General features: G+C 43.7%; 4 protein-coding genes across 7 annotated transcripts; 1 reads left to right on the forward strand and 3 right to left on the reverse strand.

Annotated features, from left to right (window-relative positions):
* Positions 1-52,666: 52,666 nt before the first annotated feature.
* On the forward strand, positions 52,667-66,821 carry MEST (mesoderm specific transcript). 3 transcript variants are annotated; one of them, XM_019452763.2, is made up of 13 exons: positions 52,667-52,924; positions 56,041-56,195; positions 57,880-57,959; positions 58,345-58,422; positions 58,556-58,692; positions 58,870-58,928; positions 60,188-60,228; positions 61,004-61,074; positions 61,316-61,417; positions 61,966-62,042; positions 62,295-62,373; positions 64,285-64,348; positions 65,267-66,821. In XM_019452763.2, exons 1-13 carry the CDS (start codon positions 52,899-52,901, stop codon positions 65,303-65,305), a joined length of 1,008 nt encoding a protein of 335 aa, XP_019308308.1. In that variant the 5' UTR covers positions 52,667-52,898; the 3' UTR covers positions 65,306-66,821. The 3 variants fall into 3 exon arrangements, with proteins under 3 accessions (XP_019308308.1, XP_019308305.1, XP_019308306.1); XM_019452761.2 differs by lacking the exons at positions 52,667-52,924; positions 62,295-62,373 and adding exons at positions 55,252-55,471; positions 55,837-55,943; XM_019452760.2 differs by lacking the exon at positions 62,295-62,373 and having other exon boundaries at positions 52,671-52,924.
* Positions 66,822-66,843: 22 nt separating this feature from the next.
* COPG2 (COPI coat complex subunit gamma 2) lies at positions 66,844-181,570 on the reverse strand. Its single transcript, XM_019452759.2, has 24 exons — positions 181,441-181,570; positions 180,235-180,287; positions 179,368-179,448; positions 176,068-176,139; positions 162,207-162,286; positions 153,458-153,533; positions 151,995-152,087; positions 150,982-151,068; positions 149,782-149,939; positions 128,156-128,289; positions 127,540-127,607; positions 124,830-125,018; positions 120,345-120,440; positions 119,784-120,027; positions 117,294-117,369; positions 116,364-116,467; positions 115,732-115,857; positions 114,429-114,491; positions 113,847-113,986; positions 112,769-112,940; positions 68,844-68,941; positions 67,962-68,100; positions 67,608-67,706; positions 66,844-67,130 (listed from the first exon to the last, which is right to left on the reverse strand). Exons 1-24 carry the CDS (start codon positions 181,475-181,477, stop codon positions 67,000-67,002), a joined length of 2,616 nt encoding a protein of 871 aa, XP_019308304.2. The 5' UTR covers positions 181,478-181,570; the 3' UTR covers positions 66,844-66,999.
* A 238-nt stretch (positions 181,571-181,808) lies between these two features.
* Positions 181,809-195,468, reverse strand: TSGA13 (testis specific 13). Its single transcript, XM_019452765.2, is given in 9 exon segments — positions 181,809-182,081; positions 183,729-183,856; positions 184,397-184,536; positions 189,209-189,268; positions 189,270-189,416; positions 190,328-190,399; positions 192,290-192,368; positions 194,187-194,357; positions 195,310-195,468. Coding segments are annotated over 8 exon segments (819 nt in total). The 5' UTR covers positions 194,210-194,357; positions 195,310-195,468; the 3' UTR covers positions 181,809-181,911.
* Positions 195,469-235,318: 39,850 nt separating this feature from the next.
* On the reverse strand, positions 235,319-238,653 carry KLF14 (KLF transcription factor 14). 2 transcript variants are annotated; one of them, XM_053897130.1, is made up of 2 exons: positions 238,359-238,653; positions 235,319-238,178 (listed from the first exon to the last, which is right to left on the reverse strand). In XM_053897130.1, the coding sequence occupies exons 1-2, from the start codon at positions 238,651-238,653 to the stop codon at positions 237,670-237,672; spliced, it is 804 nt and encodes a 267-aa protein (XP_053753105.1). In that variant the 3' UTR covers positions 235,319-237,669. The 2 variants fall into 2 exon arrangements, with proteins under 2 accessions (XP_053753105.1, XP_019308312.1); XM_019452767.2 differs by having other exon boundaries at positions 235,319-238,653.
* Positions 238,654-262,697: the final 24,044 nt, after the last annotated feature.

Below are 262,697 nucleotides of genomic sequence, written 5' to 3' on the forward strand. Positions count from 1 at the left end.
GGGCTACTTCTACAATAGGGAAAAGATATGAGACAGGGCTGTTGCTCAGGAATTGGAGAATCTGTAGTTTCTTATTTTCAGTTTAGGTTAATGTGCAAATCATGCGAAATATCATGCGTCAATACAGTAATTATTGTTGCCTTAAAAGCGCTTTAGCTAGCTAGAGAATGGCAGCTTTAATTGCAAAGCGCGCACACCATTCTGTGATTCATCATTCGCTTAACAAATATTTAATAAGCACCTTATGAGAAAAGCTCCAGTAGGTTTTGTGGAGGATGGGAGGATGACTAAGAACCAATCCCGTTGTCATGGAAACCATTGTGACTCCTGCCATCAGCTGCCACCTGTTCTTATTCCAGATCTGAAAATTAAGTCCCAGCCACCTTTACAAAACAATCACACACACAGTTTGACTTTGGCTCCAAAATGTCCCACCAAATCCATCAAAATTACTATTTACTTTTACATGGGAGAACAACACAGTAACCCTTTGTCCTTTGGTCGAAGTTGTTTTTCCAGGAATGGAGAAAGGTTACTCTGAACTGCTCATGTTCACTGGCTGTCTCTGCTTGTGCATAATAGCATGCAGCTGAGCTCCTTCAGGGTCTGTGCAGACGACCCATTCAGCAACATGGCCTCACGTGCCCTTGTCCTCTCAGACACTTCAGCGTTGCACCCTCAAGGCCACACCTTAAATCGTGTAGTCACTTATGGCTGCTTGACCTCCAGGATCTTAAGCTGGCCACAGCTGTCTCTTGCCCCTTCCTGCCTACTGAGTTTGTCTGAACTTTCCTAGCGTTCTCCAGTCTTTTAACCCCTCTAAAATCCCCAGTTTCTCACTTCTCCACTAGAATAAGGAAGAGTTTAGAGGCTGCAAAAAAAAAAAAAAAAAAAAAAAAATGGGAAGGGGACCGTGGGGAGGATATCTCAGTATGCAGAGGCTTCTGGACACCTTGCTACTTAGAATGAATGTTTGCCAGTGCCGTGTGGAGGTGCGGTGATGATGGGGATTATGGGTAGGATAAAGAGAAGAAAGAAAAGAGAGTGATGGTAAGGAACGAAACTAAAAGGCGGTAAGAAAGAGAGGAAAAGAGTTTTAAAGGCCTTTGTAGGTCAAACGAACAGCTATTATATATGTGGGAAGTAATGAGTGCAAAGGATGGGAAGGCATCAAGGATAGCTATAATTTTTCCAACTTGGGGGACTGAACAGATGAGTGATAACGCATTAATCAAGTTAAAGAGCAGTGGAGGTCAGTAAATCAAAAGAACAGAACAGCCTTTTTGGAGTTGGAAGCTCACCTTCCGTTCTTCGGTGTTTGGGCTCACTTTTCTGGTCATCTTCCTTTTTTCCCAGAGGGTATGGGAATATCAGGTTTATTTGCCTCGGGACTCATTTTGGTTGTCCAATTTGGGCTGCCTTATTAAGCCTGCAGAGAGAGTGTAGAATGTGGGGTCTTGGGTCCAGCCATCAGAGATGCCGGTGTTTAGGGTGAGGCTTTAGGGTTTTGTAGCTAAAGAAGAATTTTTTTTAATGTTCTTCATTTTTTAAAGAGAGGTGAGAAAATGCAAGCCGGGGAGGAGCAGAGAGAGGGAGACAGAATCTGAAGCAGGCTGCAGGGTCCGTTCTGGCAGCACAGAGCCCAGCGCAGGGCTCAAGCTCATGAACTGCAAGATCATGACCTGAGCTGAAGTTGGACGCTTAACCAAGTAAGCCTCCCAGGCGCCCCTAGGATTTTGTAATTTAATACATGTTTCCCCACTCCTACTCCTTGATTCTGGTGCAGAGTCCATGGGCCACACCATGAGAGGCTCCGCCGTGGAGGAACTTCTCATTTTGTCTCTGGAATCCTTAGAAAGCTTAAAACTATAAATCAAAAAGCATTTAACACCATAAATTTCCTTTCAGGATGCCTTTTGGACACAGAGCAAAACTGCATCATAATTAAACAAGGTGCTTACTGCTAATATGAAAAATAGGTAAATGTCAAAACAAGATAATTCATAGAAGAAAAGCATTTAATAAACATATGAAGAAATATCCAACTAATAATGAAAGAAATGCAAAACTGTGCAGCTAGACCTCATTTTTCAACTAACAAATGGACAAAAGTGTTTGTTTTCTCTCTTTTGTAAACAATAATGCCCAGGGCTGGCTAATGTTTCATGAAACAAGCAGGCTCATACATTGTGAGTGTGACTATAAGGAAGGGTGACCAGGGGCGCCTGGGTGGCTCAGTCGGTTGAGCGTCCGACTTCAGCTCAGGTCATGATCTCGCGGTTTGTGGGTTCGAGCCCCGCGTCGGGTGCTGTGCTGACAGCTCAGAGCCCGGAGCCTGCTTCGGATTCTGTGTCTCCTCTCTCTCTGCTCCTCCTCCACTCATACTCTGTCTCTCAAAGATAAATAAACGTTAAAAAAAATAAAAAAATAAAAAAGGGTGGCCGTGTTGAAAAGCAACTTGAGAGTGGGTATCATGAAGCCCTCAGATCTTCATAGTCTAAGAATTTCTTCTAAGAAAAGAATCAGATATACAAAGATTATACCCACAGATATTTACTGGAATCTTACGTAAAATGATGAAAATGGAAACAACTGATCGTCAGCTAAAACATGATCAAAATAAGTGATGCCATATCCCTGAAAAGTAATATTATGGAACCATTAAAAAGTATGTGTCAAGGAATAAGGCAATGGAGAACTGTTCCTGATATAGTAACAAAGAAGAGCTGGAAACAGTGTTTTACTTAACATAATCCTGATTAGTGTGGAGAATCATACAGGTGTCCACAGAAAAAAACTGAAAAAAATCTTTTTTTAATTTGTTTGAATGTTTTTACTCATTTTTGAGAGACAGAGAGAGACAGAGCATGAGCAGGGAAGGGGCAGAGAGAGGGAGACACAGAATCTGAAGACAGACTCCAGGCTCCAAGCTGTCAGCACAGAGCCCGACGCGGGCTCGAACCCACGAACCGCGAGATCATGACCTGAGCCGAAGTTGGACGCTCAACCGACTGAGCCACCCAGGCACCCCGGAAAAAATTTTTTAATGTAAGCAATCTCTGGATTATGAAATGTGGATTTTAAAAATTCTTTATACTTCTGTGTATTTTGCAGATTTTCTTCCAGTGACTATGAATTACCTTTATACTTTAATAAAAGCCTTTTCCTTCTAAGACACAAAAAGCCTGATTCTGATTTCAGCCAGAAAATGGTCTATGGCCTTTGTCTGGGCCGACTTAGACCCGAGCTGAATTCTGCGTAATTCTGCTTTCTGAAATGCTGCTGCTCTGTCGTTCTTGGCAGTGAAAGACCCTCCAGGCACTTGAGCGAGAGCCTTGCAATCAGAGTCGTGATTGCTAAGAGGTTCAAGCTTTGTTTGCAAGAGAAGAAGTTCTGATTCTTTTCTTTAAAAGTTCCTAATCGCACTGATTAATCTTATTTTTCATGAAGTTAGAAGTGCTCTTGTGAACTTCCAGTTGTGTGATGTCTTCTTTTTTAACCCCGTAGGTGTTCCAGAAAGCTTTGAGTCTCTACAGAGTTGGTGGGAGCCCCAGACAGGTTAAGGGTGGCTGTTGAGGAGTAGTTCACGTTCTGGGTGCTGCTGTGCTTGATCCAAGCACTCTTCCCCTCAGCCTCCCTTCCTGGGGAACTACTTGGGCATTTGGGTGTTGTGGTCTGATGCTCTCCTGAGCCTAAAACCCTTTGGACCCATCTTCAGCCTGAATCCGTGGAGCCTGAATCCAGCCCCAGGCCATCCAACTCTCCATCTCCCTCTCCCTCAGTCTCAGCCTTGTTTGCTGGTCAGAGCCCAGCAGGCTCCCCTCAGACATGTCCCATGACCTTGCTTCTCAGGTAGGGGCCTTAGCTCCCTCCCTCAGCCTCCTTTACCTTTATTCCCTAAATATAGGACTTCTAGGTGCTTAAGGACATAGTTCTGCCCAATCCAGCCCAGCCCTGGGCTGCTTTCTCTCTCCCCCAGAAATGGATCTGCAACCCGCGGCAGTGAACCCACAGATCTACAGGCCCCACCCTATGGTCACGTCCTTGAAGTTCCGGTAACAATTGAGTGTCACTCTGCCTGGCGGTAGAATGTCCCCAAGAGAGTAGCACACCAGCCTCTGAGTGGAGGGCTGACCCTTGCCCGTGTTCAGCTTAGGCCAGACTTCAAGTGCTTGGCCTGGGCCCAGAGGCGCCAGCCATCCCTGCAGCCCCTCCCCGGGGGAGTAATACCTACCTCCCCGGATTTCTTTGGGACCACCACTGGCTACACTGCTTTCTGGTGAAACAAAATCTTGGCATCCTGGTTCCTTACATAATGGGGCTGGCATTCCCACATAGGCAATTCCGTAGCCACTTCTGAGAGGCTCATAGGATGCCTAGCTGTGATAGAAAGGATATATTGATGTCCCTTCCTGGGGACATCCAAGACTTCCTTTACCCGTTGTGATCCCATCCCAGGGCTTTCAGTTGTCACCTGCCGTGTTCTGCTTCTGTCCTGGGGTTTACACAGAACGATGCTCTGCCATAGATCCAGTTCCAAGAGGACTCAGAGATGCCAACCTAAATCTCAGAATGGTCTGCCGCTGGTGAAGGACCATTGCTTCTGCTGAGAGGTACCTGTGTCAGGCTGGGCACAAGGGACAGCTAGAGACCCTGCGCCCTGCGGAAAGGTCAGTAAACGTGGATCAAGGGTGTCACATATTCACATTTTTTCAGAATGATCTAGAAACTTAGGTTTTCGTGTGAAATCTGTCGGCCACCAGCATGCAACCCCTGTGTGAGACTGCAAATGTAATTCCTATCCTTCGTGGTTTTCAAATAATCAAGATCATACCCACGGTAAGAACAAACAATTATTGGGAGTTCTGCTTTTATTTAAGCCGTAGAAAGCTGCTAGGGACATCACTTCTTTCCTATCGATAAGAGGGAATGAATAATCTACAAAATCATACATTTTCTTGAACGAATGAGCTGAGATCACAAGGCGGCCACATAACCAAATGCCAAAAAGTGGCAAGCCCTACTGAGGCGAAAGGGGACACACAAACTGTTTCTCGTTTGGCAGGGCCCTGGAGAAAAGGTGACTACCTAGATGTGAATATAAAGAAATCAAGCTAAAATTTCCACTAATTCCTAAAGGCTGAGTTTAGGCTATTGGATCAGTTTAGAATAAGTGGGAGCCGGTGATGATTAATTTTATGTGTCAACTTGGCTAGGCACAGTACCCAGATATTTGGTGAAGCACTCTTCTACGTGTTTCTATGGGTATTTTTTAGATGAGATTAACATTTAAATCAATAGACTTTGAATAAAGCAGTTTACTCTCTAATCATATGGTGGGCCTTACCTAATCAGCTGAAGACGTTAAAGAAAAAGACTGAATTTCTCGGAGGTAGAGGGAATTCTGCCAGCAGATTGCCTTCAGACTGTCGCTGCAGTCTTCCCCAGCCTGCTGGCCTACTCTGAAGATTTTTGGACTTACCAGCCTCCATTATTGCATGAACCAATTCCTTAAAATAAATCTGTTGCCTCTTTTCCTCTCTCTTAGATAGATGTTAGTATACACGTATATCTATATATCTCTCTATATTTTTATGTTGGTTCTGTTTCTCTGGAGAACCCTGACTAACATAGAGTGACAGACACAAGGAAGGCTTATGTTCACTTGCAAGGTCTTCTTTATGGGTGTCCCCTGGGTGCTCAAAAGGAAGAAGTGAGGGAAGACAGGAGACCAGAGAGCACCTCCCCCCACCCCCATGGTGGTGTCGATTTGCAGGAGCTGACTGCCTGTTGCAGGGGACAGGCACAAATCACCCATATCTTATGACCTTTCTTTTCTTAAAGCCAAAAAGTCTTAAGCCACTAAGGTAGGGAAAGTAGACCCTCCTGTCCCCAGGGCCACCAGGGGAGAGTGCAAAATCTGTCTCTATCTGGGGGAGGGTAGGAAACCATCCATATGACTCTCAGGGACCCAGAAGATGTCTGTTACTTCAGGAGAAAGGGTAGAAACGAAAGCTGTTTGCTTTGCAGTAGAGGTGGGGCAGAGGGGTAGGGAGAGTGAACATGAAAACCTCTTGGGTCCAAGAACCTGCACTGACATAAAGCAGAGGTAAACTACTACTGGGAGAGAAACAGGTACCTCTCTCCTGCCCAAGGCCCACCAAAGACACAAGACAGAGTTTGGTTACCACGGGGGAGGTGAGGGGATGTGGGGAGTAACATTGAAGAGGTTCCACGCCCCAGGCCCAGGGGCACAGGACTTGCCTGAGACTGAGGCTGGACCAGGAGAGTCAAGGACTGCAACCTGCCGCCCATCACAGCCTAGCAACAAGCGGCAAGCAGTCTGTTGTTGAGGAGGAGACAAGACTGTGGAGAGAAACTCCACTCGATGGTGTGAGTATGTAGGTACGGCTGAAAGCCAGTGGTAGAGTATTAAGGAAAACCCTCCAGCAGCCCATTGCTTGTGCTTACACTAAGCACAAGGTAATGGCACTCGTCGGTACACCGAGGGTAAGGATACCAGTAACTAAACTCAAACCAGCTCAATTACTGACTAGATTAACTCACCCCCTGTCCCCCTGATAATAGCCTAACGGAAGAGGCAAGCCCGCTTCCAGGCATCAATACTGTTTACTTCAGTCTTTACTGGCTTCTACATATAGTGTCCAGCATTCCATAACAAGCCATGACAATGCAAAAAGAAAAATGAGAGGGAGACAGACAGACAGACAGACAGACTTATCATCAAGCGAGAAAACAAACAGAACCAGAGCTCAGCGATACAGATCTATCAAACGGGAACTTCTAAATAACCATGACTGATCTATGAAAGATCTAGTGTAAAAAGCAGAAAACATGTATGGACATATGGGGAATTGGGGCAGAAAAATGGAAACTATAAAAAGGAAATGTGAGAGAGAGAAAAAGACAATCTCAAAGATGAAGGATTCTTGCACTGTGCTCACCAGCAGACTAGATACTTCTGATGAAAGTGTCCATAAACTTAAAGGCACGACATTAGAAATCATCCAAAATGAAACACAAAGAGAAAAAGGTGGGGGGAGAGGGTACAAAAGATAGAATTTTAAAACTGTGGGACACTATCAAGAAGATAGACAATAGGGAAGAAGTATTTTAACATAAAATGGCCAATCATTTCTGCAAAATTAGCGAAGGACAGCACTACTGCTCCAAGAAGCTCAGAGAATCTCACGCAACATAAATACAACCAAACCAAATCAAAATCAGTACAAAATTCCACTTATAGACGTATCCCAAACTTATAGACGTATCCCAAAGATTTTTCCTCTTTTGAGAGAAAATCTCAAAGGCAGCCAGAGAAAAAAGGAATATTGCATACAGAAGAAGAAAAATAAGATTACGGCCAACTTCTTGTCAGTAGCTATTCAAAGCAAAAAGATAATAGAGGGACATTTTTTAAGTGGCGAAAGGGTAAAGGATGTCATATTTTTCTGGAATTCTATACTCTGCGTAAATGCCTTTTAAAAATGAAGATGATATTGACTTTTTCACACAAACAAAAACTGAAGGAATTTATTGCCAATAAACCTTATTACAACCTCTCTGGCAGAAAGAGGACAGGACTCTTCTGAAAGAGTACAAATTTGGACATAACGCTAATGAAGAGCAATGAAATGATAACGTGACAATATTATCAAAGATATTTTCCTCTTTATTTTTGTTCTCTTTAAAAGAGAAATTACTACATACAGATAATAACAACGTATGATGAGATTTCTAACGTGTAGGATTAAAATGTATCACAATAGCACAAAGGCTGAGAACAGAAGTTGAGGTTCTTAAACTGTTAAGGTTCTTAAACTGTACGTGAAGGGGTTCATTATTTCAAGGTAGACTAATAAATTTAAGGTGTATATTGTAAACTCTAGAGCAACCACTTAAAAAAAAAGAATCATAACGAAATAGTAAAAAGTGGAGATAAAATAGATAATAAAAATACTCAGTTATTCCAAAGAAAGAAGAAGAAAAAAAGAACAAAGACTGAATGGGACAAGTAGGAAATGCACAGCAAGATGTTAGGTTTAAATCCAACCATATCAGTACTTTAAATATAAATGGTCTGAACCAGGGGCTCAATAAACTGTGCTCCTTAGCTCAAATCCAGCCTGCTGCCTGTTTTTGTAAAATAAGCTTTATGGAAACACAGTCTTATCCACTAATTTATGTCTTGTCTCTGGCTTCTTTCTGTCTACCATGGCAGAGTCAAGCAGCTGCAACAAGACTGGATGACTTGCAAAGCCTAAAATATTTATTAACTGGCCCTTTAAAGAAAAAGTTTACTAACCCCTGGTATGAATGCCCCAGTGAAAAGGCAAACGTTGTAAGATTAGATAAAGAAAACCAACTACTTATTATCTATAAGAAATGCACTTTAAATATAAAAATACCCATAGTTGAAAGTAAAGGGATAGAAAGAACTCTACCACGCAAACACTAATCAAAACAAAGCTGGACGAAGACAAAGAAAGTTGTTTCACTGAATGGTGCTGTGAAAACTGGATATTCACATACCAAAAGAATGAAGGTGAACCTTACACCATATACAAAAATGAACTCAAAATGAATCAATGACCTAAGTGTAAGGGCCAAGACTATAAACCTCTTAGAGGAAAACATGACGGGGGGGGGGGGGGGGGGGGTGGTGACGGCGGCGATATCTTCATGACATTGGAATTGGCAGTGATTTCTTAAACATGCCACCAAAAGCTCAGACAACAAAATTAAAAATGGTGGCTTTGGGGCTCTTGGGTGGCTCAGTCAGTTGAGCATCTGACTCTTGATTTCAATCCAGGTCAGGATCCCAGAGTCATGGGATCAAGCCCCATGCTGGGCTGCGTGCTGGGCATGGAGCCTGCTTGGGATTCTCTCTCTCCCTCTCCCTCTCCCTCTGCCCCTACCCCACTCACATGTGCATTCCTGCACTTGCTCTCTCTCTCTCTCTCTCTCTTAAAAAAAAATGGTAAGTTGGACTGCAAAATGAAAAATGTTGGTGCCTTGAAGGACACTATTGAGAGAGTGAAATGATAACCTGCAGAATGGGAGGAAATACTTGCAAACCATACATCTCATAAGGGAGTAATATCCGGAATGTACAAAGAACTAAAACTCAACAACAAAACAAACAACTCAATTAAAAAAGGGGCAAAGACTTGAAAGGACGCTTCCCCAAAGAAGATCTACAAATGGCCAATAAGCACATGAAAAGATGCTCGAATCATGAGTCGTTAGAGAAATACACATCGAAACTACAATGAGTTACCACTTCGCGCTGCCGAGTATTATGGCTACCAATGAAAAGAAAAAGACAAAGAAAAGAAAACATCCCGGGGAGGACGTGGAGAAACTGGAATGTAAACTGGGACCATTGCTGTGGAAAACGGATTGGTGGTTCCTCAAAAATGTAAGCATAGAGGTCCCTATCACACAGCAATTCCACTCCTAGATATGTGCCCCAAAGAATTGAAAACAGGGACTCAAACACAGACTTGTTCACCCGTGTTCACAGCAGCATTATTCACACTAGCCAAAAGGTGGAAACAACCTCAGTGTCCCTCAGTGAATGAATGGATAGACAAAATATGGTATATACATACTTAAAAATGTTTAAAATGGTAAGTGTCCTGTTATGCGTATTTTATCACAGTAAGAACAGAACAAAGCAAAAGCTGGACTGGCTGTGTTAATTTTAGACTAAGCAGACTTTAGAGCCCTTCAGTGAGTCTCCATAGTTTTATGGTTAAAGTCCCTATTCTTTTTTTTTTTTTTTAATTTTCTTTAATGTTTATTTATTTTTGAGACAGAGAGAGACAGAGCATGAACGGGGGAGGGTCAGAGAGAGAGAGAGAGAGAGACACAGAATCCGAAACAGGCTCCAGGCTCTGAGCTGTCAGCGCAGAGCCCGACGCGGGGCTCGAACTCACGGACCGTGAGATCATGACCTGGGCCGAGGTCGGACGCTTAACCAACTGAGCCACCCAGGTGCCCCTCAGTGTCCACGCAGACTTTGGGAGGTGCTCTTTCTAAATGCCTCCATGGCACCCTGTGTCAATCACACCGCTGTGCTGGGTGAGCTCCTTGCCTGCCTCCTTCATTACCTTGTGAGCTCCTTGAAGGCAGGGATACTATATCCTGTTCTTTAAATTCCTAGTGCCTGTTATGGTGCCTAGTATATGGTAGGCACAAAATAAGTATTTGTCAAATGAACCAAATTCTGTGACACTGCTCATGGAGCCACATGGGACACCAAAAGGAGGGAAGTCTCCTCCTTTATCACACTGGTCGTTTTAACCTTTTTTTCTGCTGTCTAGTGTATCAGTATATCGGAAGCAATTGTGCAATATCCCCCAAACTGATAATAAATATTATTCTGCGATTGTTAAACTAGTGAAATCCACGCACAATGGACGTGAATAAATGTCTGCAAATGTCATCCTAAGAAACAGGATGTAGCAGCGCCTGGAAATTTAATCAAGGCATGACGGAATGTGGAGGAAAGCTGTAACATAATCAATGGCCTTAACAGCTGAAGAAAGAATATGTGAGCAGAAGGGGGGTGGTCTGTAGGGAGTGCTGAAAAGCAGAGCCAAGGAACAAACATTTGTCATTATGTCTCCAGCCCTGTCAAGGGAAAGAGTTGTTTTTTGACCATTAGACACAAATATGCAATCCACCCTCTATCCCTATGGATGCCACAGAGCTCATCCAATTCCCCTCGCTTTGTTCTGATTTCATGCTCGCAGACAACCTCTGGATTATAATTTGGCTTTCTATGTAGATTTTCCAACAGGAGGGAATGCGCTGACCAGTCACCGTGAACATCTGGTCCATTTGGCAAGGACTGTCCTCTTTGTATATGATTGCGTTGGTGTTCTGGTTTATACATCAGTCAGTTCATATACCCCAGGGGCCGCAGGGGTGCTCATTCTCCCAGCTCTCGCTGAGGCTGCCAGTGAGGTCCTGTTCTCCTTTCTTTGCACCTTCACTCAGCACAGGCTGAGGACAAAGTATTGCACATCAGCCACAGCTCTTCCGGATTTGAGCCTATCTTGCTTCAGGCTTATGTGTTCCTCAGAGAAAAAAAAAAAAAGGCGGGGGTGGGGGAGCTTTGGACCCACAATCCATGCTGGTGTCCAGGGTCTTTCTTGAGGATTATCTCTCTTCTTGAGGAATCTGGCCCCTGATAATGATCCACTTATCATCTTCCCATACCACAATTCCTAGCCCATGCGTTTATTTGCCTTAATAATCACTTCCAAAGGCTGAGGATTAGGAGAAATACTTCCAGAGAACATGGTTGGAGTTCAGATGAGTCTAGCAAGGGCTTACCCTGACAAGGGCTCAGGAAAATGAGAAGGGAAGACAGATAAGGAGACCAGCCTCTACCTGGTCGAATTAGGCTTGCTGAAGTGCGCGGCTGCACAATTTCTGTAAACCCCAGGGCCTCAACTAACGAGTCTGATTGTCCTGTGGGTGTTCTGTGGGGTGCTTTGTCTCAATGAGCTGATTAGAGCTCTAGGGAAAGTTAGGGGCTCAGTGAATGGGATTGCTGAAGGAAATGCCAAACGGATCTATGCTGGCCTGGAGAGAGGCCTTGAATACATTTTCAGGCTGAAAGGAAGATCCCCAGAAAGTAGCAGGAAGAAAATGGGATTGGTGAGCCCTACTTTAAGGGGGAAAAAAACCCGTGAAAATTTATATTTAAATGGAATGAATTAAATAGAATGAATCTATCCTTCCCCTCTGGTAGGATCGGTACCCGTTAACCCTAGCTGATGAGGAAAAGCCATACCAGAAGGATGCCAGCAAATAAATGCAGAGGAATTTTACAATAAGGAAAACAATATTTTGGAAACTCTAATGAAAATATGGATGCATGTAAGGTGCTTCAATTGGTGTTAAAAAAAAAAAACTGGTGAGGGGCGCCTGGGTGGCTCAGTCGGTTAGGCGGCCGACTTCGGCTCAGGTCATGATCTCGCGGTCCGTGAGTTCGAGCCCCGCGTCGGGCTCTGCGCTGACAGCTCAGAGCCTGGAGCCTGTTTCAGATTCTGTGTCTCCCTCTCTCTGACCCTCCCCCGTTCATGCTCTGTCTCTCTCTGCCTCAAAAATAAATAAACATTAAAAAAAAATTAAAAAGAGAAAAAAGAAACTGGTGAACGGTTATTTGGGGAGCTGAGACATGTGTAGTGCAGAAGCAATATATCACGGAGAGCTTTCCAGTGGCAAGGTGAAAAAAAAAAAAAAGTTGCAGTGAAAGAGTCTGGCTGTCATCACCCTCCTATCCTGGGATCGATCTTAGTGTTACTAATAGACAGTCAACCAGATATTATGTGTCCTCTGACATGACTCAATATGGAGTATACGATATAACCTATGATATGCTCTAGCCAAATATCATTAACGTGGATATATAGTTTAGATATAACTTTTATTTGATATGAAACACAGGAGATGGAAAAAAAAACCCGAACAATGCCATGAGGAAGCCGTCAGACAAATCCAGAGAAGGAGGGTATTCTGCAAGACCACTGACCTGGCCTCTTCAACAGCCAGTGCCATGGAAAAGGGACTGTGCCTTGTTCAAAGAAACTTAAGGGACATCGTAACAAGATGTAATGTATGGTCTCGGACTGGATACTGATTTGGGCAAACCAGCTGTAAAAGTACATTTTTTGCAACAAGTGGGGAAATTTTTATTTATTTATTTATTTATTTATTTATTTATTTCTCTCTCTATCTATCTATTTACTTGTTTAATTTATTTGAATTCAAGTTAGTAAACCTAACAAATGGGGAAATTTTAATATGGATTGAGTATTACATGAAATGAAACTTTTAGAAACAGCAAGGTGACTGAAAAGAAGGTTTCCGAGAATAGTAATAATAGTAATAATAATAGTAATAATCATTTTGGCTTAAATATTACACACTACACACAAGCACAGAGAAAGATCCAAAAAGATATTAATGTGGGTATTGAAGTTTAAGACTTTTTTTCCTGAGATACTGTTTTATTGCGATATAATTCACCTACCATAAAATTCGTCCGCTTAGAGTATATAGTTCAGAGGATTTTACTGTTTTTACAGGGTTGTGCCACTATCATCGATGTGTAATTCCAAAACATCTTTATCATCCCCCAAAGAAGCCCCATACCCATTAGTAATCACCCCCCCCCACCCTGCTTTCCCCACCTCGGGCAAGCAACAATCCACTTTCTGTCTCTAGGGATTTGCCCATTATGAATATTACATATACACGGAATCATACAATATGTGGCCTTTTTGTGCTTGGCTTCATTCCCTTAGCATAATGTTTTCAAAGTCCATCCATACCGTAGCGGGGGTTAGTACTTCATTCCTTTTTAGGGCAATTTTGACATTTTTTTCTATTTTTATTTCCGTTACGTGGATATACCACATTTTATGTATCTATTCATCGGTGGATGGATATTTGGATTGCGTTAACATTTTGGCTATTATGAATAATGCTGCTACGAACACGTATACAAATTTTCATGGGAGCGTACGTTTTCAATTCTCTTGGATATATACCTAGGAGTAGAATTGTTGGTCACACAGCTTACATTGGGAGGAAATGCCAAACTGTTTCTCAAGGGGCTGCACCATTTTACATTCCCAGAAGCACTGTATGAAGGTTCCAGTGTCTCCACATCCCGGCCAACACCAGTGTCCATCTTTTCTATCAGAGCCACCATAATGGGCTTGGAGCGGCATCTCGTGCTTTTGCTGCTCAGTGCCCTGATAGCTAACGACGAGCAGCTTTCCGTGTGCTTATCTGCAATTTCTATATCTTTGTAGAAGTGTCTATTTAAGTTCTTAGCCGATTTGAAAATTAGGTTATTTGTGTATTGTTGAGCCGTAAGAGTTCTTTTATACATTCTGGATACTAGACTCCTATCATTTGATTTCCAAGTGTGTTCTCACAGTCTTTGGGTTGTCTTTTCACTTTCTTTTTTTTTTAACAAATTTTTAATGTTTATTTATTTTTGAGAGAGAGACAGACAGAGAGACAGAGCACAAGCAGGGGTGGGACAGAGAGAGAGGGAGACACAGAATCCGAAGCAGGCTCCCGGCTCTGAGCTGTCAGCCTGGAGCCCAACAGGGGGCTTGAACTCACTGACTGTCAGACCATGACTTGAGCCGAAGTTAGTCGCTTAACCGCCCAGGCACCCCTGTGTTTTCACTTTCTTGATGGTGGCTTTGAAGCACAAAAGTTTTTAATTTAATTTTAATTTTAATTTTATTTTTTCTTTTGTTGGTTATGCCTTTGGTGTCATATCTTAAAAACCATGCCTATAGGGGCGCCTGGGTGGCTCGGTCGGTTGGGCGTCCGACTTCGGCTCAGGTCGTGACCTCGCGGTCCGTGAGTTCGAGCCCCGCATCGGGCTCTGGGCTGACAACTCAGAGCCTGGAACCTGTTTCGGATTCTGTGTCTCCCTCTCTCTCTGACCCTCCTCTGCTCATACTCTATCTCTCTCTGTCTCAAAAATAAATAAATGTTAAAAAAAAAAAAAACATGCCTATAAAAATTCACGAGATTTACTCCTCTATTTTCTCCTAGGAGTCTTATAGTTTTTACACTTGGTCTCTAATCTATTTTGAATTAGTTTTTGTATGTAGTATGAAGTAGGTGTCCAGCTTCATTCTTTTACATGTGGGTATCCAGTTTCCCCAGAAACATTTGTTAAAAGGATGGTTTTTTTTCCCCCATTGAATTGTCTTGGCACCCTTGTCAAAAATCAATTGACCATAAATGTAGGAGTTTTTTTCTTTTTTTTTTTGTTAATGTTTATTTATTTTTTAGAGAGAGGGAGAGAGACAGAGCACGAGCAGGCAGAGAGAGGGAGACACAGAATCTGAAGCAGGCTCCAGGCTCGGAGCTGTCAGCACAGAGCCCGATGCAGGGCTTGAACATCATGAACTGTGAGATCATGACCTGAGCCAAAGTTGGATGCCTAACTGACTGAGCCACCCAGGTGCCACTGTATGAGTTTATTTCTGAACTCTCAATTCGATTTTATTCACCTGTATGTCTGTCTTTATGGCAGAACCACACAGTCTTGAATACTGTGGCTTTTTTGGTAAGTTTGGGGAGTTTTGAAATTGAGAAGTGTGAGTCGTCCAATTTTGTTCTCTTTCAAGATTGTTTGGATCTTCTGGGTCCCTTGCATTTCCATTTGAACTTGAAGATCATCCTTAAGAGACTCTTAAAAACTGAGAACAAACTGAGGGTTGATGGGGGTGGGAGGAAGGGGGGTGGGTGATGGGTATTGAGGAGGGCACCTTTTGGGATGAGCACTGGGTGTTGTATAGAAACCAACTTAACAAATTTCATATTTAAAAAAAATGAACTTTAAGATCATCTTGTCAATTTGTACAAGAAAAGACATTTGGGATTTTGAGAGGGATTGCACTGAATCTGTAGATCAATTTGGAGGGTATCATTGTCTTAATTAACACTAATAAATCTTCTAACCCATGAACACAGGATACCTTTCCTTTTATTTGGGTCTTCTTTAATTTGTCTCAACAATATTTTTTGTGGCTTTCACTGTAGAAGTCTTGCTTTTTTATTAAATTCATTCCTGAATATTTTTGATACTATTATAAATGGAATGATTTCCTTAGTTTTATTTTTTGCCAGTGTATAGAAATACACCTGAATTTTTAATCTTGTATCCTATAATCTTCCTGGACTCATTTATTAGTGCTAATTGTGTGTGTGTGTGTGTGTGTGTGTGTGTGTGTGTGTGTATTCTTTAGGATTTACTATACACAAGATCATATCGTCTACAAAGAGAGATAGTTTTAAACATTTTCTCCTTTCTAACCTGGATGTCTTTTCTTTTTCATGCTTAATTGCCCTGGCTGGAACCTTCAGTACAATATTGAATAGAAGTCTCAAGAGCAGACACCCTTGTCTTGTTCCTGATCTTAGGGGAAAAAAAAACATTCAGTCTTTCACTATTAAGTGTAATGTCAGTTGTGGGTTTCTTGTAGATGGCCTTTATCAGGTTGAGGAAGTTCCCTTCCATTTTATTCTTTGTTGAGTGTTTTTATCATGAAGGGGTGTTGAAGTTTGTCAAATGCTTGTTTCCGTGTCTATTGAAATGATCAGATGATATTGTGCTTTATTAGTATAGTATGTTGCATTGATTTTCAAATGTTGAACCAACCTTACATTCTGTCATAGTGTATGATCCTTCTTCTATGTTGCTAGACTCCGCTGTCTGATATTTTTGTATCTAAACTCATAACGGATATTGGTCTTTAATTTTCTTTCCTTGTCTTGTTTTGGTGTCAGAGTAGTTATGGCTTCCTAGAATGAGTTGTGAAGTGTGCCTTCCTCTTCTATTTTTTGCAACAGTTTGTGAAGGATTAGTGTTGATTCTTCTCTAACCATTTATAGGATTCACTGGCGAAGCCATCTGGGTCTGGGCTTTTCCTTGTGGGAAGTTGTTGGTCACCATTTCAATTTCTTTACTTGTTACAGGTCTTTTCAAAATTTCTGTTTCTTCTTGAGTCAGTATTGATAGTTTATGAATTCTTAGGAATTCATGCATTTCATCTCGATTATCTAATTTGTTGGCATACAGCTGTTCATAGAATTTCCCTATAATTATTATTATTTCTGTAAGGTCACTAGTATTGTCCTCTCTTTCATTCTTGATTTTAGTAACTTGAATCTTCTGTCTTTATTCCCTTGGTCAGTCTAGCCAACATTTTTTCTATTCTCTATTTCATTTATTTCAGCTGTAATTTTTATTATTTCTGTCTTTCTGTTTGCTTCAACTTTAGATTGCTCTTCTTTGCTACTTTCTTAACATGGGAGGTTCGATTATTGACATGAAAACTTCTTTTTAAATATAGCTATTTACAGCTATATATTTCCATATGAACACTGCTTTCGCTGCATCCCATAAAGTTTAGTATGTTGTATTTTCCTTTCCATTCATTTCAAAGTATTTTATAGTTTCCTTTGTGACATTTTCTTTTACCTGGTGGTTATTTATGAGTGTGTTGTTTAATTTCCAAGTATTTGTGAATTCCTCAGATGTCCTTCTGTTAGTGGTTTCTAATTGCAGTCCATTTTGGTCGGAGAACATACTTGGTATTGTTTCAATCCTTTTAAATTTATTAAGACTTGATTTATGGTCTAACATATGGTCTATCCTGGAGAATGTTCCAGGTGCATTTGAGAAGGGTGTATATTCTGATGTTGTCCGGTAGAGTGTTCCGTAGATGTCTATTACATCTTGCTGGTTTATAGTGTTTAAGTCTTCTATTTCCTTGCTAATCTGTCCAGTTGTTTTAGCCATGATTGAAAGTGGGTTTTGGAAGTTTCCAACTTTTGTTGAATTGTTGATGGTATCCCACAGGTCTCGAAGATTCTTTTCATTTTTCTTTGTTCTTTTTTCTTTCTGGTCTTCAGACTGGATAAGCTAACAACTATTTTCAAGTTTGCAAATTCTTTGGAATGCCTGCTCAACTCTATTTTAGAGCCCCGTTAGTGTTTTCATTTCCATTTGTCTTCTTCAGTTACAGAATTTTTATTTGATTCCTTTCTTAAAAATATATCTACCTCTTTATTGATATTTTCTATCTGATGAGACATTGTTCTCATACTTACTTAGTTTTTAAAATTGTTTCCTTTCATTCTTTGAAAATAGTTATGATAGCTGTCTTAAATCTTTATCCTTCCAGTACAGTATCTGGGCTTCCTCGGGGACTTCCTATTGATTGCTTTTCCTGCCTGTGTATTCATCTATGTTCTTATTTATTTTACTGTCTCATAAGTTTTTAGTAAAAACTGGGCACTTCATTTATCTTTATTTTTTTTGAAAACTGGGCATTTCAAATAATATCATATTATCTGGTAATCTGGAATTCAGATTGGCAGTCGGAATATGATCCATAAATCAGATTCTCTCCCCTCCTCAGGGTTTCTTATTGCTAGTGCTGTTTGTTATTACTTGTTTAGTGACTTTTCTGAACAAGTTCTGCAAAATCTGTATTCTTTGTTATATATGACCATTGAAATCTCTGATCTGGTAGTGGTCAGCTAATAATAAAATAGAGATTTCCTTGGAACCAATAAGTCTTCCAGTCTTTGCAGAAGAGCTCAGTGTTTATGTTGGGGCATGCCTTCAACACTCAGTTACTAACAGGCAGCTGAAAATTCTTACTTTGCCTTCACTTTCTGCTTGCACCGAGCCGCAGATCAGTAAAAGTGAGCTTTTAAGGTCATTGTTGATCCTGTGCACAGTCCCGGCCATGAGCACAACCCCACCTATGTATGTGGCCATCTAGATTCCCAGGAGTATACAGATCTTTTTACATCCCCTATGCACATTTTATTCCCATATTTTCCTTTTTCAGCTTTTTAGTTAGTCTATTATTTGTCCCAACCATTATCCAATAACTCAGGCGGCTGTGAAGTTAAACAGTTACCTCTTATTGTTTTAAGCAAATGTCGCGGGGAGAAGGGTTTTTGCACTGGATGAAACTTGAGTTAGTAAATAAAGCCAGCTTGCAAGTTGGGGTCTCAGGGAACCACCAAGATAGGTCAAATAATGACAATTCTTTATAAATGAGGCTTTAAAGAAGCTCCAATTCCATTCTGTCTCTCTGGTGGCTGCCAGACTGCTGGTTTTCACTGTTATTGTGGGCTATTGGTTTTCAAGGCTACTATGAAGCCAGAAAGAGGTGCATTGGAATAGGGCAAGTTAAATGATCACAAACCCATAGTTCTACTGAGTTTCAGCTGTTTTTCTTGAATAAATGCTCTTTGGATTGCTATGAGGCTTTGTTTAACTTCCAGAGTTCTGAAAAATTGATTCTAACGATTTTTGCTAGTGTTTTCATTGTTTTTGTGGAGGAGAAGATTTTGAGCTTCTCAGGCCACTATTGTTGCTAATGTCACTCAGCAGCGATATTCTCTTGATGATGGGCATGTAGTGTCTTATTTTGCAGTTTTGGTTTGTCTAGGTTTTCTAATTTTCCACAATACACATGTGATGTGTTTGTGATAATAAGTGGTCATTTATATAAAGAAAAAAAAGATAAAATCTAAAACAAAATCCTTGAAACTTTACTTGCCATTTCAGTAAATTTGGCTATTCAGACCAGGGCCCATAAGTTTAAAACATTATATTCTTTTAATTTTCCCTTATTAGTTGTTTTTTTTTTTTCAGTTACCATTGTCAGTTTACCTCTAGTGACTAGAAATAAAGACTTTAACATTACAAGTGTGTCTGTTTTTTGTTTGTGTTTTTTTTTGTTTTTGTTTTTGTGGGGGCAGCAAAGAAAATGATATGGTTGGTGACTCTGACTTTCCCAGTTAGTTTTGAGAGAGAGAGAACTCCTTGGGGTGGGGGGATCGTTGTTAAGAGTGACCATATGTCCTGATTTTCCTAGAACAAAACCAGTTTATACCTGTTGTTACAGTATAATTATTAATAGCACCTGCTTTACATTCTCAAAAGTGTCTCAGTTTAAATGATAAATATTATGGTCAGCACTAGTTATCGACAGCAGCAGGAGGAGAGGAAGCCAGCAGATGACTCAGGGACTACCGCAAAAGCAGAAAACATGGGGAATGAACCGTTGAAAGGCTTGAGCATGGCTCCCCAACAAAGGCATAGAGGTTACCCCTTCAGTTTCTCCGATGTCTCTTAAATTGGGTGAGATCTTGGTTCAAGCTGATTCTTCCTGAGTTACTACAAAACAATCGCTAGATCCTTCTCCCACCTGCTTTGGCTAACAGGGGAATTCAGACCCACCTCCAGGCTCTTGCAGACATTTCCCATTTATCACTGGTAAGAGCAGCCACGTGATAGTCCCTCTCTGAGCTCCCTGAGCCAGAGTATGGTTTGGGATTTGTGGTGGTGAGTTACCTGGTGGAGGAAATACTGCTTTAATGGCCTTTGTGCTGTCAGTGGCTTGGTTGAAACTTCTTTGGACGTGCAGGGAAGGAGACTCACATTGGCTGCAGGGACCCAGGTAAGTGACCAGGTTTAGAAGCACAGAAGCTCAGTCCTCTCACAGATCAGTGAGACCAGGTTCCCAGGATTCAGGGTGGCTACTAAATGCAAAATCTGGCTGCGGTGGTTTCCTTTGGATGCCTCTGGTTTGTGGGCAGGCTGCATCTTTCACCATATTTTTAAGTTTGGGGAGGAGAGGAGCACCAGATAGGAATTCTCCTAGTCTGGATATCTGGATGTTGCTCACTGGCAAAATAAAATACAACAAATGCCAGAATCCAATTTCATTGCCATAGCAATGAAAACCCTTTCTACAAAAGAAATCTTTCAATAAGTTTGTAAGGAAGAAAGGGCGATGTCATTGCCTGAATGCCTGTTCTGACCCTCTCCTGTAATCATGCAGGCATGGGTCTGGGACGTTGAGAATGCAAAGTTTGTTCAAGAAAGAGCTGGTGATGAGATGTGAGGCAAATTAGCAGGTGGGGTCAAACTACTCATGTAATATTAACTCATATTGAACAAGAATCAGCCGGAGGGAGAATGTTTAGAAGGTATTCTTAGAGTACCTACAAAATTGCCTCATTTATGGTTTTTTCACTCTTTTATTCAGTTCATATATTGAATTACATCAATCGATTTTCAAGTGTTAAGCCAATCTTTCGTTCTTGGAATAAACTCCCTTGGTTATAATATATTATCATTTTTATGTCTTGCTGCATTCAATTCATTAATATTTTGTCTGTTTATGCATCTATGTTCATGAGGGATATTGGTCTGGAGTTTCATTTTCTTGTAATGTGTTTGGTTTCAGTATTGAGGTATGGCTTGTCTCATAAAATGAGTTGAAAAGCGTCCCCTCCTATATTTTCTTAAAGCATTTGTGTCACATTGGTATGATGTCTTCCTTAAATATTTAATAAAAAACGAATGAAGTCATCTGGGCCTGGAGTTTTCCTTGTGGGAAGATTTTTGCACTCAAATGTATTGAGTTATAATTTACATGCAATAAATCACTAATTTGAAGTATACAACGGGTGAATTTTGACAGATGTGTATATCCATGTAACTGTACGTGCAATCAGTTCTGTCTCTCTTTAAGTTCCCCTGTGCCCGGGTCTAGGCAACACACCTTCCCTTTGTCCTAGGCTACCACTGATCTGCTCTCCGTCACTATATACTAGGTTTGCGCTTTCTAGAACTTCATTTAAATGGAATCATATGGCATGGTTGTTCTCATTGTTCATCATATTTTTTTGAGATTTATCCGTGTTGCTTCGGGTATTGGTACTTAGTTTTTTTGATTGCTGACTATGGTTATAACACAGTTTGTGTATCCATTTACCTGTTAATTGACATTTGGGTTGTTTTTAGATTTTAGCTACGATGCATGAAGCTGCTGTGAATATTCATGTACAAGTTTTTGCGTAGACCTCTGTTTTAATTACTCTTTGGTAAATTGGAGTAGAATTGCTGAATGGTATGGTTAGTGTAGGTTTGAAAGGAATTACCAAACTGTTTTCTAAAGTGTTTTGAGCCATTTGATGTTCCCCCCAACAATATATGAGAGTTTCAGTCTCTCCATATCTTCTCCAACACTTTTAAAAATTGTAATCATTCTAGTGGATATCCAGTAGTAAATTATTGTAGTTTTAGTTTGCATTTCCCTTATGACTAATTAAATATCTTTTCATGTGTGGATTGACTAATTATAGATTTTATTTTGTGAAGGTCTGTTCAAATACTTTGCCCATTTTTAAATTGGATAGTTTTCTTATTAATGAGTTGTAAGATATGTTTTTTATATTTATTATATATTACTATTTATTATATTATTTTATATTATTATACCATAATGTAATTATATCATATATATATTATATATCATATATATATATTATATATCATATATATATATTCTGGATACAAGTCCTTTGTCTGAAAAATGTATGCTGAATACTTGCTTTTTTTAAAAAAAATTTTTTTAATGTTTATTTTTGAGAGAGAGAAAGAGTGTGTGAGCAGGGGAGGGGCAGAGAGAGAGGGAGACACAGAATCCGAAGCAGGCTCCAGGCTCTGAGTTGTCAGCACAGAGCCTGATGTGGCTCTTGAACTCAAGAACTACAAGACCATGACCTGAGCCAAATCAGATGCTTAACCAACTGAGCCACCCAGGTGCCCTGTCTTTTTAAAGTATCAGTTATCAGGGCGCCTGGATGGCTCAGTTGGTTGAGTGACTCTTGATTTTGGCTCTGGTCATGATCTCCCAGTTTTGTGGGTTTGAACCCCACATTGGGCTCTGAGATAGCAGCATGGGACCTGCTTGAGATTCTCCCTCTCTCTCTGCCTCTCCCCTACTCACTCAATAAACTTAATTTTCTTTTAAATAATAAAGTATCAATTATTATTACAAATTGTATTTTTCAAGGGTTTTTTTTTTTCCATTTCATCTCGGTTAAATATATTGGCATAAAATTATTTAAAATATGGTTTATCGTCCCTTTGATGTCTATAGGATCTGTGCTGATAATACCTTTCCTTCTTGATATTGATGATTTGTGCATTCTATCCTGCATCAGTCTAGCTAAAGGTTTGTCAGTTTTGTCGATCCTTTCACAGAGGCACTTGTTTACCTTAATTTTTCCATTGTCTCTTTTTTGTTAATTTCTACTCTTTATTTCCTTTTATGGATTATGGGCTTACTTTGCTTTTCTTGTTCTAGTTTTTTTTTTTTTTTTTAGGTTCTTTTTTTAAGGTTTATTTATTTTGAGAGAGAGAGTGTGTGTGCATGCACGCATGCAGGGGAGGGGAAAGACGGAGGGAGAGAGAGAATCCCAAGAAAGCACCATGCTGGCAGCAGGGACCCCCACACAGGGCTTGATCTCACTAACCATGAGATCATGACCTGAGCTGAAATCAAGAGGCAGATGCTTAACTGACTGAACCACCCAGGTGCCCCTTCTTATTGTAGTTTTTTTTTTTTTAATGTTTATTTCTTTTTGACAGAGAGAGAGAGAGAGACAGAGCATGAGTGGGGGAGGGGAAGAGAGAGAGGGAGACTCAGAATCCAAAGCAGCTCCAGGCTCCGAGCTGTCAGCACGGAGCCCGACATGGGGCTTGAATTCACAAACCACGAGATCATGACCTGAGCCAAAGTCGGTCGCTTAACCGACTGAGCCGCCCAGGTGCCCCTTATTCTAGTTTTTTAAGGTGGAAGCTTAGGTCGTTCATTGAGTCTGATCTTCCTCTTTGCAATAAAGTTTCAGTCTTCCCGTAAGCCCCGAATTAGCTGCATTGCACAGATTTTAATACAATGTATTCTCATTGTAATTCAGTTTAAAGTCTTTTTTCATTTCCCTTGTAATTTCGTCTTTAATTTATAGATTATTCAGTTTTGTTGTTTAATTTCCTCCTATTTGGGGTTATGATGAAGATATGAAAGAAAGTTAAACTGCTATTGACATCTGATTTAGTGCTAGAAACCTGTCAGCCTAATTGCCTGTCTGTGTTTGTTGCGTCTTGCAGCATCCCAGTCTAGCCCACTCATTCCCAGGCCCCACAAGCACATGCGCCCTTTTATTGCCTCTTTGAAATTTCATGCTGGCTGAAAGATTATTTCAAATTCTTATGCTGTTGGAACTTTCCCTTTATAAACTGTTGGACACTCTCTCTATTCTGGACTTTCTTCCGGAGACAGCAATCCTCCCCACCAGTTACCTTGGGACTTCTACTCCTTGTGATTAATTAATATTTCTTTGATCATAACATAGGATTACTGTCATGTTGATATTTAAACACGAAGTTGGAGTGTCTCCATGTCGTGATGGAGTTGCTGTAATGGGAATTTTACTGCGGTCCAATCGAAGGGCTTTGTGGTTAGAGAATACGCTCTGTGTGATTTCCATCCATCCTTTTACATTTGTTGAAACTTATTCTATACTAGTTTATATATGTTTGTTTTTGTTTTGTAGTGGTGACTCTACCATATGAACTTGAAAAGAGTGGCCCTTCTAAAATCATTGGGGACAGTGCTCTACAAATGTCAGTTAGGTCAGTTTGGTTAAGTATGGTTCAAGTCTTCTAAATCTTAACTAATTTTCTATTTGTCCTGTCAATTACCGAGAAAGGAAGGCTGAAATCTCCAACTACAGTTGGGAATTTTTGTAATTCTTCTCGTGGTTCCGTTAGTTTTTACCTCATATATTTTGAAACTTCGTTATTAGATACAAACACACTTAGTTTTCCTACTAAGTCTTGATGAACTGATTATGAAATGACCTGGTGGCAGGAAGAATTCTAAGATGATCCACAGAATTTCCTTCCTCTTTGGTATATGTGACCTGAATAATCTCCAGGATTGTTAACGTGATAGATTTTAGTCCCGGGATCAATTTATGTTATACTGGCCCCATTGTCCTTTAATCTCCTGGAGAGATTATCTGTATAGTCTTGACCTGATCACATGAAAGCAGAGTTTTCTCCAGCTAGTCACAGGAGACGAGTTGGACATTTGAAGCATGAGGGGGATTCAATTCCATGTTGTTGGCTTTTGGATGGAGGGTACCATATGTCAAGGGATGAGGTAACTTCAAGGAACCAAGAGTGACCCCTGGCTTATAGCTGGCAAACAAATGGGGGACTCACTTATACAACCACAAGAAATTGAATTCTTCCAACAAAAGTGATCTTTGAAGCAGATTCTGCACCCCCCCCCCCCAAGATCTTCCAGATGAAAACCCAACCTGGCTGATACCTATTCAGCCTTGTGACACCCTGACCTGACAACTCAGTCATGCCATGCTGGATTCCTACTATACAGAATGGGAACTAATACGTGGGTGTTACTTTAAGCTGCTAGCCTTATGTTAATTTGTTATGCAAAAAAGCTGATACAGACCTTCTTTATCTCTGGCCATACCCCTTATTCTGAAGTTTGCTTTCTCTGATATTTATATAGTCACTCCAGGTTTTGTATGATTATGTTTGCAAGCTATTTATATCTCTTTCCATCCCTTTAGTTTGGTTGTTTTTTTCATAGATCAAGTGTTTCTTATAGTCATCATATTATTGGGTTTTGTTTTTTAATTCACTCTGACAATCTCTGCCTTATAATTCTGTGTTCTCATTCATTTACATTTAGCTTAATTACACACATGGTCCGGCTTATTTCTACCATCTTGCTATTACCTTTCTCTTTGTTTCATCTGAGTTTTCTCTTTTTCTCCTTTTCTGCCTTCTTTTGCTTTATTTGTGGTTTTTTTTTTTTTTATATATCATTTTGTTTCCTTTATTGCTAGTTGTGGCTTTTTAATTATTTTTCTGTGGTTGTTCTATGTCTTATAATATCCATCTTTAACTTATTACATTACACCTCCAAAGAATATTATACTTAATATCGCAACTGTAAACCTGTCATTTGTGCTTTGTCATACATTTTACTCCCGCAAACGTAAATCCTACAATGCATTGTTAGTATTTTAAATTAGTTAAGTATGCTTTAAAGAAATTATAAAAAATGAGAAAATTTATTTAAGTCACATATTTGCCATTTCTGGGGTGTGTGTGTGTGTGTGTGTGTGTGTGTGTGTGTGTGTGTATGTGTGTAGGTCCTTCAAGAAGGAACCATTTTTTTCAGATTGAAAACTTTCATTAATATTTCCTGTAGTATAGTAGTGCTGGAGACAAATAATTTCACCTTTGCGTTTGTCTGAAAATGTCTTTATTTCATCTCCATTTAAAAAATGACCTTTTTATTTTGGGACAAACTTAGATTTACGGAACAGTTGCAAAGATAATACAGAAAATTCTCATAAGCCCCTCACCATTTCCTCACTTATTAACATCTTAACTTTACCATGGTGCATTTGCCAAAATTAGGACCAACATTGATACATTTCTATTAATTGAACTCCAGAACTTTCCCCATGAATATCCTCTTTCTGTTTCAGGATCCTGTCTAGGATACTACACTGCACTTAGGAATCATGTATCCTTGGTCTCCTCTAGTCTGTGATAGTTTCTTAGTCTTTCCTTGTTTTTCATGACCTTTGAGGTATTGAAGATTATTGGTCAGGTATTTTATACAATGGTCTTCAATTTGGGTTTTTTTTCCTCTTTTTTTAATTGAAAAAAAATTTTTAATGTTTACTTATATTTTGAGAGAGAGAGAGAGAGAGTATGAGCAGGGGAGGGGCAGAGGCAAATCGAGACAGAATCTGAAGCAGGCTACAGGCTCTGAGTTGTCGGGTTCAAACTCATGAGCTGTGAGATCAGGACCAGAGCTGAAGTCGGACGCCTAACTGACTGAGCCACCCAGGCGCTGCGCCCCTCCCCAACCTTGTTTTATTAAAGTTTATTTACTTTTGAGAGAGACAGAGAGAGCATGAGTGGGAGAGGAGCAGACAGAGAGGGAGGGAGAAAGAATCCCAAGGAGGCTCTGCACCGCCAGCACGGAGCCCAATGTAGGGCTTGAACTCATGAAACCATGAGATCGTGACCTGAGCCAAAACCAAGAGTCGGATGCCCAACCGATTGAGTGCCCTAATTTTTTAAAGTTTATTTATTTAAGTAATCTCTACACCCAACATGGGACTCAAACTCATGACCTGGAGATCAAGAGCTACATGCTCTGCCGACTGAACCAGCCAGGCACCCAGAATTTGGGCTTTTCTGATGTTTTTCTCAAAGTTAGATTGGAGTTATGGGTTTTTTAGAAGGAAAACCAGAGATGAGGGGCCCTTCTCATCATCTCCTACATGGAGGTACATAATGTCCTGGTGGTGTTAGCCTTGATCACTTGGTTAGGGTGATATTTGCTAGGTGTCTTCATGGTATAGTTAATATTTCTCCCCTTCCATAGTTTATTCTTTAGAAACGATTCACTAAATCAAGGGAGACAGAAATAAATTCCACCTGTTGGTGTGAAGGAAGAAAGAAAAATGTATATGTATGAATTATTGTGTCAAGAATATTTGGGGGCGCCTGGGTGGCTCAGTCAGTTGAGCGTCCGACTTCGGCTCAGGTCATGATCTCGCAGTCCGTGAGTTCGAGCCCCGCGTCAGGCTCTGGGCTGACAGCTCAGAGCCTGAGCCACCTTCGGATTCTGTGTCTCCCTCTTTCTCTGACCCTCCCCCATTCATGCTGTCTCTCCCTGTCTCAAAAATAAAATAAACATTAAAAAAAAAAGAATATTTGTTTCTTCCCATTTGTTTATATATTTATCAATCATTTATTTATATCAGTATGGACTCATGTATATTTGCTTTGTATTTTGGGTTATAATCCAATACTGTTACTTATTTTATTGCTCAAATTGTTCCAGAGTTTGGCAGCTGGGGACTCTTTCAGGGTGGTTCCTACATCCCTTTGATATGCCCCCATCCTTTTTGTTTTTTGAGCATTTTCTTACTTTTTGGTACACAAGATGCTCCTTTCTTATATTTTTTTCCACCCCGGTCCTAGAACCAGCCATTTCTCCAAGATGCCTGTTTTGTTTTATTTCAATTTGAAAATGTTATATGAAACCAACACCTGGGCACTGGGTTTGTTCATTACTACTGGGATGTCATTGGTTTTAGGTCCTCTTAGCAGACAGAACTATATATATATACACACTAACTCATAAATACAAATATATCTACACCTGTTTCTGCATCTATGTATGTATGTGTGTATATACATGCATGTATATATGTATATATACATACATGTATATACATGTGTACATATGCACATATACATATATACATGTATGTACATACATACATGTATATATGTATATACACATGTATGTACATACATACATGTATATATGTATATACGCATGTATGTACATATGTATATATGTATATATACATACATGTATATACGTAACACAGCCATGAGTTCAAATACACAATACATACATGAGTTCGTATTGATGTCGCTGATTCCGGATCAGTACTACGGGTTTCATTTTAGCCACCTTTTCTTTCTTTTCTGTCACTTCCCTCTCCAATGCTGAGAAACCTGGCTCCCACCATTCCTTTACTTATTCATCTTCCATATACATATAAGGCAATTTCAGAATTGTGAAGCTGTACTCCAATAAGAAACAAATTTGCCAACTAGAATGCAGTTTAAATGTACAGTTTCTTTTGTCGTTAGCCTTAAAACTTCCAGTCAGATTGCAGTTTCCAAAGTTGCTGAGGTCAGCTTCTTTTCTACCCATACCCTCAAGTGTGGTTATATCACACATTTGTAACGCAATTGGATTTGTTTGTCATGCTTTACATTCCATCCTGGGATTCCCCCAACATCCTCATTAATCTAAATCTATAATCGCTATCATGATTACTGTAGTGTTACAGTAATAGTAAGCCTTGAAATCAGATAACTTTTTTTCCTGAAATTGTTTGGCTATTCTAATCGCTTTGTCTTTTCATGTGAATTTTAGAGTAAGCTTAAAACCTACGAAAATTTGGCTGGGATTTTGATTGGGACTGCATTGAATCTATAGACCATGTTTGGTAGAATTAATATCTTAACAATATTGAGTCTTCCAAAACATGAGCATGGTATATCTTTCTATTTATTCGGATCTTTTATTTCTTTCATCAATATTTTTTTGGTTTTCCACGTACAGATCTTGCACATATTTTGCTAGATTTAATACCTCAGTCCTTTTGGGGGGTATTGTGAATGGTATTGTTTTGTTTTAATTTCAGGTTCCAGGTGTTTATCGCTTGGATATAGGAATACCGTTGACTCCTGTATGTTAACCTTGTGCCTTGTAACATTACTAAACTCATTTCTTGGTTCTAGGAATGTTTTTGTAGATTCTATGGGATTTTCTGCATACATACCCATGTTGCCTATGACTAAAGACCATTTTAGTTATTCCTTTTTAAACTGCATACCATTTGTTTGTTTGTTTGTTTGTTTGCCTTTGCACTAGCTAGGAATTCAAGCACAATGTTGAAAAGGTGTGATAAAAATGACATTCTTGCCTTGTGCCAGATCTCAGAAGGAAAGCATTCAATCTCTTGCCATTAAGTATGATGTTAGATGTAGGGGTTTTCTAGATACCGTTTATTAGGTTCAAGAAGTTTTCTTCTATTTCTACTTTCCTTGAGAGTCTTTTTAACGTGAGTCAATTTTGAATTTTGTCAAAATATTTTTCTGCATCTACAGATATGGTCATATGATTCTTCTCATTTACCCTATTAATATAGTGAGCTATACTGATTGATTTTTGAATATTGATTCAGCTTCACATTCCTAATATGAACCCTACTTAGTCATATGTAATATGTATTGATTATATATTTGTATATTGATGGATCCAATTTGCTAATATTTTGTTAAAGATTCATGTCTAATTCATGAGAGATGTTAGTCTATAATTGTTTGTTTGTTTGTTTGTTTTTGGTAATGTCTTTGTCTGATTTTTGTATTTAGGGTAATGCAGGTCTTATAAAATAAGTTGGGAAGTTCCTTCCTTTTGTATTTTGAAAAGAGTGTACAAAGTTAGTGTTATTTCTTCCTTAAGTATTTAGTGGAATTCATAGTAAAACCATCTTGTCATGGAATTTTGCAGAGGAGGAGGAGTTTTTAACTACAAACTTATTCTCTTTAATGGGGTTATGAGAACTATTATCTATTCCTTCTGTAGTGAGTTTTGGTAATTTGTGTCTTTCAAGTAAATAATCCATTATATAAAAGCTTTTGAATTTAGGGGCATAGAGTTGTTTGTAACATTGCCTTATTATCCTTCAAATATGAATGGTATCTCTCTTCTTTTATTCCTAACATTGGTAATTTTAATCTTCTCTCTTTTTTTTCACGGTTAACCATGCTAACGTTTGGTTCTTTTTTTTTTTTTTTTTTTTTTTTTAATATTAGCACATAGGATGGAAGGGACACATTTCTTCACATCTACTTTTTAAAAATTTTATTTATTTTGAAAGAGACAGAGAGAGAGCATGAGCAGGGGAAGGGCAGAGAGAGAAGGACAGAGAGAATCCCAAGCAGGCTCTGCACTGTCAGCACAGAGCCTGACTCAGGGCTTGAACTCATGAACTGTGAGACCATGACTTGAGCTGAAATCAAAAGTCAGAAGCTTAACCAACTGAGCCACCCAAGCTCCCCTAATATTTGCTTCTTAATAGAGAGGAGGACATGTAGGTACTACCAACATGCCTAGAAAATGATGGTATGCAGTGAATTGAAGCACTGACCTAAGAACATCTATAGATTTTCGACTCTCAGTGAAAAATTGGATTTCTTGGTATCAGGCGGTGTAGGCCTATTAATCTGGGGACCCCTATCTCCAGATGGATGATGAGTTAATGTTCAAGCATAATTCCTTCAAACCTGAGTTACTATAGTTGCATCGATAGGTGGGTCCCCTTAGACATGGATCTTGTGATAAGGGATTCATTAATGGTTTGAAGTCCTAGAAACTTGCCGAAGAGCTCATTCTTTGAGATAGTTGAAAGCTGTTTTGGGGGGAACATCAATGGAGTAAATAAGTCTGTGGCCATACTGATCAGGAAGAAAAGAAAGACACAAATTAACAATATCAGGAATGAATGAGGGCTATCATTTAGCTCCTATTAAAAGGATATGACATTTATGAGAAAATGTATGCCAGTAAATTTGCCAATGATACAAACTACCAAAGCCCATTCAAGAAGAAATAGGTAACTTGAATGGTCCTATAACTATTAAAGAAATTGAATTTGTAGATTAAATATCTACCCTTCCTACAAATAAATTCACCAACCAATTCACTCTCCAGGCCAAGATAACTTTACTGATGAATTCTACCAACAATTTAAGGGAGAAAATACCAATTCTATACTTTTTTTTCTTCCAGAAAACAGAAGGAAGAAACGTTTCCTAACTCATGTTGTTAGGCCATCATTACCTTGATAACAGAACTGGACAAAGACATTACAAGAAAAGAAAACTAAATGCCAATAGCTTTCGTGAAGATAGTCACAAACATTCTTAATGTAAGTTTAGCAAATCAAGCCCAAATGAAATGATACATCATCAGCATTTATTTAAGAAAAATATGTCCACACAAAGCCTACCCCCAAATGGAAAGGACCCAAATGTCCAGATGATTGGATAAATGAATAAATGAACAGATACTTTGATGGCTATGTAATGGATTCCACAAAATGGAATACTATTCAGCTCTAAAAGGAACAAATTATCAGTACACACAACAACATGGATGGATCTCAGAATCATGCTGGGTGAAAGAAATCATGCAAAAAAATCATGTACATACTACACAATTCCATTTATATAAAATTCTAGAAAAGTTTATATAAAATTAAACTAAAATTAGAATTCTAGAACTTTTCCGTCAACCTGTAGTGTTAGAAATTGGGTCAGTGATTGCCTGGGGATGGGGGGGGGGGGTGGTGGTGGCAGATAGGAGATGGTGGAAGGGAAATAAATGGATTACAAATGAGCAGGAGGAAATTTTCAGGATAATGGTGATTTCAGGGGTCTATATGTATGTCAAACTTCATGAAATTATATGCTTTAAATATTTGTGGTTTGTTGTACATTGGTTGTATTTCAGTAAAGTGGTGAAAAACTCATCCCCTTCCCACCACCCACCCCCCCCCCCCAAAAAAAAAAAAGAAAATAGGAGGGATGACTGAGGAAAGCTTTGAAATAGACTCAGTCTCTGCTAGTCTCCCATCCTCGGGCCACCCACTTGCCTAGTTCTCATTCTTGGCTTTCCTAGAGCCTTGATCCTCTCTCTAATTTTAACTCTATATCTTAGCTTTTATTTCGTATTGCTGTATCAGCAGTTTATGGGGTTAAAACTTGGAAAGGGCACTTCTTTTCCTTAAGCCCCTGTGGTGTCCCTGGTTGTCCCTCTGCCATGTCTAAAGCCAAGATCACTCCCAGAGTCAGCTTTTGTTTTCTCTATACATCCTGCATTTAGTCGCTACCCCCATAGGCGGAGGCCCTTCCGCTGCCTCTCTTACGAAGCCAAAAGTCCAGGGGGAGCAGGAACTGGCAATCTGTTTACTTTCTTCGTGTCTCTAAGTTTTTAGCCTTGAAATTCCATCCTTGGATTGCAGAAGTGTGAAGACAGTCTCACCTCTGAAGATGGTCCAGGCCCCTTACATCCAGGGCTTTGGGCCCCATCTCTTTTGAGGGGTTGGCAGAAGACCTCTTATCCTACATAGTCAATTTTCCTTTTCTTTTTCTTTCTTTCTTTCTTTTTTTTTTTTTTTTTTTCCAGGAATCACTTTAACCAATTCCACAGCCTCCAGCTGTTTCATCTTGAGAGCAGAGAGTGCTACACTCGTAGCAGGCAGTCCTGCCGGGTGCAATTTGTGGCTTCACAGCTCTGAAAATTACAGTCATTTACAGTCCTCTCCATTAGTGCCCTGACCCCATCCAGCTATGTCTGCATGTTTTTGGTTCCCGATGCCTAAAGCTTCTTGCTGCTTTACTACCTGATCTCTCCAAGCTGCAAGTTTTCCTTTCCCATTTCCAGGAGGCCTTCTGATCTGTAGACCCGCTCAATAGTGAGACCATAGGGGTCACCTTTGTTTGTTTTCTCTTATTGGGTTCGCTAATTCGTCTATTACAAACCCGTAGTTTTCTGGAGTTAGTTTCCTGATAGGAAGAGGTTACCAGTGAATTTTGATTCTTCCCGAAGTCCTGATACTTAAACTAGTTCTGTCTACTTCTCTTCCACAGGCTGGGTGATTCTGCTTCCGACGTCTCCCACCATCGGTCTGACATCAGATGGTGTGGCTCCCCTTCTGTGAGTCTCACTATTTATCCACCTGTCCAGGCTGGCCCAGGGGCTTAAGGGAGGACTGCGGCCTTGCAAGCTGATCTCAGCAGCCACTCAAGGCGAGCCAGGGATGCTTTAGTGGGGTTGTTCTGGAACATCAGTGTGAGGTGCTGTCACTGGGAGGGTCTGTTGACACTTAGATTGCTGGGCCCCATCCCCAGAGTTGCTGATTTACGGGGACAAAGTATTTGTATTACACCAAGTCCCAGCTGGCGCTGATTTCCTGCCGGTCATACTCTGAGAATGACCGCTCTAGTCCATTCTTACAATTGCCCAGAGCCCTCCTTGACAGGACGCCCAAGTGTCCCTATTCATCGTCCCTTTGTTATTGGCTGCTGGTTTTAGCCCCACACCTGTCCTTTCTGCTCATCCCTGGGCTTAGTTCTCCCAGTCGTCTTCTATTCTAAGCCCTTTGACCTGCCTTGGGGGCTCTTTTTGCTCCAGGTCATCCAGATAGGATCCCTTCTCTTGCCCAGCCTCTCAGCGTTCCAAATCCATTACCAAAACCTTTAGCCACCTTGCAGGCGGTGTCCAGACCAACTTTTACCTAGTCCCAACCCCAAAACCTCCTGGCCGTATTTGCCCAAATGATTTCCCCTCAATCATTGCCTTGCCTTGAAAGTAACCAGTTGGTATCTGTGGATTTCATGCTGATAGCTCTGGACTTCTCCCTCTTAAAGCTACCACTTCAAGTCATTATTGTGGGCAACAAGAAGGGGGCTCCCTGAATTTTTTTTTTTTTTTTTTTTTTTTTTTTGCCATTATTTCTCTATCAATGGCACATTTCAAATGCACCTTTTGAGAGGCTAGGGGATAGGCAAGCGTATCCCAGTTTCTGCTCCTAACAAATTTCTCTCATCCTCTCTATTAAATCCATCGCGCGTCTCATCACCTACCTTAACCCAGAAACAACGAAAATACCTTCCTTCTTCCTATTTTCATTTTTGAAAGCAGTTAAATCTCTATTTGTCCTTGTTAGTACATTTCTTTCATGTAGTCTAGTCTGGTTTCTAAGATTTCAACCATTCTAAGTAGTGCCTTTTTTTTTTTTTTTTCTTTCTCCCTTAAGCCCCTGTTATTTTTCTATTTGCCATTTCTACGCTAAGACTGTCTCCAGGGCAACGGTCCTCTGCTTACTAGCAGGTCCTCTCAGCTCCTGCCCCCCTTTGCAAAGGCCCCTTCACTCTTTATGTGCAAATTGGATTTCCAGAACCTAATGCTCCAGGTGCAGGCTGATTGTGTTTCTTCCTTTTTTTTTTTTTGCCTTTGGATTTGTAATTACTTAATTTCTTCATCCACCTCAGTCCAAGAATCTATACATCCAATTTAATTCTCCCACTCGACTCCACCCCTTCTCATTTCCTGTACTTTATAAGATCCACCGTGATAGTCAAGATTTATTGATTAGGATTTCCAAAGGGCCCCCACCCAGAAGAGACAGGAGTTAGCCAGTGGTCAAACTGTAGAAGTCCAGCTGATTGCCATGAGCTGGTTTTTCCCTGTCTCTCTTTCTTTCTTTTTTCGTTGAAATATAATTGATACATATGATCGTGTGAGGTGTAAAACACGTAGGTCTGATACATTTATACATGGCAATATGATTACTACCATAGTGTTAGCTAATCCCTCTGTCTTTTAAGAAAGTCCTCCTACGGGTAATTTTCATTTCATCCAAGAATGCATGAAAGGAGGGACCCACCTTGTTGCTTCACCAGTTCCCACTCTCTCGGAATGATGTGATCTGTGTTAAAGTTTTTTTTTTTTTTTCTTTTCTGCCTTGTGATGATGGATAAGGGTGGGGGGGAGGGGAGAGGGAAAAGACCAGGTGCCAACTAACGGTCCTTTTCTAGGGAAGGAATGTCATTTCCATTTTGTCCTTACTTTCCTGGTGTGAAAACGTCCTTATTTTGATGACCCTTTGTCGCCCTCCCATATTTCATGAAACCTGTGAATTCAAAACCTCTGGGTTCCATCTCTTTCCTCCACCGATTCTGAAGCCGAAAGCTGGCTCACTGGAGCTCATTGTTTGGAGGCGAACTTCCCCTGACCCCAGAAATGAATCTGCTTCTCCAAGAACACTAGATTCCTACTCCACCAAGAGACGCTAATCCAGACCCTGAGCCAGGGCAGGATCCCATACTTTCCGCATGAGATGTTACCCAGGAATGCAGCTGCTTTCAGGGTTTGCATGAGCAGTGCTGAACCTCCGTCCCTAATGCTTAGCCTCGCATCGGTTCTGCCAACCCCTCCAGATGGTAGTCCTGTCCTCAAACTCCCAAAGTTTTGAATTCTGAATCCTTGCCTGGTTTCCTCTTCTGGAAAGTGTCTGGACACTGTAAAAAAAAACCCCAAGAACATCCCTTATCCCCAGCCCTTATGCCTTAAAGAAGTATTTTTCAAAATTTTCCACTAAAGCTTTCCTAACAGCAGGAAAGATTGAATTCACGCAAAGCAGAGAATGAGCGGCAGCCCAAAGGGTTTCTTGCAAGCAAGACATCTTTATTTTATTTTCGCGCAATTCTTGCGCTCCACTTCATAATGCATCTGAATTTGTGTTAATAACAAAGTGTTTAAAATGATTTACCATCAGGTGAAATTGGCCTGATACTTTAGAAGCACGGCGTCTTCATCGTGGAGCTCGAATGCTGGTGGTGGCACATAGGAGCCACCCCACAAGGGTTTCAGCCATCCCTGTCCCCCAGAATGGTCACATGGTCCAATTTAACCCACCCTCAGCTTGACTCAGAAATCCTTTTTTCGTCCCTAGTCAACTTCCTATACCATTTCCTTCGAGGGACCACACCAGTACCCCTTTCTACAAATTACTTTCTGTTTTGGCAAGGAAAGTAGTCCTCTTGGATGGCATCTTCCTTCGCTCCTCTCTAGTCCAGCTCAGAGAAACATGCTACTATCTTAGCTGAGGCTGCTGTAACAAATACCATAGCAGACATTTATTTCTCACAGTTCTGGAGGCTGGGAAGTCCAAGATCAAGGTCCTGGGAGACTCGGTGTCCGGTGAGGGCCCACTTCTTGCCTTGTAGATGGCCACCTTCTCGCTGTATTCTTGCATGGTGGAGGGGGAGAGAGGGAGAGGAAGAGGGAGAGAGAGGGAGAGAGAGGGATCTAATCTCTTTGTCTTCTTATGAGGAAACTAATCCCACTATGGAAGCTCCACCCTCGTGATCTCATCTAAACCGAATTACCTCCCCAAGGCCCCACCTTCTAATATCATCACATTGGGGGTTAATGTTTCAACATATGACTTTTGGGTAGGCACATTCAGTTCATACCAGCGGGCCAAGGAATGCCTCTCTCCTCCTTTATACTGTGCTCTGTTAAGAGATCACCAAAGAATATTGCCTTGGGTTCAGTTATTCTAAAGATTAGAAACAAAATAACTCCCCTCCCCCACCGGCTAATCCCAAAAGCAGCACACTGTAGTAGTAGTCATCTGGGGCTTTTGTTCGCCAAGCCAGTTTTATTCTGATGTCGGATCCCCTTTTTTCTTTCTTCTCCTACTGGGAACTGATCCTCAATGTAGGGCTGAGCTAAGACCACCCTGCCCTTACTCAACTCCATGCATGGTCCCATGACCCAGGTGTCGCTGTCATGGTCCCAGTGTTCAGGGAAGGACATGTGTCCTAAACTGGATCATTAAGACTTGGCCCAGGACTTTTTCCTGGTGTGTCTTTTCCTCCAGAGTTGCTAAGCCAGTAGGCTGCTCTGTCATCATCGAAGGGGGGAAGGCAGTCTCAGAATGAAGCCAACACCGAGAAAAGAAGGGCCGATAGTTGAGGAAAGCCTCATTCTCAACAAATTCATTGGAGTACCTGGATTCCGCTCGGACTCTACCCCGGACCACATAGACACGTGAACCAATAAATCCCTCCTTTTCTTAAGTTAGCTTGAGTTGGGTTTCTATCACCAGCAATCACAAGACTCCTCATATAGAAGTCTCTGTTAAAAAAATAAAACCTTATGGAAGTGTATAGCAAAATGAAATCGAAAGGGAAAGTCTTTTGTGATCTCATCCCTGTTATTAAGAACCGGGGGCAGCCTGGGTAGCTCAGTAGGTTGAGCGTGGGAATTCGGCTCAAGTCATGATCTCACAGTTCATGGGTTCGAGCCCCGCATGAGGCTCTGTGCTGACAGCTCAGAGCCCGGAGCCCGCTTCGGATTCTGTGTCTCCCTCTCTCCCTGCCCCTCCCCTGCTTACGCTCTGTCTCTCTCTCTTCCAAAAATAAAATAAAACATTAAAAAAAAATTATAAGAGGGGTGCCTGGGCGGCTCAGCCGGTTGAGCGTTTGACTTCGGCTCAGGTCATGATTTCACAGTTTGTGAGTTCGAGCCGCGCATCGGGCTCTGTGCTGACAGCCCAGAGCTGGAGCCTGCTTCAGATTCTGTGTCCCTCTCTCTCTCTGCCCCTCCCCACTCATGCTCTGTCTGTCTCTCTCTCTCAAGAATAAACATTAAAAAAATTATAAGACAATTTCATGTACATTCTTCCAGACTTGTTCTAAACTTACGCAAAGTATTATCTTTATATCATTTCAAAAATCAGCTTTATTGAGGTATAGTTTATATACAATAATATTCAGTAAGTTTAAGTGTATATTGTATACACCTATTCACTATCATCACAACCAAGACGCAGACCATTTCTAACATCCCAAGAAGTTTTCTGGGCCACCTCTGCAATTAATTCCCTCTCCTGATCCCCTGGTCTCTGACCCCAACTGATTTGCTTTCTATCTGTAGATACTATAGTTTTTCCCTTTTTGAATTTTATGGAAATGGAATCACATGGGTTGTAGTCTTTTGTATCTGGCTTCTTTCATTTAGCCTGTGTTTTTTAAGAAACATCTACATTGTTGCACATATCAGTAATTCATTCCTTTTTATTGTGGAGTATTCAATTGAATGGATATTCCATAATTTATCTATTTACAAGTTGAAGGACACTTCTAGATTTGACTGTTGCAAATAAAATTGCTCTGAACATTCAACAAGACTTTGTGTGAACATACACTTCCATTTCTCTTGGGTAGACACCCAGTATCAGAGTTATTGTGTCCTATTTTAAGGATATGCTTAGTGTTACGTGAATCAGTCGGTTTTGCAAAGAGGTTATACCATTTTGCATTCTCGCCGGCCATGTATGAGAGTTTTGGTTGTTCCACATCCTTGTCAACATTTGGTATTGTCCATCTTTTTAATTTTAGTCACTTGGCTGGGCCTGAAGTAGTATTTCATTGTAATTTTAGTTTGTGTTTCCCTAATGATGCATGATGTTAGGCATCTTTTCATGTGCTCGTTGGCCATTCATATATCTTCTTTGGTGAAGTGTCTGTTCATATCTTTTGCTCATTTTTAAATCAAGTTGTTTTCTTATCGAGTTGCAGAATTCTTTAGGTAAGTTGGATACAAATCGTTTACAAGTCATATGTATTGTAAATACTTTCAATCTGTGACTTTTCATTTTCATCACAGTGTCTTTTGCGAACAAGTTTTTAATTTTGATGAAATCCGATTTATCATTTTTTGTTATATTTTACATTTTTATGTCCTAGTTAAGAATATTTTGCTTAACCAAAGTCCACTAAGAGTTTTTTCTTATGTTTTCTTCCAGAACTATTATAGTTATAGTTCTTATAATATTTAGATCTGTGGTCCATTTTAAATATGTTTTTAATATGGACTGTCGTTCATTTTCAATTAAATTTCCTAAGTAATGTAAAGTAAGAGTCCAGGTGTTTTTTTCTTCCCCCCTCACGTGTGTGTGTTTTGTATGTGGATAGCCAATAGAATTCTGTTCTGTTACAGTACTATTTTCTGAAAATATTATCCTTTCACTATTGAAGTGCCCTAGCAACTTCACTGAAAATTAAATAATCATACACATGTGGGTCTGTTTCTAGACTCTGTATTCTGTTACAATCCCGCACATGTCTATTTTTATACCTACATCACCTTGATTAATATAGCTTTAGAGTAAGTCTTGAAATAAGATAATGTAAGTGCCCTAACTTTGTTCTTTATTTTAAAAATTGTTGCAGCTATCCTAAATCCTACCAAAATGAGCATTCCACATAAACTTTAGAGTCAGCTTGTTATTTTCTCTAAAAAAGTCTGCTTAGATTTATTGTGATTGTGTCAGATATATGGATCACTTTAGGGAGAACTGATATTTTAACAATATTGAGTTTTCTAATCTATGAACATCATATAACTCTTCACTTATTTAGATCTTCCTTAATTTTTCTCAGTAACGATTTCAGTATAGAGACATTGTGATATTTTATTTATTTTATACCCAAGTACTTCATATTTTTGGATGTTATTGTAAATGGTATTTACTGTAAATAGTATGCTTCTAATTGTTCATTGCTAGTAAATAGACATAAAGATAATTTCATATATTAACCTTGTATTCTACAATCTTAATACATTCGCTTCTTGATTCTGGTAGCTTTTTATTTTATTTTATATTTTTAACTTTTTTTAAAGTTTATTTATGTATTTTGAGAGAGAGAGAATGCATGTGTGCAAGTTGTGGGGGGAGAGAGGGAGAGAGGAAGAGAGAGAAAATCCCAAGCAGGCTCCACACTGTCAGCACATAGCCCAACACGGGGCTTGAACTCACAAACCAGGAGATCATGACCTGAGCCAAAATCAAGAGTCGAATGCTTAACCAACTGAGCCACCCAGGCACCCTGGTTCTGGTAGCTTTTAAATAGTTTCTTTACTACTTTCAAAGTATACGATCATGTTGTATATAAATAGAGGCAGTTTTACTTATTCCTTTTCAATGTGTGTGACTTTATTTTTTCTTGCATCATTTCACTGCCTAGGGCCTCCAGTGCAATGCTGAATGGAAATGTGAAGAGTAGACATCCTAGCCTCGTTCTCTATATTAGTAGGGAAGGCATTGAAAATAATGGTAGAGACGGGTTTTTCTTTTTTGGCGTTGAGGAAGTTCCCTTCCATCCTCATTTGCTAAGATTTTTTTTTTTATCAAGAATGGAGTTTGAATTTTGTCAAATGCTTTCTACATTAATTGAGACAGTTTTTCTTTTTCAGTCTGTTATTGTGGTGAGTTACACTGATTGATTTCGTTTTTAATGCTTATTTATTTTTGAGAGAGAGAGAGAGAGAGACAGAGCATGAGCAGGGGAGGGGCAGAGAGAGAGAGGGAGACACAGAATCTGAAGCAGGCTCCAGGCTCCCAGCTATCAGCATAGAGCCCGATGAGGGGTCGAACCCATGAAATGTGAGATCATGACCCGAGCCAAAGTCAGACACTCAACCGACTGAGCCACCCAGGTGCCCCTACACTGATTGATTTTTGACTATTAAAACCATTTTATATTCCTGGGATAAACCCCATTTAGCCATGATGTGTTATTCATTTTATGTACTGTTAGATTCAGCTTGCCAAAGATTTGTTAAGGTTTTCTGCATCTGTGTTCACGAGGATATAGGTATGTAGTTTTCTTGAAATGCCTTCATCTGGTTTTGGTAGCAGAATAATGCTGGCCTTGTAAAATGAATTGGGAATGTCCCTGTTTTATTTCTAGAATACTTTGTATAAAATTGGGATTATTTCTTCCTGAAATATTTGGTAGCATTTGCCAGTGAAGTCACCCAGGCTTGGAGTTTTCTTTGTGGGAAGGTTTTTAATCACGAGTCCAATTTATTTGGTAGATAAAAGGATATTCAGTTGATCTCTTTCTTCCTGAATGATCTTTGGTATTTTTCGTGGAATTTGTCTATTTCATTGAAGTGGTTGGATTTATCATCATAAAGTTGTTTATAATATTTCCTTTTCATCTTTCTAATGTCTGAGGATTTGTATTCTGTCCTCTTTCATTCCTGATATTGGTAAGTTTGGCTTCTTGTTCTTTCCCCTGATTAGTCTAGCTAGAGTTTCATTAATTGTATTGATCTTTTCAAAGGATTAGGTTTTATTTTCATTGATTTTCTCTATTGTTTTCTGGTTTCTATTTCATTGATTTTGCTCTTCATTATTTCCTTCTTGCTATTTAGTTGGTTTTACTTTGCTCTTCTTTGTATAGTTTCTTAAGGTAAAAGATTAGATTTTTGATTTGAGACATTTCTTCTTGTTAAATATAATCATTCATTGCTATAAATTTCCTTCTTTGCACAGCTTTAGCTGTATCCCACAAATTTTGATATGTTGTGTTTTCATTTCTATTCAGTTCAAATATTTAATACTTTCTCTTGTGATTTATTATTTTGCCCATGAATTATTGAGAAGTCTAGTGTTTAATAGCCAAATATTTAAGGATTTCCATATATTTTTCCAGTATTGATTTATAATTTAGTTCCATTGTGGTCAGAGAACTAAATGTCATATGAATTCAATCCTTTTAAATTTATTGAGACCTGTTTTATGGTCCAGAATATGATCTATCTTGGTGAATATTTCATGTTCAGTTAAAAAGACTATGTGTTCTACTTTTGTTGGATGGAGTTTTCTTTAAATGGCACTTAGTTCAAGTTGATTGATAGTGTTGTTCAAATGTTCTATGCTCTCATTCTCGATTTCCTCTATAAATTATTGAGAGAGGAATATGCAAATTTCCAGTTATAATTGTGGATTTGTCTATTTCTCCTCTAAGTTGCATCAGTTTTTGCTTCAGTTATTTTGAAGCTCTGTGACCATATGCACACACATTTAGAATTTTTTTTGATGAATCAATCCCCTCTCATTATTATGAAATTCTTCTTAATCTCCAGTAATATTCCTTCTTCCAGAGTATTTTTTAATATACATATATTGTTAGCTACTTCAGATTTTTAAATGAATTTTTTTTGGTATAAACCTTTTCTTCTTTTCAGTTTTTAGTAACAACTTGATTGAGATATAACTACTTACCATACACTTTGCCTATTTAAAATATACAATTCAAGGGCACCTCGGTGAGTCAGTTGGTTAAGTATCTGACTCTTGATTTGGTTTTAGGTCATGATTTCACCATTGTGGGATCAAGCCAAGCCCTGTGTTGGGCTCAGCACTGGCCATGGAGCCTGCTTGAGATTCTCTCTCTCCTCCAACTTGGGTGTGCTCTCTCTCTCTCTCTATCTCTCAAAAAAAAAAAAATTAAAATATACAGTTCAGTGGTTTTTTGCTTATTCAAAGAGTTGTGTAACCATCACCACTATCAATTTTAGGATATATTCACTACCTCCCCAAAAAACTCTTTACCCATTGGCAATCATTCCTATTCCCCCACTCCTTCCCAAACCTAGGCAATCGTTAATCTACCTTCTGTCTCAACAGATTTGCCTATTCTGGACATTTTATAGAAATGGAATCATACAGTATGTGGCCTTTTATCTGGCATCTTTCACTTAACATTAAGATTCATCCATGTTGTATCAAGTATTTGTACTTTGATCATTTTTATTGCTAAATATTGTTCCATTGTGTCATATACCACATCTTATTTATCCATGAATCAGTTGATGGACATTTGAGTTACTTGTATGAACTCAGTGGCTTTGCATTGAAGGACTTGAACATCTCTGACAAGCATAATGTTGTGGGACAGACACAGTGGGAACGGGGGTTACCGATGGGCAGTAAACCCTTCTACAGTTGTAAAACCTCTGTCTTCTGCCCCCCCTCCATCCCCCTTTCTCTCCCTTCCCTCTCTCGCTTTTTGAGAAATGAACGAGCCAGAGATGAGTAAGTCATGGATCTGACTTTATTCATGCCTAATCTCTCCAACTTCCTTACCATGCTACATTCCCTACTGTTCAAACACAGAAGAGAAAGTCTCTGAAATACCAGCCTAACTTCAACGAAAACCTTTTCAAATAAATAATTTCATTCAACTGAAGGATTTCCAGTAGATGAAAGAATATAGTATGGCATCCAGGACTCTCACACCAGGCTGTCTTTTAGCTACTGCCAAAAACAAGGGAATGTTTCATTTGGAAGTTTTCCTTGTTCTCATTTTAAGGTAAAGCTTTACTCTTCCTTGCAGGCTGTGGGGTTTCTAATATTATCTCAAAGTGAACTGTGGAAACCAGTGATCCTCCAAGGTAGGCAACAGGGGCCAGGACAGTACTATCCGGTTGACTCTGTCCAGGGACAATCCGAGTTTGATTTCTGCTGTACCATTGGTGGTGAAGACTCCTGCTTTCTATACAGCTGGTACCAACATGGTGAAGGGAAAGAATGAACTCGCAGGCATGGGAGAATGAGACTCCCCAGGAGTGCTCTGAGCAGCCCTGGATTCCCACAGAGCACAGCAGAGCCCTGCCCAGTGGCCCATGTGATAAACCACAGGCTGTGACTTTTCATGATGGGGAAAGAAGGAAGAAGAAAGGAAAGTCTGTGCATTCTTTTAACTGCTGTGGCTGATAAGGGATTTTAAAAGAAGTTTCATATCTGGGTTTCACAATTTATCCTTGCATTTACTGCTTGTTCAGATGCTCTCTGCTCCTTATCTGGACTATAGAGATAGCTTCCAAGTCAGTGTCTCTTCTTTCAGGATCCTTATTTTCCTCCAGTCCTTCTCTTGACAGTGAAAGACTTCAGTCCTGACCCCACCCTTCCTTAAGTCATAAAAGTCATGTTTGTTGACACGATGGAAGTGGAAAGTAAAAACTTAGAGCACCCCTCTAGCGACCCCCACACATACCCATTTCTCTCCTCACTTGCATTTAGGGGTCAGGCAGGAAACAATTTAGAGAATCAAAGGGTGGAAGAGAATCGAGAGTTAAGAGGACTGTATGGGAGCCCTTCCTAAGGCATTCAAATTGAAATTTTAAACAAAAAACCCCAATAAACAAATCTCCCTGTGGACCAAATTTGTCCCTAATCTGCCAGTTTGTCACATCTAGATCTTTCCAGGCATTTCTAATCCATATATACAAATATATCAATATTGTAAATATATATAGAGATATTTAAATATATAATACATGGATGTTTTTATATAAGTAGGATTATAATAGACATACGGTTTGAACCTTGCTTTTCATGTACATCGAGAAGCTTTAGGTGTTAGATAGCCTCGTAAGTTGCACCTACAGATGGACATTTAGCTTGTTTTCAGTTGAAAAAATTTTTCCCAAATAATGCACCATTGTTCATCCTTGAACACATGTCAAGGAATATACACATAGGATAAATTTGGCAAAGTGGAATTGCAGGGTCAATTTCGATAGCTGTTGCCAAAATGTCCTCCAAAAAAAGTTGTATATATTTAATTCTACCAACAGTGTTCCTCTGTTTAATGTTTAGCTTTTTCTTCTGTACATGTCTCATTAGTTATTCCCATCAGAATAGCTGCCCTCATTTCACTGGTCCAGAGTGAACTACCCACAGAAAGTTTCTTTACTCTGTTTATTGAAGAAAAGGAGGAACATAAATATGTTTTGCCTACGTATAAAGTTAATGGCCTGTGGTAAAGAATGTAGACTTTTAAGCAGCCTTCCATGTTGTTTGGCTTAGGAAACACTGGGTTAGTGTGCTAGACCCCTGGCATGGGTTTGGAGGAAAGAGGTGGGCCTTCTGGGGCAATGCCTGCCAAGCTGGATGACGGCCCCTGCTGCCTAGCCCTTCCTTCTAGCTAAAGGCACGCATCACCAAGTCTGTGCCCAACTGTCTCTCCTCTGCTAGGGAGGGACTGGAGCCTGGGGGATGGGAATGTACTTTTCCCTCATGGAGCCTTGATCATCCCAGTTGGACTTCCAGGTGGGGTTGGAACCTCCTTGGAGTACAGGGCCACACCATCATCAGCTTCAGTCACCTCTTTCTCCCTCCTGCGTACTCTCATGTCAACTTGGTGAAAGCCTTGTTCTTTTGCCCAGCGGTTAAGGCTCCATTCCTGTGCCAGTGGCAAAAGGATGCTTAGAATAGTGAGCAAACTTCGAATGTTAGAGATTTGGAGAAATAGAACCTTTAGTAGTACAAGATTTGCTGACAAAATGTTTCTGCAGAAGTCAGGTGGTGGTGCCCCAGTTCTAGCAACTCGCGCCTTCCTCGGTCATGTGATCTCCGGGTGCCATCTTGTTTTCCTGCCCCTCCCCCTATTCCCTGGCAGATCTTGCCCCCTTCCCTCTGGGGATGCCCTTGGACTTTTGCTCATAGCTGTATTATTCATTCATCACCTTGCTCGTTATCAGCTTATGTGCTTATCTGTAACACTGGATTGAGAGCTATTGAAGATTTTAACAGTAACAATCTTAATAGCAATAGCAATAATGTAGTGCTTCCTGTGTGCCGGGCACTCTTTGAAGTGCTTTACAAATGTGAACTTATTTAGACCTCATGCATCCCTCACAATATCTTGATATCCTCATCTCCAGTAACTTCTTGAGCGTTCAGATGGTGACTCTTTCAATTTAGATCTCTCCTTTCCCACTTGTCCGAAAGGGGTTTTGAAAAAATGTACTTATTATTGGTGTACAATAGATCAGTCCCCTGCAAAAATATATTCATAACATTCATATAATAAGAACAGATTATACAGAATAACAGCAGGGTTGTTTTCTCATTTTGCCTGACATCCAAGGGTATTTATCTTGCCTTCTACCCCATTAGTTTAAATTAGGACAATGTATTTCCATCCAGTAGAGTAGAATAGTTGTGTGTTTTCCCTTTACAAAGTAAATTAACTCTGTACGCATGAATACTTTAAAAAAATGATTTGAGATTTTTCAAATATCAGTTCCACAAACTTTTTGACGAGTAAACATAAGCAGGCATATCTGGATTCAAATCCTGGCTCCACAACCTACCAGCTCAGCCACTTTGGGCAAGCTCCTTCATCGTTCGAAGCCTCAGTTTTCTTATTGGTAACATTAGGACGATAACAGTTCTTATATGTTAGATTTAAATAATATAATGTATATAAGGAGTTTGGTACAGACTTTGGCACATAGTGATCAACAAATGTGTGCTTTATGCATTCTTATCATTATTCTAAGATGCTGGGTCGGCACAAGGGAGTCAGAAATAAACAAGATGCTGTCCCTGTCCTCAAGGAGCTCAGCAATGGGGCAGGAGAGACGAGACAGCTATGGAAGTGTCATTACAATAGTGTGATGAGTGCCACTGTGGAAGGGTGTGCAAGGGACAACAGATGTCATAAAGGGGAGAGTGATTGTGTCTGTGGGAAGGTTTAAGGAAAGGCTTGCTAGAGGGTATGGCTACTAAGTTGAGCCGTGAGGGATGAATTTTTCAGGTAGTAAAGTGGGGAAATTATATTTGGGAGGGGGAAAGAACAGGTGTACCTGGAGAACACGGAAAAAGGAAACCTACGGGGTTTGGAGGAACTACAATTAGTAATTTTGGTTAGACGATGAAGTTTCGGGTGGTGGGAAAGGTGGGAAGGGCAAGAGGGAAGATTCTAGAGGAGGGACCGGATTTTGAGGTGTTTTGCATGCCGAGCTAAAGAGTTTGCATTTCGCGTTGGCAACAGGGAGTGGGGAAAGGGTTTTAAGAAAAATCCCTGGCAGGTGTGAGAATGATGGATGGGAAAGGTGTGATGGTGGAGGCCTAGAAACTAATTAGGAGGCAGTGGTCCAGGTGAGAGATAATAAGGCCTGAATAAGGGCAAACAGTAGTGGGAGCGGAGGGGAGCCAGATGAAGTCAAGAGACCCTTGGGAGGTAAGACGGAAAGGAGGGGGAAGGGAGGAACTCGCTGGCATCCATCCCCAGAGGTGCTGGGCTCTTTACCCCCATTCCGTTATGCCACAGGTATCGGTGACTGTGTGTGAGAGACTGGGGTAGATGGTAACGCCATTCACCAAGACAGAGAATGTAGGAGGAAGCACAGGCTCTGGGGAGTCAGTTGGTAGTGTGGGAAAAAGGAAATGGAGAAAGGGTCGCGAACGTAGCCCCTTTTCCGTATCCGATGTTTGTGCACCGTTCATGTGAAGATGAACGCAAGGCAGGCAAATACAGGCATCTAGAGTTGGGGGTGGAGGACGGGGCTGGAGATGTAGACCGGGGAGCCTTTAGGTACAACGAACGGCTGAGATGCCGAAGTCTCACCAAAGATCTCTACATCGTTAATAACTCCCCAAATATCTCTTCTTTGGCCTTCAGTTTATCGTGTACAAATACTGAGATTAGGCCGTATAAAATTTTATCCTCGTGGATCCAGTCCATGAGAAGCCTTCTCGAAGGCACAGTCTGCCATTTCATACCCTTTGCCATAGGTGGCGCTGACGCCCGGCAGGGAGAAGGCGGCAGCACATGCTGGGTTGGGGGCGATGGGCCCGTGCACGGAGGTGGCGACGCTCTAGCCCAGAGCCGGGTATTCGGTGGCTTGGCCGGGTCTTCCCTGGGGGACTGGGGTGAGGCCCAGAACCTCTGGCCTCAGGAAGCGCATGCGCAACCGTTTCCCCCAAACATGGAGTCTTGTAGCCCAGGTCTTACCTGAATCAGGTAAGAGACAGGGCGGGCGATCAGTGACCCTCCACCCTCGCCCTCCCGGCCCCCCGAAGAGTGGGTGTGGCCACACCTGGGGTCTGTGGATAGTGTGCGTGGAGCACACACCCATCCTGGGGGCCAGGCTTTGAGTGACAATGGCCCAGGACGGCGTGAGAATACGCTGGGGCGTGCAGGACCACGCTGGGGTTCGTGGGTGGCTGCCCGAGGCGTGCGCGCCACCCAAGTGCCACGTGCGCGAGGTCCTCGGTCGTCACCTCCCAGAGCCTCGGGGTCAGACGGGAACGCACACAAGTCCCCCAACCCTCGCCCCCAGGCGTGACTCCCCTGACAACATTAGTCGGCTTGACCGCCCCTCCAGGGAACCCGGACTCGAATTTTTCGGAGCGGGGGTGGGGGGTGGGGTGAGGGGTGCTGTGCCTTCCCACTCGGGGGACAGCCGTAGTGGTCGTGGTCAGGAAGGTGGCAGCCACACGGGCCTGGGCGAGTGTGGGGTGCGGGGACGCGGCCACCGGGCGCCGTGAGGGGGGTTTGCCCCGGGAGTTGGAGCCACCGCCTGGGCGGTGCCAGGCGGGTGTGGCGGTCGTAAGGGGACTCAGGGACTCGGGACTCGGGAGGAAGCGCTGCAGGAGTGGTGTGGGCGGGGGCACTGGAGGGCCTGGTGGGGGAGGACAGCTGAGGAAGCTGTGAGGTGCTGATAGCAATGGAGGAAGAGCGAAACACCTGCCTCTGGGTTGACTCATCCAGGCTGGGGGGAATAATCTAATGTGGAAAGTGGTTTAAAAAAAAAGAAAAAAAAGAAAAAAGTGACGTGTGGCAGTCCCCTCTTCCCCAGGCAGCTAGGAAATTGCTTGTCTGTATGAAAGAAGGTAGCTGTTTTCCTTAGAGGGCTGTGGTGAGCATCAGATGAGATAATAATATACGTGGAAGGCAAAGAGCTGTAAAAATGCAAGAGACAATTTTATTTGGAATCCTGCAACCTACGTATCCGTGTGAGTGTGGGAGATGGACTGTAGATACGGACGAGTGGAACAGCGCCAGGTGTGGGATTATGGGAGTGATACAGAGGTGTGTAAAGATACTTTAGGGGTGCCCAGTGACATTGTAATCTATAGAAACAGCTATCTGTCACTTAGGTTCGTTTTATCTGGCTAACGGATTATTCGCCTTGATGCTTCTCTACCACATCTTTTGAACTTTCTGCAGCCAAAGACTTTTACCCAGACATGAGCCTGAAGAGGAAAAAAAAAACCAGTCACTCTGGGGATGTATGGATTAAGTTTGGCTGAGAGGGCGGTTGATGTAACTGTGTTGATAATTTCTTCAATTTGTCTTGCCCTCTGCTTGAAACATCACGTTGCACAAAGAGTGGTGGCCTGAGGGACACCTAGGGGAGACCTAGTTGTGGATTTGACCCTTCCGGAGAAGGGTCACCCTGGCCAGGTTCCAATACCTCTCTGATCCTTAGTTTCCTGTTAGGTGGGAGAAAACCTTAAAGGTCATTCATGCATTCTTCCAGACCTTGCATACCTGCCACAGGATTACCCAGCCCCTAGTGATGGGGAACCTGTCACGTCCCCAAATGGCTGAGCCACTCAGTCTCCCTAGACAGACCTGACTGTTGGAAAATTCTTGATGTTGAATCGACATCTGTTTCTCTACAATTTGCACTCATTGGAGCCGTACAGAATAAAATGTCTAATGCTGCTTCCACAAATATTTGAGGACTGCTAACACATTTCCTTCTTCCACTCACTCCACAAGGCTTCTTTTCTTCCAACTGAACGTGCCCAGTTATTTTAAACAGGGAGGCAGTGTGGGGTGGTGGAAAGAACGCCAGCTTTGGAGCCAGACACATCTGTGTTCAGTTCCCAGTCCGTTACATACGAACACTCAGTGCTCTGAGCCGCTGTATCTTTCTCTGCGAGATGTGGACGCAAATAGTCATCTCGCGGAGTTATTGTAAGGATGAGGGATAAATTGGTGAAGATCCATGCTTAAAATATGAGAGCGGCTATGCCTTCGGTGACATAATTTGCAATGCGTTTTAGGTGATCCTCTCTGAACGCATTCCTGTTTATGGGTCTCTTACATTGCTTTGTAAAACAGAATAAAACACTTTCTGTGAAGTCTAACTAGCAAAATAGAGTAGGATTAGTTCATCCTGGGTACTTCTCTAATTACATTCTGCAATCTACAGTGGCATTTTTTGAGCCATATCACATTGATTGACTGTCACCTAAAGCCCTAAGTCTCTAATATGTGCTGCTGTTCGACCAAATTTCTCCCATGTTGAACTTCCTCCATTTATTTGAATCGATAATTATAGGTGGCTCTTCAAAGTGGAAGTCCCAGTTCTGTCTCGTTGTCTACAGAAATAGCCTTGTGCCTGTCATAGTATAGGTCTCAGACTGGGGTTAGAAAAATACGATTATTGAACTTTCGGCGCCAGCCCTGCTGATCTCACACCCCTGTTGTACAATGAATGCTGAGTGTTCCGCACTATTTTTTGCACAAACCGAGGACTTATTATGTGGGACCATCTTAGAGTTGGAATGTGACAGGAGTGCATGATAAGCTACTGGTCAAGGGAGTGCGCTGCATGGGATGTCGGTCGAGTGTGTTGTCTGCACCCAAGAACAGAAAGGGTGTATGTACCGAGAGCAAGCCGGAGGCAGACTCTGGATTTATGTACGGTTACATGTTTTCTCAGACGCTTGGACTGTTTTTTACCTTGAGCCGGATCCTCCCTGGTGGAGGAAGCTTCTTTCTGGAAGTAAGTCAGGCACATTTAGGAAATTCATTAACCCTTTGGCTCCTGGGGCATTATCGCTAGCATTTTCTCCCTCAACTTTGGAAAGCCAATTCCCAGCTTGAGCCAAGCCGATCTCTCATAATACCCTCTGCGTGTTCAGACTCCTTGTCTCTGCACTGGAGGGTCTTCCGAATGGGAATGTTTTCTTCGCCTAAGCAAGTTCCGGGTTTGAAGTCCTCAACCCTCGATTCCTCCTTCCCCATGGAAGCTTTTCCTAGCCACTCTGTCCAGGAGCGTTTCCCTTGAGTGCCCGATTTAGAATTCCTGTTGCCTTCCAGAGCATCTTCGGTCCCCTCTTCACCCCTCCCCCCAACAGTTTCTCCTATCTGCCCACTTGTTCTGTGGCTTTCAGAATAAGATCCTTTGTGAGCATTCAGTTCATTAAATACAAAACCGCCTTCATCTTGGGTGCTGGTGCTTCTGGTGTGGTGAGAGTGAAAGTGTGGAATCCGTGGGGCTTCCACGGTTCTATGGACGACGAATACGAAAAGAAAATAATGCAAAGGTTGTTACTGTTGTCTTCATTAAAATGGGAAAACCTTTACTCCGTTGACTGATTTAAATTTTGCTAAGTAATTAATTCAGTCCTTAAAAGGTGGTCGTTAAAATAGGTAATCCTCTACTTTTCAAGAGAGTAATTTGTATTTTGGTGAGTAACCAATTAAAGCCATAAAGGGTTTACATCCATCTGTGGCTTCTCATTTTCTTTAGGACAAATTCCGAACTCCTCAGGATGAAATACTCTTTGTAGCCTAATTTTTTGCCTGTCGGCACCAGGCCTAAAGGACTTGGAGCTTTCCCCCAAAGGTTGTGCGGTCCTGCGCCTCCGGTGCTTTGCAAATGCCTCCCCTCTGGTTGGAATGCTCTTTGTCTCTCTGGTAAATGTCTATTCATCATTCAAGACTACCCGCCCCCCTCCCCTTAATTACTTCCTCCCCTGTGCGCCCTCAAATTCTTGTACTTATTCATGCAGTATTTATTAGGGGCCTGCTTTGTGGCTGGCACTGTGGCGGGCTCTGGGGATACAAAAGGTGAATAATACTTGGGCTTGGCCTTTAAGGGCCTTCCATGTTAGGGGGAGGGGGCCAACCTGTCAAAAAATGTTGCCAGGAAATGAAAGGGAAGATTTAAGCAGCATCGGTTCTTGTCTGTCTTCCCCACCGGATGGTCAGCATCTTGTGGCAGGGGCCATTTCGCATTCATCTCCGTATTTCCGGCGCTTAGCGCGCATTGTAGGTCCCTTTCACGACCCTGTTAATCGGACCCCACTAGAAATGTACCCTGGGTTGCGCCACATGTTTCGATGATAGCCCATACGTGGTGGTTCCTCCTATGTCTGGTTGGCGGCCCCTGGCTCCCTGTGCAATGTTAGGTGCCGGGTGGGCTTGGCCGGGCTCGGCGGGACTGGCCTTTTGCGATTCGTGTGCTGGGCTGCGCTGTCTGCCGCGGAACGGCCTGCGCGGGTGGGTGCGAGCGGAAAGAGAGGCCTGCAGCGCCCCCGCTGGAGGGAGCCGGCACTGCTTGGGCTGCCTGGCTCGCTCGCAGCCCGCGTGCGTTCGTCAGAGTTTAAGTTTACAGCCAGAAAAATGAACACAGACACTGTGATTCTCTACACTTTTCTTTTCAAAGGCATAATATATGCCTTTTAAAGGATTATCGATGAAGAAAAAAATTCCCTCCTTCTTTCCCGTACCACTGGCGTCCTTGCGTTGTGATTCAGTCGGCATTCTAAAAAAGGGGAGTTTTAGTCGCATAAAGGCGAAGATCATTATTTCTGGTGCTGTACCGGCCCTTGGCTGGGAGCGGGTGCCGAGAGAGGGCTGCGGCGGGGCTCTGGCATGCGGACCACGTAGCGCTGCTGCAAAGGAAACGTGCCTGGCGCCGCGGCCATGGCCGCGGTTGAGCGAGAGAACCCAGACTTCTCCCCAAGTTTTGCCCTTTTTGCTTCCTAGCCACCACCCCCCGAATTAGCTGATGAGATTGGTAGGAGGTCCTGCAGAGCTTATTGTTTCCTAGACATTTGGTTGTGTCCTTGATGGTTACCCACAGCTCGGGACCTGCGAGGTGTGGGGCACTCGAAGACCACTGCTCTGGACGGAACCCATGCCTCGGGCGTGGTATAGACCGAGAGCAGGCACCACAGCTGGCCACCCTGAGCCCCACCACACCTGAGGTCGAGGGGCCACCTCTGGGGTTGGGGAACCTGTGGGTGGTGGTCCACGGGTGGGGGTGTACGTTCGGGTTTCAGAGTCTGCCTTTTCCCGTGGCGTTAACTCGCCAGAGGAGAATTTCTGCTGCGGAACCTGGAGCTCAGAGTTGGGGGGGGGGGGGGCGGCTTGTGAAGGAGCAGCGGAGTGCTGGCGGGGTCGACAACCCTAAAGGTGCCCCCTAGAGGAGCTGCCGTGAGAAGAAAGTTCCATCCCTGCGGCGGCGGCAGGGCTGCGGGGAGGGCTGGTGGGGCGAGGCGTTGGCTGCGGCGGGAGGGGCACTGCGGCGCGGTGGGCGGACCAGGGGCGGGGCGCGGGTGGGCTCTAAAAGTCGGTGCCCACTCGCTCGGCACTGCCGCGGCAACCAGCGCCTCTCCGTCCTTCCTCTGCGGCAGCCGCGCCTCGGGCAGTGCCGCAGCGCACTCCCGGGTGGCCGCTCGCTGCTTGCCGCGGCCGGCGCCGCCCTCGCGGGCTGTAGGCTGCGCCTTGCCGGCCGGCCGGCCCTGGCCTGCCGGCGCGGGTGCTGCGGCGCCCGGTGCTCCAATCCCGTGTGCCGGGCGGCATGGGATAAGACGCGGCCATGGTGCGCCGAGATCGCCTCCGCAGGTGGGTGCGCGCGGCCGGCGCGAGGGGGTGTGGCTGGCTCAAAGCCGCCGTCCCGGAGAGGGCGCGGGCCAGCTGGTGGGGATGTGCGTGTCCGTGCCGGGGTTGCCGGACCTCGACTCCCGTGAGGGAAGACCCCACCCGGGCTGGTGGCGGGGGGGGGGGGGGGGGCGGGGGGGCGCGCCTGCCTGTCCTCTGAGCCCTGTCTGCCTACTTGGGAGGGGATGTCACTCCTGCACGCAGTAGAATGTGCCGGGCTGGAGATCTCCCAGATTTGGTATTTCTAGACCCTGGGATCGCTCGGATGCGATTTAGGATTTGTAGACCCCAGCGTTGCCGTGGCGTCATTTAGGATTTGGGGACCCCGGCGTCACCCTGGCGCGATTTAAGATTTCTAGACCGCGGCATCGCCCTAGGGCGATTCAGGGTTTTCAGACCCCGGCTTTACCCTAAGACTCTGGGATTTTTAGACCCCGGCCTCGCTCTGGCGCGATTGGCGCTCTAGGTCTTGGTATGGCTCAGATGCGATTTAGGATTTTGAAACCGGGCATTGCTCTGGCGCGATTTAGAACGTCTAGACCCTGGTGTCGCCTTGGCGTGATTTAGGATTTTTAGACCCCGGCGTCACCCTGGCGCGATTTAAGATTTCTAGACCCCCGCATCATCTTGGCGCGATTTAGTATTTCGAGACCCTGGTATTGCTGTGGCGCAGTTTGGGATTTCTAGACCCCGGTATCGTTGTGGCGCGACTTAGGATTTGAAGACCCTGGTATCGCTGTGGCGTGAGTTGCTGCGTAGGTGTGACTAGAACTTGCAGTACCGTATCACCGAGGCGTAAGTATTTTTCGGATTTCAGTAATGAGAAGCCAAGCGAAAATGATCACTTGACCAAACTGTCCTAATGTTACACGTGAATTGTTTGCATTGGTTTACACAGTTCACAGTCTCAGCGCGATGCCTTAAGGTGGCAGATTTGGTGGTTTTAAATGTATGTTTTCCTCTTTATGAGACGAAGAATTCAAGGCTCGTAGAGGTTATTAATTTCCAGAAGGTTTGCTCCTGGGGTTTGCAGGATTTATACTTTTGACTCGTGGCTCATTAAGTAATGGAGGTTTTGGTCAAAAAATGTTTAACCCGTTTTGGCTACTGACTGCCAGATTGTCTCCCTGCTAAAAATCCTAAAACGTTGTTAGAGGCATTTTTACGGAGGTATGAAACCAGAAAACGGCTTCCTGAAAGGTTGCCTCTTTCCTTTCTTGGAGTAAAAGAGGAGGTGTAGAGGGTGGAGGTGTCCGGGAGTGGAAAGTATACGGTCGTTGTCCCCCCCCCCCCCCCTCCCCCCCCGCCCCCTGCAGCCTTCTGCTTGCTCCTCTAGTAGCCCCTCCCTGGCTCTGTGCTGAGTCATTGCAGATATGCGTCTGCTGGAACCCCTGAATGAATGAGATGAAGAAGCCCGGGTTGGGGCGGCTGGGGGGGGGGGGGGGTGGCAGTGATGAAATGTATGAGCTGAAGTACAGGACAGATGATAGCTAAACCTGATGCCTTTTGTCATCTCATTTTTCAAGGAGGTACTGGGTTGTAGCCTGCCACTATTAGGGGGTGAAAATTGTGATGATAATTATCATGTTTGCGGGCACTTTTTGGAATCATAATATTAACTTGAAAGGTGCAACCAAATCATTGGGTCTGTTTTATGGACAGCTACTTTGGAGGAAGAAAAAAAAAAAAAAAAAGACTGCCCTAAGTGATGCCTAAAAAAGAGAGATGCTGCTCAGATTTTTTGAGGGATTTTTTTTTTTTTTTTAACCACTGTGGAACCACAGTCTTATTTATTTTAGAGTTAAAAAAAAAAAAAAAAGCATTTTGTGAGTTGGATCAGTTTGTGATGCGTAGGGGTTGTGTCCAGTCTGCACGTAATATTGGTGGAAGGGTATGTGTACTCGCACAAAGCTGTCTCCAGTGGGGCTTTAACAATCGGGTTCCCTAATTTGTAAGCTCTGTTTTCTTGACAACTCCTACTTTAGTTTTAGAAAGTATTTCCAATCTGGTTATTTTGAGAGCACTTCCATTCTACTGCTAATTCTTTCCCTGGCGACTATTCGAAGTCATAAGCTAGAAACAGAACTATTCCTAATTCCCGTTTAGCACTCATCATTGTGGATAGACTGACCTGGACCTTTGAAGTCCTGGGCATGAGAAGGTTGGGTATGCAAGCCAGCCCTTTCTTTCCAGAGACCAAAGCAATTTCCAGATGTTGGGTATGAGCTCTGCCTTTTTTTTGTTTTGTTTTGTTTTTTGAGGTGTGTGCAGGGTGGGAGGTAGCAGTCCTAAAAAATTAAATAAATGGGAGCTTCCTCAAGAGTCTGCCCAGTAGAGCAGAAATATAATCTCCTGCCCTGAGCTCTCAGGAGATTAGATACTGTGGGTCATGACAAAGCTGCTTATGTTGGAATACGCAGTGCACCGAGGTTCCTACGTTCACAGACGGTTTACCTGGAGCCGTTTCTCAGCACAGATCGAGAGAGCAGTGCCAAGTGGGGCTTCACTGGGGTCAGAGAATTGATAAATAGTAAAAAAATTAAAAACGGCTCTCTGCTTTAAGGACAGAGGCTACTACGACATGCTTTTTAAAAAATCATTAGTAAAAAACTACATCTGTGTATCTGTATGTAACACTTTACTGGTTGGGGGGGGTAGAGCTTATCGTGTCAATATGAAGGAAATCATTACTGTTTTCTGGGGAAGCTTTGATAAAAGTCAGTGAAAAGGGGCACAATACTTCTTTTGACTTCACATAAAAAAACCTCTTCTCGTCTGGGGAAAAGCACAATGGGAGGAAGGAGAAGCACACTGAGGGATTAAAGTGGGAAGGAGAGGGGGAAGAGTACGTATTAAAATAATATATTTTTTCCTAGAATGGTGAGCAGTTATGGTGACTGCGTAGCAGGCAGAGGTGTGCTTACGTTCTTCTGGGTAAACTTTCTGCCGTGCGTCATATGGAGGGCCAGGCAGTCGCTGCACGGTACAGAGTTTTCCCACCCCATCTTACCGATCTGGGGCTTGTTGAAGCATGTGCGGTTCGTCCGACTGCTTACCTCGGGTCTCTGGTTTTCCTACAGGATGAGGGAGTGGTGGGTGCAGGTGGGTCTGCTGGCTGTGCCCCTGCTTGCGGCCTACCTGCATATCCCACCCCCCCAGCTTTCCCCTGCCCTTCACTCCTGGAAGTCGTCAGGCAAATTTTTCACCTACAAGGGACTGCGCATCTTCTACCAAGGTAAGACGAGGGCCGTTGGAGCCCCCCGCATGTACAGATCCCATAGGTCCCACTGAGGTACTCATTTTGTGTCCATTGGTCTCTGTTGCCCTTCAGTGATGGCGGGGAAAAGCCCCATTTTCTGGGCAGTGTGCTTGAAGGAATGAACTAATTCCCCTCATCAACTCCATAGCAGGGAAGCTCAAAGAAAACTGCTGGGGGGGGGGGCGGGGGTGGTGGAATTAATTTCAGTTTCTGTAGAACTGACTTCAGTATAATTTTTCTTCATAGCCTCATTTGTATTGATAGATATTGGTTTTCTCTTTTGAGCGCCCCTAGTGTCGGGTAATATAAACGGTATTCCGCAGACCTACCGTTGGTTCTGTTTCCCTCCGTCCCTGATTTCATTTTATTGTGTTCTATAAAGATTGTTTGTTGCATGCATAACTAAATGCGATTTAAGCCTTATACCCTTGTATAAATTAATTTGCTGATGATAATTATTGTTATGACTGCTACTTGTCAAGTAATTATCATATGCTAGTCATTGGATTAGGTTTTCAATCTCCATTATTTCGTTTAATCTTTACAACAGTACTTGGATATAGGCGCTATTAACCCCTTTTATAGGTAAAGAAATTGCGAAACAAGATTGGGAAAGATTTCTTTTGGGCGGGGGTCAAGAGCAATAACGAAAAATGTTTGTCATAAACCGTTTTTCATTATTGCTCCTGACCTCCTCTCATTTGCTGTATTCAATTAAGTAAGTATATAATTTCCTCTATACCGGTCATTTAATTGTTTCTAGTTTTTTAATGTCTCACATAGTCAATGTTGAAGGGAAATCTTCATGTATATGTTTAACATATTTATTTTTTCCATATATTTTCAAACTATACTACTTGTAAAAGGAATGATTTTATTTGCATGGATTCTCAAGAATTTTTCTTTAATTCTCAAGAATGTTTTTAATTGCTTTTGATTAAATTATTTTTGCAAACCTTCTCAAATCTCATGCCACTGGCAGTATGCATGAATGTGTCCATTTTAAATCTAATACTTTTAACAAGACCTTTCCCTGTTTAAACGTTTGACTAATTTAAAAGATGCCTGTGCATTAAAAAATGTTCATGTCTGTATTAATATTTTTTTAGACTTGTTAGAACTTTTAATAGTTTGAGCAGTATGCTTTTGATACTGGATTGGGTCTCCCCTGGGGGAAATAAAAGTGCTGGACAAATAGGATAAACTAAGGTGTTCACCAGGTTGAGGAAGAGTTGCTATATTTCAGAGAATTTTTGTGAGGCCATTAATAAGGTACAAAAAATCTGTAGTGTTTATGTTGTGATGGTATACTTCTAACTGTGCAAGTTTACTTTTTACTGTGAAAAACAATTTACATATTGGTAATATAAAGAAATGGGGAAATACTTTAAAAAACCTAAGTGAAATTAAGCAGATTGCCTTCAAGTATTTTCATATAAAGTGTGCTATTGACAAGTTTTTAATATACAGATGAAAAGAGAATCATCAAATGCCTGTTTTTACGTAAAGCAGTAAGCTTGCATTTTAAAAATGAATTTATTTTTATTTCATTAATTTAGGCAGGGTTTCTTGTCCTTTATGCCAGATTATGTAGATTTTAATATTTTCAAGATTATTTTTTAAGGCAGCCAGCCTAACTGATTTCTTTCCTTTTTCCCAGACTCTGTGGGTGTGGTTGGAAGTCCTGAGATAGTTGTGCTTTTGCATGGCTTTCCAACATCCAGCTATGATTGGTACAAGGTAATGAAATCAGATTTCTAGATCCTACTATATCTTTAAAAATCCAAAATCAAGGACTGTGTTATCAGGACTGCAGGGTTCTTAGCTATTTGAATTGCTTAATAAAACAGGATTAAATGTAGAACTGTTTCTCATGTACTGTAAGAGAGTAAAAAACCCTTTGGTGATCTGGAAAGGATCATTGACAAGTTAAAAATGCTCGAGTTTTTCCCTGAATGGAGATTACGAGTAAACCAAGAGGATCATCTGTGGGCCTGTGGTGGTTTCATGAGATTTTTTTATCAAAGTCTGTTAAGTCAAGATGGGGATGAAGCTCTTGTACTGTAGGTTCGAAGAGCAGAGGCGCAGGATTACAAAATCCAGATCCTCTTTTTCGTTCTTGTAGATTTGGGAAGGTCTGACCCTAAGGTTTCATCGAGTGATCGCCCTTGATTTCCTGGGCTTTGGCTTCAGTGACAAACCGGTAAGCGGCATCTAGATGGGACCAGTGTTTTTTTTTTGGTGGAGGGGTGGTGTTGGGACAACAGAGGGTCAGGCTGGCAGACAGATCAGCACTCATGACGTCATCCTGTATATCTGGGCTTTCTTCCCCTTAGAGACCACATCACTATTCCATATTTGAGCAGGCCAGCATTGTGGAGGCTCTTTTGCGGCACCTGGGGCTCCAGAACCGCAGGATCAACCTTTTGTCTCATGACTATGGAGATATCGTTGCTCAGGAGCTGCTCTATAGGTCAGTGAGGTCATAGACTTCAGTACTGCTCACAGGTATCACTGGTTTAAAATGCTGGGAAAAATAAATTGTTCCTGGATTCTTTCTAGTCCTTCTCCCTCTTGGGAGTTTGTCTTCGGCTGCTGCATTGGTGTGTGTCCACTGAGTTAGATGTGTGTTTCCCTCACCCATTTCTAGGTTCAAGCAGAATCGATCTGGTCGGCTTACCATAAAGAGTCTCTGTCTGTCAAATGGAGGTAACTGCCGTGGTGGTGGGTGGAAAGTGAGGTGTAGCCTCAAAGGGCCACATGTAGATATCATGTCGACATCTAAACAGTAATCTCATGATATTGCAGGCAGACATAATTACACCAGAGGATCTTGACCTTTCTTATGCCACGAACTACGAAATCTCTAATGAGATTTATTGACTCTTTCTCAGAATGTTTTTAAACATAGAAAATAAAACAAATAGGATCACGAAAGAAACTAATCGTATCGACAAACAGCTAATAGAAAGCTGCGTTACAGTAACACGTGTTTCTTTGTAAATGCATCGCGCAGCAAGATCTGTGGGGAGGTCTAGCAACAACCACGGTTGGTCGTGAGGAGAGCACTGGCTGCAGTGGGTTATGCAGATAGTTGTGATGGAACCACAGGCGCTCCTGATACCCTGTGGTTTGTTCCAGAAACTCTTAATCTTTCAAAAAATGTTTATTTTTATTTATTTTGGAAAGAGAACCCCAAGCAGGCCCCGTGGTTGACAATGCAGAGCTCCATCTCACAAACAGTGAGATCATGACCTGAGCTGAAATCCAGAGTCAGATGCTCAACTGACTGAGCCACCCCAGCGCCCCCCAAAAACTCTTAATTGATGGTAATGCCAGGTTTCACTTAGAAATTACTGAACCTTTGCTTCAGTCTTTTGGAGGGGGTTCTTTTTCCTTGTGTGCCATTGAGCCTGACTTGTAAGTCCATGAATATCCAGATGTCCCCTGAATACCAGAAGGGCAGATTCGGACGGGAGTCTCTCCCTTTATCAGTGATGCTCATGGCTTTCTCTCATTGACTCTGGAGAAAAATGGAAAAGGAAACTCTAGGTTTTTTGGTTCCCTGCCCCCCCGTCCCAGGGACCTACAGTTCCTGAAAAAAAACCACTGGTTTCTTTTGTAGCCCAAATCACTAACAATACTAGGTACTGTGAAGAATGGAAAGAAAGGCCAAGGGAAGTCAGGCTCAGTCAGCTTTATGGATGATCACATACATTAGCTTTCCCCTGTTTCTCTACTCTTACAATGGGGAAAGTAATCCCAGCAGGACAGAATCTGACCTGTTAAACAGAGAATTCCCTGGAGAAGTAATTAGATGAAAGAACTAAGTTTTGTTTATTTTATCGTTTCTGGCAATAAAGGCCCCAAATGTAATAGTAAATCGGGAGATAGTCTCCGATAATGAGCCTGTGTTTGACTTAAAATTGTTGGTAAATAACTAACATGAGTCTCTTCTTCTCCTATAGGTATATTTCCTGAGACTCACCGTCCTCTCCTACTCCAAAAGGTTGGCTACTCCAGTGACAAAATTTTGAGTGTTGTTTTTTTTTTTAACGTTTATTTATTTTTGAGACAGAGAGAGACAGAGCATGAACGGGGGAGGGTCAGAGAGAGAGGGGGACACAGAATCTGAAACAGGCTCCAGGCTCTGAGGTGTCAGCACAGAGCCCGACGCGGGGCTCGAACTCACGGACCGCGAGATCGTGACCTGAGCCGAAGTCGGCCGCTTAACCGACTGAGCCACCCAGGCGCCCCCAAAATCTTGAGTTTTTAAGATTTATACCAACATAAATAATGCTAGGACCTTTATAAGGGCCATACCTACTGTAATGGGCTGTAGTTAAAATGCTCTCCTCAGGAATTTACATTAATAAAGTTAGTTTTTTCCTTCTGTATCCGCAGATACAGCAACGGAAGCAGTTTCTAGGTAAAGCCTCCTTTCTGAGAAGAAGAGATCAACATATACTTGGAGAAATACAGCTATCTAGAGATTTGTGTCATTAGCATGTTGTCTGAACAGATCAGATCCTAAAGTTGAATACATCAGTTAGAAATCTTAGGGATTTCGTGAAGCGTAGAAAGGTAATCTTAAAGGGAACCACAAATAGGTTTGCCTTCCATGAGAGAGCAGGTAGGCAAAACAGAAGTGAGAAGCCAGTAAGGAAATGTTTCAGTAGAAGGACATTTGGCTTAAGTCCTTTTTAAATTCCTAATATGAAACTTCTGTCCTGGTTAGTGGTTTTCTTTCTCTAAATTCCTGATTTTTACCTCTTTACCTACAGCTCCTCAAAGATGGAGGCGTGCTGTCACCCATCCTGACACGATTGATGAACTTCTTTGTATTCTCCCGAGGGTAAGTCATTATTGATTCGCTATAGCCTGGGAACAATGTAGTGAAAAGTTGCCATTAAAATTCTGGGCCAGGGTTTGAGATTTTAAAACACAGATGTTGGCCATTTGCCAGGGAAGCGGTAGAAGGGATTCACAAATCAGTTAAGGGTCAGACTCTGTGACCTGTGAGGTTCCAGTCATATTTAACATTCTGGATTCTTTAACATTCACCTGTGTCTTTCTGCTCTTTCGGGCTCTTTCAGTCTCACCCCAGTCTTTGGGCCGTACACCCGCCCCTCTGAGAGTGAGCTGTGGGACATGTGGGCAGGGATCCGCAACAATGATGGAAACTTAGTCATCGACAGGTAAGAAATAACAACACTTTCTTTTGGTTTCCAGAGAAGCTCTGTTTTTGGCAAGTGGGGAAAGCTGTAGGATTCCTCGTTCTGTTCCTCGCTAGCTTGTTCCCTCTCACGAGGGGGTCGGTTATGGTCTGTGAGGGAAACGAGAAAGTCCTGCGCTGAGAAGGAAGAAGTGGAGAATAGTGAGCCCTGAGCAGAAGGCATGTGGTACGGAGTTTAGATAAACAGCCGCAAATTCTAATGCTAAATCAGTAACTGGCCAATTGAGTTTAGCAAATCCTACTTTGGGCTTTTTGTTAATATTAAAATGCTTCAAAATGTCTAATCACAGTTGTGAAAGGAGCCTAGTACCTCTCAAAGTACAAGTCTCTTCCTTTTTCGTATCTTTTCCATTGCAGCAGGGACTGAGAGGGAGAGCTCTCTGTCTTGTACAAAGCATCCTCAGGCCGCGTTCAAGTGAGAATGTAGCGGCTTTCGTTTTGGGATGCCTTTGCCTTCCTGTAACAGTAAAGATTTCTTGTCCTACTCTTGCTGACTTACCTGTCCTGTAGTCTCTTACAGTACATCAACCAGAGGAAGAAGTTTAGAAGACGCTGGGTGGGAGCTCTTGCTTCTGTAACTATTCCCAGTGAGTATTTCTGTATTATGTTTTGATAGGAATACTGAGGGACTATGGAGCTAAAATAATTGCCAAAATTAGCAAATACACATACAAGACACCCAGCCAAATTTGAATTTCATAGAAACGGCAAGTACTTTAGAATAAGTATGTGCTTTGCAGTATTTTGACATCTTTATAACCCCCCCCCCCCCCCAAAAAAAATCATCATTTCTTACCTGAAATTACATTTAACTGGGCATCTCTTATTTAACCTGGCAGGCCCTACTCCCAGCATCTGGACACCAGTGACACGAGTTGTAGAGCGAAGTGTGGAAAACAGGGAGATGCCACTGCAGAGGTAGCTGGGGTCACTGTCAGGAGTGGGAGTTGGGCCGGCTCTCGTGCTGGGCCTCGTCAGCGGCCGCCACGTTAAATGCCGAAGTGCCGCAACAGAAGGCGGTTTAGATACTAATTGAGAGGCTGGAGGTGTCTTGGGCTCACGTGTCTGTTCGTTCTTACAGATTTAAAAAGAAAAAACTCAGTGCAGTGTCTCATCCATAGTAGCTGGTGCCCAAGATTTAAAACGTCAGCGGTCAGTTATAACTGAAGAGAGGGACCTAAATAATGATGGTATCCTGGATTCATAGGAGGAGGACATGCACAGTGTGGCTTAGTCCCCTCGGTCCAGGCACAGAAGAGCTGGAGGAGGGACTGAATGGCTGTGTACAGGAGAACTGTCCCAAACGGACTGTTAGGCTTATTCCCAGGAGCTCCTTATAACCTACTCATTAAAAGAAGCTAGATTTTCTAAGCATAACATTAAAAAAAAAATTTGTTTTAACATTTATTTTTGAGAGAGAGGGAGGGAGAGCCTGCGCGGGAGAGGGCCAGAAAGAGGGGTGGAAGCAGGCTCTACGCAGTGAGCACGGAGCCCGACACGGGGCTCAAACTCACAAACCAAGCGGAAATCAAGAGTCGGCCGCTTAACTGACTGAGCCACCCAGGCACCCCTAAGCATAAAAATTTTTTTTAAAAACATATTTAGAGACAAAAAATAAACAAGTGGGACTTCATCAAACTAAAAAAGCTCTGTATAGGTAAAGAAACCAACAAATGGGAAAAATGTTTACAAACCATGTATCTGACAAGAGGTTAACATCCAAAATGAATGAAGAATGTGTATACTCAATAGCAAAGAAACAAATAAGCCGATTAAAAACTGGGCAAAGGACGCGAATAGATACTTCTGCAAAGAAGGTATAGGAAAGGCCAACAGGTACATGAAAAGAGTTCAACATCACTAGTCATTAGGGAAATGCAAATTAGAACCAGAATGAGGTATCACCTCACACCTGTTAGAATGGCCATCAGCAAAAAGACAAGAGACAGTAAGTGTTGGTGTGGATTTGGAAGCAAGGGAGCCCTTGTGCAGTGGTGGTGGGATTGTAAGTGGGGACGGCCACGGTGGAAAACAGTATGGAGGCTCCTCAAAAAAATGAAAACAGAACCACCATACGATCTGGCAACTCCACTCCTGGGAATACATCCAGAGGAAATGAAAACACTTAAGTTGAAAAGGTTTCTGCACCCCTGTGTTCATAGCTGCGTGGTTTATGATAGCCAAGACATGGAAACAGCCTGCGTGCCCATCTATCAATGAATGGATAAAAAAGCTGTGATATATATGTATGTATACAGTGGGCACTATTCAGCCATAAGGCAATCTTCCTATTTGTGACAACGTGGATGAACCTACAAGGCATTATGCTAAATGAGAGAAGTCAGACAGAAAGACAGATACTGTATGATCTCACTTATGGAGATCACACTGTGGAATTTAAAAAAACTCCCCCACACTCAGAGGACAAGAGATTGGATCTGTGGTTACCAGAGGTGGGGTGAGGGAGAAGCTGGAGGAAAGTAGTCAAAATGTACAGACTTCCACTTACGAGTAAGTACTAGGGATGTGACGAACAACATAATGACTACAGCCAACAAGAAAGTTGTTGAGAGAGTAGATCCTAAGAGTTCTCATCACAAGAATTTTTTTTTTCTTTTTCATCGTATCTATACGAGGTAGATGTTAACTTGTCTCAGTAATCATTTCACAAAATACATACACCAAATCGTCATGATGTATGTATGCTTTAAACTTAAATAGTGACGTATGTCCATTATTTCTCAATGAAGACTGGAAAAACAATTTTTTTGAAGGGGTAGGAGAGTACATTTGAGACCTTTAGTAATTCACTCCTCTTCTCTTTCCTAGTTCATTTTATCTATGGGCCACTGGATCCCGTAAACCCCTATCCAGAGTTTTTGGAGCTGTACAGGTGAGTCTCCCTCAGGGGTCTTTGTTTTGTTCCTGGCGACAGTGGTGAACAGGATAGCCACTGTCTCTGCCCTCACTGGCTGTTCATCTAGGAAACACATAAAAAGATGAATTGGGGAATCTTATTTTCGTAAACGGAAAGATGAAAAAATTCAGGTTTACGTTGTCTTGATTTACATGGCCTGTTTTCACTGTCATGGCTACCACATGCTCCTAGGTGTACAGGTAGGAAAAGCTGTCATGTGAACCAAGGAACGGAAGTAGATCTGTTTTAAATGTTTGCTTTAGTCTGACTGTAAAACTCCTCGACCTCAGCTGAGCAGACTGTAAGGAGAGCTTGAGAAGAGTTCACTGTGGAAAAGTGCCTTCTCCTTGGTTGTTATTTTCTCTAGGTGCTTAACTTACTCAGAAGGTGTTGGAATACGAAATCTTGATTATGTCACATGAGACTGTCCCATACCTTCACACGGCCTAGCAGAAACAACCCAGTAGTAAATAGTGTACATTTAATTCTAAACAGAATGCCCCCCCCCCCCCCATCTCCGGCCAGGGTTAAGGAAGGCCTTTTGTTATCTTTACTTGGACGGTTAGTTTCTGAATGGCCCACTCGTTTGATGCCTCATGCTTCTCTAAGGAGCTGGAAGTCATCCTGCCTGGGCAGGTGTTGCAAAGTGTTATATTTTCAAGTTGTTGTCTGTTGGGTTATGAACAGTTAAGAACTAGTCTGCTTATGTCATAAATGGAATTGGCAGGTTTACCCGCCTAAGATACAATTCCAAAGTAGAAGGTGAATAAGCTCTTTGTTGGTTCCTTCCAGTGTGGTATGTCCGTAAGGGCATTTACTGGGGCTGCCCACTGGCTTGCATCCCTCCCCTCCCTCCAGCCTCAAGTTCACCTACATGCTGTTCTCTTCCACTAGGAAAACGCTGCCGCGGTCCACAGTGTCGATTCTGGATGACCACATTAGCCACTATCCACAGCTAGAGGATCCCATGGGCTTCTTGAATGCATATATGGGCTTCATCAACTCCTTCTGAGCTGGAAAGAGTAGCTTCCCTGTATTACCTCCCCTACTCCCTTACCTGTTGTGTATTCCACTTAGAAAGAAATGCCCAAAAGAGGTCCTGGCCACCAAACGCTATTCTCTCACAAAAGTCCACCTGACTCACTTGTGATCAGCATATAGTAAAAAGCCCACGGAAGCTCTGGCTAAGGATGGCCCGAACAGTCCACCTCCCATTCTTCTAACATCTGAGCGAGTGTATGGACTTGCCTTTGTCTTTGTGCTATCAGAAAATTCTGATGAGCATGACTACTCACAGATTCAGAAAGACAGACATTTTTAAAGTCTTTCTGACAATTCTGTGGACTTTTCTGGAATGTTTAGAATTGCTAATTTCTGGCCCATCCTCGGTTGGAATCCTAATGGTAAAGAATGAGGAGAGGGGGTCTCCTTACCTGTCCTCAAATGGCCGTAAGGGCACATGCTCTCATAACTTCTCTAAGCAACATGGCTTAGTGAGAGTGAGTCTCCCTTGTCATAACTTTGGATTTCGTTCCATCAGCTGCTTTTAATGATAGGCATTTTGTTGACCTAGGTTTTGGTTTGAATATGCAGTATTCTAAGTATACTTTAATACTATGATTTACCTGCACGTATTATATGTATTTTATAAGGATACTAAACCAGCAGATACTCTGGCAGAGTAGTGAACCTTATTCAACAGGTTTCATTTCTGAGTAAACTGAATTAAACCCAAACTATTTACAGAATTTCCTAAAAATCACAGGATGTTAAGGACCAGTAGCATCCTTGCCAGAGATTTACTGTTATTAGCTAATTCTAACAGCAAATGACAGTCTGACTCTTCATACCTCAGTGCTTAGAAGCATGTCCCTCCTGAGCTGGAGGGGAGGGGATCGTTGTATAGTCCAAGTTACCGTGCTGAATGTACATGGATTCCTTTTATGACGATTACTTAACTTCTCGTTGGTTGTCCTAGAGAAGCTTCCTCTTGTAGCTCAGTAATTCCTGTACTTTGTAGACAGGAAAGTTCTGAAACTTTAAGAACAAATTCTGAAAGGCCTATGCGCAAATGGTGCTGAATACGTTTTTTTTAAGCCACAGCTTCACTGTCTTAGTCAAAACAGGATGATTGAGTGATTATTTTAAATTCTTTTTTTTTTTTATTAGCAACTTGAAGTATAACGACTGAAACTGGAATAAGTGTTTATTTTCTATTAATAAAAATGAATTTTGACAAAAGTGGACTCCGGCTTCCCCTCCCCCACCACCCCTCTGGGATAAAAGCTTTCCAACATTGTCAGGAGCTTTCAGACACACATTAGATTAAAGAATGTGATGAAGTTAAGCAGCTGGGGTACAGGATAGTATTTGATTTGCAACATCACCCAAAGCTGTACTATCATACCAAAGTTGACCCAGTGTTAATTTAAAAAAAAGAAAAAAGAAATTTACATGCACAAGAACAGATATTTGCTTGATCTGCTGGCTCAGGGCCAAATGTTTAATTTGCTTCTCCAAAGAACATTAATCCTTAAAAGTCTAATTCCGGGAAATTCATGCCACTAGTCTAAAAGCCCACTGACAGTGAACTGTGCCATCAACTTCATTCATTGCCCAGTGACAGTTTATCCAACAGAAGCCAAGATAACATCTACAGGTGTTCCCTCTTTGCTTCTGACAGTCACCTGCATGGTCACTCCGTCTGCTAAGGCCAGCCTGGACCTCACCAATAAATCATAGCCACCTCTGTATACACCTGAGAGAAAAAAGCAAGGAAAACTGGCTTAAGAACTCACAAGAAGCTCTGAATAATGAACTATATCGTGCTCTGCTTGCATTTCCTATTAGTTTAGTTTAGCTTTTCTAGAGATTTGTGTTTACGGTGAGAATTGAATCTTGTGGACAAATTCTAAGCAATCTTTTATATTTCCGTGATACCAGGCACATAGGAGGTACTCAATAATACTGATTTGGAGTACTCGAAGGTGGGGAAGTGGTAGCATTGGTATGTGCGGGAGAGATTTAAGTGTTTGAGGCCAAATTTACTTCTTCAGAGAACAACGTTAAGGATACGCAAATAATTAAACAGCTAAAACAAATTATTCATATGAACAGGCCTTCAAATTATAACTCATAATGGGATAATGGAACCGTAGCAGGGCACGAGATGCCCCTGCACACCCCCTCCTATTTTGCGACCATACACAGGGAGACTCTGATGGAGGTTTCTTACCTGCCAGATAGAGGGAATGGGAATTCTTGTTCTCAGGTACTTTGTCTGACCTCTCACATGGCTGCATGCCCAGAAATGTGATGATGTTGTTGACAGCTTCTGTGTTGAGAAGATACAAGAGGGTCAGGAAGGCTCAGCCTGGGGGTCTGCCCCTGCACGTGCTGGGGATGGAAGGGGTGCCCCGTGGAGGGAGGCTACCAGACTAGAGCCCGGTTGATTCTATTAGATGATGCAGATGGGATCCTGGCCTTGGCAGTGAAACAGGTTACGAGATATTTAAAGAGTTACTGTGGAATAATAAGTAGGCCTATTAGGTTTTATACTACAATACACCGAGAGCAAAATTGTTCTCACCTTGGAGAGTTTTGGTAGAACTGAGGGCAAAGGTCTCCTCTTTCTCAAAGGTGTCTCCCACCTCTTCCCAGGCAGCAGCAAAGTTGGGCTTGAGGACTTTCTGAATATGGTCAGACACAGTCACTTCGAGATCTTCCAGCTAGTAGGTAACAAGCAGGGGTCAGTAAATGAAGGCCCTCCGGTACGCAGCCCAGACCGACGGGACTAATTAGCATGCTTTCATCATTCTGCGTTATATCCTTTGCAGGAGCCTAGGATAAACTCTACCACTAAAGTAGTTTAAGTTCCGTGGTCTGGATAAATCTGCCCACATATGCCTTCGCAAAGGAAAGCAAGAAAACAGGTCACCTGGCGGGAGCTGTATTCCGAGCCACGCCTATAGCCCCGGGGTACAAAGAAGTCAGGTTGCCGCACCTTCTGAACTTGACGACCTTCTGAACTTCACGTTCGCCAGCAGGTCGATACTTTTTAAGCTTTTCCCTACGTTCTCTGAGGGCTTTTCATTTCATGCTGTGGCTACGTTACAAGCAAACTAAAAGCTGCTAAACAAAAACGGAAAAACCCAATCCTTCACGTAAAACTCCTTGATCTCCAGGCAAATTGCGTAAGCGTTTTCATCTCTTAATCACCCCTATTTTTAAAGACCTAACAAAGTGAGTTTTGTTTTCAATCCGTCACTAAGGGGTAAATCGGAATTCTCTTTGGCAAGACACACTCCTGTCACAGAGGAGGACTGGCCCAGGTCCTCCTCGGTTGTGACCTGTTTGAGATTAAAAGCCCGTAGGTTCATGTCAGGTGCCGCCAGCAAAATGTTCTCTGCAGGCAGAGGTCACTGGGTGGTGTGAGGGTGTCAGAGTGAATCTCTGTGCCGGGAAGACTCACCACGTACTCATCATCATACCCCTCCTCAGCTGGAACCCCGGTGTCAGGGTCGCAGTCCCGGACAGTAAACTTCATGGTGCAGCTAAAGGTGCCTGCAGCTGGGGTGGAAGAGAAGGCAAGCCTGCGTCAGGGGCAGTGCAAGCCCAGGGCCTCCGTCCGTACGCAGCGCCGTGTTCTGTATTGTTACGGCTGGTGGCCCCCAAAGCAGCCTGCGGCCTGGCCAAAAGGCAGTCTCACAGAATGATTTTAAAAACCATTCCCCGCCGTACATAGACCACACCTTTCCTGTCGAAAAGTACAGAAAAGACGACCCGGGCAAAAACGTTTTCGTATCTGTATAAAGAAAGCAGCAGGGGGGATAACTGGGGACTTTTTTTGCTAGGCCTGTCAAAAGGGTCTACAAGTTGAAAAATGTGAGAACCGTTACTTTTAGGAGCTGACAAAGCAAAAAAAAAAAAAAAAAAAAGCAAAAAGCACACAGGTCATTAAATTAACACTAAGTACACCAGAGTCTCTCAATATTGTATCTTTAGACTGCGGACCAACAGGGGGTCCATAGGACACCAGAATGAACTTGCTTTAGGTCAACTTTCAACCTACAGTATAGGTCAGTAATGAGGTTCCAGTACTGGCAAAGTCAGTGTCTTAAAATGGAAAAGCAAGTGGGCCATTATATGTTTGGGGATGACTCGTAAATTCAGAAAGAAATGGAGGTAGGGGGACACATTTTTGGAAAGGGAAGTCTTCGTGAAGAAGATGGGATTTTCTGAACTGTTGGAAGAGGGGGTGATTTATTAAGTATGGATGAAAAGGCATTTAAGGATTTAATCCATGGTTTGAAAAAGGCCTATAGGTACAAAAAATACTAGAAATTGGGGAGAGTTATTTGGGGGATAGGAAGGGCAGGAAAGAAGAGACTCAGATGGAAAGACCATCTGTGACAATCTGGGTAATGGGACTTTGACCTCTCTGCTCAGTCTTTGAACTCCCTCTTTCCCGCCAAGTATGTAGTAAATGCCAATACACGCTGACATTCCACATAAAGGTGTAAACAAACATGTCAGATTGGAGTCATGACCTCTTTCTCCAAGAGTGGATTGGCTAGGAGTTAACTAGGTGTGTGTGTGTGTGTGTGAGAGAGAGAGAGAGAGGGGTCTCCTTACATGCCTGTGACGCTGCAACTCAGTGCCCGTAGGTTCTTTAAGTTTTAACGGGGCTGTGTGGGAGTGCAGGATTAACAGCCTGGGGAAATCAAAAATTTGAAGGGACGCGACAGTTTTAATAGGATCTCCAAGGCTGCAAAAGAGTCGGGCAAGCAAAGGAAGACACAAACAAAAGGCCAGAAAGGCCATGGGGCAGTTGGCAATGGTAAGAGATACGCTAATGCCTAGGTGCTGGAGGAGAATTTGCTTAGGAACTTATTTGAAATACCATGTATTTCAAATGAAGGAGACCAGATATTTTCCAACAGGCTCTGGTGAGCTGAGGCAGTCGAGATTGGAATGTTAGAAATAACTAAAGCCAGTGGTGGGAATCCTGTGAAGAGCAGGTCTGAATTCAGAGAGCGTGCTGAAAACAGATGACGGCAGCGGGCTGACCCATAGAGAAGAGTGTACCTATCAAGACCACAGAATTATTTCAGTGCAATAGGGGACTGATCAAAGAATGATTGTGGTTAAATCAAGGTAGGGTTTTCTGCAGGAGAAAGGGAAGGAGGAAGAAAGCGGAAACTAACACAGACCTAGAATGGGTCAGTTGAAGTATTTAGAAAAAATTAAGGAGAGATGGGATTATGGTAGGGACAAAGGTCGTGATCAAATAAGAATGGAGAGGCAGGGTGGACACTGAGTAACACAGGATTATATGAACCCCAGTTTGGTTCTGATTAAGCAGGGAGGCTACAGGCAAATGAACAGAAGTAAGGAAACCATCAGGAACAAGGGTATAATCACAGCCTGGGGCAAACTGCTTGGATTTTATGTACAAGTAAAGACATAAGACACTTAAGTAAGAGACACAGAGAGACAGATTAAGGAAGCAAATAAGAATGGTATTAGTAGAATGTTTCTGAAACTTCTGTGACAAAATTTTAATTAAATAATTTGGTTGATAACAAGGAGAGGTTACAGGGCATCTAAGGTGAACTCCATCCAGTAAAACCACCGGTAGCAATCTATTAACGTTAGCAGAAAGGACGACTAACACTGGGTGATGAGGAGAGGGAGTGAGGGGGGCCTTTCATGGCCAGAGAACAATGTTGAATCCGTTGCCGTAACAGAAAGATGAGAGCTTCATGAATGAAGCCAGGCAAATAACCAAAGACAGTAAGAGCAGAATGCCCTGGAGATCTATGTTACAATTCTTCTCAGAAATGAAGCTTGTCCTAGGACTGACTGAAAGGACAGACAGCTTCTGAGGAGGCCCGTGTGAAGGAACACAGAATAAGAGAAAAGGTAGATGCTGGAAACTATGTTGGGAGAGACATGTGAGTCGGGCTGGAGTGCAGGACCTCTAGGGTAGCAAAGGGCAGAGTGGAAAATTCGGGGGGGAGTGGTCAGGTCTCAACCACAGAGGAGACCATGATTCAATAAGACATGGGGTTAAGAGGACATTCCAGAAAGCTTCGCTGAAATAGTTTTAAGGCTGTGATCAATGGGGCAGAAAGTAGAGGTGGAAGGGACAGAGGTAAAACAGGCTGGCTGTAGCAGCCCATGCAGGCGGGTCTGGACTGAACTGGAAAGGAACGGGTGCAGCACAACATGTAGGAAATCCGGGAAGATGGAGAGGAGTCGGGCAGTGACTGCCAAAAATGAGGAGCAAATATGCACCAGGGAAGGTGGTGAATCCACGGAATGCTGTCTGTACAGGTGGCAGGAGGGGTGCTGAAGAGACGGTTCTTCTCAAGAACAAAAGTAGGGGGAAAAGGAGGAAAAGTGCAGAAAAGCTGCATTAAGTTGCCCTCAGAGGGAAAGGAGTCAGTAAGGAGTGACACGCTGGCTGGAAGGATGGGCAGCATTCCTGGGCCACAAGTCACGATGCAGTGAGAAGGAAAGGAGAGACTCGAAGCAAAGAAAAGGAAACGCTGTCGTGGAGGGCCTACAAGGCAGGGCACGTGAGGGACGAAGAAGGTCTAGACTGGGGCTTCTTGTCAGAGCTCGAAATGGGTTGTTGGTCACATGTTGGGCGTTGTGAGTAGAAGTATAAACAAAGCGTGAGAAGCAAGGACTTGGGTAGGAGGCAGGAGTGGACTAGCTCTTGGAGCAGCCATTTGGAGGGAAACTGGGACTTGAAGGACGTGGGTGACAGGAAAGTTGATGGAAAGCTACTGCTGGCGACGTTCGAGATAACCAGGCTTGACTTGGTTGAGCGGTTCGTGCTCTGGGGACCGCGGGAAGAGGATGAGGGAGCACATCTGGGGAGAAGTGTCCTGCACCCATTCCTTCTGTGGAGAGATGGCCCGGCCGGGTATCATGGTTTCTCGTGCGCCGTGCCATTCAAGTTGGTCGCTCTTTGAAGCTACATGCCGTGGGAGGAGTGGCTAAAAGCGACAGACACTCCTGGGCAGACCTGTGGGAAAACAGCACGGGGCAGGAAGGGAAGAGAAGCTGCAGTCTAGACGCCAAGAAGGGAGGGGATTGAAGGTGTGGAGTGGAGTAGGAGGCGTGAAGAGGGAACGACACCAGAGGGCCACTGCGAGGGCACCGGGAGACAGCAGAGGTGCATACGAAGCACAGAGCTGTGAGCCAAGCTAGGTGACCACCCAAGGAGATGCGCCGTGGAGACGGAGTGTAGGAACCGGGGTCGTGAGGGAGTGCCACGTGGGACTCTTCCTCGAAGCAACAGTGTGACCAACGGAGTGGAAGGTTAAAGACGGACAGATGGATGTCAGCCGTGGCCAGTGGCCGGGGTCCTGGGAAGGTCTGGGCCGAACAGAGGGGACCGGGGGAACGGCACGGGCGAAACAAGGGGGATCGAAGAGAAGACAGACACCCGAATCCATGGGAAACGATACAAAGACGGGAGCTAAAAAAGCCAGCGGCTGTGTAGGTAACGGAGGTGCTCCTGGAGGGCCGGGGGGAGGAGTCGGAGAGCCTGCAGAAGAGACGGGGGCATCTGAAGATCCGCAGGTTTGGGCTGGAAGCGTAGGGTACCACGCTGACTCAAAGAGGAGAGAGACGGAGACGATGTCAGGGGACAGCTGCTGGAGGGGCAGTTGGGGGCAGTGGAGTGGCAGGGGCAGACATGGTGAGGAACAGAGTTCCCCAGAAGGGGAAATCCTGTAAGGTCTCCTAACGGGTCTGTTTGGTCAAGTGGGGGGGCCTTGAAGCCAGACCGAAAGCAGTACGTGTGACGACAGGAGAACAGGGCCTGAGAAGCGGCGGGAAGCTTTAGTGAGGAAGACTGGAGGGAGACGGAGGGAGACGCCCCTGGTTTAAAGCGAGGGCAGCACACGGACACCAGGATCGCTGTGTGAGTCGTTTGTCTGTCGCAGGGGTGACGAGTATCGGGAGCTGAGCGGCTAGGGGTCCTGGTGGGAACGCAACTCGGTAGAACTTGAAATTACACCGTGTGGAATTAAGATGGGGGGGGGGCGGCGGCAAACAACTGAAGGGAGATACAAGTAAATATGTGAGCGCCACATTGAAGCTATTCTAGAAGTTACTCTGTCACGTGGAGATGTTCCGCAAGCGACAGACCGCTAGTGGGGAGAAAACCTGGTGGGGGAGAGCTGTTCGGCAGGACACATGTCTGCTGAGTGAAGTGGAAATGGGGCGGGGGCTCAAGAGCAGGTGGCCTATTTCTTTAGGGTAGGATAGGTAATAAGGAGACAGTAACGGGAGAACAGTGTCATAGCTGCCCCCAGATTAAAAGGTCACTTGAGGATTGGCAGGTACTGACTGGAGGGAGAAGGCCCCCATGCTTGGGCCAAAGGCGCAGGGGTGGCGGGGGTTGGGGGGAGGAGAGGGGCTAAGGCTAAGAGGGGCATTTATAGAGAACCGCTCTCACTACGTGGCGTGTAATAAGAAAACCACACGTGCCATGAAGATCCCCAGAATGGGCGATCCTGTCGGCTCTGGGAACAGGCCTGACTGGCCTAATGTGTTAGGCCTAAGGCCACACTGCTGCGACTCGTGTGTATACTGGGAGAGAAAGGTCTGCCCAGCAATGAAAGTCAGAGGTACACTCACTCTTGATGCATTGGTGGCAAGTTTTTAATTGAAGGACTTGGCTGAGGGGCATGTTTACAGCGGTGCCTAAGACGTGCCCTGCAGCCCTGTCTGAGCTGATGAATCTGGGCTTTAACAAGCCGCGGTTTGAGAACCACTGCTTTAGATGAAGGCAGAGGAAGAGCCGTTCCGATAAGTCTTTGTAGCAACCTGTCATACTAGGATTAGCTGACAGAGAAGCAGCCGGGGAGACCTGTAAGGAAGGACAGCAGGTCTGGAGAGGACGGAGGCTAAAATAAGGAAGGGGGCCACCGTGACTCAGGCTAGGGCGGGGAACATCCCCTAGGGCGTGGCCAAGGGGAAGGTCACTGAAGAGGGCTGGAGGGAGGGACACTGAGATGTAGAGAGTAGGGACTTGGTAGAGTGGTTTTATGTTAATTCCGACCCAAGCACTGAGGCAGAGAAAGGAGGGGGGTGTGTGGCTACAAACAGAGATTAGGAAGGGAGCTGTTGGAAAGCTTTGTGGAAGAGGAGGGTAGAGAGGGGCCACGGGGATGGGCCTGGAATCCAGTCCACGGTCTGAATGGTGAGGGCTGAATATGAGATGTTGGTTTATCCAGAAGCCAGTCTGAATCTATGGGAATGCTATGTATATACATAATCTCCGAATGGAGGAGGGATGCAGAACATAAGGAAGTTTTTATGAGGCAAATATCAAGAAAAAGGAGTAAAATAGCAAAGTTAAAATTGCTGTCCGATGAGAAGAGATCACAATACTGACATGGAAATTGTCGCTGGCAATGACCGGACGTATATGGCACCATACTTGGGCCGAAGATCATGACAGAAAAGGAAGGAGACCAGTTGGTTGCTCTCTAAGGGAAGGGCTTGTCTAAAGAGGAGACAGTTGGTTTTGGGTGAGGGAGTGGGGGTCAGAGGGGAGGGAACCTCAAAAAGAATACGCACTCGTCACTCTGAAAGGTTAAGATAAAACAGGGGAGATTGGAAAGAATGTACTATAAGAGAGACGTTAAAGGCACACTTGGAAATTAAGGAAACATGTTAGGACTTGCAGAAAGTGAGATGAAGCCACTGAAGAGACTTGAGACTTGTATGAACAAACAGCAAGGGAGAGAACAAAAGATGGGGCTGGGAGCCAAACGAGGAGAGGGGATGTGTGGATTCGGCTGGGGTGCAGCACAGGCAGGTGGGAAAATACGCGTGGAAGGGCATTAAAGAGGGCTAAGTGGGAACATTAGGGAATGGGAGCTGGAAATGTGTCAGACTTGTGTATTGACAAGGAGAGAGAGTGAGGTAAGAATGTGGCAGAGTGAGAACCGGGGTATGAAGTTTTGCCGTCCAGGTCGCTTTGTTGGAAGGTAACGTGTCTGGTCAATAGAGTGAAAGGTCAGAAATAGGCTAACTGGGACGGACATAAAAGGCAAACCGGCGGCAGGCATCCTATGGAAGTTTATGCTGAACTAAGAGCACAAAAGGATGCAGTAAAGAATCGGACACAAGGGGAGTTGGCAGCGGGTTGAGCAGTGAGTGCCCAACATCCGTCTGTCCAGAGAGGCAACGGAGATCTGTCAGAACAGCAGGTGGCAGCTGGAAGGAGGGACACAGAAGACAAGGGAGCATGTTTCTCAGGGTAAAATCACATCCAAGGAGGAAAGGAACGGGAGAGTCAAGTGAAGATTCCTACAGATGTGAAAGGATGATTTTAAGGATGATTTTAAGATACTGACTGCTGGCCGAGGCACGAACTTAGTCCAAGGTTATGATGGGATAAGAAGGGGGAGAGAGTTTGTGAGCTGAGGAAAGGACCGCTGTAAGGAATGAGAGAAGACTTAAAAGAATAAACGGAGTGGCAAAAATGCAGGTCGGGATTAAGGCAGTTTTGTTAAGATGAATTCTCCTAAAAAGATGTTGCTAGCAACCTTAAAATACATCAGGATTGACCAGTCACGCAGTGTGGGTGAGTGGTTTATTATGTGTATCTCTTGAGGAGTGGTTGGGAATCATGACGGAAGCACGGCTCAGGAGGAAAGTACTGTACCCATTGTCAGGATAGACTGTGGGGTGATGAGATGTGTGGTGTGGTATAGTATATAGTGTAGTATCGATGATGTGTTAGCTGATGTGGGTAGTTAAGATAGAGCAGAGCATAACTATGGAAGAAGAGGGGGTTTTAATCTAAGTAATGGGAGCATGCAAGAATTTGAGGGGGGGTTCTCAGTAGTCAGTGTAGCAAAAAAGGCAAATAAGATGTGGATTAAAGAAACCCAGAATGGAGAAATCTGTCAGGTCTTAGAAGAGGTCTACTTGGTTAAGATGTTTGGTGTTAAAGGTTGCAATGAGTGGTATATATAATGAGAGAAGAAAAAGCCTGCATATGGTTAGGAGTCAGAAAGTCGACTAGCTCTTGAAGTCTTGATGGGAAAAAATTTTTAAAGAATGTATATATGTTATATATATAACATCTATATTACTATATATAATTTTACATATTATATATAAGGTAATATATGTAACGTAATATATAATGTATATGTTATATACAACGTAATAATATATACAGTATATTATAGCTTAGCATATATATTATATATGTTTAGAACCCTCGAAGATAGCATTACGTGTTATTTAAGGAGAAATAAATATTTATTAAAATTATACAAATGAGAGAAACATCAAATTATGTAGTGAGGGAGAGGTAAATGATTCTGGAGTGGTACAGAGGAAATCTCAGTCATATGTGCAGTATTTTATTTCTTTAAAAATATCTCAATCAGATACAGTATAAAGTTAAGAAGATATAAAGAAGTGGGGTGTGGGCGTATGAATTTGGGAGGGATGGGTAATTTTCATCAAAAGACGTGATTGATATGAATCGTTGGGGCGGGGGAAGATGATGACGAATCTTGATGCAACACCATTGGATGACAACCTGTTTGACCAATAGGAGAGCGGGGTGGGAGGTTGTCTAGGGAGCGGGTGATCTCTACTTGGTAAGAAGTGGGTGGGTGTCTTTAAGGGAGTAAACCTCAAGAGAAAAATAATGTATTCTTCACTATGATTAGAAATGGAAGCTGAAAATATTATAGACGTTAATAATATATGATGCAGCAAATAATCAAAATCGGGAAGAAGCTGTTGAAATACGATGTTAAGGTTTGCTCAGAAATTGAAGTATTATGTTAGAACTGGCTGGAAGTGAGAGAAACTAGCGAGACACGTCATAAAGAAGGAAAACGTAGAGGAGAATTGAGGCTGCAATCTAAGAGGAGGGAGTGTCAGTCTAGGCTGCCGTGCAGAACACGCAGGCTTGTAAAATGCTAAACAAAGAAGGGCTTTGAAGGCCAGGATGAGGACTGCATCCTCAGAGATAATCAGAATCGGAAGTTCAGTGCAGAGTTGTAGGTCAAGCCAGAGATCGATCAACCAGCTGAGGAAAGAAGTCAGGATGTGTCTAAATGTGATTGTCGTGCTGCCCTGAAAGCTTTGTTGGAGAACGATTTGAAACAATTGGTATAGTCACCAGAATGAGAAGAAAGGGAGATGAAATGTGATGGGCTTAAAATGGGCCAGAGAAGGAACCCTAGGAAAGTCCAGAAGGAATGGAAGGTCGAGGCAGACTCAGTACAGACTATAGGAAATAAGGAAGATAGAAGAAGGTGGACTTGTGAGTGCTGAATATCAAAATGTACGTATCCAGAAGAGATGATCAGTTTCACGGGAATCTTACAGCTGGAAGAAGGAATGATGGAGGAAAAATATAGGGAGTTTGCAGCAAAAGGGGAAAGGGAAAATGGAGAAAAGGAATAGAGCAACGTTCGGGTTGCCTGCGGATGGAACCCTGTTACTTGAAGAGTCGTGCTCATGGGAGACGTGGCTGTTGCTCCACACTTGGGCCAAGGTCATGAGAGAATAAAAGGAAAATGGGATGGAAGTAAGTAAAGGGGGCATTGTGTGAATTAGAGAGCAGCTGAGTAAAGGGAATGGCTACAAGACAAACAGGTATGGATGAAAGAAAACACCAAGGCTGTCAGATCTGCGAATTGTGTGTAGAGTGGGAGAGCATCCAGGGCCTGAAAAAAAAAAAACAAAACAGGAGCTGGATAGGCTGGCCCTTGAAGTCTTAGTGGGAAATTTACGACTGAGTCGTTGCTTCCTAGGAAAGGCTAGGAGATGGATTGGATTAAGATAAACTCTGATAAGCCATCGGTGGAAACCTTAGAAATATCACCAGTGCCGTTTTAGAAGGTGTGGACTGAGTATTTTTTCTGTAGAACAAATGAATGCTTATTGGTTGAGGAGTGGTTGGGGCTCATGGTGAATGTTTAAGATCTGGTAGGGCAGATATTCAAACTAGGGGAGACTTCCTGTCAGTGTGATGTTAAATTTGCTGAGAAGCTAAGGAGTCCTGTGAGTCAAAGTGAGAGAAGCAGTTGAACAGACTTGTAGAACACAAGAGGAAAGAGGAAGGGAGAAGATGCTGCTTGGGGGGGGGGGGGGGGGGGAGGGGAGGGTGGGGGTGACTATGAAGAGTATGAATTAGGCTGGGTTTGGGATATGCAGGGTTCAAAATGGCAAACATGACCAAGACCAGAACGAGGGACACAGGTGTCCCCAGCTAAGTATGCACGTTATACTCGTTAACATGAAAAGTTTTTATCTCTACGTCCCCCTGTGCTTGGGAAACTGCGGCGAATCGGCATTCTTGTTGGCACACGTTGTCTGTTCGGGATGACAAACGTTTGCTGTGGTTAAAGTTCTTCGTAGGCTTGCTTCCCATGCTCAAGGTTTTTCAATGCCTTGTGTGTTATGTCCATCACTTTCCCTACAATACGTGTGGAACACCTCCAGCAGTTCGCCAATTGGTAAGTAAACATTTCCTAGAAGTTTCTTATTTATATATTTCACTCAAAAATGTATAGGAGTTTGTTATTTCTCTTGAAAGCCTTTTCGTTATTCCTCGCAGCGTCAAAGGAGGATGCATTTACGGTATTTTATCATAGCATGGGTTCACCGTGTGCTACAGACAAACACGTACACTAACGAAGGGACGGTATGTTAAATAATTCTGCAGTTGGCTTTTAAAATGGTTGACATCGTAAGAAATACTTGAAAGTTTTTTGTAATAATATTTTTGTGATGGTTGAGAAAATACGTTGGATTTTTTAAAAGGGTGATGTTAGGGACTTTTCAAATTTAAGATATTGCAATATAAGCATTTACTAACAAAAATGGTTATTCAGCATATTTTAAACCAAAAGGTGATGAAAACTGCTTGAACGTATAAAGAAGTTGAGGCAGGAAGAGAATTGTGTGGTGAGGCAGTTCTGAAAAGAAGAAAGAGTGGAGAAAAAGAGGGACAGTATCCAGGAAAGTATGTTGGCGTAAAAAAGTGTGGCTGATAAAGAGAAAGGTTTGGTGAAATGGGCCTAAGACAAGGCAAGTGGCAGGGATCCTACCAAAGAATAAACAGAAGCCAAGGCAGTTCAACAAAATATGTAGGAAAAAAGAAATATGGAGACAGATTGAACAATGGATGTAGGATAAAAACAGGAACCAAACAGGGATTTATTAGCGAGTGTATGAGAATGAGACACACTCAGTAGACGGATGGTTAACAAAAGATAAAACTGGGGGGCAGGGGGTCCAAGCAGATGGGTGGAAAAGCGAAATTTACCTTCAGCTGGGGAAGGTCATGTGCAGAATGGCATCCTGAAACAAGCTTTGGCACTATAACTGTATCGGATGGCACAAGGAAGAATAGAGGTGATAGAAGCTAAGTAAAGAGAATGTCGTGTGGATTAGAGCACATTTCAGAGTAACTAGACTAAATAGAACGTAAAACTAGAGTAAATGTAGGGAGACCCAGAAACCTGAGCGCGGTGAAGTAGCACACAAGTCAAGGAAGTGGATGTTGGATTAAAGACTCGCTAAAGGTAGTGAAGAGCATGAGGGCAGGATGAAATAGGTTAGGAGGCAGCTACATGCATTAGAGCGGAGTATTGGCAAAAGGCAAATGGGAAAAGATAGACTGAGCTGCACGTTTAATCCAGTTCCAAACACGGGAGGGGAAAGAGGTTAAGAAACGGATAAAGAGCGACTCCGTGGACGGGGGCGGGGGAAGGGTGTTGTGGAAGGGCACTGGAAAGTGCACATCCATACCTGGAAAGGGCATCGAACTTCATCAGAGAAATGGTAGCGGGCAGATAACGGAACAGCGTGGGAGTGCGGGAGGAGGCCCGGGGCCGAGGGACAGCGGGGCAGAGAAAGGCACACACATAGAGGGGTTAAGCAGACATAGGGTTATGGGACTGAAAGAATTCCGTATTTGCTTTTTCTCAGGGACAAAACTGCCCCCAGTAATAATGGAAATAAAAGAACAAAGAAGAAATTGCATGGCTTACACTACACACAGAGACCATGAAAAAACTAGAGAACAGGAAAACCAGTGCCTGACAGGGAAAATGGCAAAAGAGTGACAAAATTAAGGTGGTTGGACAGAGAATCTTGCAAAACCAGTCACAGCATGTAAATTTAAAAGATATGAAGGATTCATGAGTGAAGAGAAGATATTGATGGCAAGGAGAGGGAAATCAGGCTAAGAAGGAGGAGGTTAAGAGTGTATATAACTTCTTGTAGCTGAGTTCAAGGGAGGCTCCATTTTCAACAAGATCTAGAGGAAGAACCGAAAAGAGTCTGGCAGAGAGAGCAGAGCAGAGGAGAGAGAGATGAGGGGGAAAGGCCAGCGCATCGGCTGCAAAATGTATGTACTAATGAGTAGATTTCCAAAGTTCTACCCGAGAAAGGAAATAGTAAGCACTTTGAAAACAAGTAAAATTAAACATTGGAATGAATGAGCCATGGGTTAGGGTATTAAGTAAAAAGAAATAAAAGTCACAGTCAATAATGATCCTTGGCCAAGAGGAGGACAAACCTAAGAAATAAGAAGGGTTAACTATCAGTAGACTGAGTGCGGGGCACGTCAGGTGTCCAAGGGAATGCCATGGATCCCAGAGCAGAGAGCCAGGCAAGTGTCACAATTTGAAGGCAGTGCTGGGATTTGAGAAAGAAGGGTCAGTGGCAACTGATTTAGAAGGTGACAGGCGGTGCCCGGGGAGTGCGGCCCGGGGAGTGAGCTGGGCTTCCACCGCAGTGGTTCTTCCCGAGGATGGGGGGGTGGTTTTCACCCGAGGGGGGCTGTGGGCATGGCCCCCAAGGCAGGCCTATCAAAGCATCTGAGGGGGAGCAGTGCTCTGCTCCAACAAACACAAAACCAAAAAAAAAACCACAAAAAGAAACCCCAAAACCACGGCCCGATGATGATGCTGATAGGCGGTCTTGGGGGTCACGCGTCCTCGGGTGAGAATCGCTGGGTGGAAGGGGCAGAGTGGAGGGTGGGCAGAGAGGTGAAGCTTGAGCAGATGAGCCGGGGGTGCATGGGGACATCAGAGTCGGGACTGTCAGACACGGAGCAAAGGACGTGGGACCAGGAAGACAGCGAGCAAATGGATGTAGCCGAGAAGGCACCTGGCACATTGGGGACTGGGTGCGGATTCACGGTCAGCGTGTAGGGAGTGGCGTGCCAAAGTGTTGTTCCCAGAGCTAGGGACGCTTCAGGACTCGGGCCGAGAGAGAGGAGAATGGCGATCGAAAGGAAGTTGTGTGAGCACCGTGAGTACAGAGCACGGGGCGGGCTGTCCACGCAGAAGGAAGGGGCAGGCGGGACAGGAGACCACAGGGCTGATCATCTGGGGGAGAGATGCTGCCAGGGAGGCAGGAGGACCCAGGGCTCCTGCAGGTGGAGGCCGAGTGCAGTGGTGTTGGGCCATGTGGGCAGGGATGAGGGCGGGAGGGAGGGTGGAAGGGAAAATGCTGCAGTGAAAGGAAAGAGGAAGGAGAGTCAGAGGAACAGGCTCTCGGAGAGCGCTGTAGGGAGAGTGTGCAACGAAGGGGTCCGAGTGGAAACAGGAAAGGTCGCAGGAGGGACATGTGTGGGGCCCAGGCGGCCAGCAGGGTGTGGGTCCACAGGACGTGAGCAGGGGCTGGCGGGGGAGCGTGCGGGTTCAGTACCATATGTCTGAAGCAGAGACGATGGAGATGGGCTGAGCGGGGGGTGAGGGAGCAAGCAGGGAGCACACAGCAGAGAGGACGGCGGAAGCAGCTGGACGACTCAGAGGGTAGCTGAAGGGACGTCACGTGGCTCAGGTAGCTGGACGGTTCCGATGTCATGTGTGCGGTAGACAAGCAGAGCAGGAGAGGCAGGGGGGCGGGCCCTGGAGGCCCATCAGGCGATGGCCCATCAGTCCGCAGCAGGTGGGAGAAGATGGTGGGGGAGAGGTGGTCCGAGGGGCAGGAGTGAGAAGGGGCAGGTGAGGGTCTCGCAGGTAGGGCAGGAGAGTCTGGGGAGGGTCAGGGAATGTCCTGTGCCGAGAGGGATGGTAGAGGGCCCGGGGGAGGGAGCAGACGAGAGGCATCCAGAAACTGCCCCCCAAATGTGGACAAGGTCTTGAAGAACCAACCCCCCTGCCCCAGGAGGAAGAGGACAGCCTACAGGGAAGCAGGGGTGGGGGGAGGCGGCCAGAGGAGAGGAGTCAGGAGAGCTGGTGGCCCGTTTAAAATGTTGGGGACAACACTGTCAGTGCAGGGCATGGTGAGAAGATGAAAGGTCAGAGAAAGGACCAGAGAATGACCTCCCAAGTGGCCAACCTGAAACGTAGAGGGGTTAGCAGTGACGTCAGCAGCAGGTGGATTCAGTACAGCACACTGGGGACCAAGGGCTGATAACCTGGAGAGCGTGAGGGCTGGTCAAGTAGGGAGCAGATGTCAAGGAGAAGACCTGTAACTCCTTCAGGTGGCGGCGCTGGTCAGGGGAGTGGAAGGGAAACGATGTGGACAGGTGCAGGGGAGGACGGAGAGGACCTCATGGCATGGGAGGTGCTCACGGTGGGTAGACGGGGTGCTGCTGAAAAGGGGAAGGCATCCTGAAAAGCTCCCAGTCGGGACATTGGCAGATTTCGGGTGGCAAGACAGATGGCGTGTGCAGTGCTGAGACGGGATGGGAGGAACAGGGCAAAGAGCTGAGACTCCAGGCACTGGACGCCGCAGGGGCCTCAGGAACAAGTGGGGGAAAGGGGCACCATGAGGTGGAACAGGGGAACCAGGGCATCACTGCACAGTAAGACCCTGCAGAGGAACCTCAGGGATCCAGGATGGACTCATGTGCATCGGGCCCAAAGTGTGGGTAGCAGATACACTTAGAAATGGCAGGGGAGCGTGCAAGAATCAAGGCTGGTAACATTTCCCAAGGGTCACCAGATCTATGTCTCAGCTGCTCCAAGGGGGCAGAAAGGATGGAGTTCTAGCATGTAGCAGTGAGACTCCATTAGAGAAGGAAGGAGGACTCTCAAAACCAGTGGGGTGTCAAAGATCTAATCTGAGAAGATGGTGTGGACGGCGAGAGGGCATGGAGGGAGAGAGCAGCGGTAGGGCAATAGGGGCTTCCGGGCTCTTGGTCGAGAACCTTGGATCAGGTGGACAACAGAGGGGGCCAGGCGAGGGGAGGGAGAGCCAGAGGAGGGCCCTAAAACCCACATGTGGTGTTGTGAAGGGATCAGGACCAGGAGGGAAAGAGGGCAAAGGAGAGATCTGAACGATCTCACTACAGAGTGGGAGGGCAGCGGCAATGGGCAGGGGTGCATCAGGGGACCCGATGGAGAAGGAATGGAAGCAGGGGCGGTGAGGGAAGGAGGACGAGCTGAAAGTGCAGGCCTGGTGTCAAGTCCGGTGGGCAAGGGCTTGATCGAAAAGGGAAGAGAGGAGGAAGGAAGGTGAGGTGGGGTGAGGCTAGGGGACAAGGGAGCCTAAAGGGGGGGCGGTGGTCAGGGCCAGTGGAAGGTGGGGTCAGAGAGAACATGGCCTGTTGAGGGGATGGAAAGAGTGTGAGTGGTGACAGCAGGTCAGGGGAGGGAGCACATCTCCTGTGGAGAAGGGATGAACAGGTGCAAATACATGACAGGCATTAGGGAGCTTGGACACACACGGGCGCTGGCGAAGAGGCAGGGCGCTTACCTGGGCGGAGGAGGGATGAGGAAGAGACGGGTAGCGTGAGGAAAGCTCCTGGTAAAGAATGTCAACGTGGGGCCTTGTTGCAGCTGAACAAGTCATCCCCCCGAGACAGACAAGGTGAGAGGAGGCCCTGGGGAGGATGGGGAGTGGAGTGCGGCGGAAGGGAGACGGGCTGGACACAAGAGGAGTTGCGAGAAGGGGGCGGGTGGCAAGAACAGTCCTGACAGGAGGGACTTGCAGAGCCTGGGGCCACAGTGCTCCAGCAGAGGCACAGGAAGGAGGGGCAGAGAGGGTGGTAGTGGGTGTGGAGCCTTGGCTGCTGCCCCCGTGGCCGTGAAGGTGGTGGAAAGAGTAGACCTTTTTGGCCAGGCTCTGTACTACGGATCCAGATGGAACGGGTGGGAGATGGGGTTGGGTAGGGGTGGGGGGTGGCGTTCACTGGGTTGGACTAGAGAACAGGGTTGGGACTGACTGGGACACGGTGGGTGTGGGGGCATGAGAAGACCTTCTTCTTTAACTGAATCTGAATTTGTAGGCTGATTTCAAGTCCAAAACGAGGGGCGGGGGTGATGACCACAGACTGAAGCGAGGCTGGGGAAGACCAGCGAGTCTACCCAGAGAGGACACAGGACAGGAGCTGCAGGGACGGTGGCAGGTCTGCTGGGCAGGAATCCCAGACGGACGTGAGGACCACAGTGAGGGGACGGTGTCACGGGTCTGAAATGAGGAGAGGTAACCTAGGGAAGGAGCCAGCGGCACCCACGGAGAAAAACCAGTATTGGCCCAAAGATACGGTCACGTTGCCGGTCAAGTCCTCAAGGCTGAGGGCGGGAGGGTGCGAACAGAACGATGCTCTCGTGCAGACTGGGCTGGGGGCACATCAGGTGTCGGGACCACATGCTCAAAGAACGCGGTGCTTCCGAGAGGATAGAGCCGGGTCGATGTCGGTGTGGGGAACTGTTGGGAACATGAGGAACGCTGTTAACTGCTCAGGGTGTCAGTGGCAATCGAGGGAAGGAGAAGGTGACAGGCGGTGCCCGGGGAGTGCGGCCCGGGGAGTGAGCTGGGCTTCCACCGCAGTGGTTCTTCCCGAGGGTGGGGGGGTGGTTTTCACCCGAGGGGGGCTGTGGGCACAGCCCCCAAGGCAGGCCTATCAAAGCATCTGAGGGGGAGCAGTGCTCTGCTCCAACAAACACAAAACCAAAAAAACACAAAAAGAAACCCATAACCACGGCCCGATGATGATGCTGATAGGCGGTCTTGGGGGTCATGCGTCCTCGGGTGAGAATCGCTGGGTGGAAGGGGCAGAGTGGAGGGCGGGCGGAGAGGTGAAGCTTGAGCAGATGAGCCCCTGAGCTGGGGGTGCGTGAGGACATCAGAGTCAGGACTGTCTGACACGGGGCAAAGGACGTGGGACCAGGAAGACAGCGAGCAAATGGATGTAGCCGAGAAGGCACCTGGCACATTGGGGGCTGGGTGCAGATTCACGGTCAGCGTGTAGGGAGTAGCGTGCCAAAGTGTTGTTCCCAGAGCTAGGGACGCTTCAGGACTCGGGCCGAGAGAGAGGAGAATGGCGATCAAAAGGAAGTTGTGTGAGCACCGTGAGCACAGAGCACGGGGTGGGCTGTCCACGCAGAAGGAAGGGGCAGGCGGGACAGGAGACCACAGGGCTGATCATCTGGGGGAGACATGCTGCCAGGGAGGCAGGAGGACCCAGGGCTCCTGCAGGTGGAGGCCGAGTGCAGTGGTGTTGGGCCATGTGGGCAGGGGCGAGGGCGGGAGGGAGGGTGCAAGGGAAAGTGAAGTAGTGAAAGGAAAGAGGAAGGAGAGTCAGAGGAACAGGCTCCCGGAGAGCGCTGTAGGGAGAGTGTGCAACGAAGGGGTCCGAGTGGAAACAGGAAAGGTCACAGGAGGGACGTGTGTGGGGCCCAGGTGGCCAGCAGAGTGTGGGTCCACAGGACGTGAGCAGGGGCTGGCGGGGGAGCGTGCGGGTTCAGTACCGTATGTCTGAAGCAGAGATGACAGAGGTGAGTTGAACGGGGGGGTGAGGGAGCGAGCAGGGAGCACACAGCAGAGAGGACGGCGGAAGCAGCTGGACGACTCAGAGGGTAGCTGAAGGGACGTCACGTGGCTCAGGTGGCAGGACGGTTCCGATGTCCTGTGTGCGGTAGACAAGCAGAGCAGGAGAGGCAGGGGGGCGGGCCCTGGAGGCCCATCAGGCGATGGCCCATCAGTCCGCAGCAGGTGGGAGAACATGGTGGGGGAGAGGTGGTCTGAGGGGCAGGAGTGAGAAGGGGCAGGTGAGGGCTTCGCAGGTAGGGCAGGAGAGGCTGGGGAGGGTCAGGGAATGAATGTCCTGTGCCGAGAGGGATGGCAGAGGGCCCGGGGGAGGGAGCGGGCGAGAGGCATCCAGGAACTGCCCCCCAAATGTGGGCAAGGTCTTGAAGAACCAACCCCCCTGCCCCAGGAGGAAGAGCACAGTGTAGGTAAGGCCAGAAATCACACGGTGCTATGAGGAATGTGGGAGAGGTGGACGGAGGCTAGAGCTTGAGGTGGGAGAGGTAGTTGCCTGTTTAATGTATTAGAGGTAATCCTGTCAGTGGTGTCTTGTCTAGGTCCGTAGAGAAGCCTAGAAAAGTAACAACCTCCAAAATGGCAGACCTGGAAAGCTACGGTGCCTAGGGGTGAATTTGGCTAGCAGGTGGATTGTCTATAGCCCCCTGGTGATGAAGATCGCAAGAGAAGGATTTGAGGGTAGTCACCTGACTAGCACGTGCTGGAGAAGTAGGATGCAGGGTTGATGGTGAACCAGAGGTCTCTTAGAGACAGGAGTGGGAGAATAGGCAGAGGAAAGGCCCAGAACGTTCAGTCTGGAAAGGGAGAGAGAGTAGAGACTGAGGCCACTATGAAAAGTTGGTCTGTGGGATGCGAGTCATGTCAGGGGAATCTATGAGAAAACAAAGGGAAAGGCAGTAGGGAAAAGGGGAGAGAATCTCATAAACATGCCAGGGGCTCAGGGGCAGAAGGGGAAGGAAAAGGGGAAGGCGGTGTGGAGAGCTTCCAATCTGGGGACATCAACACGTCTCAAGACAAGAAGATTGTCACGGGCGGTATAAGGCTAGGCGGTAGGAGTAGAGCAGAGCAGGGGGAACACGCCGTAGCCTGGGCATTTGGACCCAAGGGCTCCTGAGAGCACGCGGGGACAGGGGATGTTAACGACAAAGGTGAAACTGAGGACATGGGGCAGTGCCGCACATTAAAACAGACACTGAATAGAAACCACTGACGGGAAACCTCAGGGAGTTCAAGATGGATTCATGTGAATGGAGGCGAGTGTGTAGGTAGCCAGGTTAGAAACAGAGGGGAGGGGCCCACAAGAGCGAATGCAGAAATGGCATTTTTCAACAGTCACCAAATCCCTCTTTGTGCTATTTCAAGGAGTTGTAAAGGGTGGATCCTAACACGTAGCTGGAGATTCCCAACAGGGACGTTGTACTGGACAGGGGGACACCTCAAAATCTGAGAATGCCCTGGGTCTGTCGGATGAAGATGTTGGCAGCGGAGGGGCACGGAGGGAGAGCAAGGGATGGCTGGTGAGGTCTCGGGACCCTTGTTTTAGCGGCTTGATATGGTGGACAACAGAGGCAGCAGGGCTTACTGGATGGAGAACGAGAGGGTGGGCTGACATCTGCACGTGGCCAAGAGGGAAGGAGGGCAAGGGGGGATCTGGACCGTGTCAGTGGGGTGTGGAGGGCAAGCGTGATGGGCAGGGGTGCATCAGGGGACCCGGTGGAGAAGGAATGGAAGCAGGGGAGGTGAGGGAAGGAGGGCGAGCTCAAAGTGCAGGCCTGGTGTCAAGTCCGGTGGGCAAGGGCTTGATCGAAAAGGGAAGAGAGGAGGAAGGAAGGTGAGGTGGGGTGAGGCTAGGGGACAAGGGAGCCTTAAAGGGGGGGCGGTGGTCAGAGCCAGTGGAAGGACCGGACGAGCGCCAGCAGGTGGGTTCAGAGAGAACATGACCCGATGAGGGGATGGAAAGGGTATGAACTGAGAGCAGGTCCCGGGAGGGAGCACCTCCCAATGGTGAAGGGATGACCCAGTGCGACTACATGACAGGCTTTCGGGAGCTTTGAGAGGCGTGGGGCCTAGAGAAGAGGCGGGGTGCTCTCCGGGGGCTGAGGAGGGAAGGGGAAGGAATGTGAAAATGGGGCCTTGATGCAGTGTGACAGGAGGGTCACGTCTCAGGGACGGGCAAGGTGAAGGGGACCCCCAGGGGACAAAGGAGAGGGGAGCATGGAAGGGAGGCGGGCTGGCCGCCAACAGGCTGGGCGGAGAAGAGGGAGGTGGCAGCGTCTGCACCCTGGAGCTTCTCGAGGTGCCTCCCGGAGGCGCGTCCAGGGCTCCGGGCCAGCCAGCGGGAGCAGTGGCGTGGGGAAGGAAGGGTAGCAAAGGGGTGGTAGCAGGGGCTGCCCCTACAGCCTTGAATGTCGCGGTCAGAGTAGAACTTTCCAGCCAGGCTCTTTACTACGGATCCGGTGGGGATGGGGTGGGAGGTGGGGACGGGGTGGGAGGTGGGGATGGGATGGGGGACTGGTTCGGGTGGGGTAGGGGTAGGGGTGGGGTCCAGGGTTGGGGTCGGGGATGGGGTCTGGGTGGGGTGTGGGTCGTGTTTTACTGGGTCGGGTGGGGGGGGGCAGGGTTGGGATCAGTGGGCACGGGGCGGGGGTGGGAGATACAAACTGTGCTCCAGGCACTGAGAAACACATTCTTTAACTGCGCTTATGGACTGATTGCACACACGATGCTGGGAGTGATGACCACAGGCTGTGCAGAGGGTCGGGAAGACCAGTGCATCCACCGTGAGGAGACACAGGAGAATAGCACAGGAGAGATGGAACCGATGTGGGCTTGGCAGGAATCAGAGGGACGTGAGGACCGCAGGGCCAAGACTCTGCAGGGGGTGGTGTCACAGGTCAGACACGAGGGGAGGTAACGTACAGAAAGGAATGATGGCAGTTGTTGAAAAGGACCAGGTTTGCACCCAACATATTGTCACAATGCCTGAGAGTCATAAATGCTGGAGGCGGGGGAGGCATTGGGGAACGATGCTCTGGTGTGGACTAGGGTTTCTAGCACATCCAGTGTCAAAAGGGTAAATGACGGAAGGATTGTGGTGGTTCCAAGAGGAGACTGCCAGGCCTAGACAGAGTGGGGGCAGTGCTGGGATCTGAGGAACAGTGTCACTTACAACCCATGGAAGTGTACAGGCGGTGCCCGGGGAGTGCGGCCCGGGGAGAGAGCTGGGCTTCCACCACAGTGGTTCTTCCCGAGGGTGGGGGGGTGGTTTTCACCCGAGGGGGGCTGTGGGCACGGCCCCCAAGGCAGGCCTATCAAAGCATCTGAGGGGGAGCAGTGCTCTGCTCCAACAAACACAAAACCAAAAAAAACCACAAAAAGAAACCCCAAAACCACGGCCCGATGATGATGCTGATAGGCGGTCTTGGGGGTCACGCGTCCTCGGGTAAGAATCACTGGGTGGAAGGGGCAGAGTGGAGGGCGGGCAGAGAGGTGAAGCTTGAGCAGATGAGCCCCTGAGCCGGGGGTGCGTGGGGACATCAGAGTCAGGACTGTCAGACACGGGGCAAAGGACGTGGGACCAGGAAGACAGCGAGCAAATAAATGGATGTAGCCGAGAAGGCACCTGGCACATTGGGGACTGGGTGCGGATTCACGGTCAGCGTGTAGGGAGTGGCGTGCCAAAGTGTTGTTCCCAGAGCTAGGGACGCTTCAGGACTCGGGCCGAGAGAGAGGAGAATGGCAATCGAAAGGAAGTTGTGTGAGCACCGTGAGCACAGAGCACGGGGCGGGCTGTCCACGCAGAAGGAAGGGGCAGGCGGGACAGGAGACCACAGGGCTGATCATCTGGGGGAGAGATGCTGCCAGGGAGGGAGGGAGAAAAGGAGTGCTAGACGACGGTAATACCTAGAGCCGTGACACCTAGGTCAGGACTGAGTGCTATGATGTGTGTGGCACTTCCGCGGCCAGGGCGGGGGGAGGGCAGAGGACAAAGTGCTTGATGCAAGGCAAAAGGTCGGAAAATTAGAAAGAGGCTCCCTGAGAGCAGTGGCAGAAGGACGTAACTAACGGGTCCGAATGGAAACAGGAAAGGTCGCAGGAGGGACGTGTGTGGGGCCCAGGCGGCCAGCAGAGTGTGGGTCCACAGGACGTGAGCAGGGGCTGGCGGGGGAGCGTGCGGGCTCAGTACCGTATGTCTGAAGCAGAGACGACAGAGGTGGGCTGAGCGGGGGGTGAGGGAGCGAGCAGGGAGCACACAGCAGAGAGGACGGCGGAAGCAGCTGGACGACTCACAGAGGGTAGCTAGTGTCTCACGACTTAGGACACTTTCTTTCCTTTGTATACGGTAGAGGCACAAAGCGGGAGAGACCTGCAGTCTGGGCCCAGGCGATGGAGGTCAGGTGAGAAGTCTTAGGGTGGTGGTGTCACTGGCAGTTAGCATGAGGAAGGGCAGGTATGGAGCCTTGTAATTAGGGCAGGAGAGGCTTATTGAGAGCTTCTGGTACCACACTGTGCCAAGAGAGGGATGGGAAAGAGCCCAAAGGAGGGACTGGATGTGGAGAATCCAGGACCTTTGACCCCTAGAGGAACTAGCGTGTGTCGAAGCCCATGCGGGTGAAGGCACATGATCTGCATCAGGCCAGCCAGGAGCCTGGGCCAGGTGGGAGGAGGCCCGGGGAGGCTGAGGGGGAGAGAGAGGGGCCTAGTGGGAATGTCCGAGAGAGCGTGGTCCCTGCCGGGCACGGTGAGACGTAAAACGTCAGCAGGAAGCGCAGAGAAACAAGGACCTTCTTCCAGTGGCGGCCGTGACAAGGCCGCATACTTACAGATGAACTGGGACAGCAGATGGATTCAGCACTGCAAGCTGGGGATGAAGAAGCTAGCAATGGAGCGAACATGAGGTCAGGCCCGAAGGGAGCTGGTACATCGAGGAACAGACCGCTGAAGCCATCCCGGGACGCCAGGCAGTAGCAGAAGTGGGGTGGGAAGTTGTAGATGTGGGGGAGCATGTCTCAAAGACAAGCGTGGGAGAACAGGCAGAAGACGGGCCGAGGAAGGTTCATTCCACACCCCGTGTGGAGAGGAGACTGTGGCATCCCGAGTGGCTCCGAGAAGGCAGTCTGTGAGAGCTCGTGGGTCAGGTGAGTAGACAGGAGGAGGAAGATAGAGCAGACGTGGAATAGGGGGAAAGAACTTCCAAAGCTGCGAGGGACTCAGGGTCGGCAAAGGGAGCAGCTTGGGAAAGGAGGAGGCAGCCGAAGAGCTCCCGGTCTCACGGGGCAAGAGGTGTGGCGTGTGCGTTATGGAGGGCTGATCGTAGGAGCGGAGACACCACGGCCAGAGGGTTTAAAAGCGGGGACCCTCAGCAGCCAGCAGGAAGAGGGGCCACAATGCATGCAGTGAAACAGAGGAAACACGGCGGTCTTGCACGTGAAGAGGGACTCTGCACAGAAACCACCAGCAGGTAACCTCAGGGACTCAGGACGGATTCCTGTGGATGGAGTGCAGTGTGGGGGTAGCAGATATGTGGGTAAAGATAGTGAAGGAGTTAAGTGTGAATCGAGGCGAAGGTGACATTTCACAATCACCGAACGCGTGCTTCTGTTCCGGGGGGGGGGGGGGCGGGCAACGGTGGCGGTCTGGCATACGGAGCCTCCGCACAGGAAGCAGGGTGCGAGAGGATGCTCAAAACCAGTGAGTATCATAGGGTCTGGTCTGAGAAGACGGCGTGCACAGCAACGGGCCCCAGAGAGAAAGGAGTGGGATGCCGAGGGCTTGGGGGGTGGTGTTCACGATGCTTGATCAGGTGGACGAAAGAAGGGGCCAAGCAGAACGGGAGGGAGAGCGATGGGTGAGTCTTAAGACCTGCACTTGGGTGCGGTGAGAGGCATGTGATCAAGAGTAAAGAAGGCACAGCAGGGGTCTGGGACGTGACAGTGGGGAGTGGGAGAGCATGGGTGATAGGAAGGAGTGAAAGTGCAGGCCTGGGGTCAAGTCCTGTGGACAAGGACTTGACTGAAAGGGAAGACAGAAGGGGAAGGAAGGTGAGATGGGGTGAGGCTAGGGGAAAAGGGAGCCTACAGGGAGGGGAGTGGTCAGAGCCAGTGGAAGGACCAGAGGAGCGACAGCAGAGGGTTTCAGAAAGAACGTGGCCTGTTGAGGGGATGGGAAGGGAGTGAGCTGTGAGAGAGGGTCATAGCAGGGAGCACATCCCCCATGATGAAGGGATGACTTCATGCAATGAAATGACAGGCATTGAGGTGAGTTGCATGGGCCCTAAAGAAGAGGCAGGCCGCTTTCCATGGGCCAAGGAGATAAAGAGAAGCAATGTGGCCCCTAAGGAAAGGTCGTAGGAGGTAATGTCCAAATGGGGCCTTCCTTGCTGCAATGTGACAGGAGGGTCACCTCCCAGACAGAGACCAGGTAAAAGGCACTTAGGACACGAGGGATGGGAGCGCGACGGCAAGGAGACAGGGTGGATGCTAACACAGGGAGCAAGGAGAAGGGGGAGGTGACAGAGTATGCATTCTGGTAAATCTCAGAGGTGCCTAACAGACAGAAGCTCCGGGCGTGCTGCTAGCCAGTGAGATCAGAGGCATTGGGAGGGGAGAGGGAAAAGGGGTGGTAGCAGGGGCCGCCCCTACAGCCTTGAATGTCGTGGTAAGAGTAGAACTTTCCGGCCAGGCTCTTTACTACGGATCCGGTGGGGATGGGGTGGGAGGCGGGGAATGGGGTGGGAGGCGGGGAATGGGGTGGGAGGGGGGAAATGGGAGTAGGGGTTGGGTATGGGTCAGATTTAACCGGGTGGGTTGGGTTTTACTGGGTGGGTTGGGTTTTACTGGGTCTGGAGGGCAGGGTTGGGATTGTTGGGCTCGGGGTCGGGGTGGGGGGTTTGGGGTTTGTGGGGGGTGGGGACATGAGCCAAGCTCTAGGCACTGAGAAAACCATCTTCAACTGAGCTTGTGGACTGATTACACATTAAGTGTTGAGGGTGACGACCACAGGCTGAGAAGGTGAGAGAGACCACTGACTTCACCTGGAGAGGACAGGGAAGAGCGGCACAGGAAAGGTAGAAGGGAAGGGTATGGTTGGCAGGTAAATCGGAGGGCCACGAGGACCACAGGGGCAAGGCTTTACAGGATGAGACTGTCACGGGTCTGAAATGAGCAGGAGTAATATAGGGGACAGTGGCAAATGCTAAGAAACACCAGACTGGACCAGAGACATTTTCACAATGCTGGAGGGACAGGAGGAGTGTGGCAGGAGGTGTGAAAAGAACAATGCCGTGATGCATACTGGATTTGTGGCATGTCATGTGTCAAAGAGTAAAATACGGTGGTTTCAAGAGGAGAGTGCCAATCCAATCACACAGCGGGGTGGTGCTGAGATCTGATGAAGTTTCCATGGCAAATAATGGAAGCCTATAGGTGCACAAGAAGAAACTGCAGCTAGGAAGTCAGGGCTTCCATAGCAGTGGTTCTTCCCGAGGATGGGGGGGGTGGTTTTCACCCGAGGGGGGCTGTGGGCATGGCCCCCAAGGCAGGCCTATCAAAACATCTGAGGGGGAGCAGTGCTCTGCTCCAACAAAAACAAAACCAAAAAAAAAAAAAACCCAAACAAACCACAAAAAAAACACAAAACCATGCCCCGATGATGATGTTGATAGGCGGTCTTAGGGGTCATGCATCCTCGGGTGAGAACCACTGGGTGGAAGGGGCAGAGTAGAGGGCAGGCAGAGAGGTGAAGCTTGAGCCAGATGAGCCCCTGAGCCGGGGGTAGATGGACGCATCAGAGTCGGGACCGTCAGACACGGGGGAAAAGGACCTGGGACCAGGCGGACAACAAGCAAATGGATGTAACCAAGAAGGCACCTGGAAAGAAGGGGGAAGTGTTGGGATTTGCTCTCAGTGGGTAGGGAGTGGAATGCCAGTGAGTGGCCCTGGAGCTGAGGACACTGGAGGAATAAAGCTGATGGAGATGGGAATGCTGAATGAAAGGAAGCTGGGTTATATAGCGTGAGCAGAGAGCAACGTACGGACTGTCCGCGCAGAAGGAAGGGGCAGACGGGACAGGAGACCACACTGAAGGCACGCATCAGGGAGAGAGATGCTGCCAGGGAGGCAGGAGGACCCAGGGCTCCTGCAGGTGGAGGCCGAGTGCAGTGGTGTTGGGCCATGTGGGCAGGGGCGAGGGCGGGAGGGAGGGTGGAAGGGAAAATGCTGTAGTGAAAGGAAAGAGGAAGGAGAGTCAGAGCAACAGGCTCCCGGAGAGCGCTGTAGGGAGAGTGTGCAACGAAGGGGTCTGAATGGAAACAGGAAAGGTTGTGTGGGGCCCGGCGGGATAGCAGAGTGTGGGTCCACAGGATGTGAGCAGGGGCTGGCGGGGGGAGCGTGTGGGTTCAGTACCGTATGTCTGAAGCAAAGACGACAGAGGTGGGCTGGGCTGAGCGAGGGGTGAGGGAGCGAGCAGGGAGCACACAGCAGGAGAGGACGGCGGAAGCAGCTGGACGACTCACAGAGGGTAGCTGAAGGAACGTCACGTGGCTCAGGTAAGAGGACAGTTCCTTTGCCATGTGTGCGGCAGACAAGCAGAGCCGGAGAGGCAATGAAATGGGGGCCTGAAGGTAGGTCAGGTGGGCGATCTGCAGGTGGGAGAATATGGTCAAGGAGAGGTGGTCTCAGGGGCAAGAATAGTAAGAAAGGGCAGGTGAACGCACCCTGCAGCTAGGGCACAGGAGGCTTGTTCAAAGGATATTGGTATGTACTTTATCAAGGAAGGAATGTCAGAATGCCCAAAGGAGGGAGCATGGGGAATCTAGAATTTTGCCTCCAGTAATGGACCAAGGGCACGAGGAAGCCCATGCTAAAGAAAGAACACAGAGTGGGCCAGGCAAGCAAGGAACTCCATAGAGGTAGGAAGGGGCCAGAGGTGGATGTGATGGTAGAGGTGATGGGCCATTTAAAACCTTGCATATGGCCAGGTCAGTGAAGGGCTTGGGAGGCAATGAAAGGTCAGAGAGAAGCCCAGATAAGCACCCAGGGTCTCCAACATGGTTCCCGAAAAGGTTGGATGCTTAGGAGTGAATGTGACAGCAGATGGATTGAGTACGGCATGTCAGAGATGAAAAAGCTGACTACAGAACGAACAGGAGGCGGGGTCAAGAAAGGAGCAGATGTCAAGGAGAACACCACTTACTCTTTTGCACGAGTGGCGTGTGGCAGGGGAAGTAGGGCAGGATGTTGAGATGATCGAGAGTGTCTCTTGAAGACAAGAGTAGGAGAAAAGGCAGAGCGGGCCACACAAGGTCAGTATCAACCCAGCGCTGATGTAGACAGCAGTCGTGGGCGTCCGTGAGAAAGCAGTTTGGGGGATGTGAGCTGGCTCAGAGGAGTCGCTGGGAAATGAAAGGAACAGGTGGCGCAGCAGAGGAGAGAACCTTACGAACGTACAAGGCACTCAGGGTTGGTTGAGGGGGCACCACGGAAGAGGGGAAGGTGGCCTAAAGAGTTCCCCATCTGGGGACATCGCAGCCCTTGGGGTAAGAAGGTTGGCATGTGCCATATTGAGGCTGGATGGTAGGAGCAGAGCTGAGCCGAGCCGGGCCACCATAGGCTGGGTGTTTGAAGCCCTCAGCAAAAGTTGGGTGAAGGGCCAAAATGACCGGAGTGAAACAGGAAACGGGGCATTGTTGCACATTAAGATGGCCCCCACAAAGAAATCATGGCAGGTAACCTCAGGGACACTGGAATGGACTCATGTGGATGGAGCATTTTGTGAGTAGCAAATGTGCTTACAAATGGCAGGGTAGTGGGTGGGAACCAAGGCAGAGAGGACATTTCGCACCAATTACTGAATCCTGCCGATCTGGTGGGGGTGGGAAAGGTGGAGGTCTAGCATAAGGCGCAGAGGCTCCACAAGGGAAGCAGGGAAGGACAGGGGACTCTGAAACCCAGTGGTGTACTCTAAGAAGATAGTGTGGCAGTAAGGTACACAGAGGGAGACAGCAGGGGGCGGGAAAGCGGGGGCCTAAGGAGCTTTTGTTCAGGAGGCCTAATTCCACGGACAACAGAGAGGCCAGGCAGAGTGGGATGGAGAGTGAGAGGAGAGTCTTAAGCCCTGCCTGCAGGTGTTATGAGACACGTGGCCAAGACTGAAGGCAAAGCGGGATCCGGCCCATGGGAAAGGAGAGTGGGAGGGCAAGCGCGAAGGGCAGGGGGACATCGAGGGACCCAACGGAGAAGAAACGGAGGCAGAGAATGCGTGGTGAGGACGAAGAGGAGGGAGTGAAGGCCTGGTGCAAAGTCCCATGGGCAACGGCTTGATTGAAAGGGAAGAGGGAGGAAGAAGGAAAGTGAGGTGGGGTGAGGCCAGGGAAAGAGAGCAGCCAGAGCCAGTGGAAGGATGTGACAAGGAGACAGAAGATGGTTTCAGGACAGGATGTGGCCTGGCAAGACGATAGAAAGAGCGTGAGCTGTGAGAGCAGGTCATGGGAGGGAGCACATCCCCGATGAAGAAAGGATGACCCAGTGCAAATACATGACAGGCATTAGGGAGCGTTGAGAGAGCTGCATGGGTCCTAGAGAAGAGACAGGCTAAGAAAAGGGCCCCATGAGGAAAGGTGGCAGATAGGATGTCATAACAGGGCTTTGTTGCAACTACATGGGAGTGTCACCTCCCAGAGACCGATTAGGTGACGGGAGGCACCGAGAAGAGGATGAAGAGTGGAGTGTGGTGGACGGGAAGACCGGACACTATTGGGAGTGGGGTTGGGGGAGAAGAGGAGAGAGGTGACGGGTTGAAATCCAGGCAGATCTCAGAGGTCCCAACCAGAGGGAAGTTTGGAGCTCCGAGGTCAGCCAGTGGAAGCAGAGGCATTGGGTGGAGGGGGAGGAAGAAGGGTAGCTAGCTGTGGCTGTTGCGTGGCTTTGAATAATGTGGCAAAAAAAAATAATTCTTGGCTGTTTTTTATACTCTGGATTCTACTGAAACAGTGTGGGAGGCAGGGACAGGGTTCAGGTCTGGGTGTAGGTGGGTCTGACGAGGTTGGCCAGGAGGGCAGTGTGGGCACTGGTGGGCACAGGGCTAGGGAGGAGGATACGAGCTAAGTCCGGACACTGAAAAATCGATCTCATCTTACTGAAAAGCGAACTGACTTCAGGTCCGGTGCTGTGGGTGGTGACTCCAGGCTGGGGAAGCAGGGGAGATCAGTGAATCCACCCAGAGAGGACAGAGACATTGGCTGAGTGACAGGTAGAGGGAAAGGTCTGGTTAGTAGGAACACAGGGGCCCGGGAGAACCAGAAGAATAAGGACGTATGGTGGGACTGCTTCACAGATCTGATGATGACGGGTACCGTAGGAAAAGGGACAGCAAGCACCGAGAAAGAAGGACCAGATTTGGACCAGACGTCGTTGACATGCCTGAGGGTCATCAAGTGTTGGAGGAAGGAGGCGTATGTGGAGGGGAGAAAAGAACACACTGGTGTCAGGGTGTTTACGGAAGGGACCGCGGTGGTTCTAAGAGGAGAGAGCCGGGCCAGTGTCCGGGTGGGGGCAGCGCTGGGATGTGAGGGACAAGTATTGTTGGCAAACGGTAGGCGGCTGGAGGCTGGCGAGGGGAGTGGCACCCCAGGGAGGCAGGGGGGGTTCCCGCCTCAGTGCTCCTGCCCTGGGATGGAGGGGTGGATTTCACCAGAAGGGCCCGTGGGCATGGAACACAGTGGGGGCCGGGGAAAAGATTTGAGGGGTGGGCAGCAAAACCTACAAACATCCAGACCTAACAAAAGCATGAAGGGCCACAGCTGCTGCCAGGCCTCCGGGGGCGCCAGCGTCCTCGGATGAGAACCCCTGGGTGGAAGGGGCACAGTGGAGAGAGGAGCAGGGAGTTGAAGCTTGAGCGCACGAGGGCCTGATCAGCAAAGATGGAGGCCTCAGAGTCAGGACTGTCACACATGGGGGACCAGGACTCCAGACCAGGCACACAGCGAGCAAATGGATGTAGCCCACGAGGCTCCCGGCACGATGGAGGTGGTGTTGGGATTCGCCAGCAAGGTTAGGGAGTAGAGAGCAAATGCGGTCATCCAGACGCTGAGGACACGTGAGGAATAAGGCTGAGGGATGGGAGTGGCGACCAAAGGTAGTTGAGTTTTGTGGGTAAGAGCAGAGAGCACCAGCTGGACTGTCCACAGCTAAGGAAGGGGCAGACGGGACAGGAGACCACACTGGTGGGAGAGAGATCCTGCTAGGGAGGCAGGAGGACAGGAGGAAGGGGGACAGCAGGACCCAGGGCTCACTGCGGGTGGGGGCTGAGTGCAGTGGTGTTGGGCCATGTGGGCAGGGGTGAGGGTGGGAGGGAGGGTGGAAGGGAAAATGCTGTAGTGAAAGGAAAGAGGAAGGAGAGTCAGAGGGACAGGCTCCCGGAGAGCGCTGTAGGGAGAGTGTGCAACGAAGGGGTCCGAGTGGAAACAGGAAAGGTCGCAGGAGGGACGTGTGTGGGGCCCAGGCGGCCAGCAGAGTGTGGGCCCACAGGACGTGAGCAGGGGCTGGCGGGGGGAGCGTGCGGGTTCAGTACCGTATGTCTGAAGCAGAGACGACGGAGGCGAGTTGAGCGGGGGGTGAGGGAGCGAGCAGGGAGCACACAGCAGAGAGGACGGCGGAAGCAGCTGGACGACTCAGAGGGTAGCTGAAGGGACGTCACGTGGCTCAGGTAGCAGGCTCAGATAGCAGGTTCCGATGTCATGTGTGCGGTAGACAAGCAGAGCAGGAGAGGCAGGGGGGCGGGCCCTGGAGGCCCATCAGGCGGGCAGTCCGCAGCAGGTGGGAGAAGATGGTGCGGGAGAGGTGGTCCAAGGGGCAGGAGCGAGAAGGGGCAGGTGAGGGCCTCGCAGGTAGGGCAGGAGAGGCTGGGGAGGGTCAGGGAGTGTCCTGTGCCGGGAGGGATGGCAGACGGCCCGGGGGAGGGAGCGGACGGGAGGCATCCAGGAACTGTGCCCCCAGGTGTGGACAAGGCCCTGAGGAAGCCCGTGCAGGAGGAGGAGCACAGCAAGGTAAGACCAGCATTAGAACCTGGAGACATAGGAGGAGGCCAGAGGAGGATGCGGTGTTAGAAGTGGCGGCCCATTGAGAATGTTGGGGACCCCCTGCCAGCGAAGGCGTGGTGAGGCGATGCGAGTTCCGAGAGGAGGTTAGAGCAACAACCGCTCCAAGATGGTGGACCGGCAAAGGTGGGTGGTGGCTTCGGGCAGACGGGGACAAGAGAGGGATTCGGTACAGCACCCGGGGAAGGACGATGACAGCAAGGGGGAGCAAGAGGGCCAATCAAAAGGGGAGGAGATCTGGAGGAAAGACTAGGAAATCTGCCGCACGACTGGCGTGTCGTGGAGAAGTGGGATGTGGTGCCGAAGATGAAGAGGTTTCTAGAAGACCAGAGCAGGAGAAAACGTGAGGGATGGGCTGAGCCAGGTCAGGCTCTGGCCAGCGTGGAAAGAGCAAGACCGTGGAGTCTCAGGCAGCCACGGAAGGCGGTCCTTCAGATGTCACTCGGGTCAGGGAACTTAACGGGAAAACAAAGGAACAGGCAGCATGGAAGAAGGGAGAAAATCGTGGATGTAGGAGGGACCCTGGGTCTGTAAAGGGGACACCACGGAAAAGGGGAAGGCAGCTTGCAGAACTCCTGATCTGGGGGCTGCGGCAAATCTCAGAAGGCAAGAAGACTGCCGTGTGCAGTATGGAGGCCAGGGCAGGAACAGACCGGAACCACCGTAGTCGGACATTGGAATACCTGGGGCCACCTCGAGCCGGTGGGGAAAGGAGTCACGATAACCGAGGTGAGACAGGAATGGGGCAGCACTGCCCGTGGACCCTGCACAGAAACCATGGCAGGGAGCCTCAGGGTTACTGAGGCGGGCTCAGGTGGACGGAGAAGAGGGCTGGGGAGGCGGGAGCAGAGGCATGAGGGGAGGGGAGAAGAGGGCGGATCTGCTGCGACCTAGTGGGGGAGTGGGTGGGAACCAAGGTGGAAGGCATATTTTGCCTTGAGAACCAAATGTGTGCTGCTTCTCTAACATGGGGCTGAAGCGTGGAGGTCTAGCAGGCAGCGGAGAGGTCGTACAGGGAACCAGAGAAGGACTGAGATTTTCAAAACCAGTGGAGTGCCCTAGGTCTACTCTAAGAAGATAACGAAGGTTGTGCAGGGGCACAGAAGGAGAGAACAAGGGGCGGACAGTGGAGACTGGGGCTTGGGGGACTCGTTTCCATGAGGCGGGATGGTGGCTAATAGACGGGGGTGAGGCGGAACGGGATGGAGAGTGTGAGGGCCTCTGCAAGTGGGTGCTGGGAGGGGAATGTGGCCAAGAGGGGAGGAGGGCATAGGAGGTCTGGACCATCTCAACGAGGAGTGGGAGATCAAGCACAATGGACGGGGTTGGGTCCAGACCCGATGGAGAGGAGAAAGAGAAAGGAGAAAGGATTTGAGGGAAGAAAGAAGAGGAAGAAGTGGCAGGCCTGGTGTCAAGTCCGGTGGGCAAGGGCTTGATTGAAAAGGGAAGAGAGGAGGAAGGAAGGTGAGGTGGGGTGAGGCTAGGGGACAAGGGAGCCTAAAGTGGGGGCGGTGGTCAGAGCCAGGAGAAGGATCAGACGAGTGCCAGCAGGTGGGGTCAGAGAGAACATGGCCCGATGAGGGGGTTAAAGAGTGTGACCCTAGAGCAGGTCCCAGGAGGGAGCACCTCCCAATGGTGAAGGGATGACCCAAAGCAACTACGTGACAGGCTTTCGGGAGCTTTGGGAGGCGTGGGTCCTAGAGAAGAGCTGGGGTGCTCTCCCGGGGCCGAGGAGGGAAAGGGAAGAAATGTCTCATGAGGGAAGGTCACAGGAAGGAATGTGAAAATGGGGTCTGGAAGCAGTGTGACAGGTGGGTCACTTTCCAGAGACGCAAGGTGGCACCGGGGAGGATGGAGAGTGGAGTGTGGTGGAAGGGGGAGGGATTGGACACCCAACAGGGGAAGCGAGGAGAAGAGGGAGGTGGCAGGTCTCGGCAGAGTGTGGGGCCCCACAGCGGGAGCAGAGGCATGAGGGGAGGGGAGAAGAGGGCTGCCTAGCAGTGGACCCCAAGCAGTGGCTGCTCCTAGAACCTTGAATGTTGTGGCAAGGGGATAATTTTTGGCCAGGCTCTACTATGGATCCGGCGGGGTTGGGGTGGGAGGTGGGGTTGGGGTGGGAGGCAGGGGAGGGGTGGGAGGGGCTTTGGGGTGGGAGGGACGGACGGGGGGAGGGGGGAATGGGGTGGGAGGGAGGGTCGGGGGGGGGTGGTATTTGGGTGTCGGGGAGGGCATGGGTTTCGGGGATCAGTGGGCATGGGGTGGGGGTTGGGAGACACGAGCCATGCTCCAGGCGCGGGGAAAAACCTCTTTTCAAACTAGGCTGCTGGGGGTGACGACACATCCAGGGTTGAGGATGATGAATACAGGCAGAGGAGAGGGCAGAGGAGACGAGCGAGTCCACTCAGAGAGGACACGGGAGAGTAGCTACAGGAAGGGTGCAAGGGAAGGTCTGCTGGAGGGGAATCGCAGGGGGACGTGAGGACCACAGGGACAAGACTCTGCAGGGGACGGTGTCACGGGTCCGAAGTCGGGTGGGGTAACCTAGAGAGAGGCACCATGGCAGACACCGAAAGGACAAGATTAGGGCCAAAGATACCATCACAGTGCCTTGTGTCATAAGGTGGGGGGGGGGGGGGCTGGAGGGGTGTGAGGGAGCCGTGTGAACAGAACGGTGGTCTCATGCAGACTGGGGTTTGGGGGTATGGATGTCAAAGAGTAAACGTGGAAAGAATGAGGTGGTTCCAAGAGGATAGAGCCGGGTCAATGTCAAATGGTGGGAATGCTGGGAGTTTGAGGAACAAGGTCAATGGCGATTGGTGGAGCCCAGAAGCACATAAGGGGAGAGTGCAGCCAGGGAGCAGGTCGGGTTTCTGTAGCCCGGATTGTTCACAGGGATGGGGGTGGTGGTGGACTTCATCTGAGGAGGATGCAGGCATGGCCCCCATCAGGCCTATGACGATATCTGAGGGATGAGCTGTTCTCTGCTCAAAGCAAAACCAAAAGAAAACCCCAAAACGAAAACACAGAAGAAGGCATGAGAGATGATGCTGATAGACGGTCTTGGGGGTCACGCGTCCTCGGGTGAGAATCGCTGGGTGGAAGGGGCAGAGTGGAGGGCGGGCGGAGAGGTGAAGCTTGAGCCAGGGGAGCCCCTGAGCCGGGGGTAGACGGACGCATCAGAGTCAGGACTGTCAGACACGGGGCAAAGGACGTGGGACCAGGAAGACAGCGAGCAAATGGATGTAGCCGAGAAGGCCTCTGGTACGATGTGGGGGGGGGGGGGGGTGGGAGGGTTGGGATTAGCAGTGGGTGGGGAGTGCAGGCTAGTTGACACATTAGGACTAGGTCCAAGAGAGAGGAGAATGGCGATCGAAAGGAAGTTGTGTGAGCACCGTGAGCACAGAGCACGGGGCGGGCTGTCCACGCAGAAGGAAGGGGCAGGCGGGACAGGAGACCACAGGGCTGATCATCTGGGGGAGAGATGCTGCCAGGGAGGCAGGAGGACCCAAGGCTCTCTGCAGGTGGAGGCCGAGTGCAGTGGTGTTGGGCCATGTGGGCAGGGGCGAGGGCGGGAGGGAGGGTGGAAGGGAAAGTGAAGTAGTGAAAGGAAAGAGGAAGGAGAGTCAGAGGAACAGGCTCCTGGAGGGCACTGTAGGAAGAGTGTGCAACGAAGGGGTCTGAGTGGAAACAGGAAAGGTCGCAGGAGGGACGTGTGTGGGGCCCAGGCGGCCAGCAGAGTGTGGGTCCACAGGACGTGAGCAGGGGCTGGCGGGGGAGCGTGCGGGCTCAGTACCGTATGTCTGAAGCAGAGACGAAGGAGGTGGGGGGAGCAGGGGGTGAGGGAGCGAGCAGGGAGCACACAGCAGAGAGGACGGCGGAAGCAGCTGGACGACTCAGAGGGTAGCTGAAGGAGCGTCACATGGCTCAGGTGGCAGGACGGTTCCGATGTCATGTGTGCGGTAGACAAGCAGAGCAGGAGAGGCAGGGGGGCGGGCCCTGGAGGCCCATCAGGCAGGCAGCCTGCAGCAGGTGGGAGAACATGGTGGAGGAGAGGTGGTCCGAGGGGCAAGAGTGAGAAGGGGCAGGTGAGGGCCTCGCAGGTAGGGCAGGAGAGGCTGGGGAGGGTCAGGGAATGTCCTGTGCCGAGAGGGACGGCAGAGGGCCCGGGGGAGGGAGCGGACGTTCCATGCAGGAACGGTGCCCCCAGGTGTGGAGGGAAGAGGGTCTCAAGGAAGAGACCGTTGAATTCATGGCAGAACTGGAAGGTGGTAGAACTGGGACTGGATGCTGAGGATGAAGTAGAGGGGTTCTGGAAGACAGAGGTGGGAGAGGAGGCAGAGGATAGGCTGCACGAGGTGCTTCTGCATCCAGTGGGGGGAGAGAGAGTGGAATCTGAGCAGCCGCAAAGGGAGTGGGGGGTATTTGTGGGGACAGGGGAGTCAATGGGAAGGGCAGGGCAGGCCGCTCGGAGGAGGGCAGAGAATCTCTCGCATGCGCACTGGGCTCAGGAAGGGTAAGGAGGGCGGTGCTGTGAGGAGGGAGGTGGCCTGATGAGCTGCTATCTAGGGACGTCAGCAAGGCTGGGGAGGTGGTGCAGAGTGGCCTATGGGGTATATGAGGCCAGATGACAGGAGCAGAGCTGAGCAGAGCCAAGATGCTACGGGCAGGGCGTTTGAAGTCGAGGGCCCCGAACGCAGGTGGGAAAGGAACTGTGTAAGGACAGAACACAGGGGGGGAGGGGCAGCACTCCACATTCAGACATGCCCTGCACAGAGACCTCTGGCCGGTCACTTCAGGGACTTGGGATGGACTCACGTGGTTGGAGTCCAGTGCGTGGGTAGAAAGTCTGCTTAGAGTGGAGGAGTGCACAGTAACCAAGGCAAAAGTGACGGTTTGTAGCAGTAACTAATTCTGTGTATGCTACATCAGGAAGGCTGGAGGGGTGGAGGTCTGGCACCCCGCAGAGCCTGTACAGGGAAGCAGGTAAGAAGCGACCTTTAACCCAGCATGATGCCCTGGGTCTATCGAAGAAGATGATGTCGGCGGCAGAGGGGCACGGAGGGAGAGCAAGGGGTGGGCTGGTGAGGTCTGGGGACCCTTGTTTTAGAGGCTTGATATGGTGGACAACAGAGGCAGCAGGGCTTACTGGATGGAGAACGAGAGGGTGGGCTGACATCTGCACGTGGCCAAGAGGGAAGGAGGGCAAGGGGGGATCTGGACCGTGTCAGTGGGGTGTGGAGGGCAAGCGTGATGGGCAGGGGTGCATCAGGGGACCCGGTGGAGAAGGAATGGAAGCAGGGGAGGTGAGGGAAGGAGGACGAGCTCAAAGTGCAGGCCTGGTGTCAAGTCCGGTGGGCAAGGGCTTGATCGAAAAGGGAAGACAGGAGGAAGGAAGGTGAGGTGGGGTGAGGCTAGGGGACAAGGGAGCCTAAAGGGGGGCGGTGGTCAGAGCCAGTGGAAGGACCGGACGAGCGCCAGCAGGTGGGTTCAGAGAGAACATGGCCCGATGAGGGGATGGAAAGGGTATGAACTGAGAGCAGGTCCCGGGAGGGAGCACCTCCCAGTGGTGAAGGGATGACCCAATGCGACTACATGACAGGCTTTCGGGAGCTTTGAGAGGCATGGGGCCTAGAGAAGAGGCGGGGTGCTCTCCGGGGGCTGAGGAGGGAAGGGGAAGGAATGTGAAAATGGGGCCTTGATGCAGTGTGACAGGAGGGTCACGTCTCAGGGACGGGCAAGGTGAAGGGGACCCCCAGGGAAAGAGGAGAGGGGAGCATGGTGGAAGGGAGGCAGGCTGGCCGCCAACAGGCTGGGCGGAGAAGAGGGAGGTGGCAGCGTCTGCACCCTGGCGCTTCTCGAGGTGCCTCCTGGAGGTGCGTCCAGGGCTGCGGGCCAGCCAGCGGGAGCAGCGGCGTGGGGAAGGAAGAGTAGCAAAGGGGTGGTAGCAGGGGCCGCCCCTACAGCCTTGAATGTCGCGGTCAGAGTAGAACTTTCCAGCCAGGCTCTTTACTACGGATCCGGTGGGGATGGGGTGGGAGGTGGGGACGGCAGTTGGGTTGGACGGGAGGGCAGGGTTGGGATTAATGGGGTGTATGTGCAGAGGGGTGTGGGAGACATTGGCGAAGCTCCAGGCACAGAGAGAAAACCACGTTTTAAACTGAGCTCGTAACCCATCTAGACATCCAACGTTGGGGGTGATGACCACAGATGAAGCGAGGCTGGGGAAGACCAGCGAGTCTACCCAGAGAGGACACAGGACAGGAGCTGCAGGGACGGTGGCAGGTCTGCTGGGCAGGAATCCCAGACGGACTGAGGACCACAGTGAGGGGGCGGTGTCACGGGTCTGAAATAAGGAGAGATAACGTAGGGAAGGAGCCAGCGGCACCCACGGAGAAAAACCAGTATTGGCCCAAAGATACGGTCACGTTGCCGGTAAGTCCTCAAGGCTGAGGGCGGGAGGGTGCGAACAGAACGATGCTCTCGTGCAGACTGGGCTGGGGGCACATCAGGTGTCGGGACCACATGCTCAAAGAACGCGGTGCTTCCGAGAGGATAGAGCCGGGTCGATGTCGGTGTGGGGAACTGTTGGGAACGTGAGGAACGCTGTTAACTGCTCAGGGTGTCAGTGGCAACCGAGGGAAGGAGAAGGTGACAGGCGGTGCCCGGGGAGTGCGGCCCGGGCAGTGAGCTGGGCTTCCACCGCAGTGGTTCTTCCCGAGGGTGGGGGGGTGGTTTTCACCCGAGGGGGGCTGTGGGCATGGCCCCCAAGGCAGGCCTATCAAAGCATCTGAGGGGGAGCAGTGCTCTGCTCCAACAAACACAAAACCAAAAAACCACAAAAAGAAACCCCAAAACCACGGCCCGATGATGATGCTGATAGGCGGTCTTGGGGGTCACGCGTCCTCGGGTGAGAATCGCTGGGTGGAAGGGGCAGAGTGGAGGGCGGGCGGAGAGGTGAAGCTTGAGCAGATGAGCCCCTGAGCCAGGGGTGCGTGGGGACATCAGAGTCAGGACTGTCAGACACGGGGGAAAGGGACCTGGGACCAGGAAGACCGCGAGCAGATGGATGTAGCCGAGAGGGCACCTGGCACAATGGGTACTGGGTGCGGATTCACGGTCAGCGTGTAGGGAGTGGCGTGCCAAAGTGTTGTTCCCAGAGCTAGGGACGCTTCAGGACTCGGGCCGAGAGAGAGGAGAATGGCGATCGAAAGGAAGTTGTGTGAGCACCGTGAGCACAGAGCACGGGGCAGGCTGTCCACGCAGAAGGAAGGGGCAGGCGGGACAGGAGACCACAGGGCTGATCATCTGGGGGAGAGATGCTGCCAGGGAGGCAGGAGGACCCAGGGCTCCTGCAGGTGGAGGCCGAGTGCAGTGGTGTTGGGCCATGTGGGCAGGGGCGAGGGCGGGAGGGAGGGTGGAAGGGAAAGTGAAGTAGTGAAAGGAAAGAGGAAGGAGAGTCAGAGGAACAGGCTCCCGGAGAGCGCTGTAGGGAGAGTGTGCAACGAAGGGGTCCGAGTGGAAACAGGAAAGGTCGCGGGAGGGACGTGTGTGGGGCCCAGGCGGCCAGCAGAGTGTGGGTCCACAGGACGTGAGCAGGGCTGGCGGGGGAGCGTGCGGGCTCAGTACCGTATGTCTGAAGCAGAGTCGACAGGAGGTGGGGGGAGCAGGGGGTGAGGGAGCGAGCAGGGAGCACACAGCAGAGAGGACGGCGGAAGCAGCTGGACGACTCAGAGGGTAGCTGAAGGGACGTCACGTGGCTCAGGTGGCAGGACGGTTCCGATGTCATGTGTGCGGTAGACAAGCAGAGCAGGAGAGGCAGGGGGGCGGGCCCTGGAGGCCCATCAGGCGATGGCCCATCAGTCCGCGGCAGGTGGGAGAACATGGTGGGGGAGAGGTGGTCCGAGGGGCAGGAGTGAGAAGGGGCAGGTGAGGGCCTCGCAGGTAGGGCAGGAGAGGCTGGGGAGGGTCAGGGAATGAATGTCCTGTGCCGAGAGGGATGGCAGAGGGCCCGGGGGAGGGAGCGGGCGAGAGGCATCCAGGAACTGCCCCCCAAATGTGGGCAAGGTCTTGAAGAACCAACCCCCCTGTCCCAGGAGGAAGAGGACAGCCTACGAGGAAGCAGGGGTGGGGGGAGGCGGCCAGAGGAGAGGAGTCAGGAGAGCTGGTGGCCCGTTTAAAATGTTGGGGACAACGCTGTCAGTGCAGGGCATGGTGAGAAGATGAAAGGTCAGAGAAAGGACCAGGGACTGAACTCCCAAGTGGCCGACCTGAAACGTAGAGGGGTTAGCAGTGACGTCAGCAGCAGGTGGATTCAGTACAGCACACTGGGGACCAAGGGCCGGTCAAGAGGAAGAAGATGTGGCGGAAAAGACCCGTGACCCCTTCACGTGCCCGGCAGGAGGTAGGTGAGGAAGGACAGGACGCTGTGGATGGAGCAGAGTGTCTCTGAGCACAGTCAACGGGACGAGAAGAGCGGCAGGCAGCGGGGGAGGAGGAGACAACCTGTGGCCGCCTGCGGGGCTCAGGTTTGGTAAAAGGGCATCAGGGAGAACGGAACCGCGCCCTGAAGAGCTTCCCAGCAGCGGGGATGTCGGCAGGTCTGGGGGCAAAAGGGGAGGCCCGTGTGCTCGTGAGGCCCGATGGTGGGAGCACGCTAATGAACGTAAGAACGCATAGGTGCTGCTGCGTGACTGTGTGACGGTGTAGAATATTACAGAACATTTACAGCCGAATAAAGCCACATCGGTACGGTGCCGTCACTTGGACCTTGAAAGGACGGCACTGGGCGCCGGTAACCGTGAACGCAACAGACGGCGACGCGCCGTTTATATGTTCGCTGTTTTTCCAACGGAAGGGAGCGGAGGAAACGTGGAAAGAAGTGGCTGAGACGAAATTGGAATTAAGCTGACGGTATACTTACTAAGTAAGCTCACAACTACTGAGCAACATTATAGTGGTGATGATCCGCAGTGCTGCCTGTCAGCTGGATCACAGTTAATGGGATGAAGGGAACTGGGAGAAATACGGAAACATAAATTGTTGCAGAGAAACAGGTGGCTGCCTGCAAACTATGACGTAATCGCGTGGAAGCTGGCCGACTCGGGAGAACGCGCGGTCGTCCGGAGCTAAATTCGGGAAGCGAAGCCTGGACGGAGGGCACCCGCGGCAATCCTCCAGTGCTTCCGGTGTCCAAATACGAAGGTGCGAGTAAGTCATTAGAGGAATTTGGAGGGATGAGAGTAGGTTAAAGAGGAAGTTCCCGAGTGGAACCAGGCCTGAGTGCTACGAACAAGCAGAGGTCTTTTCCCTACAGTCAAAAGAGGGAAAAGAGGAAATGAGCGCATGTGCCACCTTTGTGGTGCATCCTGGAGAGGGGTTATCGTTTAAGAACGGCAGCAACAAAGGTTTGTACCCTGACCACGGTGTGACGAGGGACAGGATGGGGAGACGGGTTGAAAGCCGCACAGCGGGAATGTTAGAAATTTCAGCGTTTGAGGGAAGCCAGGGCGGGTACAAGGAGGAGGGGCAGGTGAAAGGAGATCTGAACCCGGGAATGTTGGTCCAGCTCGTGGGTCAAACTGGAGGAATATGGATTCTAAGGCTGGATGGATACAGATTCCAGTGATCAAGGCAGAGGGAAATGGTGGTTGAACAGTAATTTCGACCTATCCTACTTTTTAAATATCTGAGTAAAAACACAGATTATGTGCTTAGCTTAGAAAAGGGCAGTTTCCCGAGGGGCCGTGAATAAGGATCCCTGTGAGTGGCCAGAGGTGGGTAAAAGTGAACAACTCTGATGCAGATTTTACTTAATTGAAACTGTTCATAGTGTCGGGAGTTATATTATTAATATCGAACACCAAGTAATAGAATGGAGACCACAGATTCGTAAGAGGTAGGAGCCCATCGGAATCCTGCGGTAGCTCAAGAGCAGATGGAGGTTAAGGAGGTGCAGGTACCAAGTCGAGCACAGCTACGAATTGTTATGTGGGAGGCGGCGTCCCTAATGACAGAGAAAAGAGGCTCCTACACCTGTACTATTAAACTGGATCTTCGGATGGGTATCTTCTGTTGAAGACTTTTTAAGTGAGTTATTTAAATGAGGGAAAATGCTTTGAGACGAGAACCGTGATGCACTCAAGGCCTGACAGTCCGATAATAAAAGCAATATAGGGGGCCACAGTGGTTGTGAATCATAACGGAACAAAAAGCTCAACAGGCAGGGGGCATCCTAGAGGTCGGGTGGGGGAAACAGTCCTAGAATGTTGCACATACCCGTAGTCTGTGCTCTCGGGGTGCAATAAACCTTCAGAGGAAAGCAAGTTGCTGAATGGGAAAGGGTGCTAAGAAAGAACGCTGCCCTGAAGGCTTTTCTAAGCACGTCCGCATAAAGGAGGGGTGGCTAGAGGACCGAAGACGGTAGGACTAACTGAATAGAGACCTGGGATAATGGTCAGCTTCCCACAAACGGCCCGTGCATTGAGGGGAGGATTTACGGGACCATCTTGATGTTGGGCTCGAGTACATTTTATCAGATGGCGTTTAGATTTTTTGCCCACATATAAAGTAAGGGGGAGCGAGCAAGTTTAAAGATATAGCACAGACCAAGATAACCGTGGGAACCACTTCCTGGAGGTCAGAGGGTATGTCCTATGAACTGTGGAAGACTTGATTTTGAAGAGGATAAAGGCAGAAAGTGCATAGTTCCATGACCGAAACAACAACAGCTTCCGTTTATTGAGTGTTTACTATGTGTCTGGCACCATGCTAATCACCTTAGTTAGTTTCATTTCATCTTTACGACAATCCTAACGAGCTTATGGAAATCTAAGAATTTGTCCAAGTTACCCAGTCCGTATGTAGCAGATCCAGATCCCAATCTGTCTCTCCCCAAAACCTATATTCCTTTCTATTATGATATACAGTTTTCAAGTTGAAAAAAATCAGTCTGTAGAATTTCTGTGTGTGTGTGTGTGTGTGTGTGTGTGTGTGTGATTGTATGGAAAATATACTTTTTGAAATAAGTAGAAGTGATATATAGATCTTCAGGTGATTAGAAAAATTCACAGTATTTGCAATGGGGAAAACACAAAAAAAAAAAAAAAAAAGAAAAAGAAAAAAAAAAAAAAAGCAAAAAAAAACCAAAAACAGGGTGGTGGTGGTGGTGAAAGACTCTTATTACCATCTATGTCCTGGTATTTCACTTCTGTTCTTTGCACAGCAAAGACTTTGAATTGGCCATAGGTTAAAAATGTTAGAGTTTCTGACCAAGACTAAAGGATAGAAAGGAGTTTGATTTTAAGCAGGTATACGATGGGTCGACTAAATATCGACTACTGACAATTAAATTTTAAAAGTCCGACTGTTGAGACAAAACTCCATTTCTTTTCTCCAAGACGCAAGGACAAGAGTTTATAACTATAAACAGTTTAACACCAATCGGAACACCCTTTGCCAAGTTTAGCAGAAAACAAAGAAAACTTCTCCAAGTGCCAAATTTTTATGAACAAAATACTAACACACCATCAAGCAAAAGAGTCCATAGCCAGCAGACCAAAGGTTGAAACCTCTGGGCTAATTTGTAAGATCTGTGTTTTCAAAATAAAGTAACTCCTTAGAAAGGAGGGGTGAGGAAACCTTCCCGATACTTCCTCTCTTGGTAGAAATGTTCTTTCTTATCGTGGTTTGCTCCTGTACAATGTAATTTCTGTACTTTCAATATCGTTGTTTTCTGTATTTTGATATTGTAAAGTTGTATCTGTTGTATTCTGTTAAGACAACTCCCTGGGGTGTGAGGCACCTGACTTAGTTATCCAAGCGAGCCTGGGGAATTGGGAGGAGCTCGCACTCTCAGCTGGGAAGGGCTTGATTCTTCAGCGAGTTCAGCATTTTGCTTCCCTTTAAAATTAAGTTGCAAAGTAACGGCATCCCTTAAAAACCAGAAACCTTAGAAGTACAATAAGGGGAGGGCTTTTGAGAAAAGGAGAGGTGGCTATTGGGGGGAAAAAAAACAATGATGCAGCGCAGTTTCCCAGGATGATGGCTGAAGCCCAGGGCTGTGTTAAGCCTGGGCCCAGATACTGGTTTGGACCAAGGGAAAATAAAGCTAGCTTTACTGAAGAGCACAGTACAGCCAATTTCATTGGTGGCTGGTGGACGTACTTTAGACAAATGTAACCAGAGGGAAACAGACCAGGAGAGCAAGTGAAGCTGGAAGGGGATGGAGCTAGAGGAACTTCATAAAGGGATCAAGGAGGTAATTAGAAGTCAAAGCCAGATGGCCTAATGCTTGAAGGAGAAATACTGAAGGCCAGATAAGAAAGTGCCTTCCTACCCAGGGGGTTATGGATCCGGGGTGGTTGCAGGATAGACGTGTAGGTCCGACTAGGGCCAGAGGGAACCACCTGGGATTCAGACCCAGCAACGGTGCCAACTTGAATCTACCTCGTGCTAGAGTGAGTAGCCTGGTCTATCGTCCGACGCAGAGGAGATTGGGCAGGGGCTCCCAGAACCAACATCTGAAAAGGGAGTTGGGAGAGGGGCTAAGAGAAGGCAGGTTAAGCCCCATATGGAACTGAATGATGACCAGGGATAACTATTTACTAGTACTTTTACGATTTCTTGTAACTCTGTAACTTCCCCAGTATTTGTTAATTTTGTTAACTTCTGTTTTTTCCTGTACCGGTAGTAAAAATTGTTCTTTCGTGTACTGGTAGTAAAAATTGTTTTTTCCTGTACTAGTAATAAAAATTGTTGAAAACATCAATGCGATACGTGTGCTTATTTCCGTAAAAACTGGGTAACAGTGTCGGAGTGAATCCGAGAAGAGCTCAGGTGGGAAAACGGGAAAAGAAAATCAAGTGCGATAAATACTTGACATTCATTCAGAGAGGTCGGTCACAAGACCTCAAACCCCAAGTTTGTACATCCTGTTGGCCCTAGCCGTTGGCTCCCCTTCAGAGGTCTCCCCACCCCTCCCTCAAGAGCGCATGTGGGCCAAGGAGAGACTTCCAGTGCCCTTCCCAAATGTGGAGATACAGAGGCTGGCTAAGCCACTCGTCAGGATGAGTCATACTCTCAGACTTGTGCCGTAGGACCCCCCAGAAACGATGATCTTAAAATGCCATGGAGCTACCGAATACAAAGTCCTTAGGAGGCCCCCGAAAAAAATCTTGAGAAGTAGGCTACGATCTTTCACAGGCGACACCAGGTACACGAACCCTCATTCGTGGTCACACTGTTACGACAGAAAGCACGGGTTCCTTTCGGAGCTACCGCCGTATACGTTCAGTTTAAACGTCCCGCGAGTATTACTTAGAGACCTGGTTATAAAATTGGTGTTTCTGCAGGAGCTAATTTTATCAATGTAAATATACCATCATTGTCATTGCATGTAATTCTGGAAGAGGACCATATTCCTGACCCCCAAACATCTGCCCAGACGTTTAAGAGCTCAAGATGCCCTGCGTTCTGAACCTTATCTCCTCCCTCCTGTGGGTTGGTACCTGCTGTCGAATCATCATCAGGCAAACGGACAAGAGTGTAACATATTCCTGGTTGGTTATAAGGGAGGCTGGGGGCTGGGATGCAGCACAGCACTTCGTAGGAATCTGATGGTTCCACCTGCACTGTCACCTTCTCCAGCAGCTGGTCATTGAGAGTATTGGTGCATTCAAACTGAAAAGTGAGCACACAGAAAAGCTATGGTGGAGAAGAACTGATTTCCAGCAAGTTGTTCCTTCCCACCCATAATCCACAGCTCTGTTCTGGGACCCACTGTCCCTTTCCTCTCTACACTGTCCTGCAGGTCCCCTCCTAAGACTTCCCTCGAGGCAACACGACAGCCTTGAGTTCTTTTTGTTTGCATTATTTATCAGTTTTTTGCTTCTTCCTGAGACTGAGGTCTACTGAACAAGACAGTAGAAGGCTGACAGCTAAGAGGCAAACTGAAATCCAAGTTCTTGGAACAAGCCACTTAATTTACCCTGATGTTAAATGAGGATTATTTTTTTTTTAATTTTTTTTAATGTTTATTTATTTTTGAGACAGAGAGAGAGACAGAGCATGAACAGGGGAGGGGCAGAGAGAGAGGGAGACACGGAATCTGAAACAGGCTCCAGGCTCTGAGCTGTCAGCACAGAGCCCGACGCGGGGCTTGAACTCACGGACCGTGAGACCATGACCTGAGCCGAAGTCGGACGCTCAACCAACCGAGCCACCCAGGCGCCCCGAGGATTATTTTTTAATAGGTTATATACTTGATGTTGTGCCAGCTACTTCAGACATTTCGGTTTTACGTCCTTTTAAAGTTTAACCATCATTGATTTTGAGATTGAAAAAAATAAAAAATAAATAAAAAATAAAAAAATTAAAAAAAAAATAATAATAAATAAATAAAGTTTAACCATCATACGAAGGCATTTCTACAGTACTGAGTCAGGAAAAAAAAACCCAGAAATGAGGCCAAGTTACTGCTCAGTAAAATCATAATCATAAACTAGAATCATACACCAAAGGGGAGTCGATACTCCTCTCTAAAGCACACGGAGCCAGGGCGGGAGCCACGGATAGCCCTTCTCTCACCTGGAACACGATGTGATCGGTAAACATGTGCTTGATACAACGAACAAAATATTCTGTCTCTGCTTCTGTAAGTTGAACAGGCTCAGAAGACTTGAACAAGGGTCCTAGGTTCATAAACTCGGGAACGGCGGCCAATTGTTCTTTCAAGGAAAAAAAAAAAAAGAGAAGAAAGTCACAGAGGAAAAGACATGCCTCTGGGTGCCTCAAATGTTTTACGTTTCCACTGCTTCACTAACAGTTGGAAGGCTCTACTAGAATGTCCCCGAGCGTTAGTGAAGTAATCTTTTATGAGAGTTTATCTATTGAATTACTACAAAGAAAAATAAATTGCTAGTATTGTAAAATTTGAGTTCCCCATTAACCGAGACACCTAGTAAGAACAACTCTCCCAGTTAGTGACTTAGCAGTTGGAAATTGAAAAGTCCCAGGGATTCCCGGTAGCCGCCACTTATGACGATAAATGATTCGCACAAAGGTTTCCAGGGCTGAGAATTAATCAACTTGAATAAAAGTAGCGGACTTCATTATATTTACTGTGCCTGGGGTGCGAGACTATTACTTCTACCCATTAAATCATCCTACCTTGGAAAATGTCTTGCCTGGAAGGAGCCAGCTTCTCTGGCTTGGTAGCCACGAGTGTGATTTCTGCAAAGACAGATGTGAACAGTCAAATGAGCCTCCCGCCCACTGTCAAGCTAAAAACGTAGACAGAAACTTCTAGCGGATGTACAAGGAGCTATTCCCTAAATTATACCAGTCGGTTCTCTGTCCCCCTTTTCAGAGAGATGCTCATATTGAAATGTATTTAGTGAATGTAGTTTGTGAAATAATCAGTGGGCCTAAAACTCCAGAATTTTCTTTAAAGGGACCAGGATGTCCCAAAAAAACCAAACTACTAAAAGGCGCAATTTACACAACAGACCTCATGACCGAGACAGAAAGATGAGTTGTGTCATAATAGAAAAACTGAGAATGTGGAAGGTTAGAAGATCTCTCTCCTCCTCACCTCGAGCCACTAAACTCTTTTCTTTTTTGAGTTTTAAAGTGAGATATTCTTTGGGAATATTTTTTATGAGCTTGTGCCATACATTCTTTCACAACAAGCCTCCAGTAGCAAAATTAAGAATTTCCCAATCTCAGAAAATAAAAAACGGCAGCTGGCAGCATAGTCACTGCCCTGAGACACGCAGTGACCACGAACTTCACACGCGGGAACACTTAGCAGCGAAAGAAGAAAAAACTCAATCTGGGTCATGTTTCATACTCTAGGAGAAAACCAGGAAAAAACTTTTAAAAACCCTAATTAAAAAAATACATCCGGGGCGCCTGGGTGGCTCAGTCGGTTGGGCGTCCGACTTCGGCTCAGGTCATGATCTCGCGGTTCGTGGGTTCGGGCCCAGTGTCGGGCTCTGTGCTGACAGCTCAGAGCCTGGAGCCTGCTTCCGATTCTGTCTTCCTCCCTCTCTGCCCCTCCCCCACTCACGCCTCTGTCTCTCTCTCAAAAATAAAGATTAAAAAAATAATAATAATAAATAAAAAACACACCCAGGGGCGCCTGGGTGGCTCAGTCGGTTAGGCCTCCAATTCTTGATTTTGGCTCAGGTCATGATCTCACAGTTAGTTCGTGGGTTCAAACCCCACGTCGGGACTCTGTGCTGACAGTGCAGAGCCTCCTTGGGATTCTCTGTTTCCCTCTCTCTCTGCCCCTCCCTGCTCTCTAAATAAATAAACATTAAAAAAAAAAAATCCATGTTAAGTTCCATAAGATTCAGGAGTGACGATTAAACAAATCAAAGAAGTCTTTGTGAAAATATACTAACAGCGTATTTCACTGGTGCAAAATCACTCACACATAGGAAAACGAACAGCAAAGTGTTCCCGTTACCTGCTTTCTGTTCAAAGACAGGAGCCATAGCAAGAGGAATGGATTTCATGTCAAAGGGCTTTTCTGAAGGCTCCAATGTGTACTGGTGTAAGGCTTTCTCCATCCCCGGCACAGAGACAGTGAGGCCTACAAAACAGAAATCTCAGCATTCTAACTCCTTGCCCATCCTAGGATCCAGACAGGCCCAGATGTGTAGTATTTATCTAAGCTTTCTGAAGAAAGAGAAGGATGAAGCCACAGACTTCGTAACTTAAATGGTTCAAAATGAAGCTGTCTTATAAGACTGCCTTCTAATTTTGCCCAAGGAAGCATGGGAGCAGAGCATCAAGATATCCAACAAATCAGAAGTCCCTTCCAGGAAAGAAAGCAACTTAGCCACGTGGGAACAACCATTAACATAGAGGGAAAAGGTAGAGCCAATCCAGGGGAAGTTCAAGGAGAACCAGCAACAAGCAGTGCTCTCCGGGCCCTTACATACTTTTGGTGCCCCTAGAAACGGAAGCGCATGCAAAGACAAACGACAAGCATGTGCCTAGTGAAGTCGGCTCTTAATGCAGATCACAAGATAATGCTTCCAAGATGCCATCTGGGGACCAAAAACGTATTTGTCTCCATTCCTGGCTCTCACTGACCGTTGAAGATGTAGGTAGCATTCAGTGACATCTGCCTCTGCTGTAGCACATTCAGGTAGAAAGTAGCTCTGTCCCGAACCTCATCATCAGTATCCATCATGCACCTGTCCAGGGGACACAGAAGAGGCACGTCACAGCACCCTCGGATTTTCCGAGAGCTTTCCTTCCCACCATACCCAAACGACACAGAGCAGGCTGTCCGACACTACCTTTGGAAAAGAGCTCAACAGCCAACAGTGGATCCTACAATCTCCATAAATTTGGGAGACTGTCCTGAACTGGTAAAGAAATAGGGTCCTTATGAACCAGAAGCACTACGTAAGCAGGCATTAAAATGATTAGGAAGAATACAAAAACATGAGCTAGCAGGTTGGAGTCTAGTCTTGAATATGCAGCCACATGACCCTGGTAAAGACTTAGACTTCCTCATCATTAAGAGATGGGACTATTACGCGTTCTAAGGATACTAAAAAGGATTCAGAATCCAGCCACTGTTACTACTCAAATGGCAATTTGTTTTATTTCAGCCAGCCAGCCTTTAGCTTATAATTTTTCTGCTTCAATTATAAGATGTAATCACCGAGTATTTGCTAAAGCAGATCTTTTCCTCATCAAATAGGGAACCGTGGAAACCACGAAAAGCTGATTTTTCAACTCTCCATAGCGAATCACTTTGAAGTTGGCCCCTACTCTGCAAATTGAGGCACATATATTTAAGTCACTTCCTCAAACTCCATGGGAGAAAGTCAAAATGAAATCTACGTGTGCACACACAATTACTAGAAAGATAACAAAAATGCCATTCGCCCCTGACTTACTCCATCAGTTCTACTCTTGGGCTCCACGGAACATTTGATATGGTACAAGGAAGCATTGTCTGTTCAGTCATATGGCGTCCTTAAAAAAAAAAAAAAAAAAAGACATACTTACCTTTGTAAGAGGACAAGGATGCTTGGGAGAAGATTCTCATTTTGAGCCCCAAATTTAGCCAAAGCACTCACAGCAGCTACAATGAAGCATAAAACAGAACAACATAAATACTGTATTGGTGTCTCAGGGGTATGCAGTAATTATTCAAAAAACAAAAACCAAAAACCAAAAAAAGAAGCTTCCCCGTGTTCAGTGGGAATAAACTCTCTTAATTTGTGTACTTCTTGATTTTATCTCTTTGACCCATTTAAGCCTAACTAGAAATCTGCAGGCCCAAGACAGCTATGGATAGGAAAATTCTCTATGCACTGAGAAAAAAGAATCGTGTGTGTGTGTGTGTGTGTGTGTGTGTGTATATATATATATACATACATATATATATATACATATGTGTATATATATATATGTATGTATATATATATATATAGGCCTTCCTCCACTCTGACCACAGCCCCCTGTATACCACAGTGACGTAATTAAGCTCTAACACAAACAACCAACCCCAAGCATAAAAAGCAACTCTACTATTAAATTCACTCCATTCAGGAAAAGATTTATTGCTTACCTAACTTTTGTCGGGAGTGGTGCCGGGGGTAGAAAGAGAAAAGACACAGTCCCTGATCTCAGGGAGTTGGACTCTAGTGGAGAAGACAGGTAAGTAAAGAGACAATGACAACGTGGTAAAGTCCACGGCAGAACTACATCCAGGATGCTACGTGAGAAGAGAGAGGAGCCTAAATCAGAACTGCTGGAGAAGTGACCCAAGGATGGACGGACGCTTGCCACCTGCGCTAAAACTTGAGGGGACAAGTCAAGTTAGCCAGAGGGAAAGGGCGGGGAAGGAGCGCCACAGGCAGAGAGAACAAATCCAAGGCGGGGCGAGGCAGTGACACGACGGAACAGGTACGCTTGAGCCTCACGCTTCTTATGACCGGACATCGAATACAGGGCACACCTGCGTATTTGTAACAGGGCGCATTACGAACTGGCTGTTCGTAAGCAGACTCTGTGCGCCAAGGCCATTTTGGAAGCCGAGTGTGGAGAACAGACTGGACGCCTGTGAGACTACCAGGCAGTCGGACTAGGCGGGCATCTGAAATGGAGGAGGGCCTGCACCAGCACTTGGGGAAACAGAAAAGAGAGAATGCAGAAACGCTAAGGCGGCGGAGTTGACGGAACTTTGTCAGGGAGCCGATGGGGCTTCTAGAACGGCAGAATCCGCTTCCGTCTTGACGGCTGAGTGGATGGTAAAGGTGAGGACTTCCATTTGGGTTGCACCTGAAGTGCCTCAGACAGGGGCATACAAGTTCAGGAAAGAGACCCGGGGCCGCAATGCCGCGGCATAGCGGTGGAGCTCGGAAAACGACCCCCACAAAAGACAGCGTTACAGCCATTAGTACGAAGTGTGTGTATTCTCAAGTGTGTATTTTTTGAGGGTGTATTTTTAAGTTGGTAAGACAGACCCCCAAGGGAAATGAGCATTTTAAGGAACGAAAGAGGAGCCTTACAAATCAGACTGGGGAGGGACGGAAGTCACGGGCTCTCGTGGACACCAAGCGGAGAGTTTCGAGATGCGTTCAGCCACTCATTCAGGCCGAAGGAGGTGAACAAAGGTAAGAACTTGATTTTCCAACTAGCTTATCGGTAACTTTAAAAATTAGCTTCGGAGGGCTTTTAAGGGAGAGAGCCAGTTTATCGTGAGCTGAAGAAAAAATGGGGAATAAATTCACGGAGGCAGTTAGTAACGGCTACTTCAAGTTTATCTGACAGGGGAGGTATAGTCAATACCTGGTAAGAAACAGTGCATCAGAGGAAGGTTTATATATATATTTTTTAATAAATCTTCTTGAATATTTATTCAGTTTTTGAGGGAGCGAGAACAAGAACAAGCGGGAGAGGGACAGAGAGAGAGAAGGAGACACACAATCCGAAGCAGACTCCAGGCTCTGAGCTGTCAGCGCAGAGCCCGACGAGGGGCTCAAACTCACGAACCGCGAGATCATGACCTGAGCTGAAGTCGGACGCTTAACCGACTGAGCCACCCAGGTGCCCCAGTTTATATTTTTAATAGGAGAGCTTTTCACCTGTTCATATGCTCAGGGGAAGGAATGATTAGAGAGGAGGAAGTCAAAAAAAATGTCCTAAGATCTCTTGAAAAAGTCACTTAAAAATACACACACACACACACACACACACACACACACACACTTCATACTAATGGCTCTAAGTCTGAGAAAAACCACCTGATGCCATCACAGCATTCCTATCATACTGAAAGTCAAGAGTTATCTGTCTCTAACCAGCAGCAGAAATCCGGATGGAAACCGAGCGCCAACAAAGAGCTGCGTTATCTGGCCCAAGTAGGTCCCAAGCCCCCACCCTCACTCAGACCTTGCAACTTCATTTTCCAATTTCATCACCACCCCCCTGAGTTAATAAGCATTTCAGAGGATTAGGAGTCCCGTCGGTATCAGCGTTCCAATGACTCACCAGCTCTGACAGCCTCGTTCTCCAGTACGACCCTATTAAAGATAAAGCGGATATACTTGGAGGGGACGGGCGTTCTGGGGCCCTCTTTGCCCAACAAGTGTAGAATCTTAGTGGCCAGAACAGTGTGTTCACAGTCCTCAATGAATTCACAAAGGTGGGCTAGACCGGCTTCTTTACCCTCGGGGTTCTCTTCCACAATGCTGATTATGCAGTCCACAATGGCTCGCTTATATTCAAAGCCTCCCTGGCAAAAGAGAAAACTGCCATTCATTCGGAGGAGGACGCTTTTTGACGAAATGCTTCTAACTCCGAGGCTCAAGCTTATAATATTCAAATTTCATTTCCTTTCCCTTCTGAAAGAAACAAAAGTGTCTGTGCTCCCAGTGCTAAAACAACAGCATGTTTAGTGATGAGAAGACGGCAACCAGAATTAAGCACACTATTTCGGAGGCATGCTGAGAGGATAAAGCTGTTTTAAATACGACGGATGGGATCTCATGGGAATCGTTAAGAATTTGAGAGAGCAACTTTCTATGATGAGAATATGTCTTGTCTACCTACATCATCTCGGAGCATGTTGGAGAGGAAAGTCATCATGACGCTGTGCTTTCGAGGGTATTTCTGGCAGAGAGCACTGATGGCCTGTACAACCACCACCTGTAGAAAAACACAGAAAGGATGTTCGTCTTTACAGCTTTAGCTACGAGGCATACTTTGCCTCTTACTCGCTGCAAGCTAAGAAGGGGCTGTAGTTACCTCAAATGGCAATAAGGCTTCTCCGTGAAGGATCGGGTAGGAGGGCTCAAAGGAAAATAAACAACAATTTTCAAGAGACCCCATCCCCCTGCTCCAAGCACATAAGCCCAGAAAAATTTTAAAGTCAATAGTGAAGAGAAAAAGCGTAAACAGACCGATTTCCGTAGAAGAAAGAGTTACTAAGGAACTAGTTCACAAAATGGTTTCTAGGAAAATGTTACCACAACTTAACTTTAAAGACCAGTGTCAAGAAATAAGTAGGGTGTGAAATTTTACCCTACTTGCAAGCTAACACGTTAGTCTGCGATTTCACGGATTGCTGGGAGAGAAAACACGAGACTCCTGGATCAGAGATGGGCGGCTAAATACTCACAGCAATGGCAGTAGTTAGAGCATCAGCATCTGGGGCAGTATCCTCGGCCCCAATTCCCAGAGGGCAATGCGAAAAGGGCTACGGTAGCTCCCATTACGGAAGAACCCTAAGGTGTGGAACTCAAATATTTTACATCTTTATTATACTGGACAGTGAGCATGCCTGCTTTTTGCTCTAGAGAAAGCACTAGGTGTATCTTCTAGGGAAAGGTGGAAACCTACCTTCTACTTTTCATTTTTAAATGTTTACTTATTTTTGAGAGAGAGACACACACACACAGTGCGAGCCAGGGAGGAACAGACAGAGAGGGAGACACAGAATCTGAAGCAGACTCCAGGCTCTGAGCTGTTAGCACAGAGCCCGATGGGGGGCAGGGGGCTCAAACCCACGAACCGTGAGATCATGACCTGAGCCGAAGTCAGACGCTTAACCGAATGAGCCACCCAGGCAACCCAGTTTTATTATTTTTTTACTGTTTATTTATTTTTGAGACAGAGAGAGTGAGTGAGAGAGAGCATGAGTGGGAGAGGGGCAGAGAGAGAGGGAGACACAGAATCTGATGCAGGGTACAGGCTCTGAGCTGTCAGCACAGAGCCTGACGTAGGGCTTGAACCCGTGAACCATGAGATCATGACCTAAGCTGAAGTTGGACCCTTAACCAACTGAGCCAACTAGGCTCCCCTGTCCTTTACTTTTAGAGGGAGAAGCTATTATCTCTAAGGCTGGAAGAGATCTTGAACTATACAAAGGGAACATGTACATGCATAACTAATGAGATCTAATGGATACAAACATGTATAATAGCAACAACAGACAATATCAGAAAAGCATTTTAAGAACATTCAAAACTAACATAAACATACTATAAAATATTAAGGCACAACAGTACGCTTGAACAAATTAAAAGATATCCCTTGTTCTCGGATAGGATGTCTCAACAACATCAAGATGACATCTGTTTTCCCCTACGTTAACGTACAAAGTCAATGTGATCCCAATAAAAATGTCAATGAGATTTTTCATGACGCTAGACAAGTTAGTACTAAAATTCACAAGGAAAAATAAACACGTAAGAATAGCTAGAGAAAAAAAACCAAAGAGGGGGTATTAATACTTCCTATAAAGCTCGTATATTTAAAATAGTGTGTGGTACTGATGTATGACTAAATGAACAACAAAACAGAACAGAAAGCCCAAAAATAGACCCACGTACATATGGAAACTTCGTATATGATAAAGGTGGTGTCTCAAACCACTGGGGCAAAGACCCGTCTTTTAAATAAAATTTGGAGGGGGGCGTCTGGGTGGCTCGGTCGGTTAAGCGTCCGACTTCGGCTCAGGTCACGATCTCGCGGTCCGTGAGTTCGAGCCCCGCGTCGGGCTCTGTGCCGACAGCTCAGAGCCTGGAGCCTGTTTCAGATTCTGTGTCTCCCTCTCTCTGTGACCCTCCCCCGTTCATGCTCTGTCTCTCTCTGTCTCAAAAATAAATAAACGTTAAAAAAAATTTTTTTTAAATAAATAAATAAATAAATAAATAAATAAATAAATAAATAAAATTTGGAGGCAGGGAGAGCAATGAGATAATCATTGAAAAAGGATAAGATTAGATCCATTTCTCATACCGTATGTAATAATAAAATCCAATGGATCAGAGATTTAAATGTAAAACATGAAACTATATATACACTAGAAGAAATCATAGGTGAATCCTTATTCACCCAATCGGAGTCTATAATCTGAAGGGGAAGGCTTTCTAACTATTCCCCAAAAGTCAAATGCAACAAGATGGACAAATCTGACCACATAAAGAGAACGAACTTTCGCATAAATAAAATATGAAAGACATCAGAAGAAAAGTCAAAAGACAAATGACAAACGGGGAGAAAATATCACATTTCACAAATAAAGAGCTAATATCCCCACTATATAAAAAACCTGAAATAACTGAGGAAATAAAAGACCAAACTTCCTATAGAAGAAGATGGAGAAAAGAGATGAGCAAACAATATTCAAAAAGAATTATTAAATGATCTTCAAAAATGTAAAAAGATGTTTACCTTCCTTCATAAGAAGAGAAACTCATTAAAACTACATTGAGATACATTCTCTCACCCATCAGGTTGGCAAAACTTCAAAATACAAGCCACTCTACTGGGGAGACTATGGGGAAACTGGCACTCTATTACATTGCTGGTGCCATTTAGCATTCTGTACAAAACTGCATGTCGATTTACCCTTCAACCTAGCATGTGACCTTCTAGGAACTGACCCTGAGATGCACCTCCAACATTTTGAGAAAACATATGCACAAGGTTATCCGCTGCAGTTACTTGTAATTGCAAAAGACTGAAACCTAAATGTCTAAGCACAGGAGGCTCATTCAGTAAGCTATACTACAAAATGACCTTCATAATCTCCCAAGGTTCCCCAGGATTCAAAATGTCCACCTGAATATACAGGCTACGTTTGTTTTTTTTAAAAGTCTAGATATATACTAGAAGGGAGTAAATAGAGCCAGTTATACTTCTTGGCTGAGAATTAAGAAAGAAATAATAACATCTTTCTACTTTAATTCTTTTAACTGAAATTTATTTTATTGTTCTTTTGATCATCTCTGACACATTCTCACCAGTTCTATTCAACACTGTAGTGGCAGTCCTAGTCATTTTAATTAGGCAAGAAGAAAAAGAAAGGGAAGGCTTTTAGATTGGAAATGAAGAAGTAAAACGGTCTCTGTTCACAAATAACATGATTATTTATATAGACAACCCTAAGGAATGCATAACAACTACTGGAACCAATAAGGTTTCAGTATCAGAAAGGATACCAAGTTATGAGAAAAAGAAGTATTTTTATATACTACTAGCAAACAATAAAACAGAAATTTTAATAGAAAAAAAGCATAAAATATTTATAATTTAGCAAAAGATGAGCAAGACCGATAGAGTAATTGGTAATAAACATTACTCAGAGACATTAAAGAAGACCTATATAAAGGCAAAGGTATACCATATTCATGAACTGGAAGAATATGGTTATGATGTCAGTTCTCCCCATATTTATTTATAGATTCAACATAACCCCAATCATAATCCTAACTGACTTTGTTTTATACAAATTATAAGCCAGCTCTAAGTTTTATATGGAAATGTCAAGGACCTATAATATTAAACAAGGGCAAATTGAAAGAACATACTACTTGACACTTAAAGAGGTACCATAAAGCTACATTAATCAATACAGTTTGGTAATGACACAGGATTGACAAAGAGATCAACAGAATATTCTAAGGAGCCCAGATATATACCTACAATTATATGACTATCTGCTTTTCAGACAAAGATGTCAAAGCATTCCAATGGGGAAAGAGAATTCTTTTCAACAAATTATGTTGGAATGACTAGATATTAGTATGGAAAAAACCTGAACTTATCACATGCAATACATAAATATTAATTCAAATCGGATCAGAGGCCAAAATGTAAAAGCTGAAACCATGAAACATTTAAAACACAAGAAAGTATCTTTGAGGCTTGGAAGTAGACAAAACAATAACAGTAAAAGAAAAAGATGAATAAATTAGACTTCAGAAAAATTTAACACTTTTGCTCATCCAGAGACACTGTGAAGGGGCGCCTGGATGGATGAGTCGGTTAAGCGTCCATCGGCTCAGGTCATGATCTCACGGTTTGTGAGTTCAAGCCTCGCATCGGGCTCTGTGCTGACAGCTCAGAGCCTGGAGCCTGCTTCGGATTCTGTGTGTGTCTCTCTCTCTCTGCCCCTCCCCCGCTCATGCGCTGTCTCTCTCTGTCTCCAAAATAAATAAGCATTAAAAAAATAATAATAATAAGACACTGTTAAGAAAAGAAATAGGCAAGCCAGAGACTGGGAGAAAACAATCATATTTAAACTTTTACCTTGAACTCATCTGAGATTTCAGACACAAAAGAAGATATCTGTTTCATGAGCCTGTCCACACTGCTCTCACTCCCTGTTTTGAGGAGTGTAGTAATGGCCAGGGTAGCAATGCTTCTGTTTGAGTCTGTGATCAAGTTTTCTAAGTCCAGATTGCAGGCAGTAACAGCAGAGGGGTGCTTCATTGCCACCTTGTGGAAGGGCAAGAAAAATAAATTAAGCAAACTGCTATTGCTGAAGACCGGAACTTTAAAAAACAATGAAAGAAAAAAATAGAAATTTTAATTAAGGTAAGTGACTTTTAAAAATCTAAATGCGGGGCGGGGAGGCGGGGGGGCGCCTGGGTGGCTCAGTTGGTTGAGCGTCCGACTTCGGCTCAGGTCACGATCTCACAGCTCGTGAGTTCGAGCCCCGTGTCGGGCTCTTGTGCTGACAGCTCAGAGCCTGGAGCCTGCTTCCGATTCTGTGTCTCCCGCTCTCTCTGCCCCTAACCCACTCACATTCTGTCTCTGTCTCTCTCAAAAATAAATAAACATTAAAAAAATTTTTTTTTTTTTAATCTAAATGGGACAATATAGGTCCAAAGTAATTGTTTCAAGAAGAACATTTCCAATTAATATGGTATGAAATAGCATTTTTTAAATGATTAACTATGCCAGAGTCATAGTGTATAACAGCATTTTCTCTTCCTAGGTTTCTATAACCTTTATAACAATATCGTAGTCTGTGTTTTATTACACTTGGCCTGTTTTTCTTTCTAGTACATGTGTACGTGGATGTCTATTCTACTAGATGTAAGGATCTCAGAGAATAGCACCCAGTGTGGTAAACACTCCTCAAAGAGTGTTAATGGCTTATCACTCAGAAAACATTTCTGTCTTTAAGCAAACTCCAGCCAAATTGGTTTGTTCATGCTCATCACAACATGTCTATCATCTGGCTTCTTTGCTTCTGTCAAAATTGTTCACCCCTCCGACTATCTCAATACTGGTATAGAATCCATTACCCACAATTTAAAAAATTTGAGAACTCAGCAAAGCATTGGCATCGAAATTCATTTTAACAGGAAAATCTGACCCAAACTAATGTAAAACTAGTTAAATAATAATTTAAGAGGACAGTCATATATATACCACAGAAATATTTATGTGTCTCATGGCAGGGTATTGCTCGAGGTTCAGTGGGGTGAGTATGTAAGAGATAGAACCATATCACCTTCCTAAAACTCACACAATACTGAATTCTGAGACACATCTGGCCCTAATATTACAGATGAAAGAATGGGGACCTATGTCAACTCTTAAAATATAACTCTAATTGTTATCCTCTATTGGGACACCTGGGTGTCTCTGTCGGTTAAGCGTCCGCCTCTCAGTTTCAGTTCAGGTCACGATCTCGTGGTTTCATGGGTTCGAGCCCCGCGTCGGGCTCTGCGCTGACAGTGTGGAGCCTGCTTGGGATTCTCTCTCTCCCTCTCTCTCTCTGCCCCTCCTCTGCTTATGCTCTCTCGCTCTCTCTCAAATAAAAACTTAAAAAAAAAAATCTTTAATTGTTATTCTCTACAGGGTTCTTCCATGGCCGTCCTACCAAGTTTCTTCCGCGGCTTCTCTCTCCTCCAGTTGTTCATACAATTAATTCATAACTGATCACACACTACCTGATGACAAGTCCTCTACTACCTTAAACTTTCATTTATGGTTACTTATTCTGTGTTTCTAAGTTATATCCTGTGGAACTATGCTGTCCAATATGGTAGCCAATAGCCAAATGTGACTAATAAGCATTTGAAATGTGGCTAGTCCAAATTAAGATATGCTCTAAATATAAAATATACACTGGATATTAAACATTTAATGTGAAAAAAATATAAGGCAAAATAGATCTTTAATAATTTTATAATGATTACATGTTGATATGACATTTTACATATATTAGGGTAAATTAAACGTATTATTACCATTAATTTCATCTTGACAGGGCACCTGGGTGGCTCAATCGGTTAAGCTTAAGCGTCTGACTTCAGCCCAGGTCATGATCTCACAGTTTGTGAGTTCGAGCCCCACGTGTCAGCTGTGCTGACAGCTCAGAGCCTGGAGCCTACTTTGGATTCTGTGTGTGTGTGTCTCTCTCTCTGTCCCTTTCTCGCTCATGCTCTGTCTCTCTCTCTCAAAAATAAACATTAAAAATTTTAAAAATAAAAAAATAAAATTAATCTCATCTTGAAAAATGTTTTAATGTGGTCAGTATAAAATTTAAAATTACATATGTGAGTCACATTGTGTTACACCAGCACTGTCCCAGAGAAATTTCTACAGCAATAGAAACGTTCTTTATTTTTGCACTGTCCAATATGAGGGTCACTAACCATGTCACTATTGAGCACATGAAGTGTGACTAGAGTGACTGAGGGGCTGAATTTTTAATTTTATTTCATTTTGATTAATTTAAATGGAAATGGCCACTCGTGGCCAATGGCCATCATATTGGACAATGTGGTTTTCAGCTACAGAGTGCTCAGCAGTCAGAAATGAATTATTAGTCTTTAGTTGAATAGCAAAAATGGCCATACCTAAAGCCACAAATACAAGGAAGGTGCTCTAGAAGTGAAGTCCATAAATCATGCCTACTAACCTTGAGAGAAAGCCAAATGCCTCACATGAATGTTTCTCAGTCAAACATGGATACAAGTCAATAGTTGGCAAAAGGACCTACCTTGTTCAAGGTCCTCACAGCTGCATATCTCAACGCTGGCTTAGGAGAGCTACAGAAAAGCTGAAGAACTAGGGGAAATACAGATCACCATGGATATATCTCATTTCATCATATAGTACATGAAGAATCATATTCAAAATATGCATAAGGAGATTAGATCGCAGCATCAGTACCTCATATGAGAAACACGTCATCAAAAATAGAAAAAGCACTTCTTGAGCTATAAAAGTTTAAATATAGGAAACAAAGTTTATTTATCTGTAAGGATTAATATATCCATGAATATTGGAATCTGTGGAATACTTATAGCTATAAGAGCAAACGGACTTTTTTAACCATGAAGGAGAACTCAAGGCAAGAACTGAAGGCATGAGTGTTACTTGTCTTCTAAGTAAAAATTTTTAATGTTTCACACAGGGAAATAGTAACTTCAGAAAAAAAGCGCCAATTAAGTAAAGAACAACAAAAATAAATGACCCACCTAGCCGAATGCAAAGGCATATAGAGAGAGCTAAGGTTCAAAAATCATTCTTACTACCTCTCCTGCAGACCCGTGGGACTTAAAACAAAAACACACTAATGTAAACAACAGCCGGGTAGGGAACATACAACTGACCTGAAACAGCAGGTGCCAACTCCCTTGCAGTACAGTTAGGAAGATGGATGATGGCTGACGCAGCTTCATAAATAACCATTTCATGTTTATTTCGCAAGCAGCTCTCGATGAAATCGAACAGTGGGCTTTCATGGCTGACAATAAATACACACAAGGCATGATCAGATATCAAAAAGAACAGGTGCAATAAACATAGAAGTTAAAAACACAGGGAGATTGAGGAACACTTTTGCAATTATGGGTGGAGGACCCCTGAAAACACATTCCTCCATAAAAGCAAAGAGAACACTAGCATAAGGTTCCAAAATTAACTTGCTCAGCACTCTAGAAATTAGCCAAAGGCTTGCAACAATCCTAGCAACATTTGCTCAAGAAAAGTTACATCTTCATAAGAACAACAAGCTTTCTGGTGTTCTCCTTTGCTCTATTTCTATTCCCTCTGTCCAATTTCATGGAAGCCTTGGAAATCAGCAGCCTCAGAACCGTAGTAGCTATGAAAGCCAGCAGCCTAGCAGCCACCAGAGGAGACAGATGGGTTTGGAGCTCCATCAAAAGCCCAGTCCCCAGGGAAATCTCACTATTTGACCTGACTCGTGCTCCCTAGAAAAGCTTCATTCATGGAGCTGATCTTCATTTCATCTGACTCAGAGTTCATTCAGTGAGGAAAGCCCTATCCTCAGCAAGTTTGTCCCAAAAAATCAGTGGCCGCTGTTTATCACTGCAGTTGCCAGAGACAATGATTCCACTCGGGACAAACAAGAGGGTGGCTGAAAACCTTAAAAGGAAAATCTGAGAAATGGGATCTCCACAAGAGGCCTTGGCAATATCTGACATATTCCTGGGGATCCAGAAGGCCATGCACATGTAGAAGACTGTGCAAATGCCCAGGAAAGGCCAGACAAGCCCTAATCCCTTGACTTTGAGGTTCTACGCAAGTAGGAAGTGAAGGCTAAGGCAGAGTTGTAAACTGCCAGAGCATGGAAGGCATGCCCCAACACATAAAGTGCCCACTGGAAAAAGATCTGGAGATATATTGGCTTAAATCATTTAAGAAAATCTGTCAAGGAGCTCCTGGGCGGCTCAGTCGATTAAGCATCTGACTTCAGCTCAGGACATGATCTTATGGTTCGTGAGTTCGAGCCCCACGTCAGGTTCTCTGCTGTCAGCACAGAACCCACTTTGTATCCTCTGTCCCCCTCTCTCTCTGACCCTCCCATGCTCGTGCATACACACACATGCTCTCTCTCTCAAAAATAAACATTAAAAAAAAAAAGAAAAAAGAAAATCTGTTAAATCATTATCTGATGACTTAGCTAATCAAGCAGACTTCAGTACCTGTACATGACAAAGAGTAAGACTGCAGAATTAGTCCAGGAAAGTCACTGCACAAACAACAACAAACAGCAATAATAACAACCTCTGAGGATGGAGAAGAGAGAAATGTGATTTACAGAGTTACCACAATACATAAAATATCTAATTTTTGACAAAAAGTTATGACACATGTTAAAGAAATAGTAAAGTATGCCCCATATGTAGGGGAGAAAACCAGTCCGTACCGATTATTCTTGAGGAAGCCCAGGTATTGGAATTATTGGGCAAAGATTTTGTCAATAAATATAAACACGTTCAAAGAAATAAAGGAAATCATGTCTAAAGAATGAAAGAGAATTAAAGACATGACAATCATACCTCGCCCAAGAGAGAATATCGATAAAGAGAAATGAGTTTCGGTTTATTTGTTTTGCTTTCTTTTAAAAAGCCAAATAGAAATTCTGGATTTGGAAAGTGCAATAATGAATGAAAAATTCAAATCTGCAATTCAACGGCTGATTTGCACTGGCAGTAGAAAGAAATCAGTAAACCTGAAGGAAGTAGAAAGAAATCAGATAATCCAGCTAAGAAAGAAAAAAGAATGAAAAAAAAAAAAAAAAGAGCAGAGCTTTGGAAATCTATGGAATATGACCCAATGTATGAACGAACATTTGCATAATAGGAGGCCCAGAAGGAAAATAGAGAGACAAAAGGAATATATGAAGAAATGACTAACAAAACTGCCCAAATTTGATGAAAAGCATTAATCTATGCACTTGAGTAGCTCAACAAATCCCAAGCAGAATAAAAAGAAAAAGATCCACACAGTGACACACCATAGTCAATCCACTGAAAGCAGGAGACAAAGAGAAAATCTTGACAGTAGCAAGGTAAAAACTACTGCATCATGCTTCAAAAGGGATCATCAATACAATCAATGGCTAACTTTTCACCTGAAACAAGGGAAGAGATAGGGCATAGAATGCCATATTCAAAGTGCTGAAATATAAAAACAAGAATTCTATATCCAGCAAAACTATCCTCCAAAAAACAAAGGCTAAATAAGGATATTCCCAGAGAAGCAATGACTGAAAGAAAGCACTGCTGACAGATTTACAAAAAAACATCCTAAAGGAAGTCCTTTATGCTTAAAGATTTACACCGAACAGTGATGTGAATAATCAAGGAGAAATAAAGAGCACTAGACATGATAATTATGTGAGTTGATATCAAAGAGTCTATAGACAACTTTGTTTTCATTTCTCTTCTTCACTGCTTTAAAGGACATGAAATGGTATAAAGCAATAATTATAACCCTACAGTTGACCCTTGAACAATACAGGTTTGAACTAGATGGATCAACTTATATGCAGACTTTTTATTATAGAGTACTGCAAATATATTTTCTCTCCCTTATAATTTTCTTAATGACATTTTCTTTTCTCTAGCCTACTTTATCATAAGAATATAGCATTTAATACATATAACACAAAATACGTGGTTTATGGTATCAGTAAGGCTTCTGGTCAACAGTAGACTATTAGAAGTTAAATTTTAGAGAAGTCAAAAATTATATGCAGATTTTTAACTAGACGGAGGGCTGGCTCCCCTACTCCCCACATTGTTCAAGGATCAACTGTATATTGCTGGATTTATAACACATACATGCCATATATATGGCAATTACAGCAAATAGGAGCCCAGAGAGAATGAAACTATATTGGAGAAAAGATTCTGTATTTTACTAAAATTAAATTAGTATTAATCTGAAGCAGTCTGTGGTAAAGTAAAATGCATATTCTAATCCCTAGAGTAACAGCTAAGAAAAAACTGGAAAAAAAGTTAAAATACTGACAGAGACATTAAAATGATACACTGAAAATATTTATTTAACACAAAACAAGGTAATCAAAGAGGAGATAAACAGAAAAAGACAGGAGACATAGAACAATCAGCACAATGGCAAAAGTAAGTCCAACTCTATTAATAATTATGTTAAATGTAAATAGTCTAATTATCCCAACCAAAAAAATAGAAATGGCCAGACAGGATAAAAAAAGCAAGATCCAATTATATGCTGTCCACAAGAGTCACACATTCAGATTCAATAAATCATATGGAAAATGGAAAAATATTTTAAACTGAATGAAAACAAAGACACATGAAAATTTATGAGATGTAGCTAAAGCAATGCTGGGAGGGAAATGTAGAGTTTTAAACACCAATACCAAAGAAGAAAAGTCCCGAATCCATAACCAAAACTTCCACAATTAAGAAATTAGAAAAACAAGAGTGAATCAACCCGACAGCAAGCAAAAGAAAGGAAATAAAATCAGAACAGAGATCAATAGACTAGAACGCAGAAAAAAATAATAATAAAGAAAATCAATAAAACCCAAAGTTAGTTCTTTGAAAAGATCAACAAAATTGACAAATCTTTAGCTAGACTAATCAAGAAAAAAAAAACAACCCACAAATTATCAAAATAAGGAACGAAGAAAGGAACAACACTACTGACCCTAAGGAAACTTAAATGAGGATAAGGGGATATTATGAACAACTATATGCCATTTCTAGGACTTTGTCCCCCAAAATGCCAACCTACTAAAATTGGCTCATGAAGAAATGCACAATCTAAATAGGTCTGGGAGTTATTTAAAACCTTCCCTCAAAGAAAAGCAGAGGTCCCAGTGACGTCACTGGTTACTTCTATCAAATATTTCAAGAAATAATACCAATCTTCCAGAAACTCTCCCAGGAAATAAATGAGGGTGCACTACTTCCCAGCTAATGCTGCGATGCCAGGATTACCTATGAACAAGCCTAACAAATGTTCACAAGAAAACTACAGCCCAGCATTTCTGTCCTAGACACAAAACTCCTTAACAAAAATGACCAAACTGAATCAAGCAATATATAAAAGAATAATCAATACACACAACAATGCACAATAATCAAGTAGCATTTATTCCATGAATGCAAGATCAGTTTAACAACGAACACCGATTTATGTTATATACCAAATTAATAATATAAAGGACAGAAACCACAATATCTTAATAAATGCAGAAAAGCAACTGACGAAATCTAACACCCATTTGATGATAAATATTCTCAAAAACCTAGAGACTAAAGGAAATGTCTTCCATCTGATAAAGGGCACCTTCAAAAAATGCACATCAGGCCTAGAGCTTTCCCCTCATATTCAGGGACAAGACAAGGACACCTGCTTTCACCACTTCTACTCAACATTTTAGTGAAAGTTCAAGACAGTAAAATCAGGCAAAAAAAGAAATTAAAGACATCCAGTTTGGAAAGGAAGAAGTAAAACTATCTGTTCACAGATGACATGATCCTGAACACAGAGAATCCCAAGGAATAACACACACACACACACACACACACACACACACACACACACACACAAATACAACTAATAAATGACCATAGCAAGGCTACAGGATACAAGGTGAACCTGCAAAAATCAACTGTATTTCTATATATTGACAACAATAATCCAAAATGAAATTAGTAATTCCATTCATAATAACATCGAAAAGAATAAAATACTTAGAAATGCATTTAATAAAACAGTGCAAGACCTTCCCACCGAAAACTACAAAAGCCTGCTGAGAAATCTAAGTAATTTCAGAAGCATCTCTGATCATGGACTGGAAGACTCAATATCAAGATGGCAATTCTCCCAAAATGATTTATTCAAAGTAGGTCTATTGTTCTATTCAATGTAATCCCTACCAAAATGCTGGCAGTCTTTTGTTGCAAGCATGCAAAGCTGTTCCTAAAATTTATACAGAAACGCAAGGATCAAACAGTCAAAACAGTTTTCAAAAACCTAAATATATAAAGCAAACATTGACATATCTGATGGGAAACACAGCAATACAATAATAGTAAAACACTTCAAGACTCTATTTTCAATAATGGATACAACATCCAGAGAGAAAATCAAGTGGACTGGAATAACGTTACAGACCAAATGGACCTGACATATACAGAACATTCTACCCAATGGCAGCAGGATACACATTCTTCCCAAGAGCACCAAGAACATTCTCCGGGATTGATCACCTGTTAGGTCACAAAACAAGTCTTCACAAGTTTAAGAAGATTAAAATCATACCAAGTATCTTTTCTCATCACAATGAAATAAAACGAGAAATCGGGACACCTGGGTGGCTCAGTCGGTTAAGCGCCCGTCTCTTGATCTCAGCTCAGGTCAGGATCTCACTGTTTATGAGATTGAGCCTTGAGCTGGGCTTTGCGCTGACAGCACAGAGCCTGCTTGGGATAATCTCCCATACATTCTCTCTCTCTCTCTCTCTCTCTCTCTCTCTCTCTCTATCTCTCTATCTCTCTGTCTCTGTCTCTGTCTCTCTCTCTCTCCTCTTTGCCCACCCTTTCCCACCCTTCGTGCAAGGGTGCACATGCACACGCTCTCTCAAAATAAATTAAATAAACTTAAAAAAAGAGACTAGAAATCAGTAACAAAAGGAAAACTGGCACATTCACAAATACATAGAAAGTAAACCACACACTCTTGAACAACCAATGGCTCAAAGAGAAAATCAAAATGAAAACTAGAAAATAAGAGACAACAAATACGTGCAAGAAAGCAGAACTGAGTGGGAAGTTTATAGTGAAAAATTGTAAGTTTTTAAAATGGCATCTATGCCAGGAGACATACAAAATCAAAAAGAACTGCCATGGTAATTCTGCGAATTAACAAGTGAGGGGTAGTGGATACGAACAGGTATTTCAACAAATGGTACCAGGACTACTCAGTAGCCATGGCTGGGCAGTTAAATTGCTATCTCATACCATATCGAAAAAACAATTCCAAGTAGTTTATAGACCTAAAACATGAAAGCTAAAACTATAATGCAGGGTGCCTGGGTGGCTCAGTCGGTTAAGCGTCCAGCTTGGTTTTGGCTCAGGTCATGATCCCGTGGTTCCTGAGTTTGAGCCCGCATTGAGATCTGCACTGACAATTCGGAGCTGGCTTGGGATTCTTTCTCCCTCTCCCTCTGCTCCTCCCTCGAGAGCTCATACTTAAGCTCAGGCTCGCGCTCTCTCTCTTGCTCTCTCGCTCTCTCTCCAATAAATAAATAGACCTTTAAAAAAGTTTATCTTAAGTTTATCTTTATCTTAAGAGATAATGCTTATAAAAAATATCATAGAAAATATATTTGAGACCTTGGGGTAGAAGATGTCTTCAGCAAGACACCAAAAACAGTATTCCAAAAGTCAAAGATTGACCAATGTGACTACATTAAAGAAGTTCTGTTCATTAAGACACCAGGAGAGACAGAACAGACAAACCTGAGTGGGAAAAGCTATTTGCAACATAACAACCAAAAAAGAACTCCCAGAAATCAGTACGAATAAGGCAGATAACCCAATAAAAAACTGGGTATTTCAATAGAAAGGATATTCAAATGGTTAATAAACATAGAAAACATTTCCCAAACTCATCAGTAATTAGGGAATTACAAATTAAAACCACTATGACTTGACAAGGATGCCAAGGCAATGCAATGGAAAAAGAATCTTTCACCAAACAATGCTTAGACAACTGCAAACTCCTATTTCAACCAGATACCCACATGCAAAAGAATGAAACTGGACCCCTACCTCACACTATATACGAAGATACCTCAAAATGTATCAAAGACCTAAATGTAAAAGATAAAATTATAAGACTCTTAGAAGACTGCACAGGTATAAATCTTCATGACCCTGGATTGGACAATGGTTTCCTTTAGTACAATACCAGAAGTACAAACAACCAAAAAAAAAAACCAAACAAACAAAAAAAACTAGACAAATTGGACTTCATCAAAATTTAAAACTTCGAGGGGCGCCTGGGTGGCTCAGTCGGTTGAGCGCCGACTTCGGCTCAGGTCACGATCTCGCGGTCCGTGAGTTCGAGCCCCGCGTCGGGCCCCTGTGCTGACAGCTCAGAGCCCGGAGCCTGTTTTGGATTCTGTGTCTCCCTCTCTCTGACCCTCCCCCATTCATGCTCTGTCTCTCTCTGTCTCAAAAATGAATAAAAACGTAAAAAAAAAATAAAAAATAAAAAAAATTTCAAACTTCGGTACTTCAAAGGACACAACCAGGAAACGAAAAAGCCCACAGAATGGGAGGAAATCTTTGCAAATTATGTATCTAATAAAGATCTAGTATCCAAAATGTATTTGGTTAATGATTACAACTCAATAAAGGACAAATAACCCAATTTTTAAAATGAGCAAAGGATATGACTGAACCTTTCTTCAAAGAAGACATACAAATGCCCAATAAGCACATGAAAAGATACTCAACACTATTAGTCATTAATGAAATGCAGCTTTTGTTACTGTCAAGCCAAGAACTTATTTGTACAATTTTTTTTCAATAAAATTTTTTCAATGGAAAAAAATAACCACAATGAAATACACTTCATCACACCTACTATGAGATATATAACAACAAAGACAATAATGAGTATCGGTGGGGATGTGGAGACATTGGAACCTTCGTGCATGGTGGGCAAAATGTAAAATGATGCACCCATTTTGGAAAAGAGTTTGGCAGTTCCCCTCAGAAAGTTAAACACAGAGTTACGTTATGACACAGCAACTCTATTCCTAGGTATATGCCCAAGAGAATGGAAAAACATATTCACATAAAAAACTACGCATGACTGTTCATAGTAGCATTATACATAAAAGCTGGAAAGTGGAAACAACCCAAATGTCCACCAACAAATAAATGGGTAAATAAAAATATGGGATAGCCTCTCAATGGAATATCATTCAGCCATAAAAATCGAGTACTGATACTTGTATAATATAGATGAACCTTGAAAACGTTACTGTAAGTGAAAGAAACCAGAGACAAAAGACCACATATTGCATGATCCCATTTATATTAAGTGTCTAGAACAGGCAACTCCAGAGGGACAGGAAGCAGATTGCTTTCCAGGGGCTGAGAGGAGGGGAGAATAGGGAGTGACTGATAGTGGGCTGGGGGTTTCTTTTTCACGTGATGAAAACGTCCTGGTTTCAGTGGTGGTGGGTAGATAACTTTGTGAATATACTAAAGACCACTGAATCAGGAGCACCTGGGTGGCTCAGTCCGTTAAGCATCCGACTCTTGATTTCGGCTCAAGCCACGACCTCCTGATTTGTGAGTTCGAGCCCCATGTCGGCCTCCGTGCTGGCAGTGTGGAGACTGCTTGGGATTCTCTTTGTCTGCCCCTCCCCTACACATGCTTGCTCTCTCTCTCAAAATAAATAAATAAACTGAAAAAGAAAAAAAAAAAGACCACTGAATTATACACTTTTAAAAAAGTGAATTTTACGGTATCCGAGTTATATCTCAATAAAGAAAATCTAATATACCCCTCTGATTAATTTAAAATTTGACATCAAGTCTTGGCCTCAGGAAATCTCACCTGCCTGGCTGGAATGTAAATTGGTACAATCACTTTGAAAAACAGTCCAACAATGATCTGCCAATTCCATTCCTAGAGACATACCCTACAGAAATAAATGCTTACATATAAAGAGAGAAAGCTATGGTAATGAGGCGGTGTGGTGTAGGTACAGGAATGCTGTTTGCTGCCATTTCATTAGTAAGTGCTCAAAACCGAAAACAACCCAAATGCCCACTAACAGAAGAATGAATATAAATAAGCCTGGAAGGATTCAGTCAAGGAAATGTACAATTAAAATGAACCAGACCTCCGGTAGAAACAAGGGTAAATCTTAGACAGAAATACTGAGTGAAAACAAACAAACAAACAAACAAACAAACAAGATAGAAACTATAGCATGATTCTATTGACATAATGTTCAAAACAAAACCTTATTGTTTATGAATGCATACGCGGGGTAAAAAATCTAAAGAAAGAGCCAAGCAATTACTACCGTAAATATCAGAATAGTGATTTCTACCGGGGGTGGGTATGATCAAGAAGGATGTATATCACATTTCTGGGATACCAGAAACATACAACTACCTAACACATAGGGCCAGTTACCTGGGTGTTCTACAGCAATTGGATACAATGTACAGAATACGACTATGAGTCTTATGCAATTCTCTAGATGTATGTTTCTCAATTTAAAAAATTTTAAATTCTCTCTTGAATATAGGGTTCCAAATATGAGGTCAATTTTGTTATCAGTGATCTACAGATCAACTACAGTCTTACCTTTTTAGAGTATGATTTGTCAGTTTCTGAGAGAGAAGTGTTTACAGTCTCCCGAACTTAATTTCTTGTATTTCTTTAAGATGGTGCTGCACATATTTTGAAGCAATGTTATTAAGTACAGTTAATACTTAGTACTTAACTGTACTTGAGCAGTGCAGGGATGAGGGGCACTGAACCACTAAGCAGTTGAAAATTCATGTGGAACTTTGGACTCTCCCCAAAACTTAACTACTAATAGCCTACTATTAACTGGAAGCCATAGCAACAAGCCATAGTCAATTAGCACATATTTTACAGATTAGGTGCGTTGTATATCGTATGCTTACAATAAAGCCAGAGAAAAGAAAATGTTAAGAAAAGCAGAAGGAAGGAGCGCTGAGCGGCTCAGTCAGCTAAGTGTCGGACATTGATTTCAGTTCAGGTCATGATCTCTGGATTCGGTTCTTGAGTTTGAGCCTCCTGCTGGGCTCTGCACTAACACTGCGGAGCCTACTTGGGATTCATTCTCTCTCTCTCTCTCTCTCTCTCTCTCTCTCTCTCTCTGTCTCTCTCTGTCTCTCTCCCTCCCTCCCTCCCTCTCCCTCTGACCTTCCCCTGCTTGCTCTCTCTCAAAATAAATTAATACACTTAAAAAAAATCAGAAGAAAAATACAGTTATGTACTGTACTGTATTTATCGGGAAAAAAAATCCATGTATAACTGGACGACGCAGTTCAAACCCGTGTTCAAGGGTCCACTGTACATACAAGTTCGTTCCTGTGACATCATTTTTTAGATCATTTCTTTTGTCACAATACAAAATCCCACTTTGTCCTTTTTAATGCTCTAAATCCTGATTCCTATTCCGGCTTGTATTACTATTGCTAAGCAGCAATTAGTGTTCGTATATATCAAGCATGTCTTTTTGATAGATTTTAAGTGTTTCCTTGTCCTTCTGTTTAGACGTGTCTTTTGTGAAAGGCTATATAATAGATCTCTTATTTTGTTTACCTGACCGGCCACTCTTTTATTAAGTAATCCTTTAATAATGTCAGCAAGCCTACCTCCATTTATTACACTGAAAATACTTTTGTTTGCTAGGCAGTCTCTATAATGGTCCCCCCAAATCTCTTTTGAAAATATCCACATCCCTGTGTAGTCCCCTCCCACATTATACCAGACTCGGTCTCTGTAACCAAGGGAACACACCAGAGGTGAGGCCATGTCCCTTTCGAGATGAGGTTATAACACCCTGCAGCTCCCATCGGAACCTCTCCTCCAGTTCACTTACTTTGGGAAGAGCCACTGCCATGCTGTGGGGACGTTCGAGCAGCCTACACACAGGCCGCCAAAGTGAGAAACTGAAGCATCTGGCCAACAGCCAAGGAGAAACTGAGGCTTGTCAACAACTACATGAGCGAAATTGGAAGCGGATCTTCCAGACCTAGGTGGGTGCAGCTTTGGCTGATGGCTCGACTGGGGCTTCATGAAGACCCTGGACCAAACCAGAAGCTAAGCCACTTGCAGATCCCTGACCACAGATGCTACGAGATGATGTCTGTTATAAGCTGCTAAGTTTGGCACAAATTTGTCACATAGCAAGAGACAACTAATACATTTACACTGAATTCTGCCCAACTTATTTGGTTTTCTTCTATTTATATACTCCCTTGTTTTCCACTAAACTTCAAATTTTCTTCATTCCGTTTTTATTTCAATACTTCTATTTTTTTAACGTTTTTATTTTGAGAGAGAGTGTGCACGCACACACGCGTCCAAGTGGGAGAGGGGCAGAGAGGGAGAGGGAGAGAGAGAATCCCAAGCTGGCTCCATGCTGTCAAGGCAGAGCCCGATGTGGATCTCAATCTCATGAACTGTAAGAACATGACCTGAGCTAAAATCAAGAGTCAGACGCTTAACCGGCGGGGCCACCGAGGTGCCCCTATGTCACCATTTTTAAAGCTTTGCATTCCATTTACAGTCTTAGTTACGAATCCGTATGTTTTTCTGACAAAGTTTAACATTAACAATTAACACCTTGGGGTGTCTGACTGGCTCAGTCAGGAGAGTATTCAACTCTTGGTCTTGGGGTCGTGAGTTCAAGCCCCACGTTGTGGGGTAGAGATGATTTAAATAAATAAATATTTATAAGTAATAATCGACAACATATTCCTCCCAAACCAGACCAAAACAAACACACTTAGCACGCTTTGACTACCATGTAGAACTGCCTTCAACACCAGTATTTATCATATTGCTGTCTTCTGGAATCTTTGAGATTGTTATTAAACTTTACAAAGTTAAAATAGCATCTATTTATGATTACTACTGCTTATCCTAACTCCATATTCATCTTACTCCTTCAATCCCACTACTGCCTTCTGAGTATGTATTTGTTCATGCTGGAGTAAATCTTTGACTAATTCTTACAAAGTGATTGACAAACTATTTATGGTAAATCCTTCTGTTTAAAAATACCTTTCTTTCGCCCTTGCTGTTGGATGACAGTTTGGCTGAGTATAGAATTCTAGTTTGACAGTTCTCTTCCCACAGCACTACGAAGACACCGTTGCTGCCTTGCGCGCAATGCTACAAAGAAACCTAAAGTAAAACTATAGGTTAAATACCTTTGGTTTCAAAGAACTTTTAGAATTTTTCCCTTGTTTAAAAAAAAATGCAGCGTTAGAATGTGCTTGTTTACTTATCTTTACACTTCATTCTACTTAGCCTTTCGTGCTGTGTGTGTGCACCCACGTGCATTTACTCTAAAGACCATATCTTTCTACAGGTCTGAGAAATGATCAGCCGTTTAAAAGGGTTAACTTTGTATTCGATTATAACAAAATCATAGAAAAGTCCACAAAATATTTGTCTCCCCCTCACCCCCCGCTCCCTCAAATTCATATTCAAGCCCTAACCCACGGTGTGTGACTCTATTTGGAGATGGGCCCTCTAGGGAAGTAATTAAGGTTAAATGAGGTCATAAGGTTAAATGATCTGAAAGGATTAGTGTCTTTAAAGGAGAGATAACACAGCACTTGCTCTGGCCCCCCAATCTGTGCATGCGCGCAAGTGAGTGTGTGTGTGTGTGTGTGTGTGTGTGTGTCTATACAAATGCACCAAAAGATCACATGAGCGCACTGTGAGACAGTAGCCCTCTCCAGCCCCAGGGAGAGCTCTCACCATACACCAACCCTCTTGGCACTCTAATCTTGGATTTCCTAGACTCCAGAACTGTGAGCAAATAAGTTTCTGTTGTTTAAGCCCCCTGTCTGTGGTATTTTGTCACAGCGGTTGTAGCATACTAATATAGCAGCTGACCTTGAAGAGGCCCCTGGTGATTCTTGGTTTCTGGTATTCATTCCCTTTTCGAGTCCCGAGCCAAGCTGAAGAGAGCTAACCTTTTTTATCCAACGGAATACTGCAGAAATGTTGGGGTGTGGCTTCAAAGACTAGGTGTCTATGAATATTTTGTTCATAAAAATAATTGTGCCTTGCACTTTGTGCTCTCTTGTATCCCTCACTGTGGGGGAAGCCAGCCACAATGTTATAAGGACACTGACCAGCCCCATGGAGAGGTCTACATGGCAAGGGACTCAGGCGTCCTGCCAACAGCCTGCACCAAGGCACCAGTCACGAGAGTGAGTGACCCCGGAGGCAGATTCTCCAGCTTCCCTCATGCCTTCTGATGACCACAACTTTGGCCAACATCTGGACTGCAGCCTCACGAAAGACCTCAAGGAGGCACCAGCTGAGAACACTCCCAAATCTCCGGCCCACAAAAATCATGTGGGAAAAGAAGTATTTGTCCTTTTAATCCGGTTAAGTTTTTCAGTAATGTGTTATACAATGGCAGATAACTAAATCCAAGGGGAATGATTACAAACCTAGAATGATAAAGGAAATGAGTATTTCAAGCCCGTCAGAAGCCCCCTACATGCCACCTTCCAGGCACCAGCGTGCTTCTGCCCTACAGATAAATACGAACTTTTAATGCCGTAGGTGAGTTGTGTCTATCAAGTCTGAAATTAACACAAAGAGAACCATACAGATTGTATCTGTTTGTGTGGGACTTCGATGTATCCACACTGTGGTTGCATTTAGCAGTAATTTGTTCATTTCCACTGTTGTGTACTATTAACTGTATGACTATAACACAATTTAGTTTTTGATTCTAACTTTGTCCGACATCTGGACTGCTTCTACTTGGACTGAGTAACAGTACTAAAGGTATCCTTGGTATGTCATTTGACCCACGAATGTATGCATTTCTGTTTGATATTTAAACGAAGACAACGGAGATTCTGATTGGGGGTTCATTGAATCTGCAGAACAAAATAAGATGTGACATTTTTATAGTACTGAATATTCCACCCTGAGAACAGGATATATCCCTCCATTTATTCAAGTCATATTTCAATAACATTTTATGATTTTCTGTGTAGAGATGTATACAATTTGTAGATTTATTCATAAGGATCTGATTTCAATACAAATGGTACCATCTTTTCAAAATTTTACTTTATTGAGTGGTTACTGGAATATAGAAATTAAACTGATTTTGGATACTAACCTACCCAGTAACCTTGATAAATTTACATATCAATCCTGATAGCTAATAGATATTTTACATTTTCTTTTTTCTTTTTTTTTTTTTAACGTTTATTTATTTTTGAGACAGAGAGAGACAGAGCATGAACGGGGGAGGGTCAGAGAGAGAGGGAGACACAGAATCTGAAACAGGCTCCAGGCTCTGAGCAGTCAGCACAGAGCCCGACGCGGGGCTCGAACTCACATACCGTGAGATCGTGACCTGAGCCGAAGTCGGACGCTTAACCGACTGAGCCACCCAGGCGCCCCTTTTTTTTTTTTAATGATTGTTTATTTTTGAGAGAGAGAGAGACAGGGAGAGACAGAGTGTGAGCAGGAGAGGGGCAGAGAGAGGGAGACACAGAACATGATGCAGGAGGCTCTGAGCTTTCAGCACAGAGCCCAGTGTGGGACTTGAACCCACGAGCTGTGAGATCATGACCTGAGCTGAAGCTGGACGCTTAACCGACGGAGCCACTCAGGCGCCCCTAGATTTTACATTTTCTATATACAAAATCATGCTGTCCACAAAGGCAATTTTATGTCCTCTTTCAAATCCCTATTTTTTTTTTCTTATTGCACCAAGTATGACTTCCAGTAAAATGTTGCTAAAAAATAGAATTATCAGGCATTCTCTGTTTCATTTACAATCTCAAGGAGGAAAACCTTTAATAGTCCACCAATAAGTACAAAGTTTACTGGAGATTTTTTGGTACCTTATCAGAATAATGATGTTCCCTTCTATTCTTTGCTTTGAAAAGAGATTTTTTAATCACAAATTGCCACTGATTTTTATCAAGTGCTTTTGTTGCATCCATTATGATACTGAGACTATTCTCCTTTATTCTTTGAATGAGGAATGTTATGTTGATTTTTGACTGTTAACGGAACCTTGCACTGCTAGAATAAACGCATACTGGGAAATTTGTTCATTATTTCTTCGTATATCTCTATCTCTCTCTTTCACCCCAGTCTCTCACATCTTCCTCAGGAATTCCAATTACATCCCAGGTGGCACACCAGTTGATAGTATCCCACAGTTCTCTGTAGCTGTTTATTCTTCTTTAACCTGTTTTCTGTGTTCCCTCAAATTAGTTGCTTTCTATTCCTCTCCCTTCAAATTCACCAACTCTTTCGCCGTTTTGTTAGCCACCTCTAGCCTGGTGCTAAGTCTATCCAGCAATTACCCATTTCTGTTACCATCTGTGTGGCAGGCAGAATGGCCCCGGAGACGTTCGTGCCTTCCTGCCCGGAACATGTGAATATGTTACCTTACGTGACACAGACCAACCGCTGACTGAAGGTGGGTAAGCAAATAGGGACCTACCAATCTCTGACCGCAAAGAAATGAATTGAGCCAACAACCGAAATGAGATTCGAAGTGAATTCTTCCCCAAAGCCTCCAGTTAGCATCAGCATCCTGCTAACATTCTTTTAACCCATGAGACTTCTGTCTAACCTACAGAACCACGAGATCATACACGCACGTTGTAATAGCCATTACATTCGTGGTCATTTGCCATGGCAGCAATAAAAAACCAATTCAGACTTTGGTACCTGACGGTGAGGTGCTACTGTAACAAAAACCTTAAACTGGGAAACTGTCTTTGGAAGCAAGCAGTCGGTAAAGGCTGCTAGAATTTCAGGGAGCATGAAGAAGAAAGCCTAAATTGCCTTAAGCAGACTGCTAATAGAAATGGGGTCTTTAAGAACACCACCAGCGAGGGTTCACAGACCACTTACAGAAATCTGGTCTTGGAGTCCATCCCGAAACAGAAGAACACACATTCTTTTCAAGTGTACATGGAACATTCTCCATAAGAGATCACATATTAGACCATAAAACAAGTGTCAACAAATTCAAAAAGATTGAAATCTTTCCGTGCGTCTTTTCTGACCACAATGCTATGTAACTAGAAGTCAGGCACAAGAAAAAATCTGGAAGGAGTACAGATACATGGGGGTTAAATAACATGCTACTAAGCAATGAAAGGGCCAACAAAAAACAAACAAACAAAAAACAAAGAGGAAATAAAATACATGGAGACAAATAAAAATGAAAACAAAACAGTCCAAAATCTTTGCGATGCAACAAAAGAAGTTCTAAGAGGGAAGTTTGTAGCAATACAGGCCTAACTGAAGAAGCAAGAAAAATCTCAAATAAACAACCTAATCTTACACCTAAAGGAGCTAGAAAAAGAAAAAAACCCAAAACCAGTAGAGGGAGGGAAATAAGATTAGAGCAGAAATAAATCATATAGAAACTAAAAAATAGAACAGATCAATGAAACCAGGAGCTGGTTGTTTGAAAAGATCAATAAAATTGATAAACCCTTACCCAGACTCTTAAAAAAAAAAGACTCAAATTTAAAAATCAGAAATGAAAGAGGTGTCATAACCAAAACCACAGAAAAATAAAAGATTTTAACAGAATGTTATGAAAAATATATGCCAACAAATTGGACACTCTAAAAGAAATGAATAAATTTCTACAAACATAACCTTCTAAAACTGAATCCGGGGCTCCTGGGTGGCTTAGTTGGTTTTAAGCGCCCGACTTAGGCTCAGGTCATTATCTCACGGATTGTGAGTTCGAGTCCCATGTCTGGCTCTGTGTTGACAGTGCAGAGCCTGAAGCCTGCTTCAGATTGTGTGTCTCCCTCTCTCTCTAACCCTTCCACACTCATGCTCGTTCTCTCTCTCTCTCTCTCTCTCTGTAAGAAATAAACATTTAAAAAATTTTTTTAATAAAAGTAAAAATAAAACTGAATCAGGAAGAAATAGAAAATTTAAACTGATTACTAGCAATTAGGGGCGCCTGGGTGGCTCAGTCAGCTGAGCGTCCAGCTTCGGCTCAGGTCACGGTCTCACGGTTTGTGGGTTTGAGCCCCACGTTGGGCTCTGTACTGACAGCTCCGAGCCCGGAGCCTGCTTCGGAGTCCGTGTCTCCCTTTCTCTCTGCCCCTCCCCTGCTCACACTCTGTCTCTCAAAAATAAATAAATAAATAAAATAAAAATATTATAAAAATTTTTTTGAAAAAGAAAGAAAACCCTAAAGACTCCACCAAAAACCTACTAGAACTGATATTTCAGTAAGGCCACAGCATACAAAAAAAAAAAAAAAAAAAAAAAAAAATCAATGTACAGAAATCTGTTTCATTTCTATACACTAATAATGAAGAAACAGAAAGGAATTAAGAAAGCAATCCCTTTTACAATTGAACCAAGAATAAATAAAATGCCTAGGCATAAACGTAACCAAGGAGGTAAAAGACCTGTACCCTGACAACTATAAAATACTGACGAAAGAAACTGAAGATGACAGAAATGGAAAGATATTCCATTGAAATGAGATTCGATCCATAAAGATCTTCCCATATTGGAAGAACAAATATTGTTCTACCCAAAGCAATCTACAGATTTAATGCAATCCCTATCAAAACACCAACAGCGTTTTTCACCGACCTAGGATAATCCTAAAAAAAATTTGCATGGGACCACAAAAGACCCTGAAGAGACAAAGCAACCTTGAAAAGGAACAACAAATCTGGAGGTATCACAATTCCAGATTTCAAGTCATACTACAAAGCTGTGGCAATCTAAACAGTATGGCAGTGGCACAAAATGAGACACACAGATCAGTGGAACAGGATTAAAAGCCCAGAAAGAAACCCATGAATATAAGGTCAACCAATCTTTGGCAAAAGAGGCAAGAATATGCAATGGGAAAAAGACGGTCTCTTCAACAAATGGTATTGGGAAAACTGGACAGCGGCATGCAGAAAAATGAAACTGGACCACTTTCTTTCACCATACACAAAAATAAACTCAAAATGGATTAAAGACCTAAAGGGGAGACTTGAAAGCATAAAAAACGCAGAAGAGAGCACAGGGGGTAATTATCTGCCACCAGCCACAGCAACACTTTTCCCTTCCCTCCTGAGGCAAGGGAAACAAAAGCAAAAATAAACTATTGGGACTGTATCAACATAAAAGGCTTCTGCACAGCAAAGGAAACAATCAACAAAGCTAAAAGACAACCTACTAAATGGGAGAAAATATTTACAAATGACCTATCTGATATAAGGGTTAGGATCCAAAGTATATAAAGAACTTACATGGGAATGCAAGCTGGAGCAGCCACTCTGGAAAACAGTATGGAGGTTCCCCCCCAAATTAAAAATAGTACAACCCAGCAACTGCACTACTAGGCATTTATCCAAGGGATACAGGTGTGCTGTTTCGAAGGGACATATGCACCCCAATGTTTATAGCAGCATTATCAACAATAGCCAAAGTATGGAAAGAGCTCAAATGTCCATCGATGGATGAACGGATACAGACAATGGAGTATTACTCCATACATATACATACAATGGAGTATTACTCGGCAATCAAAAGGAAAGAAATCTTGCCATTTGCAAATATGTGGATGGAACTGGAGGGGATTATGCTAATTGAAGTAAGTCGGTCAGAGAAAGACAAATATCATATGACTTCACTCATGAGGACTTTAAGAGACAAAACAGATGCACATAAGGGAAGGGAAGCAATAATAATGTAAAAACAGGGAGGGGGACAAAACATAAGAGACTCTTAAAAATGGAGAACAAACAGAGGGTTACTGGAGGGGTTGTGGGAGGGGGGGATGGGCTAAATGGGTAAGGGGCATTAAGGAATCTACTCCTGAAATCATTGTAGCACTATATGCTAATTTGGATGTAAATTAAAAAAATAAAATTTAAGAAAATGATAAAGAACTTCTAAAACTCAACACCCAACAAAAACCAAACAATCCAATTAAAAATGGGCAGAAAACACGAACGGAGACATTTCTCCAAAGACAACATACAGATGGCCAAGAGACACATGAAAAGATGCTCAACATCACTCATGACCAGGGAAATACAAATCAGAACACGAGATATCACCTCACACCTGTCAGAATGGCGAAAATAAGGAACACAAGAAACACAGCTGTTGGCGAGGATACGGAGAAAAAGGAACCTTCATGCGCTGTTGGTGGGAATGCAAACTGGTGCAGCCACAGTGGAAGACAATATGGAGGTTTCTCGAAAAGTTGAAAATAGAACTACCCTGTGATCCAGTAATCACACTACTGGGTATTTACCCAAAGAATATAAAAAAAAAAAAACACTAATTCAAAAGGATATTTGCACCCCTATGTTTATCGCAGCATTATTTACAATGGCCAAACTATGGACGCAGCCCAAGTGTCTGACAAACAAATGGATAAAGATGTGGCACGTATGTACAATGACATATCATTCAGCCGTAAGGAAGAATGAAATCTCGCCATTGGCAACAACATGGATGGGGCTCGAGAGTGTAACGCTGAGAAATAGGTCAAAGACAAAAATATTAGAGGATGTCACTCAAACGTGTAATTAAGAAACAAAGTAAATAAAAGAAAAAGAGAGAGGGAGAGAGGCAAACCAGGAAAGAGACTCAACCACAGGGAACAAACTGGTGGTTAGCAGAGAGGAAGCGGGTGGGGGGATGGGGAAAACCGGCAAAGGAGATTGAGGGTACACTTATGATGAGCACCGAGTCACGTACAGAATTCCTGAATGACTATACCTACGTCTGAAACTAATAGAACACTGTATGCTAACTAGACTGGAATTAAAAAGAAATCTAGTCTTGGAGAATCCTGTGAGAGCGCAGAAGGGGGCACAAGTTGTCGTAAGCTGGAGTAAGGTGGATCCTTGTCACAGGTTAGCGGAGAGATGAGCGGAACTGTGTCCCACAAGTTATGTGGAAAGCAGAACTTGCAGACGATGACCTCGGCTCTTCGTTTGAGGAAATTTCCAAGGACAGTGTTGAAGGTGTGACCTGGTTTCATCTTGTTGCTCACAGTAAAATGGGAGACGAGAAGTTCCACGAGCGGACAACAGCCTCCGCCCGTGCCTGTGAGTTCCAGCCTGCCCAATGCATCTTGGACTTGCGTAGCAGGCCCCCAAACCGCAAATGCCAATTCCTTGTAGTAAATCTCTTTATATATTTACCTGCCTTGGGCTCTCCTTCTCCGGTTCAATTCTGACTGATACAGGACTCTATAAAAAAGCAACTAAAAAGAAATTCTAGAGCTTTAGTTTTCATTTCCTCTGCTCATTCGTAACTATCTCCCATTGACGTCTTTAAAGCATCTTTTAGAAGTCTGTTAAAGTTTTTGTCTGCTAACTACAATGTCTGGTTCCTATCAGAATCAGTGTCTATTGACTGCTTTTTCTCTTAACCGTTGGTCACATTTCCAAATTCTTTGCACTTCTGTCTTTTTTTTTTTTTTTTTTTTTTTTTTTTTACTGTATAGAAACATTGTGAATGACAGGATGCAAAGACTCGAGAATTTATGATGTTTCTCTAGCAGGCAGTTAACTTGGCTAGGATCACACTCCAGACTTTATCTCTTCCACCACGAGGTGCGCCTGAATTCTCCATTCGGTTCTTTCAGTTCACAGCTACTTTTTGCCAGGCTTTCTAGAGTCTTCCCCTGTACCGTAGGGGAAGTTCAGGATTTTTGCAGAGTTTGAAATCGATTTGGGGGCTTCCCCCCGTCGTGGCTTCCTCCTTTCCAGGGTTTTCACCCTAGGTTTTCATCACTCTTCCAATCTCAAACTATATTCTCACCCCTCTTGTCCAGCAAATACCACGGCTTTCTGTGATCCCACCTCCAGGAACTGTGGACCTCGGGAGACTGATCAGAAATATACAGACCTCATTTCGTACAGCTCTGTCTCTGAGGCATCAACTTCCCTCCGGTTTTTGCCTGCTTTTCACCACTCACCAGTGCTTTCAAACAGTGGTAGACTTCCCCATTGTTTGGGGGCGGCATACTTTTGTACTGAAGATCTAAGTGTTTGCAGTAAGGCTAATGTGACCAAGCTCTTTCACCATTACTAGAAGCCGGAAGCTCAACCGAATACTTTAACATTCCCTTTATCTTCTTTGTTGATATTTACATGATAGCTCCCTTTTTTTTTTTTTTTTTTTTTTTTTGGTGGTTACTCAAGAGATTACAATATTCATCCTTCTGTTATCACAGACTACCATCAAATAATATAACGCCAGTTCACGAACAAGAGGAGAGCCTTACAAATGGTGTATTTCTTTTCCTCCGCCATGCCCTTTCAACAAATGAGTCATTAAATGCAGTACTTCAAGATTCTTTTACAAAAATAAAGGAACAAATAAGACTCTTAATGTCACCCCGGCTTTCACATTTAATTACTGCATCGCCTATGATCTGTATTTTTTGTTCCCTATCAGCATCTTATTGTGTTACTGGCAATCATAATCTATTACATACATATACCAAAGCACCCATTAAGGTAAAAAACCAAAAAGGTTGCATGACTTGGAAGGCCCCAAATTTTCTTAATTTGGAAAACACTAAATCTCTGTAAAATCCGCGCAGCCCAAAAAAAATCCCCCAAGGAAATACACCTGGACGTATGTTAGCCAGCAAACAAAAAATCACTTAGGTTTAGGTGGAGGCACTTACCCCTCTTCATTTTCTTTTAGTAAGCGACTGGCAATTCGGATAAGCATGCAGTAAGCAAACTGTGATTTGAGGCCGGATTTAGTAAACTTATTCAACATCTTAGAAACAGCAAGGCGATCGTTCTTTTTAAGGTGATACAGGACTCCCAGCGCATGGTACTAAAGAACAAGAAAAAGGATGTAACATCCAGAAAGCGGGAGGAGGAACAGGACAAACTTCCAGGAAAACAAAATCACATGGAACGAGATTTTTAGTAAAAAGATACCCAAGTCAAATGTGTACAAATAGAACAACTTTTTCGTACGGAATCAAACGCAGGCAAGACTGAAAGGAGAAGAGTTTCACCCCCAGAAACTGTAGATTCAGATTGGACAGGTGGTATTAAAGAGGTGACATACAATCCGGAGACGGCTCTAGCAGGTTCATCACTCCCCCATACATCCTTAGCACAAAGGCGCTCAGGTCCAAGGCTTTACCAGTGTCACAGGTCTCTGTTAGTGGCTTTAAGTCATCTGTGGCCATGTTAGTAGTTAAAGGATTAATCTCCTAAAGCAGGCTCAAGGAGCATAATTATCGCGGCACTTCGTGTAAAAACACAACGATCAGAGTTAAGAGAGCGAGACGGTTTCTTGAGGGAAAAACTACTCCTCTATTTCCTCATAACTAAATACGCCTACAGAAGTTGTAAACATTAAAAGGGGGCGAATAAGTATCCTCTCCAATACAAATGGGGTACTTCACATAACATTGCCAGTGACCATTTCGCTCTTTTCTTTTAATTAGGAATTAACAAATATCCAAAGGAGATCTTCCCAACAAAATGGTTACGTTTCACAAAATAAAATTACTCTTGACTGTTGGCGTAATGTCTACTATAACCAAGTTCTGAAAAGCTTAGACTTGAACATCCTTCTTCACAAATCATTTTTCACGTAAGGGGCTGAAATGCAGTGTGAAGGACCTCTGGAATGAGCATCTCAAACTGCTACTGAATTTAAGAATCTTTCCTGAACGTTCCTACAGCTTCTATTAAATGCTAGCAGGGTCTATGACAGTAATTCTAATTAATGGGATACCTACTAATAGGCGGCTTAATATTACACTTCCGCTAACGCTCATCTAGGGAGTCAATAAATTGTCCCTGAAATGAAGGGTTAAAGAAAGCTGATCTCAAGACCTAACGGGACTCGATCACAGTACCTGGACCATAATGTTATCACTGGAAGCAGCTTCTTGGGCTTCATTGACCCAGCGTTTAACCACGTCATAGCTTATCTTCATCATGTGCTAGACACAGAACAAAGCGAGAATAGAAAGTGCATGGTCACTAGAGGTTTACAGACATGAACTGGTTTTCTTAGAAAAATCACTAACAGACATTTCCAAATCAAAGAGACAACTCTGTAGCTTTTTGAAGTCTACTTCAAGTCTCTACTCCAGACGCAACTAATAGACCAGAAACTCTCTCCAAGATGAGGAGGGGTTTGTGGGCTAAGATGAGAGGGGAGGGACAGGAAAGGAAGGGCTAGTTAATAGGACGGTGCTTGAATAATGTGTACATTCTAGGTTTTACTTCCAGGAAACTCACCTGGAAGGAAAAACAAAAACAGAAACAAAAACACACAGTACTGATAGATCCCTTGCTATAAAACTTGACCACCTACACTCCAGACCCAGAAACTCTTGTGATTCAGATGATCTAACCCATTCACACACTAATAACCAATTTTAACCAAATGCAAGGTGACCTCAGGCTGTCATAAATCTTGTTTTGATAAAAAGAGAAAGAAAAAGTATTCCTGAAACAAAGACCACTTTCCAGTAAGAAATTTCCAAGTGGGGCAGGGGGCTTTGGATGGAAGGATACCACACACACAGGGCACTAAGGAAAGCAGACGATACAAGAGGCAAGAGGTCAAGTTCAGGTCACAAAGGAAGATTAAAAACAAAACAAAACAAAAACGACCTTCAGTGTCTTCCCGGTCTGCCACCTCACCCCCCATCCTTTGTGATTACCGAAACCTTTCAAACATGGAAATGTCACCTTTTTAACTGCCTATATTGTAACGCTGTTCTGATAAAACACTCTTGGATAAAGTAATAGAGACGCAAATGTGTTTTTTGAATGTTTCACGGTTCACGTGGGAGAGAATCACAGTGATATTTTGTTTAGCACCCGCTCGAGCCAGGCAGCTGGCCACTCGTTCACTTACTAAGGACGACACCAGTGCCGAACTGGAGACGCTGGAGACTTTATCCACAATGGCCTGCTTCATGTATCTTTCAATGGCCTGCAACATTGTTCCCTGAGAACATTCATAAAGAAACAGTTGTTGAAGCACACATCTTCACCCAAAACTACGGCTCCAGAATAGTTTACAAAAACCAGTCATATATTTGTTTCCATGCCAATATTTAGACTGCGTTAAAGGGACTGCCATCTACTAGAGTAACTCCATCGCAGCGGGCAGGAGCTAGACAACCAAGTTGAATCTTCAAAGAGAAAGACCGGAAGGAAGCAAATTAACCGTTCAACAATGAAATCAACGGTCTCAGCGTGGAGAGTCCCAGCCTGAGGAAATGTGTAAGCCCAGGCTCCACTTCTCAGGGATGTTACAAAGGAAATTCCTAGAAGGGGATGGAGCTGCTTTTGAAATTCTGAAGGTATCTCTGCACGAAGGGGATGTATTTTATACGGATCCCATAAAGCCCTACACATCAAATGTGATCCCTGATAATTTTAGATACCTAAGAAATTACATGTTTTTTTTTTTTTTTCTAAGAAATTACATGTTTAATATGCTACTACAGAGTGTCCTCAATACGAAGTCCTCTGCAAATAAAGTCCTTTTTAAGTGGAAGAAAGCTTAGCACTGTGAAGGTAGCAGCAGATGAAGATACGTAAACAGACGGAGATCAATATTCAAAGACAGCCTATGGCTAGCGTGGGCAGTGTCCAGTCTCAGGCTGACCGATTTAATACTAAAACAAAGGCAGCCACAGCAAAACACATCACACCATCTCCATTACTCCTTCTAGGGTCCAGATTTACCATGTGCTCCTACGCAACCTTTAAAACTTGAGAAGACTGTAAACATACACATAAAATATACCCAACCATGAATAGAGCTGAAATATTATTCAATATGCTGGCAATGGCCAGTCTGCCCTTCATTTTATAACCTTTCCTACTCAAGAGTTCCCAGAAAGGGACAGCCTAATTTCATCCCTCCAGATGTGAGGGACTGAGTCAAGGTTAAACACCGGACTCAGACCTTTTGTGGTTATAAGCCACTGGCTGGCTGATGGTTAACTAGGTTCTCTCTACTGAATATATGAATGAGGAGGCCTGAGCCTCGTAAGTGATGGATCACAATAGTAAATATCGGAGAAATCTTGCTGTTGAGTTCCTTAAAGCTGTCCTATTTCTTGCTCTGTCATCTGTTGTAAGCTTTACCTCAAATTCTGAGAGATCCAGATCCTATAATAAAGTTGTTTAAAAAAAAAAAAAAAAAAAAAAAAAAAAGCCTGGAGGCACAAAAGCCTTTCTGGTGGTCCTGTTTCTCTAATACTGAAGATTCACAGAGTCAAGACTAGGGAATCCTATTAAATTTACGGCCACCTGTAGCTAAACACAGTGTCCCCTTTGATGCCCCAGTAAACAAAGAGAACTTACATCAGTGATTCTGCAGAGAGCCCTGATGGCTGGGCCTCGGTACACATCTTCTTTTCCGGTCATGTCCTTAGTCAGACTAAGAAAAATCAAATGAGTTACCATGAAATCAATTGATATCTCTTCTGTGGAGTCCACCCCTAGCTAATTCCCATTGTCCCCATAATTATCTTAATGCAGCTATGAATTCAGCAAATATTCATTGAGTGTCTTCTTTGGATAAATATTAAAACGACTGGATAGAACGCTGTTCTAAATCTTAAGAGTATAGCAGTGCGCAAAACAAAGTCTTTTGCCTTCACGGAGCTAATGTACTAATGAGAAGAGATAATATATTACATAAATGAAATATGATTTTAGATACTGGTAACTGGCATAAAAAATGAAGACAATGGAATAGCGAGCCACCGGCTGAAATCCCCCAAATCCTAAAAACCCACCAGACCAGACAACTCCTTAAAAGAGCCTGACTAAAATGATTAACTCACGAAGTCGTGCTCCCTCTCACAGGCACAGTTTTCCCCAAATGACAGCTGTCTATGGCTTCAGACCTCTCTATGGAGTTTCCAAAATAAGCAGAGGAGTGTGGACAGAGCTACTGAATTCCACATCCATGCTTCAAAGAGGTTTTTAGCCTTTATGCATCATTCACCCTATCTTCCTGTCCCTGTCCTCTGTGTTTAATCTGTCCCCAGAATGACTATCCATCCCCTCCCCACTCACCTCCCCCTCACGTAATCCAAAATGGCCTCCAACTCCAACTCATTCCACCAGGATGCCATGACGAGAAATTAGTGGAGAACTGACAGTCCTTCAATGTCTTTATTTTTTATTTATAAGAGTATTTTCATAAACTTTCAAAACATTCAGAGAAATATAAAATACAAAGTCTAAGCTGGGCCTCACCGACCCTAGACAGTCTCTGTGAACAGTTGCTTATGTTTTCTTAAGGAACTGCTAAAAAAATATATACGACCATAGAGACATTAAAATGCATGCAAATGAATCTCCACTCTTCTGGCACCTCCCTTTTTCACTTAATATATTTTAAGAATCTCTCCATGTTGGCAGACTTTAAAAAATTGTAGGTATCTGTATATTTTTAAAAACCCAAAATATATCTAAAATATCATTTTAATGGTAACACAGATTTCCACTGTTGGGATACAAATAATTTATCCATTAGTCTTTTTCTCAGATATTTGCATTTTTCCAATTAGATAAAAAGTGAGGCTTGGCAGGTTTAGTATCTTCTGAGGTCTCGCTCCTCGGCTTCTATGTGACATAAAGCAGCCATGCACAATACATTTAAAACAACGGGCATGGCTGTGTTCCAATAAAACTTTATTTACAAAATGAGGCAATAGTTCTTGCCACGGGCCAGAGTCTGCCAACCGCGGCTCCGTGTCTTAGTTTGGGCTGCCCCGACAAAGGCTTACAGACAGGTAGTTTGTTTGGGAATGTGTTCGAGGGAAGGGAAGACAGAGAGGTGAACAAAGAAGGAGGGTACTTAATACAAAGGAATTTTCTCTAGTGGGTCACTGCCACAGGCAACTGGTTATTTGATGAGCCATCTTCTGAGGAGGCTTATGAAATACATGTTGGAACCACATTTCCGAGGGATGAAAAGGAAAGAATTTATCCACCAGCTCTCAGCCACTGGCTGACAGCTAACCCCAGAGCGTTCTCTCCCCATTTGGTTAACATTCACATGTTACCTCCCACATGTGAGTTCCAAGTCAGGGCCCAAACCGGAGCACCAGGGAAACTGGGGGGCAACCAACAGAACACACGGCGCGTGCTTCAGCAAGGCACTGTTCACGCAAGTGAGCTGGCCCCTGTACAGAACAGCTGACCACGAGCACAGCTAGGATCAGAGAGAAGGCCTGAGGCAACAGCATCCAGAACAGTCTATCCTTCACGTCCGTCAAATTTGAACATGTCCTCCATTAAATCTAACCTGTCACTGAGCCTTCAAGATGGTAACCATCCACTATTTCTACAAGAGATTGGAAAATGAATGGCACATGGTATAATCCTTACTGCTACCACTCATTCCGCAGCCGTGATTGACATCCACCACATCCTTCCCACAATCACCCAATTCTATATTCCCCTCACGCTTAGCCAGCACTTGATCTCATCTTGGTCAGGTGTCTGATAGGTGACTCAAACCTTTATCTCCAAGGATCTGAGCTCTTTGTTGGAGATTTACCATGGCTGGACCATTGGCTGTTCCCCATCCTCTACTGACCATGGTCTCAGGCATGAACACATCAAAATATACGTAAGTAAATAGTACCTTGAATTCTAGATACAGTCCTCTCTTCCACGTTTGTAGAGCAACAAGCCTAGCTCCTGATAGGGATCAAGGTCAACTACCTCTAGGAGGACACAGCTCCTTTCTTTACCTGCTGGTCCATCAGCATCAAGAATCCAAAGCGACCCAACAGTAGTCATCATTTTAAATGTGCACACTGGCTCACTTCTCTGCCCCAGGACTTCTCAGACACTGGAGCGGGTGGTGCCTGTGGTCGCCAACTTGTCATTCGGACGTGTGGATCCAGAAGTGTGGGGTATCTCTGTGCTGAAGGCAATCCTCAAACAGCAGGAACCAGGAGTCAATGGGTTAAATGCCTCCCCCTGTTCATCACTGAGAACACGGTCTCTTGAGAACCAGCGCCTTTGACTCACATTCAGGGTGGGGATGGGAAGCATGACTTCTACAGGCGGGCCACTAGTCCTACTTTCACCTCTCGATTCCTGGACCCACCTGTTGTATTTATTGGTGACAGCATCATCCGCTGGCCATCAATTTAATGCACATACTTCATCCCAGAGGAGAACCCTCCAACTTCACAGGGTCCCATCGCCAAACCACTACCTCAACTGAGCCACCATTGCATTTAGGCTATCTGCTCCTGACAGAATATGGTGAAACTACCGGATCTCTTGGTCACGAGCCCACCGTCACACGGCTTTTGCCAAAAAATGAGTGGCGAGGTCACGTAGGATACCATGAACCTAAGAAACCGTACCCCTCGGATCTACTGAAAACCCATGGATCATCTTCTATGATGAGAAACTTATGCAATCAGATGTATCAACCTTTTCTTTCACTGCCTCTGGAACTGCAGTCCTAACAAAGCTTTTCCCTACAACGAGGTTAAAGAGCAACACACTCCTGTTCCAGCACTTGTATGCTTCCATTTTGAAAATTTACAGTCTTTCTCCTTTTAGAGTTTTTTTTTTTAATTTTTTTTTTTTTAAACGTTTATTTATTTTTGAGACAGAGAGAGACAGAGCACGAACGGGGGAGGGGCAGAGAGAGAGGGAGGCACAGAATCGGAAGCAGGCTCCAGGCTCTGAGCCATCAGCCCAGAGCCCAACGCGGGGCTCGGACTCGCGGACCGCGAGATCGTGACCTGAGCTGAAGTCGGACACTTAACCGACTGAGCCACCCAGGCGCCCCATCTCCTTTTAGAGTTTATTCGTGGATAGGATGTGACATATGGATCTGATTTTGTCTTTTCCCAAGGGACTACTCCGTTGTCTCAGCATCACATATTAGAAAGCACCCCAGTGTTTATCCAGTGATCCGAGATGCCACCCGTTGTCATATACTACATTTCTATGTGTATTGGGGTCTAATTCTATACGTTTGTACCAAAAAAAACCTCTGACGATGTAGATCAGCATGGCCATGGTGACACATTACAAAGTCATCACACAATTTTATTCCCCTGGTCTGTCCATCCATGTGCCAGGACCATACTGCTTTAAGGGTCCAGGCCTTAATGCTTCACTGACTGGGAGAGCTCCCAGATCTTCTACAGTTCTTTCCTGGCTATTCTTAAATATCTGTTTTTTGACTGAAACTTTAGTATCAGTTTTTCTACGTTCATAATATATGGCCTGTGGGCTGCTTCACTGAGACTGCATTGAACTTACAAACTAATTTAGAGAGGACTGAAATCTTTCTAATGTTGAATTGATCCATTCCAAAACATTGATAATTGGTCGAGTGTACCTGGAGCCTTTCGGGGCTTTAAATTATTCTTTCCTCTTGGAAGTCTTCTGCGTAAGTTTCTCTAAGGTGGCTATGCTATCCTACACCCCCCTACAACGCACCTGGCCTTGGAGCAGGCTCTTTGACTTTGGTGCTGTCGGGCTTTGTGGTTTGAACCTAGATTCTAATGGGTATGGAACGATATCTCACTGGGGGCTTTAATCTGCATTTCCCTGATAATAACATCAAGAACATTCCACGTATTTATTGGCCACTCATATACTCTTTTGTGAGGTGTCTGCCCTCAGGTTTTCTTAATCACCATGGTTTCCCAGCAAGGTCACATCGTTGTCTACGTGTGCTGAATGGCCATGTCTAGTTTTCTATTCCTGCTGTAACAGACGGCCACAGTTGGTGGCCTAAAACAAAATTTTATCAACTTACGGCTCCATGGGTTAGAAGTCCAATGTGGGTCTCATTGGGCTAAACTGACTGCGTCAGTGGGGCTTACATCTACCTCACAGACAAGATTCATGCACCCCATCCCAAGTTCCCCCCAAATCTCATCGCTTTACAGCACCAACCTAGAGTCCAGAAGCTCATCTACATCCCACGGATTCAAAACCCCTGACCTTATCATCAAAATCCTCTCAATTAGGTATGGGGGAGACTGGGTAGCCTCTCTCCTGAGGCAAAATTCCTCTCCACCTGTGGGCCTGTGAAATTAGAAAACAAGTTCTCTGCTCCCAAAATACAACGGCGGGACCACCCCAGGATAATAGTCAGACATTCCTGTTCACAAAGAGAAAATGGAATGGGGAAAATAAATAAAAGAAAGCCACTGGTCCCAAGCAATTCTGAAACCCAGCCAAGCAAGCTGGAAAAGGTTTCGGGTGCTGGGCAGAATGCTCAGTCATTCTCCACTCCATGCTCTGGTCCTGCTCCCCTGCCCTCAGGGCCATCCTTTCGTTTTCATAAAGGGCAGCATGTGTTTAAAGCTGAGCAGTCTTCGGTCTTCTCGGCCTATATCCTGCTGTAGAATTTGGGACCCGGGCAACTTTCTCTCACTTTGTCCTCCCTCTGTCCCTTTCAGTCCACGCTGGCGGTGATGCTGGTTAAGATTCTCAAGAGCCCTGTGGGACTACCATATACGTACAGAGACTCACTCCATTAGACCAGAGCCTCACCACAGATCTTGCCTAAACAACCCCATCTCTATTTCCGGCTTCTGCTTAGATGCAGAGGGAATCTATGAGTCACACCCTTGATCTCTTCAGAGTGTTTTGTGTGAGTGAAGACTCTGACCTTTTCATCCTCCTGGGGTGTTAGCAAAAGGCTGTAGAGTAACTCCTTTGACTTTTCCTTTAGAGCACACTTTCCTACTGAATCTCTTGATGTTTGCGTCCTTTGCAATTGGGGCGGGCTGAGAATTTCCAAAAAACTCGATTTTTTTTTTTTTTTTGGTATAGTGGACCTATAACCTATCAGTTTCAATTGCACAACATAATGATTTGGGATTTGTAAGGAACGCCTGGTTCTTTCACGGGTGTCTCCTCGATTTATTTCTCTACTCTCGCACGTGTTACCATGAGTGGCAAAAAGAAACCAGGCCGCACCTCAACACTGGAAATCTCAGTTAAACAGCCAAGCTCACGAGTCCTGATTTCTGTATAACTTCAGGGCACAATCCTAAGCTCTCTGCCACCACAGGACAAGGGTTCCCTTCCCTCCAGGACCTAAACGCCCTCCTCATCTCCTTCTGAGCCCTCCGCAGCGGCGCCATTAACGTCCACATTCCCGCCAACGATCTCTGCATTCTCTACCATGATCAGTGTTTTCTCTACTCCTCACTTCTTTCTGAGTCTACCATTCATTAACATCCCGGTTTCTACTAACGTTCCGTTCGAGGCCCTGTCAGCTTTTTCTGTCCTGCGCCCCCAAATTCCTCCCGCATCTACTCGTTGCCCAACTCCAAAGCCATTTCCAGAGTCTTAGGTACTTGTTACCGTAGCACCCCGCTCCAAGGTACCAAAACCTCTAGTGGTTTTTTCCCCCTACTTTGAGAGATAATTGGCATATGACACTGTACAATTTTTAAGCGCACAGTGTGCTGATCCGATACCCGTACATGCCACAAAACCTATTCCTTTTCTACTGCTGCTGTGACAAATGACCACAAACTTAGAGACGTAAGACAACATTCATTTCTTTCTCTTAACGGTTCTGTAAGTGAGAAACCCAACACCGGTCTCACTGGTTACATTCCTTTCTGAACTGTAGGGTGAATCCCACGTCCCTGCCCTTTCCAACTGCTAGAGGCCACTCACATTGCTTGGCTCCCGGCCCCCGTCTTCCATCTCCAAATCCAGCAACATCGTATCTGCGCCCTGCTCCCCTCATCCCATCTCTTTCCTGACGCTTCTGCTTCCCTCCTCCGCTTTTAAGGACCCTTATCCTTATAGGGCCCACCTGGATGATCCACACCATTCTCCCTACCTGCGGAGGGGCAATTTCATTTCCCCTTTGCTGCGTAATGTGACATATTCGCAGGTCCTGGGAATGAGGCCAGGGGTATCTTTGGAGGGCCATTATTCTGCCTACTACATCTACTAATCACTTGAAATGAGCCAGAAGCAAACCATAATTCATGGCAGCCTAACGGGAGTCAGAGGAAAGTACTAACAGCTAAACAAACAAAAAACCCTAATCTATTTTTAATTTTTCCAATATTTAGTGACTATCGCAATCTAAGTGAAGATTTTCTGTTTGTTACTGGTGGCAGATATTGTTAGCTAACTAATCCGATACCCGTTTCCAACCCCTTCTCCCCTGCCTGCCCCTAATACTCGGGCTTTAAAAGCTAAACAGTCACTTTCCTGGTCCTGACGATAGTCGTAGAACACAGCTGTGTCAAATGAAATCTAAAAATCGCCTTGGGAAAAGCTATTGCATACCTGATAAAAGAGGCAGATGGTGCCGGCCCTCCCTGGCCCCTTTCCCGGCACCCCTCCCACCTTGAATGGTGCATTGCCAGTCATTCAGGCACCTATTTTGTGACAATGTGGGATTCGAGAAACACCAGCCCTCGCGCTGAACTACTGAACCAACACTCTATGCCTAGTGACTACATCGGGCTTTCGGTTCTTTCCAGCTGAAAGCCTTACTAACTGCAACTATATTCAATACAACTGCCAGTTAAAGACAAGCGCCCTCCTCCGAAATTTATTTTGTTACACAAAAGCCAAATTTACTTAAATGAATTATAGTTAATAATTAGGAAGGCAATTCTTTTTTAAATAACATTTGGGGTGTGTGCGTGCGTGTGTGTGTGTGTGTGTGTGTGTGTGTGAGATACATACTCCTTCTACGACAACTGGAAATCAAAATTTTACAGAAAATAAATAGCCACGATCCCAAACACCCAGAGAGAACCTACTGGTAATACATCAGTATATTTCCATCCACATTTTTTTATATATGTACATAAAATATTTTTAAAAGGGAGACTATATAAAGTACATAAACTTGAATCCAACTCTTACTCGGCACTTTTTGAGGACTTTTCCATATCATTAATGTTTCAAAAATATTTTCAAAAAATTAAAGTATCTCCTAATCTGATAACATGGTTGATTAAATAACATTTAAGAATGGCATATATTTATTTTATCCTTTTTGCTAGTATAAACAGTGTTGCAATGAACATTATTATATATGTCTTCCTATGCTATCTCTGATTATTTCCTGACCATACTTCCATCGATGTGGCATTACTGGGTCAAAGGGATAAACCCTGGGCAACTGCATGGCTCAGTCGGTTAGGCGTCCGACTCTTGGTTTCGGCTCAGGTCACGATCTCACGGTTCGTGGGATTGAGGCCCTTGTCGGACTCTGCACTGACAGAGTGGAGCCTGCTTGGGATTCTCTCTACTTTCTCTCTGCCCCTCCCCCACTCACACGTGTTCTCTTTCAAAATAAATAAACATTTAAAAAACAAACCACAAAGGGATAAACCTTTTTAAATGTTCGACAAATGTTGCCTAACTGCTTTCTAGAAAAACTGAATCAATTTATTATTCTGCCTCCTGTGTGTACAAGAATATCAATCTCCCTTACAAATACCTACTGCCTTTTTTCTTCTTTGCCAATTTGATGGGTAAAATTTTATAACTCACTGGAGTTTTTAATTTGCTTTTTTTGGGTTACAGTGAGAACGACTAAAAACAATCAGTTCCTTTCCATTAGTTATTTTATGAACGATCACTTGGAATTTTTTTTAAGTTGAAGAGTTCTTTACATATTACATATACTAGCTTATTAATATACTTATTGTAAATATTTTGTGTCACTGTATCATTTACTTTTTGGTTCTGTTTCCATATTATAACGAACCTTTAAAATGTATTAGCAAATCTATTAGCATTATCCTTTGTGACTTTGCTTTATCACATAGGCATGGTTTTCACATGATGACAATCATACTCTAGGAAAGAATGCTTTAAGATATATACATATAATAACATATATATTGATTCATATATATATGAATTAACATATATATAACATATAATAACATATATAACATATATAGTATATATAAACAACATAGATGTAAAATAACGTATATATATTAATTCCCATTGGCTTCCTTACAGTCAAAAAAGTAAAATTAACAGAAAAAGAACAACAAATACTCCACTAAATATAGAAGCACCCCCTCCTAGGTTCTGACCATTCGCATACCTGCTTGTGACAATGATCACATCCTCAGAGATTGTAGCCATTTCTTTGATAGTAAGATAGCACATTCTTCTCAGTGTTTGCTGCAAAATTATTTATAAAAGGCAGCAGTTATTCATAAGGAAATGGTTCTTTACACTATTTGAAGTGAGAGCCCCAAGTAGATATATTTAGAACATTATTCTGAAAAAGGTTCTCACCTACCCCAAAAAAATCCTTTTAAAAATACCTGGATGAGACAACATTCAGAATACTACTGTTTCCCAAACAAGTAACTGACCGGCACACATCTGGGTGAAAATTTTAAAATCCAGTTAATTATATAGAGATCCAAACTTTGACAGTGTGAATCCAAAGACATAGATTTCTCAAAGTGTTAAAGGCTTATCCTAGAAAATGTATTTTTAAAATTCTTTAAATATATACGGGGCGCCTGGGGGGCTCAGTCGGTTGAGCATCCGACTTCGGCTCAGGTCATGATCTCACAGTTTGTGGGTTCGAGCCCCGCGTCGGGCTCTGTGCTGACAGCTCAGAGCCTGGAGCCTGCTTCGGATCCTGTGTCTCCTTCTCTCTCTCCGCCCCTCCCCCGCTCATGCTCTGTCTCTCTCTGTCTCTCAAAAATAGATAAATGTTAAAAAAATTTTTTTTAATTCTTTAAATATATGGATGGAAAGACATGCAGACTCTGTATCTTCCTCAGTCCAGCAACTTAGATGTTTTTCCTTGAAGTATTTGCGCTTGTATAACCAACTTCCACTTTCAAGTATCAAGATTTCTAGAAGGATACCTGGATCCGAAGTAACTGTTCACTTACCAATAGTAAAGTTTCATCGACCTTCCTCCTCCCCTTCCCTCTGGTTTATTCATACACTATGGGCACCGGTTCCTCTAGCTTGTCTGGCCTCGTTCCCTACCAGGCAACGTCACATTTCTTATGAGCAGTGAAACTCAAAATACATCAGACCCGGCTCCAGACCCCAAGCTGTAAAAAGAACCTGGTGGAGACTAGTGAGCCCATTAAGGGAAGCGAAGGAACTGAGGAGTCTCGTGGTGATTAACCGGGAAAAAATCATCCAGGGAAAGTTTAAGTGAAAAGAGAAAGAGAAAGCCAGGAGGGGTCAGGTGAATGGGGCAGATAACAGCCATACAAACCTACTCTGAGAAGAAAACAAAAAATAAAAATCAAAACTTCAGAGCTGAAGAAAATTTGTCCCTCCCCCCCCCCCGATAAAAATCTACCGTGAAGCGGAATAAAACTGGAAATTAAAAAAAAAAAAAAAATTCAGCTAAAGCACAAAAAATGGGGGTGGAGGTGGGGGGAAGGGCTCTACACTATTAGTCATCAGGGAAATACAAAAAAAACCCATATTTCAGATACTACTTCACACCCATCAAAATGGCTAAAATGACAAAGAGTGACAATACAAAGTGTTGGCAAAGATGTGCTTGTTACCACTAAAACATACTGTCTAAACAAACACACAGAAATGTCGAATGAAATAGGAACACAAAATTTAACGATGTAGCCAAGGGTAAAATCAAGAGCCATTCATGGGTGCCAAAACGGAAAAGCAAACACCTCATAGCCGGAGAAGTACAAGCCCAGGGCCTTACAGGCATAGGATAAAGGATCTAAAGTCTAGAAAGAGTGAGATTCTAAAAGGCACATTCTTCAGGCTCACAGAAAATCATTCTAGATAATGACTCAGAAATCTGGCAAGAAATGAAGAGCAGAAGCAGTAAACAGTGAAGACAGTGTGGCATTGGCTAAAGAATAAACAAATAGACGGATAGAATAGAAGAGACCCTGAGAAATATGCCCGCATAAATACAGTCAACTGATCTTTGACAAAGGAGCAAAGTCAATACAATGGAGCAAAGGTAGTCTCTTCCCCAGATGGTGCTGGAACAAATGGACACCCACATGCAAAAAAAAAAAAAAATCTAGACACAGACCTTACACTCTTAACAAAAATTAACCCAAAATGGATCACAGACCTAACTCCAAAATGCAAAACTGTAAAATCCCTAGAAGAAAACATAGGAAAAAACCTAGATGACCTTGAGTATGATGATGACTTTTTAGATATAACCCCAAAGGTATGATCATAAAAGAAATAATGAAAAAGCCAGCCTTGTTAAAAGTAAAAACGTTCTGGGGTGTCTGGGTGGCTCAGTCGGTCAAGTGTCTGACTTCGGCTCAGGTCACGATCTCCCAGGTCATGAGTTCGAGCCCCATGTCAGAGTCTCTGCTGATAGGTCAGAGCCTGGAGCCTGCTTCGGATTCTGTGTCCCCCTCTCTCTCTGCCCTTCCCTGGTTCATGCTCTGTCTCTGTCTCTCTCTCTCAAAAATGAATAAATGTTAAAGAAAAAAAAAAAAGCAAAAACTTCTGTTCTGCAAAAGACAATGTCACGAGGATGAAAAAAAACGCAAGCCACAAACTGGGAGAAAAATGCCTGTAGAACACACACCTGATATAGGATTGTCACCCAAAATATATAAAAACCTCTTAAAAGTCAAAAATAAGAAAAACAACTTGATTAAAAATGAGCCATAGACCTTAAGACACTTCACTTAAACAGATAAACAGATGACAAATAAGTATATGAAAATATAAGTATTAAAGTGTAAGAGTTCTTTATATATTATAGATGTACACACTACAGGTCATTTGGGAAAGGCAAATTAAAATAATGAGATACCACTACGTTCTTAATAGAATGGCCAAAATCCAGAACACTGACAACACCAAATGCTGATGAGGATGTGAGGCATCAGGAACTCTCGCTGGTGGGAATAAAAATGGTACAGCCAAGGGGCGCCTGGGTGGCTCAGTCGGTTAAGCGACCGACTTCAGCTCAGGTCATGATCTCGCGGCCCGTGAGTTCGAGCCCCGCGTCGGGCTCTGTGCTGACAGCTCAGAGCCTGGAGCCTGTTTCAGATTCTGTGTCTCCCTCTCTCTGACCCTCCCCCGTTCATGCTCTGTCTCTCTCTGTCTCAAAAATACATAAACGTTAAAAAAAAAAAAAAATGGTACAGCCAATTTAAAAGATGGTTTGGTGACTTCCTGCAAAACTAAACATACTTTTACCATGCAATCCAACAATCGTGTTCCTAGGCATTTGCCTAAAGGAGTTGAAAACTTCTGTCCACATAAAAACATGCAAACGATGTCTACAGCAGCTTTATTCATAACTGCCAAAACTTGGAAGCAACCAACGTGCCCTTGAGTAGGTGAATGCATAAACTGTGGTACATCCAGACAAAAGAATATTATTCAACACTAGAAAGAAAATGAGCTATCAAGCCACGGAAAGACATGGAGGAAATTAAGTGCCTCTTACTAAGTAAAAGAAACCAATCTGAAAAAGATACACGCTATATAATTCCAACTATACGACATCCCAGAAAAGGAGACAGTTAAAGCATCTGTGGTTGCCAGGGTTTGGAGGTTAGGAGGCAGGGATGAAGAGATGAAGCACAGAGGATTTTTCAAGTCGGTGAAAATACCCTGTAGGGGCGCCTGGGTGGCTCAGTCGGTTAAGGGTCTGACTTCAGCTCAGGTTATGATCTTGAGGTTCGTGGGTTCGAGCCCCGTGTTGGGCTCTGTGCTGACAGCCGGGAGCCTGGAGCCTGCTTCGGATTCTGTGTCTCCCTCTCTCTCTGACCCTTCCCTACTCGTGCTCTGTCTCTCTCTCAAAAACAATAAACATTAAAAAATATACAAAAACAAAAAGAAATACCCTTTGCAGCATTTAATGATTATCCACGTAATTATGATGTGCCAATGCAGGTTCATGAGTTATAACAAATTTACCACTCTGGTAGGGGATGTTGATAACGGGAGAGTCTATGCACGTGTCGGGTCAGGGAGTATACAGGAAATCTCTGTACCTTCCTTTTAATTTTGCTGTGAACCTAAAGCTGCTCTAAAAAAATAAAGGCTTTCTTTAAAAAGTGGTAAGGACATGAGTAAATCTCAGTGAACAGCAAACAAAACACCCACCAAAAATGATGCGTTATCATATGTGTATGTATATAAATGTGCATGTGTGTATGTATAATATACACATGTCTATACATTCGCATACATAAAGAGGTTCTCAAATCTTCCAGGAACAGGTACCAGACAAAGATAAATGTTAGATTCTGAAAGTCAAATATCCATGTTGCAATTTCTAGGGTAACCACTAAAAGAACTTCCAAACTATTATCCCTCTGATGCCCTGTTCATTTTAATTGTCTTTTTTCTCTTTTGGCTTCATTTTGGATAGTTTCTATCTGTCTTCCAGGTTACTGATTTTCTTCCCCTACAGTCTGGAATCTGCTATGAACCCCATGCAGTGTATCTTTCATTAAAAAAAAATTTTTTTATTGTTTATTTTTTTGAGAGAAAGAGAGACAGAGCATGAGCAGGGGAGGCGCAGAGAGAAGGAGACACAGAATCTGAAGCGGGCTCCAGGCTCTGAGCTGTCAGCACAGAGCCCCACGTGGGGCTTGACCTTGTGAACTGCGAGATCATGACCTGAGCCGAAGTCCGCCCACTTAACTCACGGAGCCATCCAGGCACCCCGAGGTGATACCTTTCTGAGAACTACACCAAATGAAAAGGTCTTTCCACTCTCACTGGTAGAAATACCAACGAGTGCCAGCCCTGCGTTCTGGTGTTCCTTTCTTTGGCCTTGGGCAGTTTCCTTTTACATTTGCACAGATCAATTCTTATCCAAAGGTTTAAGTGGAGCCCCTCAGCAAATTGCTAGAACTATCTCCTTCCTTTCTTGCTTCTCTCCCTCTCCCCCTACTTCCTTCCTCTTTAGTACTCTGCTCTACAAATTTGAGCTTTCTTGGCTTCCTCAAACTCTGTTGGTTTCCTCAACTCAGAGAGATAACTAGGCTCCTTTTCAGTGGGCCCTCCTTGACCTGATACTTGTAATCTGCCTCTGGACATGAGATAACGCTAGGGCTCACTCTGTTTTTCTTTTTTCCAGTTCACAGACCCAGAATGCCTGTTAACCTAATGTCTGAAAATTACTGTGTAATATATTTTGTTTGATCTTCTAGGTATTTGTGGTAGCAGGACAAGCCTCACCCCTTTACGGCACCATGGCTAGTAACAGAACAGAAATATGTCTTCTTTTTTTTAGTTTATTTATTTATTTTGAGAGAGGGCATGAGCAGGGGAGGAGCAGAGAGAGAGGGAGAGAGAGAGAATCCCACGCAGGCTCCACACTGTCAGTGCGGAGCCTGATGCAGGGCTCAGTCCCACAAACTGCGAGATCATGACCTGAGCTGGAAACCAAGAGTCAGACACTTGAACGACTGAGCCACCCAGGCACCCCCAGAAATATGTTTTTAATATCAAAATATATGGTGAATTCCTAGGTACTCTTTTATTATTAATTTCCAACACCAATCCTTTGTAACTAGAGAACACGGTCTGTACAATTTCATTCCTTTAAAATTTGTTGCATCTTGCTTTATGGCTCAGTATATAGTTTTTTTTTTAAAGATTTTATTTTTAAGTAATCTTTGCACACAACGTAGGGCTTGAACCCACAACCCCGAGATCAAGAATCACGTGCTCCACCACTGAGCCAGTCAGGCGCCCCTACAATCAATGTTTACAAATGTTCTTTGTGTTTTGCATTTACATTTAACGTGGATTTGGGTCTACATCTAATCTTATGATATGATTTATGTTTGTCCTTCTTGATCCTTCTTTCTTTCTTTCTTTCTTTCTTTCTTTCTTTCTTTCTTTCTTTTTTCCCTCCTTCTTATGGCTGGATTTTTCAGCATTCTTTTTTTTTTTCCACACAATTAATTTGGAAAAGAAAAACAATTAATAGAGAAAAATCAATGAAACAAAAAGCTGGTTGTATGAAGAGATCAATGAAGTTTATAAAGCTCTAGACAAACTTCCCAGGAATAAAAGAGAAGATACAATTTACCAGTATCAGAATGAAAGAGAAGACATTACTTCTGATCCTACAAACACTACAAAAATAAAGGAGTATCATGAATAATTTTAGGGAAACAAAGTTCAACAATTTCAATGAAATGAACAAATTCCTTGAAAGACACAAACTACGAGAGCTCACTGAAGATGATAAATAATTTGAACAGATAGCACCAAATCTATTCTTTTTAATGGGGTTAATTATCAAAAGCCTTCTCCTAAAGAAGACAGCTTTACTAGTGAACTCCATCAAACATTTCAGGAAAAATTAATAATGATTCTACAAAAACTCTTCCAAAAAGCAGAAGAGGAAGAAACACTTCCCAATTCATTTTCTGGGGCCAGCATTATTCAAATGCGAAATCCAGACAAAAATATTATAAGAAAAACCTGCAGATCAATATATTTCATGACTACAGACTCAAAAATGCTTCACATAGTTTAACAAACAGAAACCAAAGATTTTATGTTTTCCAGAAGAATAAATAAGTGCATCTCCCCATATTAACATATTGAAAAAGAAAAGGCATGATCATCTAGTGGGTGTAGAAAAAGCAGTTGACAAAATTCAATACCCATTCACAAAAAAGAAATCTCTCAGCAAACTAGGAATAGAATGGAACTTCCTCAACCTGATAAAGGACATCTATGACAAACTTAAGAGCTAACACCATACTTGGTGTCACACTTGGTGGTGAAAGACTAAATGCTTTGTCCCTAAGATCGGGAACAAAGCAAGGATGTCCCCAACCGTCACTTGTATTTACCCTGTACGATAGTACAAGAAGACAGTAGGGTAAGACAAACAAATAAAGAGCATGTAGATTGAAAAGGAAAAAATAAATTCTCAGGAGTCTTCCAAAATACTCCTAGAACTAATAAATGAATTCAACAAGATCACAGGAAACAGGTCAATATGCAATTAATTAATTTATAAACTACTAGCAATATGGACGCAATAGTATTTTAAAAGTCTTAACTAGGGTTAAATTTCACCAAGTATATATAGGACTCATACTCTAACTGCTGACAGGAATTAAAGAGACCTGAGCAAGGAGAGACAAATACTGGGTTTGTGTAGCCAAAAAACCACAATAATGTTACAATGTCAGTTCTCCTCAAATTGATCTTCAGATTCAATGTAATCTCTATCCCAGTTCCAGCAGATTTTAAATAATAGAAACGGAAGCTGATTCTAAAATTCATATGGAAAGGCAAAGAACCCAGAAGACCCAAAACTTGTGAAAAAGGGAAAGAAAAAAAGGAAAATGTGGACTACTTGCTTTAAAACTTACTATAAAGGTATAGTAATCAAGACAGTATGGTACTAGAATACGAATAAACACATGAATAAACACAATGAAACAAGATGGAATGTTCCAGTGTGCCAATGTAACTCAATCATTATCTCTCCCTTCTTCCATTTTGACATGCAACCATTTCAGTACCATTTGTCTAGACAAGAAAGTTAAGAGGAAAAGGAGGAGGTGGTGAAAGGAGGTAGGGGAGGGAGGTGAAAAGAAATCCAACCCTTACTTTATATCATATATAGAAACTAATTCAAAATGGATCAAAATGCCGTTAAAAAAAAAATTAAAAAAAAAAAAAAAAAGGGGGCGCCTGGGTGGCTCAGTCGGTTAAGCGGCCGACTTCAGCTCAGGTCACCATCTCGCGGCCCGTGAGTTCGAGCCCCGCGTTGGGCTCTGTGCTGACAGCTCAGAGCCTGGAGCCTGTTTCAGATTCTGTGTCTCCCTCTCTCTGACCCTCCCCTGTTCATGCTCTGTCTCTCCCTGTCTCAAAAATAAATAAAACGTTAAAAAAAAAAATTAAAAAAAAAAAAAAGGATCAAAATGCCTAGAAAAAAGGCATAGGAGAAAATCTTTGGGACATTGGGTTAGGAAAAGATTTCTATCATACACATCAAAGCATAATTCACAACAGAAAAAAAAATTGATAAACCAGAATTCATCAAAATTTAAAACCTCTCTTTGAAAGACTAGGGAATGAAAAAAACAAGCCACAGACTGGCAGAAAATATTTAGGAAACATATCTGATAAAGGACTTGTATCCAGAATATACAAAGACCTCTCAAAACTCAAAAATAAGATAATATACAATCAAATTATTAAAAATGGGCAAAAGATATAAACAGATATATCTGTACGAAAGATATACACAAAGCAAAAAAAAAAAAGCACACGAAAAGATGTTTGACATTATTAGTCATTAGGAATATGCAAATTAAAACTACAAAGAGATACCACAGCATACCTATTAGGATGGCTAAAATTAAAAAGAAATCAATTTTAAAAAGCAAAAAAAGACAACACTAAGGGTTAGCCAGAATTCAGAGTCACTAGAACTTTCTAACAGTGACGGCGGAAACGGAAGAGGGATTGGCAGCTTCTTACAAAGTTAAACATGCCTACACCTATCATCTGTGACCGAGCAACCCCAGTCCTAGGAACTGACCCAAGAAAAATAAAAACTTACGTTTAAAAAATTTATACACAAGTGTTTACAGCAACGTTATTCGCAACCACTGAAACCTGGTAATAAACCAAATATCCCTCAAAGGGCAAACAGTAGACAAGCTGAGTGAAATAAACAGAAGTGACCTACTGATACAAACAACAGATAAACCTCAAACGCGATATGCTAAGTGACTCAACAGGCTTCATTCATATGAATTCATATCATTGTTATGACTTCCCAGACAGGAAAAACAATGCAGAAAGAAAAAAGATGAGTGGTTGCCTGGGAGAGAGGATGGGAGGAACAGAAGGATGGGAGGAATAGATCACATGTAGAGGCATGAGGGAACCTTTTGGAGTGATGGAAACATTCTAAATCTTGACTGCAATGGTGATGATACTACTGTATGCATTTGTCAAAATTCATAAAACTATACTCTGTAAAGGGTGAATCTACGAAAATTATACTTTTTTTTTTTTTAATGGAGAAGACAACAGTATAAATGAATGAAAACGCCAGCCACACACTGGGAGGAAATATTTACAAAACACCTCTCTGATAAAGGTCTTGTATCCAGAAAATATAAAGAAAGCTTCCAACTCAATAAGAAGACAAACGACATGATTTCTTTTTAAAGAGTAAAAGATTTGAACAGACACTTCTTCACCAAAGAAGATACACAGAAAGCAAATAAGCATACATCTGCTTAATGCAGTTGTCATTAAGGAAATGCACATCCAACAATGTCACTTCTGGGTGTCAAGCAAAGAAAAGGACAGTAGGTCCACACAAAGACTTGTACTTGAATATTTACTTTTGGTGGCTTTGTTCATAATATCCATCAACTGGAAACAACCCAAATATCCATTTACCTGTGAATGGATAAGGAAACAAGACCACCACCATACGGTAGAATAGTACTCAGTAGTAAAAGTGAAAAACCACCAACACACACAAAAACTTGAGTCAATCTCAAAGGCCATAAACTAAGAGAAAGAAACAAGACATAAAAGTCATAAAAAGGCTATATGTTATACGATTAAATTTAAGTGAAATTCTAGAAAATTCTAGAAAATGCAACCATGTTGTCAGAAAGTAGATCGCTGACTTCTTAGATGCTAGGGGTCGAGGAAGGACACAGACAACGAAGCGATGTGGGGGCACATTCTGGGGTGATGGAGTTTCTGTATCGTGACTGTGGAGATGGTTCCATGACTCCACACACTGGTCAGAACTCACTGACCTGTACCCTAAAAATTGGTGAATTTTTTTTTTTTTTTTTACTTTTTTAAGTTTATTTATTTTGAGAGAGAGAGAGAGAGAGAGAGAGAATGAGTGGGGTGGTGGGGAAAGAGAAAGAGGGAGAGAGAATTCCAAGCAGGCTCTGCACTGTCAGCACAGAGCCCGATGCGGAGCTCGAACTCGTGAACCGCGAGATCATGACCTGAGCTGAAATCAAGAATCAAACGCTTAACCAACTGAGCCACCCAGGTGCCCTGGTGAATTTTATAATATGTAAGTTATACTCAGTAAAGCTGTATTTTAAATACTAAAACAAGAAACATTTCCTGTAAGTCAATAAGGGGAATATAAATACGCAAAGAATATGAATAGGCAATTCACAGAGGAGGAAAGTAAAATGGCCACTAAACATAGGAAGAGTCTCAATTTCAGCAATGATCATGAAAATGCAAATTAAAACCACAAAGAGATGCCATTTCACATTCTTCTGAATGTCAAATATTTAGATCTGATAATAAATTGTCAGGAACAGGTTTAAGGATTTGAAGCAACGTCTATGTAAATTATTCATACAAGATCAGTTTAAAGATCAATTTGGTAAGATCAAATAACTAGCATTATCTAGAAATGCCACTTGTAGGTATCTACCCCAGAAAAATTCTCACCATGTGCACAAGACATGTACATAAACATTATGTATAATATCATTTGGAATAGCAAAAAGGGGGAAGCAACTATTATCTACCAAGGGGAGAATGAATAAATAAATAGAAATACTGTATATTAACACACTGGGATTACATGCAGCAGTGAAAATAAATAAAGTAGATGTATGTGTAGCACAAAGGTAGATCTCAAAACTATTAATTTTGAAACCAGCAATAATAATATGATCACTTATATTTTGAAACGCACAAAAATATTAAGTATAGATTATGCATACAAACAAACGTATGTACTACATATATACAAACATTGATAGGAAGTTACCAATCTCAAGAGAGTAATGACCCTCTGGTAAAGGAAGGCTGGAAAACGAAGAAGCCCCACACGCTGCCAGCAAATTCTCCACCTCTCCTTCCTCCCCCCAAAAAAACCTCAATCCCACGTTCTGCCTAAGGGACCATCAAAATGAATCACAGCATGCTATACGTTGTTAGTTACCTCGGTCACTACAGAAAACCTAAAATATCCGGGCCACTATTTGTCACCTGGAAACTTATCCCCATGCAGCTGGGAACAGCGCCTAATGGGACTCTGTCTTCCATCCTTCTCAAATCCCAAACCCTCCATCACGCTCTCTGACACTTTCATCATCACTTATATCCTTAACTCTTCTCTGAACACCCCCATCTTGCCTCTAACTGAAAGCTGGCTCCTCCCTAAGCATCCCCTGCAGCCCTCCCAAATAGCGGCTGGCGTCTCTCCTTTAACCCTCATCCACCAGACCTACAGGTGGGGAAGCTCACCGCCTGCTGAAAATCTCTACACTGCCTTCTTCCGCTGTACCTTGTTCTGCCCTAAAAATCTCCGGCTGTAAAGCTTATGCCGTTAGACGGCATCACCTGTCACCACTCCCGGTTGCATAAATAGACCTCCGGGTACTTGCCTTATTTTTAAAAAAAAAAAATATTGGTACCATGTTCGCCACCACAATCTCCAATATTAGCCCAGTAATAATGGCAGGTGACTTTAATATCCATGCAGACAATACTTCTAAAGCTAACTACTCGGTAGAATTGGCCGCGTCTCCACCGATCCTTCCTTCCTTTTGCAATCACCCACTTGCACTGTTGCCCCCACCAGTATAACAGTATCCCCCATCACAATTTCATTTCTAAGCAACTTACTCCCCAGCCGCCGCTCTGGACTCCAACAACCCTTTCACTTCCTCATGACCTACGATCCCATCGATCCGATCAACTTCTCACTGTTCCAGTCAGCCCGTGTCCTTGCTTCCTAACCAGATCCCACAGTTAATAGTTCAATTACTCAACTTCCTTGCTCTTCCCCCCGTTTACTAACCTGGCAAAAACCCTAACCTTGATTGAATCCAATCTCCAACTGCTCTATGCCACATCCTGAAGCATGCAGCTGGGGAAAAACACTCACCGTGCCACCAAGTAATACGTTCACTTCATGACCACTAACTCCAAGGGGCCATTCATACTCTCTAACAACCTGCATTTCCCCATTCCATTTCCTAGAAAATTATTTCATGCCTTCTTTTTTTTTTTTTTTTTTTTTTGAGAGAGAAAGAATCCCAAGCAGGCTCTGCACCATCAGCACAGAGCCCCAAGTGGGGCTCGATTTCCTGACAGCAAGATCATGACCTGAGGCGAAATCGAGAGTCGGACACTTAACAGACTGAGCCACCCAGGGGCCCGGATGCCTTCTTTGCTTAACACAACCTCTGTGCCAGAGGCTTCGAGTTTGTCCTCTTTCTGTTTCTTCCCTGCCCTGCACCCTCTTCTCTGCTCTATGTCCAGCTCTCCCTCCCAACTGCCAGCCCTCTGAGCAAATTCACCACCAGACACCTGCACGACAAATTCACAGAGCGACGAAGAGGCAGCAGCCTTCCACAATTGTTACACCAGTCCCTCTCCACGGCCCTCCTCCGGCAGCCTGAAATGCCGAGCTTTCTAGTCTAACTCCCTACTACATAATTCTACGGTAATCATGACGGTTCTGCTTCCCTGATTGAATTCGCCCCAAATTTCTGGTATAGGAAGTGATTACAGGGAAACGGGACCTTAACAATAGAAATCTGAAATTGCTTCTCTGATTTGATAAAAGGCATGAATGGCCCCATTTCCAGTTGTAAAGGGGATACTCATAGTCCAGGGCATGCAGGGGCCAAAGTACTTAAATCATGACCTGGAGAAGCAGATTCAAGGACCTATAGAAGACAAGGCTTGGGTAACCCAGTAGTGGCTGCCATGGAATGTATTGTAAACATGGGTTCTTATAATGGGTTAGTTGCTTCTAAGGACGCCGGAGAACTTGGTCAAAGAAATGAGTCCAGAGTTTTAAATTCACTGCTCAAAGTCTAGGTGAGGGACTAGAAATTTTCTAGAATGCCTTGATAGAAAGCCTGTGTCATGTGGACACAGGGCCAAGAATTCTGAAAAGCAAATCCTCTGTGTGGCCGAGTTATAATGCAAAATCAATACCCACCCTGCAGGGAATCTTAGGTTAAAGGGAAGACTTTGATCAAGAAGGAGTGGGACCCTGGGAACTGGGATGGGGACATACGGGCAGATTCTGAGAAAGCTGAGCCTAAACTCCCCAGGCCTCCTGGGCAAGTAGCAGCTCTTTATTCTGTCTGAGGAAAGGAGTCTCCCTTTGCCTGAAGAGTGTGTAACAAGCCTCAACTGAGACAGTTGCCTGACAAGGGACTGCTGATGTTCGTAAGGAGTCACCTCCTCCCGAAACTTATCATTACCCAGACACTTAACCACACTCACATCCTACAAGTTTCTGGGGGTTGGGCACAAAACGTGGCCTGGAAAGATATGCAAAACATACCAAAACACTGCAAGATTGGGACAATTTATGTCACCAGAAAGGTGGGAAATAGATCTCCCCAGACTCCCTTCTCTGCAGGTTCTGAGCTAGAGCCAGGCAAAAGAGAAATACGCACCACATTTAGAAGACAGAAGTAAAGCTGTGGCCATCACGCTCTGGGAGTCGGGGTGGCTTACGGCAGAAACACAAACGCTGAGGTGCCGGGAGCTTTACTTTGTCCTTATTCTTCTTTTTCCCTCCCCATGTCCTCTTCCCCACTGTGCATCCGGCTCATCTTCTTCCCTGCCCGGCCCGCTGACCAACGGCAACCCCAGGCTCACCAGAAACTTGACTATGAACTTAGAGAGGTGGTAGCTACGTCCACTGACTTCCACACCAGTCCACTTTCGCCGTGGCGTGCCACAAGCTGGATGGGAATGGCTTTTATGACTGTATGATAGATGTGGGGTGGGGGAGGGGATGGCTTTATGCTATATTCTATCCATCTCTCATACTCACGTGGCCTTTAATGAACATTGAAAAATTTGATGAAGATAAATAATTTTTAAGTAATGTTAAATATTGCAAGCAACCTTTCCCAATTTAGACCATTCGAAGCTCCCCCAGGAAAAAGAATAAAAGGAGTTTTTCCAGCCGAAAAGAATAAAATAAAAAGACTTACATCGTTAGACTGAAACAACCGAGTCATTGCAAAGAAGGCTTCTGTGGCTTCCATAGTTCCAAAGTGCTCACCCTAAGAAAAATTTAAAACAATTTCTTACACTTAAATAAAGTATACTAAGGATTTTCTCTTTATTTCTCTTTATTTCTGCAAAAGTCTCTTAGAACTCGGGAAGAAAATCTCTTTGTAAACATTCTGCCTCTACGCTGTTTTTCTGGCTTTCAATTTATAAACGTGCATGGCCATTTTGCCCACTCCTTATTTAAAATAATTTAGTATCACAAGCCATGCTATAAAAGTTCTGGAATAGTAGTCTCTAACCTTTTAGCAGGAACTATTTTAATTTCCCTAGAGAACTGCAATTTACAAGGAGGTAGAAAATAATAGCAAATTGAGTTTCTAATCAGAATGGCATGTTATTACTACACCACCTACAAGCAGAGATCACACCTTTTCCATTTCCATAATCCAATGCCCAGCACAAAGCCTGACATATTATAAGAGCATAATAAATATTAAATTGTAAAGAACTACATATTAGGAATCCTAGAAAACATGGCAAAAAGGGACCAACTGAAAGGGCAGGAACCAGATTAGTTATACGAAAGTAAGCCTTTGGATGATGCTTTGCATCAGAACTTTACTGCGCTTCATAAATCATCTGAGGAGCTTGCCAAAACGCAGAATCTGATTCAGTGGCTCTGGGTGAAGCCTGAAATTTTGCATTTCTAACTAGCTCCCGGTGATGCAAATGCTGCTGGCCTGGGAACAACATTTTTTTTAAGGCACAAGATGCTAGATAGCCTGTTTCACTCACAGTCAAAAATTCCAGATTATAGACCGCCTACAACATGACCATTTCAATATTTAATTTCATTAAAAGCAATCCTATATAAGGCATTAGACTCAATCACTTCAATCTATTTGTCACTTACAAGAATAAGAGTTTATAAGAATAAACAGATTCTGATGAAAAACTTTAAAAGTTTAGGATGAAGGACAAAGTATAAGAATTTACAATCATTTATTTTTATTTATTTTTTAAATGTTTATTTTTGAGAGAGAGAGAAACAGAGCACAAGGGGAGGAGGAGCAGAGAGAGAGGGAGGCTGGAACCTGCTTTTAAAATCCGAAGCAGGTTCCAGCCTCTGAGCTGTCAGCACAGAACCTGATGTGGGGCTCAAACCTATGAACCACAAGATCATGACCTGAGCCAAACTGGGACACTCAGCCACCCAGGTGCCCCTACAGTCATTTAAATCAGAGTACCCAACTTGCTCACCAACGACAGATTTCCCCCTCTTTCTTTCATAAATATGTAGGGAATACACACAAGTCCATGCACTTTTCAGTCCTATCAACAGGCCCGAAGTCCCTACTTTTTGACTTGAAATTTAGAATATATGAATAGGCCAACTGCGGTAGACATTTAGAAGTATTTTTCCATAAAGCATTACCAACAACTAGACAAAAGATTAAACTAAGGTTCCCAAACCTGTTTCCGTAGTTGACTGTGTTTATCATATTATACTGGTAATTTCCTTATCAACATAATTAAATGTTTCAACATGAGTTGCTCAGCAAAGAGGCATTGGCCAATATAAAAGTATATGCTACTTGGGGCACCTGGGTGGCTCAGTCGGTTAAGCATCCTGCTTCGGCTCAGGTCATGATCTTGCCGTTTGTGAGTTCAAGCCCTATGTGGGCTCTGTGCTGACAGCTGAGAGCCTGGAACCTGCTTCGGATTCCGTCTCCCTCTCTCTCTGCTCCTCCCCCACTCGTACTCTGTCTCTCTCTCTCCCTCTCTCTCTCTCAAAAATAAATAAACATTAAAAGATAAATAAAAAATTAAAAAAAGTACATGCTACTCTGCACCAACTTCATCTACTGGAAACTCTGCTTATAGGGGCACGTGGGTGGCTCAGTCAGTTAAGCATCCGACTTCAACTCAGGTCATGAATTCAAGTTCATGGGTTCAAGCCCGCATCGGGCTCTGTGCTGACAGCTGGGAGCCTGGAGCCTGCTTCAGATTCTGTGTCTCACTCTCTCTGTCCCTCCCCAGCTCACACTCTGTCAAAAATAAATAAACTTTAAAAAAAAAAAAAAGAAAGAAAGAAACTCTGCTTATATAATGGATTTAGTCAAGGACACAATGTGTGCTACAAAAAATTAAATCAAACAGACTTGGCTTTAAATGTTTCTAATATGGTACCACGGAGGAATAGGATGTTTGTGTAGGAATGTATTTTATGTAAAAGTATGCACTCGATGCTCAATCTCCATTTGCAAATTACAAATCATTAAGTCTCTGAATGAGGCCTTCAGTCATGAAATACAGTAAAAGTAAAAGATATTCTCATGGAATTCAAATTGGAAACCATAGTCTCCTTACCACCATATGTAAACCACTGGAAGTCTCTGTGTGTGTGTGTGTGTGTATGTGTGTGTGTGTGTGTGTGTGTGTGAATCTAAGAAACAAAATCACATCTTCTAAGCTCCTAGACATTTCATGACACTTTTTTAGTCTGAAGCAAAACAAACCAAAGCACAAGAAAAAACAAAATTAATAACAATAACAGCAAACAGAATCTATGTTCCATCACAGCAAATACTTTTGTTGGTTTCCTCTGTTACATCCCCAGTGCCTAAAGCAGCATAGGAGTCAGCAGGTGTATTACAAATATTTGCTGAACGACCGAATGAAAACTATTCCTGAATGTATGTGTCCAGGACCATTCGCAATGCTTTACACTCATTACCTCACTGAATCATTACGACTTTATAAAACAGGTACTATCATAATCACCATTTATAGAAAAGGACATTAAGGCACGAAATGGTTAAACTCAGAATCATTCTGCTTGCCATGGTACGGTAGGGATAATAAATAAAATCTATTAAAATCAAAGCTTGAAAAACATCACTATTATATTCCTCCCCCTCAAAAAAAGGTAAAATGTCTATTTGGAATTTGTCGAAGATTTTGTACTACATTTTTGGGGGGACACAAAGACCTCTGAACAAATCTAAACAACACGCTTTAACATGAACTAATGCTTGTTAAATTCAAATTGATGTTGAGAATCTACCATGTGCTTGGCTGGTCTGGAACCTCATGAATAAAACAGACGTATGTCATAATCCTTGTCCTCAAGAAGTTTTACATATCATTACCTTAATCAAACACTGCAGACTTTTAAATTAAGTGAATTTAAAAAAATAAATAACGATACTTTCCAGAAAGTGCTTCACTGCATGTTATTCCAGGAAACAAATCTGAAGAAAATCAAAATAGTCTACCTGGTTCAGTAAGTAAAGAATCTTTGTAAGAATATGTAAACATCTTCTTGGATTGATGGGTGTTTCATTGAATATACGAGCCTATGGGGACAAAAAGCATTGTTACACTAGTATATTTTCTATCACAGATTTCTATCACAGATTGCAAAAAATCAACTGTAATCAAACAGACATATTCTAATAAACATAAAATAAACATATTTTAATCACAATATCCAAATAATGTTGTTTACAGTTTTCAATTCATCATACTATATGATACATGATTAGATATGGCCTTGACTTTCTACCTACACTAACTCCTTCCCTTCGATCTAGTCCGTCAATTTTATGGGCTTTATGTGTTAAGTAAGAATCACAGTATTTATCTACACCATTTGAAAACAATTAATGTCCACAACTTCCTTCAGTAACCTTACACTAAACACCTCTTTAGCCTTGTATTTAAAATTATCACCACGTAGCAGAGTCTACATGATTTTGCATTTCTATAAATTCTAGACCGGCTTCTGATTAAGTAACCCCTCTTCCTTTCCCCTCAAGTCTATATTCTCTGAACACAGCTATTATATTCTTCAATTCTTAATTTTGATCATAGTATTCAAGCAGCTCTCTGCCCACCATCTAAAATGGAATAGAAAAGAAAGAACACAGGGTGCCGGCTCAGGTCATGATCTCAGGGTCTGTGAATTTGAGTCCCCCATGGGGTTCTCTGCTGTCAGCACAGAGCCCACTTCGGATTCTCTGTCCTCCTCTCTCTCTCTGCCCTTCCCCCGCTGGTGTTCTCTCTCTATATATATATTATCTCTCCCTCAAAAATAAATAACTTAAAAACACACACACACACAATACAGTTCCAAGTCATACCTCCTGTAAGACAGCACTCTTCTCCAGATGCCGAAAAGGATTGGAGCCACTACCTATATCATAAACAAAAAATGTCTTTAACAGCTGTCCTAGACAAACTTATCTACAGAAGGGTATTGACTGCTTGGGGTATCTCACCTAAGTGAAGTGACCATTTGGGTATCACAGTGACAACCATTACTATTATGCATATAAACTGAATAAAATCATTTTGATCCTGGTACTAGCTGTCATTGCTATCCTTATAAGATCTCGTACTTCCGTTTTGCAGGAACTCTGCCCAAAACGAGTGTCTTCTTTCCCTGTCCTCTTTTTACGTGAATGTTACAAGTATATGTCATGTGCACACGGCTAAGATTAATGAGATTGCGGTAGGGCCCTTTGGATTTCCCTAAAGGCAGGCACTATCTTTGGTGTTTCCAACAATTTCTGCCAGGCAGAAAAGAGTTTAGCAAGGAATCCTACAAAGCTGAAAGGGGCCGTGGAGATTTACTAACCCAAACCTCTACCACACCACGGGAGAGCACCAAACATTGAGGGCTTTGGGTTTGGGGATTGGGGTTTTTTTGTTGTTGTTGTTTTTAGGTGGCTTGACATCTTCCCCATTTGCTCTGGACCAAAGACGGGTTATCAAGAACGCAACTGACTTTTGGATGCCGGAGCATTAAACGACCGATGTACCAGGGGGCAGTCTTAACCCCCCTGGGAAGACTGGAAGGTACAAGGCGCCTCCAAGTTCATACGCACACAAGTCCCATCGAGCCCAGACCCACTCTGGGCCTCCCCCTACCAGCGCCCCCCCGCCTCGCCCACGCGCGCACCCACTCCCTCCGCCACGCGCCGTGGGTCCGCCTCCTCTGCGGGCAGCCCACCCCAGGCGAGCGCGGCGGAGGCGGCTCCGAGGGGCTGCGCCCAGGGGAGGGGGCGGGAGCGGGGGGCGGGGCCGCCGAGCTGCCCAAGCGGCGCGCGGGCGCGGGGCGGGAGCGCGCGACCCGAGGGGAGGCTCCGGCGCCCGGGGGAGGGGCTAGGGGCAGGCCCCCGGCTGCAGCAGAGCGGAGCCGGGCGGAGGGAGGAGCGGGCTCCAACTCCGGCCCCCTGGCACACCGGCGCCCACGCCTTCGGGTCCGCGGCCCCCAAGAGCAGGTGGCGGCGGGCGAGGAAGGGGCCCCCGCGGCGGAGGGTGGGCGTCAGAAGCCCAGCGCGTACCAGACTCCTCGTCCTTCTTGTCGAATTTTTTAATCATCTTGGACGACTTCCCAGCGCCCAGACCCACCGCAACCGTCCCAGGCGCCGCAGCCGGCGAGCGGAAGAGGCTGCAGGAAGGCCGGCCCCGTGCTCTGGAGCCGGTTGGGTCGCCGTCCCGTCACTCGGGGAGAAGGCCCGCCCTTCCCCGGCTGTCGCGGCCGCTCTTGTCCCCTGGGGACGCGGCCACGCCCTCTCCTCCTCCCCCAGCCGGGCGGAGGCGGGGCCAGGCGCTGGGCCCCCGGGGCTGCGTCCTGGCCCCTACCGCCACGGGTCTGAGCTGGGGCTGGCCCCGGCCCACCCAGCCAGCCACAGGGCAACCCAAGCCCGGAGCGGGCAGAATGCGATTTTATTTGGTTGGCACGTCGTGGATGGCGACTTCCGCAGGCCCCTTAGTCTCTGGAGACCGAAGCGAGAGGCCTGGAGGATTTGTTTTCACTTGATGACAGTGGCGTTTTTTATAATCCACTGCTGGGCCCTTCCATTGCGGAAGGCGTTCTCTCCTGGCACAGTTGTGGTGGGTTTCTCTTCCAGGAGCGATGAAAGGGTTAGTGGTTCCCAAATCATCTTGGAAGTCGGCATGTCACTCCCTGACTTGGCGACTGCTGTTAACAAAGCACAGGGCACCTTAGTGAATGTGCACATCCAGAGGATCTGGAAGGACACCCAATGTGAGGCAAGAAAGAGACCCACTTGGAGGGACCAGAAAGCTGGTCTTTACTCTTAGCGAGAGGGTAAAGTGCGGATCACGGACTACCATGCCCAACCTTCTTTATTTATAGTTCTGGATTCCTTCCCTTCATCAAAACCCAGTTTAAAACACTGCCAGTTTAGTCTTCCCTGTTTCATCCCGCCCCTTTCAAATGATTCCTTCTGCAACCATGTGGACACCCAGGTAACTCTTACTAAGGTGCATTCACTTGTATTCATACTCTTCTTAGCCTTTTCCTAAAGTGGAGGTGGTTTTCAGTTCTCCTGAGAGTGTAACTAAGAAAATGTTACTGCCTTTGGTTTCAGTGTCATCACTTTATCCAGATTCTCTTTTAACGTCTGCCTGTTCTTGGAAGCTTCCATGGCGGGCTCCTCTTGCTTCCATCCCTCCCCACTTTTTGGATGCTTATGCCTTGTAAATATCCCTTGACTCGGCTTCCTTATTCCTACTGCGATCGCCTTAATTCGGGCCCTGTCCTCTAACTCCTGGACAGCCTCCTAATCAGGCCCCATCCAAACCTTCTCTGTGCAATCTTTATTCGGATGCCTGGTAAACAAGGAAAGTGATTGGCTACTGGCAGAAGGAGGGCTGGCTGGCGGTGTCCTTTGCTTGAAGTGGAGACATTGTTTCAACTCCACAGACCCTTTCTTTAGGGAAAGCACCACAATGGGCTCTTCAGATACTGTTATGTAAAGTAAGTATGTACTCACTTTTCTTGAGGGAAACTGTAAAGTCGCCAGAAATCTAATAATTGTTGCAGACTGAGATATTAAGTGTTCTGTTCAGAAATGTAAATTGGGTAGATCATTAACAGGTTCTTGCCTGTTAATGATCTACCCAATTTACATTTTAATTTTTAATTATTATAAATTTGACTAAGTGTATGTCAGAAAAAAAAAATGTAACTAGTATATCAAGCCCATGATGTCAGTGATGTAGTATTAGGACAGGAACACACACACAAAAACAAACAGGGGCGCCTGGGTGGTTCAGTTACTTGAGCATCCGACTCTTAATTTCGGCTCGGGTGGTAATCTCATGGTTCGTGGGTTCGAGCCCCGTCTCAGTCTCCGTGCTAATAGCACTGAGCCTGCTTGGGATTCTCGCTCTCTCCCTCTTTCTGCCCTTCCCCCCCCCCCCCCCCCCATCCTCCCAACCTCGTTCCCTCTCTAAATAAATAAATAAATAAATAAATAAATAAATAAATAAAAGAAAAAACAAAAAACGCTTTAAAGAAAAACATTATATGAATAAGGGCAAATAACACATCAATATGGCCAAAACTATTAGAGTGGTAGGTGATGTCGTCTGGGAAACACCACACTAGAGCTTTCTTGAAATTTGAGGGTTTATATGGGATCCAAAGCCTAATGCCACCTGGGCCTCTTAACAGTTGTTAGCTTCCATGCTATGAGAAAAAATAGTCTCCAGAACCTCCATGAGACTTGTTGATTTGCCCTTTTCTCTTGTCCCCCAAAATTTGTGCCTCCTGCCCACATCTCAGATCTGTAAGCCATTGCTTTGAAAGAAAGAAGCTTACCAGCTTTCTTCATATCTCTTTCACAGACTGAAGCAAAGTTGAGCTGAGGGTACATTTTTTTCTGTTTCTGCAAAGCACAGACCTTCATATACTGCCCGTCACTTTTGAAATCATTGGAGGTGGAAAACCTTCACAAAGAAAGCTCATTTAGTAGATCCTAGGGCAGGGGGTTAATGGAACCAGTCACTACTTTATCAGATTCTGGGGGAGAAGAAAGGACAGTGACTAGATGGTGTTCATTGGTGGGAGTATTGCTCCGTGGAAGGGAAGTTTCTAGAACCTAGCATTGTAAACCTGTGCAGGAACTCCAGAATCTCTTAGCTCTTCCCCAAATTAGATGTGGGCTGCTCCTATAACTCATTTCAAATGAAATCTCACAGCACCTTGTTCCTAAACTGCAGCCCTTTATATGCCCTAAGAGAAAATTTTGTTCTTTTTCTCACAGAGATCTTTGAGTACTTCTTGTCACTCTCGAAAATCATTCTTAGTGAAAAACCTTAGTTTTGCATTATTAACTCTCATTAGGGTCTAAATGAGGTTGGGGGTCATGTAGGGAAGCTGTCTCATCATTATGCAGTTATATATATTTCCTACAATCAAAAGTTTTTGTTAAGTTGTGATGAAAAGAGCAGCATGAATAAGGAAAAGAGAGGAAGGAAAATATTCACCTAAACCACTGTTCTTGCTTGGATGTAGGATCAGCCAACAGGGTCACAGGAAAGGTTGGTTTCAGCTCAGATCTTAACTTTTTTTTCTGAGACATCAGGGGTAGGCAGAAGTTCTCAGGGGGGTTGTGCTGGTAACCTTCCTGCAGCAGAGGGAAGAAGGGTCAGTGAAGGAGGAAGCTGAACCCTTGGGACTGAACTAAGTTCCCAGACTAAGCTTCAATTCCTCTAAAAGGATGCGACAAACCCTGCCAGAGAGGGGAAGTGGGGACTGAAACCAAAAGAAGAGGAAGCCGTTCCCTGAGTGGGCTAAAACACTAGACCCCCTTATCCATGGAAGATACATTCCAAGACCCCCAGTGGATGCCAAAAACCATGAAGGGTACCAAGCCCTAGACATATACTATTTTTCTTTCCTATACATATGATAACGTTTAATGTATAAATGAGGCACAGTGAGGGATTAATAGCAATAGCCAATAAAATAGAATAATTATAATGTAACAAAGGTCATGTGAACGTGGTCTCTCTCTCTAAAAATAGCATACTGTACTGACCCTTCTTCCTGTGGTGATGTGAGAAGGTAAAATGCCTACATGATGAAATGAGGGAATGGCGTATGCACTGTGACTTAGCATTAGTCCCTCTTGATTAGATTATACCCAATTTGATTGTGGGTAACTGAAACCCTGCAAAGGTAAACCACAGATGAGGGCTGGGGGTGCGGGGGGTGGGAACGGGTGTACCTATTTGCTTTGTTGTCAAAAAACTTGTCCAAAGCTTGGTCAGTTTCCTAAGTAATTGACTGGACTTGCCCAGTGGCCCTTTGAAGTGAACAGCAGAGGAATTTACCCAGTTTTGAGAAGGATTCAATTAGTGAATCGCTTAGGAAGCCAAGCATTTGGTACTAAATTGGGAGATAGATCCATGGGACCCTACCTTCCTTTCTCAAAGATGACTGCCTCATTCACATTCCCTTCTCTGTCTGCAGTGAAAAGGTCACAGAATGGGATGTTTTGTGAGGTAATAATTTCATCATTACTAAAGGTCATAGAATCAAAGACTTTCAGAAAAGCTCTTAAAGGTCATCCAGTCTAACCATTCATCTGACCCCCTAATCCCCTCCACAATATTAATACTAAGTAAGTGGTCAATCTTCCTACACCTAAAAGTCCAACCTGTTTCACCTTTGCTCAGCTGTTAGCTATCTCCCTGTAACTTTGACCCGGCAGCTCAAACAGAACAAATCCAATGTCTCTTCTGCAGGGTCTTTAAAGAATTTGAAGAGATCCATCACGTCCCTCCTAAGCTCATTCTCCTCTCTTAGGCTCAACATTGCCAGTATTTTGAACTTTCTTTCATGCGATGTGGCTTTGGGCTCCCTCTCCTTCTGCTTTTTCTCATCGTAACTCATTTGAGAAAGCAACCCTTTATATTCTTTCTAATATGCGACAATCTGAAATGAAAACAATATGCTAGCAACCGTGGGACCATCACCTTGTTAAAGACTCTATTCAAATGTCATCACCTCTTCCAGGAGCCTTGCCTAACTACACCATCTAAAATTGCCTCTCACGCTCATTGTGCTTCATTCCCTTATCCTGCTTTGTCATGGCACTTAGCACATTATATAGTATCTGTGTGATTGTTTGCGTGTTGATGGTCTGTCTACCTCACTAGAATTAAACATCATTCAGGCAGTCCTTGGGGTAGTCACTGATGTACCCCTACCACGCGTAACAGTGCCTGGCACAAAGTAGGTGCTCCATAAATACTCGTTGAATGAACGAAAGAACGAATGAATGACTAGGCTGATTAAATGACAACACAGTGAGCTTCTTCTCATAGAATTTTAAAGCCTCTTTAAAAAAAAATACTTCCAGGGCGCCTGGGTGGCTCAGTCAGTTGAGCGTCCGACTTCGGCTCAGGTCACGATCTCGCGGTCCGTGAGTTCAAGCCCCGTGTCAGGCTCTGGGCTGATGGCTCAGAGCCTGGAGCCTGCTTCTGACTCTGTGTCTCCCTCTCTCTCTGCCCCTCCCCTGCTCATGCTCTGTCTCTCTCTGTCTCAAAAATAAACGTTAAAAAAAAAAAATTAAAAAAAAAAAATACTTCCTGTTGAACCATGTCTTTTAAATGCTGTACTTGTTCTCTTTAAGCTCTTCCAGGTTGGAGGAACTTCCGTTCACGTTACCTCAACAAATAGAGATTTTACTCTAAAAAAGCACATGTGCCTAGGAACGAAGTCATAGCTAACAATCTGGCCACAAAAAGAGCAGAAACTCTGCAGAGCTAGATCTCACAGCAGAAAAACAGGAACGGAAAAGTATTTGGAATCCAAAACAGCACTAGCTAAGGACTACAACAGCGTGAGTTTGTGTAGCTCGTCTCTAGCCCCGTATCATTAGCCTGTCTCCTACTTTCTTCCTGTCTGCTTCCCCCTCTCTCTGTGTTCACTCCCTACCTTTACCCTGTATCTTTCTCCTCCCTGTAGCTTCTGCTTGTTTCTACTTCCCTGTAACTTCAACCTGCCCCTCCTCTGCTTTCGTGGTCCCTGCACTACCCTCCTCCTCCTGGTTTGATTTTTTTCTGGCCTCTCTCTACCTGCCCCGTCGGCTTTCACTCTTACCACCTTGATCTTCCCCTTTTCCAGACCCAGAGGCATGGAAGGACGACTCTGTTTGGCCTGGGCATTTGGGTCGTTGGTAGGTTGGCTGGTTTTGGTGTTGGTTTGGCTTCTGGCTTTGGGGGTTTTTTGTTTGTTTTCATTTGGGGGTACCAATTTACACCGCAGGTCACCGATCAGCCTATGAATTTTGATTCACTGGCTCGGGTGCCCTCCTGCCCCCACCTCAGGTCCCCAGTCAGTTGCACAAAAGAGGATCTCTCAGGGCATCCTTTTGTTCATGGACTATGGTGGGGCCATTTCACTTAGAAGGGACTGTGGGGATAGCAATCACTTACAGACATGCCATCTCCGTTCTTCAGCTTGCCTACCGGAACCCACCCTCTTCTAACACACATGCCTGGGCATAGCAAAAGAATGCTTCTTCTGTGTATGATCTTTGGCTCACCAAAGACCGTCACTTTCGTTTGGCAAGAGAAAGGGGGGTGGGTTGCAGTATGGATATGAAAGAAGCATTCTAGATGGGCATATCCTTCTTCTTGAACTTGTTGCTGACAGTCCATAGAACTACCATGGTGTCAGTCTTTGACAATCGGTGCCTTAACTCTATTAATACAATTTGACTGGTAGCACAGTTTGCTCATGAATACGATCAGGTCCTGCGTGTGATTTGCACAAAGTTCCAGCTGTCGGAAGGAAGCTCGTCTTGCATCAAGTTAGATGATAGTCTTGTATTTCCTTCTCTACCTTGAGCAGGACAATCTTAGCCTGGCATTTGTTCCTTTCTCGTTGTACATTACCCATCACCATGAGAAGTAACCACTGAGTTTACATCCAAAGGGCACAAATTCTGAGACTCAAGAGACCACGGGCAATGAATTAATTAGCCCATATTCAGCATATATCATTGCATATTAGCATTTTCTCCCCCATTTGGAGAGGAATCTTTTACCGCCATTCCTCTAGCAACTAAGGAAATACTAACCTCAAATTCACCACTTGGTATTACAAGGGTCTGTCTCAGGTAATTTCTGTGATAATTAGATTCTTTTGTTTGCACTTTCACTTTATTTAATTTCTTCTTGTTATATTAGGCCTGCTCTCAAGGCTGTCAAGATCTTTTTTAGATCCCGATTCCTAAATATCTTTTAAATTGATTTTCTTCACTTCCTCGGCTATTAATTTAGTTCAATTCTTCAGCATCTCTCCCCTTAGCTTCATCACAATGAATCTTTCTGATTTGTATCTCTTCCCCAATGAACACAACTTTCTCCTCCAAAAAACGGTCTTTCTAAAAATGCCGATTTGAGTGTGCCTTTTATGTCCTGCCGTTTACTCTCTTACATCTCCATAAGTGCTCCTCACTTCCTTGTGTCTTCATGTGTCTGCCTTTCCCTCTGATGGGGGTATTCTCCTGTCCTTTTGCCAAGGATCATATCCTCTGTAAAACCTCCCGGATCACTGCCTTCCCTCCGACAAAGATACTAATCTCTATGTGAGTTCTATATCTTGCATATTCTTGTATTATCCATATATCCTGGTATATTATAATAACTTTTCTATTTCTCATTTATTGATCAGTCTCTCCTACTAGTCTCCAAGTTCCTTCAAGATAGAAACTGTCCTGAAAGCATCCTTATATCTTAGTTCTTTGTTTAGCATATGTTCAGCAACTGTTTACCGGATTGAACGTGAACTTCTGCAGTGTAGAACCGAGTCCCAATGTCTGGCTGTTGTGATGGTACATCCTCTGCTGTGTTCCTCTCCCCTTCTCCTGACACCCAAAGCCGTGGGTATAAAGCATAATCCTTTCCCCATCTCCCGTTTAGTTATTTCTGTTCCTCGTTCCTCGTTTCCTGATTTATCCTTTGCCACTTTACCCTCAACCCGAAAGCCAGTGGCTAGTTCACCTTTGGGGAATTACAAACTAAATGTCTTTGGCCAGGGAGGAACAGTTTCTAATTAGGACCCTCTTTTCTCCACACACTGGAGTTTCATGACACGAGCTTGTGCACTTCTGGTCCTGAGCCTCTCCAGATTCTTTGTGTGTGCAATACACAGCAAGGCAGAAGAAGGAAGAAGATGGCTCCTGACGCCATCTTCCACGTTAACTTAATTCCTTCTTCAAGCCACCTCCTGATTCCTCAGGGCCCTTCCTCAGGGTGCCAGGAAGCTTCCCCAGGCGCCATTACCTTGAGCAGCAATTCCTTGGGAAAGTATTTGGGTGCGATGTTCTTTCCTTGCTGGTCGATATGGGCAGGGAAGTGGGTTGTTGGTCATAATCAGTAAGGTCTTATCCTGATCATACTCTGTTACTTTTAATGTGAAGCTTCTGATTTTCCCATTTCGAGCCAGGAATTTCTGCAGGGCAGTGGGCTTCAAAGGCTCATAGTACTGGGCCTGAGCAACACAGAGGTTTCCAGAGAGACAAAGGGATTAGATCAAGAGAAGATTAATCAATTGGCTAGTCTTCAGCCTCTGTGGGGGAGGGACAGACGCTGCACAGGGGCCGGACAAATCTGCTCTGAAGCAGATTTTACAGAAATCTGCTTGGTTTTACAGAAAACGTCTGAAGCCCTCTGTGCCTCTCTGCCCTCAGAACATTCCCCACAAATAGACGAAGGGGTGAGGAAGTGAGATGGGAGGGAAGGTTCCCACATAAAAGGAGCAAGATGACTTAGTCCTTCTGAAAACGTGTAACGTCGTGCCCAACACAATGGGGCAAACAGAAGCTTCCATGTCAAACCTAGGTGGTCTTCTCTACAAGTCTGTTTGAGGCAAAGGGAGAGATTGCCAGGCACCAAAGCTCCTTCCTTGTTCCGGGATACCAACACAGCCCCTCTCTCCATCTCCCCACCCACCAAGAGTTCTCCACAGGCACAACCACATTAACATGCATAATAAGCACGACCTTATAAAGGAGAAGCAGTCACAAAAGACTGCGTGTCATTTAAGACGTGATGGGGGAAGGGGCGGTCCCGCTAAATTTGCTTTTCCATCCCTAGGAGGGAGGCAGAGGATTGGCGAGGGAGAGAATAGAATACCTCCTATTAGAAATAGGTTTTCTCCACTTAAAAAAAAAGATCAGCTGCAGCCAACACCCCCTTCCCACCTCCTCCCTCGTCCCTCCCTATCACCGAACCCAGCACTGCCACAGGCCTGGTGTCCTAGGACAGCCCTGCTTTCCTGTCCCAGGAGTCTGCGCGGTCACAGAAGCTGGCGGCACCAGGAGGCATTTGGGATACCCTAGCAGTGGCCCTGCTGCTGAACCCTTAAGGATCTTGGCGGGGATGAATGCTTTTTCCACCTACCATATTTGGATGGACTGTGTATTCCTGAAGGTTCTTCAGGACAAATTTTGAAGGCCCGACTGCATCAAAAATCTAGAGGCAATAATTGAGATCAGGAGTTTCAAGTTGCACCTGTCCTAAACAGCATTCCGTTCCTTACCTCACCTCACCCTAGGCTGACCCTAAAAACCGGTCAGAAGAACGAAGTCCTCCCAGTTTTGTACCCTGGGATCCCGGGATGCGGCCACAGCAAGGAGAGCTACGTTCCGAGGCATCCTGACAGGGAAGCTTGTACGTGGAAAAGGTGGGCCTGCTTTATTATGAATGTCAGATAAAGCTGTGGGGGAGGGAAGTGGGTAAAGGGCAGCATTAAAGTTCAGATGGGGACAAATCACTCCAAGGGATCGCACCTCTTCCTTCTGCCTTTTCCATTTCTATAGGGGTGAAATCTAGTGAAAATCAACAGGGAGGACACGCTCTCGGGAGAAAAGCAAGTTATAAAAGGGCAACAACCGAAGGCTTGTGGTGCAAGGGAGCCCTAGGGATCACTGCCTGCCGAGCTGGAAGCAGACACACAGAGGAAGAGAGAAACAACGGTGCATTTTGCTTTTTTTGAATATTTCGACAGCACACGATTCTTCCAGAAGTGATGGCAAAAAATAATTGAATGTCGGTCATGCTTTTGTCCACCGCTTTGCATTTCTCTGCTGGTGGACGTGCTGGTGATTGGCAGACTGTTGGAGGGTCGTGTCTGGTGGACGTGCTGGTGAAGGACAGACTGTTGGGGTGTCGCGTCTGGTCATACAGTTGCCGGGCCTTCTGCATCGCCTTCGCTGACCCTGGTGTTGCTGCCTGGCCTCTAGCTCAGCCCTAACTTATCCACAGATGAGTCAAAAGGATGAGGACGGAAGGAAATGAAAGCTGAGTTACCTCCTTTGGGCTTGGCATAATCGGAAATCAGAAAAAGAGGAGGAGTCACAATCCTGTGTGTGGACCAACATTTCCAAGGATTGCCATGCCCCCGAGGAGGTGATATGGTAAGGTGGGGCGCAGAGGAAACAGAACATGCACTGAGAGGTGAGGAAAGTGTGGATGTGAATGGAAAAGAGGGAAGGTGTAAGGATGGGACAGAACCGTGCAATGGGGGAAGGTGTTGTGTTCCTAGAGGAAAATGCCAGAAGCTGGCAATGCCCAGGGGTGGGGGTGGGGGTGGGGGGAATGTGGACTAGGAGGAGGCCTATCAGAGCCATGCCATACATTCCATTAGGAACAATGGGAAGCAATAAATCCAAAGATGCAATGATTTAATTTTTGGAAAACTGAAATCCCTTTGTTCAAAACAAAGATGTATTAGGAATAGTCCACTTCACAGATATGCTACATATATTCAGAACCACAGAAATCTCAGGAAAACGTGAGAGAAAGATGTGAAGACTTTTCTCTTGTAGGTTTTTTTAAAAATTAATTTTAGGGGGGGACATCTCAAAGGAAAATGTTTTCACTCTTGAATTTTTCTGAAGTGTTGCATCTCAGCTCCAAATGAGTCTACGGCAGTTGACTAAGCCCACGGGAGTGTCCCAAGTGGAATATGTTTTTAGTTTTATGTTGAATTGTACTATCGTGGCTGGTAAAATAAAAGTTGGCCTGGAAAATTCACTTGAATATGAAAAACCTGGGGAAGCAACCAAACCATCCAATGGAGTTTTGCTGCAAGAGGTGGCCATAAAGCCTAGCTAAGTAGGGTTTCTAAGATAGGCTTATGGTCCCTGGCTTCTAGCCCTGATTTGTCGCGGATACATCCCTGTCTCTTTTCTATGTCTCTGTTTCCCTTTCATAAAATTAGGATAAATTACCCTTGCTGTCTGTACAAACATTGACCGTTTCTTGCTCTTCAACAGGAGGTCTGTGAACCCCACTTCCAAAGTACTCAGAGTAACTCCAAAGAAAGACTATACATACACATTTACTAAGGCTCTTTCTTACCTCATCGTTATCAACCCCTATCCCTTTCTCAAGTTTAACTGAGCTGGTTCCTGGAGTCCTTGATACGGCATCTTGGAACCTGAAAAAGCGGAAAATCCAATGGTATTTGCTTACTCAGAGGCCTGGTCCTTGGCATATTCTCAATCTCCCTCAACAAAGTTTGGGAGCCCGACTTAGAGGAGCCCAGTTTGGGTGGTCACTAATTGAATATGCACGTATAGGATTTGTTATTATCCAGCCTGCATTCTGGTGGGGGGGGGGGGGTGGGGAACAAAACTTCAGTTCAGTGAGTTCAACAAGTGGGACCTCTTGGAGATATGATGATACCTGATAAGTTGAATTCTTCAAAAATAAGGGTGTTAGACAGCTTAAGGACATTCTTTTGGGCACCTGGACCTTTATAATATCCTTCAAGACGACCTACTGTTTTGAATGCCTACCTGCCTACTCTTCTCCACAGGGAAATGGCTCTACCTTTGCCAATAATTAACTAATGATTCCATGAAAAGGGACATTATTAGTGGAACTTCACAACTAAATTTCCAATTCTGAATGACTATGCTTGGATTACTGGCTCCCTCTTGTACCTAACCACATCTAAGTTTCTCTATCTAGAACTAAGATGGTAAAAATCATGAAGGGCAAATATTCTCATGCTCTGTGTTTTCTCTTAGTTTCAGATCCCCTGCCCAGATACCAGTTCCTTTTGGGGAGAAGAGGGAGGGAGGCAGAAGTTGCAATATTTAGTAATAAAGTGTTTTAGATTCCATATTTTAGATTCCATGACTAATTCCACTTAAACCCATTTACTGCCTGAACATAGGGAAAGATGCTCATCAGTAAGACTGGGTTAAGGATTAAAATAAATGGCCTGCTTCCTCCTTGGAGATAATTCCTGTTTGGGTATTAACTAGCTTACATTAAATAGAAGCCTGGGACTACCTGAAGTAGACCTCTCTCCTCTAAAAATGAGGGTGGCAGGGGCGCCTGGGTGGCTCAGTCGGTTGGGCGTCTGACTTCGGCTCAGGTCATGATCTCGCAGTCCGTGAGTTCGAGCCCCGTGTCGGGCTCTGTGCTGACAGCTCAGAGCCTGGAGCCTCTTTCCGATTCTGTGTCTCCTTCTCTCTCTGCCCCTCCCCCGTTCATGCTCTGTCTCTCTCTGTCCCAAAAATAAATAAAAAAACGTTGAAAAAAAAAAATAGTCTCAAGGGGAGCAGGTGACACATTGTGGGTAGACCAAAATAAATTCATCCCCCACTTAACATCTTAAAGGTGGTACCTTTTTTATGTGTCCTACTATCTTAAGTCATCTAATAATAATATACTGTAATCTTTATTGTAGCACTTTTAAAAAATGATTCTCTATTATCTCAAAGGCAGCACAGGATCCCAGATACTCTTTATGCCAATTTAAGGCATAGAGCTGTGGGGGAAATTCTCCTACAGCCCAGCAGTGTCCACCAAGGACAGTCTGGTGCTTTACTTTTGACAACTCTATTCTCATTGCTGCACGAAACACAGACCAAGATCCGGTTTTTGATCTGAGGACGGTCAGTCAATTAAAATATTTTTTAATGTTCATTTTTTTTATTTTGAGAGAGAGAGAGAGAGAGAGAGAGCAGGGGAAGGGCAGAGAGAGATGGAGACAGAAAATCCCAAGCAGACTCTGTGCTGTCAGTGCAGAGCCCGATGCAGGGCTTAATCTCACAAACTGTGAGCTCATGCCCTAAGCCGACATCAAGAGCTGGACGCTTAACCGGCTGAGCCACCCAGGTGCCCCTAAAACATTTTTAATGAGTCTACTCTGTGACTAGTACTGTTCAGAGTGATAGGGACTACAACAAATGCTTGCATAAAATCGTCCTTATAAATTAGTTGGGCAAAGAAAAGTACACACTTGGTTTGTCTCTTTTGGCCCATCGCTGTTCACTGCTAAGTGGGTCAATCCAAGGCAAGTATTCACCCAGAGGCCAAAGTCAGTGTCTCCCAAGAGTCCAGGTTCTGTAGGGGCTCAATTCAATCCATTTCTTCCTTAGCACACACTGTGTGTCCAGCCCCGTTCTTGATCCTGTTTTGGAAACAAGGCTGGTAGGTGTTGTTGTGAATGCAGAGAATGCACAAGACATGATGACTTTTGTCCTCAAGAACTTAGGTGGTAAACGGCGGAGTGGAAGGGGTGGGTGGGGGGAGGAAGTGACTGTTAAGTGTGAAATAGAAAGGACAAATACATGCTAGTACATTAGGTGAGTCATTTCACCTCTCGGGGCCTTAATTTCCTCATTTGTAAAAGTGGAGAGAGTTAACCAAATGATTTAAAGATAATATTCTAATTCCTTTTGACAGCGCGAAGAATTTTCCTACATAAAGACCTGAAGTAAAATCCATTCACGGGTTAGTCGTGGGAGAGAGTTGGAGAGCAGCCATGCTTTAATTTACATCCCCTTTCAATACAACCACCCTCTCATAGGTTAGGTCTATAAAACCAGGGAAAGTGTGTGTATATGTTGGTGTGGGAGGGGGTGGCAGGAAGTTGCTATATTTCTTTGATATGAACAATTTAAAAAGGAAGATAAAAGTTGACGGTGTACAAGCCACTATTTCGAGAAGAGAGGTCAGTGAGGCTCACGGGGATGTTTCCCAAAGGATGTGGAGCTTGAGCTGGGCCTTATACGATGGTGGGTGAAGTCACCTGACTGGAAGGTATTTGTCGTTGTTGTTTTAAGTAGCAAGACCTAAAAGTGGATAGGTCGGGTGGGATCAAATCATGGGGGTCTTGGTAATGAAGGAGGAACTTAGATAAGGTCTTTCAGCCCAAGCTCCTATCAAGCCCATGGGTTTGGAGGAAAGATCTGCCTTAGTGTTGAGAATGTCGATAAGTGATTATTTAAGGTTTATACCTAGTTTGGTTGTCTAGACATAAACCCTAAAGACAATTGTCTAGAGTTTATGACTAGACTGAGCTAAACTCTGAAAGTTCCCTCAAGGGTAATAGACTAATGAGGTTTTCACCCTTTTCTCACCTTTAATTTACTGGAATCATGAGTCCAATTCACACGGATACTGAAACTAAAATAAAAAGAAGCCACCCAACTGGAAGGTACAAATCTTGGGTTGCTTTTCTGCAACGCAGGGTGGAAAAAACCAAAATCACACAAACACAAAAATGACACCCAGACTAAAAATGGAAAGATCTGGCATATAATACCTTGAAGGACATCAGGAGACCTTAGTTCAATGAGGAAGGAGAGATTCCTTGGCACTGAAAACTTCCGTTTTGAAAGTGTTTTATTCTTTTCTTGATTCTGGAGGAGACACAGGAATTTGTGATGAACAGGCAATCTAGAATGCTCAGGTGTTCTATGTTGGAGTGAGCACAAAGGCTTCAACAAAATCTGCACTGATCTGCTCCAATTTGTTTTTTTCAACCTGTGACTTCCCTGTACATACACTGACCTTGTCACCATATCTTAACTTCTACTTTATTTTTTCTTAATGTTTATTTACTTATTTTGAGAGAGAGAGCGAGAGAGAGAGGGAAAGGGAGAACACCAAGTAGACTCTGCACTTTCAACACAGAACCCAATGCAGGGCTCAATCCCACGAACCGTGGGATCATGACCTGAGATGAAATCTAGAGTCGGACGCTTAACCGACTGAGCCACCCAGGCGCCCCAATCAACCTCTACTTTAACCTATTCCTCAAATACAGTGAACTTTCTCTCTTATTCCCCATACTTAAAACCCTCTCCCCACGTCTTCAAACCATTTGAACCTTCTTCTTTCTTTATATTACCACTGAGGTCTTTCCTCTTTAGAGAAGACTTTCCAGATCAATCCAATCCCAAACTCTAGCCTGAAGGCACTGCTTTTTGTGCACGCAATTCTATCTTGTAGTTTTACCTGTACTTTTCTTCTGTGCAGGTACTGTTTGCCTCCTACACAGTAAGCTCCTTGAAAGTGACACGTGAGTTATATATATATTGGTCCCCCCCGCCACTACCACATACCCCTGTTTTGTATATTAGGCATTCAAACTAAATATTTACTTCTGTATGTTTCCTGACCATTTGTGACATGTTAAACACCATCCTAGGCAATGGGAACAAACATAAATCCCAGTCCTTGACCTCAAGGAGCTCATAGTTTAGCCAGGAGGAGATGAAGAAAGAGTTCAATTCAACAGATTGCAATGCATGTATCAGGGATCTGTTCAAGGGGCTGTTGAATCAAAGAGGAAGAGCACTAAACCCTGGGAGACATTTGGAACTAACACCTAAACCGAGCCTGGAAAGGTGAGTACAAGTAGCTTATGCCTGGAACATAAGATTTAACATAAAAGCAGCAAGAGATGAGACTAGAAAGGAAGCCAAGGTCCAAATCCTAGAGTGTAGACCCTGATAGAAGCTTGTAAGTCACCCTATGAGTAATAAAGAGCTATCGAGGGATTAAGTTGGGAGATACATTGAACAATATGTATTTTAGAAATACAAAAATGATGGCAGAGTGAACTATATATTGGAAAGGCACAGAGGCCTTTAAGAAGGCTATGGTATGGAGGAAGGAGTGAGAAATTAAATGGGTCGCAAATTTGTGCCATTCACCTCTGTCTCCCAGCCCTGGATGACCTATGCAAAGATGGCCAACCATATTCTCTCTGCTAGGGATTTGAGGGCTTGATAAAGACACAGAAAGATGGGAGATGATTGTAGCTGAATTGTCCTCTGCAGCATCCCAGGCAGAAGGGCTAAGCCCCGCCTGCTGAGGTCCCCAGAGCCGCTGCAGATCTAGCCCTCCCTGACGCATGGTTATTCAGTTTTCCCTTCAATCTGGGAGCTTTCCCAAGAGCTTTTCGAATACCGCTCCCCCCCACCCCCACCCGCCTTCTTTTTTTCCCCTGACACTAGCCAGCGTTCATTTCTGTTGTTTGCCATCAAAACAAAACAAAAACAACACCTAAACTGACAGAGGCTCTAAAGCCGATCAGCAGCAGTGAGGAGGGATAAATGAAGGACCTCTGAACGATGTTAGGAAGATAGAATTAACAGGACTTGTTAACCAATTGGATCCGCAGGCTGATGGATATAGTCACATTTTTAGCTTGGTTGCTTGAGTGGATAGGGGTGCAGTTTACTACATTAGAAAATAAGGAAGATAGAGTGAATTTGGGGGATAAATGATGATTTGTGGTTTGGGTTTGTTAAATAGGAGGTGCAGGTAGGGACTTCGTCTCACAAATGGTTTAAAAGATGGGTCTGGAGGCCGAGAGAGGCTTGGGATAGAATTACTCATTCAGGAGCCAGCCTCGAGTATAGGTGCCCATGAAAGCCATTGGAGTAGATGTGATCAAGCAGGAGAATCCGTGAACTCAAGACACAAAGGCACAAGACAGAGCCCCGGGCGATACAAACGCCAAAGGAAGAGCAGCCTGAGCAGATGTATAGAGAACACTGAAAAGGAGGGGCCAGAGGCTGGAAGAGAACCAGGAACGGAAATCTTGGAAAGAGACGACACCCGTGAAAAATGGAGAACCTTGACCTCACCCCAGCGTCGAAACTGCAGCTGTTGAAGGTTCAGAAAGCTGTTTTTAAAACCAAAAAAGTTGTCAAAGCTTAACAAACAATTCGGGGCCACTGACTGTAAGGGAGATAAGTCTAGATTGAACGAACCTCCTAAGCTGGAGTTCATGGCAGAGCCAGGATTTGCTGGAGCAAATGGAGAGAAGACAATGTGAATGTGTCACGCATTCTCCACTCACGGCCTTCTTTTGCAGACACGGGGTGCATAGCGACCCAAACTTGGGTCCATTGTCCCTTTTCACTGCATCTTGGGTATCGACCTATGACAGGACCTGAGAGTGGGTCCCGCATCCCTTCATCTCCACGGCTTTTCACCTCCAAATGGAGGCCTCACAGACCAGGGAACATCCGGGTAGTGAGGATGGGGTGCTGGGGTGGCACAGGGCATCCTGGGAGACGTGACCTGAGGAGCAGAGAGCAGTGAGTGAGGGCACAAGCCTGGAAGAACTCCTTGGGGAACCATTTTCTTCCTCTCCTCCTATTTTGAACGGCTTATAAAATAGAAACGTCTACCCTCTTGAAAGTAAACGTAGCGGCACATAGTGCTGAGCAAGGGGAACTTCTCTCATTCTTGACTCTCCCTTTCATAAACAGCCTGCTGGCAGCGTGTGGTAACCGATCTGGGGAGGCTCTTCCTTGTCAGGGGACACATACCGTCGATCAGTTACCAGATACGTCTTTCTGGTGAAGAGGGATGTGTTAGGAAGCCAAATGTCTACCTAGGCCCCAGCCATGGTCTCCAAACTAGCTTCTAGCAAACAGACCCACAACCAAAAAACCATGAAATTTTGAATGCCTCTGATTCCTGCACGTTTTTATTAATTGCTTCAGAACCCGTAGGAAGAGATGTTTGGTACCTCGACTGTTTCGGCACCCTGGCTACCGTAAACGCTGTGGCTGTAGTCTTAGTGTTCTCCATTGGTGCGGAGACCAGAGAACCAGGAAAGAGGGGGTTCAGAAAGTTATCTCCTTGGCAAAGCAAACATGAAAGCCTGCGAGAAGCTGGAGCCTGGGCAGGGAGTTTTGCCTGGCAACCTGTCTTCCATCCGTGGGCAGAGCGGGACTGGGATTTATAAATTCATTCATCCCCGCTTTGGCCAACACCAAATCTGAACAGAACTAGCATTATTCAGAGATGAATGAATGGAAAATGATTTTCAGAGCTAACGAATTTTATGAGGAGGAGAATGTAGCAGCAGTAACAGCCACCCTGGCTTAAATAGGGAGCTAAGGAAGACTGCCAAAAATGGAGAGACATAGAGAAGAGCAGGAAATTGGGAATCTGGGAAATACAAGGCCATGAAATTTGTTTGTAGACCTATTAAAAACATGGGGATGTCTATACTACCCAAAGCAACCTACAGATTTAATGCAATCCCTATCAAAATACCAACAGCATTTTTTTTACAGAACTAGAAAAAATAATACTAAAACTTTTATGGAACCACAAAAGACCCCAACTAGCCAAAATGATCTTGAAAAAGAAAAACAAAGAGGGGAGTGAAAAAGAAAAACTCCCCAGCGGAGTGGGATCGAGAAATGCGTTGGGCTCCACACTCAGTGTGGAGCCGGCTTAAGATTCTCTCTCTCTTGACTGTTAAAAACTGAGAGCAAACTGAGGGTTGATGGGGGGTGGGAGGGAGGGGAGGGTGGGGGGATGGGTATTGAGGAGGGCACCTTTTGGGATGAGCACTGGGTGTTGTATGGAAACCAATTTGACAAGAAATTTCATATATTAAAATAAATAAATAAATAAATAAATAAATAAATAATAAAATAAAATTAAAAAAAAGATTCTCTCTCTCTTTCTCTCTCCCTCTGCCCCTCTCCCTCGTTCATGTGCATCCTCTCTCTCTCTCTGTAAAAGAAAAAGATAAACAAAGCTGGAGATATCACAATTCCAGATTTCAAGTTATACTGCAAAGCTGTAGTAATCTAAACAGTATGGCGCTGGCACAAAAATAGACACATGGACAAACAGAACAGGATAGAAAGCTAGAAACAAACCGACGATCATATGGTCAATTGCTCTTTTACAAACGAGGCAAGAATTGTCTCTTTAACAAATGGGGTTGGGAAAACCGGCAAAAGAATGAAACTGGACCACTTCCTTACAAACATACACAAAGATAAACTCAAAATGGATTAAAGACCTAAATCTGAGACCTGAACACTTAAAAATCCTAGGAGAGAGCACAGGCAGGAACTTCTTTGACATCAGTCATCACGACATTTTTCTAGATATGTCTCCTGAGGCAAGGGAAATAAAAGCAAAAATAAACTATTGGGACGACATCAAAATAAAAGGCTTCTGCACAGCAAAGGAAACAATCAACAAAACAAAAAGAAAACCTACTAAACGGGAGAAAATATTTGCAAATGACATACCCAATAAGGGTTACTATCCAACATATATAAAGAACTTCAAACACTCAACACCCAGAAAACAATCTAATTAAGAAATGGGCAGAAGATATTTCTCCAAAGAAGACATCCAGATGGCCAAGAACAGACACATGAAAAGATGCTCAAAATCACTCATCACCAGGGAAATGCAAGCTAAAACTCCAGTAAGATATCACCTCACACCTGTTGGAATGGCTAAAATCAAAAACATAAGAAACAGTGTTGGCGAGGATATGGAGAAAAAGGAAGCTTCATGCACTGTAGTGGGAATGCAAACTGCTGTAGCTACTATGGAAAACAGTATGGAGTTTCCTCAAAAAATTAAAAATAGAAATTAATGTTGCACTATATGTTAAGTAACTATAAAAGAAAATATTCCTCAACCTGTTTATTTATTTTTTAAGTCTATTTATGTTGAGAGTGACAGAGACAGCTTGAGTAGGGGAGGGGCAGAGAGAGAGGGAGAGAGAGAGGATCCCAAGCAGGTTCCGCACTGTCAGCACAGAGCCCAACGTGGGGCTCAAATCCACGAAGCCGTGAGATCATGACCTGAGCCGAAACCAAGAGCAGGACGCTTAACCAACTGAGCCATCCAGGCGCCCCTGCTCAATCTGCTTCATTGCCATGACATAAATCTGTCGTTTTTGCTATCACTTTCCTATTTTTAATAAATTGTGCTTTAGTTTTTATCTATTAGATGAAATGGTAAAATTTAAACAACATATATTGTACTTGAAATTAAAAAAAGAAATTAAAAATAGAACTACCCTATGACTCAGTAATTGCACTACTGGGTATTTACCCAAAGAGTACCAAAACACTTCTTCAAAGGCTATATGCACCTCTATGTTTATTGCAGCATTATTTACAATAGCCAAATTATGGGAGCAGCCCAAATGTCCATCAACTGATGAATGGATAAAGATGTAGTATATACATACAATGGAATATTATTCAGCCATTAAGAAAATGAAATCTTGGGGCGCCTGGGTGGCTCAGTCGGCTAAGCACCTGACTTCAGCTCAGGTCACGATCTCGCGGTCCGTGAGTTCGAGCCCCGCGTCGGGCTCTGTGCTGACCGCTCGGAGCCTGGAGCCTGTTTCCGATTCTGTGCCTCCCTCTCTCTCTGCCCCTCCCCTGTTCATGCTCTGTCTCTCTCTGTCTCAAAAATAAATAAACGTTAAAAAAAAAATTAAAAAAAAAAAAGCAAATGAAATCTTGCCATTTGCAACAACATGGATGGAGCTACCAAAGTAATGCTAAGTGAAATAAGTCAGTCAGAGAAAGACAAATACTACATGATTTCACTTGTATGTGGAGTTAAAGAAACAAAAGAAATGAACAAAGGGGGGAAAAGACAGACAAACCAAGAAACAGACTCTATAGAGAACAAACTGATGGTTACCAGAGGGGAGGTGGGTGAGGGGGGGATGGGTGAAATAGATGAAAGGGATTAAAAGTACACATATCATGATGAGCACTGAATAATGTATAGAATTGTTGATATAGAATATAGTGATACTGTATACATGAAACTCATATAACACCGTATGGTAGCTATACTGGAATTCAAAACTTTAAAAGAAATATAGGGGTATCTATTCACAAGAGACAGTGGAAGCTGTCTCTCTGTGCAAAATTTTGATTCAGTTTAGCACTAGAGTGTCAGGGATATGAGGACAAAGAAGAAACAAAAAGGTGGGGGGATTGAGAGTTTGAAATATACGCAATGGATTGTAAGGCATCTCGAAGGTCGTCTCAGGAAAAATCTCATGACTGGAGATGCCCACCATGGCAAATCTCTAAGTGTTTCAAGGATGGGGTGGAATGATATATGAAGGAGCAGAGGATGTGCTGTCCCGCTGAGGGCACCTTCTCAACCTCGCTGACACATTTCATTCTCTTGTCTCCGTAGACCCTTCTCCTGATCTAGCTTAATGGAGCCCGAGAACAAGGTTGCAGATTCTTAGCTTTTAAGTCTAAACTTCAAAGACTCAATTGGAAGACAAAATGGTTTAGGAGACAGCTGTGACCAATTGGGTGCCTCTCTCCAAGAAAGAATATTTGTTAATGTTACAGAATCCTACCGCAATATAGGAGACCTAGTGTCACAACTGAGACACAAAGGAGTGTTATAAGTGAGTCCACCCACAAAGGTAGACTCTAGTCAACTAGCCCTAAGTTACAGGCATCTCTGTGAGGCCCACACCAAGAAGAAGCCAACTCTTACCCTCTTCCTTTAAATCTTTTCTTGGTTCTGGGGGGGCTCAGTTAAGCATTTGACTTCAGCTTAGATCATGATCTCACGGTTTGTGTGTTCGAGCCCCACGTCGGGCTCTTTGCTGTCAGCACAGAGCCCGCTTCAGATCCTCTGTCCCCCTCTCTCTCTGCCCCTCCCCTGCTCATGTTCTCTCTCTCTCAAAAGCAAATAAACATTAAAATAAATAAATAAATAAATAAATAAATTTTTCTTGGTTTTTCCAGTTCTTCCAAATAACACCAGACTTTGCATGGTGTGACAGCCAGCAACACGTGGGATAATGTGTAATCATACCAAACTATGTGTCTATCTTCCTATATGTTATATTTTCATAGCAAACCATATATTAAATCCCAATATTGGCTAAAGCTTTAAAAACATCAATTTTGGTAGACTCGGCTGAGGAGGTGGTGGCAGGGAGGGGGCCCTCGAGGAAGCCTCTTCTCTCTCACCTTCACACTTGGCCTTCCCTCAAGAAGGAAATTCATATCACGATCTGGGCTTCCTTTGTTCTTTGAGGAGATCTTATATATTAAAAAAATCACATGACTGGGTTTGGCTCCCTCCTCTATTTAGGCTCTGGTCCTCTGTTCTCTTTGTTCTCTTTTCCTCCATATGGCAGCCCAATCCAGAACTTTGGGTTTGAGTTCTGATAGGGAAGAGGCCCCTGAGACCGTGATTTCTCTCAGAAATTTAGGTATCAATAAATGGTATCTGTTGCCTCGAACTCATATTTATTCGTTTATTTGTCCATTCATTGAGCAAATATTTATTGAACACATACTATGGGCCAGGGCTTTCCTATTTCCCAAGGATATCATAGTAAACAAAACAGAAAAGAATCCCTGTCCTCCTGGAGCTTACATTCTGCTTGGGAGCTCTATGCAGTTGTGGTTTATAGCTGCTCTTGGATGTCTAACAGGCATCTCAGACTTGATAGGTCCAAACTAAGTCTTCATTCTCCCTCCCCTTCAAACCCATTCTCCCTCAGTCTTTCCTATCTCAGTGAATGGCGTCGCCATTCATTCTGTTGTTTGGGCAAGAAACTCTGGAGTTATCCCTGATTCCTCTCATTCTATCAACTACACACAATCTACCCATCCTCAAGTCCTTTATGATTCCATTTGCCAAATATATTCCAAATCTGAATGCTTTTCAACCACCCTGACCCAAACCAAAGCTCCCATTCACTTTGGGCTGCCTAAACATTATTGGTGCTTTCTTTGAGATGAGTCTTCTTTATGGAAGAGGGAGAAAAAAAAAGGGAGGTAATGTTAGGGAGTGAAGAACACATTAGGCAGAGATTAGACTGCATGTTGGCAGTTCTTATCAGCTCCATTTCCCTTAGGAAATCCTAGACATTTTATAAAAAACAATTCTAGGGGTGCCTAGGTGGCTCAGTGGGTTAAGCATCCAACTCTTGATTTCGGCTCAGGTCATGATCTCATGGTTTGTGAGTTCAAGCCCCGCATTGGGCTCTGTGCCGACAGTGGGGAGCCTGCTTGGGATTCTCTCTCTTCCTTTCTCTCTGTCCCCCACAAATAAATAAACTTAAAAAAAATCCTAATTTTTAAAATATTTACTTTTTTGTGGGGGGGAGAAGGTGAGGGAGGGGCAGAGAGAAAGGGAGACAGAATCTGAAGCAAGCTCCAGGCTCTGAGCTGTCAACACAGAGCTCTATGCAGGTTCGAGCTCATGAACCACGAGATCATGACCTGAGCCGAAGTCAGACGCTTAACTCACTGAACCATCCAGTCGCTCCCCCCTCCCCCCCGGCTCAAAAAGAATTCTAAATGATCTTTGTCAGGCTCTTAGGAAGCATCCATGACCTATGGCCTCACTATGCCGTTTCCCCGGGTTTGCAAGCTGGGCCTGCTTCACTATATCATCACGGACCCTTATTTAATCCCAGAGAGAGTGAAACAGATACACAGAAGAGGAGAGAAAGAAGGAAATGTACCTTTGTAGCTAGATCTTTTTTAGTGTAAAAAAAGATCACAGAATTTTCCTGCTCAATAACTTCCTATTACACTTCTTGCCATAATCCAAACTTCTTGCCGTTTTCTACAAGACTCTGATTTTCCCTGCCCCTCCCAAACTTCATCTCCTGCTAGTCTCCCCATCATGTCAGCAATTCTTGCCATCTTGGACTTACCGCTATTCTTTGAACAAGTTAAGTCATTCCCTTTCAGGGCTTTTGTTAATTCTATTCTCTGGAACACTCTTCACCAAGAACGTCCTATGTCTTCCTTCCTCACTTCGTTCATTTGTCTAAGCAAGTGTTACTTTGTAAGAAAGAACTTCCTGGGGCGCCTGGGTGGCGCAGTCGGTTGGGCGTCCGACTTCAGCCAGGTCACGATCTCGCGGTCTGTGAGTTCGGGCCCCGCGTCGGGCTCTGGGCTGATGGCTTGGAGCCTGGAGCCTGTTTCCGATTCTGTGTCTCCCTCTCTCCCTGACCCTCCCCCGTTCATGCTCTGTCTCTCTCTGTCCCAAAAATAAATAAAAAACGTTGAAAAAAATTAAAAAAAAAAAAAAGAAAGAACTTCCTTGGCCACACCAAACGGGCACTCACTCCCAGTCATATTCTGTCTCTCTATTATTCTTCAAAACTCTTATATTTACCTGAATGTATATATTTGTTCATTCCTTACCCATCTCCTTTATGAGAATGTATGCTCCAATGTGGCAAGGATTTTGCATGCTTGGTTCACTACTTTATCTCTAGTGCCTGGAACAGCAGTACTGGGTACACAGTAGACACCAGCAAATATTTGTTGACTGCAAAAGTAATGGACTCAATGGAAAAATTCCACAGAGACTATGTGAAGTTTTGGGGTTTCATTTATAGGCATTTATAGGCATTGCTGGTGGTACAGCCATCCCAAAATTTCCTCCTTCTTATCTTGTTTTAAAGAAGAAATACTAGGTGCAAGGAAATGTCAGGGTGGAACCTGAACCAAGGGTTTTATAAGGCTTATCCACAGCCTTTTTGCGGGATTTCCTTACCTACCGAGACTCTGCTCTGTGTGCTCAGTTTGGCCCTGACATATCCATGAGCTAGGACCCAATCGCACTATGAATACCATGGCAATATAGCAACAGCTAGATAAGAGAAAGAGGCCTCTGCTTACAAGAAGAATGAAACAGTAGCATCTCAAAGGCTGAACATTCACTTACAGGAGCCTGCCTCTGGTATGCTTCCACTTTGGAGTCAGGCTGGCCCAGAAACAATGGGAGGGTCCTGATCAACAGGTAGGGCCAACCTACTGGGTGTTTCAGATGAAGAGAGAACTGTGACTTGAGAATGTTAGCCTTAGAAATGACAGAAGGCTTGGGGCGCCTGGGTGGCGCAGTCGGTTAAGCGTCCGACTTCAGCCAGGTCACGATCTCACAGTCCGTGGGTTCGAGCCCCGCGTCAGGCTCTGGGCTGATGGCTCGGAGCCTGGAGCCTGTTTCCGATTCTGTGTCTCCCTCTCTCTCTGCCCCTCCCCCGTTCATGCTCTGTCTCTCTCTGTCCCAAAAATAAATAAAAAACGTTGAAAAAAAAAAAAAAAAAAAAAGAAATGACAGAAGGCAACCTAGGGACATATCAGCAGATGAATGAAGAAAGACTGATACTCAGAGGAGGACAGATCTGAAATGTGAAAACTAGCCTTCTATAAAAGGGAAGGCAAATGTTCCTTTGATTTAATGGTTGGACCTAACTGCTTTTACACTTGGGGACTCGGCTAGGAAAGGGTTAGGAGATGTTTTTGATGATAGTAGGTCTGGGAAAATGACTGGATCCTAGAGAGATTGAACATGAGAGGAAAGAAACGATATTAGGGAACAATTTGGAATTACACCCCAAGAGGGAGCCTAGATGCAGGAAATTATTGAAAGTCGCCCTCTGATGGTAACAGCTAGAAAGTCTGTAATAAGAACAATTGCGGGGGGGGGGGGGGGGGGGGCGGGGCGGGGGGCGGTGGTGGTGGTGGTGGTGGTGGTGAAGGGAGGGACTTCTCTTTGACGATTCCTGGGAATAAACCTTTGGGAAAGAATAGTTCAGGAATCCATCAGCAGATACAGAGGAATTTTTCAGTTTTAGGGCCGGTTTAAATATGAGCCAAGATCATTGACTTGGAGGGAACCAATACAGCTGAATAGGTATTGGAAAGCTGATCAATTCGTAGTTGTTACATGTAGTTTGGGTGTTCAAATTGCTAATTTGGGATTTGAAAAAATAGCTTCTAAATAGTGACCAAAACAATGTTTGAGCTTTATATAATTAGATCTGCAAGGAGTCCAGTCTATTTCCCCAGTGCCTGCCCTCTTTAGCCCTTATGTGTCCAACATCTTTGAGTGGCTCCTAACACACTGGAGGTTGGGGTAAGGAATAGTCTTCCTTCTCTTTTACTCCATAGGCTTAGGCAGATCCTCAACACATAAAGACTTTAAGCTTTGCCTGAGACTTTGTCCTGGGACGGTCCATTTGACAAGTTGCTAAAGTTAGCCCACAGACACCCTCTGGAAATCCAGGAGATCGTACGTTGGTCCACGAGCACTTTGGGAAACCTCCTGGGAAGGTTCATAACTCAATTTATGAAAAGGAAAAACAAAACTATACACGTGCACTATATCAGATTAAAACCTTAACTCAATCAAAATCTCAATTAATATGGGGGGACTATCTGCACACAGAAGAGAAATGCATTATTCTGTCAAAACCCGTTTGGTCAGATACTTTAATTTACACAATTACAATATCCAGGGGCGCCTGGCTGGCTCAGTCAGTGAAGCATGTGACTCTCGATCTCAGGGTTCTGAGTTCCAACCCCACGTTGGGTGTAAAGATTACTAATAAATAAACTTTAAAACAAAGCACAAAAATGTAATGACACTGCTTGATATTTGGGAAACCTTGTATGCCTTTTTACGACCTAATTTAGTGAGTCTAACGTGTTTCGTAGGAAAAAATACAGTATTTAATTTCACTGAAGGGCTTACTAGCAGACTGATATCAACAAAGAAAATATTAGTAAGTGACATAATAAAAGAAACTATCCAAACTGAAGCATATAAAGAAAAATAGCTGAGAAAGGTGAATAAAGCCACAGTGATCTTCAGGACAATATCAAATAGTCTAACCAATATGTAATTAGAGGCCCTGGTGAGGAGACGAGGATATATGAGGAGATTAAGGTAATGGCCAAAAAGTTTCCAAATTTAGAGAAAAATAACAATCAGCAGATTCAAGAAGCTACAAATGCAAAGCAGGATAAACAAAAACAAAACAGCCCTGAGGCATATGATGCTCAAATTTCTGAAAACCAGGGGTCCCTGGCTGGCTGAATTAGGAGAGCATGCAACTCTTGATCTTGGGGTTGTGAGCTCGAGCCCCACCATTGGGTGTGGAAATTACTGAAAAAATGAAATCTACAAAAAAAAAAAGATTAAAAAATTTTCTGAAAACCAGTGATAAAGGAAATGGGGCAAAATGTACACAATTGTTTAGTTTGAGTTAAGGGCAGATACTATTCTTGCAACTTTTCTCTAAGTTTTAAATTCTATCAAAATGAATAGTTACCGAGAAAACAAGATGGAACCAAAATACTGGTCAATAGTAGGGAGATTGGGAGGGGAAGTTCAGAGGTAAACAGTCTTCCTTTTTAACTCCATCCGGTCAGGAGGATGACATATTTCTTCACTGTGCAATGTAAATGTACAAATACAAAGTGTAAAAAATTACACGTTGAAATTTTAAGATTACTAAAAGAATACAAAGCTATAGCCCACAATATATCTTGCTTGTTAATACTGTGAATGCTGGGGCGCCTGGGTGGCGCAGTCGGTTAAGCGTCCGACTTCAGCCAGGTCACGATCTCGCGGTCCGTGAGTTCGAGCCCCGCGTCAGGCTCTGGGCTGATGGCTCAGAGCCTGGAGCCTGTTTCCGATTCTGTGTCTCCCTCTCTCTCTGCCCCTCCCCCGTTCATGCTCTGTCTCTCTCTGTCCCAAAAATAAATAAACGTTGAAAAAAAAAATTAAAAAAAAAATACTGTGAATGCTTACTTGCTTTTTAAAAAAAAATGTTTATTTTATTTATTTTGAGGGGGGATGAAGGGCAGAGAGAGAGGGAGAGAGAGAATCCCAACCAGGGTCCCTGCTGTCAGTGCAGAGCCCTACACAGGGCTCGCTCCTATGAACCATGAGATCATGACTTTGGCTGAAATCAAGAGTCAGACACATAACCAACTGAGCCACCCAGGCGCCCCTGCTTCCTTGCTGTTAAATAGCAATTTTACAAAAGCATATCTCTCAAGGGAAACCCTCTTGCACTGTTGGTGGGAATGCAAACTGGTGTAGCCACTCTGGAAAACAGTGTGGAGGTTCCTCAGAAAATTAAAAATAGACCTACCCTATGACCCAGCAATAGCACTGCTAGGAATTTACCCAAGGGATACAGGAGTGCTGATGCATAGGGGCACATGTACCCCAATGTTTATAGCAGTGCTATCAACAGTAGTTAAATTATGGAAAGAGCCCAAATGTCCATCAACTGGTGAATGGACAAAGAAGATGTGGTACACACACACACACAGTGGAATACTACGCAGCAATGAAAAAGAATGAAATCTTGCCACTTGCAACCACGTGGATGGAACTGGACGGTATTATGCTAAATGAAGTCAGAAAAAAGCAGGTACCATATGTTTTCACCTATATGTGGAATTTGAGAAACTTAACAGAAGACCATGGGGAAGGGAAGGAAAATTTAGTTACAGAGAGGGAGGCAAACCTTAAGAGACACTTAAATACAGAGAACAAACTGAGGGTTGATGGGGGCCGGGGGTTGCGGGGTGGGGAAAATGGGACATGGACATTGAAGAGGGCACTTGTTGGGATGAGTACTGGGTGTTGTACGTAAGTGATGAATCATGGGAATCTACTCCCGAAGACAAGACTATAGTGTATATACTCTATGTTAGCTAACTTGACCATAAATTATTAAAAAAAAAACAAGATATCTCTCAACACAAATGTCGTCCATTGCTTATCCAAGAAAAAATTATACTCATGTCCACAAAACTCAATACTACTTTGAAAATATGTATTTTAAAGATGTGCAAGTGGGATGCCTGGGGGGCACACTTGGTTAAGCATCTGATTCCTGATCTCAGCTCAGGTAATGACCTCAAGTTTGTGAGTTCAAGCCTCACATAGACTTTGCACTGATGGTATGGAGCCTGCTTGGGATTCTGTCTCCTTCTCTGTGCCCCTCCCCCGCTTGCGTGCGCGCGCGCGCTCTCTCCCTCTCTAAATAAATAAATACATACATAAATACATAAAGACTTTTTAAATTTTTAAATAAAAAAATAAAGATGTGCAAGCAATAATTTGATTTGCATTCCAAATACAATTAGCAAAATGTTGAAATCATTTGTAGTCATTTTATAAAGCACAAGCATTGACAAAGAAATATGCAGCTCAGATGCTGGTGCAGAGACAGCAAATTATTGCGTCAAATGAACTGTCTAGCAATTACATTGTTTCTGATCAGAAAGCAATTGTAAAGCATTCTTCTTCCTAACATGGTGATTTTTCTTCCTAAATGATAGATAGATGGTTTAGTCATGTTTTAAGAACTCGATCAGGACATTTTTGTTGACACAAAACCCATTATAATATTTTCATTTGAAATTATAGAAAATACACTCCTGCTTAGCATTTTTAATATATAACATCTGGTTTGCAGGAAAGGATTATTGACTTAAGTAGGAGATGCCAGAAAAGAAACTTATAATGTTTAAAAAAATTTTTTTGATGTTTATTTATTTTTGAGAGAGACAGAGCATGGGCGGGAGAAGGCAGAGAGAGAGGGAGACACAGAATCTGAAGCAGGCCCCAGGCTCTGAGCTGTCAGCACAGAGCCCAACGTGGAGCTAGAACTCGCAAACCATGAGATCATGACCTGAGCCAAAGTCAGATGCTTAGCCCACTGAGCCACCCAGGGGCCCCGAAACTTATAACGTTTAAATAAATGGAAGGGGATAAAGAAAAATTGATACAATATAAGTCAAGAAAGGAACAAATAAAAGCAGAGGCAAAAAATATGGTAAATTAAAATATTTAATTTTAAATTAAATTAAATTAAATTATTAAATATTTAATAAAATAAAATAAGATATTGGAAGTAATTCCAAAAAAATTAGTATTCACAATAAACAGAAATGGATTAAGCTCACCTATGAAAGAGATGTTTTCAGGCTGGATTTTAAAAATCAGCCATGGGAGCACCTGGGTGGCTCAGTCGGTTGAACGTCCGACTCTTGGTTTCAGCTCAGGTCATGACCTCACAGTTTCCTGAGTTTGAGCCCCAAAGGTCTCTTCACTGACAGTATGGAGCCTGCTTGAGATTCTCCCTCTCTCTCTGACCCTACCTCACTAGCACCCTCTCCCCCTTTGTCAAAATAAATATCCAGCCATGTACTATTAAAAAAAAAATAAAAATCCAGCCATGTACTATTTACCTACACAAACCTAAAATATAAAAATGCAGGGGTACCTGAGTGGCTCAGTGGGTTAAGCACCTGACTTCGGCTCAGGTCGTGATCTCACGGTTTATGGGTTGGAGCCCCGCATCTCGCTCTATGCTGACAGCTCAGAGCCTGGAGCCTGCTTGGGGTTCTATGTCTCTCCATGGATTCTATCATCTTCATTTTCTAGATCTCCTCGGTACCTAGCTTTTGATTAGGTTCTGCCAACTGGTGGCACTTTCAGGAATTGGAAAGGGAGACAAGAAAGGGTCTCTTCCAGTTTCCAGGTTGAGTCAGCATAACCTTCAGCTCCAGTGTCCGGATTTTTCAAGAATTCCCAGCAATTCCTCCCCATGCTCCATCAAGATAGAAGTAGCAGCCAAGCCTGCCCTATTCTTATCCTTTTGGCCGTATTCCCTTTCAGTGGTCTGAGCGGTCTACGCACTAGCAGTGAAGTATCTTCCCTAGGTTCTGGTAACATCACACCTTCCATTTTGTTCTTCTAGCTCTAGGGATGATAACTTCTTCCAAAAGATATTAATCTCTGAAATGCCTCAAACTCTCTTTTTTTGCTTGTTCAGTGTTCCAACAACGGTGTAACCAGTTCCTTTATTAAATACCCTTCATTTGAAATGCGAAGCATGGTTTCCACTAGTCTGACTGGACCCAGACTGATTCACGGATTTTGCTCCTTTCACCATCCAAAGGAAAATTACGTTTGTCCAGGAAGTATCCGAAAAGTTTTGTTAAAATTCATGTATGCCTGGAAGTGGGAAATACGAGGGCTTTTACATCAATGTATCTTGCAAGGGGTCCAGTTTGGGGGTATGTGAGGTTATCTCCTTCCAAGTAAAGGACTGACCTGACTTACAGTAAGAGAAAGCCACAGTACCACTTAGGCAACAACAGACATTAGTGAGGATGCAGAGAAAGGGGAACACTTTTGCACTGCTGATAGGAATACAAACTGGTACAGTCACTCTGGAAAACAGTATGGAGGTTCCTCAAAAAATTAAAAGTAGAACTACCCTACGACCCAGCAATTACACTAGTATTTATCCAAAGGATACAAAAATGCTGATTCGAAGGGGCACATGCACCCCGATGTTTATAGCAGCACTATCAACAGTAGCCAAATTATGGAAAGAGCCCAAATGTCCAATGAATGTCCAATGAATGGGTAAAGAAGATGTGGGGTGTGTGTGTGTGTGTGTGTGTGTGTGTATACAATGGAATATTATATATGTATATATACATATATATATACAATGGAATATTATATATATATTATGGAATTTATATATATATATATAAATATATAAGTATATATATATATATAAATAAATAAATAAAATATATATATATATATAATACACACACACACACACACACACACACACAATGGAATATTACCTGGTGATGAAAAAGAATGAAATCTTGCCATTGGCAACAACATGGATGGAACTGGATGGTATTATGCTAAGTGAAATAAGTCAGTAAGGGAAAGATAAGTATCACATGATTTCATTCATTTGTGGAATTTAAGGAACAAAACAGATGAACATACGGGAAGGGAAGGAAAAATAAAATAAAAAGAGAGAGGGAGGCAAACATAAGAGGCTCTTAAATACAAAGAACAAACTGAGGGTTGCTGGAGGGGTGTTGAGTGTTATATATAAGTGATAAATCACTAAATTCTACTCCTGAAACCATTGCTACACTGTATGTTAACTAACTTGGTTTTAAATAAAATCTAAAAAAAGAAAGAAAGAAGGCATAGAACTTAGAGGCAACACATGACACATTTGGGTGTGTTGTATTGACAAATTCAATAGGTGACTTTTGGAAAACTGTCAGATTTGAGTGGAGCCCAAAGCAAGACAAGTTTCTTCAGCTGGTTCAGCCTGCAAATAGGCAGTTCTGTCGCTTGGCTCTTATGATTCAGTGATTCAATGATGCTAAAAGGTCAGGATGATGAAAGGAGCCTGTGTGAGGCCTTGGTAATAGGATCACATTAGTGACTTCCAGGGAAAAAAGCCATGTCCTTGTGAACACATTCAAGTAACTATTCTTCTTGGGAACCCACGTTAGAATTTCTTTGGGATACATAGCCAAAAATAAAAATGTGGGATCATATGACATGCATATGTTTGTCTAATATAATTTGTCAAAGAAATGCTAGATTGCTCTCCACAATTGCTTATTCAGTCTATTTTCCCACCAGTAGTCCTGGAGGTTCCTGTAGTCTGGTATCTTGTTGCAGACACTATTCTTGCTATGCCCAGAAACTTATGGATCCCTTTTTCTGCCTCTGTGGGCTCATCTCCCAGTTTCCGTGTGATTAGCCAGTCCTAAAACCTTCCTTAGAGAGAGGTTGGTCTGTTGGAGCAACAGACCAGAGAATAGGAAATGCCTAGGGCTTTAGGTCACCCCCTGGGCATCCTGTAGGCAATGGGTGACTGCAGCATGAAGTATTAAAGCCCAGCTCCTTTGCCTTAAAAAGGCTCAGATTGAGGTGTCATTTTCTTTCCAGAACTCTCCTCTCTGGGATCAGACTGAGGCTAGGACTCTCTCTCTGAAATGCAGATAGTATCTGACGTGTGATGGTTTTGATTGATGTTTTGATTTTAAAATAGTGTCAAAACAATACACATTCATTAGAAACTGCACTTCAAATTCTGAGTTTTGATCTTTTCCTAGGCTAGCGATATATGTTAAGATACTCTCTCCAGTAAGCCACACGATCGTGAGGGCAAAACATCGATTCACTTACAATTCTGTTACCTATACAACCATTCTGTTTTTCACTTCCCTTACAGTACTCAATAAATTATATGAGCTATTCAACACTATTATAAAATAGGCTTTAGGTTAGATTATTTTGCCCAACTGTAGGCTACCGTGAGTGTTCTGAACACGTTTAAAGTAGGCTAGGCTAGTTTACGATGTTTGGTAGGTTAGGTGTACAAATGAATTTTGACTTACCAATATTTTCAGCTTCCAATGGGTTTAACTCCATCATAACTCAAGGAAGATCTGTCCATCCCTGTTTGGTTTCTCCCATTTTTCTGCTGTCTCCAGCTTCTTTACTAGTTTATCCTAGGATGACTTCCTTAATAAGCCACTTGCAAATGAATCCACATGTCAAGATCTACCTCTGCAGAACATGATCGAAGACACATCCTCCCACGCACACTTCGTATCATTCAACGTACTAATTTTTTTTCTAATAGATGTAAATTAATATCTCACTGTTGTTTTGATTTGCATTTTCCTGATTATTAGCAAGTACGAGCATTTCTTTAGCCTTGTCTTTATCAACTTTTGGTTTCTTCTGCAAGTGTTGGTTTATATCTCTGCCCATTGTTTTATTGAGGTCGCTGTCTTTTTCTTGTAAACTGGCAAAGTCCTTTGTATATTCTGTGTATATTCTAGCTATCAATCCATTGTCAGTTTTAGAGTAGAAGTAGTCAAGGGGCACCTGGGTGGCTCAGTCAGTTAGGCATCTGACTCTTGGTTTTGGCTCAGGTTATGATCTCACAGTTTGTGAGTTGGAGCACCACATGAGGCTCTGCTCTGACAGCGTGGAGCCTCTCTTCTCTCCCCCCCCTCTCCCCTTCTCTGCTTGTTCCCTCTCTCAAAATAAATAAACTTTAAAATTTTTTTTAAAAAAATTTTAAAAAGTACAAGTAATCTTTAATTCTATTACCTATTAATTTTTTTCCCCTGGATAGAAAGTGGGGTTTTTTGTTGTTGTTTGTTTTTGTTTTTGTTTTTTAGTACCACCACCAAGACTTTTTTTTTTTATTTTTTTATTTTTTTTCAACGTTTTTTATTTATTTTTGGGACAGAGAGAGACAGAGCATGAACGGGGGAGGGGCAGAGAGAGAGGGAGACACAGAATCGGAAACAGGCTCCAGGCTCCGAGCCATCAGCCCAGAGCCTGACGCGGGGCTCGAACTCACGGGCCGCGAGATCGTGACCTGGCTGAAGTCGGACGCTTAACCGACTGCGCCACCCAGGCGCCCCTAGACTTTTTAAATTAACCATTTTAGGGGCAGCTGGCTGGCTCAGTAGGTTAAGTGTCCGACTTTGGCTCAGGTCATGATCTCACTGTTCAAGAGTTCAAGCCCCACATCCGGCTCTGTGCTGACAGCTCAGAGCCTGGGGCCTGCTTCAGATTCTGTGTCTCCCCCTCTCTCTCTCTCTCTGCCCCTCTCCAACTTGCCCTCCATCTCATTCTCTCTCTCAAAAAAAAACATTAAAAACTTTAAAAAAAAATTAACCATTTTAAAATGAACAATTCAGTGACATGTGGTTCATTCATAATGCTGTGCAACCACCATTTCTGTCTAGTTCCAAAACATTTCCATCACTCTAAAGTAAAACCCCTTATGCATTAAGCAGTTTCTCTGCTTAATCCAACCCTCAAGCCCCTGGTAATCACCAATCTATTCTATCTGTGGATTTTTCTATTCTGGATATTTCATATAAATGGAATCATACAATATGTGATTTTTTGTGTCTGGCTTCTTTCACTTAGCATAATGACGCTATCTTGACATGAAGTTCATTCACATTATGGCATATATCACTACTTCATTCTTTTTATGGCTCAGTAATATTCCATTTTATGGGTATACCACAATTTCTTTACCCATTCTTCCAATGATGGACATTTGCACTGTTTCTACCTTTTGGTTATTATAAATAGAGCTGCTATGAACATGCATGTACATGCATTTGTTTGAGGACCTGTTTTTACTTCTTTGGGGTATATACTTAAGAGGGTATATACTTAAGAGGGGTCTTGTGGCAATACTATGCTTAACTTTTTGAAGAACCACCAAACTGTTTTCCACAATAGTTGAACAATTTTACATTCCCACCAGCAATGTGTGAGGGCTCCAATTTCTCCACAGCCTTGCCAATGCTTGTCATTTTTTCATTTTTAAAAATTGTAGACAGGGGCACCTGGGTGGCTCAGTCGGCTAAGCGTCTGACTTCAGCTCAGGTCATGACTCACGGTTTGTGAGTTCGAGCCCCGTGTGGGGCTCTGTGCTGACAGGTCAGAGCCTGGAGCCTGCTTGAGATTCTGTCACCCTCTCTCTCTGCCCCTCTGCCACTCATGCTGTCTCTCTTTCTCTTTCTCAAAAATAAACATTAAAAAAAATTTTTTTTTAAATCCTGGTAGGTGTAAGTGTTCCCTTGTGGTTTTAGAAGAATGTAATTAAATTCATCAGTATTTTGTCGTATGGTTTGTGTTTTATAAGTTTTGTTTTAAAATATGCCCCTGCAGGACACCTGGCTGACCTAGTCAGAAAAGTGTGTGACTCTTGATCTCAGGGTTCTAAGTGTGAGCCCCATTGTAAGTGTGGGTGGAGAGATTACTTAAGTAAATAAAATGTAAACAAAAATGTCCCTACTCCTAGGATATAAAGATATTCTCTGAATTTTTCTTCTGACTTCTCCCCCCACATTTAAGTCTTTAACTCATCTAGAATTCTCTTTTGTATTTGATGTTAGGTAACAATCCAGTTTATTTCTCAACAGAGTGATGACATTAGGTAATAATTCAGTATATATTGCTCCACGGAATGAGCCACTTTCCTCAACATCATCCGCTAACACGCACATACATTACATACATATATGCATGCATACATGGAAACATACATACATACACACGGAAACATACATACATGCATGCATGGAAACACACACACACATATATGCATACATGGAAACATACATACATACACACGGAAACATACATGCATGCATGCATGGAAACATACACACATACATATATGCATACATGGAAACATACACACACATACATACGTGGAAACATACATACACATATACATCTTCATCTCTCAATGGAGTTTTGGTGCCTTGTCTAGTATACGTTAAATTCTGGTGCGTAAATGGTTGTCTCTAAATTCTCTGCTCTATTCTACAGTCTATTTCTTTGTTCTAGATCCAAAACTTGTTCATATCAGGTATTAAGAGCCAACATCCTGTTAATATCAAGTGGGGCAAATTCCACCTCCCTACTCTTGCTGTTTTAAGGTTTAATGTTTTTAAAGTTGACTTTTATTCATATTTAAGGATCAGGTTGTCATCTTCCTCAAAATGTCCAACTGTAATTTTGCGTGGGATTGCTTACAATTATAAGATTAATTTAGGGAAACATTATAACATAAAGTTTACCGTACGAAAGCATGAAATTTTATCTTTTTAGATCCTCTTTACATCCTTTATCTGCTTTTTTTTCCCCAAAAAATAAGTTATTATACTACCAAGTTGTACCATTTAAGAAGATAAAATTCAGTTTATTTAGGTTTTCTTTATATCCTTTTCTTTTACAGTTTTCTTCATAGAAGTCTTATGCACCTTGGATTAAATTTAGTCATAGTTGCTTCCTAGTTTTGTTGCTACTGTGAATAGCATTTTATTTTTATTACCTTTTCTTAGAAGTTGGCTATTATTGGTTTAGAGAAATTAGGTTTTTGTTTTGTTTTGTTTTGGGGTTTTTTAAATACAATTTATTGTCAAATTGGCTAACATGCAGTGTATACAGTGTGGTCTTGGTTTCGGGAGTAGATTCCTGTGATTCATGGCTTACATACAACACCCAGTGCTCATCCCATCGAGTGCCCTCCTCAATGCCCATCACCCACTTTCCCCTCTCTCCAGCACTTCCCCCATCAACCCTCAATTTGTTCTCTTTATTTCAGAATCTCTTATGGCTTGCCTCCCTCCCTCTCTGTTTGTAACTATTTTTTTCCCCTTCCCTCCCTCCATGGGCTTCTGTCAAGTTTAGAGAAATTAGTTCTAACGGTTTGTTGATTTTGCTGTTTTTTCTAGATCAACGATCATATCACCTGCAGATAATGGCAGTTTTATCTCTTTCCTTTCAGCCTCTTATATCTTTTTATTTCCTTATAATGTTGGGTGGGACTTTGAGTATAAACAATAGTAGAAATGGGGCATCTTCTTGCTCCTGAACTAAAGTTTCTCCATTAAGTATGTTTGCTATTGAGTTTTAACATACAAACTGTATCAGGGTGAATAATTTTCTTCTCTTTCTAGTTTTCTGAAAAATTTTCCCATCATAAATAGGTGTTTATCAAAAAACCACATGGGTTCGCTGCCTAGTAGTGTAATATATTTTTCTGCATTTTTTCCCTTTAGTATATTGATGTGATTTTTGTTGATAGATATTCTTATTAAGACTCATATCTCAGTTTCTAAGGTAAATTTTAATGGATCAAGATTGGAGTGTTGGTGACAATGCAGTTTAGGGAAAAGATCCATATTTCTTCTCCCCTTTTTAACAAAATTCCTTGAAAGTTTTGTCCATATTATCTCCAATATTTCTCCTCTCATTTTTTCTTGATCCCATTTCAAACTGCCATAACTCCCAACACTTTACTAAAACTGCTCTTAACAAATGTCATCTGCATTGCTTCTTACAAGAGTAAATTTAGGTCAAATTTTTTTTTTAATTAAAAAAATTTTTTTTAAGTTCATGTATTTATTTTGAAAGAGAGACAGAGGGAGAGACAGAATCCCAAGCAGGCTCTGGGATGTCCCTCCCTGAGCCACCCGGGTGCCTCTAATTTTTTAAACATATTTATTCATTTTGAGAGAGAGAGAGAGAGAGAGAGAGATTGAGAGAGACAAGAGCACAAATGGGGGAGGGGCAGAGAGAGAAGGACACACAGAATCCAAAGTAGGCTCTAGGCCCTGAGCTGTCAGCACAGAGCCTGATGCGGGGCTTGAACGCACACACTGCCAGATCATGACCTGAGCCGAAGTCAGACACTTAACCAACTGAGCCACCCAGGTACCCCTAGGTCAAATCTTATTTAAACTATCAGCAGCACTAGTCATAGCCAATCAAACTCTCCTTGGTTTCTTGGCACCCTACTGTCAAATGCATATTAAAATCTCCCCCCTCTCCTAAAATTCAGACTCATATATCCACCTATCACCTTCAAACTCAGATATCAAAGGACATGTCCAAAACTGGGCTCCATTCACTATCCCTGCTACCTTCATAGTTTAAGCCATCATTGTCCCTTGAATGGATTATTGCAATATCCTCCTAGCTGGTGTCCTTCTCTTAACCTTGGTCCTCCTTTCCATGTCAGTCTATAGCAACACTGCAGCCAGAATGATAATGTAAGCACATGTCAATGTGCTCCAAACCCTCCAATGATTTCCTGTCTCATTCAGAGTAACAGCCAGATTTCTGTCAATGTCCTATAAAGCCTTACATGGTATGGCCTCCACCTTATCTCTTCCACAACTTGATCTCTGTGATATTATCTCCTAATAGTGTTCCTCTTGCTCAATCCACCTCACCCACTAGCTCCTCTGTTCCTCAAATACTTCAGGTATACTCACATCTCAGAGCCTTCCCACATGCTATTCCCTATGCATGGCTTCCTTTTCCCAGCTATCTACAGGCGCCCTTCCTGACCTCCTTCAGGTTTCCCCCGAAGTCCTCTCTGGCATCTTCTTTAAGATGGTGACCTTCCTCAGTCAATATTTTCTATATCCCTTCACTGCTTTATTTTCTCATTATTACTTGTGAATATATCCTATACAATATATTTTATGTATGTAAGCTCTACGAGGTTAAAAGCTTTTGTCTCTTTTTTCACTTCTCTGTTCCCAACATCTAGAACAGTGTTTGGCACGTGGTAGGTACACTTGATAAATCATTCTTGAAGAAGTGTGTGCTGAATATCTCTTGTGTACCCTTCTAGACTCATTCTTCACTTTTCCCCACCTCTCTGCCCATTTCTTGCCCTCTGCTCTGGGAGGCTGACATGTTTATTCTGTATCCTTTGTCCTCTGGCTTCTGATTGGGTTTGGTAAATAGGAACGCCAGCAGGGATGAGAGGGAAGGAGATTGAAGTCCGATTGTATATTCCTTTGACTCTCTCCCTATTGGGTCATCTCAAATGAATGTCACATCTTTCCTCTAGGTGGCCCTCTATATATGGTTTTATCCTTCTGGGTCTTCTTTTTAGGTCTGCTTTTCAGGTCTAGGTATGGTGACAGCACTAGGGTACTATTCTATCCTTTTTGCTACATGCTGCCTACACCTTTGTAAATAACCCTCTTTACCTCCTTGAAATGTCTTAATTTTCATGTGCCGTTTGTTTCTGCTGGGAAGCTGAATGTTAGAGAATAAATAAATGAACCCAGAGTGTAAGAATATCTGTGTTCCCTGTGACTGCTCACTGAAAGGCTCCTACTGCAGAGAAGGCTGAATTGTCAGGTAAATAAAATGACCTGTCCTGTAGATGTCAATCAGGCTCTCCCAAAACTGAAAGCTTGTTTCATGGGCTCATGAGCGAGGTGAGATAGTGGCAGATTTGGAGTTTGTATATTGGCTCAATAGCATAGAGTTTTTTCTGTCTCAAGTTATTAACCTGTGAGTAGCAATGACCCCTGAGCCCTCACAGTCAGGTGAATGGTGGCAGATGAGTTACACTGAATCCCTTCAATCATGAATGGAACCGCTTTTTCCCATCCTGGGAATAAACACTTACTCCAGATGTGAACTGGTTTTCCTTGCCTGCTCTTTCTCTCCCATAAGCTTCATTTTTGAACTTAGGGTTCATTAACTAACCCGATATTTCAAACAATTTTGTTTTGGACCAAAAAATTCACTCTTTCATAAAAGTAGAGCAAAAGGTTGATGATGCCCATGAGATCCACTGTTTTTACCATGTGCTATATCATCTAGAAGTACTGGATAGAAAGGCTTTTGAAGACTGTTTGGGTGTGAGCTGGGAGACAACACTGGCAGGATCAGGATGCTTGATGGGGCATGTGTTCTGAACCAGTAGTATATATATGGGGCTGATTCTTCCAAAGTCAGAATACACGGGTCAGGGTCAATACTGGAATGGGATTCTTATATCACTTGCAAGGTTTTTTTTCCCCCTTCCTCCGGTGCTTTGGGCTTTGCTTGTTTAAAACTCCTGATAGCAAAGGAAGAAATGCTTCCGTTAGGAGATCCACAATGGCCTCATTGGGTTAGAAGCTGAGACTACCTCCTGAACACTTAGGGCTCCTCGTGCCACTTGAAAAATGATTCAAAAGGAGGTTATGAGGCTGGTTGGTGTGCATTTGATCCTTGATAAAGCTGCTGCTGTACTAAGAGGGGAAAAAGAAACAGAGGACTATGGATAGAATCTAGGGGTCTTAAGAGGGGGAGGACATAACTATCTGGATGTCTAATGTAACTATCTTAGAGAAGAACCTCAACGATTGCGTATAAGATGGAAAATTTCCCCTGGTGACTGCTAGTAATTGGTCTTTTAAAACTTCTTTTCCTATAGGTTCTTAGCAACTCATCCATTAGAACAGTCATTTTCGGCTCTTTGGACTCCTTGCTGTTCATCCTACAACTTAAATCTTACACGTGATTTTAATGGGGTACACCTTTTTATGTGGTACATCTTTGTCCTGCTGTGACAGTCCCAGCAAACTGTTACCCCCAATCTCATCTACCCTCTGCAGCTAACTTTTGGGCTCACAGGCATTTGGAGGATCCACGTGCATGCCGTTCCTTCCGGGAACTGAGAACTTGGTGAAGGAGAGTGGTCCTGGCTTCTTCTCTTCCTTGTTAGCCCATACCTTCTCTCCTCTATTTTTTCTTTCTGATCTCAGAGCATAGGGCAGGTCCCTTAGTGCTCCTTTGGCTGAGAAGACAGTCACCTGGAGTATGAACTCCCAGCTCCCTTACAGGATATTGCTAGGTACTCCCTGTGAGGAATTACTATGGTAAAATGGCTCTTTCTCTTTTTGGCCAAGAGACAGTCTCCTAAATTAACTGAAACCTGTAAGTGTTGGTTTATAACGAAAATAAAGCAATTTCTCTCTTCAAACAGGGCCAAGGGTGGGATCAGATAGACATGTGCTGCTCCTTGATAAGCCCAAGTTGGACCATCTTGGCTCCTGTCTACTGATATCCAGTTCAATGCCATTCTGCAGGGGTTTGACCCTGCTGCTAAGCCTCTTGCTGTTTGGCTTTTAAAATCACAGACAATCTGATATTCTCAACTGTACACCTCAAGGGAATAGGCTCAACCCTGAAAAACAATTTAGGAAGGCATTTTAGCATCTGGCTCTATTTTATGCCAATTCTCAAGGGGATGTGCTATGACGGAAAAAAGATTTAACCCGGTCCCAACACATTATTCTACTTAAATCAGCACCTGACAGGTAACAGAAGGCCTTAATTTCTCTTCTTTCCCTAGTGATTCCACTGTGAGGGAGGTTGTTTATATCCTAGCAGGAATGACTAATTTCTCTAACTCCTATACCAAGCATTTACAATCGGACACCTACAATTGACTTCTCCACGAGATGGAATGCCAAGCAACAATATCTTTGGAATGGAACATCTCTTGTCTGGCTGTCCATGAACTGGCTCAATGCCTCCAGACATCCCCTCACAGGTGACTTTCCGAGGTCTTTCTCTGAGCCCTCTAATGACCACCTGATATCGCTCAGGCTAGCCCAATTTAAAGAGTCTCATCCCCTGAATAGAAGCATGGTGGGGCATTTGTCACCCAGGATCCTTCACAGCCTGTCTCAAGACTGCAAAGAAACCCCAAGGTACTTACAAAGGTCTAAGGGTGCTTAATTTCTAGATAAGTCTGTTTGGATCTGATGAAAGTTCTTTGATATGGGCTCAATTATCATTATAAGTCTCTTATTCTTAATTTTGAGGATTCAAAATTACACTTGGGGATATTGATGGTTCAGAGGTTATTGGTGTAACTTGCCTGTGCTAAAATTTTAAAATTGATGACTATCAAATGATTCAACAAAAAGGAGATATGTATGTGTGTATATAAATTGTGTGTGTGTGTGTGTGTGTGTGTGTGTGTGTGTGTGTGTGCAGAGAGATAAAAAAGAGAGAAAGATATGAATAAAGCAAATGTGGTGAAAAGGTTAACATTTGGACGGTCCTTGTGAAGGCTAGAAAAAAATCTGTGGGAGGGAGGAGAGTGCGATCTGGGTAATTTTTTCTTGACTCCTACCTAGCGGCTTTCTACAAGCTGGCTTTGTCCCTTAACTGAAGGACACTGCATCTGTCCGGTGACCTCTCCATACAGCTCTCTCTCTTTTCAGGTTCTGGTAAGTCCCTCTCCTCACTCCTTCAACTCTAGAAATGGTAATGGCACCCCAAGTTACTAGCTCCAGAATACTGAATTATCCCTTTCTCAACCTCTACTCACACCTTTAAAGATAGTACCTTTATTAAATTCTCTTCTATTGACCCAATTTGAATGTGCCATGTTTTTTTCCGGGACCTTAAAGGACATGGAAATGTCTGGTGCCTTGTAGCTTTAAAGAAAAATTCATCAGCTATGCCTGATAGCCTTTATTAGAGGTCATTTTCCTACCTCTTATCTCTTAATTTTTCTATATGGCTTCTTAAAAAGATTGGCCACAGGTGACTCATAGAAATTGTTGCGTGGGTATTTAGCTTGGCTCAGATATAACACCTACCACAACTATTTGCTGCCATTAATATGGTCAATGCTTTCCTTTGGATCTCTGTCTACTCCAACAAGCAGCATTCCATTTACTTGTGATGCTCAGCAGCACGCTCTAAGCCCACACTTAACTATATAGTTGCTTGAATCCGCCTGACTTGTACCACTTTGTGGAATGGCAAGACTTTACCCTGGTGTTCCCTTCTCCCTCAGAATTTTCTTTCACGAGTGTATCAGTGATGCCCTTCTCTAGCGCCCATTCAGAGGTATTTGCAGATAATCCAAGCTCCAGAATCTCAGTGCCTTTTCTCGCTCGTGAGCATTAAATGCCTGTTGTCACATGGATTTTCCCCTGAAGGTAGCTTTTTCCAAGAAGACGACTCACTGCCTTGTAAACTTGTCAAGTTACCAGTGTCTTACTACAGCTTATCTACTTAGTCACCCATCAATCTTCTATCTTGGGGCTCCCTGACTGGCTTTTGTCCCTTGAGGCCTCCTTGTTAGGTGTTGCTTCCTATAACTCTGGAAGAACACGGAGTCTTAAAAAGAAAAGTGGTCTCTGAACCTCTAGATGTGCATGTTGCCACTGACAGTACCTAATTACAACCCTGGAAAAAAGCAACTTTCAGTTTTCGTTAAACCGAGCTTGGTATTCTGGACAATAACAGAATGGTTGACCCACCACTCCCTAGTCAATAAAGTGCCTTATGTCTCCATCAAAGTATAAAGAATGAATGCTGAGACCCTTTAATACTAGCCTGAAAACACACACAGTGAGGGGCAAGGGGAAATTTCATAAATAATCCAGGGGAATATCACTGTTGACATTGTCTATGACCCCAAACCCATTAAGCTGATGGCTGCCTGAGGAGAGTGTTTTGCAAATACTTGGGAAGATGGGAAGGTATGTCTATTTTCTAGGACTCCAGAACAAAAACTACCTCTATACCACAGGAACTATATCAGGATGAATCAGTCTCTCAACACAATCACAGTGGTCTTCTAACTAGGATTGAATACCTGTTCGGGGCCTCCTGGGCAACAAGGCAAGATTGCCTGTTACAAGCACATTACTATAGCTAATGGCCAACATGTCACCAAAATGGATTAAAAGACTCTGTCTCAGTCATTCTAGTTACAAAGAAGATCAAAATGTCCCACTCATCCTTAAAAATGGCACTGGGAAGAGAAATGATGAAATATTAACAATCTAAGGAAAAAGGTATATATGATTTCAAACTCAGAATTAATACCTCAAAGCTCATGATGGAACTTTTCCTTTTACTGTCCAACCTGGAAATTCATCAGGGAAGCAAATGCCCCATTATAGACTTTGTAGTGATAATTGAGTAACTAAGGAACCATTATAATGGGGAGCAGGATTTAATAGGGAGGAGATCTGAATCTCCAACTGCTTCAAAGATGAAATATCCATGCTCCTAGCTAAAATTAATCCCTCTACTTGTGCACTAGATCCCATTGCCCTTGCCTCCTCAAGAATATCACTCTGCAATGCTCTTCATCTCTGTCTTACAGTAGCAACTTTTAACTCCCTCTTGGATCATTTTCATTTAGCATATAAACAGGCTGTTTTTCCTCATTTAAAAAAAAACAATCACTTCTCTTGACCCCATTTTTCCTAATCATTTTCACTCCATTTCTTTGCTCTCATTTGCAGGAAAATGTCTCAAAATAGTGCCTTATAATCATGGTCTCCAGGTTCTTTCCTCCTGCTTTTCCTAAACCTATTGCCGTCTGGCATTTACTCCTACCACTCTACCTCAACGGCTCTTATCAACATGGCCAGCTCCCCAGCTCTCATCCTGCTTGAAAATAGCCTGAACATCTGAAAAAGTGGACCATGCCCTTTCTGGACACTTTCTTTACTAGGCTTCTAGGACATCATGCTCTTGGCTTTCTTCCTACTTCTCTGGTCACACCTTCTCAGGCTCCTTTTTTGCTTCCTCCTCAGCTCCCTCAGTTGTTAATGTTGGAGTGCTCCAGGGATTAGTTTTAGCCCTTCTTCTCTTCTCCCTCTATACTCACTCTCTTGTTGATCTGATGCAGATTGAGAGCTTTAAATATGCTGTTAATCCCAAGTTTTTATCTCTAGCCCAGACCTTCCTCTCAAACTCCAGACTTAGTTCTTTGCTTATTCAAAATTTCCACTGGGATGTTTAACATACTCAAAGTCAACATGTCCAAAACTGAGCACTTGTTCTTTCCCTACAAACCTGCCTGCATTTCTAGCCTTCCTCATCTCAATTGATGGCAACTCCATCCACCCAACTGCTCAGGTCAAAGAACTCTGTGTCACTCTGATCTTTCTCATTCTCTCACTCCCCATGGCAAATCCTTTAGGAAAGTCTATTGGCTTTTCTTTTTAAAAATGTCAGAATCTGGGGCACCTGGTTGGCTCAGTTGAAAGAGCATGTGACTCCTGATCTCAGGGTTGTGAGTTCGAGCCCAGAGTTGAGCGCAGAGATTACTTAAAATAAATTAAAAATATTTTTTTAATGTCAGAATCTGACCACTTTCTCTAAGCCACTATCATCTCTTACCTAGATTAATTCATTGTCTCCCAACATATCTCCTTGTTTAAAATCCCTCTAACATAGCAGTCAGAATGATCCCTTTCAACCCAAGGTAGATCATATACTTCTGCTCAAAATCCTCAGTGGCTCTCCATTTCTCCCAGAGAAAAAGCCAGAGTCATTACAAGCGCGTATAAGGTCCATTTGATTGGCATCCTCTCTTTCTTCTGATCATAATCTGCTCCTACAATGTTGGTCTCCCTTCTGTTGTTGTTGGGTTTTTTTGTTTTTGTTTTTTCTTATTTCATCCCCTACAGTTATTTCTTTCACTGTAACCTCTGCCTGGATACTTTCCCCCCTGAGATATCTCTTGGCTAATTTTCTCACCTTCTTCAAGTCTTTGCTCATATCTTATTTGCACAATGAAGCCTACCCAGATCACCCTATTTATTACCTCAGTCTAATCCCTACTCCTACCCAACACTCCTGATCCTACTTAGGCTGTTCTACTTTTTATTAATTCCATATCTTTATGGCATTTTTACCTAACATTCTATATAACTTACTTGTTTATTTTCTATATCCCTTCTGCTAGAATATAAAATCATATGGCACAGATCTTTTTTTTCCACATATATATCCTAAGTGCCTATAACAGTGCCTGATACATTGTAAATGCTCAATAAATATTTGTTGAAATGTAGTCTTGGCCCATGAAAGCCTGATTCTTTTAGGGAAAAGCCATGAGTACACATAGCCCCAGAAGGAAAGCTTCTAGCACCGTTTGGGGCTGCTAGATGCACTCCAGTCCAATCCATTGCTGACCCCTGCTGGAACCCACTGACCAAGTTGCCTTCCCTCTCTTGACTGATGAGTGGACCTAGAACTCCTTGGGGACCAGCAGGGTGACAGGATACTGCTGATACCCTCTCTGCCATTTGCTTGTGCCATACATACTCTGCTCAGAGCAATAATAACTGTAATCCTTCCTTTCCCTTGAGTTTTTACTGATTCTATGGATCTGCAGAAGACTGACTAAATTTACCTTTGTTTTATTTATACTCGGTAAATATGTTCTCCTGTTAGGACCCAATTAGGTGGTGGTGGTGGGGAACCCTGTTCTTAGCTCCACCTTCAGAAGTAATAACTTAATCATTAGCCAGACTAAAAATTGGTGTGAGGGAGACGTTTTGAAAAATATTAATGTAATTTTCCCCGCTTATTTTCTTCCATGTAACCTTTCTCTTTTTGCCCAGAGGCATCCATTTGCCTCAGAGAACATCGTGATTGGTATAGCAGGAATGCAAAGGTAAATAATGATTCTAGTTCAGCTCTTGAAGCCTATAGCTAAATAATAGTCTTAAAAACTTTGTTGGGAAAGTAAAGGAAGTTCTGAATTTTAAACATTCTCAACTACTAAGAGGAAAGCATGTGGCCTGGACAAAAAGCTTCGCTATAATCAATAGGTAAAGTTGGAGTATGATGGTGGGAAGTTGCCATCTACTGAGGGTAGAAGTGATGCGTTCTTTCGGTTGGGAGAGCCAAGGATAGAGGGAAGATCAGAGGAGTTGAGACTCGGCTTACTTGGTGCTTAGATCCCTTAGAAAGAATCCATCAGCCCCTTTATTCCTTAGGCCTTCGCCCAGAATGGGGAAGATGGACACAACATCAGGAAACCCAGATAAGTTGAGTAGAATCTGAAATTTCTGGGCTGGTCCTTCACTTCCATTCTATGTTCAGCATGGTGTTGGGGCAACAAAGTGCCATTCAAGAAGTAATTCCAAAATGGCTGAGAGGTGTCTAGGCAGATGGACTTGTGTCTGCATTCCAGTTCCCTGTGGCCTTGGTATGGTATAGAGGGGAACCAGAATGTTTTTCATGCCTTGGTAAGAGGGTCCAGAAATGCTGAGAGAACCCAAGGTCCAGATGAGGTCTGTATTTGGGATGAGAAAGTCTCATTCTACAGAGACCTCACAATGAGAGGCTATAGCAGGAACACAGGCTCCAGCAGTGAGTATAAGAAAGGCAGCCAAAAGAACCAGACAGGACCTGTTGCAACCCATTGGGCACAAGCACTATATGCCTAGGGATCCCCAGAACAGCCACACATCATGGAAAATGAGTGAGGACCAGAGAACAGCACAGCATACAGCTCTGAGACTGCCTCCCTTTCTGCCCTCAGAGAAACACATAAGCTCCCAGCATTCAGAAACCAGGGTAGGAAGGAGGGATAAAGCCCTTGGAAGGAGGCAGCCCTGAGAGAGTGTGACACATTTCAATTTTTTCCTCTATCATTAACAGAAGTGGGAGCTTGTTAATAAGGTGCAGTTAGCTATAGATACAGTTAGCTACCATCTGTAAGTGTTTGCACACTTTTATATTGTTTTTATTTTCTTCCCCTTTACTAAACTAGAATATTTTGAAAGGGGAACTAGAATTCTAGGTCAAGCTCTGGATCATCACGAGCTGTCGTGGAAAATAGAGGGACAAAGAGTATTCTGAAGGAGGAGAAAGGAAAGAAGCGCTTTGGCGTTGGAGGGGGATTTTCTTGAGGGAATTTGGGGGCTTGGTTCCTGTGTGATTTAACCCTTGTTGGCATTTCCCCCCACTCCTGGCAATGAGCTTAGAAAATGGGAATGAGTGTCCGAATTCCTACTGAGGGATGGGGGAGGCGGCCAGGGAAACCCTGTCCAAGTCCTGGGATGGGCACTAGAGCTCCTGAGCTGACCCCCCTAATATATGGGCCAAATGGTTCTTGATTGCATCAGATTCTTAGTGTACTATACTTTCTCTCCATATAAAATAATCTATCTTTGCCCCACTAATGTTTTGTACTTTGATTTTTGTTTTCACTCCGATATTTTGTCACACCTGCTTACTTTTATTAACATTTGTCTGGTGTATCATTTCCTACCCTACCATCTGCTTTTCTTTTCTAACCAATAGTATTTTCCCCTCCTAGAAAATATATATTTTTTAATGTTTTAACTTATGCAAGTAATATGTGAAGATATTCTCCTTTTTAAAAAGCAAAAGTGGGGCACCTGGGTGGCTCAGTCAGTTAAGCATCTGACTCTTCAATCTCAGCTCAGGTCATGATCTCGTGGGTTCGTGAGATGGAGCCCTGTGTCGAGTTCTGTGCTGACAGTGTGGAGCCTGCTTGGGATTCTTTTTCTCTCCCTCTGTCTCTGCCCCTCCCTGCTTGTGTTTTCTCTCTGAAAATAAATATATATAAACAAAAAATTTTTAAAGAGCAAAGGCATTACATACATAAGGCTAAAGACTATCTCTCAGTCCTGGTTCTTTCGTTAAATTGCTTACTATCCTTTGACTACTTTTTTGGGTCCTTATCGCTCATGTTTTTGGTCCTTTATATATTCTGGATATTAATCCTGTGCCTGTTAATTTTTTTTCAGAGTGTAGCTTGATATTTAACTTTGCGTAGACTTTCAGATATAAAATGTCTTAGAATTCTGAAGCAGTTAAGTCTTTTTTTTTTTTTAATTTAAAAAAATTTTGCGTCCTAATAAGAAAGGCTTCCTCAACCAATATGATACTTTCCAGGTTTTTTTTTTCTTGCTAATAACTTTTTATTGCTTAAAAATGTTTAGGTTTTTACCATCTGAAATTTATTTTTCTGAAAGATCTGAGACAGACAATAATGTTGTGTTTTGTTATTTTGTTTTGTCACGAAGAGCCAACTATCTCAATAGCATTTGAGACTAATGTCTTGAGACTAATCTGTCTTTTCTCCACTAATGTGAAACGGCATCTCTCTTATATACCAAATTCTTCTATATTCACAGATCGATTTCTGAGTTCTTCATGCAATTCCATTTATCTTATTCCTGCACTATACCACACTGTTTAATGACCACAGCTTTGTAATATTTTGATATCTGTAAAGCAATTATTCTTCCTTTCCCCCCACAATCTACTGTAATATCTCCTTGAAAAAGTTTCATTTAAAATCCTTTTTTTTGGGGGGGGGTGTTGATTGGAGTTGCATTAAGTATATACATTTGAGGAAAAGACTGACATCTTCATAGTATTGAGTTTTACCACCACAGATACATTATTTATCTCCACTTAGCTATATTTTCTTTTATGTCATTCAGTAAAAGTTTTATAGTCTTGCCTATAAAGGCTCTTTGTTATTAATTGCTACTGTATACGATAGCACTTCGTCTATTACATTTTCTGATCGATGATTGCTGGCATATAAGAAAGGCATCGATTTTTCTCCTTTTTTCAATTAGTGAAGCGAATTACACTGACAAATCTCTATTATTGAATTAATATCGCAGTTTTCAATACATTTCAATGATCGTAATGCATTATTTTTTCATTCACTCCTGAGTTAGAATTTCTAATATTTTACTCAGGATTTTTGCACCCATCTTTATAGATAAAAGTTTTTTGTTGTTGTTTTTTGTCTTTTATTTGTCTTGTTTTGGTACTACAGTTAGCTTAATTATATAACATAAAGTAAATTAGATAATTTCTATCTCTTTCTATGATTTGTAACAATTTTAAAAAATGGAAATTATTTGTTTCTTAAAAATTTAAAGAATTTGCCTATATAACCACCTAGACCTAATGCCGTTTTAGGGAACACAGCTCTGATTGTCATTTTAATTTCAGATTTTCTACATTTTCTTAGACTATCTTAAAATTTTCTGTTTTCCTATAACATTACCCATAATTTTCAACTCTATTGATACAAAGTTGTTTGTATTATTCTGTTATAATTTTAAAATTCTGCTCATGTTACTATGATTTTACATCTTTTTTTTCTTCCTGATAACTTTTTTTGTGGCTTCTCTCTTTTTTTCTCCATCATATTTCTTAAATCCGGTTTTATTAGTTTTTTTTAAGTACTCTACTCAATTTTTTCTTCTGTTTCATTAAGTGCTGCTTTTATGTATGGCAGTGTCTTTCAACCTTTTTTCATTATGACCCTTCTAGGAGGCTTTCAAAACATTTTTTTCTGTCATCATCACCTCCTCCCCAAATCCTAACCCACCCATATAACGTATATCTATGTTGTATGACCTTTTGAAAGGCCACACTGAATTGTAATAGTAAGTGTATTTTGACCTCTCAAGAACCAATTTTTGCTACCCTGGGGGCAGTGATCTTTCCCATTGAGAATCCATGGTCTGTGGTAATGTCTTTTTCTACTTTGTTTGGGTTTGTTTTCCTTTTTCTTGGAGATGAAAGCTCAGTTCATTCACTTTCAATCCTTTTTTTTTGTTTTTGTTTTTAATAAACAATTTAAGGGGTGCCTGGGTGGCTCAGTCAGTTGAGCATCTGACTTCGGCTCAGGTCATGATCTCATGGCTCATGAGTTTGAGTCCCATGCTGGGTCTCAAAAAATTGAGTAGAGTACTTAAAAAAAAAAAAAAACTAATAAAAATAGATTTAAAAAATATGACTGAGAAAAAAGAGAGAAGCCACAAAAAAAGTTATCAGGAATAAAAAAAAAGATGTAAAATCATAGTAACACATGAGCAGAATTTTAAAATTATAACATTTCAGAGCCTGGAGTCTGCTTTGGACTTTGTGTCTTCCTCTCTCTTTGCCCCTCCCCTGCTAGCGCTCTCTCTCTCAAAAATAAATAAATATTAAAATTTTTTTAAATAAACAACTTAAGGCTATAAATTGCATTTCTTCCCCCAGTTGTTTTCTTGCATCACAAAAGCTTTGCTAGGTAGTGCTTTTGGTTTTCATTCAGATATAAATTTTGTAATTGCTCCTGTTATCTTAGTCATGTAGAAGTCTGCATTCACATTTTCCAATGCATGAGTTTTTGGTTATATTTTTGTTGTATTTTCATGTGATTAGCTGCCTGGAGTTTTTTAAGACTGTCTATTTTACTATAGAGTCCATAAGAATTCCTGCAATCTTTCAATGTTAAGTTTGATGTTTACTGGAGGCTTTTGATGTATACTCTTCAATGTTTTTTATTTATTTTTGGGACAGAGAGAGACAGAGCATGAAAGGGGGAGGGTCAGAGAGAAAGGGAGACACAGAATCGGAAACAGGCTCCAGGCTCCGAGCCATCAGCCCAGAGCCCGACGCGGGGCTCGAACTCACGGACCGCGAGATCGTGACCTGGCTGAAGTCGGAGGCTTAACCGACTGCGCCACCCAGGCGCCCCGATGTATACTCTTTATCAATTTGAGAAACTATCTTCTTTGTTACTAGTTTGCCAAGGTTTCTTCGAATTAAATCACAAATTAAAACTCAAATTGATAAGTTTTAACAAATACTTACTTTGGAACCAAATGCGATGATCATGCTTATGTCTTCCTGATTTCTATTAACTTAACTACTTTGATATATTACATGTGTTTCATCCATCCTACGCTTTCCCTTGAGACCTAACTCTGTACATTCTCCAAGCCATATTTGTATTCCTATTCCATTCAGTGGTGAGACACCTGAGACTGAACAAAAATGTTGAAAATATTGTCTACATATTCTGTATCCAACCTATCTCAGTGTTAAAAAGGTGATTTTCTAATGGTTTACCTACAGATTCAGGTAGGTACCTCTCAATATTCTTTTGGATCTGAGATCCCTTGCAGAGGTAGGCATCTTGTTTTCTCTCTGAGAGCTTGCATTCTTCTATTATATCTCATTGGGTTCCAATCACATCCTCTAACCTAGTAATGACTAAACTACCACTCTCTTTCATAGTCTCATCTTTAATATTGGTGGGCTTCTGATATTTTTTATTTTCCATTTGTATTGTCAATTCTATCCTCTAAGAACACAACCTTTCTCCTAAAGAAATCCTTCCCTTCTTCCAGTTCGACTGACCTGTCTTTATTCATTTTTCACCCTCCCACTGCTTCCATTTTGACTTCAAGATCTAAATATATATTCGAAACAAATATGATTCCTACTTTATTTCCTCAGAAAACTTGACTCCTAGGGAAAGAAGAATCCAGGCATACCCTTTCAAAATACGCTTCCTATTCTTTGGGGTTATAATGGCATTGCTTCTCTCTACCCCAAACCCATATATCACACACATTTGCATCCTCTTTTTATTTTCATGATTAAAAACCACCATTACTCTGTGATTGAACACAGACTGAGTCCCTGAAATTTCACTGTCAGGGCTTATATAGTCAACATATCTGGCACCAGCTTGGGACATAAATAGAAGGTGACTATGGCTACCCCTCATGAAAGAAAGACCTTGACCCCTCCCATAGACCTCTCTCTGGATGCAATTCAAATCAAGATAAAAGGGAACCAAATTGGGTGCAATTGATCTAATGCCACCTGCTAATCCCCAGCACAGTTTAAGGACTAGAATCTCCTAAACTTATGTTTTGAAGTTCACATGGAACTTATGCCATTCTACCTTAAAGTCCTTATCTACAATTATGGCTGACAATAAAGGCACAAATTGTTCCACTCAATAGTGCTTTTTCCTTCTGCAGAAAGCCTGTCTCAACTATATCTATGTGAATCAAGATCAGCCATACTGGCCTGTGCAGCCCACTTTTACAGAGTCATATGTCCAGTCCCTCTAAAAAGGTAGCTTGGGGCGCCTGGGTGGCGCAGTCGGTTAAGCGTCTGACTTCAGCCAGGTCACGATCTCGCGGTCCGTGAGTTCGAGCCCCGCGTCAGGCTCTGGGCTGATGGCTCGGAGCCTGGAGCCTGTTTCCGATTCTGTGTCTCCCTTTCTCTCTGACCCTCCCCCGTTCATGCTCTGTCTCTCTCTGTCCCAAAAATAAATTAAAAACGTTGAAAAAAAAATTTAAAAAAAATAAAAATAAAAATAAATAAAAAAAATAAAAAGGTAGCTTGTATATGGAAGCTAGTTACTATATGCTGCTAGGACTCAAAAAGGCCAAATAACTGAAGACTCCAAGATCACTAAAGTGCTAAGGCCCTATGCCCTGGCACACAAGATGTCCCATCTCTGCACATCTTATTTTGGTTCCCTAATTCCAGTTAGAGTGCTATTTCTCAAGATACTTCTCAATGTATATTTGCATGTGTTGGGGCTTAAGGGAGAAAATCAATCATATCCCTTTCCTAGCTAAGTTCTCAAACAACTGAGTAATAGCTATAGGAATCAGACTAATGAGGATGAACATATCAGTATTTTGTTGATGAAGCTGTACCTATGGCCAGAATTGGGCTTTCTAACACAGTATCTCTCCCCTACCCCTCCCAATTCCTGATGTTGGGATTACCCTCCCAAAGGAGAATATACAAAGGAAACACTTACCTAGAGAGCTGCAAGGGCCATGGCTACTCCAAAAGTGGAGACAGAGAGAGGTGCTCTTCAGACCTGCCTCTGGAAGGCAGGCCTGGGCCTCAGCAGGTGTACTTATTAGGTGAAAGCTGGATCTGAATGGACTGCATACACATTGCAGGCAAAGAGGTACAAAAGAAAGAACTTAGAGCGTGTGTGTGTATGTGTGTGTGGGCGCGTGTGTGTAAAATGACCCTCTTCCCCGTGTCTCCATCAGAGAACACAAACTTCCTTTGGGGAGAAGTGAGTAAGAGGTAGAAACACGGGCCAAGAGTGGTATCCCAGTATGGTTCCCTACTTGGAGAAGAACAGGAAAATAGGAACAAGTGACAGATTCTTGTCCCCACGGTTGGGGGCAAGGCCTGTACTCTTCACACCTTCCCAGTGGGGCTTGGGGATCCATTTCCCTCACACCCAGATGTGTGTGTGTGAATGCGTGTCATATTCCAGCTTCCAACCCAAAATTCAGAAAAAGTCCTATCAGTAGATTCTGTTACTAGGTCATTCCTACATCAGAACTCAGGATGGCAGAGGTGGGGAAGGGCCCAGAGGTTCAGGCTGACCCCAACCAATCCCCAGACTCATTCAGTAATTGAGCTCCATCTGTTTAACAAAAAGAAGCAAAAGAAATACCAATAAAACTAGGAAGCCCCTTCCAAGACATTTCATCAATGACTGCTCTTCAAGAGCTGTTTGGTTGCTGGAGTGAAAAGGGTAGTAATAACCAAGACTAAGAAGAACTAGCCTATAAATCTTGCCTCCATTATCGAGCTACTCTAAGTGTTTTGAGTGTCTCCCTCCCCACCATCCCAAGTCCTAGGAGAAGTCATTGGAAGACATGCCACACTTAGATTGTCAGAAGCCATCCCCAAAGTCCCCAAGGTCGAAGAACCCAAATAAGGACACTGCTTGGGAGCTTGAGAATCAAAAGTTATTTATCAAAGGGTGGTTGGAAAAGCCAAGCTTTCTTGAGCCCAATTCCAGAACAGTCAGTGGGAGTCTTTCTCCCATTAGCTTCATTGTTCACCTACCCAATGGCAGATCTTCTACTGAAGGAGACAAAGGGGAAATGACAGTCTTCAAGGGGGCCTGGAGTGCCCTTCCTATCCAGTCTCAGCTGAGGAGACAAACAGAGCAAAAGGAGGACTCTTCCCCCAACCAAAACCGACCTCCACAATTGGGGGCCTCCTCTTCCCATATGTAGTTCAAAGAGGGCCCCACCCTCCCTGTTCAGTCTGCACCAGGAAACACTGACTTCTTCAAAGTCACAGGGCATACAGTTTGGGTCCTTCTTATGGACATTTCCCTCACTTAGTAGAGACCCAATGTCAACTTTGCATCACTCACTCTCTCAAGGAAAACAGAATGCCCAGGACCAGAGGAAGAATAGAATTGGCAGTGAAAATTAATCTACCAGGTCAAAAGATAAAAATCTCTCCCCAAATGCCAAAGAGACATTCCCACTCTAAATCCACATGGTGTGAAGGAGGGAATGGACTCAACCGGCTAAGAAAGGGGCTTTTAAGCTAAGCACAACAGGCATAGTGTTCAGCAGGGACTGGACATTTGAAGCAACCTAGAAGTGACAGGGAATGGGAAGGGAGGGAATACTGGTAGCAGGAAGGGAGAGTGGTGTCCTTTGATTAAGGGCCCAGAGAGAGATGAGGTGGGGTAACCAAGCCTGAGGGAAAGAGCCACTTAGAAGGCCAGATACCTAAATTCTATTCATGGCTTTTGCCGGCAACTCAGCATGAGACTTTGAACTTATCTAGGCTTCAGTGTCTTCATCTGCAAAACAGGGGAAAGCGGTTTGTTTAACTAGATGCCTGTTATGGTCCTTTGAGATTATGGCACCCTCCACAAGATATTCAGGAAGGGGGCGCCGGGGCCTTACCAGAGCAGGAAATTCCTTTCAGCCCCATCTCTAGTAAAAAGGTCACATGTACACACATTCACACGTACATAAGCAGAGTGACCAACAACTTTGTTCATAGCAGCAGAGACACATATAGAAAAAATAAATACTGCTGATGCTTGATTCCTGCATTGGGGCAGAAGGGTCCTGAGGGTATAACTTGGAGGGACTTCAAGGTCAAGGGAGAAGGGTCCTCCTATTTGATAATAATTTTCACCTTACTGTTCCTTCCCCAAGTCCAAGTCCAGGGCAGCCAAATCTTTGGAGAAAGCCACTCTCATCTTCCCCTCCCCAAACCATCAACTCATTTACTGCAAAAACAAAAATGCACACATCCCAAGGGAAATAAACCCCTTGTTAGCCACTAAGAAATGAACAGAATCTACCACACCTGAGATTACTTGGACTGGGCAGCTGGAACCACACGCCCCTATTTCCCTGAATATTAACAATGATCCTGAAAGGTCTTGTTTTGGACCTATCTCACCCAAAGTCACTTGGGTGTGCCCTCTGGCTAAAAGGGGAACTAGCCTGGACCACTCTCTTATTTCTGGTACTTTCATGGTTGTTTCCAAAATTTTCAACCAATCTCACTGTGAGAGTGAGCCAGGAAGTTGCCCTCCCCAAGTAGGAATCCAAATGAGAAGAAAGGCTACGGCGCAAGTGCAGGGTTCCACACCATGCAACAGGACCTGCAAACAGACTCGCAACACTCCCCAGACACCAAGAAGCATCTCCCAGCCATACATTCACATGGACTCTTACATGGCCTCTCCTACCAGAGGTAGCTGGGGCAATTGGGGAGTGGAGGACATCAACCTCCCATCAACCTGGGATCCCTGTTTAAAAGATACTAAAAATAAATTAGTAAACATTGCTATTTACAGAAATAGAAATCATTTCTGTTTCCAAAGGCCTCTCACCATTCCAGTCCTGGACATTTCCAAGACTGCCACCCCTGAAACCCTCTCCAAGGTCCGCCCTGGCGGGTGGATAAGACACTAGAGTCCTCTGAGACTGGGAGCTCCTCAGGCACCTGAGAATTCCAGCTTCACATCTCTGGTTCCAGGGGAGAATCTTCAGGACTCTGGAGAGTACGGGGGTTCATCCCTTTTTCACCAGTTCCTGGGGGCTGTCTTGAGGCAACCCTCTCCCCTTTAGGTTGATATACGTGTTGTAAGAATTCCTGCTATTTTCGGGCCCCCAGTCCCTCCCCAGGGTCCAACGTGCCTCCCTGGACCCATCCTCCGAGCAGAGGAACCAGTCTGTGCCTTGGTCTAATGACTCTGGGAGAGAGGGTTGGGCAAGGAAAAGGCAGGGACAACGGTCTGGGCGATCGTCCTTGTGGGATGACTAACAGCAATGACTGTCAGACAGGCAGGTGGTGAGGCTGGGCTCCTGGCCGGGGATGGAGGCGGAGCTGTCCACCAGGCTGGTGGGTTGGGGGTCGACTCGGGGAGTGCGACGACGCCCGCGGTACTCGATCATGTCAGGATGATAGGCTGGGTGGCGGCGAGCATGCTTGGTCAGATGGTCACTCCGGGAGAACTGCTTGGGACAGAGGGGGCAGGAGAAGCGCTTCTCGCCCGTGTGCGTCCTGTAGTGGCGGGCCAGCTCGTCGGAGCGCGTGAACTTCTTGTCGCAGTCGAGCCAGTCGCAGGAGAAAGGGCGCTCACCCGTGTGGGTGCGCTGGTGGGACTTCAGATGCGACGACTTGTAATAGGCTTTGTTGCAGCCCGGAAAGGGGCAGCGATGGCGCTTCGCTGCAGGTGTAACCGGCCTCCGACGAGGGACTGGACCTGTGGCGGGGGCGGGGCCCGCCCCAGGGGCCACGCCGGGGACCGCCCCGGGGGCGGCAGGCGCTCCGGAGACGGCAGGAGCGCCTGGGACCGCGAGCGCGCCGGAGGAGTGCGCGGGTCCGGAGACCTCGGCCGCGCTGGAGGCCGGGGTCGGCTCTGAGCCCAGGGTCGGGCCGGAGCACCGGGTCGGGTCGCAGGAGCCGGACGAGGCGCGCAGAGCTTCCCCCGAGTTCTCCCCGAAGCCCTCCCCAGAGCCGCCGCGCAAATCAGCCAAGACGCTTGCAGCCAGCAGGTGGGGCGCGGCGCCGCCCGCGCCGGGGCTGGGGGCGGGGACCTGGGGGAGCGGGGGGACCGACGCGGGTCCCGGTGGCCCCGGACCCGGCAGAGCGGACTCCGGCGGCGCCGCACCCACCTCCGAGCCTGCGGCTCCGCCCGCGCCCTCGGGGTCCGGCGGGCGGCGGTGAACCACGGCGCCCGCGGACATGGACACCAAGCACTCAGCGGCGAAGTAGTCCAGGCACGCCACGGCGGCCGACATGCTGGCACCGCCGGGCCGCCGGCAAGCGCCGTCCGAGCGCGGCCGGCCGCGGGCGAGAGAGTTCTCGGGAGCGTCCGTCCCGCAGCCTCGGAGCGAGAAGCAGGAGGCCCGGTGCGCGCCGCCCGCCGCCCGGCGCCGCCGCCGCCGCCCGCGCGGAGCCCGCCCCGCCTGACGCGCCCCTGACGCACCGGAGCCCGCGGGGGCGGCGGGACCCGCCCCGGCCCGCAGGACACCCCCTCGGAACGCGGGGCCCACCGGGCTAAGTCATTTTTAACAGCCTAAGAAATTATCTTGTCTTCGCTTTCTTGCCTCTGCTGGTGAGCCAGGTAATTTTAATAAAGAGAAAACTCCCCGATCGTAACTTCTGGGCAGCCTGCCGGCTTCGCGGCCCCCCCCCGCCCCCCGCCCGCTGGTCCTCCGCCAGCTGGGTGTCCGGCGGAGTCCGCGAAACTTTTTTTTTAAGGAAAAAAAAATGCTAATACCTGATCTGTCTTTCGATTCATAATTACGATTGTTAGTTAAGCGGGCTGCAGTTACATTTCATTTCGGTCCGCCGCTCTCAGACCAAATTTAAAATATCCCCAAGTCGGCATCAAAAAAAAAAAGTTTTCTCATTTAACAGTTCCACTGTAATCCGGGGTCGGTACAAATTGCCTAAATAGATCCACTACGTAGCCATTAATTAATAGCATTTCGAACCAGAAACATTTCTAACCTTGAAACAGCAAAGAATCCTCTCATGGTTGAAATTGAAACTTAAAATCCTTTGAGTAACGATTTAACTATTCAACCAACGAAAGAAAAATGCATGTTTAAACTGCATTAACCTGTCACAGGCATACAAACAAATTTCCACGCTGAAATATAAATTATAGACTAGCAGCGAGATAAACACATTAAAATGGACTCCCACAATTTTAATAATAGAAAGTCACGTTTCCAATTAGGCAACATCTTTTATTTTTCTTTTGACAAAAATTAAAAATAAGAAAATGCAACAAATGATATAGAATTGCTCATTGTGACTGTGGGGGGGGGGTTCTTTTTATATAATAAGGTATATGTTTAATTTTTTTTTTTTTTTGCATTTCTTTATTGCTTTCATTTTTTTTTCCTCCTTTGATTTTTTAAAAATTAAAAACGCATAGAAAGGCAAGCAGGATGATTTCCAAAAATAGTCCCAGCACGGTTTTTGATGCACACAAGCTTTACTATATATAGTGTTGAATTATATGCATTTTATTTGTAATTCTTCAGTACTTTTTCTTTTGGAAATTAAAAATACATATATATCAAGAATAACATATATTCGTGTAATTACTTCCTAGAATAATCAAATGTAACCTATTTGCTTCAGGGTTTTTTAATTTATATTAAAGATTGCAGATAGAGTTGAATGTCACTTTATCTCCCTCTCCAATTCAACTTTCTCCCTCCTTACATCCCTAGGTTATCAGCATCATAAAGAGTATATTCTTTCAGCAGTTCTTATTATACCTTTATTGCCTAATTACTTATATGTATTTATATGTAAATATATATTGATGCTTATGTATTTTAAATTTTCTTTATAAATGGTACAGTAATATACATGTCATTTTGCCACTTACTTTTTCTCCTCAGTATGATTTTGACAACTATCCATGTTGTTACCTATAGAATCTGCTTTATTCAGCTCAGTAGTTTCATTAATATTATGAGCTATGTTAGTTTTATGGAGATGCCATTCTAAAACAGATAACTGTTATAAAGTTCCCAGCCTCAAAATTTCAGACAATTAACTCAGTTCATCTACACAGGTTAAATTTGTGTCAGAGCATTCTTTACTAGCTGCTTTTCTTTTAATTTTATTATTTGGAAAAAACGTACAGATCTTTAACAATGCAGAGAGTATATCACAAGCATCCATGTACCTGTCATGTAATTAGTGAATGTTAACATTTTGCCGTGTCTGCTGGTCTTTTTTTTTTTTTTTTTTAATTGAACTAGTCAAGATTTCTGACTAAATTGAAGTCCCTTTGTACTCCTCCCCAAAAGCATTCTTCACCTTTTTCTCCAAAAGCAAACACGATCATGAATTTAGTATGTAACTTTCCAATCTAGGTTTTATCCTTTTGCTACACATGAACCTATAAGAATACAGAATACTGTTTCACTTGCTTTTTCAAATATACATGTGTGGTGTTAGACTGTACGTATTCTGACTTGCTTTTTTTTTTTTCCTTCATGGAATGTTTTTATTCTTTATCTCCATGTTGATAAATATAAATCAGTTCATTCATTTTAATTGCTATACTGTAGATCCATGCATATAAATGTGCCCTGTTTATTCATTCCCCTATTGATGAATATTTAAGCTGCTGCCAATATTGGGGACAATGCTAATACGAACATGCGTGTACATGTTGTGTCCCTTGCACATACGTGAGAATTTCTCTCTGAATCTGCCTAGATGGGGAATTGCTAGGCTACACTCACAATTTCAGTTTTATCAGAGACTGCCAAATGGTTCTTCAATTTACACATCCACCAGCAGTGTGTAAGAGTTGTTTCCCTCACGTCACTTTCTACATTCAGAATTTTCTAATTTCTGACAATTTGAGTTTTTGAAAACCCAGTCTCTTGTTGTTTTATTTGCCTTTCTCTCACTGCTAGTGGCGTTGAGCACTTCTTCATATATTGATTTGCTATTAAGGTTTCAAGTCTGTGATTTGTTTTTTTACAGACCTCACCCATTTTTCCAACGGGCTGTATATGTTTTCATTTTTTTTTTCCTCTTGTTTTATAGGAGTTCATACGTATAAACATTGTATTATCTCAGTCTGTGGCTCCTCTTTTGACTGCTTTTGATGTCTTTGGTACTATAGAAAATGTAAAATGCAGTCATATTCCTTGATCTCTTTATTATTTGTGTTGTTTGTATCTTATGAAAGAATTCTCTGCATACCTGATACCATGAAAATAGCATTTTTTTTCCTTAATATTTTAAAGTTTTGCTCTTCACACTTATAAAACTGATCCCTTTGGGACTTATTTTTTGAATGGTGTAAAATAGGAACTTAATTTTACTCTCCCTTTCCCTCCTTCCCAGTGTGGAAAACCTGTTCTCCTGACTTGATTTACTGGACAGTCTTCCATTCCCCATTAATGTTTCATGCCACCATGATGAAAATTAAAATTTCATATATTCATGGATATGTTCCTACCTTGTCCTTTTCCACTGATCAAACCAATTCTGAGCCAATACCACACTGTTTTAATTCTTATGGCTTTATAACAAGTCTTCATGTCTAGAAGGGCTTTCCCCCTCCCGCCACCTTTGTTCATTTTTAAAACTGTACTGGCTATTTTTGGACTTTTATTTTTCCATATTAACTTTAGCATCAGTTTGTCAACTTCCACTGAAAAACCTTTTTGGTATTTTCCCGAGTTAAATTTATAGGTTAAATTTGGGGAGATGTGATATCTTTATAAAATTGAGTCATCTAATACCTTAATATCACTCTGGTTTCTTCATATCCTTCAATAACAGTTATTCATAAATAACATAGTTTATTTATAAAAACTCATGTTCTTCTTTGTTAGATCTATTCCTAGGTACCTTACAGCTTTTGTTGCTATTATAAGTGGGATCATTTTTAAATTTTTTAATTGGTTATTGATATTGTCTGGAAATATTACTGAATTTGGGAACAATCTTGTTTTAGCAAACATACTGAATTTCCTTGTTAGCTAAATAGTTTATTTGCAGTTTCTCTTGTATTTTTATATAGATAATCATTTTATCTGTAAATAACACACGATGCCTGTCCCCTTATCTCATTGGATGGGCTAGAACCTCCAATATAACATCAAATAGTAAGAGTGAGAGCAAGATTGTTTTCCTGTTCCTATCTCGTTGATAATATCTCTAATGTGTCATTATTGTTCATGGTATTTGTTTTAAGTTTTTGGTAGAAGCCCTTTATCAGGTGAAGGAGTTCCCTTCTGTCCCAGTTGAGTTCAAAGTAGGAATATTTTAAAACCATGCAATGAATACTGAATTTTATTAAATGCTTTTTCTAAAACTATTGAGATGATCATAGGTCTTTGTTATGTTAACGTAATGGGTCACGGATGGATTTTTAGAATATGGACCTATCCTTGCATTCTTTGAGATATACCTTGTTTTGCTATAATGTACTATTGGTTTTTTATACACGCCACATAACTTATGAATTCTTTTTTATTTAGCACCTCTGCTCATAAGTGATTTGGGCTTATAATTTTCTTGCACTGCCTTTGTCCATATTTGGTATCAGTGTTATACTGTCCTCATAAAATGCATTTGGAAATATCCCTTTTTGTATTTTCTATAACAGTTCATATGAGATAGGTATTATTTGTTCCTTGATTGTTTGGTAAATCTCATCTGTGAAACTATGGTATTTTGAAAATTCAACTCAATTTGTCTAATGATTGTTAATTTATTTGGGTTGTCAATTTCTTCCTGAGTCAATTTGGATAATTCACACATTTCTTTAAAAATTAGATACTACGTTTAAGCCTTCAAAATTTTGGTATATAGTTCATAGCCTTCTCTTATTATTTAAAACTTCTGTAGTTATATCCTATTTTTCATTCCTGATATATTTGTGAATTATTTTTTCTTTTTTGTCTGAACAGAGGTTTCTCTTTATTTTTAAATAAACCTGTAGAGGTTTGTCTATAGTCTTTTCATGTAGCTCACCTTTTGTTGATTGTATGGTTCTTTTTAAATATATATATTTGTTACGGGGTGCCTGGGTGGCCCAGTTGGTTAAGCGTCCGACTTCAGCTCAGGTCATGATCTCACAGTTTGTGAGTTTGAACCCTGTGTCAGGTTCTGTGCTGACATCTCGGAGCCTGGAGCCTGCTTCAGATTCTGTGTCTCCCTCCTCTCTGCACCCCTCCCTTCTACTTGCACTCTGTCTGTCTCTCTCTCTCAAAAATAAACATTAAAAAAATTAAATATATATATATGGATTGATATTTGCTTAATTTCAGCATTTGTTTTTATTAACCTCTCATACTTGTGTTGAGTTTAATGTTTTATTCCTTTTTTAAAAAAGGGTTTTTAATTTAAATACTACATTAGGGGTGCCTGGGTGGCTCAGTCGGTTAAGCAACCAACTTTGGCTCAGGTCATGTTCTCATGGTTTGTGGGTTCGAGCCCCACATCGGGCTCTGTGCTGACAGCTCAGAGCATGGAGCCTGCTTCGGATTCTGTGTCTCCCTCTCTATCTGCCCTTCCCCTGCTCATGCTCTTTCTCTGTCTCTCAAAAATGAATAAACGTTAAAAATTTTTTTTTCAAATATGTATTACATTAATTTCGAATCTTTCTTATTTTCTAAATAACTTTTTTTAAACAATTACTATTTTTGAGAGACAGAGGGAGTGGGGGAGAGGGAGGGGCAGAGAGGGAGGGAGACACAGAATTGGAAGCAGCTCCAGGCTCTGAGCTGTCAGCACAGAGCCCAATGTGGGGCTTGAACCCACAACCCTTGAGATCATGACCTGAGCAGAAGTCGGTTGCTTAACCGCTCTTATTTTCTAAAATGTAATTTGGGCCATGAAATCTCCTTGAAGAGAAATTGCCCTTGCCTTATTTGTATCCCACAAGTTTTCAAAAGAGTGCTTTCCTTGTCATTCAGTTCTAAATACTTTATAATTCCAACGTGATTTCTTAACAGCTCAATTTTCCAAAAGGGGCTTTCCCTGGATGACAGGATGCTTCCTATCAACAGTGTAGAAAAGGTAGTATTTACCTTTGCATAGGTAATCGCCTAAAGGAAGATTTTTCTGAAAAAATGGGGGTGCCTCTGTGTTTAAGGTAATTGGTACCAGGAAAAGAACCTATTTTTTAATGAATGTTATTAGGATCTGGAAAAAATTATTTTGCTGGTGAAGTTCTGCTGTAGCATTGGCCTATGATCTAGATATTTCATTCATTCGGTCAGTTCACACTGATGGCCTTCCATATACCAAGCATTCTTGTAGGTTGGGAGTCTCATTAGTGAAAAACAACAAAAAAAATGAAAACTTCTGCCCTCATGGAGTTTATGTCGTAGTGCAGATATTTGCTTGTGTTTTCCTTCCCTTTTGGCTGTGGTGCTGCTATTGCAAATTGTCTAGATGATCGATCCTCTTGAATTTTGGAAAAAGCAGTGCAAATGAGGGGCTTGGGGTGGAAACATGAATACTAGTTTGGGAGTTGCTGAAGGAGCTCATCCGGTCCCAGGGCAAGACACCCAGTTTCTAACTGCTGAGGACCTCCTGGGGGATTTCTCTGGCTGAGAAGCAGCAGAATTGGAGGAAATTGCAGAGAGGAGATGCCGTATACGTAGATAGTTGCTCTGTGAAGGGAGGGGAGTTTTCTTGTTGTTGATTGTGCTTTCTTGGGATTAAGGGATTCACTGGATAATGAACAGGGTGTCAGTTGTTCAAGGTGATGAGAGACTTTGGGTCTCTATACAGATGGTATTCTATCATGTGAGCTATTCTGTAACCAGTGCACATTAGTAACCTCTCAGGAATTGGCTCCGGAAGCAGAATGGGGGGTTATTTGAAATGGAAAGTAGAAAAGGGGCCATTTCTCAGCATATCGTATACTGTGGTCTTGAAATAAATGTTACAGAAAACAATATCTTCCTAAGCCCACTCCGAAGTTTCCAGGAGCAACATCAAAGAGATATTCCTGAAGGCCTTGAGAGGCTGACCTGTCCCTCCCTTTGGTCACAAATGGCTCACAGGAGGCACATAGTAGACAGTCTATAAATAGGGCATACATGAACGGGAATACATAAACAGGTTAGTACCACTATTCATTCATGATTACCAATCTCAAACAGATATCGTGCATTCCCAGAAATATTGCAAACCTGTTTGCATCTGTGCACTTTCCTTCCTACCCTTTGGCAAAAGCCAGCTCATTCTCATGAGTTCTGGCCCCTCAGAGTCCGCAATCCATAACATATGCCCTCTCTCTTCAGTATTTTCTGTCTCTCCTTCTCTGTAGAATAATTTGAATCAACATTCAGTCATGGACTAATATCTCAAAAAAAAAAAAAAAAAAAGTTGGGCACCTGGGTGACTCAGTCCATTAAGCGTCCAACTTCGGTCTAAGTTATGATCTTGGGGTTTGTGGGTTCAAGCCCCACATCGGGCTCTGTGCTGACAGCTCAGAGCCTAGAGCCTGCTTCGGATTCTGTGTCTTCCTCGCTCTCTGCCCCCTCCCCACTTGAGCTCTGTCTCTCTCTCTCTCTCTCTCTCTCTCAGAAATAAACATTAAAAAAAAAAAAGTTTGTCTCTCAACTCTCCATTCTTCTGTAGCTATTGCCACATAGCCACATTCCCTTTCAAAGCCAGGCATCTCAAGAGCCAAATACGTTCTGTATTCTCAACAATTCCTTACCCCACATCTTATTAAAATCGCTCCAAAATTTAGCCCTCACACTGCTGCAGAAATTCTTGCTAAGAGCAACATTGGCATACAACAACGTGAATGTACTTAATGCCACTGAGCTGTATACCTAAAAATGGTTAAAGCGGTACATTTTGTGTATATTTTACCACAATTAAAAAAAACAAACCCTCTTTTCTAAAAAAAAAAAAAAAAATCAACATTGATCCTTGTTGCTAAATCCAATCCTCAAATTACTAGAAGTCTCGAGAGCAGTTGAGTAATCCTTGAAACATTCTCTTTTGGCTTCTGTGAAACTGCATTCTTTTGGGCTTATTTCCATCTTTCTAACGGTTCCTTCTCAGTCTTAATTGCTCATTTCTCCTCCTTTACCTAATGTTTAAAGCGTAACGTTCTGCACAATCCTATACAGTGCCCTCTTCTCTCAATTTTATCTACTCTCCCTAGGTAATTTTGAACATGTTCCTTGACTTTAGGTACGCCTGTATACCAACACCTTACGAAATTATAATCTTTACACCAGGTCTGTTTTCCAGAGAGGTCAGGTAGTCCTAAATTCCTCTGAGTACTTGATAGTTGTGGTGTCTCATAGTTAGCACAAGCTGAATATATTCAAAAGCTGTATTTGTGGTGGTTATCCCAAATCTACTCCTCCTGCATTCTTTCTTGTCTTAGGAAATAGCACTTTTGTCCAGCTTGTCCTTCAAACCAGGAAACGGGGGGCGGGGGGGTCATCCTTGACACCTCCCTCTCAGCCCCTGCATTTAGTTCACCTTCATGTTTGGTTAACTCTACCTTCCGAATATATCTTGACCATTCACTCTTCTTATCTTCCCTGCCAATGCCCTAATACAAACCGCCAGCATATTTAGTCAGACTACTATAACAACGTAACACATTCATGGGTTCTGGGTTTTAGGATGTGGATATCTTTGGGGAGTCATTATGTTGCCAGGTCAAGGCGGAAGCAGGGTAAGTGAAGGGAAAGAGATGGTAAGAGCAGGGATGAGTTCAGGGATCTGGATGGGTGGGAGGCAGATCATCTTTGACCTTATAAACCCACGTAAAGAGGGATGGCAAGTCTTAAGAATTCTGAGCAGTGCCATGATCTGACTTACTTTTTAAAGGTTCACCCTGGTGGCTGTGTAGCAAATAGACTAGAGCGTGGGCAGGAGTGGAGGCAGGAGAGCAGTGAGTTAGCCACTGCAGAAATCCAAGCAAAAGATGATGATGCCTTAGACCAGAGTGGTAGCGGGGAAGATGGGGAGACGTGGTCAGAGTCTGGATGTCTTTTGCAGTGAGCGTGTGGGATACCTGCTTGCCTGTATGTTAGGCGCAGGCTACAAGAGAAGGGAAGGACTCACGAAGGACTCCCAAGAATTTCAGCCCAGTAACTCGGAGAATGTTTTTTTTCTTTTGAGAGAAAGAAGACTTTCAAAGAAGCAGGGTATGGGAGAGAGAAAGTGGGAATTTGGTTTTGGAGACTTTGAGGTGCTCTGTGGACATCTCATTGGAGATGCTGAACCAGCTGTCAGATCTATGAGTCTGAAGTGTTTGCAGTCAGAAGAGGCATCCCTGGCCGAGCAGCAGAATAAAAGAGTTTTTTAAAAAGCGACATATGTGTATATGTAATTTCTGGAGGACAGGAATTCCAACTCTTGGTAGAGTTTCTCAAAATGCTACATATAATTATATGTATAATAAATTTTTAGTATCATAATAAGACATTAAGTATTTTTAAAGTATTTTTAAAATTTAGTATTAAACTGTAAAAATCAAGTATTTTTTAATGTTTATTTTTTTTAAGACAAATCAGATCATGAGCATGGACTAGATCATGATCATGGGAGACAGATCATGAGCAGGGGAGGGGCAGAGAGAGAGGGAGACACAGAATCTGAAGCAGGCTCCAGGCCCTGAGCTGTCAGCACAGAGCCTGACACGGGGCTCGAACCCACGAACCTGGAGATGGTGACCAGAGCCGAAGTTGGACGCTTAACCGACTGAGCCACCCAGACACCCCTCAAGTATTTTCTATTTCACATAATCTAATCATTTAAGTCTATTGTTTTACATTCGGTTTCAACTCTTAGTAAAAAGCCCCTGTGTTTTTAGCTGTCAGGTTTCTTTTAGACACAGCTGGCCGTCTTGCCTGGTATGTTCAGGCTCGTGTTAACTTACAAGTCTAAGTGAAGTACACATGACCTTATGAAAAACAGGTGAGCCTTTATGGGACTAGTTTAAAATACTTTTCAGTGCCTGCAGTGTTGTGGGCTTCAAAAAATAACCATCGACAGGAAGAATTAGCACATAGCAAATAATTGGTAAATATTTTTACGTAATGAGACTGAGAGCAAAGGCCTCTGTATCTGTATTAAGACAGGTATCTGTATTAAGACAGACAAAAAAAAAAAAAAAAAAAGGTGATAGAAGATTCTGCAGTATAATAGCCCAATAGTTCAGCAATATAAGTGGAGTCTAATAAGCCAGATTCAAATTGTGGCACAAGGGGTGCCTGGGTGGCTCAGTCGGTTAAGTGCCCGACTTCGGCTCAGGTCATGATCTCACGGTTCATGAGTTCAAGCCCCGCGTTGGGCTCTGTGCTGATGGCTCAGAGCCTGGAGCCTGTTTCAGATTCTGTGTCTCCCTCTGTCTCTGACCCTCCCCCGTTCATGCTCTGTCTCTCTCTGTCTCAAAAATAAATAAACGTTAAAAAAAAAATTAAAAAAAAAAAACAAATCGTGGCACAAGGCATAAGACTCTCTCCTTTCACACGGAAAAACAGAAGTCGGGGCAGCAATTTGACAATAACTGGTAAGGATGACAGTGTGTATCCCCTGTGACTTAGAAATTTCACGCCTCGGTATATACCTTAGAGAAATTCTTGTCCTTGGCCCTAGGACAGAGCTGCAAGTATGTTTGGTGTCACAGTTGCTACAGATTTTTGAAGCAATCTAAAGATTCATAAAAATGCAAGGCAGTACTATGTGTTGGTAAAAGTAAATTACGAACCCACGCTAGCCAGATCATGGAGAATGTTTTCTGCTCAGTAGTCAGGGCAGGGGAAAAAAAAAAACCAACCAACCTAAGATTTGAGAGGAGTGTGTCTAATATGATTAGCATTTACACAAAGGTTAAGTACATGGGAGTTATTGCCAAATTAGCATGTTATAGTTGTTAATGGCACAAACTCCGTGGCCAAGCTGCCAGGTTCTGCTGCTGTCGCTTAGCTGGTCAGCTGCTGTGTGACCTTAATTAAGTAACTTCTCATTAATAAAAGGAGATAGCAATAGCGCCTCCCTCGCGGAGTCGTGGTGAGAACTTAAGTAGTTAATGTATGTAATGTAATTAGAGCATGTCGTAAGCACTATATTAGTTACTATATATTGTTTATCCATATATGGCCATAGTATATCCATATATGATAAGCATAATCCATAAATGAGTGTGAGAAACCCAAAATCTTGGGCAGTTATCTCTGGTTCGGAAGGAAAAGGAAGGGGATTTCAATGAATTCTTTAGTGTTTTATTTGTTTTTTAAAAACCTGAAGCAAACAAGGCAAAATGGTAAGATTTCTCAATGCGGATGGTGGGTACACTCCTGTGTGCTACATTACTCCCCGTGCTTGTCTGTGTGCATGCAATATTTTCTTTCAAAACAAATCCCGCTACAGAGCCTGGAACATGACAGGCACAAAAATATTTGCTACACGAATGAGTGATTGAGAAGTGACATGAACTGGGGACCCAGCCCCAGGAACATCCAGTTGGATGTCCCTTTTAATCTGCTCTCTAGTCCCTGAATAGGAGCACAGTGGTGGACACGGCCATTAGGATGGAAAACTTCTCTTCAGCAACAACGGATTCAGGGAGACAATGGAGCAAAGCTCTCAAGGTCCTGAAGGAAAATTATTTTGAACTTAGAATTCTATACCCAGGTGAACTCATCATTCAAGTGTGAGAGCAAAATAAAAACACTTTCAGAAATGTAAGGGTTCAGAAAGTATACCACTCGAGCATCCTCTCCGGACGAATGACTAAACAGCGTATTTCAGGGAAATGAAAAATGAATCAAAGAGGAAGGCTTGAGGGACACAAAACACGGCAAAACTTGTGGTGAAATTTAAAATCATTATTGGCTGAGGAGAGTGTGTGTGGGGGGTACAATCTGGAATTACAATCTCTAATGGGATCTCACTTGAGAGGGAGCAGGGGCAGAGGAGAAAAGTAAAAGCATGAAAAGGTTCTCAACTTATTCAGAGGGAAGCTTAGCTGTATTCATTAACTGAAGGTACTGATTTTATAAAACAAGTTTAAGTATGTGCTTAAAAATTAGAGTAACCCCGAGGAAAATTGGAATAGGATATAGAACTCCCTAACCATATAAGACAAAAAAATAAAAAATAAAAATAGGAAAATGTCATCAATTCATCAAAAGGGTAAGGAGAAAAAGGAGACATAATAAATAACAAAACATGGTAAACAGAAAACAAAAAGAAGATGCATGAATTAGCCCAGAGTGTCAGTAGTCAAAGAATGAGAAGTCGCAAACCCTAAAGAGCTATGCGCCTAAAACTCCTGAAACAAAAATGACCCAGAGATTAAGAACTAACAGAAACAGATGGAACAAAGGAAACCAAATTAATATTTTAAGTAGACATTTTAAAAAGGCTACAGAAGAGTCAATTAACATTGTTAAGACACTTTATGCTCAAGAAATAATGGAGATACGTGTATTTTTGACAGACATGGGGTATTTTCAAAGAAAATTTCGATAGCGTTTTATAGAGTAGAAATTATACACCTACATTCACTGACCAAATGCAGAAAATTCTTTAACGACAACAAAAAAAATAGTAAAAGGTGATACACACACACACACACACACACACACACACACACACACACACACAAACTCTGTCCTCTTGAAAACGAGAAAGCACACTTCTAATTAACTTGGATTAAGGAGGAATTAAAATTGAAATTACAAACTACTTAGGAATGAACAAATGAGCACACTACATTTCAAGATCAGTGCACACTGCCAACATGGTGCAAATGGAAAGATTTACAGCCTTAAGTGCTTGTAGAAAACAGAAATTGTGGAAATAAACAAACTAAGCGTTTGATTCGAGAGCTAGAAATAGGGAAAAATAAGCCCAAAGAAATAAAAGGAAAGAGAATAAGAACAAAAGTAGAAATTAACGAAATAAGAAAGATTGGGCGTCATCACTAAAACCAATTACTACTACCTTGTCAAGACCAATAAGATAGATGAATTCTTGGTGAATGAGGGTAAGGGGGAAAAAAGGAGAAGATATAAATAACAAAGGGACAAAAAACGTGGGGAAAGCTGATTGCCATGTGCAATTTTAAATAAGTGCAATTAAAAATTGAAACGTTTGATCCATAAAAGTACAAACAAATTGCCAAAGCTGATTCAATAAGCAGGAGAAAACCTATGGACCATCACCCAAAAATAAATGAAAAATAATTTAAAATCTAAAAAAAAAATATTAACATGCACCAGACCCAAGTAGTTTTGCAATCTAAAGCTACCAAAACAAAGGAAAAGATATTTCCCAAGTTATATAAATGGTTCTAGCCCATAAAACAGATCGAAAGCTTTGCAATTCATCTAAGAGGTAGATATTATCCCAGTTCTGAAATCAGATGAACACAAGATTTAAAAAAAGAAAGTTAATTTCACTGATGAACATAAATACAAAATTTCTAAATAAATTCTTAGCATATCAAATCTAGTAGATATTAAAAGAATACTGCATCATGCCCAACTTGAGCTTATCCCAGGAGACCAAGAGTAGTCGAAAAATAGAAAATACAATAATAGAATTCATTGTATTCTCTGAAGAGAAAAGAGATGATTATCTCAATAGTTGCCCCCAAAAAAGAGTTAACAAAATGCAATACACATTCCTACTTTAAAAAGGAAGTCTTAGTAAATGGGTCATAGAATAAAGCCTCCTACATTTGAAAAGGGTTCTCTACCAAAAATCTACAACAAACAATGCTTAATCATGAAAGACTTGAAGCAGTCCCATTAAAATGGGGAACAATAGCTCCTAGCACATTTAGCATTGAACGAGATGCCCATTAAATGCAATAATGAAAAAAAAAAAAAAAACCAGGCAAAAAAATAGGATATAAATATTGGAAGAAAGATACAAAACTGTCACTTTGGGCAAACGATTATTTCCATCTACATGGAAAAATCCAAGAAAAATGAGAAACTTTGGAACTAGTAAGATATTTTTAAGCTGACTATATAAAGATCTCCATGAAAGAAAGTATTCAATGGAACTGAAGTTCATACAAAGAGACCTGGAGAAATACATATTGTTTCTTAACAGAAAAGCTCGGTGCTGTAGAATAATAATAATTCCCCCAGATTTATAATTTTAACACTGTCCTGAACAATATACTGACAAGTTTCTGTATGAAATTTGGCAAGGTGATTCTAATTCACCTGAAAGAGAAAAATGGCAGGAATGACATTTTCCAGCAGATATTAATACAAATCACCAAGCTTTGGTAATTGACTCAGTGTAGATTGGCAGAGGAACAGATCAATAAGTTGATGGAACAAAAGAGATGGTCCAGAAACATGTATTTATGAGTTCAATGTACGATAAAAGTGACATTTCAAATGAGTGGGGAAATGATAGACAATGTGTTAAAAGGTTTCAACAATTAGTTAATCATTTGGGGGAATATAAAGTTCACTTCCACATACAATATAAAAATACATTCTAGGTGGATTAGAGATCTAAGTATACAAATTTTAAAGTACTGGGTAATAATCTCAATAGATGTAGAATAAGTATTTGACAAAATTCAAAATCCCCCTGATTAAAAACTCAGAAAACTAGTGTCAACTTTATTCCAGTTGAAAAAAAAAAACTGGGGGGCACCTGGATGGCTCAGTCAGTTAAGCATCTGACTTCAGCTCAGGTCACGATCTCCCGGTTCATGGGTTTGAGCCCCGCATAGGGCTCTGTGCTGACAGCTCAGAGCCTGGAGCCTGCTTCAGATTCTGTGTCTCCCCCTCTCTCTACCCCTCCCCTGATCACACTCTGTGTCTCTCTGTCTCTCAGTAATAAATAAACGTTAAAAACATTTTTTTAATTTAAACCCAGGAAACTAGCAATAGAAAAAAAATTCCTTAATTTGATAAAAAAGGCATCTATCAAAAAAAAGTACATTGAACTTAACGATGAAAGACCAAGTGATTTTTCTGAGATTGGAAACAAGCCAAGGATGTTCACTCTCCCACCTCTATTCAGCTTTACCCTGGAGGTTTTAGCTAGGACAATAACACAAGGAAAGGTATACAGCTTGGCAAGGAAGAAATAAAACTGCCTACTTTCGGACATGATTGTCTACTTAGAAAATCCCAAAGAATCTATCAAAAAATTACTAGAACTAATGAGTATTTCAGTGAGATTGCAGGATACAAGGTCAACAGGCAAAAATCAATAGTAGCTGTATATACGCACAGTGAACGAATAGAAAACAAAATTAAAATCAGTGTTATTTATCACCAAAAATAGCATCATTCTAGTAACACCCTCCCCCCCCCCCCCCGCGAATGAAATATTTAGGATACAGTTAACAAAATATGCATTTTCTGTGTAATTAAGACTATAAAACTCTGATGAAAGACAACAAATACCTAAATAAATACTGTGTCCGTGGATTGAAAGACCCAATATTGTGAAGGTGCCAGTTCTCCCGAAACTAATGTATGGATCAGTGCAAGACTAATCAAAATCCAGTAGGATTGTTATTTTGTTGTTGTTAGATGGCATACCTAAAATTTATATGGGAAGACAAAAGAACTAAAATAATCAGTTTTGGAAAAGAAAACAAGGTTGTAGGACTCACACTATCTGATTTCAAGAGCTATTATAGAGCTACGGAGATCAGGACAGTGTGGTACTGTGATGTGGTAAAAAGATAGACACGGGACTCGTGGAACAGAAGAAAGAGTCCAGAAATAGATCAAATTGGCCAGCTGGTTTTTGACAAAGGTGCAAACACAATTCAGTGGAGAAAGGAGAGTACTTTCAATGGTGGGTGCTCAAACAATTGGACATCCATATGCAAAAACTGGACCTCAGTTCAGCACCTCCATCTTATGCAAAAGTAACTAAAAGTGGATCATAGACCTAACGTGAAATCCCAAACCATAACATGTCTAGAAAAAAAAAATCTTTGTGAACTTGGGTCAGGCAAAGATTTCTTCAACACAATACCAAAAGCACGATCCATATACAATGGCAAATTGTAAATTTGAGTCCCTCAAAGTTAAACGTTGCTCTGCAAATGACACTGTTAAAAAGATTGAGAAAACGAGCCACGCACTGGGAACAGTGTTGGCACGTTATATAGGTGACCAAGGACTCGTGCTGCAAAAATCTAAAGGACTTTTAAAATTCAATGCTAAAAGATAAATAACCCACTCTTAAAAACAGACAAAAGATTTGAACAGACACTTCAGCAAATAACAAGTAGGGATGGCAAAGAAATACAACAAAAGACGCTCAGCGTCATTAGCTGAGGGAAATGCAAATTCAAACCACAGCGAGTTGCCGCTGTACTCTTATTAGAATATTTTTTTTTGAAATCTGACAATACCAACTGCCAAGCATCTGGAAGTCTCATGCTCTGCAGGTGGGAAGGCAAAATAGTACAGTCACTTTGGAAGACAGTTTGATGTTTATTAAGTATAGACATACTACATGATCCAGCTGTCCTTCTCTGAGTGATTTAAGCCAGAGAGATGAAAACGTATACTCACCCAAAACCTTTATGTGAATGTTCATAATGTCTTTATTCATAATAGCCCCAAACCAGAAACAACCCAAATGCCCTTTGGTTGGTGAATGGATCAACAAGCTGTGGAATACTATTCAGCAATGAAAATAACAAGCTGCTAATACATGCTGCAACATGTATGAATCTCATATGTATTATGCTAAGGGAAGGAAGGCAGATAAAACATCATGATTGCATTGACATGAGAAATCCTTGAAAACGGATCGTGGGGCGCCCGGGTGGCTCAGTGGTTAGACGTCCGACTTCAGCCCCGGTCACGATCTCGCGGTCCGTGAGTTCGAGCCCCGCGTCGGGCTCTGGGCTGATGGCTCAGAGCCTGGAGCCTGCTTCTGATTCTGTGTCTCCCTCTCTCTCTGCCCCTCCCCCGTTCATGCTCTGTCTCTCTCTGTCTCAAAAATAAATAAACGTTAAAAAAAAAAAGAAAAAAAGAAAACGGGTCAGTGGTTGGGGGTGGGAAGAAAGGCATGGATGAATTTGGGAATCTGTAGAACTGTTCCATATCTTGTGTGGGGCGGTGGTTACTTGGCTGTATGAGTTTTTAAAATTCATTCCACACGAGTGGCTCAGTTGGTTGAACATCCGGCTCTTGATTTCGGCCCAGGTCATGATCCCGGGGCTGTGGGATGGAGCCCTGCGTCGGGCTCTGCACTGCGTGTGGAACCTGCTTAAGATTCTCACTCTCTCTCCTCCCCTCTTCCCCACTCGCACATGCTCTCTCTCTCCCTGTCTCTAAAATTTTAAAAAAAGGTTGAAAAAATTCATAGAGTAGTACACTAAAGAGTGAATTTTACTGTACGGAAAATTTAAAATATGAACTAAAAAGTAACTTTGAAAAAATGTAGACTGTCTTTACTATTGTGTGGTAGGGAAGGAAGACATGAAACGTAGAAGCTTTGGAAGGAAGGATGCACAGAAGTATGATTACTACAGAATGTTCAACTTCTGTAGGGCAAACATCACTATAAACAAATAAAAATCACTATAAAAATAAATATATAGGGCGCCTGGGTGGCTCAGTCGGTTAAGCGGCCAACTTCGGCTCAGGTCATGATCTCGCGGTCCGTGAGTTCAAGCTCCGTGTCGGGCTCTGTGCTGACCGCTCAGAGCCTGAAGACTGTTTCAGATTCTGTGTCTCCCTCTCTCTGACCCTCCCCCCGTTCATGCTCTGTCTCTCTCTGTCTCAAAAATAAACGTTAAAAAAAAAAAAATATATATATATATATGTTATATATATATATAACACAGACTCAGTGAATATGTAATTTCAGCATATATAACAGACCAAGAATTAGGACACAGAAATGGTGAAATAATAAATCCATGTTGTTTTCAGCTGCTAAAAAATAAAGATAAATAATAGAACGAGCAAATGGGCAAAGTGTGTGTGGTACAGGGTAAATAAAAGTACACGGGTTCACAGAAAGAACCAAATGGTCAATAAACATGAAAAGATTCATAGTCTCGTCACTCAGTGCTCTATGAATTACAGCAATACCATAATACCATTTTCAGTCGTCACATAGCAAAACTTTGAGATGGTTAAAAGCCAGCATTAGTGAGGATGTGAGGCTACAGGTACTCCCATCAAGTTTTGAAAGTGTATAATGGTACAATATTTTGAAGGGTAATTCGATCGTAGCTATCAAAAACTTAAGCGTGCATATTTTTTTACTCCGTAATTTCACTTCTAGGTGTCAATACTGGAGCAGGTGCACAAAGATGGATAGAAGAGAATATTTTTTTATTTTAATAAAATTTTTAAAGTGTAGTAGTGAAAAATAGGAATCTATTTAAACATCTATGAGCAGAGGAATGGTTAAACAAAGTAGGTAAATCTATTTCATGTGACAATCTATGAATTGTCAAAAATCTATGACACGTGACAATATGTTAGGACTGATACAGTATTGTATCCATTTATTTACAAAGAAACACATTATGAAATAAAAAAGCAAATAGTCATCAGTGTATATTGACCCTATTTGTGTTTTTCAAAAATCTACAAATCTACACGCACACACACACATACAGAAAAAGGTCCAGATAAATACTCATCAGAGTTAAGGCAGTGGTTCTCTGTGCGGAGGGCAATGAAGTTGGGGAAACTCACTTTTTGCTTTATACAAAGTCTTGTCTGAACTTTAAAAATGCAAATGTATGGTTTTTTTTAGTGAATGAAGAAATAGAATTCAAATATATCTGTACATCCTAAATTAAGTAAACCCAAGCAAAAAACACAAAGGTATGTAATTTCCAAATTATAAATGGGAGGAGAAAGTAAATTTGATTACTATAGTAAACAGAGGGAGAGAGAGAGAGAGAAATAATCAGGAAGCAGTGAAAACAGAAACCATAAATAGATCTACAGAGCAAAGACCAAGTATAACTTATGTCATGATAGATGTGAATGGCTTTAAAGTCTCTACCAAAAAACTTTCAGATTAAGTGGGGAAAAAAAAGAAATTTACCCATGAGCTGTTTACAAAATGAATGTATATGTGATATATCTCACACACACGCATGCACACACACACACACACACACATAATACACATGCACACACACACACACACACACACACACACACACACACACAAAGTGAAAATGACCATGCAGATTAATGGAATGGGCAAAAATATCATAGACAAATGTGACGAAAGGGAACCCATCGATATGGGCTAATATTAAAATCATATAAAATAGGACTCGGGACCAGAACATTAAATGGAACAAAGAGGGGTGCCTGGCTGGCTCAGTAGGTGGAGTGCATGATTCTTGATCTCGGGGTTGTAAGTTCGAGACCCCACACTGACTGTAGAGATTACTCAAAAATAAATTCTTAGGGGCGCCTGGGTGGCTCAGTCATTAAGCATCTGATTCTTGATTTCGGTTCAGGTCATGATCTCAGAGTCATGAGATTGAGGCCCATGCCAGGCTCTGTGCTGACAGCCCAAAGCCTGCTTGGGATCCTCTCTCTCCCTCTCTCTCTCTGTGCTTCCCCAATGCTTATGCACATGCATGCACACACACACACACTCTCTCTCTCTCAAATAAATAAATAAACATTAAAAAATAAAATCTTAAAAATAAGTGGAACAAATGCAATTATTTTTATATTGAAAAGTGATAAAATGCACTACAAAGGCAATACAGTGAAGAATATAAATGCCTCCACATAGACAACTGGTTGGTTATATTATGTTACCTATTTTTTTTTTTACAATGAAACTCTACATGGACAATAAATTGCTAATGTATAAAAATGTACAATGGCAGGAAAATACGTTATAAACTATGGAGAAAATACATATATACTGTAAATACTGTATGATCTCAATTTTGTTTTAAAATTGTATAAAAAGGAAAAAAAAAAACCTGGAAGGACCACAGTGGCAGGGCTCTCCCTAGAGGGTGTGATGTGCAGAAAGAACAAACATGCAGAAACAATCCTAAAACAGGACATTCACCCACATGCAAGGACGTAATACTGAGCATTCAGGGGGGTGTCGGACAGCCCTGCCTTTAACCCAACCCAGCTTTGGCTGGTATTTCTCTTCCTTTTGTGTCTCAGACTTCCAGCAGCCTAGATTTTGTGATTCCCTTAATCATTGCCTGGTGATACTCACTTTTCCCAAGACCAGTGTCTACCATAGTGGGCCACCGCTCTTCCCCTGTGATTTTCCTATGATTTAGTGGTCTCTGAATTTGGCTCTATTATTGATGTTCCAGGATATCCCGTGAGGGGTGTCAAGAGAGAAGGGCCCAGACTGATCTGGAAGCATGTAGGTGATCATGAGAAAGTGCTGTATGTCACAAGGTGCCCTAACTCCGCAAGAAGAACAAGATGGCCGTGGATTCCTTTGAGGACAAATACCCACATTGGTCTTGAAGGTCCTACTAGAAGTCTCATTCTTTTGGTCTCTCCTAAAACATCTTCACAGCTTCTTATGGGGACGGATTTGTTATGGTGCTGGGAAGGGAGTAACTAGGAGAAAATGGAGAAAATGTTACAATGGAAGAAGTGACTCCATTTATATAAGCTGATGTCAACATGTACTCCTTTGGATGAAGCTTGAGATTGTACACTGCCTCTTCCATGATGCTGGGCCACAGCGTGAAGCAAGAAAATGTCCCTAAGTCCTTCTCTGAATGACCTTGAAGCACTGGGGTTAAGAGGCACCCTAGGGCCGCTGGGTGGCTCGGTCAGTTGAGGATCCGACTCTTGATCTCAGCTCAGGTCAGGGTCATGAGTTCAAGCCCCGAGTTGGGCTCCACACTAGGTGTGAAGCCTACTTAAAAAAAAAAAAAAAAAAAAAAAGACACATCCTAGAACTGGTACCAGTAGGGACAGAGGAATTGAAGTTACTGGCAAGACAGTGGTTGAGAAAGAAATGGGACTCCTGTTGACTGAGTGATTCCCTCCTTTACGACTTCAGAGGAAATGATTGGCTGAAGACTAGCACCAAAACAACAGTCAGGGTTGACTTTGTGGAAATGAGGAAAAACAAATCTTTGCAACAGTGACCTAATTCTAGGGGCAGAGCGCAAGAATCTACCACTCGGGGCACAGATGTGGAGTTAATTGGACTGAAACATTACTACTTAGTGCATAAAGGACGGAAATGACCACATTTCAGGAAAGAGATCTGAATGAGACATAAAAGGCACAGGGACCGGGAATCTTCTGGCTCTTTCATTAACCATCTGTGACTTTGGGCAAATCCCATAGAAGGGTTGTTCTAAAGTTGAGCGTGTACCAGAAGCACTTGGTGGGATTGTGAAAATGCAGATTCCCCCTGCCCTAAATTTCTGACTTTGTAGTTCAGGGCTGGGGCCTTAGAATTAGCATTGTTAACAAGTTTCCCAGGTTGATGCTGATGCTGCTGGTCTGGGGACCACCTGGTTTAGCATCCCAATGGGGGGGGGGGATAAATAAAAATGAGTGAATGAGGATCTCAAAAAGCCCTTTCTTAATTCCAAAGTCCTAGATCCAGGTTACTGAAGGACTTTCTGATGCAAGGATTGTTAGAGAATGGACCCCCTCTTATATTTAAATGGAGGCACTGGCTGGCTGATTAGGCAATGACCTCAGAGCTTCTGTCCCTGTCCTTGTCCCTTACTTCAGGTCGGATCATTAATCTCACAGGCCCAGTGGAGCCACAGCTTAAGGGATGGGGAAAGGGAACTAATATATAATCCAGATTTTTCATGAATCTTGATTCAAGTCCCTTCCGACGTGCTGGGGAAGCTCCGGTGACCTTCCTAGAGGCTTCAAGTGCATTTGTAGGGACTCATTTCTCAGGGTCACCTTTGGTTCTGAGCTCCTGCGTCCACAGAGCTCTCACTGTCTGTGGCCGTCCCCTACTGTCTACTGCTCAGGACCAGAATGTGGGTCTCTGATCCCCTTCCTCCTTCCCCACATGCCACTCACAGGAGATGCTGGAGTGAGGCTGGTGTAGTGGACATCTCCAGTTTTGTCTGTCCAACAGCCTCCTTTAGGAATGTTTGGGTGTCCTCCCCAACAGGCTAAGCAGAAGCCGGCTTCCCGGGCTTCAGATGCGGGGAGTGGCAAGCCAGCTGGGTCACCAGGGAACAGCCAGCTGTTCTTTAAATTCTTTGATGTGCTTCCTATCTTATAATACATTGAGCTGGTTTAAAGTTAGCCACGTTTCTTGCTTGTGAAGGAAAAAAAAAAAAAAACCCACAAAACTGGAGGATTGGGATCTGCGAGGGGTTTACATTACAGCAATACAAATAACTTAAAATGGAATATTACAGAGCCCTATTGATTTAAACATTAAAATTAAAAAAGGCTTTTGGGCACTCTGCCACAGGACTGCATCTCTTGTTCACATTTCCTTACGGGCTTTAGTGGCCTCCCGTGGGGTACAACCTCACTTCCCCTCTGCCCTGCCTCTCATCTACTCTTGCCCCAAAGTTCACCTGCTCATCAACGTCTCCTGCAGAGCTATGTGACTCTCTCTCTGCATCACTGCCTCCCTCCTGGCCACGCCCATGGAGAGTCACCTCCACATCCAAAGTGATCTAATCAAGGGCTTCTCAAAGAAGTTCCAGAAGAGGAACTTCAGTGCCTCCTCCTCAAACAATATATATGGTTTTTACCCAGCAACCAAATGAATGTCTCTTACACAAATGATGCATAATCTGATGCAGTAGATAACTGTATCCTATTAATGCTAAGTGAACCGACAAAAATATATCAACAAAAGACTTATTTATAAGCCATGAGGACAATTTATTAATTTTAATGCAGGTAACCAACAAGTGCATTGGAACAGGGGTTGCTAAACTATGCCCTGTGGCTTGTTTTTGTACAGCCCACGCGCAAGGAACTTTTTTAAAAGATTTTTAATGGGTTGTAAAACAAAAAGAAGAATATACAGCAGAAACGTAGGTGGCTGACAAATCTAGAATATTTCCTACCTGGCTCTTTACAGAAAAAGTTGCCTGACCCCCGAATCCGAATCCTCTTGTAAGAGGGTACCTGTGGCTGAGACCGAATACGCCAGACCTTAGGCATTAGATCTATGTTGGATGAGCGTATTTGGGGATTGTCTGGACCAGGCAGACCTTTCTGCCCGTCGTTTGAGGAGGTGGCTAAATTCTGGGGTTGTAAACAAGAGAAGGAGGGACGTTCTGTGATGGTTGGGCCCAACTCGGAAGTATGACAAGGCCAGGGAGCTGTGAGCTGGTCACACAGGGCCTCCATTGTCTTTGCCAACAGCAGGGGATGTGGGGCTCGTGGACCTCTGGGATTAAGAGAATGCTTCTGCACGTGGGAGAGGTTGATCTGGCCGTGGGGGGCCATCCCTGATGGCCGGGAGTACCCACGGGACAGATGGGCCAGGGTGAGCAGTTGTGGAGATGAATCTGGATTGGGGAACGTTTGAAGCCCCGCTTACCGAAAAGCCACAGACCAACGGTTACTCTTAGACCAATGGATGCCACCTTCACCTCCTTGCAGTCCTGCCTTCCCTGGCTTCTCTGTGTAGTTACATCACCTCCACCCACACCTCTCGCTGGCTCTTTCTCCTTAGTACTTATCACTATTCAGCTATGATGTCGGTTAACTCACTCCTTAATTATCGTTTGCCTCTTCCCCTAGAATGTGAGCCCCCTGAAAGTGGGACTTTGGAGGGGGAGCTGTTTGGTTTACTGCTTTAACTGCAATGTTTTCAATAGTTCCTGGCACATAGCGGGTGATTAATAAAGCCTTGTTGATTGAACTGAACGAACCCTGTTTCCTTAAGAATATGTATGAGGAGAAAGGCTTAAATCTGATTAATTTGGTCAGGAAAGGGTTGGAAGTCCCTCCAAATTGAACATTAAAGGAAATGTGACCTTGTTTTGTGCCTAATAAAGTGTGGGGCGCCTGGGTGGCTCAGCGGGTTAAGCATCCGACTCCTGATCTCAGCTCAGGTGTTGATCGCAGGGATGTGAGTTTGAGCCCCGCGTTGGGCCCCACGCCGGGTGTGAAGTCTACTTTAAAAAATAGAAGAACGAAAAAAATAAAATAAAGTGTGACATATTCGTCATATTAACTTGCCAGGACATTTTCTCCATAGAATGCTAACTTGCTATCAGAAAGTGACTTATTGAAATGAATCAGAATAGCGGAGCCAGCGTAATCATAGCTGGCATTATCAAGCTATAGGGTAATCTCATGACCACACGTATGTGCTGGGAACACATCTTCCATGGGAATCAAAAAATGTATAGCCT

The sequence above is a fragment of the Panthera pardus genome, unplaced genomic scaffold, assembly GCF_024362965.1.
Source record: "Panthera pardus isolate Hobbes unplaced genomic scaffold, ASM2436296v1 HiC_scaffold_8, whole genome shotgun sequence".
In the NCBI taxonomy this organism is placed as follows: domain Eukaryota; kingdom Metazoa; phylum Chordata; class Mammalia; order Carnivora; family Felidae; genus Panthera; species Panthera pardus.

Coding starts and splice junctions, on each gene's coding strand:
- MEST (XM_019452763.2), top strand. CDS start 52,899: ATGGTGCGCCGAGATCGCCTCCGCAG. Junction 56,196..57,879: donor ACTGCGCATCTTCTACCAAG/GTAAGACGAGGG, acceptor CCTTTTTCCCAG/ACTCTGTGGGTGTGGTTGGA. Junction 57,960..58,344: donor CCAGCTATGATTGGTACAAG/GTAATGAAATCA, acceptor TCGTTCTTGTAG/ATTTGGGAAGGTCTGACCCT.
- COPG2 (XM_019452759.2), bottom strand. CDS start 181,477: ATGATTAAAAAATTCGACAAGAAGGACGAGGAGTCTG. Junction 176,140..179,367: donor TTCTTTACTTACTGAACCAG/GTAGACTATTTT, acceptor AATTTTTCTTAG/GGTGAGCACTTTGGAACTAT. Junction 149,940..150,981: donor GTGATAACATTATGGTCCAG/GTACTGTGATCG, acceptor CTTGTTCTTTAG/TACCATGCGCTGGGAGTCCT.
- KLF14 (XM_019452767.2), bottom strand. CDS start 238,653: ATGTCGGCCGCCGTGGCGTGCCTGGACTACTTCGCCGCTGAGTGCTTG.